This window comes from Netta rufina (genome assembly GCF_964035555.1).
Source record: "Netta rufina genome assembly, chromosome: 13".
Lineage (NCBI taxonomy): Eukaryota > Metazoa > Chordata > Aves > Anseriformes > Anatidae > Netta > Netta rufina.
In genome coordinates, this window is record NC_140136.1 from 1142041 (window position 1) to 1406998 (window position 264958).

Genomic DNA, 264958 nt, shown 5'->3' on the forward strand with positions numbered 1-264958 from the left:
GGAAACGTCGGCATCGTCCTCAGAAATCGTGCAACTTGCACCCAAAAACGTCTACGTTATCCACAAAAAAATCTGTATTGTCCCCCAAACAGTCTGCATTGTTCCCAAAAAATGTCTGCCTTGTCCCTAAATATAGTCTGCTTTGTCCCCCAAAAATGTCCATCTTGTCCCCAAAACATTTCTATCTTGTCCCCCAAAAATATCTACATTGTCCCCAAAAAATCTGCGTTGTCCCCAAAAAAGTCCACCTTGTCCCCCAAAAACATCCATCTTGTCCCCAAAAAACATCTGCATTGTCCCCAAAACTGCATTGTCCCCAAAGAAGTCTGCCTTGTCCTCAAAAATAGTCTGCCTTGTTCCCAAAAAAATCCATCTCGTCCCCAAGAAATGTCTACATTGTCCCCCAAAAAATCTGCATTGTCCTCAAAAAATGTCCACCTTGTCTCTAAAAATAGTCCACTTTGTCCCCCAAAACATCCATCTTGTCCCCAAAAACGTCTGCCTCATCACCAAAAAATGATAAAAAATCAGATACAAAGGGGCCGTGGGCCCAGCTGTGGCGCTCGGTGCTGGGCCGGGCACACGGTGAGGGTCCCACAGGGGTTGTGGTGGGAGCAGCCCCCCAGACCCTGGCCCAGCCGCCCCGGGCCTCGGCCCCAGAAGCCGCCAGGAGCAGGGGGACGGGGCCGGACATGCACAGGGCCACGCAAATTTGTGGCTGTGGATTAACAGGGATTAGCTGATGAATCTACCGAGCGCCTGGCGATTCCTTTTACCATGGGAGGTTTAAAGGGAGGGAGAAAAGCTGCGGAGTGGTCGTGTTCGGGAGAGGAGAAGGGAGAGGCCGAGATCGTCCCCGCTCGGGCCTGGGGCGGCACGAACGCGGCTGCCAACGAGGGGCGAGAGAGCTGCCCTGGGGATGGCACTGAGACATGAAAACCAAATGAAGCATCCCAGGAAAAATGCCAGGCTGCCATCTAATCGCCTCCTGTGGAGGCAGGGAGGGGAAGGGAAGGTTTTCTGAGGAGGTGCTGCAGGGAGGTGGTCGCAGGTCCTGCTGCTGGAGGGGGAAGCAGTGAAGGACGGAGCAATGAAGGGCAGCAGAGCAAGACAGACCAACAGGGCATGGGGAGGCACAGCAAGAGGCTTCCTGGTCGCTGCTGCCAACCCCAAGCGGAGCCGGGACCTTTGCCCCCAGCCTCCAGCCGTGCCCAAGACCTGGCTGAGCTTTAAGCACGAGGGCAGCTATAGCGTGTAACCAAACCTTCCTGCTGCCTGTTCCACCAGCCTGGGCTGCGCTGCTGGGCTGTGTGGGCAGCCAGTGAAACCCAGCGCGTGTTCCTGCCCAGAAAATTTGGGGATGGCGCAGGGGGAATTCAGACCAGTTACTCGTGAGGGCTGGAGGTCACCAGAGACCTTCTTGTACATTTTCCTATGCTTTTATGATTTTTGAACATTTTGTGCCTCTGGCTGTGGTTGAACATCCAGCCTCAGGTTCGCTATGGGTGCCTGGTGCTTCGTGGGACCTTCCCAAAGTCGGCTTGGCTGATGGACAAAGATCTTTCACGTCCCAAAAGGGCGAGCTGCAAATGGTGACTGTAGTGGAAACTGTGAGCAGGGTCATAACTGTGCAAACTACACAAACAAGGGAAGTTCAAACAACAAGGGAAAGGAAACCTGGCCCTGTTTGGGGCCGGAGGGCCCACAGCTGGGAGAACACACTGATCCATTTTTTCCCAGTCAGTGCAGCAGAGATTGACAGAAGGATGGGCTCAATTTGGGGATGCTGCCCTCGGCACGTGGAGATGCTCAGCCCTGTCCTTCCCCGATCCACACCCGCTCGGAGCGAGCCCTGCCAGCAGCCCCTGGCACCAGGACGGGCAGCTCCATCCTAGTGCCAGCATCATAGCCGTGCCCGTGAGCAGCATGCGGTGCTGCCCGCTCCTCCTGCACCCTGGGTCTCACCATTAGTGTATGGAATCAACGTAGCTGGAACACACAAAAACCCTGGCCAACTAACTCCAGGCACTGAAGTGGGAGACTTCCCATGAAAAGTTACGTGCTCTGTTGAATTAACGTATTTTCTCATTTTGTGATTGAGCCCTTCCCCTCGGTGCGAGGTCAGATGGTGGCAGGTGGGAGCGGGAGGCAGGCTGAGCCACACGCGTGTGCACACTACAGGTGTGTGCGGTGCCGCTGGCCCCGCTGCAAGCCCTGAAGCCACGTAGGTGTTGTATTTTCTAGCTGCGCTAGAAGGCTGTCAGAAAATAATTAGGCTCTGTCAACAGCTCCCCTATTCCCAGATTACTGCTTCCTGACTCATTAGCGCTGCTGAGCTTGGCAGGAAACTTGTTTTATAGTAATTTCTGCTAGCAGCGTCCCTGGAGATGGGGCAGCGCTGCGCCTGTGACACCGGTGTCCACTTCAGCCTCGTGATGGAGGCGCGGGGCCGCGGGAGGCTGTCGGGATGCCCGGCCTCTCGTTGTGCCATGAGTGCTGCTGCTGCCCTGAGCAGCGGTTTGCAGCTTCCCACTCCAGTGCTGGCCGTGGCTCCTGGGCTGCAGGCTGGGCGCTAGCCTGGTGAGCACGATTCACCGATTTCCTGACCGCTTGGTGTGTATTTAGGGTTAGTACGCATCAGTGGCGCCTTGGCCATTAGTGCTCAGGTATATCGGGCTTTTTCCCCACACTTACTGCAATATTTCCCAAGGGAAATATTCTTCTCAGAGGCCGTGGTCAGTCATTTAATGTCCTGCACCACTCACAGCAGGGAATGCCGGCACCCCGGGGCCCCGAGTGCTGCAGGAGGATACAACGGGAAGGGCAGCGCTCGTGAGCAGAAGCAGCTCAGCACAACGGCTGTGCAGGGCAGGCAGGGCAGCATTCAAAAATTATGTTATGATCCCAGAGAGCGGGGTAGTGGAAGTGACGTGCAGCTGAGCAGCAAAAAGTCACAAAGCGAAGAACCGGAGAGGTTTCTGCTATAAATTATTGCCCTGGTAGCTGGGAGCAGCGACAGAGGAAACAACTGCTCCAGGCAGTCACGAGGAGGCTTGGCCGGTGGTGCAGCATCTTTGTTAAAGGCCTGTGTGGGATGCAACAGGCAACGTAACTCATGTGGCTGGAGAAATTGGTACTTTGGGGTAGGAGGTTGGGGGACAGCTTTGTCAGGAGCGTTTTATACATTGTCATGGCCACGAAGGATTAATTCCTTCAGTGCTTGTTGTGTCACTTGAGCTGTCTCAGCAAAACAAGCTCATTTTGTTGCAGTAAAGAGCTTTAATAATTGACTCTGGCTATTAGGGACGCTTCTCAATTTTCAGCAGCTCCTGGCTCAGGGAGCACGCGGTGCAGGACGGCAGCACTGGGGCCAACACAGCCCCCAGGATGGCTCAGCTGCTGCTGAGGACTCATCTCTGCGCAGGATGCCCCATGGATTCCCCCAGTGCCCGGTGCTGTTAACCCTGCACACTTGGCAGCAGGTCTAAGCATCGTTCCGAAACCTCTGTATTTCTGTGGATTTTGGATTCAATTCCTCTCGATCAAAGATGAAGTTTACAGTGAAGGAGCGCTTGCCAAGAAAATAATTCACAACTTTCCTCTGTGTTGTGAATCCATTTTTCCTTTACCAAGCGCGCTCTGAGGATGTCCTGTCCTGTGACCAGGCTCTGCTTCCTGGACCGCTGAATGTTTTAGTACCAGGACCTCACGAGGGATGCGCAGTTGGCTTCATGAATTATCCAGCACTGGTTACAAAGTGCCCCCTGCTTCCCCCAGCTACGACCCCCCACTTCCAGCCCAATTAATGTCCTTTTTTCCCCAGGCATTTCATCCACACCCACGTTTTGATGCCTTGCTTTGCCCACATGCTGTCCACGAAGAGTTTTAGAGCCACACGGCAGCTTCACCTCGCAGCTGACTGGTGCTACCACTTCCACGGGTCCCTGATTTAAGTCTGCTAAATCCCAGGACCCAAGCAGGCAGTTCCCCCTGGCTTTCCCACCCAGTTACCCCATCAGCAGCTGCTGGTTCGTGCCCCTGCCGAAGTTCTCCTTGCTCCCGGGATGCCCCAGCCGGCTGCTGCCTCCTTGAAGCTGCTGCAGCTCCCGTGAAAGCTACAATTAGGCAAATTTGTAGAGCTAGATTCTGCTGACAGCTGTGGGAGGGGAAGGTATACTCCTCCAGAAGGATGTGTGGCGATGAAAGCTGCATTTCACAGCCGCTGTTTCATTTTTCCACTGAAAACCACCCTCCCACAGAGGTGGTGACGAAGGTCTGGGCTGCCAGAGCCAAGGGTCTGGTGGCACCGGGAGGCTTCTGCTGCCCAGGCCGTGGCCCAGAGCACGGGAGGCTGCTCCCCTGCACGGGAACAGACTTCAGGTTCTTATCTGGCAGAATTTGCTTCCATAGCTTCTTTGCTGCTCGCTTATCACACTTCCTGAGCAGGTGACTGGAACTTATCAGGATTACAGATGGGGCTCTCCCTGCGCCCCTGCTGCGATTATAAAAAGTGCCATTATTATCGTGACAGCATTAAACATTGTGCTGAATCAGCAGCTGCTGACCGGAGAGCTCACAAAACTGGGAAAGCCAGGGAGTGCTCAGCCACGTCAACGCGCCGCGGCTCCCTGAGATCTTCTGGACAAGTGAGCAAGTTCAGAGCAGAAGGAGAACGACTGCACGATGTTTGTCAGCTGCGAGCTTGAAAACGATCCGTGTTTAGATCACTACGGAATGGATTCTGCAGAAAATCCATTTTACCCCTCAAAATCTGGGCTGCACGGCTCGCCGCTCCCTGACGTACCTTGCGCCGTGCCCGTGCTCTGAGCGAGCCCTTTGGCAGAGGCTGCTCAGCTGCTGCCATCCGAGGGCTCCTTCCTCTGACAGGAAGACAAATCCCACGTCTGCAATAGCTCAACATTTTCTCAGCTTTAACTCATTATTAGTTATAAGCAGAACAATTGGCACAACCAAATGCTTCTTTCCCTGGGCTGGGTAGGGCTGCAGCTCCCTCCCTCCGACGCGGTGCTGCTGCCACCGGTGTCCCCGTCCCCACAGCCTGCAGCGGCTGCAGAGCACCAGAGAACTCTATGCATTATTGTCCCCAAGTCCTTCCCTTTATCAGCAAATTCCAGCAAAACCAGGCTGTATTTGGAGCTCCCAGCTCTGCCCTGTGTGCCCTCGAGCCGGTGAGCAGCGACGCTCCGTACTGTGCAGGAATTGGGGTTTGGGAAGGGGCAGCACCCTCAGTGCTGAGCTCCGCAGGTGTTCCTGCAGCGGCTGACCACAAACGCTGCCTCCGTACTCGTGTCTGCACTTCTCCACCTCTCAACCTCTCCTCGGAGACACCTGAAGGAGCCCTCACCACACGCCCAGCTCCCATCCCAGGAACTTTCCTGGCAGGGCCGGAGCCGAGGCAGCACCAGCTGTGCAGGAGTTCCGTGCCAGGACAAAGCCTGGGAAGCCTCCTTCTTTAATCCCCAGATGAAACGGGTAAACAATTTTGTTAAAGCCTCCTTTGTGCCCGGAGTGCTTTCCCCCCCACTGGACCCATCGCTTGGAGGAAAGCGGGGAGGATGGGGCTGCTCCCTGGGCAGCGTGCGGGGCCAGCGGGTCCCGTGCTCCTGCATCCTTCAGCCCAGCCTGGCTCCATCCCCAGAGCCCAGGAGGGAGCTGCAGAGCAGTAATGCTGACACCAGGCCTGTACATTTCACAGAAGGCCTCAACGCAGCTCCTGCAAACAGTAAAATGATGTCCATGGAGAATCCAAACTCGTGAGCACCATCCCAGGGGCCCCTTTCCTCAGGCCAGCCTCGGGTTCCTAAAAGCAACCCATCCGACTGCTGCAGAGGGCTCTGGGCTCCCCTGAACTCACCCCTCCAGAACAAAATAACATTTGAAAAACAGCCCTTCCTGATCAAAAGCCCCACGCCAAAGTTTCTATTCCACATGCAAGCACTGCCACACTATGATTTTGTAACCTTTTCTTCGATAAGCTACACCGAGCTCAACTCCCTCACCATAATGCTTTCCAGACTTTTAATCATTTACGTGGCTTTTCTAGGGATTTGTAAAAGCCAAAGGCATTTGGTGTACGGCACAGCCACGGCGTTAATTCACTGCAACAGCAACACCAAACGCACACGAGAGCTCCCGCAGGAGGAGCACGCTCCACCTTCACCCCGTGGCACCCCGATGCGATGCTGCCTGCACACTCCCCAGGACACAGCGCGGATCCCACACGTCCCAGGACGCAGCCCTGCAGCAAACGTGCCAACAGCCCCAACAGCCTGGTGCCAGCAGCTCACCCTCAGCACAGCCTGCTCCGTGCGGTGACTGTCCCTTTTCACTGTTAAAGCCGATCTCTCCCTTCTCGCTTTGTCCTCATGTCTGTTTGTTTGTGTTAATTCTATTAAATCAAGCAACAGACCTTGCGGGATCAATTCCAAAGCCTTCCAAAAACCCAAGCAGCTCAACTGATCTTGGATATAAAAATCTCACGTTAGGCTGTTGAGATCTATTTTCCACAGACTTCGATTGACTGCCCCACTGCTTGCTTTAAGACCTGTACGACTATGTGGTCTGTCACCTTTATCCTTTAAAAATATACCTAAATGGAATTTATCAGACCTTTCCCACTGTTTTTTCCTTGGCTCAAATTTATACTCTTGCTCTGCTCTCGTTAGGATAGAATAAACAGACATCAGAACATTTTTAAAAGGTGGAGTGTAACTCCAAGTGAGAAACTCTTCTGAGCAGCCTTCCAAGGAGCACGGCAATTTCATGAAAGAGAGAAGCGAGAAAACCACAACCGACAGGAGGTTTTCACAGCCGGGACCGCAGCACATTGCTTCCCTTTTGCTGCAGTTCAGAAAGCCGATATGCTTTGGACTAGGAACCGGCGTCAGACCACTGCAGGGTATCGGACACCACAGGATGAGTTTCCTTTTGTTAGCAGATCCTGAAACCACAGAGCAGCGTGCTGGAAGAGCTGCAGACATCCGTGCCTCACAACACACGAGGCATGCCTGACCTCTCCTGCGTGCTGCTGGAGGCTGGCTGCAGGACGCACAAAAAGAGAAGAAAGGAGAAACGTCCTCCCCTATTCCAAGACAAAAACAGCACTATGCACAAATCCCAACTGGATTTCTTTTCGCTTTTTATTTAGGAAGAAGAGGCAGGATTTATTTCTTTTGTTTTGTTTTTTTTTTTTTTTTTTTCCCCCATCTGGTGCAAATTCACAGGCAGTAAGAACAAGTTTTGTATCCAACACATGTGTTGGATCAAGACCCCAGGGAGAAAAAAAATCTCCCTTTCAAGAAGCCACATGTCAGTTCCCATTTCTGGCGTTGCCACACGCAGCACAAAAGCACCCAGACAAACCAGAATCCAAGGCAAAAATTGTTTCACAGAATATACATGTTAAAGGGACAAGTACAAACATTACAAAATGAACAGAATCACTTTTAAAATACTTATATTTGTTTAACCGTTAAAAACAGACAGAAAGAGGTAGCAAAGCTAACAATTTCCTGCTGTTCCAATTAGTGTAGCCTGCATGCACTTGGAAAGTTACAGTGGAACCGAATCTCTCAAAATCTTTTCTGGAAAGGACTGTAGACAACTCGCAGTTTATTTCTGACAATGCTACGTGAAGTACTGAGGCAAATCCACAGGCTCACTAGCAGCTGTTTCACGTTGTCTGGCTTAACAAAAAGGCATCGAAAGAAAAAGGTTATCTGTGATTTACTTCAGAGAGCGAGAGAGAGAGAGAGAGAGAGAGCACAAGCACGCACACGCTGGGGAGACCACACACACGTAACAGAATAACAGGATGCTGGGCCTGCCCTGCCCCAGCCAGAGGAAGTCATGGAAGGGCCGTGGGTCCCAGAGTTCGGGCAGACGGTTTGGTATCAGCTTGGTCCCATGGATATCAACACCACTTGACAAACCCAAAGCTAAAAGCGAGGCATGAAAGGCGGAGGGAACTGGAATCCCGCGTGCTGCATGCATGCACTCTCTCTCACACATGCTCTTTCAGGCTTTCTGAGGTCCCAGCAAGGTGAGCTCACGACGATCTCCCTTCCAGCATGTAATAGCGATACATCAAACCTATGACCAGTGCTCCGAAGATGGGGATTAGCCATGTTGACCAGAAGCTACGGGGAGGGGAAAACAACAACAAAAAAAAAGACACCACCCATGGACAACATAAAAGAGAAGAAAGTATCAAGTTAATAAATCATTCGAGATGTTCGACACTCGCTACACGTCTGTTTTCCCCCAGGGAGCTCTCGAGACCCATCTCCCACCAGCTCGCAGAGCACAATCCTGTGCTCAGTGCTCTCCTGTTCCCTGCGAGAGGCCCCTGTGACTGCAAGGATGGCTTGGTTGCTTATAAAATAGCAGCTGGGTTGCTGAACTTTCCAGCCTGGCACATACAGAAACCAATTGGGGTTTTCTGTTGTTGTTTTTTCTTTTCTTAAATAAGCCAGACTGTAATTTGTGCTATACAAACAGCTGCGTTGACTCAAGCATGGAAATTGCTACAGCTATCCCACAATAAATCATCCTCGCGCATAAACCTGAGGCCACAGGCTCACCTTCAGCAGCCTCCTTAGCAACAAATAAATTAAAAGCTAAAAACTTCTGCATCGGCTGTGAAAGACCAGGACCCTCTTCTGGTTGTGAGCACTGCTGCATTTTCAACTAAGCTGTGCTGGTCGCGGTAAGACCTTCCGAAAACCCACACATGGCTGCGTTGCATCATGCCTGGCCTGCAGCGACCACCCAAATAACCACTGCAGTGAAAAGGGAGCGCAGCCAGCGTTGTGTAATACGAACACGTGGGCCAGAGGATTCGAGCTGCACTGCACCAGGACGCCTGCTCTGCCCTGCGAGGAGCTGGGGACCTCTCACTGCCTCCACCGAGGGAGGTGCACGCCCTGGCAGCTGACTCGGTGCGATGCAGTTGGGCAGCTTCTTTTGGAGCACCTGCTTGCCGGCAGCACAGCGCAGGAACAGCCTGTGGGGTTTTTTCCTGCCCATTAGTGTTGGTCTGCAGTTCTGTGAACGGAGACTCCCAGCCCCTCAACCTCTTACTCTATTTATTTATTGTTACGATTACTTTGTACGATACCTTGCCTGGCCGGAGGATGTCACATTTTGATCCTGAAAGAAGAAAGAGGGAGTTAGCAGGGCAAAAAAGAACCATCACACATGTGGTGCTAATAAAGGAGACTGCAAGACCGGACATGTGCTTACAAACAGAGGAAAAACAACACTCCCCCTCCTTTCCCAAACATCCTCTCCATCACGGGCACGGCTGTTTCTGGGGGCGTTTGCCTTCCTCCAAACCTCCACATTATTTCATCAGCCCAATCCCTCCCACCTTCAGCTTCACACTGGCACTTTAACCTCTCTCAAAATATGGTCTTGCTCATCGCCTTGCAAACTGGTCCGTCCATTTCATACGATACGGACGACGACTGATGATCTGAGGCAGATAATTGTTTCCCCATGATCACTTCCCCAAAGCCTTCTGTCCACATCCCCATTTGCTGTCCTACTGCCTGGCCACCGAAGCATAAAACCGTGAAGGTTCATGGTTTTCAATTCTTCCTTTGCCTACAACCTGCTTCCAAACTTTCGTATTTAATTTTTCATGGAACTCTGAGAATTTAAGTACGTTTCCCAACCAACTGAAATTCTTATTTAGATTTTTATCAACTCTGCAGCCTCTTCCTCAATCACTGTTGCTGCTCTGCAGTATCTACCAGCCAAAAAAGTCACCTTTCCTGCCCCTCCTAAACAGTATTACCTCCACTCCTTGGGCATCTTAGCACTTTCTTTTCTGCCACAGTACCTTCAGTGGCTGTTAAACATTGACACTTATCCATAGGGAGTTACCTCTAGGCTGAATTCTAAGAGTATAACGTCACTACTTTAAAAAAAATAAAAATAAAAAAAATAAATAGGGGGATCCGCATTACTGATGTCTATCTCTTGCTGCTGACTTTATATTTCGGACTAGCTTAAAAACAGATGTTGCACACTAGAAAAACCTCAGCTGTACATAAACCACTGAACTTTACACACTGAACAATACATTTGAAGGTGAATGTACGCAGAATCACGCAGCCCCACTTTATAACTAAGATTTGCCTTTATCTATCCCAAGTGGCTCTTTCTATGGCTGGCTATAACAAGCAAACACTCCCAAGGGCTTCAGTTACTGCTCTCTGTTGACAGCTTCCTTATTGATTCCCGGTGCTCTGCGAGTGGCCCTGCTTCAAGCGACAGCTAAATGAAAGCGCTGTTGAAGGCAGAGCTGTGCCTGGTCCAAGCCTTCGAGCCAGGCAAGAAGAGAAGCCAGTTGCAAGGCACATGTTTACCTCTCAAACTGCATTCTATTTATTACCATTTCCCTCTCCCCATCTGTTTCAAAGGCATTTCTGCAACCCTGGGTCCCGTTCTAATCCAGGAGTACCTGACTTTTAACCAACACCGCTGATTTCTAGGGCAGTTAACAGAGAATTCTTGTTCTGCAGCCAGCCCCGTGGTGGCTGTCTGCTGGCTCGGACGGAACAACACGAACAGTTCAGTGACCAGGACACAGCAAGTACTGCAAAAAACGCTCTGTGGCTTGCGGTGTAGAAATAGCATCGCTGATGTCGGGGAAGAGAGGGCACAAAAAAACACTTCAGATTTCACCGAGGTGCCTGCCAAGCTTCTGAACAACAACAAGAAAAAATAAAAAAGGAATAATTTGCCTAGGAGATCTATTCCTTATGGACTCTGTAAACATAAAGCCACAAGCTCCATAAGGAAAAAAAGAATGCAAAATAAAAGGTGTTTGAAGACTTCTTTGTTCGTTTTGTGAACATAAAATAGTTTCCTCAGCATTAAATGAAATGGGATAGTAAAACACTAACAGCTTACCTTAGAACCTTCCTTTTTACGATCATGCTGTCAAGGGGAAAAAAAGAAGAAAGAAAAAGATAAGCGAAACCCAAAGTCATTATGCGGGAATTGTTCTGTACACAGTCCTCACCACACGGCCAATTGCCTGGACTCGTTTTCAAAGCAGGCGGACTTAAAACACCAAAAAGCACCGACTTTGCAGCAGGCAGGAACCCGGTGTGTGCCGTGCCCCTGTGATCTCTCCCCCTCCTGAGTTCTAAATCTTAAGGCAAGGGGAAGTTGTGGTCTCACCAGCTAAGGAAGGCATGGCTTAGATGAGCTGCCTTAAGTGCCATGGATTTAACCGTAGGGAGAAATCTGTTCTAAATGGTGGAAAGAGAAGACCGAGCTGGTTTTGTTTCCTCAGCAGAGGCCTTCTTTCCTCATTAGAAATCCTGGCCGATACAGAGACTGGGTAAAAACGGATCTTGGTGTGCGTTTACTGGGTTGCAAAAAGGAGAATCATGATTTGTCCACCCCATCCCGTGTCTGAGAGGGCTGTCCCACCCAGCGGGGCCTTACCGGGTGGACCTCCCCGATGTAGTACTGCTTGAGCATCTCCCGGGCGTCCGTGGAATGCCCGACGTCTTCAAAGCTCTCCGTGGCATCTTTACCAGCTTGCTCGAGCAGGACCTCTTCTCCACCTGGGTGCTGCAAGAGAAGACTTCAGGTGAGTGAGCAGATGGGTTCCAAAGAGCCTGGGCAGCCCTTCGAGCCCTTTGCAGGCGTTATGGATGTCTCAGGATGATCAGTCAGAGCTACCAGAGACCCAACTGCCCAACCTCCCTCCTTCAGGGCACAGAAAGTGCTGCACAGCCTGGGAAACGCCTTGCATAAAACAGAAATCCTTCCAACGAGGCAAACCCCCAACTTATAAATGGAAGCCCAGCTTTGACCCCCACAGCCAAGCCATCTTTTCTTGATTCTGCAACTGATTTGGGCAAGAAAATAACACAGGAGGTGTATCCTCATGTGGCTTTTCATGGGCTTCACTGCACGAATCAGACTCACTTGCAGAGGAGCCTCTCCTGTGCGACAACCCCACTGCCAGCAAAGCACGAGAGAACGCTGCCTTCACGGAGACCAGCAGAAGAAATGATGTTCTGCTTCTTCAGATACTGCAAAACCCAGCAGTATTTGGCAGACAGCCTCTCTCTGCACACAACTGTACTACGAGGAGTGGAGAAGCACAAAGCAGAAGCACATCACGTTTCCTAGTGGCCTAAGAAGCCACAACCATGATGAATGCTGGATAGAGCCCAGTGCTGGTGGAGCTACAACCACTCAACAACCACAGGAGAAAGCACAAAAGAACCAACAGAACACGCTGCTGCTCGACATCACGTTCTGCTTTCAGAAATCCAGAAGTGTTAACAACAGAAGTCGCTCCCCACTGACACCGGTGTTGCTGCGGGGAGCAGACGGCCACGGGCAGTTCCCCAAAATACCTGGAGCAATTCTCTGCTCCTTCACGGGCCGGGCTCTCCCCTAGCATGTCAATACCAGGATTCCCGGAACAGCCTGGCAATAGGAGGCACTGAGCACGAGGCCAGCAAAGTGCAATCTCTTTACGGTGTGTATGGGAACAAACAGTTCAGTTTGAACTCCCAGCTAATCCAGTTAAACCAATAAAGCGATCAGGCTGCGGAGCACACACCGAGACCAGCCCCGTTCTGCAGGGCAGCAGGCAGCAAGCACGAGACTCGCTGCTCGAGCAGAGGGGACGTGCTCACTGCTGCCCGAGATTCCTCTGACAGCTACAAGCCTGGGACTGGAGAAGAGATGTCAGGCTACACCTCAGATCAAAGGACTGAAGCACCTGTTTTTCTCTGTAATATCCTCTCCTTCCCACAGACACAGACCAGTTGTCATCGCCCCTCTTCCTCCAGCTCGTTTGTTTTTGCTGCCAAAAGTCAAAATATTCTCACTTGGCTCTCACCCTCACACCAAACCTCCTCGTGCGGACACCAAAGCAGCCCGGCTGTGTCCTGCAGGGAGGTGCTGCCAGCTCTGCAAGCCCACATCACAGCTCTTCGTTCTGAGTAAGCCCCTGCACTGTCCAGGCACGCAACATCTTCGAGGCGGCGCTTTCCCAGCAGCCACGAAGGGCAAAGTCTCAGCCCAGCAGGCAGCAGGGTAGCACTCCAGTTGTGAGGTCGCCTTCGCAGTGACCCCAAGCCAGGCTCCGCTCTGCTGCCTCTTCTCCTGCCAGGGCTGCTTGGATCTCCGAGGGAGTCAGGCAGGGACTGCCCCGGCAGAATCCAACCCGGCAGAAGAGGAGAGGAGGCGATGTCCTGCTGGCAGCCACCAACGAGCTCCCTACAGCCGCGGGTGCCTGTCCCTGTTCCCGCAGGCAGCAGCACCCCCAGCTCACCTCGCCACCCCTTGGCTCACGCTTTGGGACCTGGCTGCAGCAGGAGGGTGCTGTACTTGTTCTGTGCAACAGACACAGGCAGCAATTCAATGTTCAGCTCCTTTATAAGCACGCTCACAGAGATCCACAGGAATTAGGGGAAGAAGGGCTGACCATTTACTTTAAGCCCTCTGCAGGAAGTCCTTAGGGACGGCTCCTCAGAAATCTCATTTCACGTGGAAAAACGTCAGAACTCAGATTTTGAAGAGATAACCTTGACTTCCTACCCAGCCATCCTCAAAGGGCCGACAAAACCCTGCAGTAACAGGGCACACGGAGCTGCTCTCGGCTTCCAGGGGCAGCCGGTCACTGCACGCTCAAGGGATGAGAAAAACAGCAAAGTACAAGAGAGAAGAATGTGAAATTTTACTGCTCTTTATGTGTTTGCTCTGAAGCTTTGCTAAACCCAGAAGTAAGAATTATTTACTCGTGTACGATCATCCTTAATTGTAATCTCCAAGCCAAAAGAAAAAAATAATAAAAAAAAATATCAAAAAGCTTGTGGGACGTCGTGTTTCTGAAAGGCCTCTTTAGTCTAGACAGCCACAGCTGCAGCCAGACAGCTCCTACCTTGCCGTACCCGCGCACATGTATAAATAGTCTGGTTCCACAAGAAGTCATTCACCCTGCCACAAAGCTTCCAAAAGCCACAGCTCCTGCAGAAAAACATGAGAACTGCGAGAAGCGCAGCGAGCTCCGAAAACGAAATGTACTTCCAGAGGAAATAAGGGCTGAGGTGAAGCCTTCCTCCTCCTGGACAGGAACGGACACGAGCAAACAGGGACCAGAGGTGGGCCCGAGCACCAGCCCGCAGGGATCCCCCTCGACATCAGCACCAGGACCAGACAAGGACGAGCACCCAGACACACGGTGCTCATCCAGCACACGTCCTTCAGGGCTCGTTGGATGACACGGAACGGGCTTCCCAGAGAGCTCTGCAGCTCTGCAAGTCAGCGTGAGCAAAACCAGGTCTCTGCCATCCCTCCTCCTCCTTCCGCACGGAGCTCTGGCTGCAGACACACCCGAGCACACAGGAATTAAACGCAGAAAGACAAAGGAAGATATTCGATATTGTTTTCCTCCTGCTGGTGCAACACGCAGGTAAGAATTTAAAACCTTGCTGCCTCCTTGGTGTGAGCGACCATCTGACACCTCCCTGTCTGTCCCACTTTACTTTTGGCTCAGATGAAAAGTCTCACATCTAAGTGGTGGTGGGCTCACAACCCAGTGATGTTCTGAAGCAACACACATCCCGACTCTTCTGTGCACACGGAGGTGGAACAAATCCCTCTGTCACAGGAAAGCTGGTGAAAATCAGAACACTACAGCTGGTGCACAGGTGGAAAGCCACAGCTGGTAGCAGCGGTGTGCTGAGGGCACGTGTGAGCAGCACCAGCCCTCACAGACCTGCCAGGGAGACTTGCCTGCCTTTCTCCTGTTCCTTGCTGATCACTCACAGCTCCCTGCCGAGCCAGCCCTTCTTGCTCCAGCAAGTCTGCACTTGCTTTCCTAGCCTGCTGCCAACAGGAGCAATGATGTGGATGCCAGTGGTCCGGTTACCCAGATTTGGAAGAAAATGAGACAATTCCTATAAGACTGCCTCGGATTTCAGGTAATCCCACCTCCCTTCAGGCACTTGCAGGCTCTCTGGAGCACGCCACCTCTCACAAACACTGAGATTTTGGTTGCTGTCTCTGCATTCTCCGTTCTGTTCACGCCCGCATAATTCAGGAGACTTTTGCTATGTGCCAAACGTCTTAACTTGGTGCCTCTCACACAGGAAATGGCCAACTGTACGCTGGCAGTTTAAACCCCCCTGTATTTCAGGGAACACCCAGCTTTTGGGGCGGCTGGCTAACAGCTGCCTGCTGCTCCCAGCCCGCAGGGACACGCAGCAACATTCGGCAGCATTTCGGCAGCGAGGCTTCCTAGAGATAACACGGCCACTCCGAGGCAACTCCAGTGGAATTCGGCAATCCTGTTCAAATAACCCATGGCCAAAGGCCAGGAAAGGCAACAACCAGACGCTGCTTCAGTGACTACACGGGACCAGGGGGAAATGTACTCCCCGCTGAAACCCTGAGAGCTGCGGTGACAACTCAGAGCTCTAAGGCAGCACGGTTTATCAGGCAACTGTAACCTTTAAACAAGGCAAACATTCCTGGTTCTGATCAGCCACACATTGCTCTGCTGTCACCGCACTGATTGCAGGGGGGTAGCAGATATAAAGCACATTTCTGCCGATAAATCAGGCCTTGATCTGTGCTCACAAACTTCACCACGTCGGCGAGGGGTGCACATAGCTGACTGCTGTGCTAGCCATGCTGCCAGTTACCAGCGCAGCCTTGCTGCTTCCCTTCCCCAACCCGGGTAAATCTTTATGCCATAAAGCCAGAAATGAGATAAAGGGCTCCCCAGGTGCCATCCTACACAGAGACTGCTGGGACCAGCACGCAGCAGCCATGCTTGGAAACACGGCATCATTCGCACCACGGGCCTGGGGGCAAACACCTCAGAAATGGGATTTGTGAAGAAGAAAGGCTTTGAAGATTTTTCTGCCTCTTAAGTCTGAAAAATAAGCAGCGACTGTAACGGAACATTGAGGCAAGGTGAGACAAGGCACGCACTTCTTTTCTGTCTTCCTCTGACTCTACCTAACCTTCTTGCATCTGTGACATCCTTTGGCACAGATGGGCTGCTCCCGTTGTGCGAAGAAACACCATTTCTTTGCGTTGAAACAGGCTCCAGCCAGCCTCCTTGACGTCCCCTGCTTCTTGTGCTCGGCGGTCAGACGCAGGCAGGCACGAAGGCTCTTGGAAGCTTGTGGACCAGCAAACGCTCTTCAAAATATTCAAAAACTCAAGCAGAGCTGGCTGTCCCCACAGCTCTCAAGGATTTGGCAGGCGCTGGATGTCCACTTTGGGCTACTGCTGGGGAACCCAAGCACCGGAGGGGGCGTGCATGCAGAGGGGGCAGGCAGCTGCTGAGCAACCCTCCCGTACCAGGGGGAAACTCCTGGTGTTGTGCACTGACCCCTGGCCAGGGATCCGAGTGGGATCACCGTGCCTGTAGCCGCGTTTAGCTGCTTCCCAAGCTGGAGTCCAGCCCCGCAGGACCCCCCCCTTCCCCCCCCGGCTGCCAGCCCCCCAGCAGCAGCTGTGTCCGCCCCCACTGCCGTGCTGGCAGCCCGCAGGCCCCGCCAGGCCCCGCCAGGCCCCGCCAGGCCCCGCCAGGCCCCGGGGCGGCCTCCTCAGAGCCCCGCCAGGCCCCGGCCCCGCTCGCTGAGGCCCCGGCCCCGCACCTCCTCCAGGAAGCGGGTGACGTCGTACACGCGGCCGTGGATGACGAGCCAGGCCTCGCGGCTGCAGTTTCGCCTCGCCACCTCCTGCAGGGTGAACACCGGCCCCGCCGCCGCCTCGCCGCCGCCCTCCGCCCGCTTCCCGGCCTCCATGCTGGCCGCCGGCAGCTTCGCGCAGCGCGGGGGATTGGCCCGCCGCGGCCGCCGTAGCCGCGCGGTTGGCTGACCGACCAATGAGGAGCGAGAGGACGAGGCGGTGGGGTGACTCCAGGCACACGAAACGACCAATGGGAAGGGCGCGGGGAGAGGCGCGGGCCAATAGCGAGCGGCGAGAGGGAGGGGGCGGGACGCGTGAGGGCGCGCGCGGCGGGCGGGGTGAGGGCAGAGTAAGGGCAGGGCTGCTCGCTGCAGCTGGCGCGCGTTTGTACTCGATAAAACCCCAAATAAACGCCAAATAAACGCCAAATAAACGCTTTTGTGCCCCTTCCTCTGCACTCTCCCTGCTGGGGGGGTTTCTCCACGTATTGTGCAAGGCAATCCCGGTATCCTCCCCGCCAGCTCCCGTTTCTGCTGTGATAAGTGCCCCATTCCCGCTCCTTCACGGCTGCCCCACGCAGCGCCCCGTGCTCAGACACAGCCCGGCGGCCCCCTGACCGCGGGCAGGCTTCCCGGGCAGCTCAGCAGCACAAACAGCAGTGGTGGCAGCAAACACCGCCCGTGTGCATTCATCGAGGGGCAGGATCCAGGCGCTGCTCCTCACCACCAGCATCCAACAGGAGCCAGCTGGCGCGCTGCGACCCGGGAGAGGGGAGTGTGCGGTGACCAGGATGCCCCTTGTCCTTTCCCTGTTTTGTTTTCCGCTGTAACTTGGGCAGGGCAGAGCCACGAGACCGCAGCAACGTGTGGGCCCTGTTCCATTAAATGTTTTCTTTCATCCGTAATCACTTCATCGAAAGCCATAAATCAGCCAGCTACGACCAAAAAGCACAAACGTGACTGTAATTTGTGCCTTCCTGCCCGGTGTTTCTTTTGGCACGCACAACACCAAACCTTTTCCTGAAGGGGAACTGATGGTGGACATTCCTCGCCCACCGCCTGCTCCCACAGCCCCCGTTTCCTTTCCATTCCTCGCAGAGGATTCAGAGCCCAACAAGGGGCCGCAGTTCTGTGCAGTTCTGTGCTCACTCCGGGAAGCATCTCACGGGGGCAGCGTGTGTCACGGGCACAGCAGCCACCAAACTTCTCAGAAACCACAGAGATTTCTCGCCAGGAGAGCAGAGGCCGTGCCGTGCGGGGAAGTGACCTCGTGCTCCTGCTGGGCCTGCTTGGGCTCTCCTTGGGCCGGGGAGGACGGTGAGGCTCGGGACTCCCGGCCTCGCTGCCCGCCCTTATGTGCTGTGACAGAAACACAGCAACCCCGCGATGGGCACGGCACCCGCACGGCTCCTCCATCCCGAGCCACGACGGAACAGGCCCCAGACCAGGCCCAGGCCCCGGACCAGGCCCAGGCCCCGGACCAGGCCCAGGCCCCGGACCAGGCCCCGGAGCGGGGGGAGGCCGCCAGAGGGCGGCAGCGCGGCCGCGAGGCACGCTGGGAGTTGTAGGCACAGCGAGGGGGGGTGTGCCGCGGGGCACGCCGGGAGTCATAGGCACAGCGGGGGGGCGCCGCGAGGCACGCCGGGAGTTGTAGGCGCGGCGGCGGGGCTCTGTCGTTATTTCCGGTGTGTCCGCGGTCCGTTTCCGGCGCGATGGCGGGCGAGCGGGAGCGGGGCGCTGGCGGGCGGCGGGAGAAGGCGGCGGCGGCGCGGGGCGAGGAGGCGATGAACCGCTGGGTGCTGCAGTTCTATTTCCACCAGGCCGTGGCGGCCTACCGCGCCGGAAGGAACCGCGACTTCCGGCAACTGCGCGACGTCATGCAAGGTACGCCGGGACGGCGGGCGGGACGGCGGGAGGCCAGGCCAGGCCGCGACCACGCTGCCGGTCACACCGCCCGGTAACGGCCCCAGTTACAGCCCCGGGTCACGGCCTCGGTAAGGGCCCCGGTAACGCCCCCAGTTCTACCTCCCGGCAGCCGCCCCCGGTAACGGCTCCGGTCATCCCCCGGTAACGCCCCCTGGTAACGGCCCCAGCTACACCCCCGGTAACGCCCCCCCGGTAACACCCACACGCACACACACCGGTACCCACCCCCACCCCTCCCCTGCTAACACCTCCCGGTAACACCTCCCGGTAACACCTCCCAGTAACACCACCCCTCCCGGTAACCCCCCCCTTCACCCCTCCCATTAACTCTCCTCCGGTAATACCCCCCCCGATAACAGCCCCCCCCCACACCTCAATAACAGCCCCCATCCCCGGTAACCTGTCCCCTCAGTAACACCTCCCAGTAACACCCCCCCTCCCGGTAATCCCCCCCCCCCCGTTAACTTTCCTCCGGTAACCCCCCCCCCCCCCCCCCCCGGTAACAGCCCCCCAGTGACCCCCCGCCCCCCGTCTCACCCCCCAGCGCTGCTGGTGCGGCCCCTGGACAAGCAGCCGCCCGTGGTGCAGCTGCTGCGTGTGATGCAGTTCCTGTCCCGCATCGAGGAAGGCGAGAACCTAGGTGGGTCGCTCGGCGCCAGGACGGGCTCTGCAGCACCCCTGGGAGCACCTCTGGCAGCCCGGCAGCCTCCCCTCCTCCGCCGTAGCTGTAATGTCTGAGCTCAGACCGAGTGCGTCCGTGTCCATTCAACAATCTGTGCCTTCTCTCTAGAGTGCAGCTTCGACAGAGAGATGGATCTCACTCCCCTGGAGTCGGCAATGGGCATCCTGCAGCTGTTTCAGAAAGAATTCAGCATCCCTGAGAAGAAGGTGGAACCTGTCCAGAGAATGCTGAAGGAGGCTGTAAGACTTCTGGCTTGTTTAATAGGTTCTCTGCTCGCTCTTGGCTCAGTTGTGCTCTCAAACAAACGGCAGTAGGAGTTGGCAGCGCTAACGGACCAGGGTAGCAGCGAGTGGGCTGCAGACATGTCCTGGTGTCACGGCAGAGCTTGGTTCTTCGCGTGAGCCAGCACTAAGCTAAGACCCACGTGCCCTGGCTGATTATTACATGTGTTTTCCTAAAACTGGTTAATTGTATGGCTAAAGCAGTGTAACAGAGAAACTGATGCTTTTTCTTCTGCAGGCCGTTATCGTTTGCATCAGGAACAGAGAGTTTGACAAAGCTTCATTAATTTTAAAGAGGCACATGGGGAAGGATCCCAGGATCCAGGTGAGCCCCCATCTGACTGTAAGGCGGGTGAGGACCGTCAGGTACGTCCTACGGGATGTCACGGGGCTTCTGACTCTCGTTGCAGGCCTAAAAGGCTTCCCTGAGAAGCCAGCCTCTGGGGTAAATGAGAGTGGGAGGGGATGAAATGGAAGGGGTCCTCAAAAGGTGAATCCTCAGGCTGGGTCTCCTGGGCCTGCAGCCTGTTCCCAGACTTGTGGCAGTGTAAACGAGCGGGGCGCACAGGGTGGCCGAAGGGCTCTGATCTTTGCCCAGAGCCAAGCTCCCGAAGCTCTCATTTACCCCCCTGGTAACTGTGCAGAATGTTCTTGCCTTTTCTCTAGAAAAAGAAGGCAGAGTTGCAGGCCATCATCCGGGAGAAGAACCACGCTCATCCCACGATCAGAGACTTCTCCTACAAGGACTTCCAGCAGGACATGTTCCAGTTCATGAAGACCTACGTGGACAGCTCGGAGCCGGTGCTGGTGACGGTGTGTGTCTGCTCCTGCGGGGCGCTGCCGTGGGAGGGAGGTCGGGGGGAGCTGACGCTTCCTTTCCCGTGGGACAGGGAAATCCAGGGGCTGGGCCTGTCCCTGCCTTCACTGCAGTCGTGAGTTGCAGAGTTCAGACACCTCGTTAACAATGGGTTAAGCCCAAAGTACTGAACGCTGTCAGTTCCTACAAGGTTTATACAGCTGAGCCCGTTTTTCAAACCACATTGCAGGCTCTAATTGGCAGACGTGAACTCTGTGCCTAGTGCCTAGCTGCAAGTAACGGCTTAAAATGCCTTAGGGAGAAGGTAAAAGCTGAATGGTGCTGTGGGGAGTCACTGTTGTAATGATTACCTGCTTTTTTCCCTGTTGAAGATGATGAAGACTTTGAATTCAGAACGTGCTGAAGAACCAAAACACTCATTGGCAGCTCCTAGATCTGCGAGTGGGGCCAAGGACAAGGCAGCAGCTCCCAAGCCCGTAGGAATGGAACAGGAGCCGGCGGGAGCTCCAAAGCCTGCAGAAACTGCAGAAGACACGGTGGTACCTCCCAGCCCCGCGGAGAGGGCAGAGGGCCCAGCAGGAGCTCTTGAGCCCATGGAAGCAAGCGGTTGCCCTGCAGCAGCTCCTGAGCACATAATAGCGGCGGTTAAGAACCTGGAAGACGTTTCAGAACGTATGGAAATATCCGAGCAGCCAGCGGCAGCAGCTCCAGAGCTTGCAGAAATGCCTTCCAGGGACTCAGAAAGGTGGGCAGAGAAATCTGGGGGGTGTTGGTAAGTGGGAGGGCTGGGAGTGCCCTCAGCAGACGTTAGCGCCCTGGGGTCAGGGTGAGTTGTTGAGGGTCACAGCAGAGGAGAAAAGCCTGACGTCAGCGATGTTGGAGCCGTTGCGGTGAGACGTCTACAAGCTGCTCAGTTCTGTTTATTTTGTAGGCAGCCGCCTGGAACTGTAACCACGTATGGGATTTCTGTTCTGAGAGAAGCTTTCAAGATCCTGTCAGACTCCCGGGACGCAGATGCTCTCTTCACCAAACTGGATGAAACAGACTTTTCTTTCCCCAAGCAACTGTCTCCTTCTGTATCCCACAGAAACAAGAGACGGAAGGAAGAGGAAAATCAAGATTCTGAGATCTCAGACCCTCCTGAGGTTCCCCATAAGGTCAAACGCTTGACCATAAGTAAACTTGTCATGGATGACGACAGCCACAGCAACGAGTCGAGTGGAAGCCCAGACTCTTCCCAGGAGCCAGTTGTATCTTCTGCCTCTAAATCCGCTCAGAAATTGCCCAACCAGCATGAGTCTACCGAAAGTGCCAAGTACGGAGCCTGTCTCTTCTGGTATAGCCTAATTGCACCCAGCATTCTGACTTGCAGCTGCCTTTAGTGAAGCGAACGGCAAAAACCTTTAATTCAGGATGCCCGTAGTGCCCATCCTTGCCCACTAGCGTATGTGGAGCTAGGTGAAGTAAGCTGTCCTTAGGGCTCTTTGTTCGTGTACTGGAGGTGAGAAACTCCCCCAGCTTCGCAGGCAGCGAGTCACTTGGTGCAGTCAGTGCTGGTGGCAATCCCGGCAGGCACAGCTGGGTCACCGCCCCCCCGAGAGCACAGCGCTGAGCTCGTGCTCTTTTTCCTGAAAGCTCTGCTGGATAAGAACCCCCTCGTTGCAGCTCTCCTCTTAGCTTGTAGCTGAAGCGACTGCTGTAGGTGGTAGGGGTGTTTGAGGGCTTTCATTTGTATGAGGGTTTCCTACAGAAAACAGCAAAGTACGCTTACTGGCAGAGGTCTGAAATTCATGCTGCGAAGAGACTTCAGGAAAAAATGAGTATTTCCCTTGGCAAGCTGTGGAGAGGCATAGCAGGGCTCAGGGCTTCCTGCTCACGTTGCTGTTCTCTGGCTAGTGAGGGTGCGCAGCAGGCAGCGGTAACGCTCGGATCCCCAGCAGCAAAGCTGGGAGGCTTGCGTGAAGGTAGCTGGAAGTGCTCAGAAAGGAGAAACGCCTTCCCCTGGTCTTCTGGATGAAGAGTTCAGAACCTGAAGTTTGGCTTTGAAGGGAGAGCAGTGCAGATCGTGGTGTGCTGTGGAGCTTGGCCTCGCAGGCGGGCTGCCCTGCTCTGAGGCACAGGGGAGGAGTGGCTGCAGGCAGAGCTGTGGCGCGCGCTGATGTGGCAGCGTGAGACCTCCCGTGCCCTGTGCTGCTCGGCGCTGAGCTTGTCAGAGATGTCCCTGAGAGGAGATGACCCCACAGGCACCTCGTCCACGTCTAGGCTCATCTGGGAATTTCCACTTTCCCATTTCAAAGACTTGCAAGTGGTGGCACTTTCTCTCTCCGTGTTTTTTTTGTTGTTGTGGCTGGGTTTCGTTGGTTTGTTTTGGTACCCTGCAGCTCCCTAGGACAGGTCTTTATTTTGAGCCGTCGGTGATGGCCTGGGCCGCGCGGTGTGAGCTTGCTTGCTGTGTTTGCCAACACCTGGTCGCTTGTTCTTGGAAACGCTGGTCACAGAGTACAGGCTGCTGCTCGTGGCTGGGTGCGTGGCGTGCGCCGCCTTTCTGCAGGGGCTCCTACCTCGTCCCCACGCCGAGGGGAGTGGAGGGGGCGCCTGCCTTGTTCCTTGCTTCCTGGGACGCTTCTCTGCCCTGCATGCTGACTGCGAGCTTGCCTGCTGTGCTGCTGCTGGCCCTGCACCCCGCCCCCAAACTGCTTCTGGCTGGTAGCTGACGTAAATGCTTGCCTGCTTTCAGGTCCGGCGAAGGAAAGTGGAGCAGTTTATACGCTGAAGAACAAAAGGACAGCTGGAGTGATGAGGACGAGCTCTTCTCAGATGCGGGTAGGTACAGAGCTGCTGTCACAGGTGCTAATTGAGGCTAATCCTGGCTTTGTGGTGTGTTCGTGGGGCTGTGCTACCCTCTGTGTGGGTTTTGAAACCAGAAATTGTAGGAGCCCAACAAAATGGCCAGATAGCCAACGCTGAGGCACTGGGTTTCTGTACCTCTAACCTGAAACAAGTGCCAGGAACACGTTCAGGTTTCAGACTAATAATGCTTAAACTACAGGGTGTAGATACTGGCAGTACAGCTTCTTTCCTGTTCGTGCTTTTACTGCCATGAAGTAAGGGTTAAGTTTACCTTTATCAGCCAGATTGGTTTTCCAGTCCAGTTACCTTTCCTCGTATATGCACAGTTCAGCTGGCACTGCTGGTGAGAAGGGGTGGGCTTGGTTCCAGGCCGCCTAATTCCAGCCTCAGCATATGGCGTGGCTGCATCCTGGATGGTTGCCCCTGTTCTTGACATATTGGCTAGTTCAAAACAAAGCAGATCTTACTGGGAGGCTTCCCATAAAGCAACTGGGGCTCGAAACGGGCTGCAGAGAAGTGAGGGACAAAGGAATTTGTTTTTATTGCCTGTCATGGGACGCTCTTATTGTAGGCTAACTGCAGAGTTCAGCAGTTAAGCCAAAGGCAGTCTCCTGGGAGCGTCTGTGCCCTGAGCTATTGTGAAATGTAACCCTCCTGTCCTGTTTTCCAGCACAACTTGAGCAAAATGGCCACAACTCTGGAGTCATTGGTTCCAAGAAACAGGTAATGTGGAGCCCTTAAATCCTTCCTGTAAGGTCTGAAATGAGAACGTGTCTTGACAGAGAAGCAAACTGTCAGTGATCTGCACTGCGTGTTGGTGAGGGGGCTCTGGTGCAGTTCAGCTCAGCAGGGCAAGCTGCTGCCCTGCTTCAAACCAAGCCCAGGGGGCTGGGCTGGGGGGCGATCCGTGCTGAGGCCGGTGCTGCAGTGCCTGGCCTCTGTCAGCCTTGTGCAGATCTTCACGTCCCTCAAGCTGGTTTGAGTTTCAGTGCTAAAGCAGCCTGGTTTGGTAGCTGGCTAGAGCTGTGTGCCTCCCACGTGCCAGGCATCGGGTGTTGGAGCAAAGTCCCTTTTCCTTCCCGTGTGCCCCTCAGAAGTAGGCTCGCTGTGCCTGCTGTCACCTTCCAGGAGCTTCCAGGAGCTTCCAGGCCTTACCTGGAGGTGATGTCAGCTGGCTGCTGTGCTGCCCCACGCAGTGCAGCGCCTCGTTCCCCGTGACTGCTTTCTGCAGGTCTTGATTTGCCTCCCATACAGAAACCAGGGGACCTGCAGAGCTGAACTTGCAGTTCTAGCACTGAATCCGTGCTGCTGTGAGGGAGTCATTCCTCGATTGTGTGATCAGCAGTATGTTTGGGAAGCACAGCTATTGAGCTTGTGCTGGCGCTCGGTGATTCTCAGCTAGAAATGAGAGCACATCTGCAATGAGGCAAATTTTGGGTGTTGCATGTGCTGTCAGAACAGCTCTGCCCTTCTTCCATGTCCCTAGCACAGGTGATGAGGCACAGCTAACCCCTAGGAAGGAAACGCAGTGAAGTCCCAGCAAAATGCAGCTCCTTCCTGCAGCTGCACGTCACTCACAGAACGCTGCTTGCCTGCTCTTTTGTAGAAATGGACGGCCCAGGAAAGTGAGTGGATCAAAGCTGGAGTGAAGAAGTACGGAGAAGGGAGGTGGAAGTCCATCTGCCAGAAATACCCCTTCCAGAACCGCACGTCGGTGATGATCAAGGATCGCTGGCGGACCATGAAAAGGCTGGGGATGCTCTGAAGCTGGGGGCCACGGGATCTTCAGTGCAGAACTGGTTTTGTTTTGTTTTTTTTGGTTTTGTTTTGTTTTGAAAGATTGACCAGAGCAATAGCAGCAGTGAGGCTGCAGTGCTCTTCCCTGATGCACAGCAGCTTTGGGATTTTGGCTTTTGGTACCAGAGACTGCTGCAGCAGATAGAACCATGTGTGGCAAGAACCGAAGAGTCTTGTTTCTTGAGTTGTAGGTAGCAGGTTTAGGTCTTCTGCGGCTGGTAGAACCTGCACAGCTTGACTGTGGGTGCTGGGACATGGCCTGTGTCAGGACTTCCTTCACCTGACAGCTGCAGCCTTTGCAGAATGAGTACCAGCCTGATGGGCTGCTGAAAGGAGTTCTCTGTTCAGATACTGTCAAGTGACAGGAGAATTTTATCAGTGGCTATTAGTGTTGTAATTTGTCTAACTGTTGGAATTTTGTTTTCGTCTCTCCCTTGTGGGAGAGGCAGCACAGCCCCAAAGCTTCTGGGCTGGGGAGCTGTAGGCAAGGTGAGTTACTGTTCTACTCACACAGCTCTTTGCTTTGTAAATGTCTAGTCTGCAAGCGAGAATCTCTCTGCTTCCTGAGGCGTTGACGACATCTTTTACAGTACTTTAAATGTTGATTAGTTCCATGTAAAACAGGCCAGTGTTTAATGACCTAGATCCTCTCTTACCGGCGTGTCTCCTTCCTGGTAACATCCTCCGTGTGCGGTTCCTGCACGCACGTGAGCTCTGAGCGCTGTTCCTTGCCGTCAGGGCCCTGGGCTGGAGTCCAGGTCTGAATGGTCTTCTGTAAAATAAAGTTCCTTTCCTGTTGAGTACCGGAGTCGCACTGTGTGAGCTTGTGCTGCCCCGAGGGGAGCGGGGCGGTTTGGGGCACCGGCTGCTCACTGGGCCCTGGGCGTGCGCAGCCCCAGAAGTGGGGGGTTCCCAGTCTGCTTCCTGCGAGTGGTGCACCAGCAGCTGTGTGGGGTGGAACAGGGATGCCCTGAGGGTGCAAAGTGAGGCACGGACGTGAAGCATCACCTGGGCTGAGCTTCCCTTGAAGTCAAAGGGCAGAGGGGCAGGCGTGTCCTAAAAGCAACCCCTGCTGGCTCCAGGTGAAGCATCAGTGAAACGGCAGCTCCAGAAGAGTTGGGGAAGCCCGGGGAAGCTTCTCACTCTTCTTGTTACTCTTCTGATTACCCTGTGCTGTTTTCACGTAGCACTGGAGCTTTTTCCTGCACTGCCAGCTGAGGTGCGGGCAGCTCTGCTGCCTGAGAGCCCAACAGCTCTGCACGGACCTGCGAGGGAACGGAGGTGCCACGGGGATGGTGGCCGTGTGCCAGCGTGGCAGATGGAACCTGCGGCAGCTACGAGGTTGGCTCTGCAGAGATACAAAATCAGCAGCACGGACTGAGCTGCGGGTGGCTTCGTGGCCATGTTCCTTTGGAGCTGGTGCTGGGTAGGTTTCTGTTTGGAAACACCTGCTTGTCCCTGCCCTTCGGCAGCTGCTGGCACGAGCTTCCCCCATCAGCTGGTGGTGGCTGTGCGTTTCCCTGCCCTGCCACTCCTGCAGATCCTTGTAGGGCTCACTCCAGGCTTGGTGAGAAGAAACGAGCACTGGGTGAGGAATCGCCAGTGTGAGGAAGAGCTTCCAGTGTGCCCAGGAGGAAGAAGACAAGGCGGGGGCAGAGCATTTTCTCCATGTTCTCTCCCCTCCCCTGCTCTGGGCTTCTGCCCCAGCTGCCCCAGGCAAACACCCGGAGTGCCAGAGGAGAGCAGCAGGGGAGCAGCGTGCCCTGCTCAGCTGCGCAGGGCTCTGGGTGCTCCTTGGAGTGAAACGTTTGTGCTGAAGCACCTCGCCCACAAGGACTGGGGCTCTGCAAGAGGCGCGAGGCTGGCTGGGGACAGGAGGAGCAGCGCCGTGTGCCAGGAGCTGCTGCTGGTGACCGTGGCGCTTCCTCACAGCATCCCTCATCCTCAGCAGGAGGGTTCAGCCGGGTGAGCTCCGGCGTGGAAGCAGCAGCCTGACCCCGCCGTGCATGGGGAGCACCTCGAGGAGCGGAGCCTGCTCCGTGCTGCTGCCAGGTGACAGCGGGGAGCGAGCGGCAGCGCAGGCGCCGTTAATGATTACCCCCCAGGCTCCCTGCTCCTGCCCCGGCTGCAGGCAGCATGCTGCTGCTGCTGGCTCTCCTGCTGCTGCTGCTGGGCCCTGCCGGGTGCCCCAGGACCGAGCCCCTGAGCGGCTCCAGCGACGAGCCCCTGTTCCGTGGTGCGGATCGCTACGACTTCGCCGTCATCGTCCCCGCCGGCACCTCCGAGTGCTTCTGGCAGTTTGCACACCGGAGCGGCAACTTCTTCTTCAGCTACGAGGTGAGAGCTGCGGGATGGGCTCTGCGAGGCTGTAAGACTGCTAACGGGGTCGGGAACGGGGCGCCAGGTCAGTCCCACAGCCCCTCCACGGCCAGCAGCAGCTGGCGGGTCCTGCGGCAGGCACTTCTCCCCCTGCCTGCTCCTGCAGCCAGGCTGGCACCAGGAAGGAAGGAAGGGAGGACAGGGACCTTACCTCGCAGGGTGACGGCCACGTGCCGGCTGAGCTCCAGATGTGCTGGCCTCAGGGCAGGGGTGGTTTGTCCTGCGTGGGGAATGGCTGCTCTTACGGACTCCTTTTTTTTTGAGGCAGTTTTGTTCTCATTGTCAATCCTTTTTTTTTCCCTCAAATACCTGCTCTAAAACCCTAAGTAGGTGCAGAGCAAGCAGGTGCTGAGTGCTCCAGCTGTGGTGCCTGCGTACCCCGAGGAGCTCAGGTTTACGAGCAGCTGGCTCTTCGGGAGCACTGCCCTTGCAGGAGACCTCGGCTTTCCTCGGAGCGCTGAAGGTCCCCGCACAGCCATATCTCCTTGCCCTGTGCTTGGTCTCCTTCCCACGATGGAAACTCCAGCCCTTTTATCTCCTGTTTACACTGCCCTGGCTGAAGGGGAGCGGGGCAGAGCCAGCACCCTGTGCCAGGCAGGGACTTAGCACGAGCCCAGCTTTGTCCCCAAACGTGTGCTCACCCAGCCCAGAGCGCTGACACCAGTGGCTGTGGGCAGCAGGAGCTGTGCCAGGAGCTGCTCTGCGGGGCTGATGGTGCGCGTGGAGCCTTGCTGGCAAACGCCTGGGACCCACAGCAACCCTAGGGTTAAATTTCCCAGTGCCACGTCTTTGGCTTTTGTTTTTCTCGTCATTTTGTGTAGCTGGCAGCTCACACAGGCATTTTTGTTCCTCGCCTTGGGGCACAGCCGGCACCCTCATTTCCCCAGCGATGGCCCTGCTGGGCTCCTGCCCTGCTCACTCCACTCCCTGCTTCCCTGGGCACACAAACACCCTTAGGCAGCGCCCTGTGGGGCGAGGCCGGGATCCCCATGGGGCAGGGCACTGTTTGCTATCCCCTGCCTGCAGGTCCAGCGGGCGACAGGCTTCGCCAACAGCAGGATCATCCTGGCCACAGCGAGCGACCCCAACGGCTTCCAGATCGGCGCTTCCCAGGACACACGAGGACAGATCAACTTTCCCATCAGGGAGACAGGTCCCCACTGCCCTGGTCCCCCCAGGGGCAGGGGGCTGCTGTTTGGGGGCTGTGAGCTCCCCGAGCACCCTCCCTGCAGCGTTGGCTTGAAGCAGCTGCAGCTCTTCCACCCAGGGAACAAAACCCCCTGCTTCTCCCTGCAGGTTTCTACCAGCTGTGCCTGGACAACCAGCACAACCACTTCGGCTTCATGCAGGTGTACCTCAACTTTGGGGTCTACTACGACAGCTTCAACGAGGAGAGGGAGCAGCCAGAAGAGAGGAGGCAGCTGAACGACACCTTGGAGGCCATCGGGGTGAGTGCCACTGCCAGCACAGAGTGCTGTGAAGCAGCACGTGGCAGGCAGACCCCAGACGGGCTGGAAATAGCACAGCCAGGCTGCCTGGGAGTGGAGGATCCCAGCGGTGCTCAGCTTTGGCTGCCGGGATCCAGGTTGGGTGGTAGCGAGGGGGCTGGTTACGGGAGCCCCCTGCGGCAGCGCCTCCTCTCCCCTCCCGCTGCGCTGCCTGCAGGTCAGCATTCGCAAGCTGCAGCTCCACATCTTCCACATGTGGCGCTTCTACAACTTCGCCCGGATGAGGAAAGGGGCCGACTCCTTCCTGCTCGAGTCCAACTACCACTACGTCAACTGCTGGTCGATGGCGCAGAGCTGCGTCATTGTCCTCTCGGGGGTGCTGCAGCTTTACTTCTTGAAGCGCCTCTTCAACGTGCAGGGCTCCAGCAAGCCCAGGTGCTGACAGCGACCACGGCACCGGCACCGAGCTGCATCAGCCCCTCCTGCTGCGGGCAGAGCGGGGAGAGAGCCTGGATCCTGCGCTGGGGGGGAAGCAGAGCTCACCCAGCCTTACCTCAAATCACCTCTTAAATAAAATGAACGAAACACCCTTGGTATCTGTACAGCGGTTTGTTCTGTGTCTACCAGCCTTCAGGCAGTGCCTCAACCTGCCTTTTTTGCTGATAAACCCAATAAAAAAAGGCTTCTAACATGTTTGCTGTGGTGAGGAATGGGGGAGCACTGGCTGCTCTCCCTCTGTACCAGCTGGGGGTGAGCCCTGCCCTGCAGGCAGCTGCCTGCCCCCTTCCTCTGTCCCTCCCATAACAGAGCCATCAATTTATGACAGCTCAACCTGCAGCAGGGCTGCCCCTGCTCTGGCTCCATCTCCTTAGCCTCCCGCGGTGCTGTGCTGCTTGGGGCAGGCATCAAGGCTGAGAAGTGACACGAGACAACAGCGCTTTGGGGAAGGAACAGGCTTTATGCAACCGCAGCACCAGCTCTGGTGCCTCCTCACACACGTGGTAGCAGCAGCCACCCCCTGCCCGGGGTGAGCTCCTGGCTGTGCCACGTGCTGCTGCCACGCAGGGGGCAGGACGAGTCCGTGCTGCCCAGAAACGCTCCCGGCTCCCGAGTGCCCGTGCTCCCCTAGGTCAGCGTGTCCTCGCTCCGCACGTACTCCCCCACGTCGGCCTGGTGGAACACCACGATCGCCATGGGGTCCACCTTCCGGCAGTCCTGCGTCGACTTGGCGGCTACCCCAAACCCCTGGGGAAGACAAAAAGAGAGAGAAAAGGGTGGTTTCTGCAGCCTGGCTCCCGTGCCTGGCAGCAGGAGGCGCGGGGCTCACCAGCGGGACGTCGGCCATGGAGTACACCACCACGCCCTGGTACTGCGCCGTGTTCTCCGTGATGCGGCCCAGGCCCGACTTCAGCACGTGGTTGCCGTAGAGGAAGGACTGCTCGGAGCCGGGCTTCACCCACACCTTGTACTGCGAGAGAGGCACCGCACTGAGCACCGGGGGGGGTGCTGAGGGGCCGAGCCGGCCGGGGGAGCGTGCCCCTACCTTGGCGTAGGGCGCGAGGAAATCCAGCGCCGTGACGTTGAGCCGGAACTTCTGCGTCTTGGTGAATTTGCCGAAACAGGTGCCCAGCGCCACCAGGCTGCCCCGGGGGATGCTGGCCGCCCCCTTCAGCAGCTTCTCGCTGCGGGGACAGGGACACACGTGGGGCTGAGGGGGCGGCGAGGCGGCAGGGACGGGACGGACCCCCTCCTGGCCGCGGCCCCCGGCTCACCTGACGTAGTAGACGCGGTCGCGGTGCAGGCGGAAGCAGTAGGTGCCGTCGGGGCGCTCCACCAGCAGCTGGATGTTCTCACCGATGCTGCGGGGCGGGCAGCGTCCGTGGACACCGGCCCAGACCCGGTCCCGGTCCCGGTGTGCCCCCCAAGGATCCCCCCCCCAAGGCCCTCGCCCCCATCCCGGTGCCCTCCCCTGGTCCCGGTGCCCCAACCCCGGTGCCCCCCGGTACCCTACTGGTGCCTCCCACCCAGTAACCTCATCCCGGTGCCTCCCCTCCCCCGGTGCCCCTCCCCATCCCGGTGCCATCCCGGTAGCCCCCATCCCGGTTCTCCCCGGTGCTCCCCCTCCCCGGTACCCCCTCCCGGTGTCCCATCCATCCCAGTGCCTCACCCCCCTCCGGTAACCCCCATCCCGGTGCCCCCCCCAGTACCTCCTCTCCCGGTACTCCCCACGGTGCGCCCCCCGCTCCCGGTACCCTCCCGGTCCCAGTGCCCGTCCCCGTCCCGGTAACCCCCTCATTCCCGGTAGAACCCCTCAGTCCCGGTACCCTGCCCCGGTCCCGGTACCCCCGGTCCCGGTACCCCCCATTCTGGTCCCGGTGCCCTCCCCGGTCCCGGTGCCCCCCGTCCCGTTCCCGGTGCCCCCCGTCCCGTCCCGTTCCCGTTCCGGTTCCCGCTCACTATCTCCCGAGCTTCTCGAACACCGCCCGTGTCTCCGCCTCGGTGAGCGGCCTCATCTCCCCGCGCGGCGCACGCGGGGCCGAGCCGGAAGCGGAACCGGCGGGGCCGGAAGCGGAACCGGCGGCGGCGGGCGACGCTCGGGGGAGGAAGCGATGGCGGCGGCGGCGGCGGCGGCGGCGGAGGAGGCGCGGCTGCTGGCCTGGCTGCGCGGCCCGGCGGCGGCGGGGCCCGGGGGGGCCGAGCTGTCCGCCTACGTGGCCGAGCTGGCGGCGCTGGGGCTGGCGGAGCTGGGCCGGGAGCCGGCGCGGCTGGCGGCGGAGCGGGCGCGGGTCGGGGCGGAGACGCGGCGCTTGGCCTTCGAGCACTACCGGGCCTTCATCCGCTCCGCTGAGTGCACCGGCCGCGCCGGCCGCGGCTTCGGCGGCATCGAGAGCCGCCTCGGCAGCCTGCTGGACCGCCTGCCCGCCCTGCAGGACGCCTGCCGGTGAGGCACCGGGGGGCACCGGGGGTCGGGGGAGGGATGGGGGGGGGCCTGGGCAGGGCTCTGAGCCCGCTCTGATCCCGTCCCGGCCCCGCAGGAACTTCGTGCGCGACGCCGAGGCCATCGCCTGCAGCCGGCGGATGAACAGCCTGACCCTGAACCGGCACACGGAGATCCTGGAGATCCTGGAGATCCCGCAGCTCATGGACACCTGCGTCCGCAACCGCTACTACGAGGAGGCGCTGGAGCTGGCCGCCTACGTGCGGCGGCTGGAGAAGAAGCACAGCAGCATCCCCGTCATCCAGGTACGCCCGCTCCCCGTGGCTGAGTTCCCTCTGAGCCTGCCCTGAGGATCCTGCTTTGGCAGGGGGGCTGCACCCGATGATCTGCTGAGGTCCCTTCCGACCCCCACAGCTCTGTGACTCTCTCCCTCCCCAGGGCATCGTGGCCGAGGTGCGCCAGTCCACGCAGCTGATGCTGACTGAGCTCATCCAGCAGCTCCGCACCAACATCCCGCTGCCCGCCTGCCTGCGGGTCATCGGCTACCTGCGCCGCATGGACGTCTTCACGGAGGCCGAGCTGCGCATCAAGTTCCTGCAGGCGCGGGACGCCTGGCTGCGCTCCATCCAGGCCTCCATCCCCGAGGACGACCCCTACTTCCACCTCACCAAGACGGTCGAGGCGTGCCGCGTCCACCTCTTCGACATCGTCACCCAGTATCGCGCCATCTTCTCCGACGAGGAGCCGCTCCTGGCCCCCGAGCAGCCCGCCCTCAACGAGGGGGCCATCTTCCACGGCTGGGTGCTGCAGAAGGTCTCTGAGTTCCTGCAGGTGCTGGAGCGCGACCTGCAGCGAGGGGTGGGCGGCCGCCTGGACTCGCTGCTGGGGCAGTGCATGTACTTCGGGCTCTCCTTCAGCAGGGTGGGGGCTGATTTCCGCGGGCAGCTGGCCCCCATCTTCCAGCGCGTCGCCGCCGCCACCTTCAGCAAGGCAGTGGAGGAGGCGGTGGAGAAGTTCCAGGAGGAGATGAATTCCTACACGCTCATCTCCGCCCCGGCCGTGCTGGGCAGCGCCGCGGCCGTGCCGGTGCCCACGGCCCAGCCGGGGACGCTGCAGCCGCCCATGGTGCTGCTGGACTTCCCGCCCCTCGCCTGCTTCCTCAACAGCCTCCTGGTCGCCTTCAACGACCTGCGGCTCTGCTGTCCCATCGCCCTGGCCCAGGACGTGGCCGCCTGCCTGCAGGACGCCCTCGGCAAGGTGAGGTGTGAGGTGCTGGGGCTCGGGGCTGTGCCCAGCTCCTGCTGTGTCTCGGCAGAGCAGCAGAAAGCGAGGGCGGTCTCTGTGTGCCCGAAATACTGCCTTTGTCCACGTGGTTGGGTCGCTGTGGAAGAGAAGCGGCTGTTTTCCTGTGGGGGTTTTCTGGGCTCTCAGAGATTAACAGGATTAACGGCTCTGTCTTCCTCCTTCAGGTGACCAAACTAATCCTGGCTTTCCACCGGGCAGAGGAGGCGGCGTTCAGCGGGCGCGAGCAGGAGCTCTTCGTGCAGTTCTGCACGGCGTTCCTGGAAGATCTGCTCCCCTACCTCAACCGCTGCCTCCAGCTTCTCTTCCCTCCGGCCCAGATCGCGCAGGCGCTGGGTAAGGCCCTGCTGGGGGAGGTGTCACGGCGGGGACATGGTGGCAGTGCCGCAGGACCGTGCCCAGCCCTCTCTCTGTGTCCCGCAGGCGTTCCCCCTGCCCAGCTGCAGCGCTTCGGCCGCCTGGGCTGCGTCGACGTGGCTGCCATCAAGGAGCTGCTGGGCCCCGTCCTGCCGGCACGGGAGGCAGAGCCGCTGCCGGGCGAGGAGGAGCCGGTGCTGCAGAGCCCTGTGCCCGCAGCAGCCCCGTGCCCACCGCAGGAGGAGGAGAAGGAGAAGAAGGAGGAGGAGGAGGAGGAGGAGGGGGCTGTGCCGGGGGAGCCCCCAGCAGCACAGGGCCAGGAGGACCCCACAGACCCCGTGGTGGGGGCTCTGCTGCCGGATGCGCCGCCAGCCGTGAGCTAGCGGGGAAGGGACAGCTGCATGGTGACACGGTGCCACAGTGCCACGTCTGTCCCTGCGTGAGGCTGCCCCGGGGACAGCTGAAAAGGGACAGCGGGGGGGGGGGGGGGCACAGCCCCGCTTGCTCCACGGGGACGCGTTTTGGGGTCCGTGCCCCCGGTCCCGCTGTGTCCCCGCAGCAATAAACCCGTGCCACCACCGCCGTGCCTGGCGCTGCTCCTGGTGCTCCGCGGGGCCGCGCCGCGTCCCCCCCCTCCTCTCGGTGCCTCCTCCCCGGTTCTCCCGGTGCCGCCCCCTCCCCGCCCCGCGCGTCACGTCCGTCCTGAAGATGGCGGTGGCGCTGCGGCGGCTGCTCCCGGGACCGGCCCCGGGGGGCTCCCGGTGCTGCGGGGCCACCGCCTGGGGGGCCCGGGAGCGCTCGTACTGGCGGGCGCTGCGGAGACGGCTGCTGGGCCCCCCGGTGCCGCCCTTCTCGGAGCCGTGCCAGGTGGGCGCGCCGGTGCTGCGCGCCCCCGCCGCCGCCGTGCCCGCGGAGAGCCTGGGCAGCCCCGAGCTGCGGGCGCTGGCGGCGGCGTTGGCGGCGGGGCTGCGGCGGGGCCCGTGCGTGGGGCTGAGCGCCCCGCAGCTCGGTGTGCCCCTGCGGGTCTTCGCCGCCGAGCTGCCCCCCGCCCGCTGCAGCCGCTACCCCGCGGCGCTGCGCGGTGCCCAGCTCATTGAGCCCTTCCCGCTGCGCGTCCTCGTCAACCCCGCGCTCCGCGTGCTCGACGCCCGCCTCGTCACCGCGCCCGAGGGCTGCGCCAGCCTCCGCGGCTTCTCCGCCTGCGTGCCAAGGCACTGGGCCGTGCACGTCACTGGTACGGCTCCCCCGGTACCCCCCCCCTGAATCCCCGAACCCCTTCCCAGTTTGATCCCAGTCCGACCCCGCTCTCCCACCCCAGGCGTGGACGAGAGCGGGCAGCCGGTGAGCTGGGAGGCGTGGGGCTGGGCCGCCCGTGTTATCCAGCACGAGCTGGACCACCTGGACGGCGTGCTCTTCATCGACCGCATGGACAGCCGCACCTTCACCAACACCGCCTGGAGCCAGCTCCTCGACTGATGCCGCACGGCAGCGGGGTGATGCCAGCACCGGGTGCCCCCAGCACGGCTCCATCGCGGCAATACAGCGTGTGGGGCAGCCCCTGCCTCCTGTCCTGCCTGCAAACTGCGGGGTGCTGGGCTTCGTCCCCCTCCCACAGCACCCACAGCCTGGGAGGAGGGAAGGGGCTGGGGTACAGGCTGCTGGGATATAGGGGAGGGGGGTGTCCTGCAGCTGGGCACCGTCTGAAGCTTTTGGATTGTTTTTATTTTCATATAAACAAGACAGAACCCGAAGCAGCATTAATTTAAAAAATAAAAAAAGAGCAGGAAGAAGAGAGGGGAGCGGTAGGAGGAGCGCCCGGCTGCACTGGGCCCCCCCACAGTAGTGTCAGCCCCCCCCCGGGCAGCGCTCCCCCCGCCCCGCCGGGTGCTGCAGTGCGCGGGGTTGAGCTGTGAGCTGCGGGTGAGCCTGTTTGGCACGGCCGCCTGCCGGGCTGCGGGGAGAGGGGGGGGACACTAGGGTGCCCCAGCCCCACCGCCCGCCGCCGCGGCCCTTATCCCTCCTGCCCAAAGTCCTCTGTGAATTTCTTCACCTTCAGGAGGTCCTCGGCGTTCACCGTGGGGCGGGTGGTGGCCAGGGAGCGCAGCATGTCCGACTGCAACACAGGGAGGGGGGGTGGCCGCTCAGGGGGGGTGGCAGCGTGTTGAGGCCGTGCCCCCGTCCCCACCGGGCAGCAGGGTGCAGACGGGGGGACCTGGGGCTTCCTGCTGCAGCGCGTGAGGTGCTGAGCCTGCTCCAGCCACCGTGCGCCTCCGCCAGGCCCGCAGGCAGGCGGTGGCTCGGGAGGAGGAACCGGTAGGGCCGGGGCTGCAGCATTGCTGGGCCGGGTGCTGGGTGCCGGGGCCGTGCCGGGGCCACACTCACCATGCAGACGATGGGCTCCATCAGCTTGTCGCTGGGCACCTCCATCCAGGTCATCTCGATGGCCCCCGGGTCCCCGGGCGAGCACGGCGTGAGGAGATCATCCACGATGAGGTTGGGGTTGGTGCGGGAGGGACCGCGGACCTGGCGCCGAGGACGGAGGCGTTGGGAAGGGGGCACCCGGCGCCCACCCCCCCAGCAGGGAGCAGCCCCCGGCCCCCCGCTCACCTTCTTGAAGTGCATGGCCGACTGCACCTTGCGCACGGGCTGCATCAGGGCGTCCCGCACGATGATGCTGATGTCGGCCCCCGAGTAGCCCTCGGTCTTGCGGGCCAGCTCGTGAATGTTGGCGTCCGTCAGCGAGTGCGGCGTGTTGCCCAGGTGCAGCTTGAACATCTGGGCACGCGCCGCCTCCTCGGGCAGCGGGATGTAAATGCGCTTCTCGAACCTGAGCGCGGCACAGGGGGGGGTCAGGGGGTGCGCACACACTGCTGCCGGAGCTGGCAGCCCCGCGTGGTGCCACGTTTTGGGGCACTGAGGGGGAATTTCATGCCGCTCACCTCCTCCTGATGGCCGAGTCCAGCACCCAGGGGATGTTGGTGGCGCCGAGCACCAGGATCCCATCGCTGCTGTTGCCCACACCTGCCCGGGGAAACAGAAGGCGGACACTTGAGAGGGAGCCCTGAAGGGTTGGCTCCACCAAACCCCCCCTGCCCCGTGCTCCCCCACCCCGTAGTGCACCCGCCGGGGGAGCCCCACGCACCCTGCATCTGCACCAGGAACTCCGTCTTGATGCGCCGCGCCGCCTCGCTCTCGTTCTCGTTGCGGGAGCCGCACAGCGAGTCCACCTCGTCGATGAAGATGATGGAGGGCTTGTGCTGCCTCGCCAGCTCAAAGAGGTTCTTCACCAGCCTGGCCACAGAGGCAGGGGGTGGGTCTCCAAGCGCTGGGCGAGGGGCCAGGGCCCCACGCCCCCCACCTGCTGCCCAGGGGTGCGAGCCCCTCCTGCCCCTGCCCGCCCTGGCAGCACCCCTCCGGCACAGCTTACTTCTCGCTCTCTCCCAGCCACTTCGACATCAGGTCTGAGGACGACACAGAGAAGAAGGTGGAGTTGTTGGCTTCGGTGGCCACGGCCTTGGCCAGGTAGGACTTGCCAGTGCCAGGGGGCCCAAAGAGCAGAATCCCTCGCCAGGGCGTGCGCTTCCCTGCGACAGAGCCCGGCGTCAAAACTTCTGTGCAGGGACCTTGGGGCCCGCAGGGACAAATGTCCCCGCTGTGCTGGGTCACCTCCCCGTGTGCACATGCCCCAGCTGCTGCCCCTTGCTGCGGGGCTCGAGGCCCTTCTCCACGGGTGAGCAGCAGCCACGGCGCTGCCGGTGACTCTCACCAGTAAACAGGTGTGGGAACTTGATGGGCAGGATCACGGCTTCCTTCAGGGCCTCCTTGGCTCCCTCCAGGCCGGCCACGTCACTCCACCGCACGTTGGGCTTCTCCATCATGATGGCACCTGCGAGGTGGCGGTGAGAGCCCCCCTGTCCCCCCCACATCCCCCCCACAACCCCAAGCAGCCAGCCCCACCCGACCCCTCCGGGCACCGAGCCCTAAACCACCACCCCCCCCCCCCCGCGATGGCTTCAGGTGCTGCACCCAGCAGCGCCCACCGCAGCCAGCCGGCCCCCTACCCATCAGCTGCTCCTGCAGCTTCTTCTTCTCCGGGTTCTCTCCCTCGCTGTCGCTGTCGCTCCTGGGGAGAGGGGAGGAGGTGAGGGGAGGCCGTGCCGCGGGGAGGGCGGCTGCGGGAGCCCCCCACGCACCCCTTGTTGTCGTTCTGCGCCTCCTTGACGGGCTTCCTGCCCTGCCGCTCCTTGCTGCGCAGGTAGTCCTTCAGCTTCTCGGCGCGGTCCAGGTACTGCACGCACTTGGCGCGGATGCTCTCCTTGGCCTTGTCGCTCTGCGCCTCATCTGGGGGGACCCGGAGCCGTCACCCCGCGGCCTGGGGGGGCCGTGGCGGGGCCGTGCCTTGCCGGGGGGGGGGGGGTGCTCACATTTGATGGCGTGCAGGAAGTACTCCACGGCGTGCTGGTACAGCCGCAGCGCCTCCTCGTAGTTCTTGGCCTTGTCCTCCTCCGTGGCCTTGGTCACCAGGTCGATGGCTTTCTGCCGGGGGGGGGGGGGGGAGGGGGGGGGGGAGCGGCCGTCAGCCGGGGCCTGCGGCGGGGCCGGGGCCTGGGCCGGGAGGGCCGGGAGGTACCTGCAGGGTGGACGTGGTCATCGCATCGCACGGTGGCGGCCGCCCTCGGAGCGGCGCGGCCCTGCCCGGCTCCGAACGGCGCTGCCCGGCCCGGCGAGGCCCGGCCCGGTACGGCCCCGGCCCGGTACGGCCCGGCCCGGCGCGGCTCTGGGCGGCGGGGCCCTGCCGGGACCGCCCGCGACTGCGGCTCTGGGAGGCGGCGGCGGCGGCAGCGCCCCCTGCTGGCACCCGCCGGCACTGCGGGGCGGGGCCGATAAGGACACGCCCCCTCGGGTAGCCACGCCTCCCCTCTCATAACAACTCCCATCGATGTAGCCACGCCCCCTCGACTTAGCCACGCCCCTCTGCTGCTCCGCCCCGCCCCAGCGCGGGGCGCGGGCACGGGGCGCGGGCACGGCGCTGTGCGAGCAGCGGGGGGGCTCGGGGTGTGTTACACGGCGGGCACGGCTTGCACACACCTTGCACAGCCTGCACGGGCCTTGCAGCGTGTGGAACACGGCCTGCAGCCCTCACAGTGCTCACAGTGTGCGTGCCTTACACAGCGTGCACAGCACAGCCAGTGAGCAGCCCTTACACACACCTTACACACAGTGTGCAGCCCTTACACACAGTGTGCACACACCTTACACAGCCTGCACACACCTTACACAGTGTGCAGCCCTTACATCGTGTACCTTAGTATGCACAAGCCATATACAGTGTGCAGCCCTTACACAGTGTGCAGCCCTTACACACAGCATGCACACACCTTACACACAGTGTGCACGCCTTACACAGCGTGTGCCGTACAGTGTGCACACACCACATACACAGCGTGCACAGCACGCACACAGCGTGCATGCCCTACACAGTGTGCACACACCATATAAACACAGTGCATCCCTTGCACACACAGTGCACACCCTTCACAGTGTGCATCCCTTACACACAGCGCATCCCTTGCACACACCTTACACAGCACACACACCTTACACACTGTGCACAGCACACACACACCGTGCACACCCCCATACATATCCACAGCCCCTACCCCACACCATGCACACACCCAGTGCACCCCCAGCCCACACCCGCTGCCCCCCCCATGCACAATGCCCACCCCCTGCACACCCCCCCCCCCCCCCCCCCCCACAGTGCACCCCCCGAGCACCCCCCAGCACGCAGCGTGCGTGTGCAGCACGCTGGGTGTGCAGACACCAGCACAGCACCTGCAAGGGCTCCAGCACCCGGCTGTGCTGTGCCATACCCTGCAGTCCCAGGAGCAAGAGTGAGAGCCCAGGCAGGGAGGTTTTTGTATAAATAGCGATTTACAAAGAGTACAAAAATAGAAGGGGCTGCGCGGCCCGGTGCCGTGGGGAGGGGGCACCCCAGGGCCCGCGGAGCCCCACGGGAAGCAGAAACGTTTGCGGAGGAGTTTGGCCGGGGGCGCGACGGGGACACCCCCGGCCCCCAGCGCCTGTCCCCACGCGAGGGTCAGAGGTAAAGTACAAAAAGCGAAAGTGCATAAATCTGCGCCTCCCTCCCCAAAGCCGCGGGGTGCCCCCCCCCCCCTCCCCTCCCCAGGGGCCCCGCAGCCCCCAGCCCGGGGCGACCCCGTCCCCAGGAAGGAGACGGCGTTTGTTTTCTGGCTCTTAGAGTTTGGGAGCAGCACGGAGGGGGCCCAAGCCCCCCGCCCGCAGCAGCACCGTGGGACCGGGTCCCGGCGTTCCCCTGAGTGCCCAAATCGTTAAGACAAGACCCCTGGGGGGGGGGATGAGTGGTGGCACGCAGCACCCAGCCCCGTCCCGTGGGGCATGGGGAGCAGCGGCCCCGCTCCAAGGCACAGGCGGTGAGATGGGAGATGGCTTCGGGGCCGGGGGGTGCTGCTGGAGCCCCCCCCCGTGCCGCAGCAGGGGCAGACCCGGCCCCAAGGCACTGGTGCGGCAGGAGGGGGGCGCGGGGGCTCTGTGCTTCCTCCGGCTGCTTCGTGCTGCGGGGTTGGGGTCGGGGGCTCCGGGGCCGTCGCCTACACCAGCAGCCCCATGCGGGTGACTTTGGCCGAGAGGAAGGTGTGCAAGATGAAGACGATGGGCTTGGGGCAGGAGTGCAGGTCCAGCGCCTGCGGAGGGAAGGCGAGAGCGGAGTCAGGGCACGGGGGCACCCCTGGCACCACGACCCCAGCGTGGGTGCCTCAGAGCCCAGGGGGGGGGGTCCCGTCCTCACCAGCTCCCCCTCGGGGCCCCCGAAGTCCAGGTAGAGGGTCCTGATGCCGTCGTCCGCCGACATCTTCAGCTTCTCGTAGGGGTAGCGGAACAGGACGCTGCCGCCCCCCTCCTCGCGGCACACGGTGAAGCCGCCCTCGTAGTGGATGCAGAGCTTCACCTCCTGCCCGCCCAGCGTGCAGCCTGCGGGCACAGGCACACCTCTGGGTCCCCGCACGCACCCGAGGCAGCCTCGGCACTGCCCTTGTGCCATTCCCACTCTGGTGGCCTTGGGGATGTGAACCCAGGGGGGCTGAGTCCTTGGTTTGGGCAACGAGTGTCCCCAGGTTGTGGGGGCCCTGCCTCACCCACCCCAGCACTGCCCCGGGGCGGTGGAGGAGGCAGGGAGGCAGTCACACTGCGTGCCCCCAGTGCTGCCAGCAGTGCTTTGGGGACGCGGTGGCTGCTGCTTCCCAGCCCCATCCCATTCCCTATGGGCACAGCCCCCCAGTGCCAGCGCGCACTCACCCACGGACACCTCCTTGATGAGCTCGGCCGCAGCGTGGCAGCCCTGCACCAGCACCCGCGTCCAGCAGGACAGGTCCCGGTGCGTCTCCACGCGGAAGACGTGCATCTCGATGCCCTGGCGCGAGCCCGTCCGGGTGGCGAAGGTCAGGTCGGAGCCCAACGAGGGCGAGCGGCGACCCGAGCCCGAGTGCACCAGCCTGGGGACACACGGGGGGGGGGACATCAGGGGCGTGGGGACAGCGCCGTGCCCCACGCATGCAGCTGTGGCCCCCCGTTCCCAGCCCACCTGGTGGCCACCAGCGGGTAGCTGTGGCACGGCGAGGCCCAGGCGTCGCGCGTCCAGGGCATGGCATCGTAGAGCAGCAGGTCCTTCTCCGTCACCGCCATCAGCACCGGCCGCCACTGCTGCCGCCCGCCGTCCAGGCGAGCCTGATGGAGACGGGGTCGGGGTGAGGGGCAGCCACAGCCCCCGGCCATGTACGAGGGGTGAGGGCACCGCCACCCGGTGCCAGCACAGGGACCGCGTCCCCTGAGCGCCCTCGTACCTGCTCGGCCAGCCAGGCGATGTGCTTCACCTCGCGGCCGCCCGCGCCGCCGCCCAGCGTGGCGTTGAGCTCGGCCAGCACCTGCGGCAGCAGGGCGGTGATGTTGGCGTGCAGCGCCGTGAACCACGAGTGCGCCGTGGCTGTGTCCTTGCAGCGCAGGATCAGCGTGTTCCTGCTGTCCGGCGAGTGCAGCTCGATCAGCCTGCGGGGCACAGGGCGCTGGGACGGGGTGCAGCGGGGTGCGTGTCCCCAAAATACCACCCAGCCGCGCACAGCGGGGCCGCCCGGCCAAGCAGTGCCTGGAGCGACGCCTGCGAGCGCAGCCGGGCGCGGGGCTCGGGGCGGGCTGCCAGCGCCGCGGGGGCCCGGGGAGGGGGCACGGCGCAGCCCTGGGCCCCGGCCAAACCGCCGAGCATTTCCTGAGCGCCGCCGCGACGCGTCCCGGGAACCCCCCCTGCCTCCCCCTCACCGGTTCTCCAGGTCGGGCATGCTGAGGTTCCTGGCGGCGAAGCACATCTTGAGCGGGATGACCTTGCGGTCCCGGGCGCCGTGGTGCTTGGGCGAGCCCGAGTCCTCGCTGCCGCTCAGGCTGGGGGACTGCGGGGCGGCCCCCTCCCAGGGCAGGTCCGACACCAGCGACGGCTTCTTGATGTAGGGAGTCACCTCCCGCATGAACTTCACTGGGGATGGAGCAACAACGGGCAGCGTTAGGGATGGGGGAGCCCGCGGGGACCGGAGCGCAGAGGGATGGGGATGCCCCCCAGGGCTGGGGAGCTGTGACCCCTGGGTGGGAGCCGGCGGCACGAGGGGCGCCAGGGGGGGCTCGTCCCGGTACCGTCAGGGTGTGGGGATCGGAAGGGGCCGGCGGCGCAGCACAATGGGCCGGGCGGGAGGTCAGGCTGCAGCCCATCCTGGCCCGCCCTGCAGGACACCACTGTCCAAGTTTCCAGCACCACAGGCACTTGAGGCCCCCGGGAGCGGGAGGAGGACGAGGACTTTCCAGCCAGGATGTCCCCGGCTCCGTGCTCCTCTCCAGGCTGGGAGGAAGGAAGGAGGCACCGGCTCCGTCTCCCCACGGACCCGTCCCTCCCCAAACAGGCAGCAGCGCGCCAGGACGCGGCTCGCTGACACCCACTGCTCACCGGGTGCCGTCCCCACGGCCCCCACGCAGCCCCCGGCCGGCCGAGCTCCTCGGGCTCGCCAGAACAGGCGGCCCCACACGGGGCCCTGCTCCCTGCTGTCACGCTCGGGGAACTCCAACTCGTTCAAGATGTCAGGGAGCGTCGGCGCCAGCGAGCGTGCGGCGCGGTGTGCCAGAGCAGGGCTGAGGACGAGCAGGAAAGCCGCACGCACGGCCAGGGCCGGGGCTTCCCTGCCTCTCTCTGCAGCTGCCGCCCTGGTCTGGCTGCGAGGGAGAAGGAGCCGCGCTGGGAGCAGCAGCCCCGGCACGCCACAGGGCAGCAGGGAATTAAAATCGGGAGAAAAAAAAAGCAAATAAGCTCTAATCTGCTGTGAAATACAGCTGCGAAACGCAGCTCCCCACGGCCAAGTAGGCCACGCGTGGCCGTGGGGGAAGCACCGGCAGCAGTGCCGCTGTGGTGCCCGTGCCGGGCAGTGCAATGGGGGGGGCACGAGGCTGCAGACCCTGGGCAGCAGGGGGGGGACACGCGCTGCCACGAGCCGCCTGCCCTTGCTGCGGGCAGCCAAGGAGTTAATATTAGCCTCCTGCCGCGCTGATCCCCGGATTACGCCTTCCCCACGCACCTTTAATCCCCAGCAGGCAGCGCAGCGCCCAAGGTGGCCGGGTGCGGGCAGGGGGCTCAGGGGGCAGCGTCCCCCCCCCCCGGGGGCTGCTCGGCAGCTGGCGGCCAGATGTTGGTGGCCTCCAGCCCAGGCTGGAGACAGGGAGCAGAGCACGCAGTGGCCGTGCAACCACAGCAAACCACGGCTGCGGGTGGCCGGGGATGGTAAAACAGCCCCAGCAGTTTGCCTCCTGCAGCAGCCGAGCCCCGGCCACCACAGGAAGCGCGCCCCAGCCCCGGGGTGGCCGGTAGCAAGGGGGGTGTCTGCAGCCAGCCTCTGCCCCGGGGACACCACCAGGCTGTGCTCCTGCACGGTGCAGGCAGGGAGCCCCCCGTTCTTTTGGGGTGCAGGGGGCACGGCACCTGCAAGAGCCCCGTCCTGGCACGGCACGGCCTGGCCCTGCACGGCACGGCACGGCACGGCACGGCCCGCCTACGTGCTCACCGCAAAGGAAACCCAGCGCTGCTGCACCCTCACACAGCCTGCTGCAGGAAGGCGGCGGCGCTCCCTGCCTGCACCCATGGGCTCGGGCCACTGGCAGCGGGGCTGAGACCCCCGCCGGCTCCCCAGGGGCTCCCCGGCACCGCTGACCCCGGCCCCACGCAGCCCCCTCCCGCCGGCACCGCAGCGGTTTCCCCACCCATGGGTGCGGGTTTGCTCTCACAACCCTTCTTCCCCTTTGCCAACCTCCCCGGCCAGCAGGGCCCAAAGGCCCAGGGCTCGGCCCCCAGCTCCTGCCGAAACGCAGCAGGGCTCCTCGCCACCGTGCCACGAGCACACCGGGTCACACCGGGCCACGTGCAGGTCCCCACGATCAAGCCCAGTGCTGGGGAGCGGGTGCAGGGCTCGGTGCTGCTCCTCCTGGGCACCACGGCCCCCACCAGCACTGTTGGGGCTTCCCAAGGACGGTGCAGCCAGCACCAAAGTCTCCAACCCCTTTTTGGAGGGACGCTGCTGGGTCCCTGCCCTGGCTCTGAGCAGCCCCACGTGCCCCCGGGGTGGGATTGTCCCACGGGATGGGAAGGGGCAGCCGTGCCCAGCTGGGAAGCGAGGCACGGACACGTGCAGGGCTCCTACGGGATGGGGCCGAGGAGCTCGGTGCCGGACGGGAGCGGAGGGGCACGGTGCCGGAGGCAGAGGGGAGGCAGCAAATCCGGCACGGGGCACCAGAGGGGAACTGAGGCGACAAGCCTGCGTCAGCTCTGCCAAAAACAACAGCGGGTGGCCGCGGGCTGCGAGGCGAGCTGGGAGCTGTGCCGAGGCACGGCCGCCCCTCCTCGCCCCCTCCTCGTCCCCCGGTGCCCCCGGGGGCAGCTGAGCCGTGTAAATCCCCGCACGCCCTCGCACCAGCACGCGGCCCCGGTGGGTGCCAGGACGGGAGGGTGCACGGGGCACCGGGGACCCGTGCAGGCACCGGTGGCACCGGCAGTGCCGCACCGGGCAGGTCCTGCCCCAGCTTGCCGGGGAACAGGTCGGGCAGGAGCCGTGCTGTGCCGGGCCAGCCCCGTGCCCGCTGCACCGCAGGCACCGAGCCCGGGGCTGGGCACCACCGGGAGCCCCCAGGGCACCGCCGCCGAGCCTGGGGGCAGCGGGTGGCACGGCAGCTGGGGGGACCGGCTCTGCCAGGGGGGTGTCCCCGTCCCCGTCCCTAGCCCAGGAGGGGGACAGCCCCGTCCTGTGCCAGTAGCGGGGACGTGACCGGGGTCCCCACGGTGAGCGGGGGTGGGACAGGCGGGGAGGCCACGAATGGGACCGGGGAACGAGGGGGGCTGGGGAGAGAGAAACGGGGATGGGAGGGGACACCGGAGGTGGGGAGGGGACACCGGGGGTCAGGAGGGGACACCGAGTGGGGACATGGGGGGTGGGGGGGGACACCGGGGACCGGGAAGGGACCACGGGGGGGTGCCCCGGGGACAGGAGGGGAACCCGGGGGGGGGCCACCGTGGCCGGGGGGTGCGGGTACCTTCCAGGACGACCTCCCTCCCGGCTCGCTTCAGCGCCTGCACGGCCTGGTCGTGGGTGGCGTCGCGGAGATCGACGCCGTTAACGGCGAGGATGGCGTCGCCCAGGCGCAGCTCCCCGCTGCGCTCCGCCGCCAGCCCGGGGAAGATGCGGGAGATGAGCACGGGCATGCGGTTCTCGCGGCCGCCCTTGATGCTGATGCCGAGCCCGCCCGCCTCCGCCTTCACCACCCGCACCCTCCGCACGCCGCCGCCGCCGCCGCTCCCACCGGCCGGTTCCGCCGCTCCTCCTCCACCACCCCCGCCGTTGGGCAGCCCGTTGAGCTGCTCGGCCGGCGGCTCGGGGGGCTCCGCCGTGAGGCTCAGCGCCTCGCCGCTCAGCTCGGCCGCCACCCGCACCCAGCGCTCCCGCAGCAGCAGCTCCAGCAGCCCCGCCTTGGCGGCGCGCGTCCACACGGCCATGCCGCCGGGCGCCGGGCAGGGCGGCGGGGACGGAGGGGAGGGGAGGGGAGGGGCGGGGAGGGCCGCGGACACGCCCCCCGCCCGCATGGCGCCGCGCCATTGGGCCGGTGAGACCGAGGGGGCGGGGCGAAAGGAGGGGGCGCCGCTGTGATTGGTGGAAAGGGGGAGGAGGCGGGGTCGAGGAGGGAGGAGGGAGGGCGCTCCGCCGCGGCACCGGCGCCCCCCCCTCCGCTCCGGGACCGATCCGGGACCGGCCCGGGAGCGGCGCCCCCTCCCCGTACCCGGCCCGGTACCGGCACCTCGGGACCGCCCTGACCCCCTCCGGTACCGGTGCCCCCCCCCCACACCCCTGCCCAGCCCGGTACCGGTGCCCCCTCCCCATACCCGTACCCGTACCGGCACCCACACCCCACCCCTGTCCCCCCCCCGTTACCCGCTACCGGCACCACCCCCCCCAGCCCAGCACTGCCTCCCCCCCCCCCATACCCAGGCCCGTACCTGCACATCCCCTGCCCCCCGGTACCGGTGCTGCCCCCCCCGGTACCAGCACCACCCCCCCCAACCCCTGGTCCCGGTGCCACCTCCTCCCCCAGTACTGGCCCGGTACCGCTGCCCCCTCCCGGTACCGGTTCCCCCCCCGTTCCCCCCCCCCAGACGGCCAGGATGCGGTGGTGTCGGTGGCAGTGCTTTATTGCAGGGCTCTAGGTGCCGAACGGCTGCTGCTGCACAGGCGGTGGGAGCTGGGCACGGATATCGGCCAGGGGCCGCTCCACCAGCACCAGGCGGTTCTCCTCCAGCAGCTCGGCGAACAGCAGCGGCTGTGGGCACAGGAGGGGGGGGTCAGCGGGCAGCCGGGGTGCCCCCAGCCCCAACACAGCCCCCCCGGCTGCGACCCGGGGCACTGGGACCCCCCTCCTGCCCTGGGGTTAGGGCTGAGCCCACCTGGAACTTCTTGCAGATCTTGAAGGCGTGAAGCTGCCGCTGCCGGGCGTGCTCCGGGAGCTGCTTCAGGGTGCTCTGGTTCAGCAGGGGGGTGCTGGCATCGGGCAGGGGCTGTGGGGGCACAGCATCAGCTGCCTGAGCCCCTCAGGGCCCTGGGTGCAAATCCTGGCCCCCCCGTGTCCCCCTGCTCTCCCCAGCACCCCCCTGCCCAGCACAGTGCAGCGTGAGCAGCCCCCCGGAGCCCCCAGCCCCGCTCACCAGGGACTTGTCGAGGACGCAGAACATGTAGACGTCGTGCAGCAGGATGTGCGCGGGGTTCTGGGGGTTGAAGGCGATGTGGGTGATGGGCGAGTCCCTCTCCAGCCAGGCCTTGTGCAGCCCCCAGTTCTGCACCGTGCGGCTCCAGGCTGTGTACTGCTTCTCGGGGATGCTGAACTCGAAGAGCTGCGGGGCAGGACAGGGGATGGGGGTGGCCCCACAGCCAGCCGGCAGCACCCCCCGTGCCAGCACACAGCACCCCCAGCCGGGCTGAGTGCTGTGTGGGGACAGCCCCTACCTGCTGGTCCGCGTAGGCGATGACGAGGTTGTTGGTGGCCGGGTGGATGGCGAGGGCTGTCACCGCACGGCTATACGTGGGCACCGTGCAGTGGTGCTGAAAGGGAGGGGACAGAGCTGGGGGCACACGGGGACAGTCTCTGCCCCGCAGACATTCCCCTGTGCCTGGTGGGACCTCTCTCTCCCTGCCCCAGGGGTGCCGTGCACCCAGCGCCTTCTCCTACCTTGAAGTGTTTCAGGCTGTAGACGTGGATTTCCCAGTCCCCGCTGACTGCCGCCAGCCAGTTCCCATCAGCGCTCGATGCCAGCAGGTAAACAGCCTCGGCCGTGCCTGGGGGAACACCACACACCCCCCCCAGTGGGCACTAACAGCACAAGGAGCCACCGAGCCTCCCCCCGAGCTGTCCCAGACCTGTGACCCCCCCCAACCTGGGCTCATCCCTCCCCGCCAGCACCCCACAGGGCTGCCACAGAGCCCAGACAGGGCATGGACGCACAAAACCCGGCGTGGGCAAGGTGCTGAGCCCCCAGCCCCGCACCCCCAACACCCCCAGCACCCCCCGGTGCCCGCTGCCCACCTGCGGGGGGGCGCAGCGTGTGCAGGTGCTTGCAGCCCCCTGGCTCCAGCAGCTGCAGGACGTGGACGGAGCCTCGCTCAGAGCCCACAAACAGCCGGCCCGCGTCGGAGGCGCACTGCAGCTGGTACGCCGGCAGCAGCAGCTTGGGCACGCCGGGGACCTGAGGAGGAAGGCAGCACCGGCCGTCACCCCGCGGCCCCCCGGGGGCTCCCCCCGCCGCCCTCCCCTCCGTCCCGTGCCCACCTTCTTGACGCTGACGCCGTCGCCCTCGTGCTGCACGCGGTAGAGGTGGAAGCGGGAGGCCGTGCTGTAGGCCACCCAGCTGCCGCAGGGCGAGACGCAGCTGCAGTAGATGTGCTCGGGACCCTGGGGGGGACGTGGAGGTGCTGAGCAGGGCCCGCAGAGCCCCCCCCCAGCCCCCTCCCGCAGCCCCGGCCCAGCCCTACCTTGCTCTTGAGCTGCAGGAGGTGCTCAGGCATGCGGCAGACGGGGAGGACCTCGCCGTCCTTCCCTGGGGGGACAACCAAGCAGGCAGCACGTCAGCAAACACAGAAACCAGACAGGTCCCAGTGAGCAGCTGGGGTCCCGAGGGAGTGATGCCAGACGAGGGGCACCAGGGGACACCCCAGACCCTTATCCCAAGCCTGAGCTCCCCGGGAACCATCCAGCCCAGGGGGAAGAGCGTGTTCTCAGCAGTAGCTCAGCTGTGAGCAGAGCTGCGTGGAGATGCTGCCCCAGCAGCAGGGCTGCTCGCACCCTGAAGCGCCCCGGGCGCTGCGGGATCTGCCCCGAGGTAAAACGCAGACATTTGGACCTGACAGCTCACCGGTCTCATTGGTGGAGCCGAGCCTCCAGAGCTCCAGGTGCTGGGAGAACTGGAAGAGGAGGAGCCGAGCCTTCCTGGCGCAGGAGACGAGGCGGCGCTGCGGGCAGAAACGGGTGCGCTGTCAGGAGCCCGCAGCCGGGGAGAAAAGGGCTGGGGCGAGCCAAAATGCCCCGGGGGACCAGCAGGGAACGGCTCGGGTGCCGTGGGATGGGAACCCAGAGAGGATGGGAGCCCCAGCGGGACCAGCAGGGCAGGCTCGCCAGCTCCCAGCCCCATCGTGGGAGCCTCCGGGTGCCAGGGCTGGGGAGGGGACCCTGCAGGGCCCCACAGATCCCGCCCCAGGACCCCGCTCAGCACCCACTCACGTGGGGGAAAGTGAATTTGCGCAGCACCGCCTCGTAGCCCTTCCTCTGCATCTTCTCCATGAGCGGGCGGATCACCAGCTGGGCGTCCAGGCCTGGAAGCCAGGCAGAGCGCGGTGAGGAGGCGTCGGGGAGGGGGCCGCCGCCCCCCCAAGCCTGCCTGGTGGGCGCCCCGCGGGCCCTACCTCCGGAGATGAGGGCTGTGGGGCTGTGCGCCACGGCTCGCACGTCGTGCGTGTGGTACTGGAAGGGCTTCGTCCGCACCCAGCGCTTCTCCTGGCTGCCCGCCTTCACGGGAAGCAGCTGGAGCTGGTAGGTGGCCCCCGTGGAGGTGCCCACGACGATGCTGTCCTCCTTCTGCGAGGAAAAGAAGGCTGCAGCTCGCAGGGGACGGGCCCAAGGGTGCTGTTGCATGGAGCGGGGGCGAGCCCTACCTCGGAGACGGCCAGCGAGAGGACGGCCGAGGTGCTGACGGTGTGGGACTCCAGCAGCGTGCCCCGCTCCCAGTCCCAGAACTGCACCCTCCCGAACGAGTCCGAGCTCACCACGGTGCCGTCGGACAGGAAGGCGATGCCCCACACCACGCACTCGCGCTTCTTGGGCTTCGGCACGTGGTAGTTCACCATGATTCTCTGCACCGTCCGGCCTGAGGCGTGGGTATAGGAGGGATCAGTGGGGTGGGAAAGGGAGCGGGGTGGGACTGGTGCCCTCCCTGCCTGGTGCAGAGCAACCTCGGGCCCCTCGCTTGTTTTTTTTCCCCGTGCCCAGCTCGCTGCAGGACTCGTGGGCTGGGAGCTGCAGCAGAGCCGTGCAGACGCCCCAAAGCAGGGCCACGCAGCTGCTGCTGCTGCCCCGGGGCTGGGGACACCCCAGGCTCATCCTGGGGCCCAGGGACTACCCCAAAGAGCAGCGCCCCGTCGGCAGGGCAGCCCGTTACCTGAGCGGACATCAAGCACACGGATGAAGTCGATGGAGCCGGCCGCGATGTGTGTCCCCGAGGGGTGCCAGGAGAGGCACAGCACGCGCCCTGCGGAGGACAAAGCTCCAGGAACACCGCCGGGCCCCGCAGCCCCTCGGTGAGTGGGGCCAGGGCGGCTTGTGGGGGGGCACAGGGCCACCACGCCGAGCCCCCCGCTCACCTTTCTGCCGGTCCAGGTTCTTCTCAAACTGGATGCCCCCAGGCACCACCTGGAAGAGCTTCACCGAGCCGTCCTCGCAGCCGATCTGCGGGGACCGGGGTCAGCTCCGGGAGGGTGGTGGCAGCGGGGTCCCGGCCCCGTCCCCATCCCGTCCCGGTCCCCGCACTCACCGCCAGCCGCGTACCGCCGCCGTTGGCCACCATGCTCCAGATGGGCCCCCCGAAGCCGTCGACGGTGCGCGCGGGGCGCAGGCGCTGCAGGTCGTACTCGGTGATGTCCCCGCTGAGCCCGGCCCCGAAGAGCCGCTCCCCGGCCGCCCAGCACAGAGCCTCCACCGAGCGGGTCTGGTGCCCCGGGATGGCCTGCGGGGGGACACGGGGGGGACACGCTCAGCACCGGGACGCTCCCCACGGTGCCTGGTTACCCCCGGTGCCCCCAGTATCCCCAGTCTCCCATTGCCCAGCTCCTCCTGGTGCTGGGTTACCCCCAGTGCCCCTTGTCCTGTTGGTACCCAGTTACCACCACCCCCCCGGTCCCCCATTGCCCCCCTGGTGCCCAATTGCCCCCGGTGCCCCCAGTTCCCATTGCCCTGCTCCCCCCGGTGCCCGGTTCCCCCCGGCACCCCGTTTTCTCCCCCGGTACCCCGGTTTCCCCCCGGTGCCCCTGGACCCCCGGTCTCCCCCGGTTACCCCACTCCCCCCAGCCCAGTGTCCCTGTCCCCCCCCAGTCTCCCCAGTGCCCGGTTCTCCCCAGTCCCCTATTTCCCTGCTCCCCTTGCCCACCCCGGTTCCCGGTTCCCCCCGGTGCCCTGTTTCTCCCCCGGTCCCCCTGGACCACCGACCACCCCCGGTCCCCCGGTAACCAGTTACCCCCGGTGCCCCCACTCCTCCAGGTACCCGGTTACCACTGCCCACCGCCCCCCCGGGTCCCCCATTGCCCCCCCCAGTGCCCGGTTCCCCCGGGTACCCCCCGGTCCCCCCGTTACCCCCGGTGCCCCCCAGCACCCGGTCACCCCCGGTGCCCCCGCTTTCCCCGTTCCCCCGCGGTGTCCCCGTTCTCCCCCCGTTCCCCCCGCTCCCCCCCCGCCACCTTCTCCTGGAAGCAGCCCTCCTCCAGCCCGTACACCTCCACGGCGCCGTCGGTGCGGGCGAGCGCGAGGCGGCGGCGGCGGGGCAGGTAGGCGAGGCAGCGCACCCCGGCGGGCACCAGCCCGAAGAAGCGCACGCGGTGCACCTCGAGCGGCCCCATCCCGGCACCGGGACCCGGACCCGGCCCCGGACCCGCCCCGCCGCCACCGGGAACACGTGCGCGCCGCGCTCCCGGAAGCGGAAGTGTACCGGGAGAAAGGGGGCGGGGCCGGAAGCGGAAGCGCGGCGCGGAGCGGCGGGAGATTCGGGTGTGGTTGGAGGGACCGGCACCGGGAACCGGGAGTGGGGGGGGGGGGGAGCGGGGAGACCCCGTCCGGAACCGCCTCAACGGGACCGCTGCGGGGAAACGGGGCTGGGGGGAACCGGGGGGAAACGGGGACACCGGAGGGGAACCGGGAGGAACCGGGGGGAACCGGGGGGGCGCAACCGGGCCCGGGAGGGGCACCGGGGCTGGGGGTGAGGGGCACGGGGGCAGCCGGAGGGTCCCAGGGGGGTCCCGAGGATACCGGGGAGGTCCCAGGGAGGTCCCGGGGGTTTTGGGGAGGTCCCTGTGGGTCTTGGGGGGTCCCGGGAGGGGTCCCGGGGATACCGGGGAGGTCCCGAGGGTCCCAGTGAGGTCCCGGGAGGGGTCCAGGGGGTTTCGGGGAGGTCCCGGGGGTCTCGGGGAGGTCCCAGGGTGGTCCCGAGAGGGGTCCCGGGGGTTTTGGGGTGGTCCCGGGGGTCTCAGGTAGGTCCTAGGGTGGTCCCGGGAGTTTTGGGGTGGTCCCCGGGGTCTTTAGGAGGTCCCGGTGAGGTCCCAGGGGGTCCCCACCGGTCCCATCCCAGCCGTGCCCGCAGTGCCCGCGGCTCCTCAGGCCGTGCCATGGTGCAGCTCATCGTGTCCAGGTGAGCCCTGACCGGTCCCGGTGCCGGTTACACCGAGCACCCCGAGCCCGGCGGTGCCCTCCGCTTACCCCCTCTGTCTCCCGGTAGCGGGGGCAACCTGCCCCGCTGGGTGCTGCTGGAGCTGCAGGGCGAGGTGGAGGCGCGGAGCGGCGGCGCGCTGCCCGGGAGCCTGCTGGGAGACCTGCACTACACCCGCCAGGCACGGAGACCCCCCCCGAACCCCCCGCCGCGGGGACGCCCCGCCACCGGGCCGCTCACGGCTCTCAGCTCCCGTTCGTCCCCCTCCGCAGGGCGTCCCGGTGCTGGTGGTGGGCCACCACGTGCTGTACGGGAAGGTGGTGCCGCTGGAGAAGCCGTTCGCCGTGCTGGTGAAGGAGGCGGCCGGCCCCGCAGAGCCGCACGCCCGCTACGCCGTCACCGCCCTCATCAAGACCAAGCTGCTCTTCAAAACGCGCCCCAAGCCCATCATCACCAACGTGCCCCGCAAGGTGTGAGGGCACCGACCCGCTGCCGGCACCACCAGCGTGCCCAAAACATGAGGACAGGGACCTGCTGCCTGTTGCCAGCACCACCAACGTGTCCAAGACACAAGGACACGGACCTGCTGCCACCACAGGCCTGTCCCAGGTCCCCTGTCCTCCCTCGGTGACACTGGGGGAGAGCCAGGACACAAACCCAGTGCCCCTCCGGGGTGAGAAGCACCCGGGGGAGCCCAGCTGCAGGGCCAGGCTGTGCCCGTGGGGGCTTTGGCTCAATCAGCCCAGCCCATCAGCATCTGCCCCCCCAAAACGCACCCCTGCAGCTCACAGGGGGCAGGTCTGCCTCACCCCTGCCCCAGCACCCACTCCCCTCGAGTCTCCCCCCCGCCCAGGGGGCACTTTGTGGATTTGGGGCAGGGGGAGAGCGGGGCCGAGACGCTGGCGTTTCTCTGTGCAAGTCTTTATTGTGACAAATCCAGCGGGATATAAAAAACAGACCTCTCAAAATGTGAAAAAAACACGGGTTAAAAAATAAATAGATTTACAAACCATCAGCAATAAGTGTAAATACGAAAAGAGCTACAAAAGTCTCCTAAAAAACCTCGTCTTAAATAAAAAACCCAAGTTGCTCGACTGTAGAAAGGTTCTAGCCCTGAAAAAAGAGGGCCCAGGGGAGACGGCTGTGGGTAAGCACCCGGGGGGACCCGGTGGGCAGGGAAGGGCTGGGAACTGCCTTTCCCCGCCCTCCTCTGCGTGTCCGGGCCCAAAACCCAGCGCCTCCTCCCGCTGTCTAGACAGATGCCAGGCTCCCTCCTCGCTTCCAGAGCTGGGGGGCAGAGGAGGGGCTGCGGGGAGGCAGCTGGGACGCACTCAGCTCTGTAGGGCCGTGGGCTGGCCGGAGCTGCACCGCAGCCCCGCGTGGGTGCCGCTCCAAGCAGCCCACGGCCCCGCTTTGCCTGCTCCTGCCCGAGCTGCGGGCACAAAAGCAGGAGCCAGGGGCCCCCCCGAGCTCTTTGGCACAGCACAACGGGGGTGCCGCCCTCCTGGGGCAGCCGGGCCCCCCAAAAGGGGTCGGGGGGAGCTGTGGGTACGTGCCCGCACATACACAGCCCTGGGGCGAGGACGTGGTGGCCCTCGGGGACATTCGTGAGCCGCCGGAGCTGCGTGGGGACGGAGCAGGGGGGTGCTGAGGCCCCGGGGGGGGGGGTGGCCCCAGCTGGCAGCACCAGGGGAAGCGGTGCCAATACTGGTGAAATCCCACTCGTGTCCCTGACCCGCGGCACGGAGCGGGGCTGAACCTGCAGCCGGCTCCTGCTCGCGCAGGGGCTGCACGGGGATTTTTGGGGACGGGTTGGGGGACACCGTGGGACGGAGCATCACAGCTCAGCACCCGGCCGGACGCGTGGGGTCCTCTCTCCATAGCACCGTGGGGACGACCTCGGGGTCCCCGGGGAAAGCACCGAAGGACGGCGGCCCCGGCAGGGCGGGGGGAGCCCAGCCAGCGGAGCTCCCACAGCGCCCAAACGCTCGGCGTGGCACAGGGGGGGGGGGCCTGGCACTGCCCCTGCAGCACCAAGGCTGTGCCGAGCACAGCTCCAGGCAGCCCCGGCGCGGCCGCTCCCTGGCCGCCAGCACCCACCGGGCTGAGTCTGACAGAAACAAAATCAAATCAAAAAAGGGAAAAAAAAAAAAAGGAAAAAAACAAACAAGACTTGATCACGAACGCTGCCTCGGGCTGCCCCTGGGGCCGGGAGGGGACGGTGGCGGTGTCCCCGTCCCCCGGCACCCCGCTCACACCTCGGCGAAGGCCAGCCCGCACTGCTCCTGCCGCTTGCCGCAGCGCCGGGCGACGATGGCCAGGTAGAGCGTGAGCAGGGCCACCCAGTAGCAGGCGTAGAGGATGGCTCCCGAGACGAGGAAGGCCACCTCGGTCTCGCTGAGCAGGTCCTGGCTGTAGGCGGTGTAGGCCAGCCCGCCCAGCAGCACGGCCACCCACACCGACACCGGCAGCAGCCCCACGAAGTTGACCACGATGGTGCGGCGCCCCGACGTGCCCCAGCCCGACTTGTTGATGGTGGCGATGGCGAACATCTTGGCGGGCAGCAGGCTGGACATGTAGAGCAGGGAGTAGAGGGACACGAAGATCATCTCGGCGCTGCCCCGCAGGAAGCAGGCGTAGGTGGCCTTGATGATGCCCACCAGCTGCACCGTCAGCAGGAAGAGGAGGATGTTCCAGATGCGGCCGCGGTAGAAGAGCTGGATGACGGTGGCGATGAGGAAGAAGGGGAAGAAGCCGGTGACCACCGACTCGTAGGTCATCCAGAGGTGGTGCTTGTGGAACCAGAGCGCGTTGTAGAGCCACTCGCGGAAGTAGGACTTGCTCCAGCGGGTCTGCTGGTTGAGCCAGCGCAGGTAGCGGGTGGGCGTCTCCGTCAGGCACTTGGAGCGGGCCGTGTACTTGGTCTGGTAGCCCAGGCTGAGCACGCGGTTCGTGAGGTGCCGGTCGTCCCCGAAGCTGCACTTGCTGCCCAGGAAGGTCTGGTGGTACCAGTCCTCCAGGAACTGCTGCAGCAGGGCGTTGCGGTACATGCCCAGGGGCCCGCTGATGCACTGCACGCAGCCGAAGTAGGACTGGCAGGCGCGCTCCACGTTGAAGGCCATCCAGTACCGCACGCTGCTCAGGAAGGAGATCCACGAGTCGTACTTGTTCAGGATCTGGGGAGGGGACGGCATCAGCGCCGGCACCGCCGGGCCCGGCACCGGCCTCGCGGTGCCCCCACGTGCCCTGTGCCGCCCTCCCTGCCCGCGCTACCTGCACGTCGCCGCCGACGCCGCCGACGCGGGGGTCTGCCTCCAGGATGCGGAGCATCTCGGCGGTGCAGGCGGGGTCCAGCACCGTGTCTGAGTCACACACCTGGGGGCAGAGGCAACGTCGAGCCCCGCTCCTGCCACCCACGCGCGCCCGGCAGACGGCCCAGCCCCAGCCGGGCAAGCCCGAGCCGCGGCCGGCGAGACGAGGCAGGGCCCCGCCGACCGGCAGGCGGTGGCAGGGAGCGGAGCGCCCCGCGGTGCCCGGCCACCGCTGCCCCGGGACTCCCAGCCCCACAGACCGGCCCCGAGCCACTGCCCCACGGTGGGACCTGCCCTCGCCAACCCCCAACCAGGCCACGGGGGTCCGGAGCCCCACGCAGTGCCGCCCCGTGGCATCCCCCCGGTGATGTCTACCCATGGCACGGGATGCACCGAGGAGGTGGCGCAAGGCCCTCGCGGGCAGAGCTGCACCCACAGGGTCCCCACAGCCACCCCACTGCTCGCGGTGTGCCCACGGCCCCCCGCCCAGCCCCCACGGCCACCTGGATGTAGTCCACGGAGTCTCCGAGCGCCCGGAAGGCCGTGTACATCACCTCGCGCTTCCCGCCCCACTTCTGCAGGATGCAGGAGTAGGTGGTGCCGCGCACCAGCGCCTGGACGCGGGCCAGCCCTTCCCGCAGCCCGGCCTCCGTCTCGCCCTCGCCCCACGCGTGGAAGTTGCTCCTCCAGACGTAGCTGCCCGCCCGCTCGGAGCCCATCACGTCGTGGAAGATGTCCAGCATGTAGGTGTCGTCGGGGCCGTTGCCGTCCACCACCATCACCACTTTGAGGTCGGGGAAGGCGATGCGCTTGACGGAGCGCAGGCACTTCTTCAGGTAGTCAGGGTCCTCCTGGTAGGCGGCGATGCAGAGGGCCACCGAGCGCCCCAGCCGCACCGGCCGCCCCTCGCCCCGCATGCGCCGGTGCTCCAGGAAGGCGAAGAGGCTCTGGATGAAGAGGTGCAGCCCCAGGATGGCCCCGTAGAGCCCGAAGGAGAGGTAGTGCTTCTCCGTGTGGATGAACTGGTACCCCGTGACGTAGGCGGCCAGGATGCCCCCCAGCACCGCCAAGGCGAAGAGGCTGGTCCCCACAACTCGCAGGGCCGTGGAGAGGCTCACTGGCATCTGGGTGGGATGGGGGCAGTCAGGGCACAGCCACCACCGGGGGGGGACAGGGGAACGCGGGCACACGGGGGGGGCCCCGGTTGTCTCCCACCCCACACGAGCCCCATCCGTCTGCGGTCTGTGAGGGGGGCGCATCCCAGTGCCCCCACCGCAGCCCTGCAGGGCCTGGAGGACAGGGAAGGGCACGGGGACAGCGGAGCCCTGGCACCGGGGGGGTCCCCAGGGGAGAAGCTCTGCGTGGACACAGCCCCCCCGAGCCCCCCGGCCCTCCCACGGCAGGACCCGGCAGCCCCCCCCGCGGCGAGACCAGCAGCACCCGGAGCCCCCCCCCCTTTATCCGGGCTGCGGGACGGGCACCGGGCACCAGGCAGCGGGCAGCAGGTACCGGAGCTGCGCCCCGGGGCATCGCCGGCGGGCGGGGGGGGTACGGGCAGCGCAGGGAGGGGCGCAGGTTTGGGGGAGAGGCTGAAGGGGGGGCTGCCAGCAGCGCCCCCGGCTCCCCTCGGCCCCGCCGCCCCCGGTGCCGGCTCCGCGGTGCGGGGTGGGGGGGGCGCGGCCGGTCCCGCGGCGCCGCGGGGGAGCCCCGAGCCGGTACCGGCACCGGCGGGGCGGGAGGGAGGGAGGGGAGGGGAGGAGAAGGAGCGGGGCCGGGACTCACCGTGCCGGTGCCGGTGCCGGTGGTGCCGCTCGCCCCGGCCGCCGCCGCCGCCGCTGTGCGCCCGGCCCGGCCCGCGCGGCCGCTTTATACCGCGGCGGGGCCGGCACCGCCCGCAGCCCGCGGGGTCCCCGCCCGGCACCGGCACCGGCACCCCCGGCACCGGCACCCCCGGCACCACCCCCGGCCCCGGCCCCGCCGGCCCCGGCCCCCGCCCCGCCCGCGGGACCCGCCCGGCCCCGCACTGCGGGAGCGCAACCGGCACCGGCACCGGCACCGCGCCGGGATCCCCCGGCACCGGGCACCGGCCGCGGCTCCGGGACACCCCGGGGACGCCGCGGTCACCCCCGCGCCACCCACCGGGGCCACCCCCCTGTCCCCGTGTGCCCCCGGGGCCGTTCTCGGCCGCCGGCCGTGCCCCCCCCGTGCCCATCAGCCGCCCACCTGGGGGCACCCGGAGCCCACCTCGTGGCGTCCCCGCGGTCCCCACGCAGGAACGGGGCCACTCCGGGGACAGGAGCCCCGCGCCCCTCACGCACGAGGTGTCGGTGCCGGGCTGGTGGGGGGGTCCCTGCCCGCCCCGGGGTGCTCCGTGCCCGCTGAGCCCCCCGAGCTGCAGCCGCTGCCACGGGCTCAGACCCCCCACGCTCAGGTCCCTCACCCAGAGGGGCTCCCCGGGGGTGTCCCCCTGCCCACAGCAGGGCAGGGACGAGCTGGGACCCTGGCACTGCGTGGTGGGGTGACACCCAGCGTGGTCCTGTCCCCAGCGCAGGGGTGCACAGAGGTGCCCCAGGGCTGTGGGTGCCGAGCTGCAGGAGGCAGGGAGGGGACAGGGACAGGGACAGGAGGGTGCGTGTCCCCACCCCAGTGCAGGTGCCCAGCAGCGGGGTCACCCCCTGGCCCCGTTACCTTTCAGTGCGATCCCAGCTCCCCGCTGCTCGCCCTGCTCTCTCCACACGAGCGCTTCCCAAGGCACAAATAAAATTTCCTCCTCCTCCGGCACAGAAATCTCCTTGTTCACAGCGGCAGAACTGCAGCCAGACGCCCAGAAAGCAGCACGAATGCAGACTTCTCGTTCAAAACCCTTCCTCTGGCTGCCTGCTCCAGGCCCTGGCAAGGCAGTGCCGGCACGGCAGCATCCCGCAGCCCGGCACCGGCACCGGCAGCAGCGAGAGCAAGGGGGAGCGCCCGGCTGCTGCTGTGCTCCATCAAGGACAGCGTGCTCCTGGCCACCCACCCTGCCTGCACCCACGGCACGGCACGGCACGGCACGGGTGGCTTTGTTGGGCTTGTGCTGCATCCCGGCACCCCAACCCTGCAGGGCAGAAGCGCACTGACCCCACACAATCCCTCGGCCCAGCACAGGGCGGGGGGGCTGGGGCACGGATTTGCTGCAGGTGCTGGGGGGGCTCAGGGCTGCAGGACCCCTGGGTACCCTGGTGCAACCCCGCACGTCCCCGCTCCCTCCCTGTCCTGTGGGTGCAGGGCAGCTCCTGGCCCACAGCGGGGTGCACGGTGCTCTGTGGGTTTGGGGTGTCCCCCTCGGTGAGGTGGGGGCTGCCTTGATGGAGGGAGAGGAGTGACCCTGCTGCTGGGATGTCCCCAGGCACAGAGGTGCCCCGCAGGACCCCGCAGACCCAGCCCTAGGAGCTGCCAAAAAGGCAGTAGGGGGCCCCGGTGCCAGTGGGGCAGGGGCTTGGAAACACCAGCTCCATTTCTCTCTTCCCCACTGGGGAAATCACTCCAATTTGGCTAAAATCACAACATTTTGGATCTGTTTCAGCCACTGCTTCCAGGGATCTTCTTCCCTGGCCCGCACCTGGGGCTGGTGCCCCTCGATGCCCCTCAATGCCCACGGGCACCCCAGGGGCTGGGCTGGGCGAGTGCCACCAGCCAGCTTGGCACGGTCACAGCCGAAGCCCCCTCTCCCTCCTGGCTCCCTCCATGGTCTCAGGGGAAGCCGCAGCACCCGTGCTGCCTCCAGCCCCAACAGCCCAAGCATCAGTGCTGTGGCTCCAAGCTGGGCACCCCCCCATGAAGGGCTGCTCCAGGGGGCTGATGCCCCAAACCCCCCCCCAGGACCCGGGGGCTCCACGGCCCGTGCTGTTGTCACCATCCCAACCGTGCAAGAATGAGCACAGCTGAGAGCACCCAGGGGCTTCGTGTGGGTCCCAAAAACATCACACACACACACGTTGCAGAGGGTTTCTCCGTTTAATCCAACATCCCTGAACCGGTGAGGCCCGTGCTGCCCCGGCCGAGGGGGGCTGGGGAGGCTGCTTGCCCCCGGCACCGCCGCGCTTCCACCACGGCCGGCACCTGCTGCAGGCGGCCCGAGGGCGCAGCAAACCCGTCCCCTGCAGGGAGCAAAATCGAGCAGGAAAAGTCTCTTTCCGTAGGGAAGCACCTGCTAGGGCAGCACCACGATCTTCTTCTCCAGCACCTGCGGGGGGAAGAGGCCGCCCCGCACCGCCTGGCCCAGCTCCTCCAGCGCCAGCTGGGCGTGCAGCACGGCCGCGCCGTCGGGCTCGGCCGCCACCACGTGCTTCAGCAGGCGGTACAGGTCCCGCAGCACGTCCCGCAGCACCTGGGCAGAGCAGAGGGCAGAGCCGTGGGCAGAGCCGTGGTCAGCACCCGCCGGAGCCCCGCCGGCACCCAGCGCAGCACCCGGCGTGCCCCGGCAGGCTGTGCCCCTTCCACCCGGGCAGCGCCAGGACACAGCCCCACCACCATTGCTGCACTGACTCACTGCCCTCCCCTCCCGTGACTCAGTTTCCCCACACACTCGTGGTGCTGCCGGCTCTCCCCAGGCCCCCAAACCCGCAGGGCTGGGGGAGATGGACGTGAGCTGGGCAGCCCTGGCAGCAGCCGTGGTGGGCGCAGCGCACGAGGGCAGCTACGGGTGATGACCATTGGCACTGCTCACGTGCAGTGCTGCCACACTGAGCCCGGCGAGGGGGCAGCACCCGCAGCCCCTCTGCAGGATGAGGCCCGTGCCCAGCCCCAGCTACCTGCGGAGGGGCACCCTGGAGCTGCCCGCTGGGGATTCCCGCAGGGAACCGGCTGCTTCCTTCCTAGGAACTGAGTCCCAGCACACTGCCGGGAAGTGAGGTGATGACCTTGGCAAGCCTGGTCCTTCCCAAGCCAAATAATCGATCATCGGGGCCCTCAGGGCAACACCCACGGCTTCCCAGAACCTGGAACTGCCCCAAGGGATGCACCTCCACGGCCCCCTGCCCCAGGAAGGAGGGCCCTGCGTGGTGGCCCTTCAGTGCAGGGCCACGAGCTGTGGGTCGAGCAGGGGGCACGCAGAGAGCAGCCCCAAGCTGCTGTGGGCAGCACCTGGCAGAGGCCCCGCAGCTGCTGGGCTCGCCAGGACCAACAGACATGGGTTCAGGCTGGGCCACGAGCAGGAGGTGCTCCGTGTGGTTTGGGGAAGACAAAGTAATTCACGGCTGCAATGCAAAAACGTCACCGTGCCACTCAGCTGTGCCCTAACATACCCCAAAATGGGGGTTGGGGCTGGGCAGAGCCCCCGTGGTGGCTGAGTGCTGGCAGCAGCCCCTGGGTGACAGCCACCCCTGGGTGACAGCCGCCCCACAGAGCTGTCCCCGGGCTCAGCCCTGTGCTGCAGGGCCCGTGAGGAGGGCGCAGCTCGGCCGCCTGCAGCAGTGGGTGCCAGGAGGAAGAGGTGCCAAGCGCCGATGGCTTCAGGGGCAGATTCCTGCGAGTGCTGAGAAAGGAGCCAGGCCCTTCCCAGAGCGGGGTGCTCTGAAGGGCAGAGCCCTGAGGAGGGAGAGAGCTCGAGAGGAGCGCAGGGAGCTGGAGCGAGCTCAGAGGGAGATGCGGATCCGCGTCCGGGCCCCCAGCCTCGTGGGGCTCCCTGCAGCAAGGAGCCCTGCCCCTTCTAGGAAGCCGTGAGGTGAGGATGGCTCATCCCCTGCTGCTGCTCCGAGCCAGGGAAACAAAACCTCTGTGGCTGCACGGTGCTGCTGCCCGGGGGAGATGTCGGTGCCCCAGCACCGGGCAGGACGCGGGGCTGAGTGCTGCAGGAGCCGGCCCTCCTGCACGGGCTGGGGGACAAAATGGGAAGCAGAAAGAGAGCTGTGGGGACTGGGATTGCCTTCAGGAGGAAACACAGTCAGGCTGTCTTTTTTGGGGGTGTGGGGGTGGAGGCAGAGAGGAGAAACTTCGACCTGGGGGAGCAACGAGCCTTGGAGGGGAACACCGGCAGTGACACCGGCAGTGACACCGGCAGTGACACCGGCAGTGACACCGGCAGTGACACCGGCAGCCTTCCCTGAAGCCTCCACAAAGAAACAAAGAGCAGGCGTGCACGGAGCACAAAGCACACACAGGGAGAGCTCCTGCACGGCTGCTTCTGCCGCGGTGCCCTCGCAAGCACCCGTCTGCGTGCGTCCCCAGGGCAGGGACCCTGCAAGGGGTCACCCCCGGGCTGTGCACGAGGCTGGGTGGCCACGGGGCCAGCTCGGGCAGAGGGCAAGAGGCACAGCCCCACGCTGAGGGGCTGCTCTGCTCGAGGCTGGGGCCAGGACGTGCTGCGTGTCTGCATTCACAGAGGAACGTATCGGGGACCAGGCTGTCCCCAAAAGGCCACATGCTGGGTCTGAGCTGCGGGGAGGGCGAGAATGGAGGGACAGAGAGATAGGAAAAGGGCAGCTCTGGCTTAAAGAAAGCCGAGAGAGAGAAACTGAAGTGATTGCAGCAAGGAGCTGGCAGGGCTGTCACCATGCCAGGCTCTCCAAGCTGCTGCCTGCATCGGAGCTGTGAGGATGACTCCGTCCCTGCTGCACCCAGCCCAGCCCTCTCCCGGCCGTTCCCAGCGGGAGCAGGGCACACAGCACCCGCCTGCACCAGAATCAGCAGTAATTTAGGCAGAGGAAGCCTGCAGCTGCTCAGGTAATTATAGCTCAGTTAATTTTCTCCTAACTCCCTGCAGCTGCCGCACATGCCGGAGCCACAACGCCAGCTTGGGGTGACTGCAGCCGTCACCAGGCGGGGACGTGTCGAGAGCACTCGCTGCCACTGCCAGCCTGGCCCTGCAGCACCGGGACCTGCCACCCCAGGGCAGGGACAACCCCTGGAGCACCATGCTCCAGGACAGGGTCTCGCTGTCCCGGGGGGCAGCAGGGGGTGACCCACCTCGGTAGCCTTCTCGCTGAGCCCCCGCAGCAGCAGCACCACCACGTGCACGGCAGCTCGGCGCACCTCCGCCTCGGGGTCCGTCTTGGCGATGGCCGTCACACAGGAGGTCACCTGGGGGGGCAGCACGGGGAGGACATCAGCAGGACGCGTGCCACCACCCATGGCCAACCCGTGGGCAGGGGCTCAGAGTCCCCATCAGGGGACACAAGGTGACCTGGCAGGGACGGCGTGGGGCTCTGGCACTCGGCTACGTGCAGGGAGGTCCCACTCGGTGCAGAGGCAGCCACAGCACCGTGGGGCCTGAGGCTGGGGGATGGAAAACCCTCCTGGCACCTCGGGCTCTCGCCGTGCTGCCCTGATCTCCCTGGAGCAGCAGAGCCCAGCAGCCGCTCACCCGGGCAGCAGCCAGGGCAATTTGCCTGGGGAAGCCCAGGGCACCGCCACGGCCAGCAGCTGCAGCGCAGAGCGGTGCCGAGCAGCGTGCTCAGGAAAGGATTTCACCATCAGTAATTACACACAAAGGCTTTCCCTACGCCAGGAAGGGGACGTGTCCCTGCGCCCTTCTCCTGCCAGCCCTGGAGCTGCAGCCCGGCGCTGCCTCGCGAGCCCTGCGTCCCTCTGCAACGCCGCAGAGCGCCCAGCCAGGGGGTGGGCTCCTGCAGCAGAAATCGTGACTGCTGCAAGTCCTGCAGAGCCAGTGGTGGCAGCGATGCTGGGTGAAGCAGCTGGTGTGACCTGAGCAGCTGGGAAGCAAGTGGGGCGAGGGGACAGCGGCTGCACCATGAGCATGAGCAGGTGAGGGAGGCAGCGCTGGCCCCGCTGCAAAGCTCGCCTTCATCGGGGCACCGAGCCCAGCTGAGGCTGCAGAGTGCTCCTGGTGTCACGCAGTGTCCTTAAAAGCCCCCACAGGAACGCTGCTGCCACGGGGCCGTGCCTCCTTCAAGCACCGGTGCTCGCGGGGCACCGAGCACCTCCCTGCCAGGGGCTGAGCGCTGCGCGGATGTCTTTGAGAGCTTCAAAAAAAAAAAAAAGCAGAGTTGAAGGAACCTAATTAAACACCCAGTGACAGCAGGAAGAATTAGCAGAGCTAGCGCGTTCCCGAAATAGCTGCATGTGTGGTGCATTGGCATCTCATCAAACGCTGTCATTACCCCATTGATGCGTGAGCAGCAGCGAGAGGGAACCCAGGGAGAAAAGCCGGCGTGCCGCGCCGATGCCGCTGCCTCCCTCCAGCCCTGAACCTCTCCAGCTGCCCACACCAGCACGGCGCTGGGGGTTTGATGCTCGCAGCTCCCCAAACGGCCAAACCCCTCGAGCTGAGCACGGTGCTCGCCAGCTGAGCAGATGCAGATTGGCCCCGTTCGAGCCTGGGCTGCAGCTCCCACACCCAACGCTGTGCTCCTCGCCCCGCTGCAACATCCACAGCCCGACCAGAGCCCTGGCTCCCAGGCTGGGTGCTGGACACCCGGACAGCCGGGGCAGAAACGTGCCCAAAGCCTGGCTGCCCCTCGCAGGAGCACAGCCGGGGCACCTCTGTGCATCCCCACCCCGGGCACCCACCCGGGTGAGGGCTGAGCACCGCTGCCACGGCGCTCCCGTGGGCACCGAGTGCTCCCCGTCAGTGGTAGCGTGGAGGATAAGGAGGTTTCGTTAAGGGGGAGGAGGTGCCTTTGGCAGGTACAGAATATGCCTTGAGGTCTCCTGCTCTAGGGAAACGAGGATGGGCGGAGCAGATCCCGCTGCGCTTCCTTGGGGCTGTCTGTCACTTCCCATCACTGAGACATTTTTAGCTGCTGCCGAAGCTCTCAGCCCTGAAACTCAGCGCTAGAATCACCCGAGCGTTTGCTTCAGACTGAATGACTTTTTTTACGCTCTAATATCTGCAAGCATCATTCACGTCCTCTCCCGGAGTAAGCTGTGAAAGGAACCGTGCTGCTGTGCCCCCGGCAGCGACCCTGCCGGCAGGTGACGAAGCAGCCTCATTAACCAGAGCCAGCCCCGCTACAGCGCAGCTGGGGGCTCCCCCGGGGGCTTTGGGGGCTTTGGTGCCATGCCAAGCTCCCGTCCCCACTACCTGCCCCCAAAAGACCTTAGCCCAGGCCCCTGGGGCGGCACAGCCCAGGACTTTGTGCCCAGCTGAAGCATCCCCATCCCACGGCCCCCAGCCCCAGGCAGTGGCAGGAGGGGAGGTGACGGCGGCTGTCGGGGGGTTCGGTACCTCGTGGACAATGGAGCCCAGCTGGAAGCCGAGCCTCTGGCACAGCTCCCCCAGGTTGGAGAGGCTGCTGGCACGCAGCACGCTGTCCGGGTCCCGGGAGCCCCGCAGGAAGGCGTGGATCAGGGGCTCTCGGTGCTTGACCACCATGTCCCCTGCAAGAGAAGAGAGAGCACAGCGCTCACCGCAGTGCCGGGCGGATGGCACAGCACGGCTGGGTGCCAGGACACCCCACAGGGTTCCAGCACAGCCACGAGACAGAAGCTCGGGCCCAATCTGTGTCCTGCAGAACAGCTGGGTGCAATATTTGGAGCACAGAGCAGCCACATCCCTCACCGTGACCCCCTGCACTGCTGGGGACCGGGCACCCCCCGCTCGGGTAAGATTCGTGTCACGCAGCCCCGAGCACAGAGCTTTGTCTGGGGCCGCTGGGTGCATCATCACGTATTCCCTCAGTCTTCTGTTGGGCCTTTCAGGTAGGTGACGTGCTGCAAATAAACAATCCCAAGTGCGAAGGCCCAAATTCTCACATCATTCAGCGCCCAGAGCCCACGGCCAATTAGCGCGGGCAGGCACCGGGGATGTGCGAGCCAGCTAATTAGAGCTGCGTGTGCGCAGGCAGTGACCTGCATGCACAATTACCCCGCTCACAAGGACACCCGGGTCCTGCACGACCCAAATGCTGGCCAGGAGTGCCCCCGAGGCGGAGGCACTCTCCTGCAGCAGCAGATCCTGTGCAGCACGGGCTGCTGGACACAGGCTAACCTGGGGAGGTGTTTGGGTGGGGAGAGCAGGGGAAAAAAAGCTGCAGGGATCTCTCGGAGCTCGCTTGCAGCAAGACAAACGCCCCAGTGGAGAAGGGAGAAGGGAGAAGGGCTGCCTTGGCACTTGGAGTGGATTTAATGGGTTTGCAGCTAACGTCCATAGGGACGATGCAAATTCCTCACAGACCCTGGGAGGGGGGAGAGCAAAGCTCCCCCCCAGCCCTGGCGGGGCAGCCACACACAGCCCCCGCTGTGTCAGGTTGCAGAGCCCCGTGTGCTCCTGTCCTTGTCCCAACACTGAGCAGATCCCAACTTGTCCTCAGCTCTCTCCTGCCAGGTGCCAGGAACCAAAACGCTTCCTCAAGGGGCTGACAAGGACCCCGCTGGTGGCAGGGGACCGTGCACGGCTCCTGCAGGGCTGCGGGAGGAGCATCCTCAGCTCTGCTCCAGCAGGAGGGCAGCAGGGCAGGGATCGTTTCCCCATCGCTGCCTTCAGCCCTGCCTGCAGCCAGTCGGGCAGCTCTCCCCACGGCCCTGCTCCCTGGAGCAGCCCCTCGCGCACAGGCACGGCTCCAGCAGGATGAGGCAAGCAGGGGAAGGCGGCACGGCAGCCCCAAGGTGCAGGGCAGCAGCAGGAGAGCTCCAAATCACAGGGGTGCTGCTGCAGGGAGCAAAGCCTTTCTGGAAGCACCGGAGAAGTCCTTTGTCTGGAGGACCAAAGCCTTGCAACAAAAACAACCCGGCGCAGCGTGTTCTATAAATACGCAGGCGCGCCAGGACACGCCGCAGTCGCTGCCCGCAGCAGAGGCTCCGCAGCGGGGAGGAGAGCCCCCGCGGGGGCCGTGCCCACCCTGCTGCTGCCAGCACCCCCCCCAGCAGCACCCCGGGGAGCCCCAGCACGTCCCGTGCCCGTGCTGGGTCCCGGCCCAGCACCGCCGAGCCCTGGCACGGAGCTGGACCGAAGGGCACGGGGCCGCGTTTGGGACGGGCACGGCTGCGGCGCTCAGCGCCAGGGCTCAGCCCTGCCACGTGCAAACCCCGAGCGTGCCCCTCGCCCGGCCCTCCCCTCGGGGCTCCACTCGTGGGCGACGCAGCCCTCCGTCCGCCCGCTCCTCCTCGCACCTGAAAGCCTGGCCCAGAGCCTGCCCGGCCATCCCCGTACCTGCAAGCACAGCTCCCGCCCGCCTGGGAGGCGAGAGGAGGTGTCGTTAAAGGATAAAGCGCCTTTGAAGGATCCAAAGTACCGGGGAGCTGAATAAAACACTGACACACTGCAGTGCAATTATGTTATTATCTTTAAAGAAAGGGCCCCTTGCCAATTGCTGCTCACGCCTAGAGCCAAGAGACTTTTCCCGCAGCGAGGAGGGAGGACGGGGAGCTGCTGCCAGGAGCTGCGATGCTCCCTGGGGCAGGGCTCAGAGCAGGGCTGTCACCGAGGGTCTGTGGGGACCCGGGAGGTGGCAGTGCAGGGGTGACCCCGCTCTGCAGCCGTGTGGCAGGCAGGGAGCTGCCACGTGGAGCGGTGTGATTGCTGACAAACAACCAGCACCGCACAGGGCGCAGCACGTGAACCCTCCATCCCTGTCCCCATCCCAGGGGCCAAAATGTGACCGAGGCAGCACCAACCCTACGGGATGCAGCACAAGGAGCTGCCCCTGCAGCCACAGGACCCGGGCAGCCCGAGTGGCCACGCTGCAGGGCCCGTGGGGCCGGCCCACGACGCTGAGCTGCAGCTGCTGCAGAGCGGGGAGCGCTCACGGGGAGCGCTGGAGCCTTGGCCAAGAGCTCCTACGAGCAGCCCAGCGCTGCCACGTCACTCCTCGGCACGCAGGAGACGTGCACAGATGTTTCCCCATCTGGAACAGCTGCTGCCTTAACACCGAGCTAAGCTCAGCGTGCCTCGAGTGCAGGCAGAGCCAGGAAGCACGGGGCCGGCCGCTGTCACCCAGCCGGGCAGCACAGCACCACGTGAAGTGTCCCCAAGCCCACACCGACCCCACAGGAGGCAGCGATTCCCCACATGGGAGCATTTCTCTGCCCGTTTTTTTGGAAGCAGGACTGCGGGGCATACAGTCACCTTCCTGCCTGAACAAGCCGTGCTGCTGCTGTCCCAAGCAGCCGGGCTGTGCTGGGCGATGCAGCGTGCTGCATCCCACATGGATGGGGACCGAGGGTGATGCCTGAGCTGCCAGCATGGGGGGGGCTCAGGGTGCAGCACACAGCATTTTTTTGGGCTCCCCGTGTCTGCTGTGCCCAGGAAGAGGAGCCCTTTTGCACTGCACGACTGTTACGAACAATAGGCTGCGGTTACCTGCGTGAAGGCTGGGCAGGTCGCACCTTGCCACGGGGTTTCCAGGAAAGAGGGTGGCACAGAGCTGCCGCTTGGCACTGGTGGGAACAATTTGAGGGCCGGATGCCAAGCTGGGGGCCTGGCTGTGGCACCAGGGCTCGTTGTGCTCCTCTCATGCCCCAGCGAGATCAGACACTGAAGGGAGAGCTCGTGGGCCAGGAGGACAGGCTGCCAGGCGCTGCCCTTGGAGGTCCCAGCTCAGCTCAGCCCCTTGGGATGGACAGCACCGGGGAGAGCGGCTTCCTCCTTCCCTTGGTGTCCTGGAAACACCGAATGCCTGCTCTCGTCAGCCTTGCCTCTACCAGGAGAAAGCAGGAGGCGTTTTAGGACATGTCCCAACAGCAGCTGCCGGAAAGGCCTCGCACAGCTTTCATCCCTCAGCCCTGCATGTCCAGGCGCTTCCCGGCGTCCTCTCAACCCAGCCAGGGCTGCCGAGGGTGAGGGGGGCCGGCTGCGGGATCCGCGCCCCCGCTCCTGCCCCTGGGCTTCAGCTGGGAAGCTGCCGGGTGGCGGGGCAGGATCCCGGTCCCACGGGGCCAGTCCCCCCACGCAGGGCGAAGCCTGGAAGGCCCCGGGAGCCAGCTCCCCTCTGTCCCGCAGGCAGGAGGATGGGGTTTTCCAGGGAACCGCAGGCCCTTGTGCAACACACTCGAGCCTCAGGCTTGGTTTTCCCGGCAGCATTTTCCTGCTCACCTCTTTGCTCCGGCACCACTCACATCCCTGCACCGTGGGGGTCCCCTCGGCTTCCCCCTGCCCACGGGGGGCTTGGCCCCATCTGCTCGCACCCCCGTGATCCCGAGTGGGCACGGCAGGAACCCCCAGCCCTACAAAGCCTGGGATTTCACTGGCCTTCATCTCCAAAATGTCCCAACACCACCCTGTGCCCAGGCACCACTCACCCAGCGCCCGGGTCACGCGCATCAGCACCTCGCCCAGCTTCATCCTGCTCACAGCAGCCGGGGCGTCCTCGGTGCCCTGCATGGGGTGCCCGTAGCGGGCCAGCAGGGTGGGCAGGATCTGCTCCGGGTACTCGCTGGACAGCAGGGCAACGCCTGGAGGGAAAGGGGAAAGAAAACACGGGTCAGGCTCGGACATGAGGATGGCACACAGGTGGGCAGCACTCTGCATCGCCTCCCTAACCGAGGAGATGGGAAATGGTGGTGGTTGGCATCGTGACCCAACTCCAGCAGCAGTTTTGGGTCAGACACAGGCTCTCAAGTCTCACCTATGCTCAGCGAGGGCTGTGCTGGAGCGGACAGCACCCGCTGGGCCCCGTGTTACAGCGAGCAGCAGGGCACACAGACAGCAGGTCCCACCTCCACAGCATGGCCAGCACCAGAGCTCCTCACTGGGCAGGACGGAGAGGGGAAAACTCTGGGACTGCACTCTCAGAAAGGCAAGGACCCAAAATCCATTACAGGTGTCACGGCGATGGCCAGGAAGGGGGGTAAGCGTTCCAGCAGAGGCAGGAAGCCAAGTGGTGTCCGTGCCATTGGAGCCGGTGTGACAGCCAGTTCCATGGGGACACCACTCCCCCAAGGGCTGCTGGGCACCACGCGAGGGCTGCTCCATCCCCGGGTGTCAAAGCCAAACTGACAGAGCCATGGGGGGAAAGCAGCACGCACAGACCCCAGCTGCCCCCTCCTGCTCCCCAGCGCACTTTTGGAAAGGCAGAGGACATCATGGCACGGGGGTTTGCTTGTCTTGAGGGCGTAATTGGGGAAATCACCCCCAAATTCTCCCATTGTTCGCTCAACACTGCCGAGTTCCAGGCAGCAGGTACACCCGGGCTGGAATTAATTCTGCACAGACGAGTGTCACCCCCCGCCTGCTCAGCCAAGCACATCACGTCGCCCCTCCGCGCAAAGCCAAACCGCCCCCGTACCCAGCGTGGCCTGGGGTTGGGTGCCAAGCTGAGAGAGAAATTATTGAGCAGTTGGCAGCAGGTGTCCGCTAATTACTGCTGGTTAATATTCATTGACCCCGTGTCTACATAACGAGCCAGACGTCAGACACCAGGAGATGCTGCCACGGCGAGCACTGGCTGGGTGCAGCTCCCGGGCAGCTCGCTGGCTCCAGCAGAGTGTGGGGGCTGTTTCTGGAGGCCGGGGGGTCCCTGCTTGCACCCCCCGGGCAGGGCTCTCCCAGCTCCAGGGCTCCCAGACCTGGGCACGTTTCTGGCTGGGGCACGGGGGTGGCAAAAGGCAGCCACTCTCCAGGGAAATGCAAGTGGCAGAGCGCTGCCCTGGCTGTGCCAAGCACTGAGTCAGCACCGGGGCTGGGAGAGGACGGCTCCAGCTCTCCCCTGCCCTCCAGGAGCCTTCACCTCCAACCCAGTTCCCCAGTTATCGCTCGGCGCCCGCTGTGGGTTACCATCCACAAGCCCAGGCGCATCCACAGGGGGCAGCGACCTCTCCCCTGGCATCACCCCGCACGCGCCCGGCGCTGCGGCTCCCTCCTGCGCCCAACGGCGGCACGAGGAGCTGGAGGGGAGCCCTGCCGGGGGAGCTGGAGCCCCTCGGAGCAGCCTCTCCTGCTGCCCTCGGGCCCCACGCGTGGCTCGGCACGGCTCAGCAGCCCGAGCAGCACCCAGGGGTGAGTCACCCCCACAGGGAACTGCGTCAGGGTTAATCACAGCGGTAGCGGGGCTGCGAAACACGGAGGCAGCTGCACGCTGGATATTAATCACTCGGGGAATAGTTAAGCGTGCGTTTCTATTTCACCTGCAGGGCAAGGACAAACCCGTCCCACTCAAGACCGTACAGGCAGAGAGAGGGAAGCATATTGATAAGCTGGTTTTCCAGCTGGGTATGAAGGTTACCTGCTCAAGTGCTGCACGCAGGGCAGATGCTGAGGACGGCGCTTCCTCGCCCTGTCCCCAGCTCCCTAAAGCCACCAAACCCCATGCACCGCCTGGCCACCAGCTCTGCGGGCATCCAGGGGAACCCCAGTCCCCCCAAACAGTTTCTTCTCCTGTTTGGCAGCCCTAAAATAATGGCTTGCTATGCAGGGGTCTCCCAAGGTCTCCAGGAACACCTCCCCTCTGCTTTCTCACACGCACACAGGAGACCGATAGGCACGGGCAGTCCGTTGTGCAAGATGCCCAAGCCATGCCCGGATTTGGAGGCACCTGCATGCAAATTGCTGCACCAGCCCGGTGCCACACGCAGCAGGAAGGGGATGAGCTGAACGTGCTGGAGCAGGAGAAGTCCCACGCGTTTCCTGGGAAGCAGGAAAGGGAGCCCCCAGCTGCGGGGGCGAACAGCCTGCCCAGGGGGGCAGAGCCCCTTCCCAATCCCCACCCACCCAGTTTCCCCAAAATCACTGCTGGGAACCGACCAGTGAGCTGCAACAGCTTTAAAGATCCTTGGGTTAAATCCTTTGGGTTAAATCCTTTGGGGATCCTTGGGTTCTTGGATCCTTTAAAGATCCACGGGTCCTTAAAGACCCTCGCAGCCCGGCTGTGGGGTAAACGAAGCCGGTTTTTGCTCCACTTTCCCAAGGGACCACACAGGGGGCTGTGCAGGAGCAGGGTTAGGGGGCTGGCTCGCCCCACATCAGCACAGCCCCCAGGAGGTCGGGGCAGGGACGGTGACCAGCTCCCAGTGTCACTGCCTGGGGGACAGCCCCCAGCTGTGAACCCACGCAGGGCACCCTCGCCTCCGCGCCGGGGCTGCACGCTTGTGGGCTGTGCGCATTAGCAGTTAAATCAGGCAGTAAATCAACTAATTACCCATTGAGTAAGCACAAGGAGAGCTTCAGCTCGACGAGGCCCAGGAGACAACGCTCACCAGCCCGAGGAACGAGGAGCACGGCCCAGGCGCTGGCTCGAGGCACATCCTGAGCTGCCAAGCTCCATCTGGCTGCTCCCAGGGACGCTCCTGGGATGCTCTAAGGCCGTGGGGAATGCACCGTACGGGGGTGGCACTCCCTAAGCCCCCACAAAGACCACGGGCTGCATGGCAGGCCAGTTTGCAGGCAGGAGCATCGCTGCTGACAGCGGGGCTCGAGGGCACAGCACCCTGCAGGGCCCGGGACCGTGCAGCCGTCAGGTCAGGCACCGCTCACCTTGGATGGCAGACAGGTACACAAAGGAGTCCTCGTGCTGCACATTTTCTAGGAAAACCTGTAAGGATGAAGAGAGGGGCTCGTTACCAGCAGTTTCTGAGGACACGAGAGGGGCACTGCCTCACACCATTGTCACAGGGACGGTGGCAGCACGGGGCCCTGTACCTGGAGGATTTTTTCTTGCATCTGCAGCGCCTCCGGGTCCCTCTGCGATATCAGGCTGGAAAGAGCACGCACAGCAGCTGCCCGGACAGGGACCTGGGGGTCGTAGGCTGATAAGAGGAGCTCCTGGAGCTGAGCTGGGGCCGGGCTCTCAGTGCTTGGGGCTGCAGCAGGACCCGTGGCACCGGGCTCTTCGTGCACGCTCTGCTCTTCACCCTCCTTGGGAGCCGCGGGGCGGCCGCAGCCACGGCCACGCTGCGTGGGTGCCCCACCAGCCCCGGGGCTTTGGCAGGGGGCCGTGACTGGGGGGCCTGTGGGGCTCTCCCCTCCTGTCCTGCTCGGCCCAAGCTTTTTCCCCAGCAAGGTCTCGGCCGCGGTGCCAACCGTCTGGGCAGAGAAGGCGCCGTGAGTGCAGATGGCGATGCGCAGGTCCGCGGCCAGCTCCTGGATGACGGGGTCGGGGTGGGCGCAGGACACCTCCTCCAGCAAGGGCAGCAGGCGCTTCAGGACGGCAAAGTCACTCGACTTCAGCTGCGGGGAGGAGAGGAGCAGTGGGAGGCTTCCTCTGCCACGGGGCCGCTCCCTCGTGCCAGAAGCAGGAGAAATACTCTGGGATTAGGGCAGGGGAACTGTATGGCATTGGTGGCCAAAACCCCACGAGTCCCTGTGGGGTAGAGGGAGCACAGAGCAGGCAGGAGCAGGACTGCAGGAACACCGAGGGCTGCCCCAGTGGTACCAGCTGCTGCAGGGCACCCTGCTGCTGAGCACCCCACAGTCAGGCCAGCAGAACATCACATCTTGGGGCACACAACAGGGTAAGGGCCCCTCTGTGGTGCTCTGCCCTGGCTCGAAGTGCTTGCAAAGTGAAACGCCAGGTTAGTGAAATGCCAGGTTAGCAGCGAATGTAATCAGTTGCAGCACTGCCCCTGCCTGCTCCTACCTCAATAGGCTCATTGTGAAGAGCTCCAACAACCTGGAGACCTCATTTGGGAAATAAAAGGCTTTGTGCACCACAAAGGAACGCAGGAGCTTTCTGGGTTGAGGACAGGCAGCGTGTGTCAGGGGAGAAGCTGGGAAAGGAGCAGCCCAGGGCAGGCAGCCAGGGCTGCAGGAACTCCCAAGGGCACCTCCCAAGGGCACCTCCTCGTGCCCTGGTGCAGAGCCTCTGGCCTCGAGCACCCTGAAGGCCGTGACTCCAGAGCCACAAGCACCTTGCAGAGATGGAGGCACTTAGCCCTGATGCCAATCCCTGTGTTAAACCCAGTGTGGTAGGAGCAGGTGGGAATGGCAGCAGCACGGAGCTCGCTGCCCTGCCAGATCCCACGGGATCCCCAAAGGAAGCACCCCGCAGGGCACCTGCATCCCATGGTGGGGGCAGCTCCTGCCCTAACCTGGGTTTGGGATTTAATTGCTAGGTCCCAGGAGCAAACTCAGGGCAGCTAAGGCCTGAAAAGCAAAGCTTTCCCAGAGGTTTCAGGGGAGCATTTGGATGATTATGTAAAACCCACTTGGCCATTCAAAACCAAGCAGCTTTGCAGCCTCTCCTGCTGCTTCCCGCACCAGCTGCCCCACGAAGCCTTTTTCATTCAATCTGCAGCCTGGTGCTGTTGATTTCCATTAACAAGGAGAGGGAGCAGGGGCTCTCCTGGCAGGGGGGGCATTAACACTGCCCTGCGCCCACCATGGCAGGGGCTGGGCTGCCAGGACCAGGACCCGAAGCTGCTCCAGGTCCCAGGCTGTGCATTTATTTCCATGCAGGACCAGTGGAGCACGGGGTGCTGGGGCACTGTGGAGGTGAGAGCAGCCCCAGCCCCACTGCTCGGCCCCAGGCACAGCCCCTCCAGCCCCACGCTGAGCACCAGATTTAGCCCCAGGCGTGTGCATGAAAAGGCATCTCCGAGGGACAAGCCCCAGCAATGCCCCGAGCTGGCACCTGATGGGGAACTTTGCACCTCCTCTTCCTGCACATCGACTGCCACAATACGGTCATTAATTACATGGGAACTGGTCATTAATTACATGAGAACTGGCAGTTTCTGCTGTTTTAATTGGAGGACACTGCCTGTTATCTCCTCGTCTGTGAACATGCCCCACTATTACTTATTTCTTTTTTAACTAAATGTCTCTCTTCCCCATGCTAGGAATTTGGCACATAAGACACAATGAATTATCTTTTCCCATTAATGGCTGAATTTTCCTTTGGGCATGAAGCAACTGACTGCTCGGTGATGTAACCAGAAGTGATTTCACAGCACTAGGACACATTGTCACTCTCCAGTGGCATTTAGCCGACACTGTGCCACTGAGCGAGTTCTGCTGTTACAGATCTCCAAGAATGGTACAGACTCCGTGGAGAGGTTTGGCACGCTCTGGAGGGGGAGCTCCTGAATGTACAGGGTGCAGGGTGTGGTATATAAAGAGACTGCTGCTCCGTCATTGCCTTCTCGGAAGCAGATTTTGGATTATGAATGAATTCGCCAACATTTTGTGAGCTAGCAGAGCTTTTCTCTGCTGCCTTCTGCACTGAAGCACTTCTGCCAGAGGCGGCACCGTCTGCGTGAGCTGGTGGCACCCGAAGATTTCGGGACCTCCGGGCAGCAGGACGTGGAGCCCACCCAGCCCGGTGACAGCCACCAGATCCCACGGGCAGCCCAGCAGCCGCGGGCACGCCTGCAGGGCACACAAAGAGGTTTCCACCTCACCTCCTCCTCCTCCTCCTCCTGGCTGGGAGGGTGCAGCCTTCTGTGCCTGGCTGCTTTGTTATTGGGAACACATGGCATTGTCAAGAGAGCTCGATTAAAGGGACAGAACAAACAGGAGGAAGTGGCTTGTGAATGCCAGCGGGAAGCAGAGCAGCACACGCGTGTGCAGGCAGGCCGGCGCTTCCCAGAGACAGAACTGGGACCAGAGAGCACGGCCGCAGAGCCCGGCCCTTGCATCAAGCGGGCTCTGGCGAGCACCCCGCGGGGAAGGCGCCCTTGGCTGTGCTCCCAGGAACAAGACAATAAGCGAACACCAACACACCGCGGCTGGGGGACACCCAGGGACCCCGACGTCCCCCTGCAGGGACGGTGCTGCCTCCCCCAGCCCCACGATGAAGCCCCCCCTGGCCCTGAGGCTCGCCCCGTGCCCGCTCACCTGCACGGCCCCGCCGAGTGCAGCAGCCACCAGCCCCATGGCCATGCTCAGCGTCTGCGCCTCCACCGCCGCGCCGCGGCCCCGTGCCAGGCTGATGCATGCCCGCTGCAGCGTGGCGGCCACGAACTCCTCCACCTGCCAGCGGAGGGGAGAGAGGTTAGGAACGGAGGGAGGAGGGAAGGAGATGCCCTGAGCAGCCCACCAGGAGCTGCTGTGGGTCCCTCGGCCGTCACAAGCCCTGCTGGGGAGCTGGGGGGCAGCTGGGACCCCGGTGAAGCCCAGCTGTGAATGCACTGAGGGTGCAGGACGATGTGGTGGTGGTGATGGAGGTCCTGAACTGCTGCCCATCCCCGTCCCTGGGGCATTTGCTGTTCCTGGCAGCAAACCCCGCACCTTGCTGTCCAAAGCAGCCGAGGAGGTGCCGGGGAGCTGAGCTGCAGGGGGGGCAGTGGCCAAGCCAGGAGCTCCCCTTCTCTCCCCCCTGCAGCCCTCCCCTCCGAGGGAGAAAAGCAGTGTTTGTGAAACACAATACCTCCAACCCAAAGCTAACATCCCCTCTAGTCACAGCAGACAAAGCTGACCCAGGAAGGTGCAGCCAGCCCGGCCCCTGCTGCAGGGCTGGAGGAGCCCACGTGTTCCCCCGGCACCTCCCTGCAGCTCTGGGACAAGCAAGGTCGCATTGGGAGCACATAGGGAAGCAGAGAGCTAAGATGTTGCTCAGAGGGAGCAAAGGGGGCGGTGGCAACCAGGGAGGAACACGGAGGGTCCCTACAAGATTGTGCTGAAGAAAGGTTTGGGCTCAAAAAATGAAATTAGACAATAGCAGAAGATGAAGACCTGGCAGCTCTGGGAAAGCATCAACTCTGCCGACTGCTGTCATGGACCAAAGTCACCAGCAGCACCAGGCACAGCAGCAAGACATGGAGCTGAGCAGGGATTATCACAGCTCTGATAAACTTCCCCCTAACAAAACAAGGCCTGCCTGCACCCCTCTGCGAGCCCCCCAGGCCAGCACAGCGTCCTGACGCCCGCAGGCACCGAGCGCATTTGGGCATTTCACAGCCAAACCCCTTCGCTGACGAGCTCTGCAGGACTCCCAGCAACTACCCCGACGTGCCAGCTCAGAGGGGTCCCCGAGTGCAGGAAGACAAAGCCAGGGACCAGGCACCACGTGCTCCCCGGGCAGCCGACCCTCGACACAGGCCACTCGCTGCGTGCACACCCCGCCGTTTGTCATTTCCTCTGAATTTTTCTTCCAAGCCAGTAACGATCCCGCTCGGCTGGCTCTGGCCTGCTTGACACTTGGCACCAAGATCTTTGATCCCACAGGCTTCCTGTGTTTCTAATGGAGCTTGAAATTAATACTTCTTTCCCTCCGCTCCTTTGTCTGCTCACTGCGCTGGCGAGCGCTGCTCTGGGCCAGCTCACTGAGTGTGGCAGGAGCCGGGCACTCATTCATGGTGGGAAAGGAATGAATAGCAGCCCTTGCCACTTCACATGCTTGTTGCAAAATAAGAGGAACCCTTTGGAACAGCTCCTCTTTTGGAAAACAAAGCAAAAGGTCCTATTGCACCAGCTCCCCACGCTTCCAGCCTCCTGCCATCACTCAAGGCACCGCAGGCAAGCGAGCGGACTGCTGCCAGCTTCATTAAACGCCCCCCGACTGCAGCAGGGAGCAGGAGACGGGCTCCAAGGGGCTGCAGAAAGGATGCAGGTACTTTCTGGACTACTAAGACCAAGAAAAAAAAAAGTGATATTAAACAGCAAGAATGCAGAGTACAAACAAGCTCAGAGCAGCTCCTCTCACAAAACAGTGACACAAAAGCTGAATGGGTTGAAATTACACTTGGTGCAAAAACAGAAACGTCACAACAACCAGCAGATAGCAGATACCAAAAATTAAAGAAACACTAATATCCACGAGGAATAAAAAGCTTGAAAGATAAAACTCTGAGTGATGTCTCTGTCTTATGCAGAAGAGTGTACTGCAACACCAAGGGAATCAGGTGAATCTCATAAAACTCAACTGTGAGCAGGAAAATGCAGATAAAATATATCGTGCCACTGAGGAGGTCCTCAGCTGCTGCCACTCCTTGGCTCAGGCTTCAGGCAGACAGCTCCTGCTTGTTCCACCCCTGTTATACACACACCCGCTGCAGAGTGGCTGCAGCAAGAACAAACCCCCTGGAGGAACCGTTGGCTGCAGAAAATGCTTAAAAACACAGCTATGCAGATGCTTGTTTAAACCTGAGGGATCGCTCCTTGAAATATGACCCCTGGTGTTTACTTGTAGGCTGAAGTATAATGGCTTTTTTGTCTGCCTTTTTTTTCTTTGTGTGTGTTTCTTTTTACACCAGACACGCTAGACCCAAAAATTCAAACTCCTTCCTCATTTCCCACTCCTGACTTTTTGACCCGGGCAGCAGAGCCAGACCCGCTGGTGACCGTTGGTGTCACTGCGCTGCCACTGCAGAGCACAGCACAGGAGATGCCACTGTCCCAAAGAGGAAAAATAAGAAAACCTGCGCAAGAAGTGACCTGCTTTGGGTTCAGCAAGTCACAGGTAACTAGCACAACCAGGTCACTGAGTTAAGAAGAAGAAGATGAGGAAGTTAAACATGCAAAACGGCCGGTGAACACAGCACTGCCCTGAGCGTGCAACGAAGACAGGACAGGAATTTCCTTCAGTGCTGTGGCAGTGTGGGTTCAGGGGGGACAGAAGCAGCACATTTTAACAATCCTGCTTGGTACCAGGTTCCACAAGCCCTTGAAATTACTGTGGTTAATAGATTTCGCAGATGCAAACTCATGAAGACATCTGTGAGTGCATGAACAGTTATGCCAGCCCTGTTGATACTGCACAGGATGGTGTCTTTTTCAGACACTCGTGACTGACTTAATAAACTGCTTTTCCTGAGGACGTTCTGGTTTTCTCCAGCTGCTTCTTAGTAATCGTGCACCTAGGGCCCACTGGCAAAGAGCACCCCAGCTGCTGCTCCCCATGGGCCCTGCCGTGACCCACCTGAGCAATGTCTGTGAACACGGTGTCCGAGACACTCTCACACAGCGTGGCCACCAGCTGCAGGACCAGAAGCTTCCTCCCCTGCCTGGCGTGGTGCTGCTCCAGCTCCAGCAGACTCCCTCCAGCTGCAGCACCGGGGCTCACCTCTGCCTCGTCTTCTGCAGCCACTTGTGTCAGCGCCTGCCGGAAAGGAAGCACAGGGAGGCACTGGTTGGGCACAGCAAAACCAGTTCCAGGGTCACCATGAACCACGCTATCGATGCTGCAGGAGCCACCTCCTTCCCCACGGGCTGACAGTCCTGTGTGCAGCACATCCACATCGCCCACACCTCCCCTCTGCCTGCCCAGCACGTGGCAGGAGTGCTCCACCGCGCTGTGCCCGCTGCTCCCAGTAACACAACTGATGCCCAGGCCCCTTTGCCACCTGCCTGTCCCAGGAAAACCATCCCCACGGTGTGCCCCAGAGACCTCACCTTCAGGCAGTGGATGAAGAAGTCTCCAGCCAGGCCACTCTTCTGGCAGTGAGACAGCAGCTCCACTAAGCTCTCCACGTAGCACTGCTCCGAGGAAACCTTCTGGTAAAGGGCCTCATCTTCATCGCTGAAACAAGTCACTGTGTCACCACCACAAACACACCCGGAGCCTCGCCAGGGCTGGCTCTGAGCAGCCAAGCAGCGAGGTGAAATCCTGCTGCTGCCTCCTGCTAAAATCCCTCGTCCCCAGTGCTTCTCCAGGCCCCTGGCTCCCAGCCCGGCAGCACGCAGCAGCTCCGTGGCTCCTGCTGCCCCTCTGCCAGGGGGAACATTCAGCACGCACTGTCTGAACACGGCAGCCTGCAGGAACCAGAGGCACTTTATAGGGGTTTTGTACTTCAAGGTGCAATTTGCTCGGACACTGAAATTAAGATTTCTGTTCTCGTGAAAGCCAGCAGCAGTGCAAGCTGAGTCTGTCATGTCACAGGAGGTGGGGAGAACAAGTCCTGCAGACACCACCCCAAGGGGCACCCAGAGGGTCCCATCACCCCAGCCCCTCTCCCCAGGCAGACCCCAGGGTTTCAGGGCTCTGCAGGGGGCTGGCTCCCGGCTCCCAGCACCAGCCTGCAGAGCACAGCCAGAACACAGGAGCCCGGAGGCAGCTGAGCCAAGCTATTGCTCAGTTAATTTGGTCTACATGATCAAGCAGTCAGCTTATTAATTAACCTGCATTCGTTTAAGAAAGAACTAACAGAAACCATCAGCACAAAACACACATTCAGTCCACCCATTCTATCCTAGCACTAGCTAATTCATGCAGCAGTCATAACCATAAAAGCAGGGCAGACAGAGGCAGAGGCATGGCCATTAAGGAATAATTTTAAATTACATTCAGTTTAACCAGTGCAAACCCCAGGGCAGACCTTCTTCTAATTCAGGTCAGGAACAGATTGAAATGAAACCAGAATGAGGGTATTTGTACGGGGTTTTGTTACGCTGGGAAGGAAATGGGTGCCCGCAGCTCCCGACGCACCCATGCAGAGCTCCCTGCTGGGCAGGAGCCGTGTGCTCTGCCTGCTGGACAGTGCTGGGCTGTGCTCGTGACGTGCCAAATAACGTAGCTGCCTCTCTTTAAACCAAAAACCTTGCTGCTGAACAGCGCTAGGTTGCACGGCTGGAGTCTAATGGCTGCAGTTTATTTCCCACAGGGCCACGCACTGCCTCTACTTGCAGAGGCCATCTGCAAGAGCAGGAGGGGGGTTCAGTGCCTGGCTCGGCTACTTTGGCACCGCCAAGTCCTTGCTGCAACGGTGCCACCTGTGCCCGAGGGATTCCACCCGCTCCACGCAGTCATGGTCAGCCAATAGAGCCCCTGGCTGGAGGTGGAAGCTGCACTCGGGGAGCACTGGGACTGGCGGCGCGTGTCCTGTCCCCAGACACCCCAGAGGCCAGTCCTGGGACTCAGGACACGCAGGGCATGCAATGCTCACAGCGTGCTGGTTTTCAGGGCCGAAAGCTCTGCACTACAGATGGGGAGCCCAGAGGCAGCGTGGAGGCACCACTGCCCCAGTGCACACCACTCAGCCACCCAGCTGCCTGGGGGACAAGACAGGCAGGGACAGCATCGCCAGCTCACCACGAAGGGCCCCAGGCACTGGGGGTGATGCCTGGGGGCTGCCCCCGTGCCCGCAGTGCTCCAGCAGCTCTCACCTGATGGGCTCCTCCACCGCAACCACGGCGCCTCCCTCGCTGCCCACGCGGAAGCAGCACCGCGGGTGGAGGCGGCGCACGCTGCCCTCCAGCCCCGCACAGCCCTCCAGCACGGACAGCGACGTCTCCCTCTCCGACTTCTCCAGGAACCACAGCAGGACCTCCTGGCACGGGGAGCTGGCAGGAGAGAGAGAGAGAGAGACATCAACAGTGACCTTGCTCTGCCCGCTGGAGCCCTGTGCGCAGTGCCGCAGCGTGACAGCGCGGCCCAAGGAGAGGGGCAAGGCACGGATGCTCTGCAGTCACCACGGACACTCTGGGATGCTCTGGGCTGAGAGCTCGGGCTAGCTGAAGGCATTTGTGTCAGGTCAGAAGGAGCTGAGCAGAACAGCCTGTCCTTCTAGCGGCCACAGCTGGAAGGAGCTGGGTCCTTCAAGACTGCAGCCCGGTGCGCTGAGCGAGCAGCGTGTTTGTGCAAGGACAGCCACTTGCACGCAGCCTCAGCACGCAGCGCCTGCCGCTTCGTGCCCATCTGACAAAGCACAGAGCTGCCGGCCGTGCCAAGAAAGAGGAAGGAGACGGGGAGCACCGAAAGGTGGCACGGAAAGCCCTGCCAAGGAACAAAGCAGGTTAATGAGATCGAGCAGCGGTGCTGTGCCAGGGGTCTGGGAACCTGAACACTTCCAGGCAGCTGTGGTTTTTGTTACCCCTGCCAAATTCCTGTGTCAAGAGAGCAGCTAGCAGTGACTGCGCTCACTCAGCAGCAGTGTTAACTTGGCGTGTTCTAAGAACGTGCCCCAGTGCTCGCTACTCCTTGAAGTGATTCACCAAGTCGTTAATAATAGCACAGCCCTTTTAGGGGAAACCTCCAGTACCCACGTGCCAGTAACACCAAGGCATTAGTATAAACCCACCGGGAGCGTACGTACATACTAGGCTGGCCCAAACTCAGGGCAGCCCAGGGAAAGCCTGGGAGGAGAATGGGGAGAGGACAGTCACACCTGGTCACTGCTGTCACTGCCACCACGACTGATGCACGTCATGCTCAGCACCGTGTCAGTTGTGGGGGAGCTGCGTGCAGTGCAAGAAACAGCTGCTGAGAGGCAGGTTGTGCACACACCCGAAAAATGATCCCAGACAGGGAAAAGATTATCTTTTTCTTCAGTCAGAGCTCCAGCTGCGGCTTTTTACCATTTCTAATCCTCCTGACACAAACTAAGGAGGGAACTGCTTCCCTGTGCACAGGTCAGGCAGTAAGGTCACGTACCTGGCCTATGCCTGTGGTTGCTGCCTGCTTTTAATGAGCTCTTCAGGGTAAGAAAATTGGTCTTCTCTGCATGTCCATGTAAAGCATGTGCTTTGGAGCCAGGCAGCGCAGAGAAACAAAACCCCAGAAGAAGCAGTGCAGTCCTTCCTTACCGTAAGTATGACACATTCTGCTTGGCGAAGGAATAGAGGCAGAAAACCACTCCCAGGACTGACTGCAGGGATCCCAGCAGCAGGCTGGAGCTGTCATTTCCAACCACGTACACCTACAGAGAGAGAAGGGCACATGGAGAAGAGTCAAACACCTGCGTGGAGCAGAGGGAAGGCCGAGGGAGGCCAGAAGGTGCGTGCACGCAGGACAGCTGCCACCAGAGAGGCTGGCAGAGCATTTACAGCCTCTGCTCCTTTCAGCCTGGAGCCTGATCTCCCCGATTATGCCACGTTCTGTGTTAAAAGCAGCCGTCAGCACCACCTTTCTCCCAGCATTTGCTTAACCACAGCAGGGCTCCAAGCTACAGGAACACTGCAGCGAGCTGCTTGGGAAGTCTGCTGCTGGGGGGTAAGGTCTGAAGATACAGAGAGACGCATTACGCACCGCTAAATTAGCAAATCTGTATGGAAATTGCATTCAAAGCCAAATCCTAAATAGGCAGATCAGTCCCTAGCAGGGCAGATGTGTGCTGAGCTGACCTGGCTTTGAGGAGGCTGCAGGACCCTGTTCCTGTCCTCTGCCCCAAGCAGCCCTTCCTCAGAGCCAGCACCCTCTACCCACTCCAGCTACTATTACCAGGGCACTGTAACCAAGCCCTGCCACTGCCCACGGAGCACAGAAGTCTTATGACATCAGGCTTCCTTTTGAATCCTTTTAAAGAAATTGTCCAAATCTAAAAGCCAGGTAAGACACTTACAGTGAAAGCCATAATGGGAAAGTTTGGTTTAGGAAACGGATAAATACGGAGCTTTGTCTGGCTGGACTCAGGGTTTGTTATGTTTAGGTCCTTGATTATTTTTGTTTCCAGAGTCCATCTCCTTCCATAGGTTTTAGCTTAAAGAAAAGGGGAAAAAACAGACAAGTTCTCCAAAGGACTTCTAGCTGTGTAGGCTGGTGAATGATCTGCCCAGAAGCTGCTGTTCCTTCAAACTGGGATGCTCCCCACACCTCCGACCTGCCCACATGGCAAGCAAGTCCCTGCTCCAAGGGCTACAAGTGCCCTCGGGACAAAGCAAAGGAGCTTTTGCCTGCCAGAGGCAGGGTGACAGCCAGGTAGGAGCCCCAGGAAGATCTTCTTGACAGTGTCTTGGCCTGCTGCATTGATGCAAACCGATGTTTTGCTTGCTCTAATCCCCGTGGAGCCGTTCTTCCTAACCAGAACCTTTTGTACACAAAGCCTCCCTGATGAAGCCCCAAGGATGGTTTCCCACTCAGCATCAAATGACACTTGCTAGGCAAGAAAACCCCACAAATGGCAGGCTGGAGTCTCCGTCCCTAATCTGGCTGCTGTCAGGCCCCGAGCGCTGTGCCATTAGGGCGGGATCCGCCCCAAACTCCTGCAGCATTCCCATTGTGCGCAGCAGCCACAGAGCAGCCCTCCAGACTGGTCTCTGCCTGCCAGCTAGTTGCAACAGATCATTAGTACGCAAAATACTACAACAATCACAGCATTTAAGAGCTTAGGCTGCCTAGGGGCATGCCAGGAAGCCAGTCACCAGCTTCTTGAAGCTGAATTCCTGGGCTTGAGATGTCCTCCTTGGCTGGGACACAACAGAAAGCTCGGCTGCTACCAGGCAGGGGTGAAGCCTGCAGCGTGGTACTGGTGATACTGGTGGGAAAACGAGGCACAAGGGAAGGTTTCAGAAGAGAGGCCCCACACAACAGCCCTGTTCCCTCACGGGGAGCACAAGCACGGACCCCACCTCCCCCTCCAGTGCCAGAGCCAAGCCCTGCACTGCTAAGCACCCCGCTGCAAAGGAGTCCTACAAGAGCAGGGGCATTTTCCAGTGGGGAACAGACTGATCCACAGGGGTGGAAAGGCTCCCTGCCTACACCACTAGGACAAAAATCCTTGCTGGAAGGAGCTCCAGACTCTAAACATGCATTGTCCTGCCCACAAGATGTCCTCAGAAGGTGAGTTGTACACAGAAGGTGGGTTACTCACACAACCAGGCTGCAGCCTTTCTCCAAGAACTGGGTTTCTGCCCATTTTGCTGAACCCTCTCCATGCCCCTGAACCCAACTGGGGTCTGGATGCCAGGCAGGAAAGGTGCTGAGCTCCTGCAGCCTCTCCTGCCTCACTGCCCTGAAGTCTGACCAGCTCCTCCAGGCTGTGTCCTGTCCCATGAGCAGCTCCTGGGGGCAGATCAGCAACTGCTGGACACCCAGCACCTGCTGCTGAGGGATTACCCACCCACAGGTTTTAAAATTAACATCACGCACACGGAAATCCACGTGTCACGAGGTTAGGCTCAGAAAGGTCCCTGCAAAACAGGCTACTCGTTTTCCTTTACTTAACCTCATGATTTTAGCTCGTCCAAGGGGGCTGGGTGCACCGTAATTCCCTCAACCACGTACTGCGGGAGCTGCAGGAAAGCTCCCAGCTCCAGCTGCTTCCCTTCAGACTCGGGCTCAGGCTGCCCTCTGCAGCCCTCGGGAGGCATGAAGGTACTGCTGAGCAGCAGCAGAGGGCAGCAGGCTCTCCCTCCCGCAGGTAAATCAGCCCCACGATGCGTGTTTCACAGCCAGGAAACTGAGGCACGGAGGCACTAAGAGGAGGGTGAACCAGCGACAGCCTGGGAGGAGACCTCGGGCATCCTCTGAAAACTCAGCCCTCACAGAACTCCCTGGGGTCTTTGCTTCCCCCTGATCATCTGCATGTCTCTGATGGAGGCTGACAGGAGAGAAATGCTATTTTTGACAGGGACTGATCACCCAAAGCAACATGTGCCAGGCCAGCAGCACCTCCTGTGTGTCACTCCACCTGCTCTAATGTTACCTGGTCTGCAACCCCAGCCCGGGTCCTGAGGCTGTTCTGACAGCACAGCTACCCTGCAGGAAGCAGTCAATGCTGGCAGTGCTCAGAAATTCTTGCTGCAGCTCAAGGAGGAAGAGAATGTGACAGCACCATGGGGAATCCTGGCCCCCAGCCCACTGCTCCGACTCTCTCCTTACTTTCATCGCCACACCAGCAAGACGTGGGGAAAAACAACCAGCAAGGGCTCAGTGCCACTCTGTAGAACATTTTCAGGTGAGAATGTTTGAAAGGGTTAAGGCAGTGCCTCTGGTATCCATCAAGGAGCTGCACTCCCTCCAGCACAGTGCTTTGTTCAAGGTTACTCAGAGCAATTCGAGGCCTTGCTGCAGCACCACAATTGCCTGAGAGGCTGCTTTTGTCGTGGCCTAAAACACACACACACACACTGAACTGCTGAGGAAGTCTCAAACCAGCTCTTTCCCAGAGCAGTGTCCTCACCTCCTCACACACCACAACAGACACTCTACCTTGAGCACATCTTCCACACAGCTGCTGAGCTCTGCCTCCGTCACCAGCACCGTCCCTGCTGACAAATCTTCCGCTGCTATCTCTGAAAACAAAGAGGAGAAATATCAGCACCTCCGGGCACCGAGGAGGCTTCAGCAAAATGGCAACCCTTCATGCCCAGCACCAAAAAGCCCACGGAGAGCCCTCTGGCTTTCCCCCACAAGGGCAGCATGGGAACCACCGAGCCCTTGTTAGCTGTGGGAAATATCCCCGAAGTGGTGGAACCTCTGCAAGGCTCCAAGCAAATCAAAGCAGACCACGAGTTTCTGAGGGATTGCTCCCTGGAGAGCTGCTCGGTCGGTGTGGGGAACCGATGGCTCCCATCCAGGAGCCCAGCACAGGACTGTCAGACTGGGAGAGGCTCCCAGAGGGGACGGCAGAAGCCCCACTACTTGACTCTAACACTAATTTGCCTTAATGCTAACAAACATGGTGCACATCCGCACACAGACGGATCCACAACCAGCAGCTTTGCGCTGGCACCCTCAGCAGCCAAATCACCAACATGGGAAAATTCTGGTGGGAAGACAAAGACCACTGGAAAGAGGAATCAGACCCTTCCTCACCCCGGGGCTCGACACAGTGCCTCGCCTGCCATTACCTGCTGCGTCCGAGCAGCGGAGGAGCGGTGCCAGCAGAGGCTGGAGCAGGTATTTCTCTGCCAGCTGAGGGTGCTCTTTCGCCATGGTGAGCAGCGTTGTGGTGGCCACTCTCTGGAACTGGCGTGCTGTCAGCTTGTCCTGGATGTGCAGTAAGCCCAGAATCTGGAAGGAAAAGTCCGTGATAGCAGAACAAAGCTTTGCAAATGACTCCTCGCAGCCAACAGCGGAGGAGCCTCCGTGGTGCTGCTTTACAGGACACTGGGCACAACAGGCCGGGCAGAGGAGCAGCTCTGTCTCGTGCACGAGGTAAGGCAGGAGGTGTTTCTGGGCACTGACCCTGCACCATGCCCACCGCTGAAGGCTGGGAGCCAGAGCCCCCCAGCACAAAGCTCCTTAAAGCGAGTGGCCTCGTGGCCAGGAAGCGTTGCTCAGCATTTCAATAAAATACAGAAAATTCAAGAGCGTGGTGGGAGCACATCCCACTGACAGAGCTGCAGGAAAACTCATCTCCACACTGGGGCAGCCTCAAGCAAGGCAACGTGCAGGTGGTATCGACAGCAGACGCTTGCCAAGCTGGGAACCTAAGAGTGCTCCCATTTTCACATTTGCAGGCAGAGCCAGCATGCCGTGGGGAGGGAGGAGGGAAGCACCCACCTGAGGGCACACACGTTTGTAGTAGTCCTCGAGGGAAAGGCACTGCTGAGGGCAGGAAGCCAGGATCTTTGCAACCGCATCACATTTTCTCCAGTCCACAGCTGCTGCTTCAGCATCGGTGCCACCTGCTCCACGCACAGAAAGAGGAAAAGAAAGAGCTCAGCCAGACAGAAAACAGCAGGGACATTTTTGGCTGAACCCATTGTGTCTGGAAAAAAAAAATAATAATGGATTTTTAGATTTTTAGCTTTTATTAATCTCCTTAAACCAATCATCTTTCAGAAAATGCCTGGGCTTAATGAAGGAAAGGGAAAAATATTATCCAAGGCCTTTGGCACTAGAAAACAACGCCTATAAATAGGTGTGCAAGCCAGAAAGTGGAGGGAAGCTATGCTTGGATGCTGCCTTCAGGTTGCACTGGCTGGAAGAGGCTTTGGTGCTGTGGGATTCATCTTTTAAAGAGCAATGCTTAATGCTTAACCCAACTGGCAGGAAACAGAGCAGGGGGCCCACTCCACTGCGGCTGCCAACAGCCTAACACCGAGCACTGCTGCACCAAAACCCAACCAGCACAAGGGGCCGTGATGCTAAAAGCTGGCTGGAGAGTTACCCCTGCTCTCATCCCTAAAAATGGATGGCATACCCCAAGCTAAAGGTGTTCACGTTTCAGGAGTCCAACAGCCTTGCCTTACTCAGAAGCAAAACCTGCGTGAGCGTTACAGAAGTCAGCTTAGCCTAACAAAAGCGTTCCCCATTTCAGGGCTCGACTGGTGCGAGGTTTTCTGGGCTTCCCATGGGATGAAACGTCTCAGACACATCATCACAGCCTCTTTTAATCTGCAACCCTGGAAACCAACCGCAGCGCCCAAGCACCCTACTCACCGCCGGTTCCCTCCATGATGCCCCGAACCACAGCCTGAACCCCGCTGGGTCTCATCAGCCTTTCTGAGAGCAGCTGGCCACAAAGGCGCCGCAGCCATGCTGGAGCCCGTACAAGCGCTGGCTTTGTTTCTTCCCCAGGAGAGGGACGACTCTGAAAGGAAACAAAGGAGCAGGCTAAGTAGGGTATTCTCCCCAGTGCACGCTCCCGGCAAACCCTCGCTAACAGGCCTGCACCCTGCCCTGGAGGACTGGAGACCAGATAGGAGCAGAGGACACAGAAACGTTTTAAATCACTTCATCCAGTGGCACAAAGCAAATTAGGGTTTAATGAGAGACTAACCTTGCCGGGAACATCCTCTCATGCAGAGCTTCCCTCCTTTAATTAAAGTCTCCCAGGGTCAGGCAGCAGCTCTGACCGTCTCATTACTGAAATGGGGCAAGGGGCAGCTCAGGGGACAAGCCAGACTTAATGCACGTAAGGGGACAGCAGTGGTGACTCCTGCTGCACTAGACACAGCGTAGTAGTGGGGAGGCAGCACCAGGGCTCAAGCAGAGCACTGCACAGGCACAGGTACAAACAGCAACGCTGTTCAGAGGCTGCAAATCCACAAATTGAGCAATTTGAATGTGTGCACTCGCTAGGTAGGACACATGGAGCAAGGCTGGCAATGTCACACTGCAGCAGGACATTAGCTTGACTCTGGTCTGACCAGGAAACCCTGGCTTTGGGGTGAGCCACAGCATCTACTGAGGGTGCTGACCCCCGTGAGCTCCTCATGCAGCACCTCTGCAGCACTTGCACATAGGATGGCAGATTCTGCCTGCCCAGGAATCGCCTTCAGTCCCAGCCAGAGGATAGAGGATGTGCCACAGGCTGCTCTGAGTGCAATCCAGCAGCCGCCTCTGCAGACAGCACAGCACCTATTTCCCATTTCCTTCTCCCCACCGCCGTGAGGCAGCCTTTGAACAGACCATGAACAGCAGCCGGTGCTGAGGCAGCAGCACATCACCCTGCAGACTGCGTGCTGACCCTCCATGCCATGCAAACAGGCAGCCCAGGGGACAGCAGGTGCTTTGCTGGGCCATCGTATTCCTGCTGGGACGCGGGATCCGTGGCTGCCCCGCATCGGGACGGTTCCGCTGCAGCCAGTACCTGCTTGGGGCCGCCCTGCAGGACGAGCAGCTCCCGCACTGCCAGGGGCTGGTAGACACGGTCCAGGATGTGCTGCAGGGCCTCCCGGCTCTGTGCTCGCTCCGCTTCCGAAAGGCCCTGGAAAAAACAAGCCCTGAGGTGGTGAGGGCAGCCCGGCCGGGGGTGCTGCACCCACACACGGGCTGGCACCCAGCTCCCTGTGGCACGGTGCTGCCGGCGGCGTGGTGCTGGTGCCCCTCGAGCCCTCCTTCCCAGACTGTATATATACAATGCTTTAACCTCTTATTTCACACTCAGACCGACGTGGCTCAGCACCAGCCACCACAGAGGGCAGCTGAACGGGTGCTCCGAGGGCACCCCCTGCACCGGCCACCCCACGAGGCAGCACCGAAGCATCAGGACAGGCGTAGGGGAGCGCGAGGCTCAAGCCCACCGACCTCATTGTGGGCAGCGGGGCCGTGTCCCAGCAGGCAGAGCCCGGCGAGGAGGAGGCCGAGGTGGTGCGCGAGCAGCGGGCCGCCCAGCGCAGGGTGCTGGCACAGCTCCACCAGGGCTCCGGTGGCGGCACGGAGCCGGGCCCCACGGGTCACCCCCGGGGGTGGCGGAGGCAGGGGCGGCCCGGGGCGCTGCCCCACACCCGGGGGCAGGTAGGGCGCCAGCCCCAGCCCCACGGCGGCCCCCAGCGCCCTCCGCAGCGCCCGGCCCTGCGCGGCGCTCAGTGTATCGGCGGCGGGCGGCGGCGGGGCACCGGGCACGGCGGCGGGGGCGGCGGGGAGGGCGGCCAGCGCCAGCAGCCGCTCCTTGAGGCACAGCAGCAGCGCCAGCACCGCGCAGGCGGCGGCCCAGCCCGGTTCGCCTTCGCCCTCCTCCGCCCCGGCCGCCAGCTCCGGTGCCCGGGCCAGCACGGCGGAGCGGAGGCCGCGCAGCGCCGCCCAGCCCGGCTCTCGCCGCAGCCTCTCGTTCAGCTCCGCCGCGTTGCTGAGCACCGTCTCCAGCCGCAGGGCGCCCTCCGGGCCGGGCCCGGCCGCGCCGCCCCGCTCACCGGGCCCCGCGGGCTGCCCCAGCAGCAGCTCCAGCGCCTCCAGCACCCGCCCCGGGGCCGGCTCCCCGCCGCCCGCCATCTTGGGGCCGCCGTGCCGGGGAAGGGAGGGGCGCGCGGCTCCCCGCCGCCATCTTGGGGAGGTCGGGGGAAGGGGAGGGGCGCTGCCGCCCGCCGCCATCTTGGGGGGATGGCGGAGGGATGGGCAGGGCGGCCCCGCCCGCCGCCATCTTGGGCAGGTCGCGGCGCCATGGAGGGCCCGGCCCGGCGGGGCGGTACCGGGGCGATACCGGGGCTCGGTGTGGGTGCCCGGAGCACCGGGAGCCCCGGCGGGGCAGGTGGTTGAGAAAAGCTGCCGCCCTGTGTGCCACCGCATCCCCGCAGCCGGCTGGGGATGGCTGGGGCTGAGCCTCGTCCATACACAGAGCACAGGTTCTGGCTGCAGCCAGCAGCTTGTGGAGAGAAATCAGCATTTTGTGTGAAAGGAGAGGAACACCAAGCAGTAAACACGTTACAAAGCACGCACATCAGCACTTCACTTGGCCCAGACTGTAACCAGGGTGGTTGCAACTCCTGTACCTGCCCCTGTGGTTGCAGAGAGGCACGCAGGCACTGTGGGGCACGTTATTCCTCTGCCTTCTGCTTCCTTTAAAGGGCAGGGCTGCTCTGGAGAAAACACAGCAATAATTACAGGGCCGGGCAAACATTACCGATAACAGCCTCGCCTGCGCTGCTGGGCCCGCGTGGGTCGGGCGTTAGGCTGGGCACGCAGGGTGCAGCCACCGCGATAAGGCACGAAGTGCAAGCGCAGCTTTCACCCTGCGTCCTGCTCCCCCTCTCCCCAGGGCCCGTCCAGGCAGATGGGCAGTAAGGTAAAACCTTGCGGTGCCGCGAGCTGCCAGCCACAGCTCTTATCAGCCCCGGTGCTGAGAAAACACGTGCTCTGTAATGGATCCCTCCCTCCCCGGGTAAGATTGTTATGAAGAGCAGGGGCTTCAGCAAGCGCTCGCTTTCTGCACTTGGGAGGCAGCAGCGGCCGTGGCCATAAGAAGAAGTCACGGCAGGGCAGACCTGCCTCTCAGCACGGCCACAGGCAGGGCAGCTGGCAGAGCTACACACAAAGAAATGGGCTTCTCATTTTATTAAAACAACGTATTATTTCAGTTTTATATAAAAAATGTACAATCAATTAAAACTAGACGATGGCTGGACTCCCAGCCTGCATCAGACCCTTTTCCCGTTTTCAAAATACAAAACGTGACAACAGCTAAACACAGTTCAGAATTTAAGTAAAGCTGTTTGATTTCAGAAAGCGCCTTCTATTAACAGCACAATAATTACACATAATATGACACAAAAGGAAATAATATAATCTGGTATACAGAAAAATAGAAATCTGCCTGCAAGTACTATATCAAATATAATTCCCTCATGTATCACAGAAAGACAATGGCACATCATTAATCAGTGTTTATAGATCATCCACCCGGCATCGGCACATGCTTGAGCAGCTCCACACAAAAGCTGGACGTGGGGCCATCCCGTTCCCTGAGCGTGGCTGGCTGCCAGCATGGCCATGATTTCAGGTCTGGGAGCGCGAGGTATTTTGGAGAGCGCCACAGAAACCCTTTCCTTCCGCAGCAGAGGGGGAGAGGCGGTGGGGGCCTCTCCTCGATGAAGGAGAAGTGCTGAGCACCAGCCGAGGGCCACTGCAGGATTTGGGCATGGGGAGGCTGGGAGCTGAACCCGGAGCTGATCCAGGAGCACCTCAGCTTCGGGACAAGGAGTGCCTACTGCCAGCCTCCCGCGTCCCCCCAGGGAGCCCCAAATGGCACCATAGCCTGCATGGAGCTGAGGGGGACCAGGAAACACACGGGCTCCCCAAAACACTCAAGCCCCAGCAATCCTGAGCTTTATCTGCACTGAAGGAGAGGGATGTGAGTGATGGATCCAGGGATGTCAGAGGGGGCTTTGGCCACTCACCACACTGCTGGCGAGGGCCAGTGCATGTCCAAGAAATGGCAAGAGCTGCTTTCGCTGCGTGGCTGCAGGCCAGCAGGAGGGCCAGGGCAGCCTAGTCGTCATCCTCCCCGCCACCATAGAGCTCAGCGAGCTTCTTGAAGCGGTTGCCCCACTCGTTGAGGTAGTCGTAGTCCTGGTCCTGGTCGGAGTCGGAGGAGTTGAGGGAGCTGAGCGAGGCGGCCTCCGAACCGCTGCCCTCATAGTCGAACACCAGCAGGGAGTCGTAGGGGGGGGCCGTGGGGTCCGTGTCAGCCGCCTTCAGGTTCTGGGGGGGCAGAAGAGGAGCTCAGCGCCCAACCTCTGGCCAGGGGCTCCACCGTCCCCCACCGATGGGTACTTGTCCCCGCTGCCGCCCCGCAGGATGGGAATGCGTGCAGCCCAGGGGTGCTGGCACAGACGGAGGGAGCTGTGGCAATGTGCACTGCACCCCCGCCCCAGGGCAGGGCACGGGGCCGGGCTCACCTCATCGATGAAGTTTCCGATCTCATCGGGGTTGGCGGGCCGGGGCCGGTACTGGGGGGCCGCCATCAGCGGGGGGGCCACGTCGTTGCGGATCACCTCAGGGCGGGCATCCAGGCCGCGGTGCAGCTGGCTCAGGTCGTAGTCCTGTGTGGGGACGGAGACGGGGGGCATGAGGAGACAGCAAGACTACGCTCAAGGGATGGCCTCAGGCAGTGCTGGAAGGACCAGGGGCTTGCGGGGGACTGGGTAACCAACTGGGGAGCCATGCTGCCACCCGCTGTGGGGACGGTGCTGTGGAGAAAGAACCCCATGGGCAGGACTGTGGCCCAGCACCCCGTCCCACCTGGTCCTCCTCGCCGCCACCCTCCTCGTCGTAGTGGTAGACATTGTCCCGCATGTCGTCCTCGGGCGGCAGCAGCGGCTCCTTCACCACCTTCCTCCTCCTCACAAAGAGCAGCAGCAGCAGCAGCAGGACTGCGAGCAGAGGGCATGGCATCAGCGCCATGGGGTGAAAGCGGCCCCATCCCTGTCCCCACCCCACAGTACTCACTCAGCAGCGCCAGGATGCCACCCAGGATGCCCAGGATTGCGGGGACACCCAGGCCAGTGGCGATGAATGCTCTCCGCTCACAGTTTTTGGTTGCACCTTCGCAATCGCACACCTGGGCTTTGACTTCTGTGACTTGCGCCTTGCCCTGGCTGTCCGTCAGCCTCAGGAAGACGCTGTACTCCCCAGGCTCCAGCTCCTTATTCAGTTTCAGGAGCAGCGAGTCTTGTGCGGGAAAGACAGGGCTTGGGGTCAAGGTGTGTCCCAGCTCCCACATCTGGGGACACCCTCAGCACCCACAGGGCTTTGCCGCGTGGCAGTGCCACCATGGGGACCGGTAGGAGCTCCAGGGGCATTCAGGGTGGCTCAGGGGGATCTGGCTAGGATGCGGCCCTTGCTCGGTGTCCCCCCACTGCCCTGCACCACAGGTGGGTGGCTGGCACGGACCCCACGGCACCTACCTTGGCCAGACATTATGACACTCCAGTTGGTGCTGGAGCCGTGCTCCAGCGCTGCCTGGAACGGGTAGGTGTTTGGGGGCAGGTCCTTGTCGACGATGGTCAGCGTCTGCTCCTCGGGCTGCCGGCTGCAGATGTCGAAGATGCGGGGCTCCGGCGTGGGCCCGTTGTCGTTCACGTCCTGGAGGAGCAGCAGCAGCGTCCCCGTGCCCGTTGCGTCCGGCACCCCTGCGGAGCTGGGCGTTAGCGAGGTGCCTGCAGCCCACCCCGTGTCCACCCCATGTCCCCGCAGCCCCCGCTGCCCGCGGCGCGTCCTCACCGTTATCCACGGCCAGGACGATGGCCTTGTAGGTGCTGTTGATGGCGTGCACCGACTCGCGGTCCAGCGGCTGGGTGGCCGTGACGATGCCGTTCTCGGGGTCGATGGCCAGCCACCCCGCGGGGTCGCTGCCCATGCGGTACCTGGGCAAGCGAGGGTCAGCGGGGGGCTCGGTGCCCAGCCTGGCCCCTCCGGCCGGGCGGGACGGGGCACGCAGCCCTCGCGCCCCCAGCATCGCCCCCACTCACGTGATCCTGTTCCTCTGGTTCTTGTCGGGGTCCTGGGCCGTGTAGGAGGTGACCTCGTGCCCCACCGGCAGGTCCTCCGACACCTCCACCCTCTTGACGGGGGGCACGAAGACGGGGGGCTCGTTCACATCCCTGACGAGCACCAGCACGCTGGCCGAGGAGAGCCCGAGGGACACGGAGAGGGGGACCACGTTCTCCACCGTCACCACGAGGTCGTAGCGGTTCCTGGTCTCGTAGTCCAGGCCCTGGAGGTGGCACAGAGGAGCTGGGCTGGGAGCGGTGCTGGGGGGGACGTGGCCCGCACAGGGCAGCCCCGGGAACCCCCAGACCCACCTTGGCGGTCCTCAGGATGCCGTCGTTGGTGTTGGGGTCGGTGGCGATGCTGAAGGCGCCGTCCTGGTCCCCGCTCTTGATGCGGTAGACGGCTTGCCAGGCCGGGGAGCCCGGCATGTCCTGGTCCGTCACGTGCAGCCTGGCCACCTCCAGCCCCACCTCGTTCTCGGGCACCGTCCCCTCGTACTGCGGGAGGGGCGCAGGGACGGTCAGCGCGGTGTGGGGCTGGGGGCAGCGGCTCGCGGGAGCCGGCATGGGGGGGAGCTCGGTACCATGGTGGGGTCGAAGATGGGGATGTTGTCGTTGGCATCCGTGACCTTGATGACGGCCGTGGCGGTGGTGGACAGCCCCTTGCCCTCCTGGTCCGTGGCCCGGACGATCAGCGTGTAGTTGGGGGTGGTCTGCGAGCGGAGAGCAGCGCGGTCAGGGGCGCCCCGCGGCCGCTCCTACCATGGGGGTGCCGGGATGCAGCTGGGTGCCCACCTCGCGGTCCAGCCCCGTGCCGAGGACGCTGATGACGCCCTTCTGGGGGTCGATGGTGAACATCTGGGGGTGCGGGCGCGCCGGCTCCTGGCTGACGATGGAGTAGCTGACGATGCCGTTGTCCACGGTCACCGCGTCGTCCGCGTCCGTGGCGTTCACGGTCATCACGGAGGTGCCTGGTGCAGGGACAGGACGGGACGAGGAGACGTCACTCACGGGACGAGCCCCATGGGTGCCACCGTTGGCCCGGCACAGCTCCGGCCCGGGACCCCGTGGCCCCCCCACCCCCACCCCACACACCCGGCTTCGCGTTCTCCTCGATGTAGCCGACGAAGACCTGCTTGGTGAAGACGGGCTTGTTGTCGTTCTGGTCCATCACCGTGATGATGATCTCCATGGGGTCCTCCACGGGCTGCCCGTTGGCTGACACGGCGTGGGAGAAGAGCTGCGGGGGTACTGTCAGTGGCGTGGCCCCCTCGGGCCCCCCCGGCACCCCCAGCCCCGGCCCCCACTCACGACGTATTTCTCGATCTCCTCGCGGTCCAGCGGCTGCGTCACCTCCAGCCACCCCGTCTCACGCTCGATGGTGAAGACGCCCACGGGGGGGCTGTCCGCCCCCTGCCCCGTGATGCTGTAGAAAACCTTGGTCTCCTTGTCCTTGTTGGATTTGATCTGGGGGCGAGGCGGGGGGCTGTTAGAGGGGCCTGGCGCTCCGCAGAGGTACCCGCGTCCCCCCCGGCGCTGCTCAGCCCGGCTGCAGGACCTGGCGCTGGCTCAGCCCTCGTCCCCGCACCGTGGGGGCCACGTACCTGCACCAGCTTCATGGGGAAGGGCCCCCGGTGGTTCTCGGGGCAGCTGATGGGGGGGATGACCCAGTCCCTCTTCTGCCTTCGGAGGCCGGGGCCGGACTCGGGGAACAAGATCATGTAGGGCTCGTCACCCTGCAGGAACAGCGATTTGTCCCTGTGCCCACAGGAGCGCCAGGCAGCCGGCGGCACCCACTGCCCACCCCGCAGAGGGGCTGTGGTGAGCACAGGCACGGGGACCACGCTTCACCTGGTTGCTGCGGCGCTGTTGCCTCGACCTGTGCTTCTCCACGGTCACCCAGGCCGAGTGCCTCTGGCCCGTGGCATCCAGGGCGGAGACATTGAAGCGGATCTTCTGCCCGCGGAGCTGCAGCGGCTGCCTCGTCTGGAGGATGCCGTCCTCGTCCACCTCGAAGCGCGGGTCGGCTGGGACGGGCACGGCCTGCGGCTGCCCAGCACAGCCCGAAAACAGCACTGGGGACAGGAGGAGCGGGTGGGCTGCATGGCACCGTGCCTGGCACACCCCTGCCATGGGGAACAGCCCCCCCGCGTGCTGTGTCCCTGCTGCACACCCCAGTAACCACCAGGGCTGGGGCACAGGGGCTGCCAGCGCAGGATCCTGCACTGCAGGCAGGGGGGTGGCAGTGCACCAGTGCTTGGGGACCTCTGGGGGTCACCGAGCCTCCTGCGTGGCCGGGGATCTGGGGTATGCATCTGCAGTGGGCTTGTGACCCGCTGCAGGACAGGGGCATCAGCCTGCGTGACGGGGAAGGTGCTGCCCCCGGTGCACCCAGGGGGATCCTTGGGGATAGAGCAGGGAGATGGCACCCTGCTGGGGCCACAGTATGAGCCCTCACACTGGTCTGGCACTGGTCTGGTACTGGTCACAGCTGGGGCTGGCGTGCTGGAGACAAGGACAGCCCGAGGGGGGGGGCAGCGCGCAGCACGGCAGCGATCAGCAGGCATCACATGAGCGGGGCCGCGCAGCCGGGAGCTCCCTGAACAAACGCTCCTTTGTCTGGGGGATGTTTTGTTTGAGCCAGCAGCACCCAGGCTGGGTCCCCCCCACCGGCAGAGCCACCCCCAGCCCCGGCACGACCGCAGCTTGGGCAGGAGGCACTCGGTGGTGCCGTGGGATGGCGACGTGCCCGGGGTGGGATGCATGGAGCTGGGGCAGCCCTTACTGCTGCGCCCTTTCCACCATCCCTCGGCACATCAGCCCACGTGCAGCCCAGCAATTCAGAGCCGACGGTGAGTGGAAGGCGATAGCAGAGCTGGGCTGGGGGCTGCCACCGTGCCCCCGACCCAGCGGGTGCGATGCCAGCCCGGCCCCCAGGTGGGTCCCGCAGCCAGGCCGGGGCAGCCGGTGAGGCCGGCTGTGCAGGGACACGCCGGGGCAGGCCGGGCACTCCCGCACCGGGGGCTGGCAGCGGGGAGGTGCCGCGGCCCCCGCGGGCACCCGGGACCTGGCACGGAGCCGGCCGGGTGCAGCGAGCACCCAGGGTGCAGCTCAGCACCCAGCCCCGCACCGGCTGTGTGCAGGGAGCGCGGTGAACGCAGGGAGCGCGCCGTGCCGAGCGCGCGCTCCCCATGGCTGTGCTCAACCTGTTTTTCCAGCTCAGCACTTGAAAAGCCAACCCCTCCCCGCCCCGTCCTCCCCGGGGGCATGCAGCCATGGGGCCTCAGCAAGGCGTGGGGCAGGGGGAGGCGGTGGGGCTGGGGGCAAGTTTGGGGGGCTGCTGAAGCGCAGGGCGCTCCACGCCTTCATGGACCCTCACCTGCCACTACCCACGGGGCCAAAATCACCGAATTACTGGCTGCTGGACGGGGCGGGGGGGAGCACCCCGCACCCCCCAGATTGGGATCTGGGGACCGTGGTGCCTGGCAGCCCCCAAGCCACCCCACAACCCGCTGTGACACAGGAAGGTGTCTCGCCAGGGCTGGGCACAGGGTGAGTCACGGGCCCAGCCAAGTGCCACCACCCCAGGACAACCGGGTGCCACCACCCCGTGTCCCCACACGGTTGCGCAAGCGCGGTGGCTGCACTGGGACAGAAGCCAGCGGTGGCGGGGAGGGGGGGGGGGGGACAAACACCAGCTCCGGGCAGCGCGGGCGAAGGCGCCGTGAGCCGCACGTCCCGCCCAGGCGCTCCCCCTGACGTCACCGAGTTTCGCCGTGACTTCAGAGTCTCGAGGTTTCTCCCACCCGGGGCTGATTCAGGACCTGCGTAGTTGGGCATCATCCGCCCCCGCCGGAGACCCACATCCCCCTTCCCCCCCAAATGGGGCCATACGCTCACGTCCCACAGAGCTGGGGGCTCCCTCAGGGCTCCTCCCTGGGGTTCTGCCACCCTGTGCCCTGCCCGGGACCCCTCGCCCATGGGCAAAGCAGCACACGAGGCTGAGCGCGGACACAAGGTCCCGGTCCCAGCCCAGGGCCACCAGGCGGGTGCTGCCATCCTTCCCTCGGGGCGTGGGACAGCCGCAGCCCCAGCACCCACCGGAAACCGAGGCACTGGGCAGAGCTCCTGCTGCCCGCATTAACGTGGAGGAAATTGCTCCTTCCTCCACCGAGCTTTTTCATCAGCGTGCCAGGGCGGCTGCACCGCCGTCGGGAGGCTCGGAGCCGCAGCAGCAGCCGGCCCAGCCCCTGGAGCGCTCGGAGAGGCAGGGCCCCACGCCGCCTCTTGCCGCCCCAGCGCCGCGCGGGGCCTATCCAGACCTGTCTGAGGCACAACACAGCGCTCGACTCATCAGCTTAATTACAGGCCAGCTCGTCAGCCTGCCGCACCGCAGCCCGGCCGAGGCCTTTGAAGCGCTGTGTGGCACAGAGGGCAGCATCCTGCCCCACTGAGTGTCCCCCTGAGCGGCTGGGCATCACCGTGGCACAGCCAGGCATCACCACAGCACCACTGGCACGCACGGGCTGACACAGGCACCCGTCCGCTTCCTTCCTCCTCTGTCCCAAGCCCCGAACTGGGACGCAGGGGATTTCCAGCTGGCCCCGCTGCAGAAACCAGCCCTGTGCATCCCGGGGGTGCAGAGGGCCACGCAACTGCCCGTCACCCTGCCATCAGGCACAGCCCGAGCAGACGCAGGCTCCTGGTGCTGAGCGCTTTTGTTAATGATCAACCAGAAAGCAAACATGTATGGAATGCGTTCTGTGCAGTGCAGGGTCCAGCTCCCTGCACTGAAACTGCCAGCGCAGGTGAAACTCAGCCTGAAACTGAAGGCACAGGGGCCCTGCCTCAGTGCTCAGCGCCCCTCGGCCCCCTCTGGCATCGCTGCCAGCCACTGACCCCAGCAAATTGCAGCCAAGCCGCTGCCCCGCAGTGCTGGGAGCCAGCAGGACCTCGGTGCTGGGAGAGAAAGAGCATAGTGGGGACACAAACACCCCAAAGCAACAGCTCCTCAGCACCCCAATTTCACAGCCACCCCTTCGGCACCTCCAGAACCACCTCCACCCGTGCGTGGCTCCGCATCGAGCCGAGTGCTTGGTGCCCCACGCAGAGGCACCGCCAGCCCGTGGGGAGGCCACGCGTGGCGGTGGGGCTCCGCACCCCACGCCCAGGCCTGCCGGCCCCGACAGGTCTGCGCCTGAGTCAGCGCTGCCGGGAAAGGCGCCCGCTGCCCCCGCACGCCCTCGCCCCGGTGCTGCCGGCCCCGGCACCTGCAGCACCCCAGCTCCTCGCCGTGCACCGACACGTAGGCACGGCCCCGGCCCCATGCAGCCACGGCTTTGTGCCTCGTTTTGCCACCCTGGGCACCCATCCCTGCGACCACGGCCCTGCGCCACCTCGCCGTGCACCGAGCCCAACCCCACGGGCACTCCGCCAGCCCCATTGCCACCCTTGGTGCCAGGCACCAAACCCAACCCCACACCTCCACGACCCCCCGGCACACCCGCTTGTCCCCACAATCGCAGCCCCATGCCACGCCAGCAGCGGGTTGTGGGGCTGCATTCCCACCCCCGTGGGCCCCCTCCACCCCTGTAGGACCCTACCTCGTCCCAGCACCTCGCCGGCCGCCACGCTGTCCCGGGGCACGGTGAAGGTGAAGGTCTCCGCGGCGAAGCCGGGCTGGCAGGGGGCTGCCTCGTCGCACCGCCGGCCGCCCACCTGCCCGGACAGAGGTGTCAGCGTGGCCACCGCCACCCCATCCCCTCCAGTCCCTTCCAGTCCCCTCCTGTCCCGTCCCCCTCACCTGGAGCAGCAGCAGCAGCAGGGGGAAGCAGAGGGGGCCCATGGAGCCCCGCTGCCGCCCCATAGCTCGGTGCCGGTGCTGGACGGTGCGGGACGGGACGGGACGGAGCTGCCGAGCGCTGCCGCCGCCGAGCCGCAGGTGAAAGCGGCACCGCCCGCAGGTGCTGCGACCCCGCCCCGCCCCGCCCCACCGGGAGGCGGCCCCCCCCCGGTCCAGCCCCGGTCCCCCCAACCCCTCCCGGTCCTTCCCCCAAGGCCCCGGGGAGCGGCCCCGGCCCCGGCCCCCTCCGGTCCCGGAGCCCCGGGGGAGCCTCGAGGGGGTGGCTCCGGTGAAACCCAGGCAAGAAGCCCCCCAGGGACCCCCCCCCGGGGACCTTACGGCACCCCCAAGCAGGGGGGAACCCCCTGGTGCCACCGCCTCCTCCTGCCCCACGGAGCACCCAGCGCTGGCCCCAGGAGCGGGGTCAGGGGCTGAGCCCCCCCTGTAGGGAAGCAGGCAGCACCCCCACAGCCCCCCCTGCCCCGGGGGGAGCTCTGGGCTGTGTTAATGCAGCGCTATCAGTGCTTAGTGTGGGCAGCGGGGGGGCTGCTGGGGATGGGGAGCTCTGGGACCAGTCCTGCCCATGCACACCAGCACCACCAGCTGCTTCCCTGGCATCCACCTTATCCTCCCCCTTCTGCATGAGGACGGGGACAGCCCTGGGGAGAGATCCCACTGCCTCGACACCCCCCTGGTGATGCTGCAGGTCCCCAGCCAAGCAGTGTTTCTGTGGCCCCCCCCCACACACACCTCCAGGCCCACAGAAGCGCACAGAAACAGGAGGATCTTAAAAAAAAAAAAAAGAAATCCACATCCTTTATTAAAACTTCTACATAACCCAGCTTAGCCCGTCTGTATCATCACACTACATTTATTTCATTAAAAAATACACAGGAGGAAGCCGAGGCCGCTTCAGCAGAAGGCATCAGAAGGACTGGGGGGGGGGGGCAGCGCCGGCCCCAAGGCACAGCAGGGGTAAGGCTTTGGGCAGCAGGAGCAGCAGCACAGGAGGGGCCGGGGGGGGGGGGCCCTACTCATCGTCCTCCCCGCCGCCGTAGAGCTCGGCCAGCTTCTTGAAGCGGTTGCCCCACTCGTTGAGGTAGTCGTAGTCCTGGTCCTGGTCGGAGTCGGAGGAGTTGAGGGAGCTGAGCGAGGCGGCCTCCGAACCGCTGCCCTCGTAGTCGAACACCAGCAGGGAGTCGTAGGGGGGGGCCGTGGGGTCCGTGTCAGCCGCCTTCAGGTTCTGGGGGGGGGCAGAAGAGGAGCTCAGCGGGGAGCTGGAGATGCCCCAAGCCCCCCCTGGCAGGGGAAGGGGCTCACCTCATCGATGAAGGTACCGATGTCCTCGGGGTTGGCGGGCCGGGGCCGGTACTGGGGGGCCGCCATCAGCGGGGGGGCCACGTCGTTGCGGATCACCTCGGGGCGGGCATCCAGGCCGCGGTGCAGCTGGCTCAGGTCGTAGTCCTGTGTGGGGACAGCACGGGGTCAGGCCAGCCCGCGGTGACACGGGGACACCCCCATCCCCGGCACCCACCTGGTCCTCCTCGCCCCCGCCCTCCTCCCCGTAGTAGAAGACGTTGTCCCGCGTGTCGTCCTCCGGCAGCAGCAGCGGCTCCTTCACCACCTTCCTCCTCCTCACAAAGAGCAGCAGCAGCAGCAGGATGACTGCGGGAGAGGAGCGGCATCAGTGTGGGCACCCCAGCACCCACGGGTGGGGCGCAGCCCCTTCAAACCCCCCCAACTCACTCAGAAAAGCCAGGAGGGCGCCCAGGACGGCGAGGATGATGGGCACACCGGTGGCCACCTGCGGCTCGTAGGCGCAGCTCTCCACCCGGCCCTGGCAGTCGCACACTTGTGCCTTGATGACGGTGACCTGGTCCTTGCCCTGGTGGTCGAAGAGCCGCAGGTAGACGCTGTACTCCTCCTGCTCCAGCGGCTCTGTCAGCCGCAAGGTGACGGTGTCCCCTGCGTGAGAGGAGTGACGTGGGTGACCTGAGGTGCCTACCCCCGTGGCAGCTGAGGCACCCATCGCGCCGAGCCCCTGCCTTACCGGTGTCCCCGACCTCCACCGCCCAGCTGTCCCCCGAGCCGTGGCTGAGCTCGGCACGGAAGGGACCCGTGTTGGGGGGCAGGTCCCTGTCGATGATGGTGAGGACCTGGGGCACGGGGCTGCGGTTGCAGACGACGATGTTGCGGGGCTCAGGCTCAGGGCCGTGGTCGTTCACATCCAGCAGGGTGAGGAGCAGGGTGCCAGTGCCCGTGGCGGGTGGAGAACCTGCCGAGAGGAGCCGGGCTGGCGGGGCACCCCGAGAGCAGGGCCTCCCTCCCACCCCTAAGGACCAGACCGCGCGGGCACCGCTCCCTGCCCAAGGGAGCGAGCTGGGATGCAGCACCCCCGTGACACCAGGAGCACGTGTCCCTCACGTGGGACAGCACCCGGCAGGAACAAGGGCTCCTTTCATGGCCACCGCGCCTCACCGTCATCCACGGCCAGCAGCACGGCCACGTAGGTGCTGTTCTTGGCGAAGGGCGACTCGCGGTCCAGGTGGTCCCGCGCCGTGATGAGCCCGTTCTCCAGGTGCACCGACAGCCAGCCCGCTGGGTCGCTGCCCACCACGTACCTGGGGGACAGAGGGTGCTGGTTCCACAAGGGCATGGCAGCAGGACCCCCCCGGCCCCAACCCCAACCCCAGCCCCGCTCACTTGATGCGCTGCCGCTGGGCTTTGTCGGGGTCCTGGGCCGTGTAGGAGGCCAGGGGCTGCCCCAGCGGCGCGTCCTCCGCCACCTGGGCGAGCCGCACCGGGGGGTCGAAGACGGGTGCCTCGTTCACATCCTCCACGCTGACCGTCACCGTGGCTGTGGCCGTAGGCAGCTTGACGGCGAAGGGGGCCTCGTTCGCCACGGCCACGTGGAGCACAAACTGCCGCTTGGCCTCGTAGTCCAGAGCCTGCAGGAGGGGACGGGACGGGCAGCACCACGCAGGGCGAGTGGCCGCACCGCGGGGACAGGCACGGGACACGCACCTTGGCTGTCCGCAGGACGCCCTCGTTGCTGGCAGGGTCGGTGGTGATGGTGAAGGCGCCGCCCTCGTTGCCGCGCACGATGGAGTAGACGGCGCGCCACGCCGGCGTCTGGGGCTCGTCCAGGTCCGTGGTGTGCAGCCGGGCCACCTCCAGCCCGGCCTCGTTCTCCGGCACAGCCGCCTCGTACTGTGCATTGGGGACCGTCAGCACCGAGCCCGCCGTGCCCGGCCCACCCTGCCCGCCCGACAGCCACGTTACCGTTTTGGGGTCAAACTCGGGGGCGTTGTCGTTCACATCCGTGATCTCAATCACGGCCAGCGCTGTGGTGGTCAGCCCCTCGCCATCCAGGTCGGCCGCCTGCACGGTCAGCGTGTACTCCCGCACGCGCTGCGGGGGGCAGACAGACAGACAGACAGACAGACACCCGTCAGCACCCCGCAGCCCGCCCGGTGCCAGCGCCACCCCCACGGTGCCGCAGGTCCCACCTCGCGGTCGAGGCCGCTGGCAATGACGCTGAGGGTGCCGGTGGCCCTGTTGACGGTGAACATGTGGGGATGGGGCTCCCGTGGCTCCTGGCTGAGGATGGAGTAGGCAAGGACACCGTTGTAGGTTTCCACGGCATCATCTGCATCCGTGGCGTTCACCTGCATCACCGAGGTGCCTGTGGGATGGGGCGTCCGTGTGAGGGAGGGACAGGGCACCCATGTCCCCAGGAGGGGCAGTCCTGGGGCTCTCCAAGGACACATCCAGCAGGAGGCAGAGTTTCCCCATGGGGCCATGCCACACCCAAACCACCGTGGCACCGGTCCTACCTGGCAAAGCACCCTCGGGCACGGAGCCCCTGAACACCTCCTGCGTGAACTGGGGCTTGTTGTCGTTCTGGTCCGTCACCGTCACTATGATCTCCATCGGCTCCTCCACGGGCTTGCCGTTCTCGGACACGGCGTGGGAGAAGAGCTGCGAGGCAGAGGGGTGAGCAGGGAGCTGGCACAGCGCCTGCCCCAGCGCCCCGTCCCCCAGCCGGCACCTACGTGGTACTTGTCCATGTGCTCCCGGTCCAGCGGCTGCGTCACCTTCATCCAGCCCGTCTCCTTCTCGATGGTGAAGATGCCCTCGGGGTGGGTGTCCGCCCCCTGCCCCGTGATGCTGTAGAAGATCTTCGCCTCCCGGTCCCGGTTGGATTTGATCTGGAGGGATGCGCAGCAGCGCTCAGTGCTGGGGCTCGGCAGCCCCCCCACGGCACCGCACCCCGTCCTGGCACCCACCCATGCCCGTGGCCGGCACCTCCGCTGCCCTGGGCGCACACATCCATGCCCAGCTCCAGATGCCTGCCCAGATGCGACGGTGACAGGCACAGCCAGAGCATCACCCCACCCCAGGGCATGCACCCACGCCTCCGGGCCCCCTCCATACCTGAACCAGCTTTTTGGGGAAGGGACCCCTCTCATTTTCAGGGACCTTGATGGGAGGGATCACCCAGTCCCTCTTCCGCCTCCTCAGAGCCCTGGGGACATCGGGGACCTCCTGGTGGGAAGGAGAGCGGGGTGAGGGAGCAGCCACACGAGGAAAGGTCTGGGGGACGGGGGTGTTTGCCTGGGGGGGGGCTCCCCAGGAGCATTACCTGCAGGGAGCGCCGGCTCCGCACAGGGCCTGGCTGGATGGTGGCATCCTGGGGAGTCACAGGCAGCCACCCTGGGGGCCTCAGTGCCACCGCTCCCATGTGGGGCTCCTCGTCCTCGTACTGTACCGTGCCATCGCCTGTTGTGAGGGGCAGGGGTCAGGGCGGCCACGGAGGGGACACAACCTGCTGCCCCCACCCCAGCCATGCTGGGGGCTGCCCCTAAACTCCACGTGCCCCCTGCGTGGCCCTGGGAGCTCCCGGCCAGCCCGGCTGAGCCCTGGGGATTAGGATCAGGAGGGGGAGGCCGGAGTGGTTCCCGGCACTGGGGGCGGGCAGGAGCTCGGCTTTGGCTTTGTTTCGGAGATGACGGGGAAATTCCTGGGCACGCAGGGCCCTGCCCCGCGCCTCCCACCTCTGTGTGTCACCGCCTGCTCCCTCCCCCCCCCCCCCCCCCACCACCACCACCCCAGGCTGGGACCCGCACTGCAGCAGGGCCCTGCACCCAAAGCCACGCTGCGCCCCCGCGCCATGCCGGGCCCAGCCCCAGCACCCCGCAGGATTAGGGGATTAGCAGTGCTAAGCCTGCTCCAGCCGCACTGGCCGAGAGGCTGCCAGGAGCAGGGAGAGCGATGGAAGCAGGGCGAGGAGAGCCGTGCCCCGCGGGCGTAGCAGGTCCTGGGCTGGGGGAGCAGGAGCAGGTCCCCAGGGGGCCCCTTGGACCCCGCGCTGGGGCAGAGCTGGTGCCTGGAGGGCAACTCTTGCCAGCAATCAGGGATGGTGCTGGGGACGCAATGGCCATGGCCACACCACGAGGGCCACGGCCACACCAGAGCACGAGGAGCCAGCCCTCACCGTGGGGTCGGGGTCTGCAGCCCCGCTCCAGCACCAGGCTCCCCCCGTGCCCCCAAGGTTCCTCGGCACCACGCAGCCTGGGCACCCTGCCCTGGTGATGGAGCCGAGCCCGGGTGGGCTCCCGGCCACGGGCTCCCACGGAGGGGCTGCAGCCCCCCGGCCAGCCCCAGCCCCTGCCCACGGCCCCAGCCTGGCGGGAGCTGCCCGCGGCTCTCGGCAGCCGGGCGGGCTGAGGTCAGGGCTGGCACGGCGAGAGCTCTCAGGGCCAGAGCTTTCAGTGCTCCGCAGCCATTAGGGGAGCGCTGCCTGCGGTCGTGGTTCCCGAGCAGCCCCGTTCCCCGGGGATGCCGACGAGTAAACACGGCGGGCGGCCCCGCCGGCACCGGGAGCCGGCATCGGGAACCGGCCCCTGCCGCCCCGCCGTGCCCCCGAGCCCCCCGCCCGTACCGGAGAAGGTGGCCCCGGGGCGACCGGTCCCAGCGGCAGCCCGGCGCCTGGCACCGACCCGCGGGGTCCCGCCCTGCCCGGCGGCTCCCGGCCGCTCTCCGCCGACCGGAGGCGCCGGCATCAGCCGACGGGGCCCGAACGGCACCGCCAGAGCCCCCCCTGGCCAGGAAAGGGGGGTTCACGACCAGCCCACAGCCTGCAAGGGGTCGCCCCGCGATGCCGGGGGCACGGCCGGGGGGCAAAGGAGCGAGCCCACGGCCCGGGGGGGGGGCACAGCAGCCCCGCACCCCGAGGGCACCAACCAGCTCCGCACCGCAGCTAGCACCGGGCCCCCAAGTTGGAGGGCGAGGGGGGAAGAACCGGGCCGAGCACCGCAGCAAGGGGGGGGCTCTCCACCGCCCCCAGCCCATCCCGGGGCAGCCCACCTGCCCCCGCCGCCCCGGTGCCGGTGCCTCCCGGCGTGGCGGCGCCCCAGAGCCCCCTCCGCCCCCTCGGTGATGCTCCCCGCGCCCCGACGGCGCCGCTTACCTGGCCCCGGGGGAGCGCACGGCCGGGCCGGGGCGGCGGCAGGCGGTAGGAGCAGGAGCAGGAGGAGCGGGCAGAGCCCGGAGCGCGACCCCCGCATGGCCCCGCCGCTACCGAGCGCCGCGCCCCCGCCCGCTGCTCCGCGCGGCTCCAGGTGAGGCCGCGGCCGCGCAGGTACCGACCGGCCCCCCCCGCCCCGCCCCGCCCGGTCCGGTCCCGCCCCGCCCCGCCCGGTCCCGCCCCGGTTCCGCCCCCCCCCCTCCCGCCGAGCCGTTCCCGGTCCCCCCGTGCGCCCCTCCCGGGGTGTTCCCCGCCCTCCCCAGGTCCTCCCCGGTTCCGCCGCGCCCCCCCCGGTGCCTCCGTTTCGCCGCTACCTCCGTGCGCCCCCCCCGGGCTCTCCTCGCGCACCCGGTTGGGGCAGCGGCAGCCGGTGCCCGGGGGGGGGAGGTGGAGAGCCGCGACCCCCCCCCAGCTCCAGGGGGCTGAGCGGTGAGGCGCAGCACGGAGCCGTCGTCCCAACGGGGGCTGCCGGTGCCTGGGCACCCCCCGGGCATGGAACAGCACCCGCGTGCAAGACCCCGCACCCTGACCCTCCCCAGGCACCCTGTGGGGCCGGGGGGCCACAGTGGGGCCGGGGTTTGGCACCCCCTGCGCTGGCACCCACGTGGGCATTGCTGGGAGCTTTGCCAGGGGCACAGTCCAAGGGCACGGAGCTGGCCCCGGTCAGCGCTCGGAGCGCCCGGAGTGGCCGGAGCCATGGCACCCTGCACCCTCATCCTCCTCCTTCTCCTCCTCCTCCTGCAGGTAGGGCGCTCTGGGCGCTGCTGCGGTGAGGTGAGGGGTGACGAGGAGGGGAGAGGAAACCCGCACGGCACAGCCCCGCTGCCCTCCCGCTGCTCTCCATCCCGCAGGTCACGGTGCTCAGCACCCAGGTAGATGACGTGGCCTTCCCCGCGTCTGGCCACGGCCTCCGAAGGCAGAAGAGGGACTGGGTCATCCCCCCCATCAGCTGCCCCGAGAATCACCAGGGGCCCTTCCCAATGAAGCTGGTGCAGGTACGTGGCCCCCACGGTGTGGGGACGAGGGCTGAGCCAGCGCCGGGCCCTGCGGCCGGGCTGAGCAGCCCCAGGGGGGACGCGGGTACCTCTGCGGAGCGCCAGGCCCCTCTAACAGCCCCCCACCTCGCCCCCAGATCAAATCCAACAAGGACAAGGAGACCAAGGTTTTCTACAGCATCACGGGGCAGGGGGCGGACAGCCCCCCCGTGGGCGTCTTCACCATCGAGCGTGAGACGGGGTGGCTGGAGGTGACGCAGCCGCTGGACCGCGAGGAGATCGAGAAATACGTCGTGAGTGGGGGCCGGGGCTGGGGGCGCCGGGGGGTCTCGAGGGGGCCACGCCACTGACAGTACCCCCGCAGATCTTCTCCCACGCCGTGTCGGCCAACGGGCAGCCCGTGGAGGACCCCATGGAGATCATCATCACGGTGATGGACCAGAACGACAACAAGCCCGTCTTCACCAAGCAGGTCTTCGTCGGCTACATCGAGGAGAACGCGAAGCCGGGTGTGTGGGGTGGGGGTGGGGGGGCCTCGGGGCCCCGGGACAGAGCTGTGCCAGGCCAACGTCGGCGCCCGTGGGGCTCGTCCCGTGAGTGACGTCTCCTCGTCCTGTCCCGTCCCCGCACCAGGCACCTCCGTGATGACCGTGAACGCCACGGACGCGGACGACGCGGTGACCGTGGACAACGGCATCGTCAGCTACTCCATCGTCAGCCAGGAGCCGGCGCGCCCGCACCCCCAGATGTTCACCATCGACCCCCAGAAGGGCGTCATCAGCGTCCTCGGCACGGGGCTGGACCGCGAGGTGGGCGCCCGGCCGCGTCCCGGCACCCCCATGGTAGGAGCGGCCGCGGGGCGCCCCTGACCGCGCTGCTCTCCGCTCGCAGACCACCCCCAACTACACGCTGATCGTCCGGGCCACGGACCAGGAGGGCAGGGGGCTGTCCACCACCGCCACGGCCGTCATCGAGGTCACGGATGCCAACGACAACATCCCCATCTTCGACCCCACCATGGTACCGAGCTCCCCCCCATGCCGGCTCCCGCGAGCCGCTGCCCCCAGCCCCACACCGCGCTGACCGTCCCTGCGCCCCTCCCGCAGTACGAGGGGACGGTGCCCGAGAACGAGGTGGGGCTGGAGGTGGCCAGGCTGCACGTGACGGACCAGGACATGCCGGGCTCCCCGGCCTGGCAAGCCGTCTACCGCATCAAGAGCGGGGACCAGGACGGCGCCTTCAGCATCGCCACCGACCCCAACACCAACGACGGCATCCTGAGGACCGCCAAGGTGGGTCTGGGGGCTCCCGGGGCTGCCCCGAGCGGGCCACGTCCCCCCCAGCACCGCTCCCAGCCCAGCTCCTCTGTGCCGCCTCCAGGGCCTGGACTACGAGACCAGGAACCGCTACGACCTCGTGGTGACGGTGGAGAACGTGGTCCCCCTCTCCGTGTCCCTCGGGCTCTCCTCGGCCAGCGTGCTGGTGCTCGTCAGGGATGTGAACGAGCCCCCCGTCTTCGTGCCCCCCGTCAAGAGGGTGGAGGTGTCGGAGGACCTGCCGGTGGGGCACGAGGTCACCTCCTACACGGCCCAGGACCCCGACAAGAACCAGAGGAACAGGATCACGTGAGTGGGGGCGATGCTGGGGGCGCGAGGGCTGCGTGCCCCGTCCCGCCCGGCCAGAGGGGCCAGGCTGGGCACCGAGCCCCCCGCTGACCCTCGCTTGCCCAGGTACCGCATGGGCAGCGACCCCGCGGGGTGGCTGGCCATCGACCCCGAGAACGGCATCGTCACGGCCGCCCAGCCGCTGGACCGCGAGTCGGTGCACACCATCAACAGCACCTACAAGGCCATCGTCCTGGCCATGGACAACGGTGAGGACGCGCCGCGGGCAGCGGGGGCTGCAGGGACACGGGGTGGCCGTGCAGGGCGCGGGGACAGGCTGCAGGCACCTCGCTAACGCCCAGCTCCGCAGGGGTGCCGGACGCAACGGGCACGGGGACGCTGCTGCTGCTCCTCCAGGACGTGAACGACAACGGGCCCACGCCGGAGCCCCGCATCTTCGACATCTGCAGCCGGCAGCCCGAGGAGCAGACGCTGACCATCGTCGACAAGGACCTGCCCCCAAACACCTACCCGTTCCAGGCAGCGCTGGAGCACGGCTCCAGCACCAACTGGAGTGTCATAATGTCTGGCCAAGGTAGGTGCCGTGGGGTCCGTGCCAGCCACCCACCTGTGGCACAGGGCAGTGGGGGGACACCGAGCAAGGGCCGCATCCTAGCCAGATCCCCCGAGCCACCCTGAATGCCCTCTCTCCCGCACAAGACTCGCTGCTCCTGAGACTGAATAAGGAGCTGGAGCCCGGGGAGTACAGCATCTTCCTGAGGCTGACGGACAGCCAGGGCAAGGCACAAATCACAGAAGTCAAAGCCCGGGTGTGCGATTGCGAAGGGGCAGCCGAAAACTGCGAGCAGAGAGCATTCACTGCCACTGCCATCGTCGACATCAGGGATGCCATCAGCAATGTTCCCGTCTTCAGCTTCACCATGGTACCTGTCTCCCCTACTCGAGCCGGCTCCAGGGAGTCATTTTCCCCTCTCCCCCACATTGGGGTGACCGTCCCTGTCCCCCTCACCTGGGTGATCCCCACGGCCGCAGCAGGCTGGAGGTGCAGATGAGCCTTGTCCTGGGCACAGCCCCCCTGCCCCAGGCGCTCAGCCTCTGCGCTCCCCTGGCTCTCACCGCCCACCCAGACACCGTGTGCGCAGCAGGTGGTCCCCAAACACCCCCTGAAGCTGCCGACGGGGACGGACGCAGGCTCCCAGCCACCACCACCACTGCTATCAGCACGCAGATGAGGCGCCGGGCCCTCCCGGTGGCGCAGGAGGGGAGGCAGGCAGGTCGGACGAGCAGGGCTTGCCCGCGGTGATCCCGCTGACTGCTCCTCGCAGCCTCCACGTGCCCGGCCCCGCTCACGCGCTCCGAGCTCTTTGCAGGGGGAGGCTGGGCCGGCAGCTCCACTGTGGCTCAACCAGTCCCGGTCGCCCCAAAATCCAGCCGGACTTGGGGCCGTCAGCCCCGGGGCTGCGGTGCCGCCAGAGCACAGGTTCCGTCGGGGCTCACCGGGGTGTGCCGGCTGCTGGGGAGCCGCCTGCACGGGCCGGCCCAGCCGGGGAGGAGCGTGCCGGGATAGCGGCCCCCGGTCCCAGCAGCTCCCTGGGGAAGGTGTCTGGGACAGGGGATGGCAGCCTGCAGGGTGGCACCGGGTGCGGGGACCTGGCAGAGCGGGACGGAGGAGAGGCAGGTAAGCCACCGCGAGCCCTCGCTTGCTGTTGTGCTTCCTGAAGATCGGGGAAGCCAAAGCCCGCAGCCAGCCCTGGGCTAGGGGCAGGCACTTGGGGCAGCCCCAGAGGAGCAGTTGGGGTGGTTTTGGGGGTCCCACCCCACCGAGCACAGCCAGGAGCTGCTGTGGGGGAAGGGGCAGCGCCCTGGCCCCAAGCTGGCTGCCTGCCCCAGGCAGCGCCGGAGCACTTGCAGGGTTAACGTGTGCTGCACGTGATGTGGTGACACCGCGATCGGTGCAGGCTGGGAAGGTGACAGGGACATGGCCGCTTCCTCCCCGGGGGTGGCCTGTCGGTGCACACCAACACGGGGCTGAACGGGAAGCCCGGCAGCCCTCCTTCCAGGCAGAAAGGCGGGCAGGGTGCCCACACCATGCACAGCGGCGGTGCCCTGGGCACACAGGCAGCTGCTGGGGGTGTTGGGGTGCACCCCTGGGACCTGGCAGGCACAGCAGGGTGCTGGGGATGGAGAAGTTCCCGGAGGGACCCGGCTGCACTGACACCAGCACGGGGCCCTGCCCACCCTGGGTTCCCCTCAGCCCCCCGCTACCCATCCCAAATAATTACTCCTGGGGGTGGAGCGCTCGGGTGGTGGTGCTGGGGGGAGCGGGACAGTGCTTCTGGGGAGCCCCCCAGCCCTCGCTGCTCCCCCGCTGCAGGTTGGAGGCATGGAGAGGCCGCAGGGCTCCCTGACCACCCACGTGCTGAACACGGCCACGGGGCTGCCCGCCGCCCGCCTCGCCCTCCGCCTGGCCCAGCTGCAGGAGCCGGGGGCGCAGTGGAGGGAGCTGGCACAGAGGTAGGGGAGGTGACACCACCCAGCCCCGTCCCCCCCCCCCCGCCGAGACCCCCAGCTGAGAGAGCTACGGGGGGAGGCTTTTAGGGCCATCATCTTGTGCCTCCTTGTGTTTTTAGGTGGACGGATGAGGACGGGCGCTGCCTGCCCCTCCTGCCTCCGGGGCAGGCTAAGGCTGGCACCTACAAGCTGCACTTTGAGACGGCGGAGTACTGGGAGAGCCTGGGGTACAGCAGCTTCTACCCCTTCGTGGAGGTACCTGGCTGAAGGGCAGAGAGGGGGGGGCGCCTGGTGCCTCTGGGAGCCAGCCCCGGTCACTGCCGGAGCTGCAGGGGGGCTGGAGGCGGTGTCCATGCATGCAGGAGCTCCCTCCCCCCAGCCACCTCCTGCTGCGCTGCTGCTCGGAGTGGCCCCAGATGACAGGGAGAGGGGCAGGGGCTGCTTGTGGCTGGGGCTTTCTCCCCCTCACCCCCTTTTTGCTCTCCCCTAGGTCGTCTTCACCATCACCGACCCAACCCAGAAGCTGCACATCCCGCTGCTGATCAGCCCCTACTCCTACACAACGTACCGGGGCAGCTAGGGCAGGGCACAACCTCCCCGCAGGGCCACCACTACACGACTGACACCATTAAAGGATTCAAACAGCACCACTAGTCTCAAAAAAAAAATAATTAAAAAAAATCACCTTCCTTGGGGTGGGATGCTGGTGGTGTAAGGCAGGCGCAGCCCTGCTCCCTGCCCCAGGAGCACCCGAGCACAGCCAGCACCCATGGGTGCTGCCTGGTGTCACGTGGGCACTGCCACGAGTCCCGCGGGGCCCTGCCCCAACGCCTGGCCCAGCACAGGGCTCTCCAGGGGCTTGAAGCCCAGGTTGTCCAGCGGGATCCCAAAGGCGGTCAGCTTCGCCTCCAGCGTCTGCAGCATGTCGTTGTGTGCCTGGAAGAGAAACGCTCCACGTTCTGCTCTGCCAGCCCAAATCCCAGCCCAGCCCCTCCTTGCCAGGGTCCCCGCAGCCCCCTAAATGGTGGGGACCCCCAAACCAGCCTTGCTTTGCAGGGGAAAGTCGGGGAATCGGGAGCAACGCAGCCTGAGCCAGCACTGCAGGGCATGAAGCAGCTCAGCTGGCCTGCTGCGAGTTCCCTTCCCTCGGAGCGAGGCCAGCCCCAGGGCTTACACCGCGTGCCCAGACCCCTTGCTCACCTTGCAGGCTCGGGCCAGCTGGAACTGCAGGTCCTCGATGGTGGTGTTCTTGGAACTGAGCACATCCTGCAAGGGAAACAGTGCGTTAGGCTTCGGCTGCCTGGCACCGAGGGCACATCGAGCTGGGGCCGTGCTGCAGGCTGGAGCACGGAGCAGCTGCTGTGATGCGGCCAGGTTGGCAGCGGGACACGGCTGAAGCAGGGCAGCTCGCGGCACAGCCGGGCAGACGGCCACCACCACGTCCCCGCAGGGCCAGCGCTGCCAGGGACAGCCAGCCCCGGGCACAGGCAAGGCCCAGGGAGCTGCCAGACCAAGAGCACGAACGCCAGCTCAGCCCCGCCACCAGCATCTCCTGCCCTGCTGCAAGCGGGGGTGGACGGCAGCACCTGCTCCCGCAGCACCTCCCCGCCGCCACGGCACCGAGGGAATTACAGGGAGAGCCTCCCCAGGAGGGCGCCGGTGGCTGGAGGCAGCTGAGCAAAGGAATTCAGGGACCCCAGCAGCTGAGGGAGACAGCGGCGCCTTGACGCCTTCCCAGGAATGTTTCCCAACGTGCTGCTGTGGCACCTGCTGGTAGGTGGCACATCTGCTGTGCTGTCATACCCACTGGGAGCCTGGGGCTGCTGCCGCGCTCATCCCTAAGGTGCCCTGGCACAGGGGAGGTCCAGGAGCACCACCAGCACCCAGCACAGAGGGCCCTGGATGGGGCAGGTGGCACGGTGTGAGCAGGAGGGCGCCAGGGAAGCAGAGGCCAAGCTGGGTTGGGAACCTGCGTCCCGTCTGCAGCCCGCCTGAAACAAATGCTGCTTCTCCAGTTACTGCTGCTGCACGCTCCAGGAATGTGGGTCTCCGAGCCGCCGCACCGTGCTGAGGCTTTCTGCGTTGGTATTTTTAGCACGCCAGACATCGCAGAGCCTCTGGGATCCGGTCTGCACCGCCTCTGCAGCCAGAGAGGCCGGGAGAGGAGCACGGGCAAAGCTCAGCAGCGGTGGCTCCCCGCAGTCAGGGCGCCCTGGGTCGCTCCCAGGCCCCGCACGCAGCCTGCTGCTCAGCGCCGCATCGGGAGCCACCTGCCAGCACAGAGCCCTGGTGAGCAGCGCTCTGCCCGGGGCCATCCTCCTTCAAACAGACTCCACCTGAGGGAGAGATCAGCGCCAAACGCCTACGCCCACATGCCTCGCTCTCGAGGGAGAGCCGGGGTGCCCTGCGGCACCGTGCACAGCGCTGGGAGTGTCGGGAACGAACTGACACGACAGTTACAGGCCCTTCACACGGGGCTTTCAGCACCCGAGCAGGCTGAGGTGCTTGCTGCAGCGTCCCAGGGCTGTGGACTGGCTGCCCGGGCAGATATCCACAGTGCAGGGAGGACAGGGACTCTGTTTCGGGCCACACAGCCTGGGTCTGCCCTGGCTCTGCCTGGAACGAAGCCCCTCAGGCACCTGGCCACGCTCACGCACTCCAGGATCTGCCCCAGAGCAGGCTCTGCCCCTCAAGAGCCAGCCCTGCTGGGAGAACAGCCTCCACGGGGCCCTGCAGCAGCGCACAGTACCTCCAGCTTCTGTGAGACCAAGGAGAGGGCGCCCGGGTCGAGGTTGGAGGCTGCAAAGACCTCGCTGAGCTCCACCTCCTTCTTCTCCAGGACGTCAAGGAGTCCTTTCAGCTTGCGCTCCAGGAGCAGGTTCTTGAAGCCCGTCTTCTGCTGCACCTCGTTAATGGCTTTGGTGAACTTCTGGTAGAGCTCATCTCGCTCCGCCTGCACCTGCTCCGAGAACATGGCACGGCTTCACACCGCCCCCGGGACCCCCCCCGGCAGCCACCCGGGGCTGGGAGCAAACAGGCCGTGCCGCTCAGCCCTGCCTGCTCCAGCGAGAGCCGGGCTGCTCCCCACAGCACCTGCACCCCGTGGGGAATGCAGGTGCTGGAGCACATCTCCCCCCCTCTGCTGTGCTGGCACCACCTCGGCACCTGCAGCTCTGCTTCCTCTGTCCCCTGGCACGGGACACCCCCAGCAGCAGGGACCCCATCCCTCAGCACCGGCCCCAGTACAGCCCCTGTTATTCAAATCCTGACATAGCCCAGCTACCTCTCCTCCAAACAGCTCGGCTCCCCCCAAACCTCCCCCTTCCTGGGCCCCTGCAGGGAGAGAATTGGTCCCCACTGTCCCCCCCCCAGCAGCACAGGATCCCCGCTTCATTGGCCTGGCCCCAAATCCAGGCTCCTCAGTGCTCTGCCCCCAGGCACTGCTTCAGAGCTCAGAGAGGGCCCGCGGCATGCAGGGGTCTCTCCTCCTCCCCTTCCTGCAGCTGGCAGGAGTCCCTGGCTCACAGCTAGTTAATAAGTGTCCTAATTAGGATTTCTCCTCCAAAGCCTATTTCTGACTGCACTGAATACGTTGCTGCCTTAATGATGGATTGTTAACGAGGCCCCAGATCAATGTTCATATTCCTGGGGATTTCTACGACTTGCAAATGAGCTCCGTTCTGCCTCAATACGTTTATCTGGGTTAGCTGGAAGGGAGAGGCTGAGGCTGGGGGGATATTCAGACAACAACATCCCTTGAAGAGGCTGCACGGCGAGAGGGGAAGCGACACCCACGCACCAGCAGGACGAGGGAGCCACCGCCCCCGGCTCTCCCCACTGCAGCGGGAGCCCCTCCACGCGGATCCTCTCGTGACCCAGCCTGTCACCAGCGGGCCAGGAGGGGACCATCAGCACATGCATGACTGCTCAGCGAAGTACAAGGCCGGGCCTGTCTGCTGAGCACGGGAGATGCCAAAGCCGCGATAAGCTCTGCTGGAAGCGGCAGCTAACACGCGGCTCCAGATCAGGGCTTTGGAAAGCCCTTTGCTAAGCGCAGCGTAGGCAGCGCTGCTAAGTCCCGGTGCCTAACCCTGTGTAAAGAGAGAGAGTGGACGCCCAGAGCCACCTGCAGCTCTCACCTTACTGAACCGCTGCTCCAGCACCTCGTGTTCCCACTGCAGGTCTTTCAGTTCCTTCTGGATGACTTTCAGACGGGCTTTTGTGTTCTGCAAGTGGGAAGGGACAGTTAAAGAGTGCAAGCTTCTCCAGGGGATGGTATGTGATCTGGCAAGGGAGGAGAGAGACCAGCCAAGGGAGAGGGGTGAGAAAACACAGGCTGCGCCCACAACTCCCTCCCCTCTCTGCAGCAGGGGCTGCTCCTCTCTCTTCCTGACAGAATCCTGGAGTCCCACCTGAGATCTTGCACACAACTAAGCTGAACGGGACTCGGAGGCATTTTCTCTGCAACCTGGCCAACCAGCCCTCTGCTGAGCGGCAGAGGTCACTGCTGAGCGACTCCACTCCAGGGAACAGCCACAGTGACTCAGGGGAGAAGAGAAGGGGGCTCCCAGCAGGGCTGGAGACTCACCGTCAGAGCCTCCTTGTCCATGTCATAGTGGGCCAACTTCTTCTGCATCTCAAACACCTGCTCCTGGGTCTGCTGCAGGGTCTCCTGCTGTTGCTTCTTGTGGAGCAGCAAATCTGCCTTCTCCTTTTCCAGCTGATTCTCTCTCTTCTTCCTCTCCTCCATCTGCTCCTGTTCTTGGGAAGAGGAGCACTGGTTCCTGGAGGGGCTGTGCAGCAGGGTCTGCCCAGCTCCTCACGCTCCCAGGACACCCTCCCACTGCCGGCCCAGCAAGCCACATCTCCTTGTGCACGAGGGCTTTGTGTGTTAATGGTGTACAGAACAGCAGCACCAGCACCTCCACCAGGGAGCTGGCCAGGTCTGGGTGAAGTCCTTACAGGCCCAGCCCCACCACAAGCCAGGGCTGCGGCAGCAGGCAGGCAGTACCTTGAGCAAGTTGATGAGTGCCAGGTTTTTGATGGTGATATCGTTGTAGTAGTTCTTGATCTCACTGAAGGCCTTCTCGTGGTTCTTCATCAGCTCACTGATCTGGTTGTTTTTCCTCTCCTCTACCTCATGGATCTCGGTCTTCCGGCGCAAGTCAAGCTCGTCCCGCAGCATTTGCATCTTCTTGTTGTACTTGGCCTCGATCTCTGGGGAAGCACAAAGGGGGCTGGGTAAGGACAGCGAGCACCAGCCCAGCGCGTCCCACTGCAGCATCGCTCGAGGACAAGGCGCTCGCTACCAGCCCCACCAGCACGCAGAGCGGTTACACTGGGACCAGGCTGAGTAGAGCCCAGAAATAGCATTCTGGAAACAGGACATGGAAAAGCTCCAAGTCAGCCCGTGAGAACCTGAAGCGTCCCCTGAGAGGGGTGGGGAGCCAGGGCTTCCATCCGCAAGGGCTCCTCCAGCCAGCAGTGCTCAGCGATGCAGGCTGGCAGCAGTAAGAGCCCTGCCTCCACCCCCAGCTCGCACGACAGGAGGCCATCCCAGCCCCATTTCCACGGCACGACCCCACCAAGCTGGGAGTTCAGCTCAGAGAGCTGCTGGCCACGCAGCCTGGCAGCCCGTGGGCACGGGGAGCAAGCACTGGGGGGGGGGGAGCAGCCCCTTTCTGCTCCACGGAACCAGGAGTGCAGTGGAGCTCGGAGGAGCCTTCCCCAGAGTGCTGACACACGGCCTGACCTTTCACTTGTCTCTCGAAGTCGTTGCACAGCCGCGTGATCTCTTCCTCTTGTTTCTGTGAGGGAGAAGTTTCGTGTTAGAGGCAGACAACCCAATCCTGAGGTCACTGCACCGCTACACAACGCAGTCCCTGAGGTTCACACAGGCCTCCAGGCCAGGCCCAACCATGGGGCCGGGTTCCAGCAGCCAGGAGCCACCTCAGCAAGCAGCCAAAACCCGTCCTGCTCCCTGGGAAAGGCTCCCACCATGGCATGAACCCCACGTTATCTGAGCAGAGTGGCATGTTAAGTTCTCCAGCTGTTCTCAGGGGCTTTGAGCCACAGCTGGAGCCCTGCTGTAGGAGGGATTTCACAGAAATTGCCCCAGAAAGCCCTCCTCCCTGATCCTGTGCTGTCTTTCCAGTGCCTATCAGTACATTTGACACCGGGGTCTGCAGGAAACCCCATTCCCACCTCGCCAAGACAGCAGAGGAGCCAGTCTCCTGCTCACACACCATGGCTGGGAGGGCTCAGACGGCAGCTCCACCATTTCCCTCTGAGGCAGAGGCTCCTCACACGTGGCTCCAGCCCCCGCTGCCCTGCCAGGCACCTACCAGGCGCATGTTTTTCACCACCACCTCGTTGGCCAGCTCTTGCTCCTTCAGCTCCACCTTTAAGGAGCGCATGTCTTTGCGCAGCTCCATCTCCTGGGCCCAGTGATCCTTCTGGGCCCGCCTCATGGACACGGTGCCCTCCGCCTTCAGCTCGGTGAGGTTTTCCTGGTGCTCGTACAGCAAGTGCTTCACCTTCTGCTTGTAAACCTGGAGACAAGCCAGAGAGCAGGTGACGGGCATCAGCAGGAAAACACCTGAAGCTGGGATATCGGCAGAGATGCTCCTGGCTCGCATCCTGCCCAGCCCCTCCTCACGCAGGGCTCAGGGCACGCACACGTCCCAGCCGTTTCATCCTCCCACCTTGATCTCCACTTGGTGCCGCTCCTCCGCCTCCTCCATCTCACGGTCCTTGTGACGCAGCTCGGCTTTCTTCTCCTCCAGCTGCCGGCGGGTGATCTCCCAGAAGGTGTGAATCTTGTCGCGCTCCAGCTGGAAGTAGTTGCGCTCTTCCCGTTCCCGATCCAGCTCCTCCCGGAGACGCACAATGTGCTGCCCCAGCTGCAAGGCCAAGAGAAGGAGGCAGGTAGTGGGAAAAGGGGGCCTGGGACAGGTGGCTCTTCTCAAGATACCCGTGGTGAGCTCTGTTGTAAACCTGCAGAACACGGTAGCCTCTGCTGGGACAGAGGAGGGGAGGACGAAAAGTGGGGATGGGGCAGGGAGAGCCCAGGACATGACAGTGACCCACTGGTCTCTGGAAAAGGAGTGACAAAACCTCCTCCTACTCTAAGCAGCCAGGGCTTGGGCATTCTGTCTCCCAGGGGCCAGTAACATGTTCTCAGATGCTAGATAGCACTGAGACATGCAAGATCTTATCCTGGGAGCGAGATTGCCCAGGTCAGGACCATCTCCTCCTGGTTTTTAGGCACCCAGCACAGCATGATCTGGGATGTGCTGAGAGTGCTGCAGGCTGCGAATTACGAAGCTGCAGGATCACACGGCTGAGTGCAAGTGCAGCCACCTGTGGAGATGGGCCTGCTCACCCCAGCAAGGCATCGGATGCAAAGAGAAACTGATTCCAGCAGAATTGGTCAGCCAGGTTACTTTCTAAAGGAAACACCACAAAACACTTGCCAGATGACAGATTCCCATCACAGGCACCTTTCCCAGGACATTTCCACACCAGCAGGTCACTGACACGAGAGAACAGGGCTCCAGGGCTAAGGGACGAGGGCAAAGACGGTGAGAGCCCAAGGAGGGGAGCAGCACACTATAAAACAGCAGAAGCAGAGACGGGACGAGGGGGCTGCTCCTGGCAGAAGCTCCGGGCAGGCTGCGTGAGGGCCGCAGGCCCAGCACCGACTGCACCGAGCACCGGGAGTACCCCCACGACCCCTCCACCCCCCCCCGCGGCCCCACAGGCAGCAGCCCCACGGCCGGGCCGCGCTCACCTGTTCCCTGCTCATCTCCTCAGGGGCCGAGGCGTCCACCACGGCCGGGGCCTTGCCGCCCTTCCCCTTCTTCACGGCCTTTTTGGGCGCCTGAGGAAGGAGAAGGAGAAGGAGAAGGAGAAGGAGAAGGAGAAGGAGAAGGAGCAGGGCCGCGTTACGAGGGGGGGGAAGCTCCTGGGGCAGCGCCCGGGCCCGGGCCCGGGCCCGGCTGGGAGGGCCCGGGGGCCCCTCAGCGCCGCGCCCGGACCCGCCGGGGCTCCCCCACCACCGGGCCCCGGCCTCCCAAGAGCCCTCGGGGTCCCTCCAGGGATCCGAATCCGGATCCCAATCCCGATCCGGATCCCGGTCCCGGTGCCCCCCCACCCCCCGGTGCAGGCCCCGGTGCCCACCATGGCGGCCAGGCCGCGGCGCCGTCTCCTTGGCAACGCGCGGTGGAAGTCTCGCGAGAGTTGCGCGGCGGAGGCCCCGCCCCTTAGCAACGCGGGCCCGGCCCCGGTAACGGCGTCGGGGCCCGCTCGGGGCCCGGCCCAGCCCCGGCCGCCGCCGCCGCTCCGGGACCCGGCCGTGCCCACGGCCCCGCTGCCCCCCAGCCCCCCGCGACCCAGAGCCGTCACCCTGCGGCCTGCGGGGCCCCTCGGTCCTCCGGGATCCCCCCTCCGCCCCCCCGGTCCCCCCCGCTCCGGTGCGCGCCGCGCCCCCCGGTGCATCCCCGGTGCCCCTCAGCACCCCCGGCCCCACAGCCTGCAGCAGGCCCCCCCCCGCTACCCGAGGCCCCCGCCTCGCTCCCGGTGCCCCCCCCCGGTCCCCGGTGTGCCCCCCCCGCAGCTCCCGGTGCCCCCCGGCCCCCCCCCCACCGGGCAGGATGAGCCGCCCCCCCCCCCGGCCCCGGGCCCGGCCCCCGCCCCCGCACCGCCCCCATCCCCGCCCCCGCCGCGGCGGGCAGGAGCGTGCGGGCTGCGGGCTGGCACCGGGCCCGCCCCGCCCAGCACCGGCACCGGCACCGGCACCGGCCCGGCCCGGCCCATGGAGGCTCCGGGAGCGGGCGGCACCGCAGGTGAGCGGGGATGGGCCTGGGGGGGGGGGGGGGAAAAGCAGCGAAGAGCCCAGCACCGGGGCACCGGGAGGGGTAGCGGGGGGCGGAGGGGCTCGGGAGGGGTGGGGAGGGGAAGGGGGTGTGTGAAAAGGGGGGGTGGGTGTGCAAGGGGGGGTGCAGGGGGGGTGTCAGGGGGTGCATGCGTGCACCGGGGGGTGTAGGGGGTGTCTGTGGGGTGGGGGACTCGTGGGGGGCACATTTTAACCCCTCAGCCCCCCGTTATGGGGTGGGGGGGTTCACCTAGGGCAGGGGGCGCGGTGTGCCCCTCGCACAGGGGGTGCTGGGGGGCTGCCGCCCGCCTGCAGCGCCTGGGAAGGGGGGGGGGTGGCCATGGGGTGCAGCCGGGGGGGTCCCCGGTGCCACAGCGGGGGGCACGCAGGTGGCATCGAGCAGCACCCGCGCCCACCCGGCCCTCCTGTGTGTGCCCCGCACGCGGCGCTGCCACCGCCCCCACCACGACCCCGCTGTGCCCTCCGGCCACACCGGGCTCTTTAGCGGGGTTGGGGTCCCGTGGAGGTGGCCACAGCCCCCCCGGTTGGGGTGGCCGGAGCCCGGTGCTGGCTCACTCTGCGGTTGACGTGAGTCAGCAGCACACCCAGCCCCGCCGCCGGCCCCGCTCCTCGCCCGTGAGCCCGAGCTGGGGGCTGGCAGCATCAGGCGGGGGGCACGGGGGGATCGCTGCAGCAGGGAGCAGCTGGGTGGTGCCGGGGGGAGCGGGGACGCTGCCACCTCGCTCCGGGCGGTGACACCCCCGCGTCACCCTCAGGGGGGTTGTGGTGCACGGGGTGGTGGCTGGGGGCAGCCCCACACCTCCCTGGGGATGGGGATGGGTGCGTATGGGGTTCCTCCTGGACGAGGAGCGGGGTGGGGACCCGTTTTCCCCGCTGCAGGGAAGGTGGTGGCAGTGGTGGGCGCCCCGTGCCACCGTGTGGGGCCAGGGCACGGTGCACCTGGTGTCGGGGCAGGTGCACAGGCTGCCTGCTGCCAAATCTCCCTGAAATTCCCCATTCCCTGCGCTGGCTCCTTGGTGCAGGGGCATTTTGCCCCTTGCCCCACCTCGGGGGGGGCGGAGGTGACCCCCTGCCCCGCCGAGCCCGTCCCCGTGCCCCGTGCCATCTCCCCCAGCAGCAAACCGGTGGCGGGGCCCAGCGGCACGAGGCTGGGGCTGCCCGGGTGCAGCCGTGACACCGGGTGGGCTGGGGGGGCTGCCCCACACACGGGGGGCTCTCGGCCCCGCTCGGAGCCAGCCCAGCCCCCCCGGCACGCACCGTGCCGTGTCTGCCCGGCCCCGCCAGCTCTCCCCAGGAGACAAAACGCCTCTTGTCTGGGCTCCGGCCTCCGAACAGGCTGCGCTTTTGTCTCGCCGACACAAAGGGGCTGCGAGGGGCGGGGGGCTGCCGGGGCCCACGGCAGCTGCCTCGGAGCGCTGCCTGTTCCGCGGGGGTCCCGGGGCTGGGGACCCGCAGCCCCCTCAGCTGGGGAGCCCCCGGGTGGGCGGCGGGGCTGCAGGAGGGAGCTGCCCGCACTGCCCCGGCCCCGCACCGACGTGGCAGGTGCCGGTTCTGCAGAGCTGGGCAAGGAGACGCTGGCCCCGGAGCGAACGGCAGGGACCCCCATCCCCGGGACGGCTGAGGAGACCCCTGACGTCCCCGTGGAGGAGCAGGGCGGCATCCCCATCCCCACCGCCAGCCTGCTGCAGGTCACCGAGCGGAGACGTGAGTGCAGCCCCCGCGCCCCTCTCAGCCCCTTGTCCCTCCTCGGGTCCCCTCCCAGCACCCTTGGGTCCCCCCCGGGCCCCCATCCCCGCGGTGCCCGGCCGTGCCCACCCCCGTCCCGCCGCCCGCAGAGCCTCTGAGCAGCGTGTCCTCGCTGGAGGTGCACTTCGACCTGCTGGACCTGACGGAGCTGACCGACATGTCGGACCAGGAGCTGGCCGAGGTCTTCGCCGACTCCGACGAGGAGAACGCGGCCGGCGAATCGCCCAGCGGTGATTTCGAACCCCCCCCGTCACGCTGCCGTCCTCACGGGGGGGCGCGGGCCGAGCCTGCTGTCCCCGCAGGGCTGCACCCGCAGGCCGTGCCGCGGGCAGGGTACCTGCGCTCGCCCTCCTGGACCCGCGCGCGGGAGCAGGGCCGGGACAAGAAGCACCTCAGCGACTCGGAGCTGCAGCCGGGCGCCGTGGACGCCTTCCTGGCGGTGGAGCGGCCGCAGCAGGAGTAGGAGCTGCCCCAGGAGGTGGGGACAGCCCCGGGGACGGGCTCCACGCCGCCGTTCTCTGACCGCATTCCCCACGCCCTGCCCGGGAAAAGCCGTGCGGGGCGAAGGACTCGCTGCTGGGGTGCTCGGGGTGGCCCCAGCCCGCGGGTACCAAGCGATGCCAAAGCCGGTGGCCTGCTGGGGAGGGGGAAGCGGCCCCTCCCGGCCCTGTAGCACAAAGGGGGCCGCGCTGCCCGGCCCCCACCTTCCCCCCCCTGCCGTGCTCCCGTTCCCCGGGAGCCCCGGCTTGGCGGGGCCGGGAGCCGCGCGGTGCCCGCGCTGTGCCACCCGCCACCACGTAGCAGCTGTGTGTACTGGTAAAACCGACAGACCCATGGCCACGGCTCTGCCCCGTCACTGGGAAAAAGGGGGGGTGCGACCCCCAGATTGGGGGGGGGGAGCTGCCAGAGGTGGGGGCGGCGTAAAAAGGAGCCTGTGCTGCCTGCGGGGGGAGCACAGAGGAGCAGGGAACAGCACCGGGCATGGGGCAGGCGATGGGGGGGGTGCAGGGCAGCCTGCGTGGCAGGACAGCCTGACCCCGTGTGTGAGGGCCCCCCCGGTGCTCCCCCTGAGCCCACCGAAGCCCCCCCCAGCCGGTGACCCCCCCCGCTCTGCCAGAAGCAGCCCCCAGCCGGGGTCAGGACGGCGGCGCTGTGCAAAGAGGCCACGCTGCTGCGACAGAGACCGGGCGAGTGTTGCAGGAGCGGTGTTGGGGGACAGGACACGGGTGGGGGCCACGCGCAGTGGGGGCTTCCACGAGCAGCAGCGAGCAACGGGGGGGGGGCCAGCAGCGTGCAGGACCCCTGCCGTAGTGTCACACCCTTAACTCCCCCTCCCCATGCCCCCCAACCCCTCAGCCCAGTCCTTTACTGTGTTAACGTGTCCCCCGCGGTGCAGGGGGCACAAAACCAAGTGGTATTTCCCCCAAACCAGCAGCATCCAAGCAGGTAGTGTTCACCCAGGCAGGGCCATGCACGGTGGCTGCCGGCAGCCCCCCCAGGGCAGGAAGCACCCCCCAGCTCCCGGCTTTTCCCCCCGCGCCCCCTGCCCGGCCCTTTGGGAGCGCGCGGAGACAGAGAGAAATCCAGGGCAGCCTCAGCCCCGTCCTGGCACCCTCGCCCTTCCTGGCAGAGCCCATTCCTCCTGCTCCGCTGGCACAGAGCCGAGGCCACGGGCTGGGAGCTCGCAGAGCCCACGCCTGGGGTTGGGACCTCCCTAGGGCTCTGCCTCGGCCACCGAGTCCTGGAAGAGGGACTGCTTCCGCAGGCTGAGCCGGGCGCACTTGGGGCACGTGGTGGAGTTGTCGTAGTAGCAGTCCCTGCAGGGATGGGACGCGTCAGGGAACGCCGGGGAGGGCCCCGGAGCTGCCTGGACCCCCCCCACCACCACCACGGGACCCGAGGGGAACGCGGCGAGGCACCGGCACCCGGCGTACCTGTGGAAGACGGCGGAGCAGTCGGTGCACACCGAGGTGTGGCTGTCGAAGGGGAAAAGCACGTCGCCCTCCTTGCACAGCTCGCACACGAAGCCTTTCGCCTGGCAGCGCTGCGGCGAGAAGGGGCAGAGGGGGCTCCGGTACCCGGATGCTTGGCAGGGACCCCCAAAGACCCCCACGCACGCCCTCCACGTGGCTCTGGCCCCATGTGGCCGTGCCCAAAGCCACCCCGCGGCACGGCCCCGCTCACCTCGCAGTCCAGCTTGATGTGCTTGGCGAAGAGGGTGTGGATCTCGGTCAGGGAGCAGCTCAGGCGCCCGGCCTCGATGTCGATGAGGTCCTGCAGCGAGTACATCTCGTCGTTCTCCACGAAGTGCTGCCGGTCCTGCAGCTGTGGGCGGGCGGACGTCAGCGCTGTGCCCGTCACCGCGCGCCCGGGGCCTCCCTGGCCTCGGCCTCCCTCCTTCCTTCCCTCCCTCCCTCTCGCCCTGACCTGCAGCAGCAGCCGCGCCTCCATCGCCTCCTTGCAGGTGATGAAGTAGGGCTTCATCAGCAGGATGTCCTGGCGCAGCTTCTGCGGGGGTGGACGGGGCAGGGAGGAGACGGGGACAGGACGGGGACAGGGACAGGGTGAGATTGGTGAGGGTGTGGGAGTGGGAGAGGGTAAAGATGGACACGGGATGGGGACAGGAACGGGTTGGGGACAGGGACGAGGCCCTGCTGGGTCAGTCCCAGCCCTGCAGCCCTTCAGGGCCCCCCCACCCCACCCTGCTCCCCCTTCCCAGCCCCCTCCCCGCTTAACGCCATCCCTCCCCCCAGCCCCATCCAGGGGTCCCCATTTCCCCCATTCTTCCCCCCAGCCCCTGCCCACCCGCGGCCCCACTGCACTCACCCGGATCTCCACCAGCTCCTCCACGTAGTTGAAGAGCAGGGGGTTGATCTCCCGCAGCTTCAGCACGGGCCGCGACACCATCAGCGCCAGGTACCGCATGCTGCAGCGCGACACCTGCGTGCCCGCCACCGTCACCCTGCACCCAGGGACCCCACAGCCCCAGGTACTGCCCCCCCAGGACCCCATAACAAAGCCACAGCCCCCCAAGTCACCTCCACCCACAGACACAACCCCCAGGGACCCCTCACCCGGGGCCGTGCCTTCCCAAATGACCCCCCCTTGGACCCCCGCAGCCCCCCCCAGCAGCACGGGCACCTTGCGGGGCTCAAAGTCCCAGTTGTGGATGGCGCGGGCGGGGACGACGGCCAGGTCGTTCCAGTGGCAGCTGCTGCAGTAGTAGAGGCCGGTGTAGTCGCACTGCCGCGCCTCGCTGGGCACCCCCCCTGCGGCAGCACACCCGTCGGTACCGGCACCCGCAGCCACCCCGGCACCGCCGCAGGGCGATGCTGGGGTCCCGCACCCACCCCCCCACAGCCCCCCCGGTGCCTCACGGAGGGCGATGGGTGCCCGGCACTCGGCGCAGCGGTAGTCCTGGCTGTCCAGCCCGCTCTCGGGGCAGATGCTGAGCTGGTACTCGGCCTGGTGGCTCACCTTGGACCTGACGCAGGGTTTGGTGACCAGGGGCAGGCACTTGCTGTGGCACCGGTAGTAGCACCCTGCGGGCGGGCGGCCGTCAGCACGGGGCCGGGGAGGGGATATGGGGGGGGGTGTCGGGCCCCCAGACCCACCTGTGCAGGTGTACCAGGTCTGGATGAGCCCCCAGATGATGGTGCTGCACTTGTCGCACGTCTGCTTGACGCTCTTGCTCTTCTCCTTGTAGAAGCGGTGCTCCAGCACCACGCGGATGTTGGGCTCCTCCTCGTCGGGGTCCTGTGGGTGGTGGGGGTCAGCGTGGGCCCCCCCAGAGCCACAGACTCCCACCCTGAGACTCTCAGGACCCCCCCAGGACCCTCAGAACCCCCTTCTCCAGGGCCCTCAGGACCCTCAGAACCCCCTCTCTAGCGCCCCTAGGACCCGCAGGACCCCTCTCCAGGGCCCCCAGGACTCTCAGAACTCCCCAGGACCCCCGCTCCAGGGCCCCCAGAACCCCCCAGGACCCTCAGAACCCCTCTCCAGAGCCCCCAGGACCCCCTCAGGACCTCCCCCAGGACCCTCAGAATCCCTCTCCATGGCCCCAGGACCCTCAGGACTGCCCCCATGGCCCCCAGGACCCCCCTTGGGCCCTCAGAGTCCCCCAAGGACCTTCCAACCCACTCTCCATGGCCCCCAGGACCCTCAGAACCCCCCCCCCGGACCCTCAGGACCCCCTCTCCAGGGCCCCCAGGACCCTCAGAATCCCTCTCCATTGCCCTCAAGACCCTCAGGACCCCCCCAAAACCCCCATTCCCCCCCTTCAACCCCCCCCCAATCCCCTCCCCGGCCGCACCTGCAGCTCCTGCAGCTTGAGGCGGAGGTGGATGAGGCGCACCACGGCGTCCTTCTGGCGCTCCGAGTGCTCGGGCAGCGCCAGGATGGCCCGCTTGCACTCCTCGATGGCGCGGCGCAGCTGCCGCACGTCGGGTGCCAGGATCAGGCCCTACGGGACGGGACGGGACGGGGGGGGCGGCTTCAGATCCCGGTCCCCGGTGTCCCCCCACCCCCAGCTCCCGCTCCCCGCACTCACCACGGGCCGCGAGAAGTGGTCCTCGGCCAGCCCCAGGTCCATGGGGGGCTCCGGGCTCTCGGCGTCCCCCGGGCACGGCTCCGGCCGCCGGGCAACCGACGGGGGGGCAGCACCGGGGGGCGGCTCCTCGGGTCCTCCCCCCCCGGCTGGAGGTTCGGGACCCTTGTTGAAGGGGTTGAGGTGAGCCTGGCGGAACCGGGCCAGCTTCTCGTCGTACGCCATCGCCGCCCCGGTACCGGCACCGGCACCGGGACCGGCACCGCGCAGCACCGGCTCTGCGCCGCCCCCGGTACCGGCCCCTCCCGCAACGCCGGGGCGGGTCCCACCCCCCCCCCATCATCGCCACTCCCCCCCCGTTCTGCCCCCCCTGGCGGCCGGCGGAGTGCGCAGCGCCCGGGGGGGGGGCACGGGGCGAGCCGGCCCCATAAGCGAGCCCCCAGCCCCACCCCGGCCCCCTCGCCCCATGGGGACCCCCTTCGAGGGGGTGGAGCGAGCTTTGCGCCTCGCTGCCCCCCAGCCGGGCATTATTCCCCCCCCCCTCCAGGGCTGTGCACCCCCCCCCGCCATCAGCTGGGACAAAAGGGGCAGCAGGGGGCGCCCCCCGAGCGTTGTCCGGGGGGTGACAATGGCTGGGGCACGGCCCCGATGGGTGCTGGTGGTCCCTAACCCCCCCCCCCACGTGTCACTGAGCACCCCCCTCCCACCACCAGCCCGGGCCTCCACCCACCCCCCCCCCAGCAGACACAGACAGGGAAGGAACAGGACAGCAATAAATTTATTGAGTATTCCAAAAAAAATATTAGACACGAACCAGTAAAAAACGAAAAGGGGGGAGGGGGGAGGCCGGGGGGGTCACGGGAGGGGCCGAGCTAACGCAGGCCGGGGGAGGGGAGGGCAGGGGAGGGGGGGGAGCAGACACTGAAGGGGCGAGGACGGGGCCCCCCCCGGGAAGCAGCGGGGCCGGCGGGCGATGGCGAGCGGGGCCGGCATCACTTGGCGCCCTGCGCCTCCGACTCCTCCTCGTCGTCCTCGTACATCTCGCCCTCCTCCTCGGCCGTGGCGTCCTGGTACTGCTGGTACTCGGACACCAGGTCGTTCATGTTGCTCTCGGCCTCGGTGAACTCCATCTCGTCCATGCCCTCGCCCGTGTACCAGTGGAGGAAGGCCTTGCGGCGGAACATGGCCGTGAACTGCTCCGAGATGCGCTTGAAGAGCTCCTGGATGGCCGTGCTGTTGCCGATGAAGGTGGAGGACATCTTCAGCCCCCGGGGCGGGATGTCGCAGACGGCCACCTTGACGTTGTTGGGGATCCACTCCACGAAGTAGGAGCTGTTCTTGCTCTGGATGGCCAGCATCTGCTCGTCCACCTCCTTCATGGACATGCGGCCGCGGAAGACGGTGGCCACGGTGAGGTAGCGGCCGTGGCGCGGGTCGCAAGCGGCCATCATGTTCTTGGCATCAAACATCTGCTGGGTGAGCTCGGGGACGGTGAGGGCGCGGTACTGCTGGGACCCGCGGGCCGTCAGCGGGGCGAAGCCGGGCATGAAGAAGTGGAGGCGAGGGAAGGGCACCATGTTGACCGCCAGCTTGCGCAGGTCGGCGTTGAGCTGGCCGGGGAAGCGCAGGGAGGTGGTGACGCCGCTCATGGTGGCCGAGACGAGGTGGTTGAGGTCGCCGTAGGTGGGGGTGGCCAGCTTGAGCGTGCGGAAGCAGATGTCGTAGAGGGCCTCGTTGTCGATGCAGTAGGTCTCGTCCGTGTTCTCCACCAGCTGGTGGATGGAGAGGGTGGCGTTGTAGGGCTCCACCACCGTGTCCGACACCTTGGGGGACGGCACCACGCTGAAAGTGTTCATGATGCGGTCGGGGTACTCCTCGCGCACCTTGCTGATCAGCAGGGTGCCCATGCCCGAGCCCGTGCCGCCGCCCAGCGAGTGGGTGAGCTGGAAGCCCTGCAGGCAGTCGCAGTTCTCGCACTCCTTCCGCACCACGTCCAGCACCGAGTCCACCAGCTCAGCCCCTTCTGTGTAGTGCCCCTTGGCCCAGTTATTGCCGGCCCCACTCTGACCTGCGAGGGAAATGAGGGGGGAGGAAAAAAAAGAACAAAAGACATGATGGGTGCTGGGGGGCGACACGGCACCGAGATCTGATTCTGGGACAGGGTGGGGAGCGGGAGCTGCTGGGGCTCAGCGCCGTGAGGACGCACCCACAGACGGCCCCGGGGCCGGACGGGTGAGGGACGCGGCCCCACCGGCACTGCCCCCCCCCCCCAGCCCGCGGCACAGGGCGCGGCCGCCTACCGAAAATGAAGTTGTCGGGGCGGAAGAGGTGCCCGAAGGCACCCGAGCGCACGCTGTCCATCGTCCCCGGCTCCAGGTCCACCAGGATGGCGCGAGGCACGTACTTGTGAGCTGCAGAGAGACCTCGTGCTGGAGGGGACCCAGCGCCCCCCCGAACCCCCTCCCGGGGTCGCATGCATTGTCCTCAAACCACAGGGGCTCACGGGGCTGGGTGCACGTGCTGCTCCCCCAGACAAAAGGCTCCCCACTGGGTCGGCTGCATATATCCACACCTCCCTCCCAGAACCCTCCCCAGGGTCCCATGGGGCTGGGTACACCCCTGCCACCCCCCCCAAAAAAAAAAAACAACCCACAGGGTGCAACACAGCTGGGTGCACGCGCCCAGCCCACCCAAAACACAGGGTCTCATGGAGCTCATTTTCCCCTTTTCCTCCCCCAAACCGCCGGGTCCCCAGGGGCTGGGGGCACGTATCTGTCCCCACCCCACCCTGCAGGGATGCGGGGGGGGGGGACAAAGGGGGGGGCATCGGTGCCCCGGTCCCCGGGGGCTTACAGGAGGCCTCATTGTAGTAGACGCTGATGCGCTCCAGCTGCAGGTCCGAGTCGCCCACGTAGTTGCCGCTGGGGTCTATGCCGTGCTCATCGCTGATCACCTCCCAAAACTGGGGGGGGGGGGGGGGGGGGGGGGGAACGGCCTTAACGTGGGCGGCGGCCCCGTGCCGGAACCGTGTCCCCCACCACCACCACCCCCGGGACCGGCACCGGGGCTGCCGCAACCCGGGACCCCCCCCTCCCCCGACACCCCGGGAGGGGCGCTCAGCACCGGGGCTGGGCGGGGAAGCCCCGGGGGCGGTGGGTGGGGAAGCACCGGGTGGGGGGGATCCCGCCCCCGCCCCGCACCCCGGGGTGCCCCATGGGGGGTGTTGGTGGAGGGGGGGGGGGGCAGGGGGCGGCGGGGCCCCTCCCGGTACCGGGTCCGCCGCGGGGGCGGGCGCTGTCCGCGGTGCTGAAGGGCGGCGGCGGCGGACAAAGGAGCGGGGCGGGGCCCTTTGTCCGCCCGGTGCGGCGGAAGGAGAGAAAGGAGGGGGGGGGGGGGGGGATGGCAGAGTGGGGGGGGAGGTTGCGGGGGGGTCTTTGTCCGCCGCTCCGCAGCGCCGGGGCGGTGTCGGTGCCGTGGCGGTGCCGTTACCTTGGCGCCGATCTGGTTGCCGCACTGCCCCGCCTGGATGTGGACGATCTCCCTCATGGTGCGGCCGGGCCGGGAGCGCAGCGGGAGCGGAACCGGGAGCGGGAGCGGGACCGGGAGCGGGAGCGGGAGCGGAGCGGCACCGGCAGCGCGGGGGGCGGCCCCGCCGCCGCCGCCGCCTTTATAGGGGCCGCGCGCCGCACCGGGCCGGGCGCTGACGTCACCGCCGCGCCGTGGCCAATCAGCGCCCGCCGCCGCAGCCCTGCAACAGCCCTGCGGCACCGGCACCGGCACCGGCACCGGCACGGCCCGGGGTAGCCCGGGATGGCCCGGTCCGGCATGGTCCGGTACGGCCCTGTATGGCCCGGCCCGGCTGCTCCGCGCTCAGCCCGCTCCCGGTGCCGCGGCACCGCCCAACCGGAGCATCCCCGGTACCGGGGGTCGTTGCCACACGAGCACCCCCCCACCCAGACACGGACACGCACGGGGAGGGTGGGGAGGGGGCCCCGCAGCCGCTGTGGGGGAGGGGAGGCGGCACGCCCACCCACGGACACGCGTGGGGGGACCCCGGCCCCCGCGGGGGGAGCACGGGCCCCGCCCGACCCCACGGGGATTGGGGACACACCGGCTCCCGGACCCGGTCCGAGCATCCTCGGGGCAGCGGGGCCCGGCCCGGTGCTGCCCGGGGGGCTCCGTCGGGGCCGGGGTCTCTGTCCCGGCGCCGGGCCCCCCCCGCGGGCCGGCAGCGTGCGCGGCCGCAGAACAAAGGCGGCGGCGGCGCGGGGCTGCCTTTGTCCCCCCGGGGGCGGCCGCGCCCCGCAGCCCCCCGCTCCAACGCCCCCCGGGCCGGCCGGGACCCCCCCAGCCCCGCCGGTGCCGGTAACGGGAAGCGATCGTTCCGCGGATAAAGGGCGGGGGCGGCCCGCACGGAGGCTCCCGGTGCCCCGCGGCGCTCGGGGCCGCACGGCGATGCCAGGCAGAGCGTCACTGCAAAGAGCCTTTATTCGGTACCGCGAGGCCGAGCAGCCCCCCGGCACCCGGCCGGGTTGGGGAGGGACGCGCCACGGGGCGTCCGTCCGTCCGTCTGTCCGTCCGTCTGTCTGTCCGTCCGTCTGTCCATCTGTCCGTCCCGGTGCCTACCAGGAGCACAGCACCACCTCCCGCAGCGTCCGCCGGAGCTCCTGGCTCCGGAAGGCGTAGATGAGGGGGTCGACCACCGAGTTGCAGATGATGAGGATGAGGAAGAGGTTGAAGTAGCCGAAGAAGCAGGTGCAGAAGGGGTTGGTGGGGCAGGTGACGATGAGGATGAGGTGGAAGAAGAAGGGCCCCCAGCAGATGAAGAAGACGCCCAGCAGGATGGTGAGCGTCACGGCTCCCTTCAGGCTGCTGGTGCGGTAGACGGTGGGGTGCTTCTGCTGGCTGGAGATGCTGCGCAGGTGGTGGCGGGCCAGGGCGAACATGTGGATGTAGAGCACCAGCATGAGGATCAGCATGAAGAGGAAGAAGCCGATGAGGCAGAGGAGGATGGCGTTGTTGCGGTAGTAGGTGATGAAGACGGTGCTGGAGACGGTGCTGGCCAGCCAGACGCTGGCCATGGTGACCACGGCCCGCTGCAGCGTCATGATGCTGTGGTAGCGCAGGGCGTAGAAGATGGTGATGTAGCGGTCCACGGCGATCACCCCTAGGAAGGAGAGGGAGGACACGACGGAGCTGCAGATGAGCATGTCGATGATGTTGTCCATGTGGCGGATGATGCTGGCGTGGATCACCAGCACGCCATGCTCCATCAGCAGCATGAAGAGCGTCTCCACCAGGTTGCTGACGCTCACCAGCATGTCGGAGACGGCCAGGCAGCAGATGAAGTAGTACATGGGCGAGTGCAGGTTCCTGTTCTTCAGGATGGCGGCCACCACCAGCAGGTTCTCCACCAGGCTCACCAGCCCCAGCGTGAGGAAGAGTTCGTTGGGCACGTCGAGCCCCTGGCACCAGGTGCCTCCAGCCCCGGCCGTGGCGTTGCTCTGGTTGCCCTCGCTGGCATTCCAGGGCTCACGGAGCAGGCGCAGGGGGGCCAATGTTGACATGGCCCCGACCTCAGCCCCGGGGGCTCCCTGGATGGCGGCCGTGGCCCCAGGGCCCCCCACAGCACCTGCAGGCCCCCTGAGTGCCCGGCTGGCCCCGCCAGTGCTCCCGCAGCACCCAGCTGCGAGGTCAAGAGGACATGGGCACCGCGGCGCCCCGAGTGCGGGGGAGATGGGGAAAGGCCCCCCCGCCCCACCAGCGTCCCACTGGTGTTGCAGCCGCCCTCCTCGCCAGCCCTGCCCGGCGTCCTCAGAGCTCAGCAAGGGCTCGGCGGCGGTTATGGGGAAGAAAGGGCCCTTTCTCTGCACCACTTTAAAGCTGTCTCCCTCAGCTCCTCCTCCCGAGGAGGGTGGGCACGCACATGACAGCCTGTGCCCCAGCAGCTGGGGCAGCCGTCACCGAGGCTGGGGCTGCCGGACCCCAGCACTGCCCCGGGGCACCGCGTGCACTGGGGCTCCTGCGCACCCTGGGGGCCACACGCCATGGCCTCCGTGTGCCAGAGGGGTGCTCTGCACCCTGCGGGTGCCAAGTGCGCTGGGGGACTGTGCACATTGGGGTTCCCATGCTCCCTGGGGTCCTGCATGCCCCCGGGGCTTCCACGTGCCTTGGGGACCCCAGTGGGACCATCCCTGTGGCAGGGACACCACGAGGGGCAGATCTTGCCCGCGGCCATGGACGTGTCCCCCCCGTTGCACCCAGGTGTTGCATTGCGGAGCAGTGATGTGTCCCCCGGAGACTGTCAAAGGCAGAATTGAGCACGGTCCCACTCCGTGACCGGCTCGCGGCGTCTCCCACAGCCCAGTGCCACAGCAAGCCTGGGCAGGCTGGGGGATGCGGGACGCATCTGACCATCATGTGCCTTTGGCTCGCTGTTGATGCCTGGAGCTGCTCAGCCACCAAAGAGCCATTCAGGGCTCCATGAACAGGCCGTTCACACCCGATGCTTCCGCTCCTTCCCGCGGGGTGCCGGGGCCTCCCCGGGGCTCAGAGCTGCCCCCGGTCCCGTGTGCGTGGAAGCGGCTGCGTGCAGGGCTGGTGCCCGTGCTCAGCAGGGAGCAGGAGACATTTTAACACCCTGGCTAATGAGAACCGCCCGCTGAGCCGAGGTCGGTACGCACACATCCCCGGCGCTGGGCTGGGAGCCTGGAGCCTGCTCCCACTATCGAGGCCATGTCCTGGGGCCACTCAGGATGGGTGCTCACAGCCCACGAGCCCCAGCCCTGATCCCTGGCACAGGTTGGGGTCGAGCACCCGCAGCAGCGCCCGGCGCCAGCCGCCCAGGCAGACGGCGTCCCCGGCGTCCCCAGCGCCTCCCACGCCTCGCGGGCAGGATCAGCCCAGGCCGCGGGGAAACGTGAGCGGGAGGAATCTGGACCAGCAGACACCGGCTTCCCCGCCCGGTACATGCGGTGAATTCTGGCTTTGTCAACACAGGCTTCGGGAGCAGAGCCGCAAAACGCCGAGGCTGCAGCTCCGAGCAGCGCGGGGCGCAGCCGGGGCTCGGCTCCTGCAGGGCTGTGCCAGGGGCAGGATGGGGCTGGTGGGAAGTGGGGCCCGCAGGGAGCCCGGCTGCAGCACGGCCAGGGTGGGAGGAGGGGGATTTGTTCCGGGCAGCGCAGCCTGGCTCAGCACTGGAGCCGCACACACCGTTACACAGCAGAAATGAAAAAGCTTTGTGGGCAGCAGCGGTGAGCCAAGGCTTTCGTGGTGCCGCTGACCTCATTATTCCTGGCTCTGCGCTGCTTTGTGCCCCACTCGAAGGTGGGGAAGCAAGGGAAGCTGGTGGGGAAAAAGATTAAAAAAAAAAAAAAAAGAGGGGAGGGGGATTGTCTCCGCTCCCAGCAGCATCAATGGCTGCAGCACAAGAGGAGCCGCTCCCCACCCACCCCCAGCAGACACCGGGAGAGCTCCAGCTCCAGGGCAGATCACAGGGAACTGTGAGGAGCAAGGACACAGCCCAGTCCCTCCCGGCCCCGAGGGAGCTTGCAGGGCAGCCGCCCCCACCCCGCCACAGGGAAGGCGCCTTCAGCCTGGAGGAAGCACAAAGGACAAGGAGACAGCAGGAAGAAAAGGCTGCGACCATTAAGCACAGGGCAGAAGAGCAAGCCCAGGGAATTGGGCATTAACTGTGTTTGCAGGGGCCCAGAAGGGGCCTAAACTGCAGCAGATTATTAGCCCTGCCCTTTTCAGACAGCGCTCAGCCTCACGCAGCCGCAGCAGCCTCCCCTCGATGCAGCCCCTTCCCCACAATGACAGCCAGCACCTCTGGTTTCTATGACTTTATTGGAGTGGGAAAGGGTTGGGGTACAATTAACACAGGGGCAGGGTGGGAGACGCGTGCTCTCAGCTCAGTCCCAGTCCCCGTCGCCTTCAGGATTGTCGTCCCGGGGGGGTTCCTGGAACTGGATGTTCGCCAGCATGTCCCGCATGGCTGCCATGAGCCTGTTCACCCCCTGGTTGAGGTCCTGCCCTGCTCCGGCCTCGTCGTCTCCATCGTGCCTGATGTCCCCCTGCAAGAGAGCAGAGCTGGAGGGCCCCGGCAGGGAGCTCGCTGCCTGGCTGCAGCAGGCAGGGACAGACAATGCCGCCTGCCAAAAAGCATCAGGCTGCTCTGCAACCTGACGTTTACACACTGCATATGCCAAGAGCCACTCCCTTTGCAGAAACACTGTGCAGTAGGAACTTGTGTACTGAAAGCAAAAGTGGGCTCTGATTCGCCTGCAGCAGCTGACTGCACGTACCTGCAAGTTAAAATTTGGCAACAGTGATCGGAAGAAGAGAGATAAAGTGCTTTCGTTGGATGGGTGATTCGTTCTGAAAGACACAAGTTGCACACCACGGTTAAGGGAGTAGCTTGTGCTTGACCTGCCAGTGCTGACCCGGGCTGAGACAGGGCAGAGGAGCAGTAACCACGCTTCCACACAACACAGGGCCCCTCCCTGAGCCAGTCATGCTCTCCCAAAGCGAGGTACTGGGGAATTCATGAGCACTTCTTACCCCAGGCAGCCAGCAGCTGGCCAGCCCCTGGGCAGAACAACCATTAAAAGCACTGCCCTGCGTCCTCTGACCTGGGCCGACGTGTGAGACATGTATGAGCCTCACCTGAGCAGTCTGCACACCACAGCCAGCTGCGATCGTATCTGTGTTTACCCCAACCCACCCCAGTTAAGAAACAGCCATTATTTTCCAACAGGCTTTGCCTCCGCAGCTGTGACTAGCTGCTGCCTGCGATGGCCACCAGCAGCCCCACGCAGAGGCAGCAGGACCAGCCCTGCCTGTTCGCTGAGCCTGCTGGCGAGCACCCAAGCCAGGCTGCTCTCTCCCTCGGAGGGAGGAGATGCCAGTGCTGAGCACCCACGTGCACCCCGGCCGAGGCAGCCAGGTGTCGATGCTGGGAGGAGGCGAGCTGTGCCTGCACAGGGGCTGGGAAGTACCTTTCTGGTCTGGTGTAGGAGATGATGGAGTCCAGAGGAGGAAGAGGGTCAAACCCCATCACAGGCTGCGATGTCACCTCCTGCAGAGAGGAAGAAGAGAGAGGTGAAGGCTGCGCACCACCAGGGCCAAATGCCGAGGCACGGAGATGGTTGGACCTGCTGGGCAGGCCCCGGTCTTGGGAAAAGCAGCAGCCACAGCCCAGCCTGCCCGCACACGCCGCTGCGTGCCTTATCCTGAGGACACCCAGGAAGCTGCACGCAGAGGGAGGATGCTTCGAGGTCATGCAGATGTTTCCTTTCTGGTGGCTGTGGTCTGAGACATGCCCGGCATCTGCATGCGTAGCAAGGACACAAGTGCCACCACTCCGCAGACAGCAGCAGCATCTGCACCCCCACGGGGCCCTCACCAGAGGCAGAGCTGCCGTGGCCTCCTTCATCTCCGAGAGGATGACATGCCGGTAGATATTCCTGGGGGCACTCTGGTATCTCATCTTCCTCCTAAAGCGGGAGCGGGAACAGCTGACGGCACAGAGCACAGCTCAGCACAGCCAGCATTTCATCTCCATTTCTCTAGGTGTAACGTCAGCTTCATCCCTGGCTCTGCCGGGACCCACCGGGTCAGACTGAGCTGGCCAAAGGAGAAGCCAAACTCACTTGGCAGCTGCTAATCCCAGACAGAAGAGCAGAGCAGCTCAGGGACACTGCACAGCTCACTCACCAGCCTCTTACCTCCGCAGGGCAGCAGAGCAAACTAACATCAGTTTAGGACAAGAACTAACGCCTCCCTCTCCCACTTCTCAGAGATGGAAAATGTTTCTAAGCCCTTTGAACAAGCCCCAGCATCACTGCTGCCCAGGACAGAGCTGCTCTCTCATCTTCTGGGCCCCCCAGCCTGACCTGTCCCTGTGTTTCAGCACCCAGATCCCTTATGAGAGCCCATCACCTCTGCCTGCTGCACTCACTTGAGCTCACACTCCTCCACCAGCGGGTCTTTGATGTCTACCAGGTGTAACACCTCGTGGACGTTTGTCTCCAGCCAAGCCATGACAGCTGGGTCCTTCCACAGGGAGTGAGTCCTTCCCACGTAGAGAGACGTCAGCTGGTTCAAGGCGGGAGGCTGGCTAAAGGACACAGTTGTTATTCAGGGCACTCTCCTCCTGCCTGCAGGTCCCCGTGCTGTCTGGAAAGAGCTCATCTCTGCACCGTGCTTCAGCGTGAGAACACGGAGGGGGATCACAGGCTCCCAGCCCTGCTGTTTACATCTACCTTCACCAGTTTTTCCGCCTCCTCCTATTTTTGGGATAAGCAGAGCCATGAGATGAAAGTTGCTCTGCCTTTACCCGAGGGGGAGAGAGACCATTCACGTGTTCAGGAGGACCACGTGTCAGGGAAATCCAGACTGGCAGGAGACAGCCTGCCCTGAGAGCATCGCTCTGCCTACATGTACCAACAAGCTGCAGTGTGAACTTCTGACCCATCCGCATTAAGGTGAGGCAGGCCTATTAGAGTGATCTGGTAGCCTTTATGGGAATCCATTATCAATGCATCTAACAGCCTCTCAGCATGAGAAGCAAATATTGTCCTCTACAGCGTTTTAACTCCATTAACGGCCTGAGCAAGCAAAATCCCCAATACCAGGAAAATCGATTCCTTTCTCTTGCTGAGAACATCTCCAGGTCTTACCTTATCTGAGCATTCAGCCCAAAAAAGGAATGGGAGGCGACCCTGGCATCGGGCTGCACACTGCAGTGATCCAACAGCGGCATAAGAACTGCAGGAGAAAGTCACACAGCTCGCTCTCAGACTGCTGATAAGCGCCTGGGAGCGGGCAGTCACCACCAGCAGGGCTGCAGGGAGACAGCCCCACCCCTGGGGCCAAGCACCCCTGCAGGCTGGAGCGCTGAACAAGAACCGACACAAGGAGGATGCAAGGATGCTGTCAGCTTCACAGCTGGAGGTTATGCAGTGTTTTGATCTCAGGATGGATGATGGAAACAGATCCACAGTAAATAAAAAAGAACGATTTTTCCCCCTCAGTAATATAAGGTGCAATTTCATGCACTTAATGCTGTTGGCCTTTGAACTTGAACAAAGGTTTTATTTCAGTCACCGTGACAAGCAGCAAAAAATAAGGTTTCAACCAACACAAACTAAACCTCTGTTCGAAAGCTGGTTATTCCTGGCTTTAAAAGACACACCCTCCTTGGCATTCTGTGTCCCCTCTGGGCCTGGAGGGGCTGTGTATCTCCTTTCAGGAACACGAGCACCAAATGGATAAAAGCAAGAGTGATGGGCACCCATGGAAAGGACATCTAAAGCAGAGCAGTGCCTCGGAGAGAAAGCTAAGAGAGACTACTTGTCTGTTCTTGGCAACCCCAGGGTAAAACATGTTCCCGCTCCAAGAACTCCGTTCTCACCCTCCCCCAGCCTGCATGCCTGTGACTCCCTTCAGTGAGGGGCCATCAGCTGCTCCAAGAGGAGGACAAGCAGCACAGAGCGCAGTTGCTGATCTCCTCCCAACACGTGGAGCACTCATGGCTGTCTGTACCCACCCTGGCTCCGTCGCTCTCTCCCTGCCATGGTGCAGGGCAGGCTGAGCCCCGGCGGTGGGTTCTGCCTGGGCTCCAGCTGCCAACCTGTGTCACCCCTCTGAGTCAGGGCTCCTGTCCCACATGGACAGAGGCCAAGGCCATTCGCAGCCCGTAGGCAAACTGCTGCTTCTGCATTTGACTACTTGGAATCCAGTGTTTGCTCTCACAGATGAGGAGAGCGACAAAGCCTGCGGGGACAGACTTACCGGTGGGGACAGACTTACCGCTTGGGAACATGATCAGCGCAAGCTGGATGAGCTGGGCAGCTCTCTCCCGGGTTTGGCTTGACTCCATCTCCGAGTGCTCCTCCTGCTGGCTCAGGAAGAAATAGGCCAACGGCACTGAGAAGGCAAAATTGGGGAGCTGGGACAAATTCCGGTGACTCTGCAGGATGAGAGAGAGAGATTTATCGAGAAGTGATGCTATGCAGTGATCTCAGCGTGGCTGGGCTGCACACAGGGAGGGGTTTATTGCTTGGTAGGTTCTGTTACTTTCCAGCTGCTGGCTTGGTGCCCCTACAACTGAGTAAGCAACTTTGAGTTTGTAGAATTGTTTGTAGGGTACCAGGATTACAACAGGACCTAACACTGAACACCTCAGCCTCCAGGGGTTGTTCTGACAATCTCCAGATGCCAGCCTGTCTGTGAGACAGACCCAAAGGGCTGAGCCAGTTACAGAAGCCCCACGCTCTGTGGCACAGCTGCCTCCCTCCAGCCCAGCTGGGTGGGGAGAGTCCCAGGAGCAAGGTGTCCCTGAGCTCTGCCTCATCCCTCACACTGGCGTGGCATGCTGGCAACTCACCTCCCACTCCTCGAACATGCGTGTCAGGAAGGTGTACTCTCTAGCTCGCAGGGACAGAAAATCAATCATCAGCAGCACGCACAGCGGGTCGTTCTCTGGATCAAGGCTTCAGAGGGAAGCGAGCACAACAAGAGGAACCAAAATAAGCGTCACAAAAGCTGAAGTGCCTGCCCCAATTTCTCAGTCAAACAAGACTTTCCCACTAGCACTCAGAGTCATGATGTGACTCAGCAAGCGGAGATAATGGGGACACAAATAGCCCCACTCAGCTGGGAGGGGGTGCAACACCTCACCCATTCCACTCCCTGCAGAGGGGTGACAGGCCTGCCACGAGGCCACACGGGAGGAAGATCAATGGCCACACAAACCCAGCAGGCTGAAGCCACTGTTGTGCATCTGCTCCACAGAGACTCCAGGCTCTGCTGTAATTATCAGCCAGGCCCACAGCTAGGTAGCCAAATGCAAAGGACAATCAGGTTCCAGCTGATTAAGCCTCCTCCTAAACAATCACCTCTCTCTTCAAAGCAGGATACAGATAAGAGCACATGCCCCAAACTAACCTGTGGGACTGCATCCTTAAGGAGTGCAACAAGCCCTTACTGAGGCTGGGAACAGTATCATAACCTCCTCCAATTTTTTTCTGTCCAGCCTGGGCATACGAGGGTTACACGTGTTGCTCAAAGCGTATTCCCTGTGGGCACCACGACTCCCAGATGTAGGAGAGGGGGTGCAGCCCTCCATGGGGCACCTACCTCAGAATCAGCTTGCAGAACTCCAGAGCTGTCCGGGGACAGCCCCTCTTCTCCAGGAACATCAGGTGTTTGAAGAGAGCCAGGAAGAAAGCCCTGTGTGGAGAGCAGAAATGGGTTTTAGAAGCCAGACTGGGAGAGCAGAATGCTTCATTCAAGACTGGGGACTCCAAATCAGCCCAAATCTTCATTGTGACTTGGTTTTTATTATTACTTTTTTTTTTTTTTTTTCTCCCTTGCTACCTTTGTGCAAGCATAGGGACAGCAAACCCACAGCCCATTCCACCTCCACTGCCTTTGTGCACACACAACCCAGGGCTAACAACTCAGGACAACAACAAGAAGGAAATCCCTGAGCTCTGCATCCTGCAGGCTTAGCACAGCTGTGCCTCTGCCACTGTCCCAGCACTGCACGAGGACGGTGACACAGCACGTGTGACACGTGTGGGGTGGGACTAGCATCCAAATTGGGTGAGATGCAGATCACAGCACTCAGGTCACGGACAGCACAAAGTCTGTCAGCGAGTGGGCGCTGGAAACCTGAGCAATCTCCAGGTAGAGCAATTTGGGAGAGATTACTTAGGTCAGCTGACTGGAAAATTCCCAGAATAAAGTCACCTTTCCCTGCAGCTGCAGAGCTGGCAATATTACATAAGCAGCCAGGCCTCGAAGAGAGCAAGTGCTGGGAGCAGCAGCCGAGCAGCCGGCACACCAGTGACCAAGCACAGACTTAAACACACCATCAAGATTTTTATGACAAAAATAAGTGCTGCTTTGGGCTAACGGATGCTAATTGCACAAGAGGGACGTGACAGGGAGAAACAGGTAATGCTCCAATAACAAATCCCTTGGGAAAGAAGATACTTTGCAAAAAAAAACTTAGCCTATTTCAGTACAGGCGACCTGGCAGAACAGGAGCTGCTGGTACTCCAGTGCCCCCTCACAAGCACTGCCTGCTCTCACCTCGTTAAGGGCCGTTGCCATTAATTGTGGAGCAGCAAAGCTTCCCTGACAGAAAGGGACATTCGAAGTCCCCAGCCATCACCACCTGCAGGACTGGCTGGTGCAGCAGAGGTGGTGAATCTGGGTCTCTGTGCCCAAAGTAGGCCAGGGGATGCTGCAGGCACCCTCGGGCTGGTGTGTGGGAGGCAGGCAGCCACCTACCTGTTCTCCGGCCGCCGGTAGTCCAGCCTGCAGCTCCCACTGGTGAGGCTGAAGACGGGGTGGAAGGCGCACTCCAGGCTGTACAGCACCCGCTCTGCAGACAGCACAGACATCATCAGGGCACATCATCATCTCCACACAGGGGGCTTCCCCAGTGTTCACAAAGTAGGGGGCAGTTTGGCCAAGAAAACACTGATAAGTGAGAGCTCTGGCACCCACAGGCCGTGAAAAAAAGCTTATTCACACCCTAGAAAGGTGCAAAGCTACTTCCGAGTATGTGGTTCCAGCAGATACCCAGGCAATCGAGCCCTGCTCCCATTTGCAAGCTTTACATCAAGCTGTGGTGGCAAAATGCAACTCTTCTGGAAGAAGCCTGGGACTGAGGCTGGTACAGCTGCCTCTGCCACAACTGTCCTCACGTGTGCAAGCCAAAGATCCTGTCCTCACTTAGCCTCTGGGCCCTCCTATCATGCTGAGGAGCACATGTCCCTGTTACCAAACAGCTCATCGCAGACTCCCGGCAGTCTGAGGGACTGCTGTCCCCCAGGATGCCTCCTGCCCACCACGCCAGCCTGCACTGCTTGAAGAAGAGCCTGACGTGACATGACACAGCAAAGCCAGCTGGCCTGGAGAGCCACACACACTCCCTGTGGATGAGGTGGGCTTCCTGCAGCATCCCCTTGCACTGCAGTACAGGGTAGCTGCTAAATCAGACTCTCCTCCTGCAAGGGACTTCCTACAGGTGACACCCATCGTGTCCAGACAATCCTCTCATTCTTTCTAAAGGTGAAAGCTAATGTGCTTTGCCACAGACAAGCATGTCCAGCTCTGCTCAAAAGCCTCCAGCAAAAGCTTCAAGCCTGAAGGGTAACACGAGGCCGAGCGCCCGCGGCCACAAAGTCACAAACACGGAGCCAAACAAACCCTTCTGGTTTGCTGCTCCTTTGCTGAAATAAAAACCAAGCCAAACCAGAAGCCTTTGATTGCTAATTCACAGCAACTGCTCAGCTGCGACTTTCAGCAGGGACTTGCTCAGCACTGGGTACGGGTGCACATCTGCAGAGTGGTGCCACAGCAGCACCTCTTCCTTCCTCTCCCTCCCAGCACCTGGGCAAAGCCTTGCCCTGCAGCGTGAGGCCACGCTGCTCCACAGCTCCTGCTGGGCGTTCAGGCTGATGTTTTCCATCTGCACCCTTCACAAGCTCTCACCAACTCTGCTGAGCACGCCCGCTCCCCACCTCAGCACCTACCTATCAGGTCACGGGCCATCTCCTGATCCTCCTGCATCCGGCAGACATCGCTGAGCTGCAGAAGGGAGTCCACGTGGTACGGGTTCATCTGAAGCAGCAGCTACAGAAGAGCATGAGCTTGATTACACGATGGCACGAATCACTGCTTTCTTGTGCACTTTGCCTACGAGGCAAGCTCTGTAAGCGTGGCAGGAAGGCAAATGTCCTGACACAGCACATAAGAGAAAGGGGCTGTTCTTGCCCCGGGTCTGAATGTGAAGCAATCCTGTCCCACACCATCACAAACAATGCTAAGACTGTAATGCAAGGCTGAGACGCACCTCATGTGAAAGGCCAAAACCAGGGATTAAAAGAACATAAGGACATTCATACACTTAAAAGGTCCATCTTGCCATACCTTCAAAAGCAGATGTCTGGGAAGGGCAGCAAGAGTTGACTCCCGGCATACTCTAAACTTCCATCCTACAGGGGTTCAGGGTCCCTCATTGTCAAAGATGCCACCTTATATTAATAGTCCTTAATTAACTGGGAATTTGTTCTCTCAGTGACATTTTTGTTTCCTTCTCTAGCCCTTTTAAAAAAAGAGTCTGAACGTTCGATCAGGCTTTTGCTTCCTCTAGGCACTGCGAGGGTAATTTCAAACACCTACTACAATCCCAGGACCCAGCTCCTGAATTGGAATGGACAGAAAAAAAAAAAAAAAGATTTCCAGGCTTCTGAATACAAGTATAAGTTGAACCATACCGCAAAGAACTCTGCATCAGTAATTATAAATGGACTACTTTTTCTAAGGAAATCTCAGTTTCAACATGAAAATAGTGAAGCTGCTTCAAATCTCCTCAAGTTTCTCCCAGAATTAAAAAAATGGTACAGCTTCTACAGCTTCAAAGGCTGCAGAAGTGGTACATCTGCAGGGTGGCGGGCAACATTCCCACCTAACCTACAGGGTAAAGCCTTCCCACCCTAGGCTGTCCCAGCCCAGTGCCTTCTGCCTGACATTTTTCCCTCTCCTTGTCTTCTTTAAGATCCTTTCTAGTCCTTCATTTTGGAAGATATGGAACATCTGGGGTCATAGTGAGAGGGAAAAATACTCTTAATTCACTAAAACTTGACCAGCAACTACTTTGCATCTTTTACTGTGAGTCCCTCAGCCTAGTTAGCAAGCAGAACTGATGAGCTGCAGAGAGCAGTGGCTAGGAGCAGAGGGTGGGAAAGCAGAAGGAACTAAACGCTGGCCTCTTTAAGGGCCTTTGTCTTCAAAAGACAGTGGCCTCTCAGAAACTTCGCCAGGGCATGTATCCGCCCTCACATGGCCACTTTTCAGAGCAAAAATACCTCGGTTATGGTCCAGTAGGGTGCAGAGAAATTTTTCTGTTGCTTATCATTACGAACTCCAAGCGTTACCATAGACTTTAATGAGCTTGAACATGCATGAAGAGCTTCAGCACAAAGACTTGTTTTACTGCAATACCAGGAAAACACGCTTTTTTCACCCATGCAAGGGTTTATAAATAGAACAACTGTTGGTTTAGAGTCCCGTTTAAAAATGGGCTTATACAATATTTTCCCTTTCCCAGCTGAAGAGAGGAGACAAGGGAGCTTTATTCCTACCCCTTCAGCCAACGGCCAGCTCCTGCAGGCTCCCGTGCCAGCCACCTGGCATGCTCCAAGCAGCACAACCCAGCCTGGCCACCAGGGACTGGACTTCCTTGTCACCGAGCTGGTCACTTTCTCATTTATGAGGCAAAAGCAGAGCTCAGCAAGCAATGCTGCCTCACCCCGCTCAGACGGCACTGGCAGAAGATGAGCGCTGGAGCACATCGCCCTGCTCCCCGGCCAGAGAAGGGGGTTGCAGGAAAGCAGGAACAAACAGCACAAACAACCCAATTTCACAACATACCACAATGTTGTTGGGGTCCATGGACTCCACGGCATCCAGGAACTTGAACTGCACTTGCTGGTACTCACGGTGGTGCTCGAACGTGAAGTACTGCACCCCCCTCCTGGTCTCTACCAGCTGCATGGCAATACCTGGAGAGCACGTGGGACACAAGGGTACTGCTGCTGCTCTGTCAGCCAACAGCAGTGAAGTGTTTTGGGAAGCAGCACTGAAAGCCTCACCTGTTTTGCTGTAACGTGGCCAGGTGTTTTTGGGAACCGTCAGCCACGTGCTGCGGACATACTGGCGCTGCCTTTGCCTTGGCCTGAGGAAGAAAAACACAGCAGGTCACAGCTTCCCTGCACGAGCAGAATAAGGAGGGCTAAAAACAGCCAGAAGAAGGATGATTCAGGGAAAAAAGATCCAACTTCTTCCCCAGCTGCAGCCCTGCCACAGAGCTTTTGCCCAGAGCTTTAACCTGCTTGCCTTCGAGACACAACATACCTTCACTCTGGCTCTTCCTCACTTTAACCATTCCTCTTTGGGCCAGCCAGTGCCTCCAGCGTTTCCACTTCAATAGCTTCTTTCCCTGTTTTCATTCCTGCCAAGTTCTCAGCTGCCTGTTTGCTTCAAACACCTTCCCAGGCCCAATTAAGAGAGCCTTGTATCCCTCTGACTCATCTCTCTCTTCCCAGCAGGGCCTTTAAGCACTGACTCAGTTTATGCTGCACTCCTAAGTGCAACCAATGTATTGGTTCAGGGCAAGAGGACTTCAGAAGTCACAGCTACTCTAACGAAGCTCCTGAGTAAGGAAATTGTTTCTTTTCCTCAAGCACTAAACACCACCTTTTGTTTTAACCTCTCCTTGAAGGAGTGTAATTCTTCCAGACTCTCTCAGGTTTCCCCTTCCACCGTCACTGCCCTGAGCTTATACCCTTCTATGTGCACGTTTTCCAACTGGCTCCTGAAAGGAAGAATTTTCTGGATAGCTGACCACAGTGCAGTGGGTAAGTGCACAGAGATTTACACCTAAGCAGCAGCTGGCTCCCTGAGCCCCTGTAAGCAAATACGTGAGACTACCTGGAAAATATTCAGGGTCCAGTCTGTAAGACAGAGACTTCGGAATAGTAACAAACATGAATGTTGGAGAAAAAAATAAAAATCTAAGAGTCACTAGCTTAAACATTTGAGCAAAAGGACTTTTAGAAGGGCATTTGGCAGTGAAGGGGGGGAACAACAGAAGGAAAAGGAAGTACTAGGTATAGTCTGAAGAAATAAGATGCCCTGATCACATCGGGGTGCCCTGGGTTCCCAGCACAGGCTCAGGAAGCAGGGCCCTGGGAAGGACAGACACACCAGCTCAGACTTTGAAAGCGTTTACTATGACATTTTGGACTAACCTCTGATCACCAAGAACAGCACGAGCCCCAAAGTATCTCTTCAACTCATTCTCTGGATTCAAGTTTCTGAGAAGGTTGAAACAAGACAAAAATTTAAAAAAAGGTTAAACAAAGTCTTGCACTCCTGCCCTTTCCAGCAGGGCCAAGTATTCTGTACCATGAACTGTCCCTGCTCAAACCCCAGAACTTTCACACACACACACACCAGGGCAAGACTGGTCACTGGCCAGAGCAGGAGGCATCCAAACAGCTCTTCAATCAGAGGCACGCTTCCTTTGTGCTCAGCTCCAAGGACCATGAGCTGGGGAATACTGCTGCTGCCCTCTCCAGGGCAGCCTGGGCCCTCGCCTGGATACTCCCAGGCACTGCCTCAGCGCACTCAGCAGATTTGTGCCTGGAAAACAGGAGCTGCCCTCTGCTGAATCTAGCAGTGGCAGTCTGCAATTCAGGGCAAGCACCCCAACCACTGCAGGGAGGCTGGCAAGGCTTAAAATACATTCTTTTAATACAAACATCTTATATCAAGGCACGACAACACCTACAGTTTTCTTGATCTAACGTTTGGCCCAGAGAAGGGAGGCGTATTTAGGAGGGATTTCTCTCTGCCATCCAGTGAGCAAGAATTGAAGAGGGAGTGGGAAGGCTGAGACCCAGCACTGCCAACCCGCAGCCACTTGGAGGTTATCCAGCTCTCAGAGGTGTCTGAATAACGCTCGCCTGACCAGAGAAGTCACTGAAGCCTGAACACATCTGTAGGTAAACAAACATTTCTCCCTTTACTGAAATGTCCCTGAACAAGCTAAACGAGTGAAGAGCACCCACTCTGTTTGAGGCAGTGTTTACAGGTTTCAAAACCCGACTGGTAAATTGTTCCACCCTACAGGTTAAAATGCTTTTTCTCCTACAGAAACACAAAGAGCTGCCAGTATCTGCACCAGCCCAGGGCTCTGAATCAAGCTGGACACAGCAGCTGGCCCATCTGTGACAAGTTGCACAGCGTGACACAGGCTTAGATGCTACAGATGTCTAGCGTGAGGCCAACTCATCCCCCAGCTCTCAGACACGCTCAGCACTTAGTCCACTTTGTTGATGGTCACATGGGGGAAAGGTTAAATGAGTCTAATTAGCTTTCCTGGTGAAATTAGCTGCTGGTACTGTTTAGCCCTCCCTGGAGCACAGCACTTGCTGTGCTGGAGCTGGCTGCTTGCAGCACCCAACCTGAACGCAGCCAGTCGAGTGGCCAAACTAGGCTGGTTTCAAAGCTTAAAGTGCTGTGGCTCTCAGCAGCTCTGCAGAGATTTTTCAACAGTCACCAAACATTTTAGTCTAGAAGGCACCTCTGGAGGTCGGCCTGGTCCAGACGTCCACTCAAACCGGGTGGGACAGTAGAGAATACCAGTTACTAAAAACTGAATGCAGCTTTAAGAGCTACGGTCAGAAATTGAGCTGTGTACAACCATTACCATAGCCCCTGTCAAGTAAGATCCTGGAGTTACGGCCAGATGACACAGGCTCCCTTCTCCCTTCCTCAGGGGATGAAGACCTCTGTCCCACCCAAAGTCAGGAAGGAAAACAAGCACTACCTGTGCTCTACGTAGAGCAGAGGCCTGCTGTCAGCAATTACTCCACTCTGGGTCTCTTGCAGTATCCCATTGGTATCCTCAATCTTCTCCAGTAAGCTGTCGATGTCTTCCAGGTCATTGTCTTCCTTAAGACAGGCACACGCAGAGATAAGGCAATAATTACAGGACACGTCCCGCAGGCACAGGGGTCACCCAGCCGCCTCCAGGCCCTCTGGCTCACCCCAAACTCCACGCTGTGACTGGTGCAGCCCCACTATCCACCCTGCTGCTACCCCACCTGGGGAGCACACGTACTCTCATACTGAATATATCTGGCACAAGCATATCTGGCAGGCTTCCTGCTGGCCTTGTGCTCTGAGCCCAAACCAGCCAGCCACAGTCGTCCCTTCCAGCACAGAGCTCACAATTTACGTGTCTGGTCTCTGGTTTGCCCCCTGCTACAAAGCATTTGCTGCGCTTTATCTGGTTTATTTATTGCACCCTAACTTCCTAAAATATCATGAAAAGCTGGGGTGCTGATTTTAATGGTAAAGACTTAAATAGTCAGCCTTTGCTGCCTGCTTTCCGTGAAAACACTGATTTACTGCTGTGATCCTTGTGAGACGATAGCAAACACGTGCACGCTTGTAACCCAGCTCTGATGTACCACACAGCCACTTCCCAGTCTTTTAACCACCAGAATACACACAACTGTTGGATGTGTGCTGCTGGATAACACTTTTACCCCAACTGCCCTCAATTTTTCCCACAAACAGCAAGTGGGGCATTTCTAAGTGGCCATTTCATGCCTCCTCCCGATGCATGTGGGCGGAAGGCAGGATCCCATTCACGACACCCAAATAACATCCCAAGGTTGCCTTTTTAGCTAAATATAGCTACGCTGTGCGGAGAGCACACATGAAAAGTTTATAATGCTCTGCGTTTTAGCAATCAAACAAAGATAGCTTTATCACTAGCTGGTAAATCAAAGTGCCTGTTTGATCTAGGAATTAAGTCTCCCTAAAGCTTAGGGCTGGCAGATGTCACCCTCTTGCTTGTTATCCTCGGACTGGGGAGGAAGCAGGCTCTCTGATGGGGTTCTCTGCCTTAGTGACTCACCCCCGCGTCCCCAGCTGAACTCCTGGGAGCCAGCAGCCAGCCTGCACCTCCCTGGGAGGCACTGCTCGTGACAGCTTGACCAGCACCCCAGCACGCTGTGGCTTGCTGTGTTTAGCCAAGGATCTCCCTCGAGTTAAGACTTTAAAAGCTTTAGCCAAAAAAAAAATAAAAAAAAATAGTTCCTCACTTGAACTTCATTTCTGTTAAATATGGATTAGTCATTAGTCTACACAGCCTCTCGGGCAGTGACAGTACCCAAGTGTAACAGATGGATATAGATAAAGATTCTCCAAGCTTTATCCACAACACACAGATGCTGGATAAAGTTCTCCCTCCTCTTGAAGCACGTTTACTTAGGGGTAGACAACCCAGTCAGAGAGAATCACTGTCCCCTCGTTCCCTTCATCCCTGAGAAGACAGAAGCACCTCCCTCTGGCAGGGCACTTGGCCACGTGTTTGCTGATAACGCTCTTGGCACTAGTGGGTGCTCCTGTCAGCATTTAGCTGTGCCACGGCGAGCTACAGACAAGGTGCACGGAGAAGCAGGCAAAGGTAACACGAGTCTGTGCTGGCAGCACGAGCTTCCTACAGCTCTGCAGAGCTCCCTAAGTAGGGCAAAGGAAATAATCATGAAAATGCAGAAATCCTCACAGGTCCTGCAGTACCTCCTCCTGTGCAGAGCCTCAAAGCAGAGATGAAAGGAGACGCTGCTGTGAGGATTTCAGCTCTAGATGTCTGCAGCAGAGCTGCGCTAGCCCCGGCCGCTTCAAGGACCGCAGTCTAAAGCTGTTGTTGCCCTTTGATGACTTTAAATGAGGACAACACAAGATGGAGCATTTTTGCCTCAAGATCTTTCCTGCCACTACCAGTGTCACCGCTTTGTCAACCCCAAGGCAGAAATCAGCACAGCCACCATCTCTCAGAGCACAAGCAGACATACCAGAGCCTCTCCTGCTGAAGCTTTCTTCGTTTTCCTTTTCTTTTTTTTCTTTCGTGGCTTGTTACTTAACACGGGCTGCGAAGATAAACGAAACAGCCGTCAGAGCATACCCAACGACTGCAGGGAGGAAGGCTCCGTGGGGGAGAACAGCGTTTCCGATAGGGATCAGCACATCGGAAGGTTCCCCAGGTGAAACCAATATTTATCCCTCCAAGTCTGTCAGAAAGCAGAAATTGAAACACAAGCAGGAAATAGAAGCAAGCACCAAAGGTTTACAAATGCAAGGGTTAAATCTCATCTCACTTTCATTTTAACATCCGAGATCACAAACTCAGGCAAGACAATTTAGATACACCACGTTTGGAAGAAATGTTTCAGCCCTCCTTTACTCCCTAGAAAATAAAAAAAGTGTATTCCTGTCTTTCTAGTAAGCAGGATGGTTTCACCAGCCACTCTGATTACCACAGAAACCAACAGCTGCCGAAAGCACCACGTGCTGCAGGCTCCTCTCGATTAAGATGCAGCTGCCTAAGCTGACGATGCTGCACAGCATTCCCCAACCCAACGCACACACTTCTACCAGTGCTGGCTCTTTCCCGAGGCACGCAGAGCTAAGATGCACTTTCCCAGGACCGCCAGCTCTCCGCAGGTAACACCCCCAAGTATCAGCACCACAGAACTGCTCCACAACTCCCCAGCCCCTCTCAGAGCCAGGGCCACAGGCAGCCCCAGTCCAGCTCCACACACGCTGAGGGCTCCCACGTTTCCACCCAGCTCTGGAGGCAGCACCAGGTGTGCTCCCGGTGTTTACGCAGCAAATTCCCAGGGTCACGCTGGAGCCACTGCTCACGTGGGGATGGGCTGAGCAAAGCTCACCCTGCACATCCAGCGTGCTCCCAAGCCACTGGACTGGCTGAGGGCACACAGGCACCACAAGCAGGGTCCTAATGGATGAGACCAAGGGGTTAATTCCCTCTTACGCTCCCTTCCCTCACCTCCAGTAAGATATGGACTAGGGTTGCAGTGCCAAATTGTTGCTTAAAACGTCCCTTTCCTTATGTAGTTCTGTACCTGTCATACAAGGAGGTGCTTAACAGCTGATACAGACTGGAGGAGAAACTCTTAACAGAGAGTGACAACAAAATACTATAGGAAAGAAAGAAGCTCAATGTTTGGAGTGTTTACATCATTTGCCCCAAAACAAACGCTCACTGAGCATTCACCCAACAGCCTAGCACCATCTACTGTACAACATTATGGTAACTGCAACGAAGAGCACAGAGAAGCAGCCTCTGATCCTGAACCCTAGGGGTGCTTTCCTTCCCGTGTGCTCTATGTAACCTCAGCACCCACAGGAACGTAGCACAAGGTCTTCCTCAGGAAAACATCGTAGGAGCCTGCCCTCTGAAACCGTGAAATATCCCCCAGGCCCCACGCAGAGATGCCATGCACCCCGCAGCAACACGAGGACTGGGACAAGCGGGAGCTGCAGGCAGGCAGGCGCCTTGCTCTTGCCCTCTGAAGGAGCTCTAGGGCGCAGGCTCCTCACCTCCCCTGCTAAAAACCTGGCACAGGAGCTCAGCAAGTTACCAGCTAGTGAACACGGTGAGTGCAGACAGATTCACTTCTAACCAGACGTTAACTGGTTCCTGCTTACGATTTGGTTTCACGCCCTGCGTGTGCATACCTGCTCCGACACCTGCGTTCTCAGCCTCTGACAAAGCCCACGCACAAGAAGCACGTTTGTCTATCACTGACACAGCCGCTCAGCTCGAGCGGAGGCAGGAACATGCAACACCTCTCTGCTCCTCGTGGGGCAACTACTGTCACTACGAGGTACCTGCAGCTGCGTTACCATTTGGTCCGGCCGCTCTGCCTCTTCCCCGTTCCTCTGCCCATCGCCTTCTCTCTCCTCAGGTACGGACTCTTCATCGTTCCTCTCTGCCACGTCATGCTCTTTGAGCCTGGTATCCGCTCGCTCCTCTTTGGATGGGAGGTCATCCTCCAGCTCTTCACTGGTGATCTGTGCAGAGAGAAGAAGGAGCTGCAGCAGCAGGCGGCACGCGGCTGTGCTCTGCCCTCTCCCACACCCACAAGGTCAGGATGGCACAGGCATCCGTTCTACTCACACCTGCAAAGCACAGAGAGCACTGCAGGCGCAGAGGGCTCAGCTTCCCAGCTGCCTCTCCAGCACACAGACCGGGCACAGACACTTGTTTAAAGCACAGCACCCAGCTGGGGCTGCCCAGCACCTGCTGCCCAGCCAGAGGGAAGCACAGGACCACGACCACGTGCCTGCTACACAGCACAACGGGCAGAACACACACAGCCCATCTAGCCTCTTGGAAGAGCCTCCAAAGCCAGCCTTGTGCATGCTCACACAACCAAGCCTCAGGGAAGCGCTGGGGCTGGCCAAGGTGCCCAGAAGGGAAACACCGAGCTCCGTCACCCCGGGGAGCCGTCAGTGCCATCAGATCAGCAGCAACGGGACACCACAGGGCTGGCAGGGCGGGGGCAGCAACACTCCCACCAAAACCCTCACCACTGTCTGACTGCCCCAGCACAGCCCAGCCCTGCCCCATGCCCCCAGACCCACATCCCCACCACCCCCAGGTTCCACCCAGCCCCGAGCCCACCCCTGAGCCCCCCACCTCCCCCCTCGAGCCCCCCCACTCCCACCCCAGGCCTCTAGGACCCCCCTCACCCCCTCCCATTGCCCCCAGCTCCTTCCCCATAGCCCCCCAGCACCCTCCCCAGTGCCCTGCCCCGGCCTCTCCCCCCCCGAGCCCCGTCAGCGCCCCCAAGACCCCCCCAGACCCCCCCAGGCCCCCCCAGACCCCCACAGGCCTCTCCACGTCCCCCCCAGCCCCCCTCAGCCCCTCACCAGCTCGAAGCGGTTGCTGACGCCTCTCCGTCCCCTCACGACCCCCTCCGGCCTCTGCTGCCCGCTCTCGGGGCCGTCGTCCGGGCCCAGCTCGCCCAGGCCCGGCTCCTGCTGGCCCCGCTGCTCGCCCCGCAGCCGCCGCAGGGCCCGCCGCGACATGGAGCCCCCGGCCCGTCCCGCACCGCGCCTGCGCCGCCCGCAGTGCGCATGCGCGCGGCTCCCCCTCCCCTCCCCGATCCCGCGCAGGCGCAGTGCGCGCCCCCGGGACTTGTTTCGCGCCCCCCCCCCGCGGGGCACCAGCGTGAAATATGTCCCGGGGGGGGGGGGGGGGGCAATGGGGACACGGGGGGGGCATGGGGCTGGGACACACACACGTGGGGGTGTCTGGGGACAGGGGGGTGTCTGGGGGCATGGGGGTGTCTGGGGATGGGGATATCTGGGGATGGGGGTGTCTTGGGACGGGGGGGTGTCGGGATGGGGGTGTCTGGGGACATGGGGGTGCCTAGGGATAGGGGGTGTCTGGGGACAGAAGTATCTGGGGACAGGGGGTGTCTGGGTATAGGTATGGGGGTGTCTGGGGACATGGGGGACATAGGGGGTGCCTGGGGACATGAGGGTGTCTGGGTATAGGTATAGGGGTGTCTGGGGACATGGGGGTGTCTGGGGACGGGGCACTGGGCTCTGGGAAGGGGCTGTGGGGTTTCCCCCCAGTGCCCCCAAGGTGTGCAGCCCATCCCAGGGGGTGCTGAGCATCACAGGGGGGCGGCCACCCCCAGCTGGGGTTGCCCCAGGACCCACGGGGCCGTGGTGGTGTGGAGCAGGGCCATGGGACATCCAGCCTTGTGGCCACAAGACACAGGACCACCCCACATCCCCCCCAACACCCCTTTCCCCGACCCCCCCAGCACAGGAGCCGCCGCTGAGGCCCCGAGGGGCAGCCCGGGATGGTTTATTATCGGGGCCGCTATGTACAGAGCGCTGCGGGGCCATAAGGCATCCCAGCCCCGCCAGGCCTTGGCACTGCAGCAGGGCTGGGGGGGCTGAGGGTGCCCCGGGGAGAGGGTCCCCGTCCCCAAAGGGCCGTGCCAGCGTCCCCTCAGCGGCGGGGACGGGCGGCTCCCCGGGGGACGTGGGCTGGGGGATGCGGGGCCGGCCTGCCACAGGCCCCGCGCCCCCGTGGTCCGTCAGGTATATAAATATAGAGGCTGTGTGTCCGTCCGTGTGTCTGTCCCTATATATATATATATATGTACATCCCGGCGGGGCCGGCGCCGGGCCCTCACTTGTACCAGGACTCGCAGCGGGCGGCGCGGCGCGGCGCGGCGTTGAGGACGGCCACGCTGCGGCGGCTGGAGCAGACGACGTCGGTGACGAAGCCGCTGCAGTCGCTGCAGACGTCGCGCAGGACCGAGCCCTGGGCGTAGATGTGGGGGAATTCCTCTTCCACGCGGCGCCAGCCCGGGCCCTGCAGCGAGCTGTGGGCGCAGAGCGTGTGGTCAGCCCCCAAAAGGAGGAGGAGGAGGAGGAGGATGGGAGGAAGGCAGCGGAGGGCGCGGGGCCCTCGTGGGGTTCGGGACTCACTGGAAGGTTTCCCTCCTGCGCAGCGGCAGGGCTTTGGCCAGCAGTGATCCCGGGAGGCTCTCGAAGCCCAGTGCGTAGACGGGGATGTGAGCCAGCTTCTTGGAAGGCATCTTCATCTGCCGGGGCGTGCAGGCGTCAGGGACAGCACCCATGGGTGCCCCCTCTGCCCTAGGGCCCGGCTGGGTGGGCTCAGCCCAGCCGACCATGCCCGGTGCCTCTGTCCTGGTGTCACCCCTACCAACAGGACAGGGACGGGGACAGGGGCTGGTGGCACTGAGCCGGGCAGGTCTCTTACCTTCAGGCTGCAGGAGGTGCAGACAGACCTGGGGACATGGAGAGAGGCTGCTGAGCAAGGCCAGCACCGCGGCACCCTCCCACCACCCTCCCAGCACTGTTATGTGGCACGGCACAGCACGGCACGGCACAGCACGGTGCTCACCGCTTGCAGAAGAGGCAGGCTGAGGGCCAGGAGAAGAGGGGGAACTTGGTGCGGCAGCAGCAGCAGACCTGCGGGCACAGGCAGGGTGAGCACCAGGAGGGCAGCGTGGGGACAACCCGGCCCCCTCCAGCCCCGGCTCCCACCTTCCCCTTCTTCAGGCTGTTGTAGAGCTCCTTGCTCTGCTGGAACTTCTCCATCTCGGCCTTGACCAGCACCCTGCGCACGTTGATCATCTCCTCCACCGTGAGGGCCAGGCTTTCCACAGGGTGGCTGAACTCCTGCGGGCACAGAGGGGCCGTCACCCCGGCACGGGCACAGGGCGCCCAGCGTGGTGTGCCCCAGGGGGTCCCCACGCAGCGTGCACCCCGTGCCAAGCTGTGCTCGCAGCCCCAGCCCCACTGCAGGCACCCACCAGCCAGAGGTGCTTGGAGCTGCTGCTGGGGGCAGCGCTGGGTCCATCCTCTGGCCTCTCCTCCACGGAGCCCAGGGCAGCACGGGGCGGTGCAGAGCCGTACGGCATCGGGTGGTAGCTGGCGGGGACCGAGCCTGCACGAGTGGGACACAGTGAGGACATGGGAGGGACACTAAGGACACGCTGCTGCAGGAGACCCCTCCAGCAGGCGCCTGCTGGAGGGCACGGCAAAGCCACCCTTGGTGACATGGGGACAGAGGTGCCACAGGGCACGCAGCGTATGGGGTGGGCTGGGGGGCTGGGGGCACTGACTGCAACGGGATGGAGATCCCGGTGCGGGGCTGGGCTTCTGGGGTGGCCACGGGGTGCAGGTACCTGAGCGGGGTCGAGGCTCGGGCTCCAGTGGCCCCAGCACCTCGGGTGCAGCCTGGCTGCTGCTGAGCTCGCTCTGGAACTGGGCCAGGTCTTGCTCCGAGAAGGAGCGGTCCCGCTTCATGGGCAGCCCCAAGCCGGGCTCTGCACCTGGTGAGTCCTCCTCCTGCAAGGCCACAGGGACGGCGTCACACGGAGAACCCCGTGTCCCCGTCCTCTGCCCTCCTGGCATGCGCCCCACAGCGTCCCCACCGCATGCCCTCTCTTGCCTCGGAGATGTTCATCTCCTCCATCTCGGCCAGCGTGGGCGCCTTGAGCAGGACGCGGGGCCGCGGGCGCGGGGGCACGGTGCTGGCCTCCGGCGCGGAGAGGTCGATGCAGGAGCTGGAGGTGAGGTGGCTGGAGCAGGCGTGGGGGATGCAGGGCAGGGAGCTGTAGCCTGCAGAGGGGACCAGAGCTCAGTGCCTCTCTGCGGGGACCCGATGTGGCACTGGGGACCTGCCCCAGCTCCAGAGCATCGCCCGCAGCACAGGGGAGGCGCTGCCGGTACCTTTCTGGCCCCGGTACTGCGTCTCCACGGGCCGGAGCTTCCTCTCCTGCTTGATCTCCTCCAAAATCTTCTCGTGCAGCGTCCTCTGCTTCTGGGGCAGGGGCCGCAGCCGTCGCTCTGACGCCTGGGGGACACAGAGCCAGGGTGCTGCAGCTTGGGGACGGGGTCCCTCAGGGCTCACGGTGAGCCCAGCCTGGGTGCTGCCGGCCACGGGGGCACTGCAGCACCACGGGGCTGGCACCCACCTGCTTGAGCGGGGGCCGGGAGCGGATGAAGTCCAGGATGAGCTCGTGGGCGTCCTTCTTCACCCGGGGCGGGATGTCGCCATCCACCTGGGAGAGGGCAGAGGGGCCGTGGGTGGTGTCAGCGCCCGGGCTGGCCCACGGCACAGCACCTGGCAGGCTGTGGGGACGTCCCTGCTGCGCTCACCATGACCTTGCGGAGCTTGTAGTTGCGCGCGCGGATGTCCTGCATGAGCATCTCGAAGGGGGTGAGCTGGTACTCGGTGGGCAGCGGGTTGAACTGCTTCTCCTGCACCTTCTTCAGCTTCACGCCGTGCCGCAGCTCCCGCATCAGCTGCACCCACAGCCGGGCCTGGTGGGAGTTGGGGGGGTCAGCACCAGCCCCACCACAGCCCCGGCCCTCAATGCAGCTCCTGCCACACCGCCGTACCCAGTCTGTGTTGCGCAGGCTGCCCAGCTCTGCAGACGGCCTCTCCTTTGCCTCCTCATCCTCGTTCAGCTTCTGCAGCATCTGCCACGGCAGGGGGACACCGTCACCTTACCACAGCACCCAGCACAAGGGGTGCCCGGCACGCAGCCCCCAGGTTGGCACAGCCCCGTGCACGGCAGCACCGGCGCCTCCCCGGCTCTGCGGGCAGGCAGCAGCAAAGCACCGCGCTCACCCCAGCATTTTGGGGGGGGTTCCCTGCCAGCGCTCACCTCCTTGGCATCGCGGATCTTGGCCAGGAAAGCTTTGAGCTCCACCGTCTCGGCGAAGAGAGCCCGGCACACGGCCTGGTAGTGAGCCTGGGCTTCGGCAGGGTCGGCGAGGCGCGCGGCACAGCACCGCATGGCCTGGCCGAAGGTGCGCACGGCCCGCGGCGGCCCCTCGCCGCCCTCCTCCTCCTCCTCCTGCCCCCCATAGCCCTCATCGGCCGTGCCGCAGCCGCTGTCCTCCGAGTCGCTGTTGGTCATCAGGTCGATGAGCTGCTCCAGCTGCGGGCTCAGCTCCCGCTCCTCGTTCTCGTCCAGCCCCCAGTCCAGCGCCCGGTAGATGGCGAAGCCCAAGGACTGCACCATCTGCAAGGAGATGGCAGTGCCTGTGCCACCGCAATCCCTGGCACCTCCCGAGCCACCGAGCCCCTGTGCATGACACCCCATCTGCCGGGGCTGGCTCTGACCCCCCCGGTGCACCCAGGACCCCATTACTGCAGGGCGAGGGGAGCGGGTGCCCACGGGAGGGCACGCGCAGAGGAAAGGCATGGCCGAGCCATGGCACCGATGGGGAGCGGTGGCAGAAGGCCAGCTCACCCTGCTGGGGCCAGCGAGGAGATGTGGAGCCTGGCGAGCACCCCAGGCCCCCACGTACCTGTGCTTCAGCAGCGGGTGTCAGCAGCAGGGGCAGCTCTGGGGGAGAGAAAGGTTCAGTCACTGCAGGGCTCCCAGGCTGGGGCCACCCCACATCACTTTGTGCTCCCCACCACACCTGAGCTGGGACCCCCACTCCCATCCCGAGCTGACCCCATGGCTGGCACAGCCTCAGGGTGCTGAGCCCCCTGCCCTGGCCCCCAGCACCAGCCGATGCCCTGCCTGCCAACAGCTGGAGCCGGGAGGGAGAGGTGGCATTTTGGGTGGCACGTTGGGTAGCATCATCACCCCATTAGCACTAGGGCCAGGGGAGCAGCATGCTCTGCACCCCCTGCATGGCCCCAGGCCCCAGCGGGGTGCGGAGGGACCGGCGGAGCACCCACAGAGTGCGCCCTGCGTGCGGTGCGCTGTGGTGACGGGCTGTGCTCAGCTGACGGCGCTAACGGCGCTCCTTTCACTGCAGAGGCGGCATGGCTGGGGCGCTGTGCACACACACGGCACCGTGCACACACAGCACCACGCATACACAAGCCCCGTGCATACACAAGCCCCGTGCACACTCACACACGCACAGGTCCGGGCCATAACCTCGCAGGCAGCTCAGACCCCCCGGGGGAGCACGGTGGCCACAGGACGCGCAGCAGCAGTGGCTTTTGCACCGACCCCGAGGGAGGGAAGTGCCCAGATGCCCCCGGCTCAGCTTTCCCCAGCAGCAGCTGTGGAGCAGAGCCACTTCCCAGGCCCAGGAGACTGCAGGCCACCCCTGCACTTGTCCATTACCTCTCCATTTAGCTGATCAATGCAGCAGCCCAGGGGAGAGGTGGCTCAGGCCACGTGCCGGCCGTGGCCAGATGCCCAGCCCAGCACTCATAGGGCAGGGTGAGGCCAGCTGGGATGGGAGAACATCCCACGGGACCCCGTGCCCCATCTGGACCACATCAAACACCGTGGGATTCTGTGTCCATCCCCAAGCCCCGCTGGCAGCCCTGCAGGGGACGGCATCACATCCCGCATGGTGGCGGAGGAGCCGGCCGAGCCGGCCACGGGGAGGAAACAGAAAATCTTTTCCAGGATGTAAATCAGGGACGAAGCGCCCGCGGCTGTGGCGGGACGGCCACACCTGGAACGGCAGCACCTGCTGCTGCCATGGCAAACGGGGCCGCTTGGGTGGTGTTTGCGCAGCGCTCACGTGCCGGCTGCTCCCTCGGGCTGTCGGGGTTGGGGCCGGGCATCCCGTGGGACGGGGACCTGGAGCTGCTCAGGCAGCTGCTGCCAGCTCACCCGGCCCATTCTGGCCCCACAACCGGGAGCAGCTGCCAAGCCACGTGCCGGTGTCCGTGCCCTACCTGCGGTGGTGCTGGGACTCACCCACAGCCCCTCGAGCACCCTGCAGCAGTGAAGGGCCCAGCTCCATCCCCCTTCATTCCCTGTTCCCCTGGGATTTTCCCTGCCCGGCTGCCAGCAGCAAGGACACGCAGCGACACCGCAGCATCCCTGCCCGCTGCCAGCAGCGGGGACGCACAGCGGTGCCGCAGCCTCAGCCGGCCGTGAGCAAGGGCACGGGGTGACAATGAAGTGTCCCTGTGGGGCTGCAAGGCTCCTGGGAGACCCCACAAACGCCGAGCACCAAAATCCATCTTGGGGCACGCAGCCGCTGGTCCGGGGCTGGGTGCGGGGCTGTCCCCACGCTGTCCCCACGCGGGGCGAGGCGGGGGCTCAGCCCTGCCCCAGCTCTGTCATTAGGCACACGGTGCTCAGCCCCGCGCCGAGCCACCTCGCAGTGCTGCTGGCACCCGGCGGTGCCTAATTACAGACCATAAACACAGCCGGCCCTGCCCAGCAGCGCCAACCGCCCGCAGGGAGGGCACGGCCATGAGTCCAAAGGTCAGGAACGGTGCTGCCCCAAAATGCCCCTTCCGGGTGCCCAGGATGGAGGGAGAGTGGGGTCTGAGCATGCATCCCATCCCGTGGGTGTGCTGCGTGTGTGCTGAGTGCCCGTGTGCCTGCAGGTTTGTCCCCACGCCTGTCCCTGCCGTGTGTCCTGCCTGCCCTGAAGGGCTCCGTGTCCCGGGCCCTGCACCGCGGGCACTCTGCACCCCAGTGCCCCTACCCGCTGTGCCACGCACGCCCCGTGCCCCAGCAGCCTCCTCCCAGGGCAAGGTGCTGCCGGTGCCGGTGCCGGTGCCGCACCGGGCCTGGATCCCCGAGCCACCGACCCTCTGCCGGTGCCGGTACCCGCGGTGCCGATGCTGGAACCGACCCGGTGCCGGGACAGAGGCTTGGGGTGCGCGCCCCTCTCCACCCCCCGCCTCACCGGGGCCTGTTGGTCCCGGTTTACCGGTTGCCAGCCCCCCACCCTCGGGGTGCCCTCCAACCCCCCGCCTCCCACGGAGCCCACCGGGTCCCGCAGCGGTGCCATCCCTCTCCCCATCCCTCTCCCCACCCCCTCCCTGCCTCCCGCTGCCGGTTCCCTCTCCCCGCTCCCGTTCCCCCCCCCCCCCAAGCTTCCAACGGGGCTCGGTCCTCCCCCCCCTTCCCCGCAGCACCCCCTACCGGTCCCGGGGCTCCCTCCCCTCGTTCCCTTCTCACCGGGCGGCGGTGCCGGGAGCCCCACGGTCCCGTCGGCTCGGAGGCGGATGTCTGCGGTGCGGGGGGGCGCGGCGGGGGCGGCGGCGGCGGCGCGGCAGCCCTGGAAGCAGAGCGCCCACGCCTGCTCCTCGTTCAGCGGCTGCTCGTAGCACTTCAGCACCTCCTCCAGGGACAGCTCCCGCGGGGCCCCGCCACCGGCCCGCGCCATCGCCCCATCCCCGCGCCCCCGCCGCCGCCGCCGCCGCCGCCGCCGACCTCCGCCGCACGGGCGGGGCGGGAGGGGCGGAGGTGTTTGGGGGGTGGGGGGGGGGAGCGGCTCGGCTCGGCCCCGCTCGGCTCGGAGCTGCGCCGCCCCCGTTGCCGGCTCCTCCCTCGTCGCCACCGCCCGGGGCGCGCGGTGCTGCGGGGGCTCGGTGCGGTTCGGTTCGGTGCGGCTCGGTTCAGCACGGCTCGGTACGGCTCGGCACGGCCCCGCAAGCTGCCGGGGTGCAAGGATCGGCGGCGAGAGGCGGGGCTGGGCGCAGGGTGCGTGCAAGGTGCAAGGGCGCAGGGTGCGCGGCGCGGAGCGCGCAGGGTGCGCAAGGGCGCAGGGCGCACGCAGGGTGCGCAGCATGCGGGGTGCGGGGTGGATGCGGGGCGCAGCTGGGTGCACAGCACAGTGCAGAGGATGCAGCTGCATGCAGGGTGCTGGGCGCAGGGTGCACAGCATGCGGCTCCGTGCTTGGTGAGGGGCACAGCTGGGTGCAGGGGGCATGCAGGGTGCAGGGTGCAGGGTGCACAGCACAGTGCAGAGCACACAGTTGCATGCAGAGGAGTGCAGGCAGGACGCAGGGTGCAGAGGATGCAGCTGCATGCAGGGTGCAGGGCACAGCTGGGTGCAGGGCGCAGGGTGCATGGCACAGCTGCACACAGGGTGCAGGACACAGTGGGGTGTAGGGTGCAGGGTGCGTGAGTGCAGGCAGGGTGCATGGGGAAGGGTGCAGGGTGCAGAGCATGTGGCTTTGTGCAGGCTGCGGGGCCCGCAGCGGGGTGCAGGGTGTGGAGCAGAGCTGTGGGACAGCCCCACCACGGGGCTGGGTGGTATGGAATGATTCCTGCCGCCTGGAAGGTCTGCTGGGGCCACCTCAGAGGTCAGGCACGGCCACGACTCAGGGCTCAGTCTCAGACCCGAGGCATGGAAGCCACGAGCTCCTCGGGGGCCATCCCACATCACGATGCGCAGCGAGCTAGGAAGGTGGCTGCAAGGACACACGGAGCCCCTGGGAGCACTCAGAGCCAGGAGGTCTCCTGGGGAAGTGTCCCCGTGGGCTCTGTGCAGCCCTGCATCGCCTGCGGAGGAGGAGCAGGGACCCCGCCAGCGTACGGGGCTGAGGCTGAAAACCAGCAACCCAAGCACCGGAGCAGGGAGGACCAGAGGCAGCATTTCTGGGGTGTCTGCGGGCTGCATCCTCTGGAAGAGGCCTGGGGGCAAAGGCAGGCAGCGCGCCAGCAGCCGGCAGCATGGTGCACTGCTGTTTTGGCATGGCCAGGAGCAGCAGAAGCCAGCTGAAGGCACTGAGGTGTGGCCTTGGGGTGTCTCACTGAGCTGATGTCCCATGGGAGCGTGGCAGGGGGGGCACCCACAGAGGCTGGCATGGCTCGGTGCCCGCAGCAGAGCAGGGAGCAGATGGCCTGCCATGAAAGGTCAGGCAGCAAAATGAAGCTTGTCATTACGAGCTTCCCGTTTGCATGATGCACAAAACCCACCTCAGCTCCATTAAGCCATGAGCAGGAACTGTGGCCACTGGGGCCACCCGTCTGTCCCTCATGGCCAAAGGGCTGCCCTGGGGCACCGTGGATGGGACTGTGCCTGCAGTGCCATGGCTTGGCTGAGCGAGAGGCTTCCAGCTAGGGGAGAATTCCCTCCTGGACTCCCCGAGCAGCATCAGCTCCATCTTTTGGGTAAGGAAATGGCAGAGCTGAGCTGTTGAGGAAGGCACGGCTGGGAAGTGCAGTCCTGCCTGCTGCAGTGCCCTGGGGCCGGGGAGGCAGGAGGATGGATGCAGATCATCTGTGCACCCCTGGGATTGCCCAAATGCACCATCAGCTGGGCCAGGATTTGGGGAGCACGGTGGTGGCTGCCTCCCCCCTGGGGCCACCACGCTCGCTGCCATCCCGACTGCCCCTGCAGCTCGGCCACAAAGCCCCAGGAGCCACGGGGACGGGGAGCCGAGGCAGGACGGAGCTCCAGCTGCATCAGGAAGGAAAATGCAGCAGATCTTGGCTGTGATGCCTGTGTCTGCGTCTCGCTTTCTGCTCAAACGAGTGCGATTTGAATGTGACATTCACCCTGTCATCAGCCGGCTTTGTAGCCTGCTTTGGCAGCGATGGCAGAGGGAGGAAACCCAAGCGAGCTGCCCGGCGTGGGCCAAGCCAGCTGCTGGCTCTCCTGCTCCCCAGGACCTGCTGCTGCCTCCGGACACAGCCAGGGCGGCACCGCCGGGGCCGGGTGCAGGCCTTTGGAGGCAGCGATAACCCAGCCGGCAGGATTCGTGGGAGCGCATTTGAATTATAAAGCTCACAGCCCTTCGCTTTGGGTGAAACTGTAATTAATGTGAAATCAAGATATAATTAAAAGCTACCGCCTTGGAAAAAAATCAAACAAAAGCCAAGCGTGTATGTGCATAGGGGACATTTAATTAAAAATGAAAGAAATAGGGGAAAAAAAATGAACAGGTTGGGAAAAGGTTGCAAATCACTGCAGGAGCGTCAGATTTCCCCACTTCCCATCCCCCTGCGCGTCGAAGCGTGACGAGTGGCAGTGTGGCGGGGCTGGGACACGGGGCAGAGCTGTGCACAGTGTTTGTTTTCAGGTAATACACTGCCTGGGCTTCCTTTGTCGTATGCAAAAAATTTCCTTGAACAGCCCCAGGAAGTCGAGATGACTGCGCACAGCTCCTGTGGGGCTGGATGCACGTATTCAGCTTCCTTGGCTGCTGCACTGGGCTCAGGACTGTGAAGGGAGGGAGTGCTTGGCGAGGTGCTGTGCTCTTGGGGTGTGCTGCATGCTGGCCTCAGATGTGGCCGAACTTGGACATGCCTGAGCTCAAGGGGAGCTCCCTGGCGTTGCCACCTCAAGTACAACCCTTGGCTGCACCTCCTCTCACCTTTTTAGGAGGTTTCTCGTCACTTTGGCCCTTTGATGTGGTGTTTTTGCCCAGTTTCCTGACAGTGCAGGATGTAGTGGCCTGCTGACTGCTCTCAGGCATTCTGGCACCCCAAAATTCCCATGCCAGCCCCTTACTGAATCCCAGTCCTCACTCCTGATCAAAGCAGCCAGGGGCTGTGAGCACTGGAGGCCAGTCCTGTCCCCAGGCACCACCGAGGAGTGGATGGATGAGCCTGTTGCCCTGGGCAAGCATGGCTCACAGGCATGATGCTGAACAGATCGGGACGGATTCCACAAAGCTCCCACCCGCAGGGGCAGTTTTATCACAGAGGTCTCCAGTACGACTGAGTTTCACCTTCCCCTTGCCTGGACACAACCAAGGGGTGGACATGAGGCCCCCAAGCTGCTCGCCCTGCAGCTGAGGAAGACCTCCCCACAGAGGCAGGTCCCTGGGTGGGATCCATGCCCTTGGAGCAGCTTGACATGGCCCAGCACCGCAGCGGGATGTGCCCTGGGGCAGGAGGAGAGCCTGGACAGGGATGCTCCCTCGGCAGGGTCTGGCTGACAGCGCTGCAAAGGCAGGGATGTTGAATCACGGCACGCTTGTTAAGGCTCCATTTCCTTTCTAGACTCTTCTTCATTAATATTTCAATTAAAACCAATCCTCCGAGCAGACCGCATTAACTCAGGATACCTCACAGATAGTGCGCCGAGGGATTAAATATAGCGAGAGCCACTCTTCGCAGGCTGGCAAACCCGCGAGGCTGCAGCAGCCTGCCAGGGATGCTGGTAAGGGAGAAGTTTTCTGTTTGACTGTCACACATTGGGGACGACCTCCCTGACCGGGAGCGTGACAGGGACAGACATTGTGCCACCTCCTGCACTGTGGCAGGGGGAAGGAGAGGCTGGCGGGCTGGGGCTGGCACAGCAAGCACAGGGCCACAGCCCCAGCGCTGCCGGGAAGGGATTTCAGCTCTGGTGATGAGGACTGTGGGGTCAGTCCCTCGTGGGACCAGTGCTGCCCTAAAAGCATCCCAGGGCTGATTCCAGCACAGGGCGCTGAATGCCTGCAGCCAGTGGGTGACACCCCGGGGTGAATTTCCACCTTCCCTGGGCAATGCTTGTGTTCCACACACAGTGAGATGTTTTTGTTCCACACACAGTGAGCTGCCACCCCCTGCTCTGTACCCTCGGCAGCCACAGGTACCCATGGCAGCAGTGACAGTCCCACACAGGACCCTAAAGCACCCACCACCTCACGCCACCCCGCCCTCCCCAACATGGCGGCCTCCTGCCGCCGCCACTACCAAGATGGCGGGCGGGAGGGCGGGCGGGACCACGCCTCTTCCAGCCAATAGGCGAAGGGAGCGCCTGGGCGGGCAGCCAATGGCGGCGCGGAGCGGGTGGGTTGGTTTGGCGGGCAGCGGCTGGGCGCCGCCATGATGGCGGGCGCGGGCGGGAGCGAGCTGAGGTCGCTGCTGGGTGGGTGCGGGCCGGGGCCGCCCTGGCGCTCGGGGGAGAGGGCTGGGGGCGTCCTCTGTGCCCGACAGCTCGGCCCTCATCTGGTTTGGGGCTCCAGGCAGCCCTGTCCTAGCCCCTCGGGTGTCCCCAGCCCTTCAGGTGCTGTCTGCTCCCCTCAGGAGCTGCTCGCAGAGCCCTGAGGTGGAGGTGTCCTGAGGTGGGGGTGTCTGGTAAAATTTGGCTTGGGCAAGGCCAAGGCCAACGGTGCAGTGCCTGGCAGCCTTGGCTGCACTGGGCTCCTCATGCCAATGTGTGCTGAAGGCCGCGGGCTTCATGGGCCTCGCTGCCCTGTGCTGTGTGTGAAATGACCTGCTTGGTTTCTGCCCACTGAGGGTCTGCCCAGGGCCCTCTCGGCGCTGTCAGTGATGTGTGGTGGGGCAGCGGGGTGGGAGAGGGAGATTGCCTCATCAGCGGGGGCCAGAGCACGCTTTGGTTTTAAAATAAACCCAAACTTCTCAGCAGGGAGAGCCAGGAAACGAAGAAGCACCTTTGGGAGCGGAGCAGAGCTCTGTCAAGCAGCTCTGCGGCTTCTGGACCGCCATCAGAACCTGAACGACCTCCTCCTGGAGGTAGGAGCGGGGCAGGGACCTCGGGAGATGCCTGCTGGAGAGGGATTTCCATCAGGGTCATTCCCAGGGCAGCTGTGAAATGTCCCAGGAACGCATTTTTCATGATAAGTGAAAAGGAAAAAACAGCACTGTGGAAGTAAGCTGAAGCTTAGAGGTCTGCTTTGCAGAAATTAGACCTTTTTTTGTTATTGTTATAGGCTAAAAATGGTCAAGCGTGGGACAAATGGATAAATGGAAATCCAGCACCTGTCTGGGTGCCAGAATTGCCTTTTTGTGTGTATAGGGGGAAGAAAAAGCTGGAGAGGCTATTAGATTTTCTGAATTACCAACCATTTCTGACTAACGTGACTTTCTTTATGAAGACATGTTTGTCTGCATACGTGCTTAAGCCAAGATTCTATCTTGGCCATGTTCTACCATCTCCTCCCACACTAGAGAAAGTTTTTGATTTTGGTAACTGGAGTAGGCAATTCCAATACTTCCCATGGTTCAGCCACAAGAATGTTTCTTTCTCTAGAGAATGTGTGTAATTATTTAAAAGCAGATAATAAGGGGAGGGGTGATTTAGCTATAAAAGGATGCAAAGTTTTGCTGTGTTCATCAAATATTTATGACACTGTAACTGCACAGACAAGATTTCTGGTGCTGATCTGTTGGGAAACTATGGACAAGGAACTTTAACCTGTATCTCACTTTCTCTGAATAAAAGGAACGTATTTATATCTTGGAAGGTGCCTTAAAATCCATGGTTTACCATGACTGTGCAGGAGCATGGTGTTAATTTCATGTCAATTGCTCCAGCCCCATAGAATGCCAGAGCTGCTAAATATGCTTTGGAGGGAATATATTTGTAAAAGTGTGTAACAGACATCCGAGACTGTTAATGTTTTTGTTTTGTGTGCAGGTGGAAGATTTAGTCAAGCCAGCTGGAGAGAGTGGCAAAGAGCACCAGGAAGCATTGTCAGAATCGTTTATTGGTGAGCGAAATAACATTGGTTGCAGACATGGAAAAGAACTTCACTTATAAATTTGTCTGTTAAATGCAATCCTGATTTTACTTCCTTCGCACTGTTCTGGTCTCCCATTCAGCTGCTTGTATCTTACTCATTCAGTGAATGACACCCTTGGCAAGGTCTGATTTTCAAATATTTTGATTATTTTAAAGTGTTCCTGTGAGTCTTGCAAGATTAAAATACAAAATTCTACTTAGCAGGGATTTTCCATTTCTATGCTTGTTATGCCATCATTTTATGTGTGGTAAAGGAATGATGCATGGAAATATAAATGACTTGCCCAGTACAACAAATGATATTGGTGCTGGAAGGAGTTTTAAGACCTGGGATTTCTCTGTTCACAGTCATGTATTCATGCACTGATTTATACTGCATGATGTCAGGTTTCTGCATTGTGGGGTTTTGGTTTTAGTCTCTGTTCTGCAGGAACAGGCCTCAAGATTGGGTGTCCCTGCAGCAGTCTTGGCAGCCAAAAACGCTGTTACCAACATTGAGCAGATCTGTCAGCCTTCTGCAAGCCCCTCTCAAGTACCACTGCTGAACTTGGACCAGAGAGTAAGCAAAAAGCCTTACATGTAGCTTATTAAGAAATCAGTATTTGTGTGTCTGAAATGCTCATAGAAATATGGCACTCTTCTGTACAGGAAAGGAGCTACTTTTTGACACCTTGGAAGTGAAGTTTCCTGTCTGTTACTAGAGTATCTCTAAGCAGGCCCTATATTGTCACCTCTAGTGTGTTCCCTGGTGTGGCTTGGTCTCTTTTATCCGTAGTTCCATCTTTATCAGTCTCAGTTTGCAGCGTAGCGAGGTATGGTGATGGTCTTCTGTACAAAATCTGTGCCAGGACTGCTGGCTCACCTCGCCTCTGAGTAGCTGTCAGGTGCCAGTGCTGTCAGCTCAGCTGCCTTTGACTCAGCCTTGAGATGAAAGGTGTGGGCCGTCCCCAAGAATTCTCTCCACCATTCAAATCTTTGAAAAACAGAAAGCAAGGGAGGAAAAAAAAAAAGTTATTTTTGTAAGAATGTGTTATTTACGAGGGAAATAATTTCTGCTTATTTTTTTGGGTGATTCCAGGAGAGACTGTCTTGTTTGCTTCAAACAGTCAAGGATTTGTTGGTGAACAACGTGTTCAGTCGCTCACACTTCTGTCAAGAAATATGGAAAATGCAGGTAAGAACTCACAAAGAAAGGTTGCTGTCACAAGCCATTTAGATTTCATCTGTGGAATCAGGTAGTGTGCTTGCAACCCTCTTTTCCAGCAAAGGGCAGGGATAGCTGTAACCTGGAGTGATGCTCTGATCTGTGTTCCATTTTCTTTGGTGTTTCTTGTAATCTATGGTAGCCTTGCCATTGCTTGTCCCTGCTTGTGGTCAGCTGTGGTCTTGAATTTCTCCTAAGAACGTCTGTGTTGTTGTCTGTTCTGCTTATTTACCTCTGTGGCAAGATTTGCTTTATTTTTGACGAGGGCTTTACAGAGGTTTGGAAGAATCTTTAAAACTGTGTGCTGAGTTCTGCTGAGAAACTGCCACACAAGAAAGTTGGCAGCGTCTTGGTGATCGAGCTTTTTGGGGAGCCAGGCAGGCAGGTTGCCTCTCTGAAGGAGATTTTAATCCGTTTCCATTTGTACAGAGCACTTCTGGGTTTCTGTAGCTTTTAGAAGCAAGGAAGGGCATGGCAAATGTGGCATCTGGAGTTACAGCACAGGTATTGGGATTAGACTTGTCCGGGGTGACACTGCAGTTAATACAAGCTTTGGAGGGATCATTCTCTCTCTTATTTAGCTTCACTCCTTACTGTTTTCAGTGAAATCTGCTGATAACTCTCCATCAGGTGGTGCATAGGTTTGCTGCCCAGGTCACTGCAGACTCGCAGCTGGCTGTGGGGTGTCACAGCCCCAGGGGTCCTTTGTGCACTTTGCCAGCGGTGCTCAGTGGGTCTCTGGCATTCTGGTTCTCTGTTCTGTTTGTCTGGGAATTGTGATAAGCCTGAGTGAGTTTGTGCAGCAAATGGCTTGAGAGAAATACGAGAGCAGATAACAGGTTGCATTGCTTCACAAATGTGTTGGCTTGATTTCATTTGTGTGGTTTGTTTCGTGAAGATAAATGGTGCTCTAAATAGAGTAAGGGACTTTTTGTGAGCAGGACAATCTTGGTTGCTTGCTGCTCTGCTGGGAAAGAAGGAAGAGACTGATCCCCCTGGATAAAGAGGCATGCTCTAGTCTCAAATATCCGTTCACGGGCTGAAAATAGAATCCTGTGAATTTTATGGGCTGATTAAAATCTCCGTGTTCTCAGGTAGACATGGAGACCAAGTGCTGCTATGTAATTGAGATCGTTACAGTAAAGGATTAGGCTGTTGAAGACAAACTATGTGGGCGAGTTGGGGGTCATGCTAAGAAGCAGCTACCAGTCTCTGCAGAAGGCTAGTGGGATTTGTCTTCCGAATGCCTTGTGTGCTCAAAGACTGCTCAGGTTGTGCTTGGTTTTCCTCCATGCCCATGGGCCCGTCTTCTTGTCCAGCTGCAGAATCTCTTTCTGCAGTCTCCTCTTGGGAATTGGATTTGAGAGCAGCAAACCTGCTCCACAGAAACTACCAAAGAGTTACGAGACTGAGTGATAATTCTCCAAGATGGTTCTGAATTAACAGGGCTCAAAATGTAATACTACCCCCTGTTTTATGGGATAGCCACTGCTCCTTTGGATATGCAAAATCAGGATTATTCCAGGGGGACAAAGGTGGGTGAATTTATGAATGGAACACAGAATTGATAACTCTGAATGAACGAAGTTTAGTTTCCTTTTATCTGTATAGGTTAATAGGTTATCTTATCAAAACGTTGTTGTTAAGTGTGAAATGTGCACTGGGACCTAATTGTGCCATTCCTGCTAGGACCTTCCAGTGCTGGAAGCTGTGTGGCACCTGCACAGAGGCAACATCATTGGACTGGGAGAGCTGCTGGAGAGGTGAGCAGAGGTTTATAGGTTTGCAGATATATTTAATCTCTTAAAGCCTATTGAAATCTAATCGGGGATTAGACATGAGTATTCTGGACTATGAATATAGTCAGATGCTTGCAGGTGATCAGATTAGCAGGATTTAAGAAGTTACCCAGGGTTTGAGAGGTTACTCTGGGTTAATTAGCACAGTTCAGGCCACGGTGGCTGCTTGTCTGATGGCTGCCCAGGCAGTTGGGGTGCGAAGCAAACGGTTGGGTGAGAAGCACCACTGCAGCCCGTGCTGCCTGATGTTTATTTCACCGTTTCACTGGCACAGAGGGCAGGTACCACACCGTGTGGGGAAGGACGTGGTAACCCAGCTCTTTAGGATCATCTGGCCATGCCGTGAGAGCTGCTTTGGAAACTCTTGTGCAGCCAGTGAAAATTAGTGCTGCTCTTGGTGAGAGGTCTTGCTGCACATAGACTGCGTGCTTCTGTCATCTCAACGCCAGTGTTGCAATAAAGTGAGGCAGAGTTAATCTCTGGGGAATAGTTGTTCTAAGAATTTATTTATTTTTCCCAATACAGAGCTTACTCTTCCAGAACCTCAGGATGTTTTCTTATGGTGTCAAAGGAATATTACAACGATCTTTGATACAGCCTTTGATGCCGATTTACTTGTCTGTTAATGAGACAGGAAGAAAAGCCTTCAGTGCTTCCTGTGCTTTAAGGAAACCAAAGAGATAGAGCTTGTTTTTTATATATATATATATATTTTTTTTTTTTTTAAAGCATTTTTACCCAAGTATCTTAGAAATCAGAACTAAAATCTTGTAAAAGAAGTCTTTAAATTGAAATACCTTTATGTCAGATATGATTAATACTCATACTTCAATACACAATTCCACGTGTATTGTTTCTTATCTTACTATGAAGCAAATAGAGTTCTTGTTGACTTTTACAATGAAAAGAAGTGAACTGCCTCATGTAGTGCCGAGTCCCACGCAGATGTCTCTTGCCTAAGTCCAAGGGGATGGTGGGGCAAAAACCAAACATCGCAAAGCGTAGAGGGGATTGAACTGAACGTGCTTTTGTTTGTTCTCAGCAATCCTGATGCCGCTGCTGTGGTGGAGTGGCTGTGCAGCAGCCTTTGTGCTCTGTGTGAGCAGGCGGAGGAGCCCTCTCAGGACGCGGAGCTCGCTGGGAGCGTTCTCTCAGGCAAGGCACTGAGCTGGGTGCTGCGAAGCGGGGTCCCACTGCTGGCCTGCAGCACGGGCCAGAAGCTGGGGGTGTGAGGATGGGGACTGTGCTTTGCATTTTCTCACCTTCTTTCAATGAGGGAAGTATATTTGGTGAATTTACCAATTCTTTCCTGAAAAAGATTGCTTGGAGTGCTGTAGCCTGGCCTTTGGGCCAGTGCAGTGGCTCAGGTACAATTCACCTGAGCTCTGCGATGGTAAAAGGGTGTGACACCTGTAAGCAGCGTGGTCTTTACAATCCTTGACATTTCTGTGCTGCTTGTCATTGATTGTCCTCAGTCCTTTTTGCCCGAGAGCAATTTTAGTCCAAGAAAAAAACAGAGTGTTGGCAGTCTTGCTGACTGTGCTGTTCAGCGGGTGATGTCTTTCAGCCACCAGTCCCCCTGGGGGACTGAGACGGGAAGGCAGAAGGGCAAGAGGTTTTTATCATAAGGGGATGCTGAAACACTCATTCCTTCTTGACTTGCAGACTTTGCGATCACGTTTCTTCAGAATGGCTTTCAGCAAACGTCAGAGCTGGGAAGGACGTGTGAATTCAAGAAGGTCCCCAATGTAAGGACAAAATGAAACTTTAAAGATAACTGTTTAAAAAAAGTACTTGCATTTTATATGTCTCTGCATTTATGAGTGATTTATTTAAATCTGAGCTTAGAGCAACAAAGAAAAGGCAATGGTCCATTTACTGGAGTGTCTAAGGAAGAAATGGTGAAACCAGAGACCTTTGTAAAGAGACTTTCTCCTAGGTGACTTGTCAGAGGCTTTTTAGCTTCCTTGGGTTCACCTCGATTGCCCTTTTTTTCCGTTTGTATATGAAGCATGGAAAATGCTTGCCTGTCTGCCTGTTGTATCTGTTCTGCATTAGAGCCTGAGGTAAAAATTAAGCTTTAATTTCGGAGAGACAAAACCTTGTTATTTGACTCAGTTCACTTTTCCTGCATATAATTGTAGCTGTTTTAAACACAAAATTCTTAATTTGTCATTTTTGAACAGATCTGTCGTGCTGTTTTACAAAGAATGTTGACATGTAAGTGTTCTTGTGATTTGTAACTTTGTGCAGTCACTGCTGTTTGCTAGGCTTTAGTTCCTTGCTCGTTACTGAATCTCTGAAGGACTTGGAGCAGTCCTCTCTGGGATGCTTTGCCTGTGTTGTATTTATGTCACTGATTCTTTGTGCTTCTGTTTTTTCCTTTGCTCTTGTAAAGCGAGTGTCTTCTAACACCAACGATAATTTCTTGCTTTTTTGCTAGTTCATTTTTGATCCTCCCAGCTGTAGCATCAGGTAAAGATACCTGAGCTGATTTTTAACAAGTTTGGTTGGAAACAATCCAATGTGTTGTAGCACAGAGGTTAAACTAGGATAATTTTTTTTCTGCTTATTAAATTCAACTTTGAATTTACCAAGTTAAGTGCAAGCAAGCTATTTTGCTGACTTGCTGTTTGGGTTTGCAGAATAATGGCTTGTGAAACCTGATTTTTTTTTTTTTTTTTTTTTTTTTTTTAATGTGGAGCAAAGACTTCTAATGTGCATGCTTAGTCTTTAAAAAAAACAGTGTTCAGCTGTCCCATGCACAGCGTGCCTGTTTAGGCCTGGGCAGTTATGCTGCTTCTTAGAGCTCAAGTGTAGCAGTGCCTGATGTGCATTACAAATCCTATTGCAGAAAGACTGAACACACGAGAAGGCTTTTTTTTGCCTTGTGTCACAGACGATCTTCGCAGTAAGCTGCTGGTTCTGCTGTGCTGTTTTGTCTGCAGAGGAAGCATTCACTTACACCTCCTCACGTGCTCTAGGCCATTGTATTCATCTAATCTGGCTGTGTGGGTGTTCTTACTTCTCTGTCTCCTTAGTGACAGCGCTTTACCTCTTTCCTTGCTGGCGTGTTTCAGCAGCATGCTCAGTGCTGTTGCAGAAATCAGCGCTTTTTGCCTGTTGTAAAATGACTGAAAACCAGGACACAGCAAGAGATCTGTCCCCCCCTGCCCTCCTGCATCTCTCCGTGTGGGTATCGCCAGCCTGATCCCTTACCCACATCTGGCAGAAAGTGTCTGGAGACAGAGCTGCCTTACAGACCTCGCTGAGCAGTGCTAAAAAGGGAAAGCTGTAAGAGAAGTGCTTTATTATTTAGTATGTATGACTCCCATCTCAGGTGACCCTTTAATGGTGTTGGCACTTGAAAAATAACCCTCATAAACACAGGACTGGAGGGATTCTGGGGGGAGCAAAGCAGGTGGCTGGCAGTCAGGCTGGAGTCGGTGCTAACCTGCTCTTCATCCGACCTTCACGTTCACGCAGCCTGCGCTGCCCCTGGCTGCCTTACAGTCTGATCAAAACTATATTGGAAGTTCAGAATTAAGTGTTTTTGTGAGTGTGTGCTTTTGGGTCACCTTTGAGGGGTTTCACTTAGCTTGCCAGCTGCTTTGAAGAACATTAGGGTGTTTTATATCAAATAATTCACAATTAATGGAGACGTTCACAGGAGGAGGACAGGCTGGGAGCGCTGTGCTTCATAGTAATGATCGTGCTAAATTGAACTCCCGTGCCTGAGGATAAGTAGAGTTTATCTCCTTTTCTCTGTTCTCCCCTGCTTAACCTCAAAGTATTCCTCAGCAGGGGAGGAGAACGCTCCTCCCATACACTGTGGGCTGCCTTACAACAGAACTGTCAGGGACGCCTGATTTGCTGCCTCAGTTTGGTAGTTTCCTTTTCAGAGTGCATCCCTGAGATGGTCCTAATGATTAAATCCTAATGAAAACCAAACTTTTTCATGGTTAAAGAGGAGACTTTTGAAGGTAGGATGGAACAAGAATCAAAACCGCTGTTGCTGCAGCCTGTAAAGCAGAGGATCTCTCAGTATGTGGGCTTTGAGTAGGCTGGTCAGGACCATGTGTTGTGCAAGCTGCCAATCCCTGACCTCTACCAGGCATTTTGGGGCAGGCCTCGCTTTTGAAGGAGTGCTGCTAAGCCAATGTAACTGTGAAGTCCCTCTGCTGTCACAAATAAGTGCCTTTCACAGCAGCATGCTCTCTTTGTTGAAGGTGAAGACCACTGTTTCCGGAGGTCTTTAACACAGAGCTTGCTTGTGCAAATCCATCTCCAGACTTTTCTCTAGTGCAGCCTTGCAGTGTTTGCACTCTTAGATGCACTGCACAGTTAGGATTAGATTTGGACATTAAACATTACTTTATGTGCGTTTTTTGATGGCTTAATTATTAGCACATTTTTGGGAGTGCTTTTAAAGTGGTTCAAGGTTGATGTTAATAGTTTCTGAGTCTCTGTGTTACTTCTGAGTAGTTTTTGTAAGAATTTAATGCTGCTGAATGGCACACTTCCCTAATGGGGTCACCTTCTTAGCTGTTTGGGGTCACAGCTCCTTCCATTTGTCTCATTGCACCTTTGTGTTTTTACTTTGGGGTGCCAGGGGTGCTTGATGCTGTTGGTAAAGAGAAGCAGGAGGATGTCTTCACGTTGCAAGCTATGAGGTTCTGGTAAGAAACACAGTTGCTCTGAATAACGTCAGGAGGAGTTTTCTTTAACCACTGTTATGGTTGTTCCTGAAATTGAGTGAATGTTTATTCCCTCCCTCCAGCCCTATTCGTGTTCTGTGTTCTCTCTAATAAAATATTCAGAAGTGAAATTCCAAGTAAAAAGTGTGAGATAGGAAAGGGCATTCTGGCAGTCTCACAACCAATCTTGGAGCACTTTAGCATGTGATGAGTTTCTTCTCTCAAGTTTGCTCACTCTGCTTCTTAGCAGGAGCACCTGGAAGGTGCCTTCAACTCCTCACATTTCCATTTTCAGACCCGTTTTGTCTGACTGCTTTGTACTTGTCAGCCTTCAGTCCTGACCTGTGCAGGGGCATACGTTTGACTCAAGTTTGTAAATCTGGTAGCTTAATAATGTTGAGTAACTGACAGATTTTTAAAAATACATATAAAAAGTTTATGTATCTCAGGCATTTTCATGAGGGTAGGTGTAGAAAAATGAGTCATTCACCCTAATCAGTGCCTGGTTGATCGTATTTCCTGCGCATTGTTTCTGAATATTTCCTTGTCGTTTATAGGCTGAACGTGTTCAATGTGTCAATTTATAGAAGTGCAGTTCATCCGGATTCCTTGCAGCAGTTTTTTAGACACACCCTGACTGAGGTTCTTACCTACAACCCCTTGTTGAAAGGTAGGAGTACACGGGGAGCAGTAAGTGCCTCGAGGGTTTGTTTTTGTGGTGGGTTTGGAGCTCCGTCCCAGTCAGACCTCACTGAAGGGAATCCAGCCTGCAAACCAAGCACAGTGCAACTGCCTGACTCCCTGCTTCTTTCCCTACCTGCATGTTGCCAGAAAAGATGGGAAGTTCATCCGGGTTTTAGAGGGCTGTAGTTCAAGAGAAGCCCTTAGGTGGAAAATCAGGGCCTTGAGATGGAGCTTTAGCCAGTGGCTCATGAGCAGGTACTTGGGTAACATCTCCTAGCAGCCTTTATGGAGCAGACAGGGGAGAACTGTGGCCTCTGGGAGTAGTTTTAGCCAAAGGAGGAGCTGGGTGGGAGAGCTGGTATTGCAGAGAAAGCTTGGGGCTAAAATTATGTGGCCCTATATGTTTCTCTTTAAGTGCCAAACGTAGCCTTTCTCTGCTGGTTAGGTGTCTGATGTTCATTTTGTCTTGGTAGATCAGACATAAGTGCAAGAAGGCTTCCAATCCATGATTGTTAATTGTGTGAAGCTTGATGTTTTTAGGAAGAAATACATTTGGGCTGCAAAATCTCTGGTGAAATATTATCACACTGAGCTATGAGCCAGAGCCGCTCACCTGTAGTGTGGGAGAGCAATGTTGCTGGCTTCCAGCTGAAAGAGATCATTGAGGGAAAAGATGATTCCTTGCTGTTTTTCTCTGTATTATGTTGGCCAATGCATGTGTGATCTCGAGAACAGCTTTGGGATGACAGTGCTGTAGGGAAATGGCACAGTCGTGTTCACACAGCCTGTGTTCCAGAGATGAATAGGAGAGAAAGGATTTCAGCAGGCAGTTTTTAATGTGTGTGGCTGTGAAAGCTAAAGGGAAATCTTGTGTGGTGAATATCTTTGTTTTAGGTCTATCTTAAAATCTATTGCTGAAGTGGTAACTGTTGTTTTATTTTTCTGGGTGTAGTGTCTGATGCCATCCGTATGCAGAGAGAGTGGAGCTTTACAAGGACTTGTTCACTGCTCACTGCCTTGTATCGCAAAGTAGGTCTTCTTGGTTTTACAAAAAGCACATGATTATAATGGGTTTGTATTCGCTGAAATATCTGAAACGGAATTACTTAAATATAAGGCATTACAGTCGCAGAATCTGAGCTAGCTGCCAGAAGCTGCAGGCAGGACAAAGCCTGAAGCACTAAGGGGACGTTTGTTTGTGCAAAGCTCCTAATGAGAACAAAGATATCTGAAGATGTGAATTTTCACTGTTACAGAATATGACGTTGCTTCTGAAAGAGTTGAAGTGTTCCTGTTATTTTAGCCAGTGCTGATTCCAAGCCAGAATAATGTCTGGCAAGCTGATGCATAAGGTGCACACGAGATAGCTTTTTCAAAAGTTACGCAAAAGGCATCTGCATGTTAATCTTCGCAGTGCATTTCACCCTTACAGGTGGCTGCATGCCATAGCTAAAGTGAACTGCTGTCACTCTCTTCCAGCTGTTTGTGGCATTCAGTGCAAAGGAGTCGATCTGCCAGCTACAGCAGGTCCTGGAAACACATGAAGTGAATTGGCAGCATGTCCTGTCCTGTGTTTCCGTGCTGGTGGTCTGTCAGGCTGAGGCTGAGCAGTTGTTCAAAGGTACGTAGGTATTGGCAAGCCTGCAAGATAACACGTGCTTGTTGCTTCTCAGATACTGAACAGAGAAAACATCCTGAATGGTGCAGTAGCAAGTTCCTAACTGCCCTTCAGAGATTTCTGTAGGGGAAAGAGCAGGAGCTCACCCTCTGCATTCAAGTATTCTGTGTCAGCTGCGATGTGAATGCCAGGCCTTGTGTCTGACACTTCTATAATTTAGTGTACAGCTAAGAATGATTACTTGATAATTACCTTTATGATTATTTGGAGTAGTGATTACTGAGGCTTTGTTCTTCTATCTCACCTCAGCTAGCAGACCTTGTTTGATAGGGTTCTTACTGATTGTGTCATTGCTGGACTCCCTCTGATTCTTGCAAGTGGAAATCCTAAAGTATTTGACCACTGAAAGCACATGAAAAATATAGGTGAGGCCCAAAGGTTCTCTAAGCTGCAGTGCATGTCCCTTCAGGACAGAGGTGTTATCAGATATTTGTCTTCATTTACTATAAAGTTGTAGCACAATTGTCAAGAGCAAAGTTTGAGGTTACTGTTTTATGTTTCTAGATCTACTGAGCCATCTCCTGATAAAGGCTTTTGAGAACTATGATATGGAAAATATGATCACTGCATTCCTGATAGCTCGTCAGGCTGCCCTCGAGGGCCCTGCTGTGTTCATGCCGTACTCTGAATGGTTTAAGGTAAGACTAAATGAGGCCTGAGTGGTAATCTTTGTTTTAAGTATGTGAGAAACCTGCACTTAAAGAAGGTTTTGCTGCACAGAAAAAAACAACTAGTTCCAGACAAGATAACCAGGGATCTAACAACAAAACAAGGAAAACAACACAAAGGAATAAGTGATTATATTGGTATTAGGAAAAATATTTATTACAGCCTTTGTGTCTGCAAAGAATATATTTATTTGGCTTTCTCTGGTCTTCCCTTCTTTCATCTTCCAAGTCCATCTTGCCTCCTCTAGTTATTTGTCAGGAACGCAGACACGTAATTCCTATTCTAATCATATTCTTGGATGTCTCTCAGTATCTTGATAACCAGCAGTGTTGTGATTGCGTAAGTCGTGGGTTATTGCACATGAAGCATTCCTGTTTCCTGGATGTTTGCGTGCAGCTGTAATTGATGTGTTTGACCTTATAGATAATTGCTAATTAGCTTTTAGTTGTAAACATGTAGGTATTTAAGGTATGCAAATCTCTGCATAACTTAAACCTCTAAATTCCTTCGTATGAGTTTGCAAATCTAAGCTCAGCCTTTGCTGATAAAGTGTTTAGGATGTATCAAAGGTAAACTAGTTCTATTTTGTAGTGTCTGACTGGCTTATTTTTCTTAGAGTGCCCAGATAAACTTTTAGAAATGTGTTGCCTCGATCAACCTCAATCCTTTGGTTCATTTTTTTTTTTTTTTGCCTTGTTTAACCCCCCCCCTGACGATTTCCATGGTAGCGCATCAGAAGGAATTTTGCATGTGACATGGCAGGCTGTCTGGAAACTGGAAAAAGAAACTCAAAGAAACTTGTGTGGAGACTTCTAAGAACTTCCTCTGGAGACTTTTCTCCAGGAGGATACTCTTGACGCAAAGCAGATGTCTGCAAGAGATGCCTGGGGTTTGCGTGCTGACTTTTAGTGCAGTGCTGGGATGCTGATTTTCTCCACACTGAAAGGCTGAACTGTTAAATTTTCTATTTCAGGCTTCCTTTGGGAGTGCTGGTGGTCAACACGGGAGCAGTAAGAAAGCTCTGGTCTTTCTCTTTGAGTTCTTGTCAGAGCTGGTGCCCTTTGAAGTAGCCCCGTACTTGAAGGTGGGAAGCTGCTGGTAGAGGCAGTTTTTAGACTGCTCCAGAACTGTTCTGAAATAAACACATTTTTGCCCTGTGCCTTTGAGCATATTATTAGTGTTGTTACAGTAATTGCATTACTTCTGATATAGTGCTCAAAACCTTTTCTCCCTGAAATAAACAAGAACAAGATTCTTTTATTTCCTTGACAAGAAGGAGAATTCCTTCCGTGGAGTTATGTTGAAGCACTTCAGTGATTTAGTCTGTTTGTTGTTGTTGGGGAAAATTAGCATGTCAGTTACCATGAAACTGGCTTTTCTTAAAAGAAGCAGTTATGTCTTCTTGGGGGAGTATTGTAGGTAATTGAGTGTAAAAGTAAACCAGAATTTTATAGTCATCTCCTGTAAAAATGGTAAAGCATGTTCTGAATTTTACATTTCAGGTCCATATAATGTACCCGCCTTTTGTGCCATCAAAACATCGATCTATTCTCTTGGAGTATATCACTCTGGCTAAAACCAGACTGGCTGACCTCAAGGTTAGTAAAAATTGTCCCTTTAGAAAAGACATCTTTCTGGATCTGTCAAATTTAACCGTGTTGTGACAACGTCCATCTTTATGTATCACCACACAGGTTGCTATAGAAGATATGGGGCTCTATGAAGACTTGTCTTCCACGGATGAAGCCGTGCAGGTACTGGTCATCCATCCAACAGTTCTCTCATCAATTTTGCTCTTTTTCCTGTGGAGGCTTAGGTTAGCCCCATCTGCTATTCCTACCAAGCTTGAGCGTGCTGCCAAATCTAATTCCTGTCCTAAAGTTGGACAAGAGGTCATAAATATGGAAACTTGCCCCAGATTAGACCTGCACAGAGGACAAACAGAGCCTACTGAGTATTTCTGGAGACAGGCTGCAGAGGAGCTCAATGATTAGCCAGCCAGCTACTAGCCAAGCAGCACCTATGTTAAGCCACCCAGGTAGCAACGTGCTGTTTGAAGCCAGTAAAGTGTCAGCTCCCTCTAGCCCATCCTGCACTGTGGGATGTAGAAAATAATGGACGATTCCGTTGGTGGGAATTTAAGGGACAAAAGGCTATCTAAATGGTGTTGTATGGTGTGGGGAAATGAGGTTGTTGAGATGGGGAGAGGCAGAAGACAGCTTTGCAGGAATTGGCTCTGCATTATCTCTGCTGATAGACTGACTGGTCTGTTTGGTAGGTAAGAAATTGGCACAGGTTGCTGCAGTCTTAAGATGTCTCACGGCTCAAACACGAGAAACCTGTGGCAGCATTCCTGCTGCCTGGAGTGTAGTTCTGGTAGTGCGGGCTGGATGTGAAGATTATGGGCCTTAATTCCAAGTGTATGAAGTAATACAGAATAACAATAAAACAAATTCAGAACAGAAAAGATACCGTCCCCATGAGGGCTTACTGAATAAACGATGATGTTAAACAGGAATATCTGCTGCAGTCAGTGTAGGAGTCGGGTACAGAACTACACGGACCTTTGGGCTGACCCAGAGGAGCTGTTACACGTAACAACCTTCCCAAGACAGGCTGATGCTTCGGGTCTGGGTTTCTCTATCCTGCAGTTTTACTCTGCTTATCAGGTAGTTCTCGTTATTCAATTGCATTTGTTCAGTCGCTTTGCAGCACAGACAGCTATTACTAACCCTGAATGAACAAGCAGGGAAGATTGCTGTCATCCTTGATTTCTCACAATATTTTTCTCCCATTGTTGCTTATGAGCCAGCCCCAGGGCCAGGCGCTTCGTGACGTTGAAAAAGCCCTTCAGATATTTGAAAATACAAGGAAGATCCCAACATCTGTGATAGAAGCCAGGTACTGTGTGCTTCTCAATTCTTCTTGCTTTTAACTTTTAATAATAATGGAGGAAAAAAAAAAAAGCCAAGTCCAAATCAAAATAACAAAACAAGAAAATTTGAGGAAGTCGGCAAAGGAGGATTTAGGAAATTCTTCCCATGTTACTCACTTCCTCCGTAGTCATCTAAACTGAGGCTATTTCTGCAGAGTATAAATAAGATTATGCACACCTGCAAGAGAAGTCCACAATTACTATAATACTATAATTAAATAAATAAATGAATAATTATTAGCTAATCTGAACTTGATTTGTGTGTGGTTATTCATGGCACCTTGAATATTTTTTTATTTGCAGAAACCAGATTAATTTTTGAGGTAATGCAATGGCACGTTACAGCTCTGGTGTTGTTAATATTTTGCTATCTTTTATTTTGTTTCTCAGTATTTTCAGGCGACCATATTACATTTCCTGGTTCCTTCCCGCTTTGCTCAGGCCACGTGTGGTTAGTACTTTTTTTTTTTGACCTTTCCACCTAGAAGTGTGTTTGTAGAGAGGTGATTTGCACCTAACCTGCCTGTTTTTCTCTTGCAGCTCCCTAAAGCCCCGGATGTGTGCATGGCTTTTATAGATTCTTTAAAAAGGTATGGAGGCTCCTCAGTGTTGTTTTGTGGACTTTGTCTTCATAACGTTTGGCTTTCTATTAGATTACCAGAAGCTTTGACACCTTGTTTACGGAATGCTGCCTGTTGGCTAACCCTTTTGGCAGGGCTTCATGGCCAGACTCATTTGTGGCTTGCAGGTTGTGGATGCAGTAGCTTATCTGTATGGGTGAATGTCTTCAGTTCTGTAATTAGTCCAATATCCATGGATAAAACTATTATCTAGAAGGAGTCCCGTGTAGCCATCTGACTGCAGGCCAGATAAATTTTCATGCAAACTTTGGAGGAGGATGCTGAATGCAAAATTCCAACAGGAAGATGAGCCCCACTGTATAAAGCTCCCCCCAGTATGGGTGAGGATATGGGAGAAGGGGAAGATGGAAATTACATATAAATGTGTTGTAATGCTTCTTGAGCTGTTCTTAAGGGACAACAGGGTAACGTTTCAGGAACTTGCAGCCCCTCTCAGAACTCAGGCTTGTCCTGTATGCATGTTTAAAAGTGCTTTTCTGCCTTGCAGAAACAGCTTTAGTTTACATCCAGTAATTCCTCTGTAACCTGCAGAAAAAATGCTCAACGCTGCCTTTTACGAATGAGACATTCAATCCTGCCCTGTAATTCCAGTCTGACAAAAAAAAATCTTAAACAAACAAACAAACAAAAGTTTTAAGAGAAGCTGCTACATTATTCTTCCTTACCAGCAAGTGTTGGAGGTCAAACTTCGATCTCTTTCGCATTAGCATTTTAGGTGTGTAAATACTTGTGATCACATAGGAATCTAAGTCATGTGACTTAGATATCTTACATATGAAACAGGTATTAATGCATGTGTATACCATGTGTAGTGTGTGTTACACTTCTATGATGCTTGCTATGAAAGCCTTGGATATAAATTTCTGGCCCTTTTTATTTATTATAAAAAAAAATAATTCAGATGTTCTGTATGCTTTGGAGCCTCTGTAATTACTTTTCATAGCATAGCTGTTCTTTATACTTAGATGTAATGAAGATGAAGTTTGAATATGCTGATTTGGTATACTAAATGTCTTTTTTTTACTATAGAGCTGATAAAATACCCTCAAACTTGTACTCGACGTACATACAGGCCTGTTGTGCGATGAAAGAGAAAATGTTACAAGGTAAAACAATTTTACTTCCAGATGAGTTTGAAGAAATGTTAATGTTTCCATTGATGCTCTCATAAAGTGAAAAACTCAGAAAGTTACAGCTGATTAGGTCTTTAATCTGTATGGAAATGATATGTATATGTATGTGTAGGTTCTTTATGTCTTCTTGAGGTATTAAATAGTTACTGCCATAATTATTTTCTCCGCCTTTCCTGCCTGAGTGGGATTTCTGCAGTCCGTGTGGAGCTGTGCAGTGCTGAGGCTGCAGATGAGGCCTGAGCTAGCTGATTTAAATCTAGCTCCAGTACATCGGCATGAATCAGCGTTTGCAGTGAGTGCTTGTCAGCCCCAGCTAGCCTGGGGTGTGAACCTGCTGTGTCCATCCCTCGTGTAATGGCACTGGAGCTGTCTGAACTCACCCTCGTGCCTTTTTAAGAACAGATGACTGTGCGTGGCTGAGAGCTGGGGGGACAGGAGGGGCTAGGAAGGAAGCCAGCAACAAAGGGATCTTGGTTCGTAGTTTACATGTCTGTGGGCGGGAGGGACCCCACCGTTTTCAGATGCCATCCCTGCAGCCCCATTAGCAGCACAACGGGTATGAAATAGTTATTTAATGAACAATCCTATCTCTTTCAGCAAGTGGGTTTAATCAAATCCTTGCAGCTTAAAATGGGCAACGTCCTCAGTGCAGGTTTGTACAAAATGAAAGGTCAGGCTGGCGAACAGGGGCTGTTCCCGCAGCACGGTGGCAGTAAATACACCCCTACAGGGGTGTGTCTGCAATGGGCTCCTAGTCAGGGCACTCTGGACGTTTGAAGCTTTCTGAGGATGCTGTGGCTGGGAAGAGCTGTGACCGAAGCATGGACTGCAGCAGCCTGGCTGCAGAGGTTGTCCTGGCAACCGGCAGAAGTGAAGAATCCCTTCATGGGATCAGCAGCATCCTGCTGGGCAGCCAGAGCTCTGCAGGAGTCTCTGAATTGCCAGTGACCTCTAGTGGCACAGCCTGATCGTGTCCCCTGCATCCTGACCAGCCTCTTCCATGTCCCCTGCTGTCCCCTGTGTCCTGATCCATCCCTGGGGTTTTGGCACAGGATTTAGGGCAGGATTGAGTTCTGGTCAGCTCTAAACCTGCCCTGTTCGTTAGTGCTCATTCTCTCATATAAGAGTGACTCAGCGTTCATTGTTGCTTTACAATGCGTTTATAACAATTATAAATTTTAACCTTGTCATTTACTTCTCTTGTTCATGGTTGAGCTATTTCTGGCCCATGGACGAGACGCAGTTCCTGTCTAACCAACTGCACTGGGTGGTTTTTGGGGCTGTGCTGTGGCGGCTTCTTGTTGGTGGCACTCCTTTTCTAGTGGTAAAAGGAATTTCCTTTCATTTCTTTCAAACAAAATAAAGCAAGATGTAACATCTGAAGATGGTGTCGGGCTTGAGGAGAAGCTGATGACATAGTATATTTGCATTGCAGTGTTTCGGTATTTTCAGATTCTGCTTCCAGTCTTTGGAAGACAACAAATGTTTCCGTGTGGGGCAGAGAGCTGAAGCAAGTAGGAAAGAAACTCAGAAAAGAGACTTTTTTTTTTGCATTTGTCTCTAAAAACTGAATTCTGTTCTGAAACGAGGCATAAACTGATAAACGATTAATCAAGTAACATATTTGGAATGTAAAAAACCAAAGCTGTGCATGTGAAGGGTTGATGCTTTGGGGATCTGTGACAGTTTATAGAGAAGCATATAAATACTGCTTTTGCAGCAAGTGTGTGCAAAGGCTGTTGAATACATTTTATAAACTGATGTAATGCACAGAGGTAAGAATAACGTGTTGCATTGCTCTTTTATATGTCTAGATGAATCAAAAGTGGAGACCAGCCATTCCAAAGAGCCTATTGAGCAGCTGAAGGCTGAACTGGCTGAACTAAGGGTGCTGATTGTGGACCAGGCTAAACATGAAGGTATGGAGGAAGGCAAGTTATAATTACCCATAACTGGCTGCTACAAAAGCTACATTAATAAAATGTGGCTAATGGTAGCCCAAGCAATGGCAGTAGTGACTTGCCTCTGGTACCTGAAGAGTGCAGCCCTCTCAGATCTGTATCCTTCCAGCTATGAAGACATTTTTTTTCATGTCTAACATAACTCCTGTGCTTGAGTTGGGAACTTCAGGTCTGCAGCTTTGTGATGATTGCCATCACACGCATCTTTGCCAAGATTGGCAGCTTCGTTCCTGGGACTTGCCTGGTGGCCTGAACCCCTGCCTTTCAAAGGCTTTTCCTTTTTGGTGTGAGAAATGGTTCTTGATGTGTGTTCATAATAGTACTGCGAGGAAAAAATAATGTTGTCTTCTAAAATGAGGATGATGATCACTGTTCCAGCTGACCTTTTTTGTTCATTAAAGGTTTTTATTGTGTAATTTGGGTTCTGATCAATTTGAGTATATATTTCACTTGTTCTTCTTCCTGTTACATGGAGTTGTAGATCTTTCATGCCTTCTGTCCTGACTCTCATCTTCTCCTGTTCCTTCGTTGCAGATGTGCCAGCACAGATTGCCTTGATTTCTGACAGACTCTCAAGTGTCTTGGGTCACAGCGGTGATGAGAACGATACTGCTGCTTTGAATTCTCGAATCCAAGTTAATGTTTTTGACCCCAAGCTGGAACCCTGCCATCAGAGTGTGAGTGCCATCTGTCTTGGGATGAGAAATAGGTAGGGCTGGGTAGGTAAAAAGGCAGCTGGATTGTACGTGAGACAGGTTGCTTTATCTGTGGCTACCAGGAAATACACTTCTCCCTTTGTCTGCTTTGTAGTGCCCTGCACAGACTCTACCCGTGTTTTAACCTCCTTGAAGTTGTTGGATGTCTGGTGGAGAGATCTAGAGATAGAATCTAATAGAGCAATCCTGTGATGAGCTAGGCTTTCCTCACCAGACTTGCCTAGATATTCGTTGTATGTTGAGATTATTCCTGGGCTGTTATGGGCTTAACTTTCTATCTCTTATTAGCGCCAGTGGTTCTGTAAAACTTATGTCATTTACAGATTTGTCTCCTTTGTTTTAACGTTGGAAAACATAAAGAGTGCAGAGCACAAAGCTAGATCTAGGTATCCAGCCCAACAAGGAGGAAATAGCAATGTCTCTTGTTCCAGGTTGTTGATCTTCTGCTGACATCTTTCTGCCAAAACCTAATTGCTGCTTCCTACTTCAACCCTCCTGACAGGTAAGATGGAAGTAAAAGAGCAGGGAAATGAAAACTAGCTAATACACTGTAATTCCAACATTTGTCTAGGGGCCAGAGGGACTTCTGGTTGTTCATACCTACTGTGCCAGACTGGGAGTAGCAGGCTGCTTTATTCTGAGTTTCTGTAATCTAAGAACTAATGCGCTTTGATGTGTAAGTGTAAATAAAACCTACTTCTCCTTTTTTGTACTGATCTCTTCAGAAAAAAGGTGGCACTTGGCTCTGCTTTGTTCTCTGTGACAGTGCATTAAAAACTTGCTGCAAATACTACGTGCTTAGGTTGGTGCTTTGAGCTCAGTGGTGAGGGATGGGGAATGAAGCAAACTTTTGTTCCTTTTGTCTGGTAATTACTTGCTGGCTGACACTAAAGATCAGAAGGAAAATGCTTGTGTTCTGACAGGGTTCATGGGGGTGTCTTTTTGGCACACTCAGTGATTTTGCAGATCCAGGCACCTCACTCTTTATCCCTGATGCCGTATGTAATACAAAATGAGTGAGACATAAGTGCTGTGGGCACAGGAAGAGCAGCCTGATACACCTTCTCTCCACCTTCCTTCTCCCCTTCCCCCTGCAAGTGGCTCAGTTTGATTCTGGCCTAAATGAGCTACACATGGAGGGAAAAGCAGCAGCTTTCACTGAGAGCCTTCTTTGGAAGGACTCTATTAATGCTGTCTCCTTCATGATGTGACAGAAGTCTGTCAATGTTAACATGTCAGTGGAAATTGCTTTGTTGGAAAACACCGGTGTACTGACAAACTGCTTGTGATCCCAGCTGCTGACGGTGCTGAGCTGGGTGGCTGCTTCTCTGGAGCACAGAACGCTTCGGCAACCACTGCATCTTCACCTCTCTGCTGGTTTGCCCTGGTGACACAGGAGTGTGGGTGAATCTGCTTTGAGAACCCACATGAAAAGGAACAATGATGAACGAGAGCATTCCAGGAAGTTATTTCTAAACCCAACCCCCCATCCAATATCCTCTGAAGATGGTTTGTGTTCTGTCAGCTAAGTGGGAATGCTCCATAAGAAAGCCCTTCCCTTCCTCTGTTTTTTAACAGGGACCTTGTCATATTGCTTCTTTTCTACACTTGCTTTGTTTTACGTTCCTGTTTATTACTCTGTCTCTGCTCACATTGTGCTCTCTGTCTGAAAAAGCAGTCTTTGCCCCAGGCGCAGTTTCCTCCTCTCCTTGATGTCATTTCAGAACTCTTCTTTGACTATATAGTCAGTTATTTGATGCAGGGCACTGGTGGAGTTTGTGCCTTTATAGAGGTCCTCAGTTCAGATGCTCTAAAAATGATACTTTCTTTGAGCCTATAAATGGAATTATTATCTTGTATTTATCGACAAGTATGGCTCAGGCTCGTTGTGTCTAACCATTAATAAAAAAAAAAAAAAAAAAAGGGAAGGAAAAAAACCTCTTACTATATTGGTGATAAAAGAAAAACAGTAAAATGAGCGTGTGGTTTTTACCTTTCTACAGGCAGGGCCCATGTCTCTCCTTGTTTGTGAAGATGATATGTGGACACAGGAGGCTCATACCTGCCCTTCTGGGCAGGCTCTGTCAGCTTATTTATTATCAGGTTAGTTTTCCAAGCAAGAATCCTATGGTTGTAGTGTGCTAAAGGCTAGCGTGGCTGCATTTCCTGAGCTGTGAGGCATGTACCTGTCTTGACTGCATTGTGGAGGGACTTCACTGGTTTTTAGGCTTCCAAAATTTCTCATTTCAGAAGAGTAGTCTGGACTTGATCTTAGGAACGTGAGCTAAATGTTTTCCTGCGGAACTGCTGCTGTAGTAGGTTAATTCTTTGGGATGTATTTTAAGACAAGCTGAAATAAACCAGGCTAAGAATGGATCCAAAAGAAAAATAGTGGGATGCTTAATTCCCAAACTTCCATATCGAATATTTCACTAGTAACGCCTTTTAAAAATAAAAGTAAGGCCTCCAAATCTGAGTTGCAGCAGTGCGTGGCTTTCTTTTAAATAACTGTTGATTTTATTTTCCTTTACTCAGTGATACTGAAGGTGAAAAATGAAAAGTCTGATAGACCAGATTAGCTGTCATGGAAGCTAAAAAGTCTTGAGGGATTCAAATTCTGCTGGGCTGAAATTAGAGCTAGTTGCTCCAGGTTATTCTGTTACAGAAATGTACAAATTTAGCTGCAGCTTGACAAAAGGAAGGAAGAACATGCTTAATTTAACTGGTGCCTCTTGTCTGCTGAATTGGTATCATTGTACTGAATTGCTCAATGGGCAGATGCAGTGTTCTGCTACTTGATTAATTCTGAGATTTTTCTGCAATTGGCTGTTTTGTTACAAGTGAAATTCATCTATTTCTCCAATTCCTTTGTCTGTCTTGCAGGGTCCTTCCCTGAATGATGCTCATATTTTAGGACTAGCTGCTTTTGTGATCCATTTAAGTGAATGCAGATCTTTAATTCCTGAAGTGGAAGCTGATTTGGGGATTTCTCAGCCTGTTGCTGAAAAGGTCCTTTCCGTTTCTGAGTACTGGAGCTGCTTGCTGGTGTGCAGGACGAAAGAGTCATTCTCCTTCTGCACGAGGTGAGGTTGTACATCCCCCACGTGCTTGCTTCCCTGGGCAGTGGCTTAGGTTTGGCACAGGAGGGGTGCTGGGGAAGCTCCCTTGTTCTTGTGGAGGATTTCCAGGGCATGTAGGTGCTGCATAGAGGCGCTACACAGAGAAACAGACCGATGGCAAACCTGCGTGAAATAGCATCCCGATGACTGTTGCTTGCAGGAGAAAGGACTGACTGGGTGCTCTTGAAAGTTCTGGTTTATTCGCTGGTGATTCATGCCATTAATATACTTGGTTTTGGGAGCACAGAAATAGAAATGACCCTAAAAGCGAATGGGTTTTGAACGTGTTGGTTAAAACTATTTTTAAAACTTAGTCTTTGCTTTGACTTTGAACTTTTGTGAATGGGAAAAGAGATGACTGAACCAGCCAGATAACTGAATTCTCTCTCTTGATCAGGTTTTGCACTGCAGCCATATCTTATCTGATGTGCAAGTTTCCGTCCTTTTCTCGTGATGATTTATGTGCCTTGGTTCCTCCTAGCCTTGTTAAAAAGGTAAAAGGAATATATGTTTTGCTATTGCTCCTGAGAAAAATCAGTCTCAGTTCAACTTCCTGCTGCAGACTCTCGTGGAACTATAACTTGTACAAAGAAAGCTACATAAAAATGCCTCTTGGCACCCTACTACCTTACCATTTGGTGTATTTGCTTGTTTGGCAGCTTCACACAAACAGAGGTTGCAATTATTTTTTAATTTTCATTTATTTATTTATTTATTTATTTTGTGGAAAAGTGCAGAATTTTTATGCCTTTGTTTCAGTTGCAGTACATTGTACCACGGTTAAGCTTGGAAGCTCGGGGAATCACTTGTGAGGAAGGTAAAGCTGACCTAAGCTGGAGTTCCCTGTCGTGTCCCTCTCTAAACTACAGAAGAGCCAGCCTCTGTTTGTGGAAGCAAGCACGGTTTCAAGAGCTCCTGAAGGAAAAAGCATTCCAGGTAAGAATATTTCCCATGCCTTAAGTTCATGCTGGGATTCTCATTTTTCAGATCTGCCCTTTACAATTTCCTTTTTGCTGATACAAGCTTTGTGTAAAAAATCTGATACCTGAAAAGTTGACATGACAATGGGAAGAGGTGATGTGTGCTACGTCATGCACTCGGAGTTATCTGTAGATTTTGATGGTGATGATGAAAAGGCAGAAATAGATAACCTGGGGTGAAGAATCTGTGTCCTGTTTATGGCAAAACTTGGAACCTTGGCACGATACAGTATATCAACAAGAAAATTATCAGGAACTGTAGAGAAAAAGCCTGTCCCTCACCTCAGCTTCCCACTGCGTGCAGACTACAAATTGATGATGACTCAAGGCACTGAAAATACTTTCTAGCTTTTTTGATGCTTTGTCTAAATGTCAGTGTTCTCCTTGCGTATCTTGGATTGTTTGGCTCTGCCTTGCTATGAAGCATGTTAGCATATCAGATATTCTCTTTATACCATCCTCGCAATATATCTGATTTGACAGGATTGCTTTTTTTAACCAGTTCATACAAAAACTAGTGTGTCTTTGTGCAGAGGAGTTTGCCATATTATTAGAATGATTCCATGTGCTTTGCTAGCACGAGTCTAAAAAGTATGAGTCTAAAATACCTTTGCACTCTAACCTTTCTCTGATATTTACACCAGCCTGCCTGTGCTGCTTTATTCATTTTAGAGTGTTTCTGATAACCTGTGTTCATTCTAGTATCTACACTTTAAGAACATGGGCATTTTGGGGAATGCCAAAAGGGTGTGTTTGTGAACGAGATGCTCTATACACTTGCTTTCAGTAAATTTCTAGATTCCTGTAGGTTTTTAGTCTAGATTTCTTGCAAGGGAAATGGTACTGTAACTTCCTTGGCTTGATGCCTCCGGTTTAATATCTCAATCTGCACTGGGTTGTGTCTGGATGTGGGTGAGGGTAGGTTTTATTTTATTTTGGAAAGAAGGCAGCTCTTCTGTACAAGTTATTTACCTTGCTGATCTGCTCTCTTATCTAAATTGTGTTTTTGTGTATTTTTGTGTTTTATTTTTTTCCCCTCCCAGTTATCTTTCAGAGAATGGCTGCTCTTGGAACTAGAAGTGTACCCTGAAGAGGATATTCTTTCTGCTTCAGAAAGGTAAGTGCAGGGACATTTTAATCCCAGATTCTAGTGGGACTAGTTCAAGAGCCTTTCCCACTCAGATTAGGAAAAAAGCCTTGAAGACCAGGAGGTTAACAACAAAGGTAAATAAGAAAGCTGCTGTGGGACACACATGCCTGTCGTCCACTACAGGCTAAAGCAATGAATTGCAAAGTTCAGGCAATACTGGAGTGAGCTGTGTGTTCTACCTTGAGGAAGTTCACCAAGATGACCTCTGGCCTGCATATGCAGTCCTTCCACGTGACTTTTCATAAAACCTCCCCGTTTCCAGAAGCAAGAGAGCTGACATCTGGACATGTGGTGTCTGGTGGATGGCTTTACCTATATTGGCACTTTCTTGCCTACTTGTGTCTGTCACTCCACGTGACTTGGTGCCTGAACTTCCTTTTATAGTAAGGTAAAGGAAATCTATCACAGCAATGTAATGGTTCCCTATCTTCTCTTTCACTACTGCAGACAGGATTTCCATTATTGGGCTATCTATCAGTGGTATCTTCCGGCACCTTCTGCTTCTGGTGGCTGTGATGGAGACCTGGAAAAGGCGTGTGGCATTATTATCAACACCATTCTGGATTTCTCACAGAGGTATTCCCTTCATGACTTGCTTGTCTGCAGAAGCAATAGTTCTACTAATGACCATGAAGCTAGGTGAATTTGTCTTACATGGGGCTATGTTTTCCTGAGTGGAAGTGATTCCCTTCTCGCAGGTCTGGCTGCATGTGAAAGCTGGGAGGTTTCTCTGCATGATTCACTGGTCTTTGCTTCTTGCTTTGGGGGACAGAGGTTAAGGGCTGAAGTCACGGATGGTTCCTGCTTTGTCTGGCTTTACGTCAAATTTGTATTCAAATTTGTTTGGCCAGACAAACATCAATGCCATTGAGGAAGTGGCTGAAGCTGGAAAATGAGGAGGTGCAGGGCTGAAGGAGAGTTACATCTACAGTTTATTTAGGAAATGTTGATAGTAGATGTGTATGCTCATGTGAAGCCATTTGTTGCTTTTTTTTTTTCTTTGAATTATGTTCCCTTTCTGGCCTAAAAGGGATAGTCACCTGGTATGTCTCTATTTCAGGTTGGACCTGGGTAGCTATGGCCAGTTGAAGATGTCAGTCAATCCTGATATTCTTTGCAAGTTGCAGGTGATTACAGATTTTAATGCATATCTGTGTGTTCAATCCTTGAATTTGTTCAGGCAAAGATTTTTCCTAGAATGTCAGTGTAAGTAAGGCTGATACTCAGTTCTCAGATGTGGGCAGTGGTGTGGAAACAGACAGATATTGAGCTCTTTGAATTACTTGGGAGAATCATAGGGGTTTGAGTGCAAACTAACACGTAGCCCTGATAAACACTGTTTTTTCCTGCCCCACCTTGTTTAGGAGCTGGTACTTGAGCTGGGCTGCAGGCGAAAGTCGCTTTCTGGCTGTTTGGATGCCAAGAGCCACTTCCTGTTTAAGATTCTTCAGGAAAGATTGAAAGACAGAAAGCACGACTCTGCTTTGGGTGAGCAGTTGTGGAGGCAGCAGGAGCTGCTGTTGCACAGAAGGTAAATGCTGACGTGAACGGCTGGGAATACCCTGACCAGATGTGCTGTTCACGTTGTGTGCTTGTGCAGTCAGGTAGCCTCCCCTCAGATCCCACTGCAAGTGAAAATGACACCGAGTCCTGGCAGCAGCTGTGCAAGGGGTGTTTATTCTGTAGCACCCACATAGTTTTAATGGGTTTGTGTGCCATCGTGGGCTAAATGTTGCCCCTGTCAGTAGACTGGATTTCAAAGACCACACATCTTCCTGGACTCTGTTTACAGCCAGCAGCACTGTTAATGCCATCACTTGCATTAACCCTCATTAAATTACTTGCTGCTGTAACTTAGGAGTGCGTTTCCACTTTTGATCCATTGATAATATCTTTGAAAGCGGTCAACATATCTCATTGAAATGCAGGTTTCTTTCTGGACAACAGGAAAAATTCCTGGTACAGTTCCTGTCAACATGTTTGAGCTCTGTCATGCCTGACATACTCACAAACTCTCCTGAATATCAAAGTCTGAGAGTGTGGAGTCAGATTCTCTTCTTGATGGCAACTGTGATTTTGTTTTTCTCTCCTGCCTAAGGATTCTGGTAGGGCTCCCTGCATCCGCTCTGATCATGACTTGTCGGAAAGGAAAGAAAACAACGTTGGACTGTGAAGATTTTTTTCATTTTGTAAACTCTGAGCTGGTTTGTGTGGCTAGCCAAACAACTTCTTGTTGGCAAATGCGCTAGCTAAAGATCTTTAAACATGGGTTTATGGCAGAAGCTGAGGCATTGAAACTTTTTCTCTCCTCATCTTGCCACAGAAGAACGTCTGTTCCAGAGGGTACGCGCTTCCCTACGACATCACCTCCCACTTTTTCAGGGTAACTCCTGCTTTCGTTGTTCTGCTCTGTTGTTCCTGCTAGCCAGAGCAGATGTTCCTTTTGAGGATACCTGGCTATGTACGCTGTTCTTAGCAGTGAGGTGTGCTCCCTTCACAGCTGTTTTGAGAATCGCTGGTATAAATTGCAAAAAGCTGAGCAGTAGTTCAGGGAAGTGGAAAGAATTAACAGGAGGAAGTAATGGTAGAGACTAATTTTAATACAATGCAAAGTGTGTGTGTGTGGGGGGGGGGGGGCGGGAAGAGAAGCTGTTGAACACGCTTCTTTTGCTGGGCCATGCTGACCCCTACAGTTACTTTTGATTAGTTTACATTTGGGTTTGGGAGGTACTTCAGAGCAGCAAAGACGTAGGTGTGCAGTCATCTTGTATTATATCCTCTTCCAGGGCCTGCTGAATGCCAGCTTGGACTGTGAAGAAGCAGCAGAAGCGGTCAACGATGTTCTAACAACGTGTCAAACCAAATGTCCCATTGTGCTTCTCTCTGCAGTGGTATCTGTTCATGTTTTTTTTTCATACATAGCTCAGTTTGCATTGCCAGGATGTGAAACTTCTTGTGTTAGTTATGTGTGTATGTGCATCATGGGCTTCTCTATTAAGGGAAAAAAAAAAAACACAACTCTTTCTCGGTAGCTGGCAGAGATAGCTTGCACACCTTACTGCAAACAGCCACTAAGTATGCCACCACTAATGCTGCTGGTTTCTGGCTTTCTCCCTAGCTCTGGTGGCCACGGTTGGAGCCAGTACTTTGCTCTCAGTGGAAGAGACTCTTCGGGGCTCCGCTTGCAGAAGAGTTGGAAAGACTGAGGGAATGCCAGTCCTGGGCTACGGGGTGTGTATGAGGCACCTGAATGTGGAGCTGCAGGCAGGAGAACCTGCTCGGAGTGAGGTAGCCTGGCTGTGATGGATCAGCACGCAGAAAGTCTGTTCTCTCAGACAGGCTGGGGTTCAGCAGGCAGTGCGAAATGCTAGTGTGGTCTGAGGCTTGTGGGACAGCTATGTACAGATTCCTTTGTAGAGCTGAAACTCAGAATGGGTCATTATAATCATTTAGTCTGGCCTTCTGTGTAATGTGGGTCAGTGTTTCACCATAAAGAGAAGAGAATCTTCTTAGAGGAGATTGGAAGGCAGAGTCCCTGTTAGACAAACACTGGCAATAGCCTTTAGCACAGTGTTGAGTCATTCCCTGAAGCTGCCGCACCCTTCACACCCTGGATTTGGTTTCACACCCTGGATTTGGTCAATCTCTGGTTGTCCTGAAACTACTGACTGCTTCTCTGCTGTATCCTTCCCTCTGTGTCATCTCCCATGTGGTAAATCTGCTGTGTGTTCAGTGTCCTGCAGCTTTTCACTAAAAGTTGGGAATTCAGTGTAAGAATCTCCTTGCAGATGTTTGCAGGCAGCAACCACATGATTCTGTAGTAGTGCATGCAGCTACCTACCTGCCTAGCCTGTGATAAAAGAGATTTGGGAAGGCTGCTGTCTGCTGCTAGACTTCTCTTTATTTCTGCAAACTCTCCAAGTAGCATTCAACAATGGGGAAAAACCTGGGGAGAAAAACTTTTTTTTTTTTTTTTTTTTTTGTCCCAGTCACATATTTATGCCCTTTGCCGAAGCCCTTACACCTCCTAATTTACAGCTGTGATTCTTTATCTAAAACTCTGTCATTCATGCTGGTTTTGTTTCTTAGCTTCCTTTCTTCAGGAGGGGTTTTTCCTCTCTCTGGCCCTCCTTGGATTTCTGCTGCCTTCCTCCACTGCACCGTTCAACAGCAGTCACCACGTGGAAGAGAGAAAAACGTACTGAAGAGACTGGGGACTGACACAGAGCAGGCAAGACTGGGCACATTTTAGATGTCTGCTGTTCTCTACACTTAAAGAAGACAGAGACGTAGAATATCTTAAACTGAGAAATTGTAAGCCTTGTGGTGAAATCTTGCTGGTGGCTAGTTGATAGAATGTAGCTGTAGATTACCAGACACTAAATATTTATCCTAGAGGCAGTTTTTTTTTCAGATTTAAAATTTAACTCATGTATTGTTTTCACTGTGAAGTTAAGGAGGATTATTAAATTGCTGCTTTAAAAAAGCTTTAAAAAATAATCAAAGATTGAGAGAGTGCTGCAGAGATTGAGAGCTCAATCCATGGCATGCTAGAATCACTTCTCCTTTTGACAAAGGAGCTTTCCTTGTTAATTTTAGTTCAGGCATCTTGGTTGGAAGGCGAAGGAGATGCAGAAAGTGTTTGTTAAACAGGGGTGCAGGCATCCTAAGGGCTCTGGGCAGGTGTTCTGGGAATCCTAGAGACAGACTCCCGGGAGATTCCCAGGTGTGCTCCAGGAACACGTCTGCTGTTTCACCATGGCTCAGGCTGTCTGTGCACAGCAATTCTCTGAAGCCTTCTGCTGAGAAGGAAGTTGGGCTGCTGCTCTGCCAGGGGTGTGTTGATCGTGAGGGGATGGCAGGGACCAGAGCTCCGTATGGGGAGTGTCTCTGTATTGAGAAATTCACAGGTAAATCTTGTTCGTGCAGAACCCGTGCCTTACTGGTTACGGCTAAGTTTTAATCCTCAGGGCAGCAGTTGCGGTAGCAGCTCCTCTTGCCGTGGGATTGACTCCACTGTTGTTTATACTGGTCTAGAGCCAAAAGCTGTTAGTCAGAAACTGATCTCACCGAGGTGATAGGTGCATTTAGTACAGGTGAAATAACGACAGCTTTCACCTCAAATCTTCCTTAAGATATCAGGAGGGCACCAGGAGAATGAGAGCAGCAGGAGGGCTGAGTGTAACATGTCTCAGCAGATCACTCTGGCTGCCTGGTGCTCAGCCTTTGGGTCAGACCCTCAGCTACTGCTCTGGTTTGGGTGGAATTCCCCAGATCTTTCTGTGGTGGGGACTTGGCCTCTCAAACAGGACTAGTGTGAGGTCAGATGCCAAATCAAATCCCTCCAGGTGACAGGCAGTGTGAAAATGCAAATCTTGCTAAGTCAGAAGGGGCAGTTTGGTGGGATCAGCCACCCTGGGGAATGAGGCACTGTGCTGAATCCAAAGAGCCCTGTTGTTCTGCATGTGCCACTCCTTGTTGTTTGATTCATCCACATGCAGTGGTCTGTGCCTCTGGAAACTTTTCAGCTTAAGTGTGAGGTCTCTTGCTGCTCTTTTCTCTGCCTTGGCCTGACTGTTGTGCATGTGCACTCAGTCCTGTGCCACGCACGTAGCTTGCTGTCTGGCTCTGTCCTCTCTTCTCTCAGAAAGAGACAGGAAAAGAGAGGAGGTTGAGCTTTACAGCTCAATTAGCAGCACAATTGAGTGTTACTTTAAATTCCCAGGGTCCTTTGATTTCAGTTGTAAGGATCCGGAAAAGCAGTAAAGAGTGGCAGGACAGGATTGCAATGCACTTGCTGAGGTGGGAGGCTGCACAGCATCTGCTGGTAGCGTGCATGGACCAAGATTAGCTCGCCTCCATGTTTACATCTATAGTAGCTTACTTAATTTTTCCTGTATTTGGTAGAATTTGCCATTTGTTGTCTGAACTGCTGACTGCAGCGAGCCTGGTTTTGAAAAACTGTGAATTTAGTGTGGAATTTACCCTCAGAAGCAATGAAGCAAGCCAGGCCCCAGTCTCTCTTCTTCAAATGCACTTCCTTCACCTGGAGGGAGCAGCAGTGCTTGTAGTTCATCCAGGTCCATCCTGGGGACGTACCCGGTGAAATGTTATTTCCTGATGGGAAAGTTGAGTTCTGAGTCATCGCCGCAGACACAGCTAACAGGTACTCTCTTTCCCTTGCAGCTTCTTGTTTCGCTGCTGTTCTTCTCGCTCATGGACCTTATCTCAGCAAAAATAGCACCAAAGGTAAATCCAGCCCTCGGGGAATTCTCATGACACTAAATGCATCTGATCGGCTCGGTTTGCTGCCTAGAAGTGCTTTGTACCAGTACTCGGAAGGCTGGTAGCTTGTTCTGCCAGAAGGAAGGGATCTGCAGCGTCCCAGACAGAGCCTGCTGAAAGCCTCTCTGTTCATATCAGATTGAATGTGTATTTCCTTCTATCTGATGTTATCTGCCCTGTCACTGCAGGAGCTTTTATTTCTGAATGACTTACTATTTATTCTCAGTTTCCTGCTCAGACTTTACACCTCCAGGTAGTGCTGGAATCTCATATCTATCTCTTGGCGTTTGTGTGGCATTGCACGTTTCTTGTAAGAGGCTTTTCCTCAGGCCAGAAACACACATGGAATTTCACAACGAAGAGTCCCTAACAAGGAGGAACACGGGTTTCCGAATGATTTAGTGCTATGAAATGGGAGAGCAAAAACAACAAGTTCCTTTCAGCAGCTCTCTGCCCTAAGCACCCTCCTGCCTATGAATGCGTTTCTGTCCCTTTGCTGTCTTCTCAGCTTTGAAGTGCAACCATTGGTGTAGTCAGCTAGCAGATTGGATCAGGGAGCAGATTCAAGCTAAAAATAATCATTTGATCTCATCGTCTTTCACGGGGGGAGTCTGGAGGAAGAGTCATTGAGGAAAGAAATCTCTTGAGCAAACAGATAGGGGAGGTTGTTCCAAGTAAAATGAGCAATGCAAAAAAACCCTCCCAAGGCTTGCCCTCACTGGAGAGGTTAGAGGGGAAAAGTCTGCCACAGGCAACAGGGTGGGGTAGGTGCAGGACTCGCAGGGACTCTGCGGAGCACAGCTAGGAAGTGAGCAACCAGCTTGTCCCCCGTACTGCTTCCCCTGCCCCTGTTGTGATGAAGCGCCTGCGTTGCACAAGGGCCTGGTGGCCCAGGAAGGAACCCAGGCCCCCAGGCGAGGGGAAAGGCTTGGGCTAAATTCCTGAAGGTCCTTTAAGAGAGCATGTCATGTGTGTGATCTCTTACTGGGACTTCTGCTTTGATGCAACTAAAACCTAAGGTGATCTGTCCTTTCTGACTCCCAGGAGGGCGTGGACTTTCAGACCTCTCTGGAATGGTCCCTGGAGATTTTGCAGTGCCTGGAAGAGAGGGGCGCGTCCTGGCCACTTCTCTTCCAGTCAGCAGAAAAAGGTGAGCGAGTCCTGCCTCCGAGGGATGGAAAGTTGGGGTTTAGTGCTGGACAGTACTGCTCTCTTTGATTAATGAATGTGCTTTGTAAGGAGGAACTGTTGGGCCTTTGTGAGCTGCATGGGAAAAAAAAAGAAATTGCTTCAGTAAAGGCTGAGAACATCCTGCTTCTACCCTACAGTACGGTGACCTGGCTGAGGGGTAGAGCTGGCTGAAACTTGGGCTTTCTCCACCAGATGAAACAATACTAGGAGGGAACAGCTGTCTTCTAGCTGTCTTCTCTGTGTCACCACACCCAGGTGTCAGGGTTTAGCGTGGGCTGGAAGGAAGCTGTGCAGCCCCTGCGCTGCTGTAGCAGTACACGAGGTAGCGTGAGGACCGCTGCAGATGCTCAGTGCTTCTCTCTGGCTGTTACAGGCTCCAGAAAATACTTTGTCCTGCACAGCGCGGCCTCGGCCTGCCACAGCCGGCTCTTGCCTCTTGCGTTCTACAGGTAAGGAAAGTCCTGCTGGGCGCAGAAGGAAGGTGCTTGTGAGGGAGGATGTGGCTGGTGGCTGCTGTGCACAGCAGCATGCCTGGTGGTGAGCTGAGCTTCTGTGTTAGCTGTGCAGGAGAAAACACTGGATCACGGCAGGGCTGCTGTTTTAGAACCCTTGTCTCTTTTGCTAGAAGTTTCCCTTCATCTTTGTCCTTCAGTGTCCCTGGCTGCTTTATTGCTCCTGGCAGGGGGTGGCCCTGCACGCAATGGCACTTGTAAAACAGAGGGCAGCAGGAGCACGGCCTGGATTTACCTCGTGTCTTGCTGTTAGAAACTAAGGTGGAATTGGTGCTGACTGGACACGTGTGTGACTTCCCACAGCCTCACCCCTGGCTTTGACCACGAGCTGCTTGCTAGAGAGCAGCTCTTCCTCTACGTGGCGCTCGACCTCTACATCCAGCTGCTTCAGCTCTTTGTGGAAGGGAAGGACCTGCCCCAGACCGACCAGGTGGGACAAGGCCAAGACCCTGCGGAGCACGTGAGTGAAGCTCAGTCTTTTTTTCCTCTCCTAACTCTGAATCCCATCTTTTTTCCCTTCCCCCTGCTGCTTGCAGCATCCCTCTGGTTCTCACTCTCCTGTACAAAGCTGTGGGTTCACAGGGAGATGCCTTTGCAGGCAGGCAGCTTGTTCCCAGCCCGGGCTGAGAGGCTGCAGGTGCTGCTGGTGCCTGAACCCTCGGCTGCCCCACTTGTACAGGGCTTTAGGATGGATGGAGCCATCAAGCAAATGATCTGCTCAGCTCGTGGCTAGGCCACAAGTACAGCCTGCTGGTCCCTGTTCCCCTGCTGGAGGCAGGGACTGAGCACTGAGTGACGCCACCCGTGGCTGTGCCTCACCTCGTCTGTTCCTCAGGGGGATCCCGTGGAGGTGATCTCCAAGGCCCGTCGGTTCCTGCGTGCTGCGATTCCTCGCTGCCCTGCCAGAAGCTTTGGGAACCTAGGACCGGTGCGTTGAGTGTTTTCTCTCCTCTCAGTCTGAGAGCCCAGTGTCTGGGCAGCACCAGCTTTGTGTGGCCTTTCTTGCCACACTTAACTTGCTCACCCAGCAGCAGGCAGCGTGCTGCTGTACCGCGCGTTGGAGCAGTAGACACCTGCTGTTGGAGCAGTGCTATAGCCGCTGCCGTCCCGCTCCCCTGCTGCAGGTTTGGTCTCAGCTCCGTTAAACATTACCCTCACGCACTCTTGCTTAATGCTTGGTCTTACAGAAAGTGCCAGGCACGGTTACGGGGCTGGTGTTGCAATTCCCACACGCACGGTGCTGGCTGCCTGCAGCCCCTGATTGCTGCAGCGGCCAGCAGCAGCTGCCTGCACAACTCACGGGGGTTGCTGTAACTTGCTCTGAGGAAGCAGGAACAGCCCTAACACCAGCCACCTGCCCTCTCCCCAGTTACTAGCTGCCTGTGACCAACTTGACCCCGAGCTGGGAGCCATCCTGCATCGCTCGAGGCCGGCTGCAGCCCTGGACCTGGACGAGGAGCTGGTCCTGTTCTGAGGGCCAGGCAGTGCCACCACGCTGACTGGGGACAAGGGACAGACCCGCTGCTACCTCTCTTTCTCACCAGTGCTGTTTCTTTCCAATTACTTTGTAAATAATTTATTACAAGCATAACCATGAAGCTCTTGTTACAATAAAAAGTAGGTTACAAATTTCAATTTAGACTTACTTTGGGAATCTTTTCTTTTTTTTTAACCAAAACAAAACGTCTGCTCAAAGTTGCTCCACTGCCCTCGGTACCCTTACAGCCACCTGCGGGCAATACTGTACAGGCAGCAGCTTGTGCAGGTCGGTAACAGTTGTGGGCCAACTCTGCTTCTACAACTGTGTGCGTGGGGAGAAGGGGGACAACAAAGGGGTGCTGCCAAACATCCACTCCCCTGGGATTAGACAGACTCTTAGTACAACACTGCTGAATCAGACGTGAGCATGGAGAATCACAGCATGATAACAAGCTTTTTCTGAGCAAGCTGAAGCTAATTCCACTGAGTTCTTTGGAGACTAAAATGTAAATTAAAAATCTCCACTCTGCTGTACGGTTTCTACAGGGCTGGACTGGGAACGCTGCCCCGTCCCCCTCAGGTGGGCTCCTGCTGTGCAGTCACTTCTGGCTTTACTGCCTGGCTCTCTGAAGTCCCTGAAGTATTTAGGAGGAGAATAGGCTCTGGCTCCAGTGGCTTGGTTTTGTCCTGAGTCTGGGTCAGAGGGTGCACCATGGACATGTGGACGTTAAGGTTATGGGCCTTCTCGAAGCGCTTCCCACACTGGTCGCAGGCAAACTCCAGCTCCGTCTCGGCTTTGTGTTTGGTCATGTGGTACTTGAGCGACGCGCGCTGCCGGCACTGGAACCCGCAGATTTCACACCTGCAAGGCAAGGCAGGGGCTCAGCACCCAGCCCAAGCTGTCTGGCACAGGGACAGGCCCCCCACGTGGGGCTGTGCTGATCAGGAGCTGGGGCTGCATGAGATGAACACCACAGCCTCAGCGGCTGGCTCGTAGCACCTCCTAAAGCTGCCCTGGTCAAGCAACGCCCTTACCCTCACAGCTGGAGCTGAGCAGTCACCTACTGAGCAGGGACAGAAGGACTAAGACCTGTTCAACAAACGGATGCACTGGAGCTGAGGCACACACTGCACAAGTGGATGAACACTTGAAGTGCCCCAGGCAGGGCTGGGGGCATGGAATTACGCTGCGCTAAGGACAGGAAGAGCTCACAGAGCTTCCTGATGCCTTCTGTGCCTTTTTTAGCTCTGAATAAATGATGATGTGCACTTACTGGAGGGGCTTGGCTCCTGAGTGCCGCATCTGATGGACCGAGAGGTGTTTGCGTTGCTTAAAGGTCTGCCCGCATTCATCACAGATATAATTCCGTACCTCTGCAATGGAAACAAGCAAGGAGTGGTTGGTGCTGCTGATTTCTTAGCGCATGAAACACACACACACAGCTGCCCACAGTTACTGGGGGAAGCTGAATTCCTCCCCCTGCCTCAAATCCCCCACACGATGGCTTGTTACAGGCTTACGTGTCAGGACGCCAGCTCTGCAGCCCCCACAGAGCCTTGCTAACAGCGCCCAGCAGCCTCGCACAATGAATCAGCTGGCACTGCTCAGTCCCCACGCGATCAGAACCGTGCAGACCCACCTGTGTGAATGAGTTTCACGTGCCGCTGCAGGTACCGGTCAATCATGAACACCTTGTTGCAGCCCGGATGAGGACAGGGCCTCTCCCGAACTTCTTCGTGATGCTCTTTGATGTGTTTCTGGGAAGGAAGGACAGAGTTCTAACCGCTCGCCTTAAAGCAGAGATCGAGGCTGCATTTTTTCTCCAGAGGAAAAAAAAAAAACAACCCCCCAAGAAATGAGACCCCCATCCTGGCAGCCTTGCACGCCGTCACTGTTTTGCTGTGAAAAACCAGCCTTGCATCCAAATCCATCCCTGGCAGCGGGGACTTAACAGCACACAGCCCAGCTCGTTCCAAGGGCTGCTGCCGAGCCAGTGGCAGGCTTCCAGAACAGGAGGAGCGCGCTGAGCCACAGCAGCTCCTTTTCCTTTTGGAAGCACAGAAAAAGGCCAGGGACGCTGGACAGATTGCTCCCTTCGGTGACTCACCCAGGCACTCACCCCCCTGCAAAACTCAACAGTGAACCACAAGTCCCAGACCTGCCCCTCGTACGAACGCTGCTCTACAACACCCAAAGCTGCAGGTTTGGAATAGGAACAAGCCCTGAACCTACCTTCATGCCGTCGGCCCCTCTGTAGACAGCTGTGCAGCCCTGGTAAGGACACTTGTAAATGGTGGGCAGCTCCTCCCTGCAAAGCAGAGGCTTGCTGTCAGCCAGCGTGCTGGGAGCCAGCGCCGCCGCCCCACCACACCCTGCTCTTTTATTACCTTTCACATTTGATTTTTTTTTTCCAGCCTGGCTTAGGTCCTGGCTTCTTCCTTACTTTGGGCTCTTCTGCCTTCTTTGCTTCTTTGCTGTCACTCTTCTTGCTAGAAACCCTCCAGGAAGGAAGAAGGACATCTGTTTCACACCTGATCTTGATTTAAATCCTCCCACCTAACTGTCCCAGCGTGTTACACTTGGCCTGAAGGCTTAGCCTGATGCCTGACCTGGCAAAGCCCAGGCTACACAGGAGCACACGTGCCATCAAATAAATAGATGCGAGCCAAGCTGCTGTATTTACTGCAGGGCCTGGGGAAGAGCAACACGGCCGTGCTTTAACCTGATGGGCAGCCTGGGGAACGCACGTTCCAGGCGTTAACGGGTCCCTTGGGGGCAGGAAGGCAGGGATGTGGGAGAACTGAGGCCAGGCAGGAAAACAAAGTTCATCCACCCAGCTGGGTCCTGCCCCGCAGCCAGCAGAGCAGGGGCAGGCACCAGCCCTGCTCAGCCACAGCCCCCTGCCAAGCACAGCGCGCTGCCGGAGGGGGAAAGCCCCTTACTTCTTCTCGGGGTAAGGCTCGAAGGAGTCATCTGAAGATTGCACGTTTCTCTTCTCATTCTCATCATCACTCAAGAAGTCTCTGAGAGAGAGAGAAGATGCCCTTTACCGACACAGGACACGGTTGATGCACCAGCACCAGCAGCCACACGCGTTCTCTGCTCCCAGCACGTTCATCTCCCCCACAGAACAGCGCAGGAACCGAAGCTCCACGTGTTCTCCTCCCCCGCAATCTCCCAAAGCAAATAAAGCCTCGGTGAACACAGCAAATAGCAAAATCGGCTCCTTTTAGGGTTAGATCTGTGTAAGATTAACTGAACCACTATCAGGAGTACAAAAAATGGCTGTTACTGACAAGATCCGATGTTGTAATCAGTTCCTATACTCGGAAAAGTAATTTTATAGAGCAAGAATGTGATGTAATTGTCTGGCACAGGTTAGTTAAGGTCATTCAGTGCTTCCTCATATGTAGCAGCCACATTTTTTTTTGTTGTTGTTGTTTTTTTAAACCCTATGCTATACAAGAGGCAATTCACTCCACAGCCAGGGCGCAGGCAGTAACTTCTTGGGGTGCTTTCAGTGGGCCACGTTTACCTGCCATGCTGCACTAAGCTCGCACTCGGCCGTTCAGCACCTACACTCAATCACCAGCCGTGCACCAGCCTCACTTCACTCCGGGGTTTGGAGAACTCGGCCAAACCTTTGAGCAGAAAACCCGCCAGGCTGCCACTGTCCCGCTCCCACTCAGACTTCTGCACAAACGCTCCCGCGGGGGACAATTTCTCAGGGTCCCACCTTACTGCCTGCGAGCTCAGGGCCGTGCACCCGCACCCCGAGCTGCGGAGGGGAACAGCGTGGGGGCAACACGGAGCCACCAGCAGCCTGCTGCCCCACGCAGAACCGCGCGGCTGCTTTCCCAGGGCGCAGGGGCTGGCGCAGAGCACGGCCAGGTCTGCTGGGGGCAACCAAACAGGACACACACACTGATGGGCAAACACCCTGCTGCGGCCGAGGGAGGGAGCTGAGCGCTGCCACCGCAGAGAAACCGCTCTGCGCCTCGGCTGCCAGCCCCCAGGGCCTCCGGGGACCGGGTCTCTCGTGGAGAAAGAGCTCTCCGAGGCCTCCCATTTCATACTCGCAAAGAAGACATTAAGGCTATTTTAAACCCACTCTTCTCTCACCCCTCAGAAAGGTCACTGAACTCGTCTTTTACCCGCTCATCCGACGTTGGAGACAGAACCTGCTTCCCACTCAACTGTCCTAGGAAATGAAGGAGAACAAGGTGCGTTACTAGGAAAAGCAGTGAGAACAAGCCAGCAGAGACAGCTGCCGGGAAGGCACTCTGACTTCACTCATGGTGGCTCATACTGGAGGGAAGAAAAAAAAAAAAAAGTGCTCCACGACAAGTTAATGATTATTTAAGCCAAACTCCATGCCTCGCGTGCTCCAGGAGCAGCATTCTGCCTGCGCCCCAGGGACTGGGAGAGCCCTCACCCTGCAGCTGCCACGAGCATCTTTCGGTTTCCCCAGTGACAACCGCTCTGTACCCGGCAGCCTCATTCCCCAGTGAGTCACAGCTGCCTTCTCCCTTCCCAGCAGCAGACGTCTCACGTGGCTGTTAGAGATAAACACATCTCGACTTCTGGAACTCGGGATTAGCCTGAGGCCCCAAGTTTTCGGGGAGAGGGGAGCGCCAACAGGGGCTCCTGCTGCTCAGCATCGCCCTGCAGCCGCAGCTGGGGGGGGTCACACCCCATTGCCAACATGTGGCAGGGTTAGGACTGATCAGAAACCTACACCTGGCAGATGGTCAGAACCAGTGACTGCTCTGCACTGCTCACGTCCCTGGGTGAGGGCAGGGCCAGCTGAGGAACAGCCAAGTCTCTCCCTTCCATCAGAGGGGAACAAGGGACGGCTCTGGCTGCAGGACAATGCGGCCAGCCGAAGCCCTGCGCTCCCCCTTCCCTCTGCAAGGTTTGCTGTCTGCGACCAGAGGCAATTCTCCAGGCAACCTGCACTTCCCAGTGGGATCCGAGTCCCCCTGAGGAGCAGCAGTCCCCGAGGAGGGCAGCCCAGCCCCGACACCGCTCCCTGGGGCAGCTCTTCAGACCTCAGCCTTCCCCAGCAGCCCGGGAGAAGATCAGAAGGCAAATCCCTTACCTGTGGCGCTGCTCGGCGGTGACACGGGCTGGGGCAGGGCTTTCTCCTGTACCGAGGCCGTGCTGTCCAGTTGTGGGTGAGATGAATCCCTGTTCTGCGGCGGCTCATTCTCCACGTTCGGTGGCACTGATGTGGTCCCTTTGTTTGCGGGCTGCTGGCAAGGAGTCGTCCTTACTGAAGCATGCTGGGGTTTGGGAGCAGGAACAGCCTCGGCATTGTCTGCCCCTGCCCCGTTGTCAGTCAGACGCTGCGCCGTGCCCTTGCTCCACTCCCGTTTGACAGACAAGGCGTTGTCGACGAGCACCGTGCTGCAGTCGGAATCCGTGTCCATGACGTAGTCGTGCCCGTCCCCGCAGCCCCAGACGGCGCGGATGATCCCGCAGTACTCGGAGGACAGCACGCTCTGCAGGCTCGGCACCGACTGGCAGCCCCCGGCGTGCGCGTGCGCCCACGTCACCAGGCTGTGCAGGCACTGCGGGCTGGAGGTGATCAGGTCAACTGCAGGGAGGGGAGAAGCAGCAGGCGCAGGGTCAGTGGCTGCAGACCCGTTCCCGAGCCACTGACAGCGGCTGGCTCAGGCTGGTGCTGCCCCCAAACCCACTCTTTGCGCTCCCAATGTAAGTTAGAAACTTTCCAGCACGATGCTGGGATGCTGGTGCCAGCGAGGATCCTTCTGGGGACACGAGGGGAGAGCTCGTGGTGGAGGGAGGACGGGGCAGTGTGACCACCCAACCTGTGAGCACCCAACCCGGGGCATGCAGGGACAGCCCTGCTGAAGGACACGGGCACCGCCCTGCCCCAGACACCCCAGAAAACCACCCCCCTGCACCAAAACTGCAGAAAGAGAAGGGAAGCAACTCCATGAGCTGCTACTCACCCAGACAGGAGGCACCTCCCTCCACACCAGGCTGGGCCGGGGCAGCGCTGCTCCTGCAAGAGCCAGAACAGCAGCGGCAGCGTTACAGCGGGACCGCGGCGGCACGCGGTGCTTTACTACTCCCCGTAACTACCAGGGGCAAAGAAACACAACATACTTTCCTTTCGACTTGACGTGGCCCGTGGGAGACGCGTTCACCCTCTGGATGAAGGTCCTGAGGACGCTGCGGCATTTGTAGAACTGGGCATGGCACTTCTTGCAGACGAACTGGGGGAGCGCGGGGTCCTGGCGCACCGCCACCCCCACCAGCCGCTGGAAGTCCGTGAAGAAGACCTGATCCACGCGGCGCTGCTTCTCCGAGTTCTCCCCCATCACCGGGACCTTCCCAAAGGCGTTGCGCAGGCTCCTGGAGGAGAACTTCCCATGGCAGAGGCGACAGTATCCAGTGCTCAGGGCTCTGCCAATTCCTGCGGGAGAAGGGTCGGGTACAACCGCTCGTGCCTGCTCCAAGAGCACGCAGGAAGACTTTCCCCGTCCCTCGGTCCCAGTCAGCAGGCTGCCTTCGAGGTCCTGGCCTCAGCGCCAGCACAGAAAGGCCAGGCACGATGAGACCTCCTCCAGGACTCAGGGCAGCCCCTGACAGAGCAGGAGCTCGGCAGCATCACCGCTGTGCTGCGCCCCAAACCCCCCGATGTCCCTGCCCTGCGCCCCGGGGAGGCTGCTGCAGACCCAGCTCCTCCCGGCCGCGGTGCTCGCAGGGCTCTCGTGCACCCACGCTTCCGCCAGCACCATCCTCCAGCAAAGTCACTCTCCTCCCTGCCCGGCGTTTATCTCCAGAGTATTTATAGACAGCGGCCGCAGCCCTCAGCAAGCCTGAACCGCCCCAACTCTCCCCCCTCTTCCAGGACACGCCGTCTCTCTGCCACCCCAAGGCTTCTGCCTCATCACAGCCCCCTCAGGGCCACGGCCGGGCTCCAGCCCCTTCCATGGGGACAGCACACAGCAAGTGGTGGGGGTCCTGCCCCACACCTGGGGGGCTGCAGCTCCTGCCCACAGCCCCCAGGAGCTCTCAGTGGCCACCCCAGCAGCACCCACGGAGCTGCAGAGCCCTCACAAACCTTTCGGAGGGCTAAAAACCACCCCTCAGCTCCAGGCCAGCCTCAGGCACAGGGCTGAGCCTGCTGCCCCCCGAGAACCCCCCCACACGGTGTGGGGAGAGCCCCACGGGCCCCCCGGCCCTGCCCCACACGGGGACCCCCCCCACCGGGGCACAAAAAGGCGCCTCCGGGCCCCGTCCCCACCGCCACAACCCCCGGGGGGGGGGGGGGGCCCAGCTCCATCCCGGTGCCGCCTCCTCCCCCCCCGGAGGCCTTGAGGGGCACGGGACGGGACCCCCAAACCCCCCCCGGTACCGGCACCGGGACCCCGAGGCCTCACCCCCCCCCCCTCAGGGCCTCACCCCCCCCTCAGGGCCTCACCTTCCTCCGCCGCCCCCCCGGGCCGTGCCCAAGCGGAGGCCGCCGCCGCCGCCACCACCGGAGCCGCCACCACCGGGGCCCACCCCGCGGCCGGTTCGGGCCCCGCCGCTCCCTCCGCAGCCCCCCGGGCCGCGGCCGCCGTTGTCCCGGGCCTCCTCCGGGGCTCGGCCGAGGCCGCCAGGAACCGCCCGCGCCGATCGCGCTTCATCCCCGCCGCCGCCGCGGGCCCGGCGCGCCCCGCCCGGCCCCCCCCCAACCCCCTCCCGGGCCCCCCCCGGTGCCCACAGCGCCCCCCAGCGGCGGGGAGGTCCCGGCGGGGTCCGTCCCGGTTTAGGTTCCCCCCCCCCCCCTCCTCCCCGCAGCCCGGTACCGGGCGTTCCGGCCGCCATGGCCGCGGCGGGCGGCGGTGGCGGGGCCGGGGCCGGGCCGGGCAGGGCCCTGCAGGCCGCGATGAGGGCGGCGAGCGGGGCTCTGGAGATGGACAGCGGGGGGAGGCCGGCGGTGAGCAGCGGGCACCGCAACGGGGGGGGGCTGGGGGGGATCCGGACCCCCATTTGTGTGTGTGTGTGTCCCCAAAAATGGGCTTTTTAGCATCAAAATCCCACCCCCCTCTCCATGTGTGTGACCCCCCCTCCCCAAAAAAGGGCTTTTTAACATCAAAATCCACCCCTCTCCATGTGTGTGACCCCCCCTCCCCAAAAAAGGGGTTTTTAGCATCAAAATGCCCTCCCCCTCCATGTGTGTGACCCCCCTCTCCCCAAAAAAGGGCTTTTTAGCATCAAAATCCACCCCCCCCCCGTTGTTTTTTGTGGCAGGAGGCCTACGTGGAGTACCTGAAGAGCATCGCCCTCATCTCGCAGGCCCTGCAGGACGAGGCGCTGACAGGTAGCCCACCCCCAGCCCGTGCTGGGCCCCCCCCTCCCCATAAAGGGGATGCTGAGGGGTGTGGGGGGGCGGCCCTACAACCACCCCACTGTATGCAGCTGGGGGCGAGGGGCTCGGCCCCGACACGCCGAAGATGCTGAAGCTGGCGGAGCAGTGCCTGGAGAGGGTCAAGTCCCTGGCGGCCGCGCTGGGTGAGCCTTGGTGGTCCTGGGGGGGGGCAGCGGGGCGGTGGCGGGGGTGGCTGAGCCCCTCCTGCCCTCCCCAGGCAAAGCCAAGGCGAAAGCGGCCCCGCAGGAGCGCGGCGGGGGGCCCGCTCCCGTCTCCAGGCACCGCAGGGTCTTCTCGGATGAAGGGGGCAAGCTCTCGCCCTTCCTGCCGCCGGAGATCTTCCAGAAGCTGCAGATCGCCGAGGCGCAGGCAGCCCGCAAGTGAGTGGGGATGGGGACGTGGTGGGCTGGCAGCAGGGGCTGCAGGGTCAGCGTTTGCCCAGCCCTGCTGCTGGGTCCCATACGGGGCAGCCCCGAGCTGGCTGCGGTGCCTGGCTCGTGTTCGGGGTCACCCCGACGCCCCTACAGCCCTGGATCCCCGCAGGGAGCTGACGCCGCTGGAGGAGGCGTCGCTGCAGAACCAGAAGCTGAAGGCTGCCTACGAGGCGCGGGTGGCGCGGCTCAACCCCAGCCAGGCCGTGCAGAAAACCTCACTGGTAAGCGGGGAGCTCGGGGTGGGGGCTGCTGGGGGCGGTGGGACCCCCACCCGGGGCTTTTGTGGGGTGCCACCGACGCAGCATCGCTTTGCAGACGCTGTCCCTGCAGCGGCAGATGATGGAGAACCTGGTGATCGCCAAGGCACGGGAGGAGACCGTATCCTTGCCGCTGGGAGAGAGCTCAGAGCAGGGGCCGGGGCTGTGACAGGCTTTGGGGGCTGAGTTTTGCCCCGTTCCTGGCTGTTCTGGGGGGCTGAGGCTGGAGAGGTGCAGCCTGTGCCCATCCAAGCTGCCTCCGTGGCACCGCTCAGCCAGCACGGGGGTCTCAGGGGGCTCCCCCTGTGCCACCCCATGCACCCAGCCCGTGCTTGTGGCTGCTGCTTCCTCAGTTCTGGAGCCTTAACTCTGCCCTGGCCCAGCTGCAGCGGAAAATGGAGGAGCGGCGCCTGCGGCTGCAGGAGGCGGCCAACAGGTGAGGGCACCGGGTGTCACGGAAGGGGCTGTGAGGGTGCAGGGGCCTCGCTGCATGCCCCCTCACCCGGGACCACGGCACCCCCAGGAGGTTCTCCAGCAGCGTGGCCCTCACCCCCGAGGAGCAGGAGCAGAGAGCGCTCTACGCTGCCATCCTCGAGTACGAGCAGGACCACGTGAGTATGCGCCGGAGGCTGCTGCCAAAGGTGCTGTGGGGGCAGGAGGACGTGCTATGGGGCAGGAGGACGTGCTATGGGGCAGGGTGAGGCGCTGTCCCCCCATCCCTGCTGATGGACCACGGCTTCTCCCTCAGGACTGGCCGCGGCAGTGGAAGGCCAGGCTGAAGAGGAGCCCGGCAGACCTGTCCCTGGTGACGGGGCTCTTCTCCTGCCTCCTCAGGTACTGCGGGGCTGGCAGGGGGCTCTGCTCGGAGCCGGGGGGCGCAGCCGCCTGCCGGTGCCCCCCCCTCACCCCATCCCTCTGCTTCCAGCTTCCCCGAGCACCCCATCGCCCAGCTCCTGCGCAAGCTGCAGTGCGCGGTGTACACCCGGCTGTACCCGGCTGTCAGCCAGAGCAGCCCCGAGGCCGCCCCTGCGGCCCCCTCCGGCCTCGCTTTCCTCTCTCTGGATGCGGGGGGGCTGCTGCCTGCAGAGCCGGGGGGCCGGCGGCTCCGAGCCTCGCGCAGCCTGCACTGCATGTTCTCGGTGCCCGAGCACGGCCCGGCCGAGCTGCGGCACAGCCTCTCCAGCGCGCCCCTCGCCGACGGCAGCCCCGACACCCCCGGGATGGAGGGGGACCCCCAAGCCCCCCGGGAGAGCTCCTTCGAGGACCTGGAGCGGTTCCTGGCCTCACCCGAGGACTGGCCCTTGGGGGAGCCCCCGGCCGGCCCCGGGCAGGCGGCGTCGCTGCAGGAGCAGCTGAAGGGTGTGGTGAGGGACATCCACAATGCCATCGGTGAGGGGGGGACGGGGGCACGCAGGATGGGGACGGGGTCTCGCTGTGCCCAGCCCAGCGAGCTGCGTAACTCCCTCCTTCCCAGACAGGCTGCTGTCCCTGACCCTGCTGGCCTTCGAGGGGCTGAACACCGCCGCCGGCAAGGACCAGTGCCTGGCCTGCATCGAGGAGGCCTTCTTCCCCCCGCTCTGGGCCCCGCTGCTGGCCCTCTACAGGTACCACAGCCTCGAGGCTCGGTTGGGGGCTCCCGGCCCGGCCCCCCAGCCCCAGCAGCCCCCCGTTGTCCGCCCCCAGGAGCGTGCACCGGCCCCGCGAGGCAGCCCTGGCCCGCAGCATGGAGCGGCACCGCAACGCCAGCCCCGCCGAGCTGGGGCTGCCCTCCCGGCTCTTCCCCGCCGCACCCGGCTCGCCCCCCGCCTACGGCGCCGCCGTGGAGGACCTGCGCCTCATCCCACTGGAGACGTGTCCCCGCAGGAAGCTGGACTGCATCGGTGCGGAGCCGTCCGGGGGCGTGCTGGGGGTGGGGGTGCACGGGGGGGCAGCGGGGACGCCCCTCAGCACCCTGCTGTGTGCTGCAGTGCGAGCCCTGCGCAGCATCTGCGAGTGCGCCGAGGAGTACTGCAGCGCCCGCGACAGCCGCGCCCCCACCTCCGGCACCATGTGAGTACGGCGCTGCCAGGGGGGCGCCCGGCCCGGGGGGCAGCGGGGTCGGTGCTCCCCAGTGCTGCAGGGCTGCTGGTTGCTGCTGTGGTTACTGGTGGCCATGGGTGCTGGTGACCCTGGGTACCAGTGGCTATGGGTGCTGGTGGCCATGGGTGCCAGTGGCCAGTGGTGCCAGTGACCATGGGTATGGTGTCCTTGGGTGTCATTGGCCATGGGTACCAGTGGCTATGGGTGCTGATGACCCCAAGTGCTGGTGTCCTTGGGTGCTGGTGGCCATGGGTACCGGTGGCCATTGGTGCCAGCGCCCATGGGTGCCAGCATCCTTGAGTACCAGTGGCCACGGGTGCCGGTGACCCTGGGTGCCAGTGGCCACGAGTGCCGGTGTCCATGGGTGCCAGTGGCTACGAGTGCTGGTGTCCATGGGTGCTGCTGTCCTTGGGTGCCAGTGGCCATAGTTGCCAGTGGCTACGGGCACCAGTGCCCCCGGGTGCCGGTGCCAGCAGCCCCCCTGAGGTGTCGTGTCGCCGGCAGCGGTGCGGACGACCTGCTGCCCCTCGTGTCCTTCGCGGCGCTGCGCAGCGGGCTGCCCCAGCTGCTCCCCGAGTGCGCGGCGCTGGAGGAGTTCATCCACGAGGGGTAGGGGGCTCTGGGGGGGGGGTTTTGGGGGGTCCCGGGGGGGGCTGTGACCCCCGGCGGTGACGCCGCGTGCCGCAGGTGCCTGCTGGGCGAGGAGGGGTACTGCCTGACCTCCCTGCGGAGCGCCCTGGCCTATCTGGAGACCCTGCCCTGAGCCGCCCCCGGGACCCCCAGGGACCCCCCGGGACCCCCCCCCGGCAAGTGGCGGGGCTCGGCCCGCGGGGGGGCGCTGCGGGGAGGGACACGCCCCCCCTGGCGTGACGTCACGGTGGGCGTGGCGCGGGAAAGCGGAAGGGGCGCGGGGCTGGGCAGGCAGGTGGGAGCGGGACCGGACCGGGACCGGCACCGGGGGGGGGGAACCGGGGGTGGGGCGGGGGGAGGGAACCGGGGCCGGTTCGGGGCCGCCGGGCGGGGACCGGGGAGTGCGGCGGGGGGAGCGGGGGGTGACCGGGGGCGGTGCTGGGGCGGGGAACCGGGGGGGCACCGGGAGGAACCGGGGCCGGTAGGGGGCCACCGGGAGGGATCCGGGGTGGTGCTGCAGCGGGGAACCGGGGACACCGGGACCGGTAGGGGGCCACGGGGCAGGGAACGGGGCCGGGGGCGGTGCTGGGGCGGGGCAGCGGGGGGCAGCGGGGCCGGTAGGGGGCCACGGGGAGGGACCGGGAGCACCGGGGGCGCTGACCCGGGGGTGCCCGCAGGATGTGCGCGGGCCCGGCGGTGCGGCAGGAGTACCGGCGGAGCCTGGAGCGGGGCCGTGCGGGCGCCTGCCCCGACCCCTCGTTCACCGAGAGGCTGCGGCAGCGGCTGCGGGCAGAGCCGGGGCTGCTGCGGGCCCTGCAGGACGACGCCGGAGCCCTCCTGGCCCGGGGGCTGCGGGGCCGCCGCGAGCTGGAGCCGGCGCTGCGGGGCCTGGCGGCCGCCTTCGAGGCACTGGAGCGGGCGGCCCTCAACCTCTACCTCTTCCCCTGGCGCAAGGAGTTCGGCACCGTGCAGGTAAGCAGGGGGGCTGGGGGGCCCGGGGAGGGAAGCCGAGACCCCCGGTGTCACCCCGCTGTCCTTGCAGACCTTCTCGGGGGCCTACGTGCACTCGCTGCGGGCGGCGCTGCCCGAAGCTGATCTCCTGCGGAGTTTCGGCCGCCTGGGCTACGCGCGGCGGGACGAGCACCGCCTGGCCGTGTGCCGCCGGCCCCCGGGTGCCGAGCTGGCCGCCGCCGCCTGCGGCTTCTTCGCCTGCCGGCTGGAGTGCGAGATCCTGGCCGAGGTGCTGCAGCGGCTGCGGCCCCGCCGGGTGCGTGCCGAGGAGCTGCTGGAGGCCCGCAGCCTCGCGCGCGATGTGGAGGCCTGCGTGGAGATGCTGCGGGAGCTCGCACCAGGAGGCGGCGAGGCGGTGGCCGCCTGTGATGACGATGACATGGATCTGTACCAGGAGATGCCGGAGAACCCCAGGGACGGCGGGGAACAGGAGCTCAGCCCCCCAGCGCCAAGCTCCAGGCTGTGGCGGGACCCCGCGGGGCTGCAGGAGGCCCAGGACATGCTCGGGAGGAGCTGGGACCTCTGTGAACACAGCGAGCTCGGGCGGGAGCTGCTCCCCCCCATCCCCAAGCCGGACGCTTCCTCCTCCTCCTCTTGCTTTTTCCTGGAGCAGGAGCTCAGGGGGGCCGGCGGCAGCCCCCAGATGCTCCCCCCAACCTGGCTGCCCCCTGGGGAGCCCCCACCCGGCAGCCAGGCCGAGGCCGTGCCCCTGGGTGCCCCGCAGGAAGCGCCCGAGCTGCCCTGCTACCAGCTGCACTCGTGCCTGCGGCAGGGCGCGCTGCCCTCCTACTGCTGCACCACCTGCCAGCAGCTGCACGCCGGCTCCTGCGCCGCCGGGCGGGCCTGCCGCAGCCAGCACCGCGGCCAGGAGCTGCGCGGCGAGAGGCAGCAGCGCCTCTGGCTGCAGCGGACAGAGGTGGACATGCTGCTGGCCGACAGCTCCAGCGCCCGGCCCTAGCAGGGCAACGCCAGGGGTGCTGCTGGCTGCCGAGCTCCTGGACGTAGCGGGGCGGTATGAGGAGGGCGGGCGCGGCGGGCCCCTGCTCCAGTTGCTGCTGTAAATGGCTCCGTGCGTCCCAGTAAAACGTGGCTGCCTCGCGGCGCGCTGGTCTTGTCTGACAGGGAGGGAGCAGGGAGGAGGAAGGGCTGAAGAGCCCCCCCCAACCCCTCATGGGAGGGATGGGGCTCACAGCGCTGTCCCCAGGGTGGTTTTGTCCCTGGGGGGCTTCAGCTGGGGTCAGCTCGGTGCTGGTGGCACCCTCCAGGAGCAGCTCTCGGCTGGGCCAGGCCTCGCCTCAGGCTGGGGGGAGGGTGAGGGCCGCATCCTGCCCAGGTTCTGCCCCAAGGACCCGGCTCACACCACGGCTGTGTTTGCAGCTGCTTTTATTGACAGCACAGTCAGGGTCACACCGCACAGCCCAGGGCTGGCCCCGCCAGCCCCCCAGGTGTCTCTGTCCCAAACCCCGCTCCCCCCATCCTCCCCCCCACAGGCCGTGCCCCCATCCCACCCCCAGGGAGGAGGCGGCGCAGGGCTGAAACCCACCTGGGGGCTGCGCTCCCAGGCAGGGCAGGAGGGGATCAGTGCTGTGACGGGGTCACAACTCAGGCTCTGGCAGCCCGTGGGTGTTTTGGGGTGAGCCGGGCACCCCTCAGGGCTGACGGAGCCACGTGCCCGGCCAGCAGCGGGGCAGGAGCCAGCGCCCAGCCCCACAGTCGCCCCCGCGGCGAGCTCCCGTTACCTCCCGCTGCGGGACGGGGCTCAGGGCTTGCCCCGTTTCGCCTGCGTCTCCGTCCCCGTGCTGGTGGAGGCTGCCCGCTTGTTGCGGTGGTGCGGGAAGGTGGGCATGAGCTCAGGCTCGCAGGCTGGGGGGCAGAGAGGCGGCTCAGCGGGGCCCCAGCTCCGCAGCCCTGGTTGGTGGGGGATTTACTTACGGAGGGGCTTCTCCTTGAAGTAGGAGCTCTCCAGGCAGTCTTTCGCTGTCGCCCTGTGGGGGCAAGGGCACGTGGCAAGCTCTGCTTGCAGCCCAAGCACGCTGCTGCCTCCCATCACCCCCGCAGGTGGCCTGCTCTCCCGGTCCCCAGCCTGCCCACGCTCCTCCCTGGGCTCATTTCCACCCCAGCACCCACCCACGGGGCTGAGCTGCCCCCAGCCCGAGGGACAGTCCCTACATCACGAGGGACAGTCCCCTCCAGGCGGGCACGGTGACACCAGCAGCCCCAAGCCCTGCCCACGCAGCTGGCTCTTACCGCTTCTTGGGATCGTACATGAAGAGGAAGTTGAGCAGACGCAGCCCGGCCTCCGACAGCCAGGGGAACTTGTGCTTGAGGTTGTTGTAAGGCTGCTTCCGCAGGGTGTACTGACTCACCAGGGGCAGCTTGGAGAAACCCTGAGGGCAGGGGCGCAGAGAAATCAGGCGCAGGCAGGCAGGGAGGGAGGGCAGCGCTCACAGAACGGCTCTCACCGGCCAGATGTTCTCGTTGGGCGTCCCCAGGAGCTGCACGATGAGGTCGATCTGGTGGATCTCCGAGGTGCCCGGCAGCAGCGGCTTGTGAGCCAGCAGCTCGGCGAGGATGCAGCCCACGGCCCTGCGGCGCAGAGGATGTGCAAGAAAGAGTCAGTGGTTGCAGGAGAACCCCCGCCATCCCATAATCCCTGTGTGTGTTTGCAGTCCTGGCTCCCGTGAACCCCCCAGGCACTGCCCAGCCAGCCTCGGCCCCTCCTGTCCTTTGTCCCCACCCTTACCACATGTCAATGCTGGTGGTTTGTGTCGTTGTCCCCAGCAGCAGCTCAGGCGCTCGGTACCTGCGCAGGGAAGGGGCAGGTCTGCAGGAAGCCCCCGCTGCCCCCTGCAGGACTCGCCCCGTGCCACCCCGAGGCAGCACAGCTCGGGGCCCCGCACCCAGCACTCACCACAGCGTGACGACTTTGGGGGTCATGGGCTTCGGTGGCATCCCGTAGGTACGTGCCAGACCGAAATCCGCTGCAAGAGAGGAGCCCCGAGGTGAGGGGAGAGGTGAGATCCGTGCTCCGGCCGCTCGTGGAGCAGAGGGAGAGCTGCAGCCACACCTGCAGCAGGAACTGCAGGGGCTCACCTATCTTCACGCAGCCTTTGTCAGTCATCAGCAGGTTGGACACCTTCAGATCCCTGCCAGGAACACCGAGGGGCCGGTCAGCGCTGCCCTGCAGCCGTGGTGCCTCCCACACCTGCCCCTCCCCAGAAGACACCGAGCCCCTGAGCTGGCTGCTCACTGAGAGAAGTGCATCTCAGCATCCCTGCCACAGCTCCTACACTACCCAGTGTTTGCACCACGCCCCACCCAGAGCTTCTCCACACAGCGCTCCCTGCTCCCGTGGCAGGGGCGCAGGAGCTGAGGAATCACCCCACAGCTTGAGGGCCCTGCAGGCTGCCTCCCAGCAGCCCCTCCTCCCCACCACGCCTGTCCCCCCGCTCCCACCTGTGGATGATGTACTTGTCGTGAAGGTACTGCAGGCCCTTGAGCACTTGCAAGATGATGCACTTCACCTGGGGACAGAGGACAGTGGCGTCACCCGCTGCGTGCCCAGGAGGGAGTGCAAGGCACAGGGAACCCACACTGGTGGCCAAGGTGCTTTGGCTGGAGCTGCAGCCCCCTCTCACAGGTGGCATTCCTAAAAGCCAGTCCCAACCTTTACCTGAGCCTCGGAAAAAGGCGTCTGCATGTTCTCCAGAAGGCTGGCGAGGTCCTGCTCACAGTAGCCCATTACCAGAAAAATACTGCAGGAGATGGGACAGAGGCAGGTAAGGCACGGTCTGTGCTGGAGCAGCAGGAAGGCATCGCCTCTGAAGAGCCGAGAGGGCAGGAGACGACAGGAGGACGGAGGGGGCACTCTCACCTCTCCAGGTGGTTCCCCACGACCACTTCCTTCAGCTCCACGATGTTGGGGTGGTGGAGCTCCAGCAGCAGGGTGATCTCCCGCAGGCTGCTGACGGGCATTCCTGGGGACAGCGAGAGCCGCACTGCACGAGTGCCTCAAGCAGGGGCCAGGGGCGCTGCTGTCTGCATGAGGAGCCACCCTTGCCGCGGCGTCCCTGGTCCTTTATTACCTTCTTTCTCATTGTCCATCCGCACCTTCTTCAGTGCCACGGTCTCATCCGTTACGGTGTCCCGGGCACGGTCTGGAAGAGCAGCCAGGCGCTCAGCACCAGGAGGCAAACGCCGGCTTTATTCCCGATCACTGGGGAGGCGCTGGCACCGCTGAGCCCCCTCTCAGCCTCAGGCCCGCTGCCCCACAGCCCAGCACGCTTCGCTCCCAGGCTGAGCACCCATCCTTCCGCCCAGGCACCGTCCCCCTCCCACGCCGGGAGGGCAGCCAGCCCCGCACTCACACACTATGCCGTAGGTGCCCTCCCCGATGCGATTCAGCTTCTCGAACTCCTTCACGCTCCGGCACCTCCCCAGCTGCAACCAAACCGGGGGTCACGGCCAGGAGCTGCCTCGGGGGGGGGCCTCCCACGAGCGGAGGGAGGCACGGCCTGACGGCAGAGCTGCCCCAGGCCCTTCTGCTGCAGGGACGGCCCCGGCCTGGGCCCAATGCCCCCTCCTCAAGGCCCGGTGCCCCCCCTCAGGGCCCGGGACCCCTCCTCAAGGCCCAGGCCCCCTGATCAAGGCCCGGGACCCCTCCTCACGACCCGGCACCCCCCGAGTCCCCACCCCACGACCTTACACCCCCGTCCCTCACCCTCTCGGACGCCGGCACCTCGAAGAAGCCATCCGCCCACAGCCGGGGGAAGCGCAGCGGCTCCAGCTCCCCCTCAGCACTCCCGCCCTCCGCCATGGCCGCCTCACGCATGCGCCCTCCCCCCCGGCGCCGCTTCACGCATGCGCAGTGCCGCCCGGCGCCGCCTCACGCATGCGCAGTGCCGCCCTCCCCGCGCGGGGCCCTAGCAACGGTTGCTATGCGCGGCGCGGCCCGGCCCGGTGAAGGCCCCGGGCCCTGTCCCCCCCCCTCTCAGGGCCCCGCCGTGCCCGGGCCCGGCCCGCAGCGCTCGCAGCCGGCGCGGTGTGAGCCCAGCACTGGCGTTTACTGACAGCCGGCATCGTGGGGAGCCCCCGGACACGGCTCCCGGGGAGCCCCGGGGCCGCGCTGCCGGTGGCGGCCGCCCGCCCTCGCCGCGTGCTCCGTCACCACCATCAGGATGGTGTCCTCCGAGGGCGACGAGACGATGATCCTGGGGGCACGGGCGGGGCTCTTCTTGTCGGCTGCGCCTCCTGAAACAACCGGGGGGGGGGGAGGGCACCGTGAGGAGCCCCGCAGCGGCACCGGCTCGGTGGGAGCACCGGGACCACCCCGCTCTGCGTGGGGCCCGCACCCACCGGGGGGCTGCTGCCTGCCTGCCCCCCGCCCCCGCTGCCGCGTTCCCAGGTCGCGGGAGCTGCTTCCCACCCGCCTCCCGACACCGGGCACCTGTGCTAATTACGCAGCATGTATATTAATTATATTTTAATCATTAAAACCCGCCTGGCTGCGAGCACGGCACAACGGGAGGCGGCCGATTTGTCTCCGCTCTCCTCTGTGGGGCAGAAAAAAGGCTGGAGGCGTCACGTTATGGGGCTGAGCACCGGCACGGTAACGGTAACGGTACCGGCAGCCGCCCGGGGGCCGGAGCTCCTTGATCTTTGCCCACGAGATGGGGCTGGGAATAAAATTTTCCCTCTTGGGGTCAACCGGGGTGGAGATGGTGATGGGCGGCAGCTCCCTGTGCCCCGGGGGGTGTCCCTGTCCCGGTTCCCATCCGTGTCCCTATCCCCGTCCCTGTCCCCGTTCCCGTCCAGGGCACACGGTCCCGCCGAGCCCCCGTTACCCATCCTACGCAGGACCCTGCAGAGCGCCTGCCCCATGGCTGCCGCCGGGGTCGGGGGCCCTTTATGACGGCCGGGACACCGGGCACCGGGTTCGCCTCGCCCCGGTCCCGACCCCGGGACTCCACCCGGTCCATCCCTGCCCGGCTGCCCCCAGCCCCGGGGCCCCGTTCTGCCCCCCCACCCCCCCTCCAGCCCCGGTGCCCCGCCCCACCGGGGGCCGCCCCCACCGGGCGGCGGCGCGCGCACCCCGGAAGCGGCGGCGGCACCCGGAAGCGGCGGCGGCACCCGGAAGCGGCGGCGGCACCCGGAAGCGGCGGCGGGGCAGGATGGACGGTAAGGAGCGGGGGGGGAGGCCCCGGGGGTGGGGGGGGATTCCCGGGGGGGGGGGGTCCCGGTGCTGAGGCCGCTCTCTCCCCGCAGACACGCTGTTCCAGCTGAAGGTGAGCGCGGCGCTGACCCCGACCCCACACCGGCAGCCCCGGGACGTGCCCGCCGCATTAGGGGCCGGTAACGGCGGCCGTGCTGCGGGGGGGGGGGGCAGTGAGGAGCGTTATGGGGTTCCTTGGGGGCGGGGGGGGCACAGGGACCCTTTTACCCTCCCCTTTTACCCTCCCCTTTTACCCTCCCCTTTTACCCTTCCCCTCTTTTCATCCTCGTATTTACCCCTTTTTCTCTATTCCCCCTGTTTTTAACCCCCCCTTTGAACCTCTCCCTTTGTGCCCCCCCTTTTAACCTCCCCTTTGTGCCCCCCTTTTTTAACCCCCCTCCTTTAACCCTTCCTTTTTATCCCCCTTTTTTAGCCCCCTCTTTATAACCCCCTTTTTTTTTACCCCTCCTTTTTTCCCCCTCTTTTAACCCCCCATTTATACCCCCCTTTTTTTTTTTTTATCCCCTCTCCCTTTTAACCCCCCCCCCAAAAGTCCCTGTGGGTCCCGTTCTAACGCTGGCTCTGCTCGGCACCCCGGGGTGCTGCCCCCCACGAGCAGCCCTCCCCGGGGAGGTGGTGGCGCTCCCCAGGCCCCCGGGTTGCTGCCACCACCTTCCCCGCGGTGTCCCGGCTCTAACCCCTGCCTCCTTTCCAGTTCACGGCCAAGCAGCTGGAGAAGCTCGCTAAAAAGGCTGAGAAGGACTCCAAGGCGGAGCAGGCAAAGGTCAAAAAGGTGGGTGGCAGCTCCTCATGGGGCCACGGGTGCTGTGCACAGGGGCTGGGGACCCTTCCTCCCCCCTTGCCCTGCATCGAGGGATGGGGCAGAGGGGCAGTGCCCATCTCCAGGCTTTGTGTGCACCACCAGTCACAGAAAGTTGGCCTCAGAATGCTTTAGGAATGTTTTTTTTTCACTGGGAGCGTGCTGGGGCACAGGCTCCCCAGGGAAGTGATCCCAGCCCTGAGCTGATGGAGGTTGAGAAACGTGTGGGCGCTGCTCAGGCATCAGCTCTGATCGCTGGGGGGCTGCGAGTTGGACTCGAGGACCCTGGCGGGGAGCACAGGGGGGTTCTGTGATCGTAAGTCCCACGCTGAGATCCCGGCTCTGCAGGTGCCTCCCTGTGACGCCGAGGAGGATTTCAGATTTCATTCCATCCCGAGGGCGTGCTCCCTGTCGGCACGGGGTCACAGCAAAGCTGCTTCCTGCCGGAGGCCTGTCAGGCGGGGATGGATCGCGCGGGTTTGTGAGCACAGAGTGGGTTTTTGGTGCTAGTGGCTGTCCTCTGCTCTTCCAGGCCCTTCAGCAGAAGAACGTGGAGTGTGCTCGTGTCTACGCGGAGAATGCCATTCGCAAGAAGAACGAGGGGCTCAACTGGCTCCGCATGGCTTCCCGCGTGGATGCCGTGGCCTCCAAAGTGCAGACGGCAGTGACGATGAAAGGGGTAAGGGTCTCTTCTCCAGCGGGGGGCTTTGAGGGCGGTCTGCGCCCTGTAGAACCTGCCTTGATCACCTCAGGCTCCCCTGTGCCCAACAAGGATCCCGTGAAGCTTCGTGTTGAGCCCAGGCCCTGCTGGTCTGGGGTCTGGTGCAGCTTCTGAAGTGCCACAGAGGGCACTGCAGCAGAGGGGCTGCTCCTTGGGGCTTGTGCCTGCTCCCCTGCCTCTGCTACCCCCTGCGTGTGTGTCTGCAGGGGGGTGGGCTGGGATCTGCCCTCCCCAGGGGTGCAGGGCTGCTGTGCCCCCCCCGGCTGTGCTGTGCCCAGGGCTCTGTGCCAGGGATTTGCTCTCAGCAGCGATGACTTTGCTTTCAGGCAGTACCCATTAAGCAATCTCCTCCTCTTGCAGGTGACAAAAAATATGGCTCAGGTGACAAAGGCTCTGGACAAGGCTCTGAGCTCCATGGACCTGCAGAAGGTGTCTGCCGTGATGGATAAATTCGAGCAGCAGGTCCAGAATTTGGATGTTCATACGTCGGTAAGTGGAGGAGGCCTCGAGGGGCCTGGGAGCTCTTCTGTGTGTCTGGTGTGAGAGGAGAGAGGCTGGGCAGGCCCCGGCTCTGCTGCCCAGCAGGGAAGGCTTTGCTGTAGCCTTGTTGTCAGGCTTGAGGCCGTGGGGACCATTCTGGGGCAGGGGCAGTGGTGATGTGGGGTCTGTGGGGTGATTTTTGAGGGAAAGAAGTCGTGCTGGGCCGAGCAGCTCTGCCTGACGGGCTGTCTCTGTTTCAGGTCATGGAGGACTCCATGAGCTCCGCCACCACCCTGACCACGCCGCAGGAGCAGGTGGACAGCCTCATCGTGCAGATCGCCGAGGAGAACGGCCTGGAGATCATGGACCAGCTCAGCCAGCTCCCCGAGGGGGCTTCGGCGGTGGGCGAGAGCTCGGTGCGCTCCCAGGAGGACCAGCTGTCACGGAGGTTGGTTCTCTGCAGCCCGAATTCTTCACGGGGATCTCTGTCAGCACGAAAGGTGTTAATTAGCACGTCGTGCTTGGCCGAGGGGGTGCTGAGCTCCTCTGTGATGCTCAGGCGAGCCGGAGCCCCACGGTGTGAGCCCTCGCTGCACCCATCCAGCCCCGGGAAGGGCGCAGGCAGGCGAGGTGGCTGCTCAGGGCCGGGGGTGGCCACTGGCACGTGGCAGCAAGCTGTCCTCGATCTGGCACCACACCGTCTGCCCTGCTCCGTGCTCGCCCTCACGCAGCTGCTGCTGTGCTGGGAAGGCTTGGCGCTGACCCGCAGCCAGCTCCGGGAACAGGCTGTCTCTCTGGAACTGCCCCAGGAGGAGCCGATCAGCTTCCTCTCCCCGCTCCCTCCCCGCGTGCGATGGCCCCGTGCAGCCCTCTGGGGGGGGCACCAGGCATCTGCAGCCACAAGGTACCCACGGGAGGAGCTGGGAGCCCCATTTCTGCAGCAAAATAGCTGCGCTGACAACAGATGATCCGCATTTCCTGCAGGCTGTTAGGGTTGTGTGCTCCGGGGCAGGATTTCTTGCCTCTCCGCCGCTGGAGGGAGGCAGAGGCGTGCCCTGGGCTTGATTCCTCGTAGGTTCTTCCTGCTCGGCAGCTGATCCTGGCTGCTCTCATGCCGCTTCCCTCTTGTTTTCTCCCTTCCAGGTTGGCTGCCTTGCGGAATTAAGGCCTCCTGCCTCCCCCGCGGACTGCTGCCACACTGCTTGTATGGTGTGTGGGGACGGAGGGACCCAGGACTCCTTCCCCTCTGCCCCTTACGTCCTTGCTCTGACCTGCTGGCCGGGCAGGGCCGGCCCCTCCTGCAGCAGCACGTCCCCAGCCCTGCCCGCCTCCCTGCAGACGTCTTTTGGGGTGCGACGGTGACCAGAGCAGGCAGAGATCCCGGCGGGGGGGGGATGGAGCAAGGGCAGCCCTTCTCCGGGCTCGATGGATGCTTCGCTGGTTCTGATTTTAGGGTGATTTTAAGGTGATTTTGGGGTGTTTTTTCATTTGAGGGGCGCTGCTGGTTTCTCGCAGCGCCCCCTGAAGCGACGTGCCACTCCTGATTTAACACTAAACGAATCCTTCTGGGGGTGGGTTGCGGCAGCTCCCGGGGTGCTGGTTGCCTGCCTCCTCCGTGCGTAGCACTCCTGTTACCTGCTGCAGGGCCTCCCAGCTGTGGGCAGCACCCGGCAGGAGCCTGCAGCAAGCAGCTATGCCCTTGGCGTTGCGGCAGGAGGGCTGGGGGCTCGCTCCCCGCGGGGCTGTGGTGTTTTTGGGGGGCTTTGTGCCTTGCAGGAAGGCAGGGGTACACTGCCACACCTCTGGCCTAGCAGCACCCTTCCCCAGCTGCCCGATTTGTAGCCATACCTGCTGGCCCTGCTTGCAGACCTCGCCTTGCCCACCCGCCTGGTCCTTGCAGGCTGATCCTCCCCGCGTCTCTACCACGAAGTGGCCTTTGAAACGCTCGTCCTGCCCCGTAAATCCCCCCCGTGCCCCCTCCCCGTGCTGCAGGCAGCGAGTTACCGGGGTCGTGACCGTCCCGGCCGGATGGGCGCACCGGGGCGGGTGCCAAACCCTCCTGGGCACTCACCCGCCTGTCCCCTGGGTCCCCCTGCTGCCCTCTGCTCTCCTCTGCCCCCACCTTGCCACATCCCCGTGCCCGGGGGGCTCGCAGGGGGCTGGGTGGAAGGCACGGTGCTCGGCTGGCAGGGAAATGGGGCTGCCCGGGGCTGAGGCTCCCGGCACCCCGTCTCCCTGAGGTACCGAGTGGGTGGGAAGCTTGCGGGAAGGAAATTCGGCTTCCTTTGGCTCTCGGGGGGAGGAATTTCAGCCCTTTTCCTGCAGGCCATGAGCGAGGACTCTACAGCCACCCAGCCCCACAGCGCTGGAGCTGCCCCGGGTGCCTGCAGCGCTGAGCTGTGCGGCACGCGGCTGCTGCTGCCACGGGCAGCTCCCCTCCTTCAGCTTTAGCGGGGATTTTCAGTCCCACACAGCAGCCCCACGGGGCCGGGCTGAGAGCGGGGGGCTATCGGGGGACAGGGGAAGCGTGGGGACGGGCGGCAGCCCCCGCACACCTCCGGTGCTGGCACCCAGCCCGGCTCAGGCCACGGACACAGGGCAGGACACGCTCCAGGCTGGGGCCATCTCAGTGCTCGTGACAAAAACACTTCGTGCTGTTTGGGTTATTTTTTTTTTTTTTTCTCTGAGTTCAGTGGCCTTGGCTGCATGTGTCTAGCTGAGAGAGCCTTCCGCCCTCGTGTGCTGTGGTGGGGGGGTGACACCAGGGCAGCAGGAGGCACTTGGGGCTGCAAAGCCACTTGTGCACCACGGAGCGGGGCTGCCACCAGCGCCTGGCCCTGCATCGACACCAGGCTGGGGGCTGGGACGTGCCCCCAGCCCCTGGAACCGCTCCCCCTTCCCCTGTGATGTTTGTCTTGATTCCTGTTGGGTTCGTGTTGTTGTGTTTTGTTTTTCTCTTTTTTTTTTTTTTAAGCTCGTCTCCGTTGCCTTTTTCTTCTCCACCACACTGTTGATTACCTTCTGCTATTTTAAATAAAAACTGCCTGAACATCCCTCGTGGCGTGCGCAAGGGGCTCGGGCACAAAGAGGGGGGGCTGTGAACCCCACCACAGCTGGGGACGGAGCCGGGGGTCCCGTGGGGCTGGGGTGGGGAGCAGGGGGAGCCTGGGCCTGGCCCCCTGGGACGGGGCTCACAGCCTCGGGGGCGGCAGAGGGGAAGGCCCCTGACGTGCTGGGACACCCTGCGTGCCACCTACCTACGCCTCCCAGCAGGGCCCAGTTCCCTTCCTGTGGCTGAGCTGGGGGAACTGGGACGAGCAGGAGCTGCCACAGCCCCGCTGCAGCCACCACCGGCTCCTGGGGGGCCGAGGCAGCCCCCTCCCTCCCCGCTGCTTTTCCCGGCAGCGTTTTGGAGCCGCCTGGCTCCCTGCGCCCTTCCCCAAACCTCTCCCAGAACCTCGTGGGGGGAAATTTGGGCTTGCCAAGGGGGAGCTGCCCCCCCCAGGAGCTCTGCCCTTTCCCATCGCGAGCACCCAGCGCTGGTGGGTGCCAGCCGGGGGGGGCTGGGGGCTCGTCCCCTCCCCTCCTCCTGGCAGCCGGGCTCCGCGCCGCAGCCAAGCCGCGAATGGCACAGGAAGGTGGCTCTGCCTCGCGAGCTTGTTTTCCCCGGTGCCCAAAGCCGCCTCCGCTGCGAAGACAGGCTGTTCCCAAATGCGAGAGGAAATTGCTAAGAAGATGATTGAGTAACCAATTAATTCGCTAATGATTAATGGAAGCATCCTGCGGAGGCAGCCCCGCCGCCACCTGGCCGGGTGTTGTGGTGATGTCTCACTCCTGGTGTGGTGGCAGCCTGGCTGCTGCCCCGGGGTGGGCACCCACCGAGTGCCTCCACCACCCTTGGGTGCCCGGTGCTGTGCCGGGGTGCCATCAGGGTGCCGGGATGGCCGGTGGCACGCCGTGGTGGCTCATCACCGCAGCGGGGCAGGTGCCAGCCCCACCACGCAAACCCTGGGGGCTCGGGGGCGATGCGCGCTGCCTGGCACGGCTTCATTTTGCTCGGGGTAAGGTGCGGCAGGATCCGGCCGTGCCGGGGGTGCCCAGCACCCTCAGCAGGATGCTAGGAGAGCAGGGTGCTGAGCAGGGGCAGCGCCAGCACCAGGGCTGCCGGCAGGAGCGGGGCTGGGCCGGCCCCGCTGGTGTTGCTGGTGTCGCTGGTGTCGCTGTAGCCGTAGCTCGTCCTGCACTCCCCCGACAGCTCCTCGAGGGCGATGGGCTCCTCCAGGGGTGCCATGCCCTGCAGGGACACCTTCACCTGCGGGGGGACAAGGTGGGTTCCTGCGGTGAGTTGGGGTCCCCGCGTGCCGCGCCGCCCCGCGGCACCCTCACGGTGCTGCCCCGCGTGTCCCTGTGCCCCCCTACGTCCCCGAGCACCCTGGTGCCCCGCTTATCCGTGCGTCCCCACGTCCCAGCACCCTGCACATCCCCGTGCCCCACTCACCTCCTCCACCTTCCTGAAGACACGGAGCAGGTTGTCCGCCAGCGCCGCCCTCACCTCCTGCTCCGTCCAGCCCCTGCGCAGCAGCTCCGCCACCAGCTCCGGGTAGGTGGAGACGTCCTCCAGGCCCGTGGGGACTCTGTGGCACCCCAAGGCTCAGAGCCTGGCCTGGCAGCACCCCCGTGTCCCCCCCCAGCCCCCCAGGCAGGGCATGGGGGCACCCCATGGCTGATCCTGACCTTTTGGGCCACCCCGTCCCAGTCCCTGCGCGCTGCCACCCGCGTTACCTCGTGACACCGTCGTAGTCCCCACCAAAGCCGACGGACTGGGGGCCTGCCACCTTCTTCACGTAGTCCATGTGGTCTGAGGGTGCAGGGGGGAGGTTGAGCAGGTGGGGGGACACCGCACCCCTCCCCTCACCCCCCCCCGAAGTCCCTGCCCGCTGCCTCACTCGCCACGTCGGTCAGGTTGGCCTTGTCACTGCAGGTCACGTAGTCGTTGTAGAAGTTGACCATCACCAGCCCTTCCTTGGCGGCCTGGGGGAGAGGAGGTGGTGCTGAGCCCCCTGGGCAGCCCTGCCGGACCCCCCCGTGCCCCCCGCTGGTGCTGGGTGCTCACCACCATCCCCAGCACGTCGTCCGGCACGTTGCGGCGGTGCGGGCAGAGGCCGTAGGCGGAGGAGTGGCTGAAGATGACGGGGGCTTTGGAGATGTTCAGCACCATCCTCATGGTGTCCACCGAGACGTGGGCCAGGTCCACGATCATGCCCAGGCGGTTCATCTCCTCCACCACGGTCTGCAGGGACGGGGTGAGGGCTGGGGCAGCCCCACGGGGGGACACCGTGCACCAGGGGCTGGCTGTCCCCAAACCATGTCCCCCCCCCAGCTCCATCCCCGCTCACCTTCCCAAAAGCCGAGAGGCCGTGGTGCACGGGCGACTCCTCCGCCGTGTCCACCAGCCAGTTGTCAGCCCTGCAGAGCCAGCAGAGCGTCAGAGCAGCCCCCCAAAAGCCCCCCCAGCCTCCTCCCCGTCCCCGCCACCCCCAACCCCAGCCGTGCCCCCGCACCAGGGCGTGTTGCAGCTGTGGGTGAGGGTCATGTAGCGGACGCCCAGCTGGTAGAAGGTGCGCAGGACGCCCAGGCTGCTGTCGATGGAGTGGCCGCCCTCCACGCCGATGAGGCTGGCCACCTTCTTGTTCCGAAAAGCCTCCTCGATGCCTGCGGGCGGGCAGGGGGCACTCAGCCGAGCACGGGCACCGGCAGCCCCTCGCCCCCCGCCGCCGGTCCCACACCCGCTCACCGGCGCTGTCGACGACGCAGGCGAAGGTCTCGGGGTAGAGCTGGCACATGCGGTGCACCACGTCGATCTGCTCCAGCGTGCGCTTCACCGCGTCCTTGTTCTGCGTCTCGCAGGGCACGTACACCGACCAGAACTGTACAAGGAGGCAGGGGGTGAGAGCCCAGACCCCGTTTTGGGGTCTCCCCGGTGCCCGCGCCCCACTCGCCGCCCCCACCTGGCCGCCCACGTGGCCGGTGTTCAGCTTGGGGATGTTGGTGTGCGTGCCGTTCAGCTGCGTGAGGTTGGACTCCGGCAGCCCCAGCCGGTTGTTGAACCTTTTGAGGAGCTGCCAGGGCAGGTCGTTGTGCCTGGGCCGGGGAGAGAGAGGAGTGAGGGGCTGTCTGTCCGTCTGTCTGTCTGTCCAGTCAGCCAGACAGCTGCCCAGCTACCTGCCCAGGACCCCTGGCTGCCTGCCCATCCACTCACCCATCCCTCCACCCATCCCTCCATCCATCCCTCCATCCATCCCTCCATCCATCCCTCCATCCATCCATCCATCCATCCATCCATCCATCCATCCATCCATCCATCCATCCATCCATCCATCCATCCATCCACCCCTTCCTCCCTCTCTCCCTCTCTCCATCTCTCCCTCTCTCCATAACCCCTCCCTCCATCCCTCCCTTCCTTTGCCCCTCCCTCTCTCCTTCCCTCCGCCTGTCCCTCCCTCTGTCCATCTGTCCGTCCATGTCCCTCCCTCCTCCTCCTCCTCCTCCCCCCCTCCCACCCATCCATGCCCTCCAGGAGGAGCCACCCAAGCTGCTCAGACCAAGAGCAGGGGCGGTCACCCCACTGGGACCCCTCTGCGCAGCCCCCCACGCCCATCCCCACGCAGCCCTCGCCCACCGCAGGGCTCCCTCCTGCACTTGGGGGAGGCAGCCCAGCATCCCCACCCAGGGACGTTGCTGTCACCGCCGTGGGGATGTCACCGTTGTGGGGTTGTCACCACCACGTGGCGTCATGTACCCGTGGCGTCATGTACCCTGCGGCATTTCTGGGGAAGTTCTCGGGGCAGACGCACGGGCCAGCTCCCACCTCTTCCCTCCCGCATCGTGGCCCTGCCACATCCTCCTGCTCCTCTGTCACTGCTCCCTCTGCCAGGGCTGTTCCGGGCCAGGAGGTGGCCGCACACCCCAAGGAGCCGTGGGGATGCCACCAAGGACCCGACCCCACCTCCAGGAACAGCGTCCGGGACGTCCTGGCAAGGGACCGGGAATGTCCCTTGGGACACGGCTCTGCAGGACTTTCCCTGGGGCAGCCTGGCCCCGTTTCCCAGTACCAGCCCCATTCCCGGCCCGGCTTCGTGGTGTCCGGGGATCCCCCGTGGTTGTGCAGCCCCGGGTGCACCGTGCGGGGATCCCCCGGCGAGGCCGGCCCCACGCGTCCCCGGGGTGCACGGCACGGGCATCCCCCCGGCAGGGCCGTGGGGCTTTCTGTGCCTGGGAGTTTTGCAGGAACCGAGCCCCCCCCCGGGCCCTGCGCTCACCCATCGATGACCGGCGTGGTCTCCATGATGCGCTTGGCCTGCTCCAGGTACTGCTGCTCCGAGCAGGGCAGGAGCAGGCACAGCAGCAGCACGCTCCAGCGCAGCATCCTCGCCCCGTGTGGGTACGGGCGCCTCTGGCTCCTCCGGGACGAGCCCGCTGTCCTGCCACCGCCGTGGGAGCCTGCCGAATGCTCGCAGCTGCCCGGCCTCGCCGTCCTTCCCCTCCCGTGGTAAATCAGTAACCAGGAGCCCCGGCCATAAACCCACCCTTGCACCCCGTGCCCGGGGTGCTCTGGCAGCGCCTGGGCACCGCGACGGCCTCCCCCCGGCACGGCACGGGTGGCACGGGGACGCGCCGGGGCCTCTCGGCATAGCTGTGGTTACTCTCCCGGCCCCTCTAACGCAGTGCAGATTTTTCTGCTGGAAAAACGCCGGTCCCACCCGCGCCTCGGCCTCCCCGCTGCCAGCACCCAGCCCTGTGCCCCACGTCCCCCGGGAGGGGTCTCAGCAGGGCCCGCTGCCCCTGTCCCCCTGTCCCCAGCTCACCGCTGTCCCCGGGACGTTCGGGTGGCTGCTCCCTGTGGCGGCTGTGCAATGTTTTCTGGCTCGTGTGTCTGCGCACGGGGCTGGAACGGGCTCCGGCCACCCCAGAGCCAGCCCCCGCCATGGCGCTGGGCGGTGGCCGAGCTCCAGCGCGCCCCAGGGCTCCCTGCCCAGGCAGCCCCATGCTGGGGGGCGGCGGTGGGGCAGCGGTGCTGCTGCTGCTGCTGCCACGGGGGGAAACTGAGGCACTGCCCTGCCTGCGCCCCGTCACACACCGTGGGGTGCATCCTGATGGTGGCCGTGGGCAAGGAGCGGCACCGTGGGGCAGTGGGAGCGGTGAGGAGCCACATGGAGCAAGCCCAGCCCCAGCTCCTCACCATGGGGTGGCCGGGCTGGACCCCCCCACTGCAGCATGGCGAGCTTGGCTGTGGGGCACCGAGGCCTGCATCGTGTGGGGCACGGTGTGGGGCTGGCACCCCACGGCACGTGGCTCACCGTCTGTGCCAGCGAGGGCCCTGAGCACCCCTGGCCCCGCTGGGGGGCTCTCAGCCCCTCCAAACTCCCCCCACATCCCCGGTGGGTCCGGCTGCGCGTCCCCCCAAGCATGGCCCCAACCTGGGGATGGCCCCGCAGCCCCCAGCCCCGCGGCAGCTTTCCCCCCGCGCCGGCCCCCGCCACCGCCCCCGGCCCCCTGCCAGGAATGCGCCGGGGGGGCCCAGCCCCACGCCCTGCACCCGCCGGGTCTGGCTTCCTCTTCTGCAGCTATTTAAGGGCTGTCCCCGGCACGTCCCGCGCGGCCGGGCCATGGAGCGGCTGGAGGTGACGGAGACCTTCGCTGGCATCGCCCTGCCCGGGCACCTCCACACCAAGGAGTCCCTGCAGTTCGCCACCACCTTCCCCTTCCGAGACACCGACGTGGTCATCGTCACCTACCCCAAATCAGGTGAGAGGTGTCGAGGAGGGGGGGACAGGGATGGGGTACGGGGACGGCCATGGGGACCCCCAGGGCGGAGGGATGGGGATGAGGGTGGGGATGGGGGTGGGGATGGGGATGGGGATGGGGATGGGGATGGGGATGGGGATGGGGGGAGCTCTGCCGTGCAGCCCCTGCTCGCGGCAGGCCCTGGTGCTGCCGACGTGGCTGGAATGTGGCCGGGCCCTCGGCCAGCCCCGGAGGGCTCCGTGCCCCAGCCCTGCACCGCCACTGCCTCCCCTTCCCCCAGCACAGCCCCATGTCAGGGGGCTCAGCCCCACTGCTCCGTGGGGTGGAGGCGGCCACCCCACACCTACCCCTGCTGTGTCCACAGCCCCGACCCCATTCCTGTCCCTGTCCCTGTCCCCAGCCCCATCCCCGGGGGGGGTTATGGCTTCTGGGGCTCAGTGGGGCAGTGATCCCACGCTGCTGCTGCTGCTGCCCTGCGCCACCTCGCTCCGCGCCGTGCCAGGAGCCATGCTGTGCTGAGCTGTTACGTGGCATACAGCACCGTGCTGTGCCGTGGCAAGTCAAGCCATGGAGTGCTGTGCCGTGCCATGCCGTGCCGTGCCACGCTGTGCCATGCTGTGCCACGCTGTGCCATGCCATGCTGTGCCACACTGTGCCACGCCGTGCCTCACTGTGCCATGTTGTGCCACACCGTGCCGTGCCGTGCCACGCTGTGCCATGCTGTGCCACTCTGTGCCATGCTGTGCCACACTGTGCCATGCTGTGCCACGCTGTGCCATGCTGTGCCACTCTGTGCCATGCTGTGCCATGCTGTGCCACTCTGTGCCACTCTGTGCCATGCCGTGCCACGCCACGGTGTATCAAGCCACACAATGCCATCCCGTGCCACGCCATGCCGTGGTGTTGTGCATGGCGGTGCCCGTGCGGGGTGGCAGTGCCCTGACGCCCCCTTCCCCAGGCACCACGTGGATGCAGGAGATCCTGACGCTGCTGTACAGCCGCGGGGACGCGCTGCCGGCCAAGACCATCCCCAACTGGGAGCGGGCGCCCTGGCTGGAGCAGATCCACTTCAGGGGCGCGCTGCGGGACACGGCCACGCACCGCCTCATCACCAGCCACCTGCCTGCCCGCGTCCTGGCCCCCCTGCTGCAGGGGAGCAAGGCCAAGGTGAGGGGAGCCGGGCAGGCGGGGGGGGGTCCCCATGTCGCTGGGGCTTCCCCCGGCTGGGGCAGCTGCCAGGGACTTTCTGAGGGTGCAGTGGAGAGGTGGGGACAGAGCCTGGAAACCCCCTCGCTGCCGCAGCGCTGAGAGCAGTGTGTCCCCCCCCCCCCAGGTGATCTACGTGGCCAGGAACCCCAAGGATGTCGTCGTCTCCTTCTACTACTTCCACCGCCTGGCCAAATTCCTGCCCGACCCCGTCTCCTTCGACGCCTTCCTCCAGCAGTTCCTCGAGGGCACTGGTAAGGGCTGGGGGGGCCCAGGGGTGTGAGTGGGGGGCACTCCGGGGGGGGGGGGGGGCCGGCCGCGGGCTCGCATCACCCCCAGGCTCCCCGCAGTGCACTACGGCTCCTGGTTCGACCACGTCAAGGGCTGGCTGGGCCAGCGGCAGCTCCTGGACATCTTCTACATCACCTACGAGGAGCTGCACCGGGTGAGCCCTGTGTCCCCGTGTCCCCCAGCCCCATGTCCCAGCCCCCCCAGCTGACCCCCCCCCCGTGCCGCAGGACCTGCGGGGCACGGCGCAGCGGCTCAGCACCTTCCTGGGCTGCCCCCTGGGGCCGGAGACGTTGGAGGCCCTGGAGCAGCACTGCAGCTTCTCCGCCATGCGGGACAACGCCATGACCAACTACACCCTCATCCCCCGCGAGATCATGGACCACAGCCAGGGGAAATTCATGCGCAAAGGTGAGGGGGCGCGGGGGGCGGCGGGCGCGGCGGTGCCGGCGTCGCCCCGCGCCCCGGTCCCACCGGGTCCTTCCCATCCCGCAGGGGTGGTGGGGGACTGGCGCGACCACTTCTCCCCGCGGCAAAACGCCCTCTTCGACCGCGTCTACCAGGAGGAAATGCCTGACATTGACCTCAGCGTCCACTGGTCCATGGTGTGAGGGCCGGGGGCCCTGACCCCGTAACTTATAGACCCTTGGGGCCGGAGGTGGCGATGGGAAGCAGCTGCTCCGTGCCCCTTCTTTGGGATGTTTCCGGCCACACACCGCCACCGTCCTCGGGGCCATCCTGCTCCTTGGTGGCCCTGACGCCTTCCTTCCTCCGGCCCAGCAGGGAGCAGAGCCCCGCTCAGGAAAAAAATAAATATTTATTGTAATTCCCATGCTGGATGAGGGGTGTGGGGCAGGCAGTGCCGTGCTGGTGGTGCCGGGAAGTGCGAGGCGTTATCAGGGACAGATCAGGGCAGGAACCCATCCCCAGGGACATTATCTTGGGTGTGGGTGACGGTCAGGGGGGCCGTGGCGGGCTGCCAGGTGTCATCTTCAGCAGAACTCGGGGTCCCAGCCCCGCAGTGCCCCTCTCTGCCCCGGTGCACGCCCGTGCCCCTCCTGAAGCCCTGTGCTGGCCGCAGTGCCCTGAGCAGCCACTGGCACCCACCTGCCCCATCCCCTCGTGGGTTTTTTGCCCTGAAGGCTCATGCCCCCCAGCAGCATGCCCATGGGCCCTGCCTCATCCTGATGCATTCCAGGCAATTGCCTTATAAAATGCTCATAAAATGCAGGAAAAGTGAATAATTAACCCCGTGAACTAAACATCTCCTGCTCGCTCAGCATGGCAAAGTGCTCCAGGGAGGTGCGAGGACCGGCGGGGCACCCACCACCCACCCTGCCTGGTCGGGGCTCAGCTGAGCGGGGACGGGCAGCGGGACCCCCCTGGGGACACCGGCACCCCCAGCCCAAGGGGACCCCTGCGCCCCTGTGTGAGTGGGGCAGTGCTGGAGGGGGCCCGGGCACCCCCTGCCTGCGTTGAGGGCCGAACGCAGCCGCAGCCTCATCAGGCGCTGGGTTTCCATGGTGACGTCCATTATCCTGCTTTATAGGGGGATGATTCAGGCGCTATAAATACGCGACGGATCGGGGCGCTGCGGGCACCGCGCTCTGCCCGCAGCTGGCAGCCCCACAGCAGCCCCATGGAGAGGGGCACGGGCAGCTCCGTGCAGCCACGGCCGCGTGGATGGGGCCGGGCTGTGAGCCCTGTGCCAGCACCCTGACAAGTTGACAGCGGTGTCCCTGGGGGGGAGCACGGGGAGCAGGATCTGGGGTGGCTCCTGCCCCATGACTGCTGCCCCAGGCCACAGCTGCAGCCCCGTGGTGGCCTTGGGGTTTCCCCCCCCTCTCCCAGGGCAGATGTCACCTCCCCATGAGCAGCTGCAGGTGGCAGGATGGTGGCACACGGCACATGGTGAACGGCACAGTGCGTGGCACATGGCAAAAGACCCATGGCACATGGCACACGGTGAATGGCGCACGGTGCATGGCGCACGTTGGATGGCACACGGCACGTGGCACGCGGTGTCACACAGCACACGGCGTGAGGCAGCTGGCACGCCGAGAGCAGCACGTGGGGCTTGGCACAGCCAGCCTCAGAGCGCTGTGCAGCACATGGCAGCAGCACGGCACACGGCACAGAGCACACAGCACACGGCACACGGCACACACCAAGCAACATACATCATGGAGCGCATGGCACAGCACGCGTGGCACAGCACATGGCCCATGGCACAGGGCTCATAGCTCACGGCACATGGCACGGGGCTCATGGCACACAGCACATGGCACATGGTTCATGGCACACGGCTCACGGCACGTGGCAGAGGCACTGTGCTGGGCAGGGGCAGGAGCACGGCTCTGTCTCTGCCTCCGCTGCCCTGGATTTTCAGGCCGGCAGCGCAGCGGGGTGGGAGCCCTGTGGCGGGGCGGCTCCGGCACAACTTTAAAGCCGTGGCTGCTCCAAAGCACAGCAGCTACAAAGCACTACTGCTTCTTTCACCTGCCGGTGGCTTTCAAGTGACAAATCCCTGCTAATGAGTGACGTAGCCGAGGTGGTCAGGCGGCAGCGCAGTGCTGGGCAGGTGTGTGTGCGTTCAGCTTTTGCTCGCTTACGTCCTTGGGACCCCTCGCTGCGGGACGGGGCTGTGCTCGTGGGCTTGGGCACTTGGGGGGAGCAGAGCCCATCCCTCTGCCCCATTGAGCGCCCATGCTTTGGGATTTCACGGGATGTGGCAGCACTGCCACGGGGCCCTGTCCCCCAGAGAGCACGCGGCGCAGGGAAGGGGCAGGTTGCTTTATTGGCTGGTGCCTCCCGCGCACCGAGGACGGGTTCGTCATGCAGCCCCGAAACGGCATCACAGCGACAGACAAGCACGGACCACAGGGGGCCACGAGGACAGCGGGCACAGGGAAAGGGAGCGGGGATGGGCCACAGGCACGGGCCACCGGCAGCGGGCAGTGCCCTCTGGGGACCCGGCCGCCCCCGTGCAGCACGGCGTGGCGCCCTGCACCGGGGCACCGGGGCTGTCCCCGTGTCCCCGGCCGGGTGCAGTGGGGGCACGGTGCCAGTCCCCATGCGGGCACCCTCACTGGGGTGAGCTGAGGCTGGAGTCGGGGGTGTCGGGCTGGGGGCAGCGGGGCGGGAAGGCCTTGTAGCTGTAGTACTCCACCACCTGCTTGGGCACCTCAGCCAGCACGCACTTGGCCAGCGCCGTCGGGGACGCCTGCGGGATGGAGCGGGACGGGTGACGGGGGGGCTCAGGGGGCTGGTGATGCTCAGCCCCCTGCAGGGACCAGAGGGGATAAGAACGGGATCACCACCGTCCCCCACTCACGTTCTTGAACTCCCGGAAGGGGACGAACTGGACGATGTCACGCAGGACGGGCTCGCCCCTGGGGGAGCGCAGGACGCCGTCGTCCCCGTCCAGGATCTGCATGTCGGTGAAGTCGGCGTTGCCCACGCCCACGATGATGATGGACATGGGCAGGTAGGAGGCGCGGACGATGGCCTCCCGTGTGTCTGCCATGTCCGTCACCACGCCATCCGTCAGGATCAGCAGGATGAAGTATTGCTGGGGGGGGAGGGAAGCTCTGGAGGGGCTGCCCAGACCAGGGCACTGCTGCCACACTCCCCCCGTGCGCACAGGGTGGGATGACATTATCAATGATTCCACCCCAAACCACCCACGAGGTCCAGGAGAGGCTGGCATCTTCCTAAATCCCTTCTCGTCAGCAAGTGTAAATAATTGTCGGGCTTTTAATTAGCCCCCCCTCCCCATGCACTTGTAGGTAAGTGCCCCCAAGGCGTGCCGGAGCCCCGCGGGGACCTACCGATGCCTCCTTGGTCCGCTCCTCGTCGGCCGCCACGCGGGCCACCTTGGAGATGATGGGGGCCACGTTGGTGGGGCCGTAGAGCTGGATTTTGGGCAGGCAGCTCTGGTAGGACTCCACGACGCCCTGGATGCCTGGGGGAGTGCAGGGTGTGGGGGCGGCCCGGCTGCACCCTGGGGTCACAGGGACGGGGGCTGGCAGCCGTGCAGCGGGGCCGGGCTCACCCTCACACTCGTCGTTGTCGGGGTTGAAGTTGATGGCGAAGTCGTGGGAGACCTGGGGGGGAGAGGGGCGAGGGGCAGCCAGGGAGCTGGCAGGGATGGGCATGGCCCGGGGGGGTCCCGGCCGCCCCCGTACCTCGTATTTTGGGGGGATCCGTGCACCAAAGCCCAGAGCAGAGAATTTTTTATCGCTGCAAAGGAAGGGTGCAAGGAGCCCCGGCACGGCGGGGGGGGTGTGCCGGCACCGGGGTGGCCGTGACCAAGGCGTCCTGGCCCTGGGGTGGCTGTCACCAAGGTGTCCCAGCCCCAGGGCCCCCCCCGCAGCCACCAACCTGTCGTAGTCCTGGCAGATCTCACCCACAGCTACGAGAGCCTTGAGGTACTCGTTGGGCTGGTAGGGGTTGATGTAGTGCAGGGAGCAGCTGTTGCGGGGGTCCCCGTTGGAGGCCGTGAAGTCGATGGCCACCTGGCACAGTGGGGGGGGGCCGGTGAGCTCCCCACGTCCCCAAGGGCCAGGAGCTGCCGTCCCTGCTCACCGGGGCACCACGGCACAGCCCCGGCCCCCCCGGGGGATGCTGCTCACCGTGAAGTGGATCTGGCAGCCGCCCATGATGTAGTCCAGGAAGGAGTAGACCCTGTGGATCTGCCGGGGCGACGTGCCTCAGCCGCTGCCAGCCTGCACCGCCCCGCGGCAGCCTGTCCCGGCACGGCTCGGCACGCAGGCACTCACCTTCAGGTCCAGCAGCACCACCACCCCCGAGTTCTTGTAGTTGCGCTTCTTGATTTTGTACTTGGGGTTCATGCACTCCCACTGCACCTGCGGCACGCGGCACCCGCGCTGCCTGGGGCCAGCCCCACAGCCCCCAGCCCCATAACGTGACAGCCCCCCCAGCCCCACAGCCCCATGACCCACCCGGGGCTGGTGTCCCCAGAGGAGCCCATCCCGGCCATCCCCTCCCCACGGAGCCTCCCCCAGCCCCGCAGGGGACACCCCCACGCCCCCCGTCCCCTCTCCACCTTGTTTTCCCCCATCGCCTTCTGCATCTCCTCGAAGGTGGTGAAGAACTCGCCGATGAAGTCGTGCTTGCCCCGCGAGTCGTAGTCCCACACCACGCACTGCGGGGGACACGGCTCAGCCCCGGCTGGGTGCGTGTCCCCCCCCCCCGCCCCATCCCGGGGACGGGATCCCCATCGCCCTTCCTCACCCTCAGCTTCCTCTTCTCCTCGCAGCTGCAGAGCGAGTTCAGGGAGACCTTGAAGGGCTCCCAGATGGGGCTCAGGTTGTTCTTCACCACCTGGGGGGCGAGAGGGGGCTCAGTGGGGCTGGGGACCCGTGGGTTGGTCCCAGGTGGGATCCAGCCAAGCCTCACCTCGGTGCGGTACACCAGCTGCTCACTGCGGTCGTCATCGATGCGGTAGATCTCCAGGAAGGGGTCGGACTTGCTGAAGAGGTCCTGGAGGGGAGAGGGTGGGACAGGACAGAGCAGAGAACAGGCTGTCCCATCCCATCCCGTCCCGTCCCGTCCCGTCCCGTCCCATCCCATCCCATCCCATCCCATCCCATCCCATCCCATCCCATCCCCATCCCACCTTGTCATCCAGCTTCTTGGCCCGAAATGCCAGCTCCACGTAGCCGTTGTTCCCCGAGATCTCCTCGGAGATGACCTGCCGGGAGAGGTGGCCGTGGGGTGCTCAGCACCCGGTGTGGTGTTGTCCCCCTGCCCTCCTTCCCTCCCATCCTCCACGCGCCTCCTGGCACCGCGGGGACCCCCAGGGTGGTTAGCAGCTGTCGGGGAGACCCCAATCCATCTGGGATGTGTGGGGCAACTGCATATATGGCCGGGATGGGAGGAGGGTCACTGGGGTCCCCCCACACATGTGCCCTGCTCAGTGCCACCCCGCTGCCCCCGGCTCATCCCACTGCAGCATCCCGTCCCGCTGCCACCCTCAGCCCAGCCCGGCCGCTCACCGTGATGGTGGATTTCCCTGCGAATTTCCCATACTTGAGGAACAGCGGCTTCGTCACCCGCTTCTGCGCCACGATCTGCAAAAAACGATGGGCTCGGGGAGGGGACATCAGCCCGCGGGCGAGCGGGAGGTCCCGGCGGGGGGCTCACCTGCCCCACGGTGCACTCCATGCCCCCCAAGAAGTCATCGTCGTGCGTGCCCACGCCGGCGTGCCCGTGGCTGTCGTACACCTCGAAGCGCAGCTTCTGCACCTCCTCGAAGTAGTAATCCACCGTGAAGATCTTGGCGAAGACGGGGTTCAGGTTGCTCTTGATCACCTCGCTGCGGTCCACCTGCGGGGCAGAGGGGGCTCCGCCAGCCCCGCCGCTCGGCACCACCAAGGGGCTGCCCCCGGGTCCCGGCGGGCGGGCGCTGGCTGCACCGCCTCAAACCGTGCCCGTGGGAGCTCCGGCCATGCCTTCCCCCCGAACAAACGGGGATTTAGCCCTTAGAAGCAGAACTGGTCCATGCTCATCTCACTGAAATTCATCCTTAAATCAGCTCAAGCCCCTGGCTCACTGCGTCGCTGTGGTGGGATTGTACCCGGGGCGGGAGCCAGCTCGGGGGCGGATTTGGGGCTGGTGGCAGTGCTGGCGCAGGAGGGAGAGGTGCCCCTGGGTGCCACCCCTGGGTGCTGAGGCACCTCTCCCTCTGGGGCAGACCCCACATCACCGGGGGCTGCATCGAGGCGATGCTCGGGCTCTGGCCCACCTTTTCCATGGCTCTCTTTGAGCAAGGGGTGAGTGCCCACCAGCCCTGCCCGCTGCCACGGGTGGGGACCAAAACGCAGCCCAGGAGGGGTCCTCTTGCCCTTGGGACGTGGCCCTCGCCCAGCACGGCCCCGATGGCACGGCACAGCCTGGGGGTGCTGCATCCCCGAGCTGGCACGGGGCCCCTCGCCGCCCGCCCTGGCTCCGGTTCTGGCTCCAGCCCGGGCGAGCAGAGTCAATTACACGCAGAGGGATTTAGCGCTAAATCTGCCGGCTGAGCAGCGGTGATTAGCGAGCGCGGAGCTGCTGGAGCCAGGCAGAAGCTGAGCTGGGGGCAGCCCTGGGATGGAGCCAGCCTCAGCCCCAGCAGGGACACAGCAGCCCCCAAACCCTGATGCACTCCAGGGGCGGCCAGCGCATCAAACGGCCCTGGCATGGGGTGGCCGGGCCCGTGTGGACCCCCACACCGTGAGCACCCCGTCCCCTGATGCTGCCAGAGCCACTGGGTCCCGGGGGACTCACTCCAAGCCAGGGCTCTGCACCGTCCCCATGCACCACCCGAGCATCCCACAGCACCCGGAGCTCCGGGCCCTGCCCTTCACACCCCGTGTCCCTCACACCCCGCGTCCTTCACTTCACTCCACCTCGAGCCCTGCACCTTGCACCCCGCAGCCTGCGCCTGTGCCCAGCCCTGCACCATCCCTGCACCCTACACCCCACCCTAAGTCAGTTCCTGCACCTTGCACCTCGCTCCCCGCTCTGCTGCCAGCTCCTGCCCTGCCCTCGGCCCCGCCGGACATCGTGGCCACCCTGGGGCTGTCTCCACTCCCGTCCCCATCCCGGTGCCCCCGTCCTTGCGCCCAGCACCCTGCCCGGCCCCTTCCCTGCCTACCTCCACCCACTGCCCCTGGGACTGCATGAGCAGCAGGACGCAGGGGTCCGACTTGTTGAGGGTGTCGCGGTCCAGGAGGTGCTTGCAGCTCACCCGCAGCTCCACCTTGGAGAGCACGGCCAGCGGCGCCTGGGAGGAGGGCTCGGGCGCTTCGCCCATGGTGGCAGCGGCACGGGGGGCTGCCAGGCGTGACGGGGGGCAGGCGGCACCGTGGGTGAAGGGCATGCGGGGGGGACGGGGCGGCCGCTGCCTTCCTCGCTGTCAGCGCAGCGGGCTGGTGACCCTCATGCCCAGGGCACGGGGCCCCACGGTGCCAGGAGTGGGGCTGGAGCCCGGGTGCAGGTCCCTGGTGGTGGAGGGCGCTGGCAGAGGTTTGGGGGGCTCACGGAGCAGGGGCGCAGGAGGAGAGAGGGCTGAGATGGCCCGGTGGGTGCTGGGGACCTGAGGGACCCTCTCGGAGGTGCGGTGGTGGATTCCAGCCCCGGTGGTGGCCCTGCGAGGTGTCAGAGCACCGCGGGGTGAGCTGGAGCTGGGGCACCCCCGGACAGGCAGCCCCTCGGGCACGGCTCTGCCCCTGTGCACTCGCTGGAGCCCCGGGGTGGATTTTGTGGGGCCGTGCCCAGCTCTGCCCCCAGCCTCACCCCACGAGGTGCCCGCTGGGCAGGGGGATGAGGCGGGGAGGCTGAGCAGGAGCAGGGGCAGCGCCGGCAGCCCCAGCCCCAAGCCCGCTCCTTGTGCAGAACAGAACCTCCCCGCCCAGCCCCTGCACCCTGGGGTGACGGGGTGATCACTGCCCGCGGGGGACACGGGGACACCCTCCGCCCTGCTGCTCCCAGTGCTGGGGACACAGAGCTGCCGTGCTCCACCAGGGTGCTGGCAGGGCTCGGCCAGGCGATGCTGCAACGCTGGCTCTGCCGCTCCATCCCCACCCCATCCCCACCCCATCCCCATCCCCATCCCCGTTCCCATCCCATCCCATCCCCGGGTTCTTTGCCCCCATCCACAGCCCCCAGTTGTGCCCAGTACACGCCGAGGCTGGGGCAGAGCCGCCCCCCACCCGGTGCCCGGAGCTGGTGCCTCCTGACCGAAGTTTCCCGGCGAAGTCACGCGGGGCCCTGCCCTCCCCGGCACACGGCTCCGGTGGGCACCGTCCCCTCCCCGGCACCGCGGCACCGCTCAGCATCCCCCGGCAAAGGGGTGCAGAGCCCCTGCCCTGCCCAGCCGCCCCCCTCACCTGGGTGCTGGTGGCCCAGGAGCCGTGCAGGGCCGGCCGAGGGCTGGCGTGGCTACCGGAGCCGGTGTGCCAGCCGGAGCCGGTGTGCCAGCCGGAGCTGCCGCCGCTGCCACCTCCACACAACTGACTCAAGCTGCAGTTCGGGAGCGGAGCCCTAAGAGGGAGACGAGACTACAATCTCCGTTAACTGCCTCGCTGCCGGCACCGGAGCAGAGCCCGCCTGCGGGCACGGGGGCTCCGTGGTGCCTCGGGGGTCCCCGGTACAGCCGGCCACGCCAGGGCGCACGGCACAGCGCTGGGGGCACCTCCGTCCAGCCCCCCTGCGCCCTACCTGGCACAGCCCTCACTCCACGCACCCCATGGCCCCCTCATCACTCCCCATGGGGTGCCCGAGGCCTGTCCCATCCCCTGTGTGTCCCTGTCCCCCTGTGTCCCCCACTGGAGCTGTCCCTGCCCCAACAGGGGGGTCGTGGCGTGCCCAAGCCCCCAGTGCCGGAGCCCCCATCCCTGGCTGGGGTTGCCCCCACACCCCCCACCCGTCCCTCGAGCACTGCAGCGCTGTCAGCTCGGCTGCGTGAGGGATGATGTAATTAGCCGGCGTTCGGAGGGATTAATTGCAGGGAGGGCTAACGAGCGGGAGGGCACTGCAGGGCCCGGGCTCCGGGAGCTAATCCCCAGCCTGCCTGGCAGAAGTAGGACACCCCCTCCCCGCGCCGTCCCGCTGCAGCACCCCAAGGCCCTGCGCCCGAGCCCTCTGCTGCTGGAGCCCTGAGTTTGTCATCACCCCGTTAATGAATAGGAATGGTTCAATTATCCCGGCACGGGTGCAGCACGGCCCCAGAAGTGCTTAGCCAGCCCGCAGCCAGCGAGCGCTCCCCGGAGCGGGACGGAGCCCACGGCCCCGTGACTGCAGCAGGCGGAGGGGACACGGCTGGCAGAGCCCCCGGGAGCTGCAGGGATGGGGCAGAGCCCCAGCAGCAGGCTGCTCAGGGAGGTCAGCGAGGGATTGCCCTAGAGAAGTGGTTTAAAAAGGTTTTGGGGGTGAGTGCGAGGCGCTGGGGTGAGGCAGGGAGCCGCGGGCAGCTGCAGGGCCGGGTGACAGCGAGCAGGACGGGGCTGGGGCCCGGCTCCACCCAGCGGCCAGCGGCAGCAAGCACAGCCCCACACACCCCAAATGTGGGAGCAGGGACCCCACAGGGACCCCACTTCTGAGCCTCAGCTTCCTCCTGCACACAGCCCCAGGGTTTGACAGCTCGCTGCAAGGGAACACGAACGCGAAGGCCGCAGGGAAAGCTTGGGGCAGGGCCAGGGCTTCCCAGGGAGCGGCCCTGGGCTCGCCCCCCCGGCACAGGCAGCAGCAGGGCAGGGCTGGGGCAGGCTCCAGGCAGGAGCAAGCTCTGGTCCCGTTCCTGACGACAAAACAAATCACCCTCCAGCACAGAGGCTGGGTGCCTCCTTCCCTCGCTGCCAGGAAGCTCGGAGGTTCTGATCAGAGAGGAGCCTGCCCCGGGCCGAGCTCCTCCACGCTGCCCACCACTGGTACCGGCACCAGGAGAAGCTCCAGGGCAGCTCCATGCTGCGTCTGCCCTAAGAAGACACCACACGGCTCCGTTTCTACGTTTTTTATTGGCAGTTCTGCTGAGAACAGTTCATTTCTTCTTCTCCACGTCCTGCTCTGCCGCTTCTTTGGCGCGTTTTGCCCGAATCCCGAAGAGGCGAGCGTTGGCCCGGGCCATGCGCAGGCTGGCGAAGGCCTTGAAGTTCTTCTCCTCCTCGGTGATAACGCGGGCCTTCTCCCGCTTGAAAACCTGGTGGGAGAGAGCCCGGCAGTCAGACCGCACATCAGAGGCTGCCAGAGAAGACGGTATTTAAGGCTTAACGCAATTAATCTCGCTACATTTTTACCACTGGCTCCAGGACGCTGTTAAGAATACAGAATTTGTGCAATCTGCAGGCCCTGCCCTTATCATCACTCCACCAGACACCTCATTTCAACCAGCTCCTAATTTGCCAGCGCACATCAGCAGACGAGCAGCAAATACCAGGGAAAAACAAGCGCAAAACGAAATCTGAGTCAGGTTCGTGGCACGCTATCAACAATCTCACAATTAGCGAGGGTTTTAAAGACAGTGACCTCGCAACCTGCCCGGCCCCGAAAGCCAACACACGCCCCAAACGTGCCGGGGGCACAGGCTCCCTCGAAGACAGCAGGGCACAAGCAGCCCCCTGCCAGGAGGGCAGTGCTGAGCACAAGCTCGTTGCACGTCCTCAAGGCGTGGTTCTGACCCTGTCCCCACAGAGCGCTGCCATTTGGGGGCTAACGAGCAAGTTCTGGGCTTGGTGCCCTGAGCTCTCCTCTACACAGCTCACACCTAAGGACTTCTCTCAGTTGATTAAAAAATAAACAAGGGCAGAGCTGGACCTGCTGGGTTTTTGTTTGTGCATCCAGGAGGGGAAGTGTCTGAAGCCAGCAACCCGTAACTATGACAAGAATCCTCCCCCCTAAATCCCAGCATGAATTCCCTCACACAAAGAACACGATTTAGGGCTTCACTTACGTTCCTAATTGGCATAACTGGTCCAGACAGCTGAGTCGCCATCTTGAGTTCCTCAGCCTGCATAACAAGAGAGGGAAAAAACATCATTTAGAACCGGGTACGTACGCTTCCCAGCCTGGTGCCTGCATCCAAAACATGTTTTTAACATGAGCTCCCAGCCCAAACACGCTGATGACGACTCTGACTGCAGGCTTAGCAGCGATGGTAGCGAGTTCAGCACTTCACCCGTGCAGCTGCAGGAGCTCTTGGCACCCACACGCCGCACCGGTGAGCTCTGCCTGGCTACCAGGGAGGCTGGATCCGGCCAGCAGAGCTGTGGCCTCTCAGAGCTCTGCCAGCTGGAAAAAAAGGTGAGGTCCACTGAGCCATTTTTAGTTTGGCTGCTCAGCGTGTTCTTCAGCAGTTCCTTCCACAGCTAACTGCAGCTCCTTGTGCAGCTACTGCATCAACAACGATCATTAAACTTTATTTCAGATAGCTGATTGAACTAATTTGAAACATGATTCCAGACACAACTACCTTTACGTTCTGGGATTGGAAACAGGCTGCAGTGGACAACCTGAAAGCTGGGCTGAATTTAGAAAGCTCCCAGTCTGTGCTGCTAGCCAGTTTACAGCTGGAACAGACTGGGTTTGGCAGTCTGTGTGCTACTCACAGCACCTTGGAAAAATCCACTTTATTCAGATGCATCCAAGATTCAGAAAGTTTCAATCTCATGATCCTCACGTCCACACCTTTGCCAGTCCACAAGCCAAGGTGGAGAGCAGCACCCTCCTGACTTAAAAACCGTGAAGCTGACACGTTCAGCAGAACTTGTGCTCAACCAGGCAGTGAAAGATGCCAGAGACACTCCTGTCTCTTCTGAAAGCTGCCTGAGCACGGCCCAGCTCAGCAAGCAGCACCATGGCTAAGCAGCTCGGGGCTCACAGGCTCTCCCAGAGACTGAAGGCAGCTTGAGCATGGCATCGTGTTTCACTGCCTGCACCTCCCCACGGGAAGCATGTATTTTTCATGCGCAGAGCCAAGACCAGACGGGAAAAGCCAACTCCCCTTTGGATCTCAGTGAGATTCTTCCGAAAAAGTGTTGTTTTTAAACGTCAGCAGCAACACCCTTCTCGAGACTTCCACCACCACCACTCCTTTCCCTGAACTACTCTGCGGTGCAGAGCACACCCTCGCCTTCCCGGTGCCATCAGGAGAGGCGCTGCAGGCGGTGACAGGTGAGCCTCAGGCTGAAATTGGGCCAGCTGCAGCGGAACAGCCAGCCCCAGCCCCAGCCCCAGCCCCCCCCCCACCAGCGGCTGTGCTCCAGCCTCCAGAGCACCAGGAGGGAGGACTGACAACCAAACCCCCGCTGAAGTCACCACAAACAGACCGTGCCAAGTACTTACAGAGCTGTCTCCTTTCTTGGGCGCAGAGGGCTTCCTCGGGAAGAGGATGAGCTTGGAGCGGTACTCCTTCAGCCTCTGCACGTTGGCCTGCAGCGACTCCGTGGACTTGTTCCGCCGCCTGGGATCCACCGAGATTCCGATGGTCCGGGCAAACCTTTTGTTAATGCCGGCCAGCTGCAGAGAGACACAGCGTGCAGTGCCAGCGTGTGACAACGTGTGACAACACCGCACTGCCACCAGCCTCGTCACCTGTCTGGAGCCCCCACCGGCACTGGGGTCTGGCCAGAGGGATCAGTGGTGCCACCATTTAGACTCTGAGAGGTGCTGGACAAATTTATGGAGCCAGCACCTGGGAACTGGTTTGCTGAACAGTGACAGCTCCACTCAAGAAATACTTTCGGTAACACCCTTAAGCAATAACCTCAATTTCTGTTTAAAAGCAAACATCTGCGTATCAATTTACATCCCAATATTATCTGAAAATTAAAGAAAAACAAAGTAATGAAGCATTTGGCATTCAGAAGTGCAGCTTAACAGCTTCAGTGCACTGATTTCACTGTTATAAATGCTTTAATTAAACACTAAACAACACGCGAGAGGCTGGGGATGCTGCCAGCAGTCACTAACATTTACTCCTGCTGTGTGGGACCAGGCTCGTGGGGCTTTCTGCAGCCCACCTCCCTCTCGGCTCCCGGCCAGCAGCTCATCAGCTGAGAGCCACCTGGGAGGATGATGCAGGACCTTCTCCTGCAGCAAGGCGAGGGAGCTGGCAGCTTCCCCCAGTCCTTGTGGTGACCGCAACCAACCCGTTCCACAGCACAAACAGGTTTGCACCAGCTGCATCTTGCAGGGTCTGCAGTAATGTGTTTTACAAACAAAGAGCCATTTAACAACAAAACCTGCCAGTCCTTTTACTTAAATTGAGTTCAGGAGACTCAATTCACGCTCTACCAGAACGTGATTTTAATGTTTTAAGTGATAGTCTGACCAGGCACACCAGTATTTACTCCTCAAATTAACATATTGCTCTGTCGTGTTACTGCTTCCCCATGCCACAATTACAAAAAAAAAAAAAAAAGAAAAAAAAAAAGGAAAAAATACACTAACGTTTTGTGTGCTTCTCCAGTGACAGCAGCAGCCTGTCCCTGGCTACGTGCTGGCTCAGCCAGTGCAAGCAGACGCTGACACTTCCATACACCACAGCCATTCGTGAGTAAATTTTACACAAAATAACAGGACAACAGAGCCCAAACCCAAGAGCTGGCCTTCCCGAGCCGGGACAGCTCCTCCGTACTTACCTTCAGCTCCTCTAGGCTGAAACCTCTGCCGGCACGGACTTTTTTGTGATACCTGATGGTCGGACACCTCACGATGGGCCGGACGGGCCCAGCCACGGGCCGAGGCGCAATTCGGCGAGCCTTTGCCTGGCGAGCCTTCCTCCTGGAGCGGGGGGCAGCGAGCTGTCACTGACAGAGCCCTCCAGCCACCCCCGGGGCTCCTAAACCGCAACCCCCGACCCAGGGGGATCCCCGAACCCCCCCCCAAGGCGGCTCCAGCGGTCATCAGTCAGACAGGGTTGAGCTTTCATCACGGCGCTACAGCGATTCCGGATGTTCCACATCATTTGACCGCAGCCGGAGCCAGCCCCGCTCCTCTCCCCTCGCTCCCCGCTCACCTGCGGATCTTGCGGGCGGGTTGGTTGAACCAGGTGGCGACGCGGCGCTGCCAGTCCTTGTGGAAGTGCGGCTTCAGGATCATGCCATTGCGGCTGGGCGCCATGGCGGCTGCGGCCTGCGGACACGGACAGGGCTGGGCTGGGATCCCGCGCCATCGACCGACCCAAAACCCCTCCGCGGCGTCCCTCGGGTCCTGCCCCGCTCCCCCGCCTCGCCCCGAGCGCCGCCCGGCGCCGCCCCGGCCGGATGGCGGCGGATGGAGCCCGATGGAGCCCCGCGGAGCCGCCACTCACCTCCCGCCTGCGAAGATGGCCGACCGGAAAAGGGAAAGGCGGCCGCGGCGCGCGCCGGAAGTGCAGAGGCGGCTCCGGGAAGATGGCGGCGCCGGAAAGGGCTCAGGGCGGCTTCAGCGTGCCCGCACTCAAGATGGCGGCGCCTTAAAGGGCCCCGCACCCCCTGCTGATAGGTACCTGCAGGACACAGCCACCCCTCCACACATGGCACAAACGACAGCACGTTCAAGATTTTATTCTGGTGCAGTCTGGTTTTCAGCTTTTAGTTCATGTCCAGCAGCAAAGACACTCACAGGTTACGGTGGAGTCGCGTAACGGCAGCGCTGCACCCAGCACCCCACACACAGCACAGCCAGAGGTGGCTGAGGAGCACCCCACAGCACATCTCATCCCGAAGAACGTGCACACAACAGCCCCGTGTAGGAGAAATCCTTCCAGCAGATGAGACTTACCCAACTGCTAACCACTACTGCCCTGCTGAGAAGCAATTTCCAAGCCCTAAGGAGTTCTCCTTCCCGCAGGGAAAAGCTTGTTGCAAGAGGCAGCGGAGCCATCCCTTCGTTTTTGGGGAATGGCATCACAGAGGTTCCCTGCTCGGTATCTTTGATTCCGGAGCTGAAGAGGGACAGGGTCTGCATTCAAAAGAAACCTCTGGAGTCCTCCCATTGCACACAGAGAGGGGCTTCACACTGGTCTCAGGCGTGGTTCTTCCTCCTCCTCGTGGTTTGGTGGCTGCTGGGGCATTTCTTCGTCTCTCGTGTCCTGCTTGTCTCTCTCTGCTTGAAGCCAGCTCTGAGGAGCTATCATTTTCTTTGGCCCGTAGGGCGGGGGCCCAATCAAAGCTTCGATGTCGTCGTAATTTATCACTTCTTTCTCCAGGAGGGCATTGGACAGCTAGAAAGAATAAACAAGGCATAATGAGGCACAGGGGTTTGAAAACAGCCCCTCTGAACCGATCTGACCTCTCCCTGCCAGCTCAACTCGGACCTCCACATCTGGACTCAGCACGTGCTGGAGCCCACGAGGAACGGGGCCCCAGGCAGCACGCTGCAGCCGGCGGGACCCCAGCGCCCGCTGAGCCAGTACAAAGCTCCCCGGGCAGCCGGCACCTTCTGCAAGCGTGATTTTGGCCAGAAACATCAAATATGACTGGAGGCAATAAAGCTTGCGTTAGGAAGTGATTCGGCAAGGCAGAACCCCGGGGACAGTGGGGAAGTGCCCTTACTGCCGCTGTCACAGTGCCCGGGGCCCTGCCTGAGGAGGCAGAGAGGCAGCAGCTGAGGCTGGAGCCAGAGCCAGAGCCCTCCTATGTGCACAGACCGTGTCACACACAGCACAGCTGCCCCTGCAGGCTGGGGGTCACCAGGAAGGTCCTCCCTGGGAACGTCAGCTCCCCAGCCCCTCTGTGAGCAGCAGCAGCGGGTGGCTGTCCCCACGAACCGCTCCGTTCTGCTGACGAGAGGCGACGCAGCGGCCTGGCAAACGGGACGCTCTGTAGGCACTTTGGCTTGACTTGAAAAGCTTTCTCTCTGCTGACCCTCTAGCAAACATCTAAACATCTGATTGCTGTGAAATGAAAGTATCGGAACGGAGGAGCCCTGCGGAGAGGAGAGCCCCCGACAACGCCCGCTCTCAGAGCACTGCTGGGGCACGGTCCCGGGGACAGAGCGGGGAGCAGCAGGGTGTCCGAGCGAGTTCTGGCCACCTTACCACGCACAGGAGGCTTGCTGCTGGGCAGAGGGAAGCATTTTGGGTTTTGTTGTTGTTTAAAAAGATTTAAGGATTGTTTCATTTGCAAAACATGCGACATTAGGTTGTTCTCCTGGCTAGTTTGCATGTTACGGACCAGGAGCCTGAAGGGAAGGTCAAGGAGGGACACGGGGTGCTGCAAGCACCAAGGGATGGGGGCAGAGGTCCTGGCAGTGAGGGGGGGCTGGCTAGGGGCTCCCAGGACACAAATTAGAGGAGGCAGAGCTCTGCCTCTGCAACAAGTTCTCCTTGATATATCAGGTATGAAGCAGGTAACTGGTGCAAGCTGCCTGGAGTCACCAGTCAGCCTGTGACAGGTCCCGTGTCCTTTCACCACCCTCAGAAACCGTTCACCCAATTCTTTTATGCCTACAGAGCCTGTAAGGACGAGCTGCTCTCGCCTTCACAGGCTTCACAAGAATGGTCGCTGCTTTCCAGGAAGCTGTATTTCCTAGAGGCTAGCACAGAAGTACAGGTGAGGGAGCCAAGTTTGGGGTTTGATTGCTCCCATCCAGCACAGAGCACTCCTCCCCTCCCCTGCAAATACCAGCTGGTGTCAGGAGGTGAACTACTCACTGCTGGAGGAGGCACACATCCTCCCTGTGCCTGCTTCTAATCTAGGGGATATGCAGTGAACAGCCTCTGATTCCCAGCACATTAATATCTCCACTACCAGATATTCTAGGGCCACAGAGACGCTGCAGCAACCAAGCTGCAGAGCACAGAAAGTATCAAGGTCAAAAGCAACAGTGAAAGAAACCTCAGACAGCTCCAACTTACTGTCTGCAGCTTATCCCGGTTGTCCAGCAGGAGTTTTTCTGTGCGTCTGTAAGCCTGAGCCACCAGCACTTTTGCTTCCTAGAAGACAGTAACAAGAAGAGACTTGCAGTGCAAGTGGCAACACACAACATGTGGACAAACAAGAGAGCACCTAGAGAAAGGATGTGCAAACCGAGCAGGCAGAAAGCAGCTACCACTAACAGAAAATACAGATAAGCCTTTTGAAAAAAGCCACAAGAGTGCTTCTGATAAGAAACAGTAAACTTTTGTGCTAGCAAATCTCTCAAAGAGAGTCCCTGCTGATGGCAAATAAGTCTAAGGAAGCCACCCAGTAGCAAAAGACACAGCTCAGTACAAAGCCCAAGGAAGCACAGCTAGAGTGCTTCGGAACCAGAGCTTGTTTGGTTTTCAGCTATTTGACTTGCATTTTTCAGCGAGCTGCAGACAGTAAAGAACAAACAGGAAGGTGTGCTCAGGGGCAGCCTTACGTGGTCCATCATTTGCTGAAGTCCCTGGCTGAAAGGGCGCCGACCAATTCCAGGGGCACTCTCCACATCTGGGAAGGAGAGCTGCCCGATGCTGGGCACCATCCCGTACTGCTTCACCATGGAGTAGGCGATCTTGGTCACCTTCTTCAGGTCATCCTGGGCTCCTGCATGAAAGAGACGTGATATTTTCCAGCTCTGAGTGGAGCGCAGGAGAAGCAGGTCCTACACAAGCACACATTTGACTAGTCGAGGGACTAGAGGACCTGCAGGAACCCAGGCAGGTGATCACTGGCTGCTGATGGACCTTTCCTCCTGTACTGCAAGACCCGTGCATGACCCTGAATAAACACACTGGTAGCTAAAGTGTATGGATTGCTCAGCAGCCACTGCCTTCTCTTACCACATTTGCCTATAACTAGCTGGAACTAAGTGGAAGCAAGGCACAGAAGGTCCAGGCTCTTCCACCGGCCAAGAGTCTCGCTGGGTAATTGCACCCGTGGCCTTAGGCTTTGGGACAAAGTCTAAGACAACACAGTTGCATCCCACAATGAGACCTTCATTCTTACAAAAACAACTCGAAGATCAAAACAAGTAATTTGGCATTTCCCTTTCCCACTGTCCAGAGTGGGAAAATTCTAAGATCACTCTCGGACAGAGCAACAAGTACAGAAGTTCAGACTATTTACACCATTTCCACTTGCCTGCAGCAGGGTCTGACTCCTCACCTGTAGTGACTTTGTTAAAGGTGATGGCCTCGGACACTCTCCCGCCCAGAGCCATGCACATCCTCTCCAGCAGCTGCTCCTTGGTGAAGAGATACTGCTCTCTTGGAAGGATCTGAGCGAATCCAAGTGCTGCGTTTGTTCGAGGGGCTATGGAAACCTGCAACACAGGGCAGCTCCGTCAGGGCAGAAAACAAAAAGAACCAACTCTAACAACAGAGAGAAGAAAGGAAGGGCCTGCACTCCCAGTGAGATCTGTTGAAAGCGATGGTGCAGGCTGACCTACAGACACACAGCTGAAACTGCAGTATGTTGCCATTCCCATACCGAAGCCTCTGCAGCTGCAGACATGCACTTTCTGCCATTCCAGGTCAAAAAATAAAAAGGAAGCTGTCCTTAACAGCAAGTAAATTAAATTCTAGGAGTTCAGAGCACCTCTGAAGCATATAAGCCAACCAGAGCTTGCTTTACCATGTTCCAGAATCATCAGGACTACCTGGAGAAACACAGGATGTCTTCAGAAAAATAAGAGCCATTTCCCCCATCCAGCCACATCTCATTGAGAGTAATTAACAACAGTTCAGCTTATACAATAGGTCATTCAGAGTGAATTTGCTGCTGGTGGCAGGCCAAGAAGCTGTCATCCTTGTCATTCCCACCCCTCCACCTCTCCCCTGCGTCAAGGCTCTTTGAGGAGACGTGCGTGGGACAGAAGGCACCCCGGGGTGCAAAGGGAGGCCCTTCCCTACAGAGAAGGGCTTCGGGCACACCAAATCTCAAGCGTGCCGATCTGAAAAACACATCTCTTCCCATCAGTATCAGAGCAGCTCCTGCAATGGCCTGACTGGTAGCTGCAACGTGCTGGCAGGGAAAGAGACTGTGCAGGCACGCACACAGCGCAGCGCTGTGCCTGGAGGAGGCGCACGAGCTGAGCAGCAGCAGCAGGACGCTCACTTGCTCCAAATGTGCCCAGCACCAGGGTGGCCAGCAGGCACACTGGGAGTGCTTTACAGTTGGCTTGTGAAGGCAAGATTTTTCCTGTGGCTGGTTAAGCTTTGCACCACCACTGTCATGACTGGAGCCCGATAACAGACTTCTTGACAGCGTATCTTGAGAGCAAAGACAGGTCTCTGCTCTCGTGAGCCCCCACCTGTGGTACTGCACTCAGCTCTGGGGACCCCAGCACAAGAAGGCCATGGATGTATTAGAACAAGTCCAGAGGAGGTCCACAAAGATAATCAAGGGGCTAGAGCACATCTCCTACAAAGACAGGCTGAGGGAGTTGGGGTTGTTCAGCCTGGAGAAGCAAAGGCTCCAGGGAGACCTTACAGTGGCCTTCCAGTACCTACAGGGGGCTACAGGAAAGCTGGGGAGGGACTTTGTGTCAGGGGTGCAGTGACAGGACACAGGGCTTTAAACAAAAAGAGGATAGGCTTAGATTAGATAAACAGAGGAAATTCTTCACTCAGAGGGTGGTGAGGCACTGGCACAGGCTGCCCAGAGAAGCTGTGGATGCCCCATCCCTGGAATCATTTAAGGCCAGGCTGGGTGCTTCGGGCAGCCTGATCTAGTGGGAGGTGTCCCTGCCCATGGCAGGGGGGTTGAAATTGGGTAATCTTTAAGATCCCTTCCAACCCAAACCCTTCTGTGATTCTGTGCTGTTTGTGTTGCTGCAGCATTCACAGCTCCAAGCTCATGGAAACCAGGGTAACGTAGCAGAATCTAACACAAGCGCTGCAAAACAATCAACACGTCTTGGACAGAGGATCCCAAAGGATTCTCTTCCCACCCAGCACTGAACTCCACAACAGCCAGCGGTGGGGTTACCTTCATCACTGCCTCCGTGTGCTCCAGCAGCCAGCCAACCAACGCGTGCCCTGATTCATGGAACGCCACAACCTTCCTCTCCTCTGGTGACAAGATCTTGCTTCTTTTGGCAGTGCCTATCGGAACACAGACGAGATAAGACAATAAAGTGGCAGTAAATGTAACCAACAGGCATCACCTTGTAAAGAGCAGCACACGAGCTAGAGCAGTCTGTGGCTGCACTGCCAGCAAAGTTGCCATTGCACTCCGTTTTGGGAGAGGCAGTAAAACACCCTCCAGTTACACGCTGTGCAAGAGGTGCTCTCTGTCCCTGCAGTTGAAGGCAACCCATGCTTGGCACAGACTTTTTCCCCTTACAACAGACGTAATCATCACACAAATAATTTAATGCTCAATGAAATCACAGCTCTAGAACGCAAGGCTCTGTTCTGTTCCCAGCTCTGCCAAAGGTACGCTACATCTCTGCCGAGGGACAGAGCTGCAACAAGGCAGTACTATTTCAAAATAAAGGAAAAATCTAACCCCCAAAAAACCCACCACCAAAAAAAAAGTCTGTCTGGAAGAGCATATTTAGTCTGCTGTAAGATCTTTCAGTCCCTTAGGGAACTGAGGGACACGAGGGAACCGAGATGTTCCATTATATGTAGCAGAGAGGTCCCAGCTGAGATTCCTGTGCATCAGAAGTCTTCAAGTCAGAAAAGAAAACCACAAATATCTACCCAAAATCTTTCTCCAGACCCAAGGAATCTCTGATTACACATGGCATGCTCCGTATGAGCTTATTCCCAGGCTCCTGAGAACGAGCAAATTAAGCCATAACTCACATTTAATACTTTCTCCAGAAAGGTGATTTTTGAAAGTGTCTATTTTCCAACCCAATAGTCCGTAACACAGAATAAGTCCAATTAGGATTTCAAAAAATGCTGAATGGGAGTAAAGCTTCCAGCACGCAGAAAATACGTTAACTACAGAACACACTGCACACCGAGCACTCATTACTGCCCCGCGTATCGAGCGCAAGGAGGTACCAGTGCTTTAAAGTGGATGTTTCTGCACAGTGCCAGCAGCAACAGGGGGTAGAGCAGGCACAGTCAAGAGCAGCATTATACCAAGGTTGCCTGATGCCTTGGAAAACAACATTCTATTAACATTAATTTTTAAACAAAGTCAAGAGCTTTATTAAACAAGGAAACAGCAAAATGAGCGTGGCAGATCTTGTAAAATTACTGCTCGGGGATGCTGGAAAGCACTGTGCCCTGCAAGGCATGATGGTGATGGAACAGCAGATTAATTGCAACAGCCTTCATTTTCGTTAGTCAGTCCCTTACCTCGCCTTCAGCAGTGTGTGTGCATTCCCTGTATGGATCTTTCTATAGAAAGACGCATGTATGTGCTATATATAATCTATTTAATTTTTTTTTATACTCTGGAAGCATCCCTCTGCCAGCCCACCAAGAAGGGAGGGACTGTGCTCTTCACAATAGCACACAGTGTGCCCACAGCGATTGTTTCTTCCCCTACAGAAAGCAAGCTCCAGGCTCCAGGAGAGTTCTCTGAAGGCCTGCACTTATCACATTTACGAGAGAAATAAGCCAGGAAGCAACTCGGGTGCATCTCCGCTGGTCTTACACTGCGTACACAAACCCCACCAGAGCACAGGCTCCGCTCCATCTTCCACAGACAGTTCCAAAGACAGCCCCTAACTGCCCCTGTGTGCTCAGCAGGTTTCCTCCATCGCTCCCAGGAGACATGACTTACTGCCTACTTTCTGTTCCCAAACTGAAAACACAATGGAGACTACCACAGAGAAGAGTTCTTACTCCTCCCTCACTGCAACACAAAGCTGTAAGGCTGACAGGGCCTCTGGACTTGCAAAGTTCTCTTTTGATTCCGCACCACCCTTATTAAAACCAGCAGCCTATAATGGAAAGCACAGTAATATCTTGTTTTCTTCAAGAAAAGCTTTTATAGCAACTGAAATACCCTCTGAATTGTGAAACTCAGAAGCATTCCTATTACATGGCAAGGGTACATTTAATATAAGGGCCTGGAGGGGTGTTTAGGGTGTCCTACAAAAAATAGCCAAGTCCTGCTAATATGAAAAAAATCCGATTAAGCAACAAAAAGATGTTATTGCCTCTCAAATGCCACAAAGCCTCAGTGAAGCGAGCCTGCCTGTCAGCAGTGAAACTGCTGAAGCCCATGCCCTCTAACATCCACCACATTAAAACAAGATATCCCTTCTGCTACACGGCCCTGTGGTCTTCCTTGCTTCTTGCCCTGTCTTCCATGTCTGGGGAACTAAGGCTATGGTGGAATTCAGAGTGAAAAGTTAAGGGAATCCCTCTGAGTTCAGTGCTTTCTCTACTGCAGATGTGAAAGTAAAGCACCTATTTGCTACAGCTGATTAGGATTTCTGCACTGCAGCTAGAGCCGTCTCACTGTCCACTCCTGGGAGCTGCTGAGCACAGTTTGGGCTTCGTGGAAACGGGGTCACAGGCACCCAAAGCACTCCAGAAGTCGTTTTTAAGAGGCAGGTGAAACTGTCAGGAATTCTCAAAAAATCTTCTCTTAGATGAGGAATTATTTAGGCATTTTCTGATTTAAAAAAACAAATAGTGAAAACCTAATTTCTATATTAGGAAATAACTGACCCAGTACAAACATCCTGTTTCACACGCTCTACTAAGAAGAGCACAGAACGCCTCTCCGTTTGCCCAGGCTCACCCGCCAGTAATGCTGCTGCAGCCTGGAAGCAGTTAAGTGTCAGATTATGAAAACCAAAGCTTGCCTAGAGGGCACTTCAGATCAAAACCGACCAGATTCAAATCCCTCAGGTGAAGTCAAGCGTTCTGGGAACTCTTTTCCCCCCCTCCCTCTAATATACTGCTACAGGGTAATCTCCAGAGGTTCCTCTGCTGGCACTTGCACAAGTGACAGGGAAAGGCTGACAGGATGTTCTCAGAGGGAGAACAGTACTCTACTGTCTTTCAGTTTTTTCTGCCAATTCATCAAAGCCTGGGCTTTGAGGCCAAAAAGAAAAATCTCTAATTTCTTCCTGTTGCTGTTGAGGATGGGGTAGCCCGTTTGCTTTTGCTATTCATGTTGATGTAGCAGGTGTCCAGAGCAGCAACAAAAACCCAGAGATACTTCCACTTTATTTATTCTAATGAAAAAACAAACCAACCACCAACCATCCAGCTTTGAATTCCCTTCTTTACTATTTTGCTACTGGTCATTTGCCCTGAGCTACTGGCTCAGGTTGCCTGCAGAGTCAGAAAAACAGGTCCATTTAGGGGCTCATTCATAAAATCTTTCTCCAGCTATGGCATTCAAGATTTTCCAGACAGCTCTCTCTACAAGAGGAACCAGTTAAGACCCAATTGTCTTCCTGGAACATAACGCAATCACCTGATCCTTCTTTCCCTCCAGGAGCTGACACAGATTAGCGAGACAACAGCGGAAACGGCCGGGTCACTTACCTGCAATCACTCTTTCCACGGCATACTCGAAGTTGGAAGTATCGATGGATTTGTGACCTTCTCTAGCAGCATGAAGAGCAGCTTCATTGCATATATTTGCTATGTCAGCTCCTGTAGCAAAGAGTTTACAAGAATTATGTTGTGTTTTATGTGACCGGCACATTTTAGGGGACAAAAAAGGCAGGAACAGATCTAGAGAGGGACCTAAGGAAGTCAAATAGCTGCACTGCAAGCTCCTCTTTGTTCCTTGGGAACAGAGAGCAAACCTAATCCATGGTGTTTATGTTGGACTTGAACAATACAACTGCCTTGGCAGTGAACGCCGCGTTGCCACACAGAGGACAGAGTTCAGCAATCAATTAACAGGCTGAAGCCAAGGCTGGCTCTCAACAACAGGGGAGTGGCGTGGGCAGCCTGGATTGGCATGGGCCGCCGCGCTGTTCATGCAGCAACCGCACAAACCTCTGTGCAGAAGAGAAAGAACATCTGTTCTGAGTTTGTGTGGGTGGGTGATGGTGGTGGGGGGCTGCCGAAAGAAGTCACGAAGAGGCACTGTGCTGGGGCCTGTTAGAGGGGAAACCCAGAAAGGATATTCCAGGAACTCCACATAAACAGGAACTCTGGAGCCCCTTGCTCAGCACTGTTTCAAAATCCCAGGGACCTACCCTGGAAACAGGCTCAGTGCAGGAGCCAGAGCTGTCCAATTTCTACCCTGACCGACGAAGGAACTGCTATTCATTCCTCCCATCATTTTCCTGCTAACACGTATCAACTTAAGAGTCTTTCCACATCTCAGCGTGAAGCGCAACACCTCATCCTTGACACCAGCTTTGGAGCAGAGAATGAACAGCGGTTCCTCCCCTTCGGAATCAGGATTCAGGCCCTGTAAAAGTGTGCTTTCCTCCAACCTCCACACCCTGCCAGAAACTTCAGAAGATTGAAAATAGCCACAAACAATTGCTCATTGCAACTCCATTCACCAGGGAGCTGGTTAGGTTCCCACTATTTCAGTGGGGAAGATTTGAAGGGTAAGAAAAAAAAAAAAAGCCTTTTGGACCAAAATACCCTCTTTAAACTAAGCAACTGAGAAGCTTCAGGTTGAACAATGGAATTAGCAAGGAGGGAGGCAGAACAGCCCCACAGGGACACAGCATGTCATACCGCTGAAGCCTGGAGTCAGTTCTGCAAGGTGCTGCGAGTAGAAGCTGGCATCTTGGATCAGTTTGAGGCCCTTCAGGTGCTGCTCAAAGATCTCTCTTCTCTCCTGCGAAGAACACGGAGCACTCACACGACAGCGAACACCCGAGCCCAGCAGACCTTTGCGACATGGCAGCTTGCCTGCTCTCCATCCCAGGGAGCAGAGGAGGAGCCAGACCTCTGGCAGCGGGGACAGGAGCACTGCCACCAGAGGGCAGGGCTGTCCTTACAGCACTTCGGTTCCACGGGAGCCCCGATAAACACCCAGCTCTCAAATTCAGAACAGATGTACGAAGGCTTACCGTGAGTCACTGCTTTCTCTCTCAGGGCCACTCTCCTCCAAACTTTCACTCTGATCTGTCTTTTAACTTTTCTCTTCCCATAAAAGCACTTGCAGGAAGGAGCTCGGAGTGCCTCTACCTGCTCCCTCCTACACTGCAAACGAAAGCCCCATCTACTAGTTACTTAGCCTGCAACCATTTCCCAGACAAAGGTGGGGGTGAGATGATGGCTGGCGGGCAGCCAGGGAGTGACTCATTCAGCTGGTCCAGGAGATCCTGATTAAAACAATGGGCTCAGTTGCCAGGGTTTTTCCCCTTCCTCCTTCAGGGCAGCTGCACGGTTCATGCTTCCGGTGCCAGATTGTATCAGGCATTTAAGGTATTTTAAGTGAAAACTCGGAGGACGACAGTAAAGCACAGATGGAAGAAGAAGAGGCTGTGCTGGCAGAGCGGACAGACCTTTGCTGCAGCTGAGCCTGTTTCCAAAGCTCTGCTACAAACGTCAACACAGCAGCCGTGGAAGACTCCCCTAGTAAATGGATTTAACAAGCATTCAGAAGGAAAGTCACTTAGCGGGCTGTCTGAAGGAAAACAAAGAGCCTGAGGAGGATAGCGAGGACAATAAAACCTGCGAGGCAAATGATGCTCAAAGCACACGACAATTTGAGCTCTCCCCCACAAGCCAACTTGCCAATTAGGTGGTTCCCAATTTCCTGGGGAGAAGACTATATATAACGTTCTGCATCTGCACGGCAAAGAACCTCACAGGAGAATCTTCTGCCAAAGCTCCTATAGGAACAGATACGCTTAAAACCAGCGAGCTGTCATTTCACTGAAACAGGCAGCTATATTAGCATGTCAAATCTCTGATTTAGGGCACATAAATAAGAAGGAAGGCACACAGAAAGGCGTACTATCTCTATCTCCTCCAAGCTCAGCCTTTGCCAGGCCCGTGAATCATCAGCAGGCAAAGGACTGGGACACTTTTGTCATCAGCATTACGGGAAGGACAGGGCAGCGCGTGGAAAATACCTGGAGCGTTGGAAGATCGATAAAGATGTGCCTGTCAAGCCTCCCAGGTCTCATCAAGGCACTATCCAAGACATCAGCACGGTTGGTGGAAGCCAGCACTATAACGTGATCTGCGGTCCCCATTCCTGTAGCAAAACAAGCAAAAACAAACGTGAAGGTTTCCACCACCACAAAGAGCAAGCACACAACGGGACGAGGCAGGGCAGGATGCAGAGAACATCTTACACATCTTTATCACAAAGGATGTATTTACAACATCCTTTGGGGCAGCTGAGGCTGAGAAAGTGTCCTGTTCACTAGGAGCACGAGGCAGGAAGGAACCTCCCAGGTCACCCAGGCCAGTCTCTGCTCCTTGTGGACACTCTGAAATTCCCTTTTCAGTTACTTAAACCCCAGCCTAAAACTTTTTTTTGGCCACATGTTGAAGTTGCTCCAACTGGAAGGCAGAACAGAACCGTTGTGTTCAGATGAGCTGGGATGTGCCTTCTCACCCCCAGCCCTAAGTCAACTCCCGCTTCTTTAGCTCCAGTTGTACAAACAATTCTTTTTAGCTGAAATAGCATTTTCCTCCCCAGTATTTCTGCGGAAAGCCCGTTCAGCTTTCATTTACTTTTAGCCCTCAGTCACAGACAGATCACCAGGGAAGGGACAGGCTTCCTTCCGACCAGCTCATGTTAACGTAGAAATAGAAGACGTAGCCTTGCCACCCAGCAAGTGGCATATTAGCATGAGTTGATCTGCGTCTTTTCACTCGCCTTTTATCGCTCCGAAGGCACCCAGGCATCCTGCAGAGCCGTGCAGAGACCAGCCCTGCAGAACTTCCCACAGACACCACGTAGGCAGGGGCAGAATGTGCCCCAGCAGCTCCGCAGCGATTATTAGCAGACACCAGCTCGAGCCACAGCCACAAGGTTTTGTCTCCGGGTCTTAAAGATGAAGGGAGCATCAGGATTTACAGGCTTTGCCAGAGCAGCACGGAGGCATCAAAGGCAGACAGGACTTCCTGGGGAAGCCGGAGCACTAACAGCTGGAGGAGGGCAGAGCGGGGCAGGTGGTTGCGCTGCTTGGGTGGGGAGCCAGGGATGATGTTGAATCACCGAAGCACGCTGCTTATTTATTGCATTCCACCGGGTGCCCAGAGGGCCCTGGTGTGAGTCACCTGCTCCGAGCCGATTCAGCCGCCCTGGCACGCAGCAGCCTTCCCAGGGAACGGCCGCGTTCGCCCTGCGTGCTTCCCTCGCTGCCAAGTCACACGCTGCAGCAAGCGGCTTTCTGCACGTAAGCTGGGTGGGTTTCAGCTCTCTGCAGCTTTGCCGAGGAGCTGCCAAATGTGTCAGCGTACAAGAGCTCAGCAGAGAGATTAAGGTTACAGGTAAGGCAGAGGACTGGCTCCGTCAGCTCGCACCGCAGCGAACCTCCGTTCTTCCTCCCTGCAGGATGCTGTCTGAATAAGCTCCCGGCGAGGATGAAGCCGACCACTCTTCAGGCAGGCGTTACGCCGCGCTCTGGAGGGTGATAAACAAGCAGAGAGACTGGCAGGCACTTGGGGGATAGCAAGCTGCCTTCACAGGGTGGGATTAGATGCTACAGTACATTATCAGCTTTGCAGCTGCGAGGACGCGGCCTTAAAATAGGTCTGACTGCTGGAACAAGCATAATAAAAACAGAACCGCTGAGTGCATCCTCCTCACATCAGCTTCTGCCCCACTTGCTCTCCAGCCCGCAGCCCAGCGGTGCAGAGCAGCCCCAGTAAACCTACACCAGCAGCTCCTGAGTCCCATCACAGCTCCCAGCGCCGTGGCACCTGGCATGTGACAGGCCTTGGCTTCCACAGGCAGCCATCAGCCACAGGAACAGGCTACGAAAACACCACCTCAGCCACAGCAACAAATTCAAAGCGGTTCTGAACATTTAGCCCGAAAAGAGCCTTCGTATCTATGAAGCTTACAACTTAACCCACTTCAAAAGGAAAGGAGAAGGGGGCACTTGAATTGCGAAGGGCTCTCCCTCCCCACTGCCCTGATGGGCATCCCATCTGTGGTACTACACCGTCCTTCCCCAGCCACTCGTTGTAAGAATTTTGGCCCTCATCTGTGTGCAGTGCCCCTCAAACAGGGTCACAAACCTGCATGTGGCACAAGCCAGGGCTGAGGTCTCATCTGAGGACCTCCGGCTGCCACCAGAAGCAGGTCTGCGTTTTTGTTCAGAAAGCCAGGAATCAGCCCAGGCCTGTTGGGCTCCTCTCGGATGCACTCAGAACGGGGGAGATATTTGGGTCACGTTCCTCTTCTGCTTGTTTGTGGCTTGTGAGGGGAGATTCACTGTTCAGAGCAGGCACCTGTTCCGACAAAGGCTGGAGTACGAGCTGCCCTGCTTTTAAAACAGCTTCTGTACACACAGGCTCCATCCCTGTCCCTCTCCCACCCCATTCCTGGGGCTTCCAGAACCATCAGAGCCATGAAACCAAGGTAGCTCGCAGGAAGAGCCTCCAATTGCTCTAAAATCCACACGCCAGCGTTAGAGCAAACTGCATCCTGTAACAGCTCTTGGGGCCCTCGTCCTTCCCACAGCTGGCAGAGGGGGATCCACGAGGCTCTGACCCTTCTCGTCCTTCCCCACCTCACCTAGGAGTCATCTCGTTCCAGCACACGCATTCCACAACCGCTGCTAAGCTGATGATTCACAGATCTACTTCTGCACTTGATTTTTATTTTTTTTTTCAAACGAATAGCTCGACTCAGTGCCGTGGTGTTGCCTTGCAGAAATTCAACCACCAATTTAAGCTAAAAGCAGCTAAAACAGCTCTCAACCTCCCCTTTCAAGGTTCCTCATTAGAAACATATGACTCCTCCGCTTATGCCTGGGTAAGCTGTCAACCTCCTTAAAAAACAGAAAAATATTCACTGTCCTCCTGAAAACTCTTCTGTAAGGACGGACACAGCACTTCAGCATTCATTTCGGTACCATGCAGCCAGAGAGCATTTCAGTAACACGAGCCAAGATCCGCGCTCATGAGTACACCCAACAGTAAGCCCGTGCTTCTTGTACTACCCCGCCGGTCCATGCCAGCTGTCTCTCGTTTGGCATTATAAACTCCTTGGGCTATTTTTTTTTTAGTGTGTTTGATAAAGCACTTAGCTCAACGAGGGGCTTAGTCCGTGATCTGTATGAGACACAAATAAATAATCACGAAGCAATATAAATTTAAAAATAAGCCAGGCAGCACAGAACAAAGAAGCTTTTTTTTTTTTTTCCTAGGGCTTTTAAAGCATACACTGAGGACAATATTTACCTTCTAAACGGATTTGTTCCCTGATTTCTGAACTGAGACTCACCAAAGCAGCACCACTCTGGAAACAGCACCTGATTTCTACAGCCCACAGAAAATCAGCCATTGTCATTTCCAGCACTGAGATGTAGGCTGCACTGACCACGTATTCCTGAACAGATGGCCCCCATCTGAGTCAGCGTTAACCTGTTGCCAGTTCACCTTGCAACCACCAAGAGGAAAAAAACAACCAAGCTGGCACTGGCATTCTGTGTCAGTAATGGCCTTTCCATGGAGACAGCGTTACACAGCCACAGCTGGAAACAGTTCTGTTTGCTCCACGAGCAGCTATGTGCTTGGCCAAGATGCCTGAGTTAGTGCCTGTGCGAAGTCCCATGGAATCACATCCCCATTTCTGGTGATTTCTGGTAACTACACAGCACTGTGGGCTTCAGGGAGGTTCCTCTGATAACCAGGTTTGTGTCTGGTTATTTAGGACCCGCTTAAAGCTCGTTCCTCTCCTTCAAAAACTTCACGGCACCTGGGCGAAAGCAGAGAGAGGCCTGGAGGATTTCTGCTCAGAAGGACCACTCCACCCTGCTTGTACCATGCTGTGCCCCAGCCTATAATTTCTCCTCTTTCTGCAGCACAGGCAAAGATCCAGAATTACAGATCATCCTGCGTGCAGCATGGAGGAACACCTACCCCTTCCTGAAAACACAAGTCAGCTTCTCTCCTTGAGAGCCTAAGGTTGACCACACAGCAAGCTCCAGGAGGCAGCCTTACTGCCGAGCTGCAGGAAGAGCTCTGCTTCAGCAGGGCTGCACCCCCTGCTCCCCTCTGAGCATCCAGAAACAGGAGCAAGCACCTTTCAGCCCTGAGGTCTGGAGAAAGAGGGATGCTTTCAGTGCAGGACTTTTAACTTCTCACATAAAGAGTCTGATGAGCTAAGTGTCACGTTTATAGTCGAGGCAAAAGGCAGCCCTGTCCCACAGAACAGCAGACTGATACAAACATGCCCTGATGGACAAGTAGCCATCCTACACCTCACCCTGCAACACAAGGATTTAGCAACAGCAGCAGTGCAAGTTGGGTCAGGGCGGCAGGCTCTGACAGAGTTATGACTAACACCAGACAAAGGACTGTTCTTTTTGGCACTTGCATGAAAGCGTCTGAGCAAAGGGTTGATTCCATATGTGGCACAGCCAGCAACCATCCAGAAGCGTGGCATCAAACCGGGACTTGTCTGCAAAGCTTCCCTCTCCCAGCTTAGATAGGCATCTTACAGCCAGGCAAGAGACATGAGAACAGGTCAAGGGACGGGAGAATGAATATTTTCCAGTCCTAATGTCCCTCTGGGACAACTAAACTTTAAACCTTATCAGACATTAAAACACCTCCTGTCTCAGAACATAGCAAGTATTCAACATTTAATGGTCAGCTGGACCTAAATGCTACCAGCTATGGACAGTAGTGTCCTTGCTGCCAATTCGTTCTCTTTTGGTTTCCCGGTATTGTAAAAAAATTCCTCTCCAGCTGCCAGTAGGAAAACATACTCCTGAACTGAAGCCACTTACTGTAGGAAGAGTCTTTGGGGTTGCTGCCCTCTGCCAGCCAGGATCTCTAATGCATGTTATCCACCGGTTTTGTTCGCAGGTGGATGCTCTCCTGGTGTTGGTGCACATTCACCCTGAATGTGACACTACAATTCTGACTCAATCTTTGGAGTGCAGTCACAAAAACAGCTGGCTCCAGGGTTTTAAGTCTACTAGATATTGACCTTTAATCCTTTTGAAATCTAGACATTTATATAGTTTTTTTTTTTTTTTTTTTTTTCCACAGCTTATTCACACCACACTCTCAAACATCTCTCCTTAGCTCAATGACTTGCTAGGCACCGTCAGCTCTGGAGGAGTCCTGCCCAGCTCTCCAGTGACAGACGAAGAGACGCAATATAAAGCCTTCAGAAACAGGGACTAACAATGGGACACTGATTCAGCCTAGTGCTTGGGGAGAGTCCTGGGAGATCTGCAGAAAAGCGTAATTCAGTGTGAAGCAATTACTGGACACACAGCTTCCAAAAACCCTGCGCTGAACAACAGCTGCTGCTCTTCCTCCGTACTCACTGCAGCAGCTGGTGAAGGGGAGAAAGAGCAGAGAAAGGACCCACTTCAGCTGAGTAATATGACAACCTCCAGAAACAGAACAAGGCCAGCCACTGCCACAATGGTGTGCAAATAGGAAAAAAAAAAAATCACAAAAAAAAAAGATTTTCAGGTGTGAAAGTCCCTAAGCTGCAGTTCAAGCCCCAGTTATCACTTGTCATACAGAGAGGTTTTTAACAATGACATGACCAAATCATAACACTGGGCTTAGTCCTGGAAATGCTGTGAAATGCCAGCTAGCCTTGTCCCAGGAAAGAGGGAAGTGAGGTTTGTTTCACTGCAATGGTAAATACTCCCCCATGAAGAAAACACCAAAGAGGCACTGCAAGTTCAAACAGGACAGCAGCCCAGATCTCCGAGGTGGTAAGGGCCCAACTGCTCAGGGACAGAAATACTGACCATCCATTTCTACCAGCAGCTGGTTCAAGGTCTGCTCCTCCTCAGCATTGGCAAAACCCGATATGTTGGTTGAGCGCTTCTTGCCCACGGCATCGATTTCATCAATGTACACGATGCAGGGCGCACGAGCCTGGGCTTCTCTGAAGAGGCTCCGAACTCGGGCAGCTCCAAGACCTGTAGGGGAAGGGAAGAAGAAATGAGCTTCACAGCCATAGCTGTAGAGCATTACCAGCCCCCTATTAGATATCTGACCCAGGCAAACCCTCAGTGTGTGACAGTCCCTCTCGCAACACTCCAGACATGAAGAATTAGTCAAGAACTCATCTCTTTAGCCCTTAAACACTGCTTGTCCTGAATCGTGCTGGCTTTTAACTGAGCTCCCAGAACTGCAAGGACTCTTCAGAGCTGCTGTAAGAGGAGCTCTGCTCCCAGCTCCAGACATGAGCTCCTGGTCCTTCCACAGGTTAGGAGCAAAAATATTCAGCACATTTCCACACACAGACCCTCGTTGGGTCTCAAGAGACGTAGGAAGGAAGGAAGAAGACTGAAATCCCTGAGCACAGAGAGACCATACTTCCTCCCATCAGCAGGGAGCAGCAGAAAATCCATCAGCATTCTCAATATAAGGAAGGAAGCCTCAGTCAATGGCTTTAGTAAGTAGAGGCAAGTCAGAGATGATGCTTCCAGGTGAAGAACCATGGTTTCCCATCGTCAGAAAGAAGCAACTAGCTATTCAAAGAAAATGTTTTAGGTACCACATTATTATCTATCCAATAATGCTAAAAACTTTTTATATTTTCAGCAGCAATATCCAGCAAAGCAACACAAAATCTCTGTCCTTTACGAGGCCCAACCAACGCTCCCCAAGTAACCCCCACTCCCTTCTTCCCACCACGCTTACCTCCTATCACCTCCACGAACTCAGAGCCTGCCATGGCCAGGAACGGTACTTGTGCCTCCGTAGCCACAGCCTTTGCCAGCAAGGTCTTCCCACAGCCCGGCGGCCCAAGCAGTAAGGCACCCTTGGGCACTTTGGCTCCAAGCTGAAGGTAGCGATCGGGATTCTGTAAGAGCAGCACAGCTGGGTCAGATCCACAGCCAACACGAGGCATCTGCACAAGGATACGGTCTCCCAGAGCTCCTCGACGCTGTTCTCATCCTGAGCAACCCTGAGCTCCTAATGGGAGCAGCCACATCTGCAGCCTGTTACAGAACTGGAAATAGACACTGAGTCATGGTGATCACAGCACAAAAGTTTTCAGCTTATTTAGACAGAGGCTGCTCAGTATCGTGCAGGATGAAGAGAACAGACCCTCCTCCCCAGGTTAATTCTAACCCAGAAGATGGGCAGCAAGCACTTCTTGTGGTCTGCTCTTAAATACCTTTAAGTAGTCCACAAATTCTTTGACTTCCATTTTGGCCTCATGCATTCCTGCTACGTCTTTGAAACCAATCCCTTTTCCGGATTTTCCGTCCACAATGGTGAAACGAGCCATCTTCAGCTGGTTCTGTGGGAGGCAACACAAATGCTGAAGATGTGCTCTGACTCTGGACAAGGCAACAGCCTGGAAAGGCAGTTTGCTACACAGCACAGCGCAGGCATAGCCATCCCCAACAAAGAACATTACAATGCCCACCAGTACATCATTGTTTTACCAACTGCTGCTTTGGATACTTCACAGCCAGGCTGCAGGACTGCTGTCTCAAGCCTTATTCACCCACATTTTGTTGGGAAAAGAAAGTAAACCTGCAATAATCCCCCCAACCCAGCTCAAGTCCCTGTAGGCCAGGCAGAGACATTTATTAAAACCATATAGAATGCCCAAAACCTTATTTGGGATCTTCTCCCTGATTTTTAAATTCACTGATCCTTAACACACTCGGGATAGGTGTAGCTTTAAGGAACATGTATGGATGGCAAATATCAGCGGTAAATAAATTACCAATATTGCCTTGTAAACGTATGCAAACATACACTTTGGACCACTGTCCAACGCTGCCACCAGCTCCTACAACAACACAACCCGGGGACAGAATATGGGCTCTCGAATTTAACAGGCACCACATTTCAGCCTTCTGGTGTGTGTTAAGCCAGAGTGACAGCCAAAACAAGGATTTAGTTAAATGTCCTACTTGTAACTGCTCACCATGTTCCTCTGAAAACAGCTACTCAGGACTTTTTTCTGAGAAGAAAGTTTATAACTTCTCATGCCTTAGAAGCAGCAGTTTATCCAAACAAAGAGTTAAACACGCTGGGCCTAGCTGTCCCCACTTATGCAAGGGCAGAAACCAGTCCTCAAGGCCCTCATTACTTAACACTTCTTTAAACTACTCTTTTCTCCCAGGCAGCTGCGCCCCTTTGTATAAAGAGAATCCCAAAGCCAGAAGAGAACTACAGAGGAGAGCGAGTGGGAAACCTAACAAGGGACTGAATTCACCACTGTTTTCATCCCCAGATCCCTGCGGTCAGTACCAGTGCACCCAGAGCTGATTTCTACAGAGTTTCATCAGCTGATCCAGGCAAGGGTGGAGGATAGCAGGAGATTTAACTGATGTTGCAAGCGAGGCATGTGGCGTGAGGGGAACAGGCCAACACGTAATGAAATCCAGAATCTGAACATATTTTATAAATTGAGAATTCATTTTGCAGAAAGCAGCAATTCCTACTCCTGGCTGTATGGGAGGCATATTGGCAGGACCCAGAGAAAAACACCATCTGCAGCTGCAACTCATTAACAAGCTTTGAAAATAGCAGAGCAAACTGGACTGCAAATTCACTGAGCTCAGCCCTTCCTGCCATTGGGGGAAAGAAAGGGCCTCAGCTAAGGCCAGTTACTGTACAAGCGAGTCAGATGATCAGGACAGGAAAAGATGCAAGATGTGTCAAGACTGAGGAGTCCCTGGCATCGGTTTATTCTCAATCTGTGTTGACTTTGCTGGGGAAAGGGGAGGAGATTAGGCCAGCAGAAGGCAAGACTACTCACAGGCTGCAAAGCAACGTAAAGATGCAGGATACTTACAAAAGCATTGAATCCTCCTGCCCTGCCTGCGACCCTAATAAGGCGGAAGATGCTCCACAACATGGAGACAGCCACAAGTGTCACTATCAGGGAAATGACATCGCTGAAAGGACAAAAGCAGGACAGGTCAGAATTGAAGCCTTCAGCCACAACTCAGTAAATGTCACTCACTATTTTCAGTATTTTAAAGGTCCTGACATTTTCGGCAGCCATGAGCATCTATGACTAAGAAAACGGCACCTTGAAATTTTCTATACAAAACCAAAACCCCAACAATTACGTAACCCGAGAAGTTAAACAGAGGACACTGGCACATACTGCTCACAGCTGTGGAAGAAATTCCTCTTCA

The 264958-nt window shown here is 60.4% G+C and overlaps 32 protein-coding genes across 46 annotated transcripts in view; 11 read left to right on the top strand and 21 right to left on the bottom strand.

Moving 5' to 3' along the window:
• Positions 1-7465: 7465 nt before the first annotated feature.
• On the bottom strand, positions 7466-16840 carry CYB5B (cytochrome b5 type B). Its single transcript, XM_084294991.1, has 5 exons — positions 16677-16840; positions 11485-11613; positions 10942-10968; positions 9140-9171; positions 7466-8159 (listed from the first exon to the last, which is right to left on the bottom strand). Exons 1-5 carry the CDS (start codon positions 16824-16826, stop codon positions 8069-8071), a joined length of 429 nt encoding a protein of 142 aa, XP_084151117.1. The 5' UTR covers positions 16827-16840; the 3' UTR covers positions 7466-8068.
• Positions 16841-18421: 1581 nt separating this feature from the next.
• Positions 18422-25862, top strand: TERF2 (telomeric repeat binding factor 2; the record flags this gene model as incomplete). Of its 3 annotated transcripts, none has more annotated exons than XM_084294440.1 (10): positions 18422-18593; positions 19180-19275; positions 19426-19556; positions 19837-19923; positions 20265-20411; positions 20787-21160; positions 21347-21730; positions 23153-23238; positions 23936-23988; positions 24872-25862. In XM_084294440.1, the coding sequence occupies 10 exons, from the start codon at positions 18422-18424 to the stop codon at positions 25028-25030; spliced, it is 1689 nt and encodes a 562-aa protein (XP_084150566.1). In that variant the 3' UTR covers positions 25031-25862. The 3 variants fall into 3 exon arrangements, with proteins under 3 accessions (XP_084150566.1, XP_084150567.1, XP_084150568.1); XM_084294441.1 differs by having other exon boundaries at positions 21503-21730; XM_084294442.1 differs by lacking the exon at positions 19180-19275 and having other exon boundaries at positions 18423-18593.
• Positions 25863-27198: 1336 nt separating this feature from the next.
• On the top strand, positions 27199-29331 carry TMED6 (transmembrane p24 trafficking protein 6; the record flags this gene model as incomplete). The annotated part of the gene is made up of 4 exons (XM_084294885.1): positions 27199-27399; positions 28468-28594; positions 28738-28889; positions 29107-29331. The coding sequence occupies 4 exons, from the start codon at positions 27199-27201 to the stop codon at positions 29329-29331; spliced, it is 705 nt and encodes a 234-aa protein (XP_084151011.1).
• Positions 29332-29827: 496 nt separating this feature from the next.
• On the bottom strand, positions 29828-31442 carry NIP7 (nucleolar pre-rRNA processing protein NIP7). Its single transcript, XM_084294869.1, has 5 exons — positions 31347-31442; positions 30662-30748; positions 30433-30571; positions 30217-30357; positions 29828-30134 (listed from the first exon to the last, which is right to left on the bottom strand). The coding sequence occupies exons 1-5, from the start codon at positions 31400-31402 to the stop codon at positions 30015-30017; spliced, it is 543 nt and encodes a 180-aa protein (XP_084150995.1). The 5' UTR covers positions 31403-31442; the 3' UTR covers positions 29828-30014.
• Positions 31443-31478: 36 nt separating this feature from the next.
• COG8 (component of oligomeric golgi complex 8) lies at positions 31479-34146 on the top strand. Its single transcript, XM_084294653.1, has 5 exons — positions 31479-31830; positions 31925-32132; positions 32266-33084; positions 33297-33465; positions 33553-34146. The coding sequence occupies exons 1-5, from the start codon at positions 31499-31501 to the stop codon at positions 33867-33869; spliced, it is 1845 nt and encodes a 614-aa protein (XP_084150779.1). The 5' UTR covers positions 31479-31498; the 3' UTR covers positions 33870-34146.
• Positions 34147-34161: 15 nt separating this feature from the next.
• Positions 34162-35128, top strand: PDF (peptide deformylase, mitochondrial). Its single transcript, XM_084294654.1, has 2 exons — positions 34162-34720; positions 34805-35128. Exons 1-2 carry the CDS (start codon positions 34195-34197, stop codon positions 34960-34962), a joined length of 684 nt encoding a protein of 227 aa, XP_084150780.1. The 5' UTR covers positions 34162-34194; the 3' UTR covers positions 34963-35128.
• A 135-nt stretch (positions 35129-35263) lies between these two features.
• VPS4A (vacuolar protein sorting 4 homolog A) lies at positions 35264-38327 on the bottom strand. 3 transcript variants are annotated; one of them, XM_084294603.1, is made up of 11 exons: positions 38117-38327; positions 37911-38022; positions 37680-37827; positions 37548-37609; positions 37253-37372; positions 36914-36947; positions 36629-36777; positions 36426-36507; positions 36094-36313; positions 35869-36009; positions 35266-35599 (listed from the first exon to the last, which is right to left on the bottom strand). In XM_084294603.1, the coding sequence occupies exons 1-11, from the start codon at positions 38135-38137 to the stop codon at positions 35498-35500; spliced, it is 1191 nt and encodes a 396-aa protein (XP_084150729.1). In that variant the 5' UTR covers positions 38138-38327; the 3' UTR covers positions 35266-35497. The 3 variants fall into 3 exon arrangements, with proteins under 3 accessions (XP_084150727.1, XP_084150729.1, XP_084150728.1); XM_084294602.1 differs by having other exon boundaries at positions 35275-35599; positions 36914-37070; positions 38117-38326; XM_084294601.1 differs by having other exon boundaries at positions 35264-35599; positions 35869-36313; positions 36914-37070.
• Positions 38328-39833: 1506 nt separating this feature from the next.
• SNTB2 (syntrophin beta 2) lies at positions 39834-45595 on the bottom strand (the record flags this gene model as incomplete). Its single annotated transcript, XM_084294707.1, has 7 exons — positions 39834-40214; positions 40319-40500; positions 40825-41021; positions 41111-41253; positions 41370-41571; positions 41839-42049; positions 45136-45595. The coding sequence occupies 7 exons, from the start codon at positions 45593-45595 to the stop codon at positions 40122-40124; spliced, it is 1488 nt and encodes a 495-aa protein (XP_084150833.1). The 3' UTR covers positions 39834-40121.
• Positions 45596-46250: 655 nt separating this feature from the next.
• UTP4 (UTP4 small subunit processome component) lies at positions 46251-51317 on the bottom strand. Its single transcript, XM_084294989.1, has 16 exons — positions 51087-51317; positions 50168-50359; positions 49998-50082; positions 49796-49885; positions 49293-49504; positions 49044-49215; positions 48862-48953; positions 48497-48593; positions 48117-48181; positions 47914-48036; positions 47671-47830; positions 47317-47423; positions 47094-47189; positions 46796-46981; positions 46538-46648; positions 46251-46413 (listed from the first exon to the last, which is right to left on the bottom strand). The coding sequence occupies exons 1-16, from the start codon at positions 51243-51245 to the stop codon at positions 46297-46299; spliced, it is 2064 nt and encodes a 687-aa protein (XP_084151115.1). The 5' UTR covers positions 51246-51317; the 3' UTR covers positions 46251-46296.
• A 48-nt stretch (positions 51318-51365) lies between these two features.
• Positions 51366-52924, top strand: CHTF8 (chromosome transmission fidelity factor 8). Its single transcript, XM_084294615.1, has 4 exons — positions 51366-51393; positions 51983-52030; positions 52118-52229; positions 52321-52924. The coding sequence occupies exons 2-4, from the start codon at positions 52008-52010 to the stop codon at positions 52522-52524; spliced, it is 339 nt and encodes a 112-aa protein (XP_084150741.1). The 5' UTR covers positions 51366-51393; positions 51983-52007; the 3' UTR covers positions 52525-52924.
• Positions 52925-54300: 1376 nt separating this feature from the next.
• On the bottom strand, positions 54301-56483 carry HAS3 (hyaluronan synthase 3; the record flags this gene model as incomplete). The annotated part of the gene is made up of 3 exons (XM_084294939.1): positions 54301-55224; positions 55322-55423; positions 55863-56483. The coding sequence occupies 3 exons, from the start codon at positions 56481-56483 to the stop codon at positions 54301-54303; spliced, it is 1647 nt and encodes a 548-aa protein (XP_084151065.1).
• Positions 56484-59333: 2850 nt separating this feature from the next.
• Positions 59334-89487, bottom strand: TANGO6 (transport and golgi organization 6 homolog). Its single transcript, XM_084294598.1, is given in 18 exon segments — positions 59334-59725; positions 62302-62415; positions 64523-64674; positions 68533-68685; positions 71702-71759; positions 71867-72394; positions 75002-75136; positions 78024-78203; positions 78497-78623; positions 80207-80383; positions 81626-81738; positions 84969-85051; positions 85610-85772; positions 86265-86389; positions 87147-87297; positions 88300-88416; positions 88737-89433; positions 89435-89487. Coding segments are annotated over 18 exon segments (3288 nt in total). The 5' UTR covers positions 89473-89487; the 3' UTR covers positions 59334-59548.
• A 1925-nt stretch (positions 89488-91412) lies between these two features.
• Positions 91413-99281, bottom strand: CDH1 (cadherin 1; the record flags this gene model as incomplete). The annotated part of the gene is made up of 16 exons (XM_084294806.1): positions 91413-91625; positions 91823-91966; positions 92166-92296; positions 92373-92594; positions 92831-93055; positions 93147-93289; positions 93395-93639; positions 93728-93913; positions 94000-94128; positions 94211-94386; positions 94511-94655; positions 94727-94882; positions 95020-95151; positions 95267-95490; positions 99019-99133; positions 99219-99281. The coding sequence occupies 16 exons, from the start codon at positions 99279-99281 to the stop codon at positions 91413-91415; spliced, it is 2649 nt and encodes an 882-aa protein (XP_084150932.1).
• A 1006-nt stretch (positions 99282-100287) lies between these two features.
• Positions 100288-105826, bottom strand: LOC311214297 (B-cadherin; the record flags this gene model as incomplete). The annotated part of the gene is made up of 16 exons (XM_084294808.1): positions 100288-100500; positions 100578-100721; positions 100792-100922; positions 101004-101222; positions 101308-101532; positions 101736-101878; positions 101961-102205; positions 102282-102467; positions 102540-102668; positions 102767-102942; positions 103094-103238; positions 103313-103468; positions 103695-103805; positions 103903-104039; positions 105202-105360; positions 105730-105826. The coding sequence occupies 16 exons, from the start codon at positions 105824-105826 to the stop codon at positions 100288-100290; spliced, it is 2616 nt and encodes an 871-aa protein (XP_084150934.1).
• On the bottom strand, positions 103931-119122 carry DRC4 (dynein regulatory complex subunit 4). Of its 3 annotated transcripts, XM_084294959.1 has the most exons (13): positions 119099-119122; positions 118710-118799; positions 118302-118478; positions 117622-117819; positions 117262-117468; positions 116670-116724; positions 115929-116134; positions 115506-115673; positions 115057-115143; positions 113667-113876; positions 112118-112183; positions 111603-111853; positions 103931-104039 (listed from the first exon to the last, which is right to left on the bottom strand). In XM_084294959.1, exons 4-12 carry the CDS (start codon positions 117658-117660, stop codon positions 111704-111706), a joined length of 1188 nt encoding a protein of 395 aa, XP_084151085.1. In that variant the 5' UTR covers positions 117661-117819; positions 118302-118478; positions 118710-118799; positions 119099-119122; the 3' UTR covers positions 103931-104039; positions 111603-111703. The 3 variants fall into 3 exon arrangements, with proteins under 3 accessions (XP_084151085.1, XP_084151084.1, XP_084151086.1); XM_084294958.1 differs by lacking the exon at positions 118302-118478 and having other exon boundaries at positions 119099-119115; XM_084294960.1 differs by lacking the exon at positions 119099-119122 and having other exon boundaries at positions 118710-118809.
• LOC311214298 (cadherin-1-like) lies at positions 106483-109973 on the top strand (the record flags this gene model as incomplete). The annotated part of the gene is made up of 13 exons (XM_084294809.1): positions 106483-106530; positions 106638-106781; positions 106919-107074; positions 107146-107290; positions 107415-107590; positions 107673-107801; positions 107888-108073; positions 108162-108406; positions 108512-108654; positions 108756-108980; positions 109106-109329; positions 109491-109680; positions 109732-109973. The coding sequence occupies 13 exons, from the start codon at positions 106483-106485 to the stop codon at positions 109971-109973; spliced, it is 2253 nt and encodes a 750-aa protein (XP_084150935.1).
• LOC311214156 (5-hydroxyisourate hydrolase-like) lies at positions 110628-111539 on the top strand. Its single transcript, XM_084294617.1, has 3 exons — positions 110628-110920; positions 111037-111172; positions 111408-111539. The coding sequence occupies exons 1-3, from the start codon at positions 110790-110792 to the stop codon at positions 111495-111497; spliced, it is 357 nt and encodes a 118-aa protein (XP_084150743.1). The 5' UTR covers positions 110628-110789; the 3' UTR covers positions 111498-111539.
• A 3990-nt stretch (positions 119123-123112) lies between the features above and the next one.
• On the bottom strand, positions 123113-126399 carry DEF8 (differentially expressed in FDCP 8 homolog). Of its 2 annotated transcripts, XM_084294565.1 has the most exons (10): positions 126109-126399; positions 125872-126021; positions 125174-125315; positions 124937-125101; positions 124701-124828; positions 124386-124499; positions 123987-124067; positions 123744-123884; positions 123494-123603; positions 123113-123376 (listed from the first exon to the last, which is right to left on the bottom strand). In XM_084294565.1, the coding sequence occupies exons 1-10, from the start codon at positions 126328-126330 to the stop codon at positions 123274-123276; spliced, it is 1356 nt and encodes a 451-aa protein (XP_084150691.1). In that variant the 5' UTR covers positions 126331-126399; the 3' UTR covers positions 123113-123273. The 2 variants fall into 2 exon arrangements, with proteins under 2 accessions (XP_084150691.1, XP_084150690.1); XM_084294564.1 differs by having other exon boundaries at positions 123113-123603.
• Positions 126400-127097: 698 nt separating this feature from the next.
• On the bottom strand, positions 127098-129651 carry TUBB3 (tubulin beta 3 class III; the record flags this gene model as incomplete). Its single annotated transcript, XM_084294896.1, has 4 exons — positions 127098-128173; positions 128406-128516; positions 128959-129067; positions 129595-129651. 4 exons carry the CDS (start codon positions 129649-129651, stop codon positions 127098-127100), a joined length of 1353 nt encoding a protein of 450 aa, XP_084151022.1.
• Positions 129652-130727: 1076 nt separating this feature from the next.
• MC1R (melanocortin 1 receptor) lies at positions 130728-131672 on the bottom strand (the record flags this gene model as incomplete). Its single annotated transcript, XM_084294761.1, has 1 exon — positions 130728-131672. One exon carries the CDS (start codon positions 131670-131672, stop codon positions 130728-130730), a length of 945 nt encoding a protein of 314 aa, XP_084150887.1.
• Positions 131673-133934: 2262 nt separating this feature from the next.
• Positions 133935-151629, bottom strand: TCF25 (TCF25 ribosome quality control complex subunit). Of its 2 annotated transcripts, none has more exons than XM_084294405.1 (18): positions 151444-151629; positions 150415-150582; positions 148560-148634; positions 146522-146646; positions 144939-145004; positions 143781-143863; positions 143560-143690; positions 141660-141759; positions 140410-140503; positions 139249-139341; positions 138497-138602; positions 137920-138079; positions 136788-136875; positions 136067-136225; positions 135512-135602; positions 135105-135184; positions 134412-134484; positions 133935-134180 (listed from the first exon to the last, which is right to left on the bottom strand). In XM_084294405.1, exons 1-18 carry the CDS (start codon positions 151600-151602, stop codon positions 134019-134021), a joined length of 2013 nt encoding a protein of 670 aa, XP_084150531.1. In that variant the 5' UTR covers positions 151603-151629; the 3' UTR covers positions 133935-134018. The 2 variants fall into 2 exon arrangements, with proteins under 2 accessions (XP_084150531.1, XP_084150530.1); XM_084294404.1 differs by having other exon boundaries at positions 150400-150582.
• Positions 151630-152722: 1093 nt separating this feature from the next.
• Positions 152723-159183, bottom strand: SPIRE2 (spire type actin nucleation factor 2; the record flags this gene model as incomplete). The annotated part of the gene is made up of 15 exons (XM_084294810.1): positions 152723-152918; positions 153025-153140; positions 153320-153347; positions 153464-153531; positions 153607-153741; positions 153876-154009; positions 154251-154413; positions 154517-154686; positions 154798-154921; positions 155043-155129; positions 155227-155391; positions 155470-155550; positions 155739-156098; positions 156388-156425; positions 158976-159183. The coding sequence occupies 15 exons, from the start codon at positions 159181-159183 to the stop codon at positions 152723-152725; spliced, it is 2073 nt and encodes a 690-aa protein (XP_084150936.1).
• A 4382-nt stretch (positions 159184-163565) lies between these two features.
• On the top strand, positions 163566-198137 carry FANCA (FA complementation group A; the record flags this gene model as incomplete). Of its 3 annotated transcripts, none has more annotated exons than XM_084294571.1 (43): positions 163566-163605; positions 164104-164213; positions 165118-165190; positions 165639-165781; positions 166301-166396; positions 168116-168189; positions 169268-169380; positions 169891-169973; positions 170412-170445; positions 172838-172904; positions 173480-173592; positions 174559-174635; positions 175086-175227; positions 175789-175922; positions 176927-177037; positions 177456-177551; positions 177648-177707; positions 178766-178854; positions 179279-179339; positions 179429-179478; positions 180559-180635; positions 182477-182581; positions 183158-183300; positions 183771-183841; positions 185343-185442; positions 186223-186422; positions 186856-186952; positions 187218-187394; positions 188482-188555; positions 189036-189164; positions 189649-189715; positions 189953-190119; positions 190687-190792; positions 190912-190971; positions 191375-191479; positions 191707-191819; positions 192678-192819; positions 194775-194837; positions 195918-196023; positions 196438-196513; positions 196880-197036; positions 197412-197504; positions 197946-198137. In XM_084294571.1, the coding sequence occupies 43 exons, from the start codon at positions 163566-163568 to the stop codon at positions 198048-198050; spliced, it is 4299 nt and encodes a 1432-aa protein (XP_084150697.1). In that variant the 3' UTR covers positions 198051-198137. The 3 variants fall into 3 exon arrangements, with proteins under 3 accessions (XP_084150697.1, XP_084150698.1, XP_084150699.1); XM_084294572.1 differs by having other exon boundaries at positions 196880-197006; XM_084294573.1 differs by having other exon boundaries at positions 164107-164213; positions 196880-197006.
• ZNF276 (zinc finger protein 276) lies at positions 198137-205736 on the bottom strand. The gene is made up of 11 exons (XM_084294574.1): positions 205513-205736; positions 204192-204501; positions 204035-204087; positions 203158-203655; positions 202179-202257; positions 200999-201079; positions 200444-200554; positions 200289-200364; positions 199696-199813; positions 199330-199429; positions 198137-198917 (listed from the first exon to the last, which is right to left on the bottom strand). Exons 1-11 carry the CDS (start codon positions 205718-205720, stop codon positions 198632-198634), a joined length of 1920 nt encoding a protein of 639 aa, XP_084150700.1. The 5' UTR covers positions 205721-205736; the 3' UTR covers positions 198137-198631.
• Positions 205737-205887: 151 nt separating this feature from the next.
• LOC311214197 (VPS9 domain-containing protein 1-like) lies at positions 205888-211897 on the top strand. 4 transcript variants are annotated; one of them, XM_084294670.1, is made up of 17 exons: positions 205888-206013; positions 206328-206397; positions 206496-206588; positions 206663-206825; positions 206989-207100; positions 207195-207257; positions 207520-207572; positions 207660-207747; positions 207885-207970; positions 208062-208525; positions 208611-208740; positions 208846-209016; positions 209104-209185; positions 209720-209824; positions 209903-210021; positions 210523-210817; positions 210888-211897. In XM_084294670.1, the coding sequence occupies exons 1-17, from the start codon at positions 205900-205902 to the stop codon at positions 211812-211814; spliced, it is 3135 nt and encodes a 1044-aa protein (XP_084150796.1). In that variant the 5' UTR covers positions 205888-205899; the 3' UTR covers positions 211815-211897. The 4 variants fall into 4 exon arrangements, with proteins under 4 accessions (XP_084150796.1, XP_084150797.1, XP_084150798.1 ...); XM_084294671.1 differs by having other exon boundaries at positions 208062-208500; positions 208615-208740; positions 208820-209016; XM_084294672.1 differs by having other exon boundaries at positions 208062-208500; positions 208615-208740; positions 209120-209185.
• A 468-nt stretch (positions 211898-212365) lies between these two features.
• Positions 212366-215687, bottom strand: CDK10 (cyclin dependent kinase 10; the record flags this gene model as incomplete). 2 transcript variants are annotated; one of them, XM_084294683.1, is made up of 13 exons in its annotated part: positions 212366-212719; positions 212789-212841; positions 213104-213243; positions 213319-213442; positions 213600-213659; positions 213768-213837; positions 213950-214002; positions 214313-214380; positions 214530-214611; positions 214731-214833; positions 214942-215013; positions 215224-215296; positions 215577-215687. In XM_084294683.1, 13 exons carry the CDS (start codon positions 215685-215687, stop codon positions 212616-212618), a joined length of 1113 nt encoding a protein of 370 aa, XP_084150809.1. In that variant the 3' UTR covers positions 212366-212615. The 2 variants fall into 2 exon arrangements, with proteins under 2 accessions (XP_084150809.1, XP_084150808.1); XM_084294682.1 differs by having other exon boundaries at positions 212366-212672; positions 215577-215672.
• Positions 215688-216961: 1274 nt separating this feature from the next.
• Positions 216962-220394, top strand: CHMP1A (charged multivesicular body protein 1A). Its single transcript, XM_084294689.1, has 7 exons — positions 216962-217033; positions 217121-217140; positions 217783-217860; positions 218420-218566; positions 218969-219097; positions 219349-219536; positions 220232-220394. Exons 1-7 carry the CDS (start codon positions 217027-217029, stop codon positions 220251-220253), a joined length of 591 nt encoding a protein of 196 aa, XP_084150815.1. The 5' UTR covers positions 216962-217026; the 3' UTR covers positions 220254-220394.
• A 2811-nt stretch (positions 220395-223205) lies between these two features.
• DPEP1 (dipeptidase 1) lies at positions 223206-226514 on the bottom strand (the record flags this gene model as incomplete). Its single annotated transcript, XM_084294684.1, has 10 exons — positions 223206-223400; positions 223587-223722; positions 223871-223946; positions 224035-224119; positions 224202-224378; positions 224485-224554; positions 224650-224800; positions 224883-225015; positions 225097-225229; positions 226408-226514. The coding sequence occupies 10 exons, from the start codon at positions 226512-226514 to the stop codon at positions 223206-223208; spliced, it is 1263 nt and encodes a 420-aa protein (XP_084150810.1).
• Positions 226515-227754: 1240 nt separating this feature from the next.
• LOC311214206 (sulfotransferase 2B1-like) lies at positions 227755-230176 on the top strand (the record flags this gene model as incomplete). The annotated part of the gene is made up of 6 exons (XM_084294685.1): positions 227755-227893; positions 228852-229060; positions 229227-229353; positions 229450-229544; positions 229618-229798; positions 229883-230176. 6 exons carry the CDS (start codon positions 227755-227757, stop codon positions 229996-229998), a joined length of 867 nt encoding a protein of 288 aa, XP_084150811.1. The 3' UTR covers positions 229999-230176.
• A 2296-nt stretch (positions 230177-232472) lies between these two features.
• Positions 232473-237272, bottom strand: CPNE7 (copine 7; the record flags this gene model as incomplete). Its single annotated transcript, XM_084294681.1, has 15 exons — positions 232473-232610; positions 232722-232958; positions 233218-233351; positions 233442-233493; positions 233575-233629; positions 233771-233904; positions 234022-234081; positions 234169-234255; positions 234456-234554; positions 234644-234733; positions 234809-234892; positions 235029-235103; positions 235408-235482; positions 235556-235738; positions 237048-237272. The coding sequence occupies 15 exons, from the start codon at positions 237270-237272 to the stop codon at positions 232473-232475; spliced, it is 1728 nt and encodes a 575-aa protein (XP_084150807.1).
• Positions 237273-239888: 2616 nt separating this feature from the next.
• On the bottom strand, positions 239889-244337 carry RPL13 (ribosomal protein L13). The gene is made up of 6 exons (XM_084294686.1): positions 244200-244337; positions 243906-244021; positions 243529-243670; positions 242231-242404; positions 240840-240896; positions 239889-240089 (listed from the first exon to the last, which is right to left on the bottom strand). Exons 2-6 carry the CDS (start codon positions 244007-244009, stop codon positions 239931-239933), a joined length of 636 nt encoding a protein of 211 aa, XP_084150812.1. The 5' UTR covers positions 244010-244021; positions 244200-244337; the 3' UTR covers positions 239889-239930.
• An 81-nt stretch (positions 244338-244418) lies between these two features.
• The window catches only part of SPG7 (SPG7 matrix AAA peptidase subunit, paraplegin), a 31861-nt gene continuing 11321 nt past the window's right edge, over positions 244419-264958 (bottom strand). Inside the window, exons 6-17 of the mRNA XM_084294676.1 lie at positions 264610-264712; positions 262972-263097; positions 262491-262653; positions 261590-261763; positions 255758-255882; positions 254409-254511; positions 253248-253358; positions 249766-249881; positions 247942-248098; positions 247217-247380; positions 246729-246806; positions 244419-245093 (exon numbers count right to left, since the gene is read on the bottom strand). Of these exons, the coding sequence (XP_084150802.1) occupies positions 244884-245093; positions 246729-246806; positions 247217-247380; positions 247942-248098; positions 249766-249881; positions 253248-253358; positions 254409-254511; positions 255758-255882; positions 261590-261763; positions 262491-262653; positions 262972-263097; positions 264610-264712 (1630 nt within the window). The 3' untranslated portion in view covers positions 244419-244883. The remainder of the gene's footprint in view (positions 245094-246728; positions 246807-247216; positions 247381-247941; positions 248099-249765; positions 249882-253247; positions 253359-254408; positions 254512-255757; positions 255883-261589; positions 261764-262490; positions 262654-262971; positions 263098-264609; positions 264713-264958) is intronic.

Coding starts and splice junctions, on each gene's coding strand:
- CYB5B (XM_084294991.1), bottom strand. CDS start 16,826: ATGGAGGCCGGGAAGCGGGCGGAGGGCGGCGGCGAGGCGGCGGCGGGG. Junction 11,614..16,676: donor TCACCCGCTTCCTGGAGGAG/GTGCGGGGCCGG, acceptor CTTCTCTTGCAG/CACCCAGGTGGAGAAGAGGT. Junction 9,172..10,941: donor GTAAAAAGGAAGGTTCTAAG/GTAAGCTGTTAG, acceptor TTCTTCTTTCAG/GATCAAAATGTGACATCCTC.
- NIP7 (XM_084294869.1), bottom strand. CDS start 31,402: ATGAGGCCGCTCACCGAGGCGGAGACACGGGCGGTGTTCGAGAAGCTC. Junction 30,749..31,346: donor TTCGAGAAGCTCGGGAGATA/GTGAGCGGGAAC, acceptor CCCGCCCCGCAG/CATCGGTGAGAACATCCAGC. Junction 30,572..30,661: donor GACCGCGTCTACTACGTCAG/GTGAGCCGGGGG, acceptor CTGTCCCCGCAG/CGAGAAGCTGCTGAAGGGGG.
- COG8 (XM_084294653.1), top strand. CDS start 31,499: ATGGCGGCGGCGGCGGCGGCGGCGGCGGAGGAGGCGCGGCTGCTGGCC. Junction 31,831..31,924: donor GCCCTGCAGGACGCCTGCCG/GTGAGGCACCGG, acceptor CCGGCCCCGCAG/GAACTTCGTGCGCGACGCCG. Junction 33,085..33,296: donor TGCAGGACGCCCTCGGCAAG/GTGAGGTGTGAG, acceptor TTCCTCCTTCAG/GTGACCAAACTAATCCTGGC.
- PDF (XM_084294654.1), top strand. CDS start 34,195: ATGGCGGTGGCGCTGCGGCGGCTGCTCCCGGGACCGGCCCCGGGGGGC. Junction 34,721..34,804: donor CTGGGCCGTGCACGTCACTG/GTACGGCTCCCC, acceptor CTCCCACCCCAG/GCGTGGACGAGAGCGGGCAG.
- VPS4A (XM_084294601.1), bottom strand. CDS start 38,137: ATGACCACGTCCACCCTGCAG. Junction 37,828..37,910: donor CTTCCTGCACGCCATCAAAT/GTGAGCACCCCC, acceptor GGGTCCCCCCAG/ATGAGGCGCAGAGCGACAAG. Junction 37,071..37,252: donor GTTCCCACACCTGTTTACTG/GTGAGAGTCACC, acceptor GCTCTGTCGCAG/GGAAGCGCACGCCCTGGCGA.
- UTP4 (XM_084294989.1), bottom strand. CDS start 51,245: ATGGGGCCGCTCGAGGTGCACCGCGTGCGCTTCTTCGGGCTGGTGCCC. Junction 50,083..50,167: donor GCGGCGGTACGCGGCTGGCG/GTGAGTGCGGGG, acceptor CGGTCCCCGCAG/ATCGGCTGCGAGGACGGCTC. Junction 49,886..49,997: donor GAACCTGGACCGGCAGAAAG/GTGAGCGGGGGG, acceptor TGTCCTCCGCAG/GGCGCGTGCTGTGCCTCTCC.
- CHTF8 (XM_084294615.1), top strand. CDS start 52,008: ATGGTGCAGCTCATCGTGTCCAG. Junction 52,031..52,117: donor GTGCAGCTCATCGTGTCCAG/GTGAGCCCTGAC, acceptor GTCTCCCGGTAG/CGGGGGCAACCTGCCCCGCT. Junction 52,230..52,320: donor ACCTGCACTACACCCGCCAG/GCACGGAGACCC, acceptor CCCCCTCCGCAG/GGCGTCCCGGTGCTGGTGGT.
- LOC311214156 (XM_084294617.1), top strand. CDS start 110,790: ATGGAGAGGCCGCAGGGCTCCCTGACCACCCACGTGCTGAACACGGCC. Junction 110,921..111,036: donor TGGAGGGAGCTGGCACAGAG/GTAGGGGAGGTG, acceptor TTGTGTTTTTAG/GTGGACGGATGAGGACGGGC. Junction 111,173..111,407: donor GCTTCTACCCCTTCGTGGAG/GTACCTGGCTGA, acceptor GCTCTCCCCTAG/GTCGTCTTCACCATCACCGA.
- DRC4 (XM_084294958.1), bottom strand. Junction 115,144..115,505: donor TGGACAAGGAGGCTCTGACG/GTGAGTCTCCAG, acceptor TCCCACTTGCAG/AACACAAAAGCCCGTCTGAA. Junction 111,854..112,117: donor AGCTGGCCCGAGCCTGCAAG/GTGAGCAAGGGG, acceptor TTTCTCTTCCAG/GCACACAACGACATGCTGCA.
- DEF8 (XM_084294564.1), bottom strand. CDS start 126,330: ATGGCGTACGACGAGAAGCTGGCCCGGTTCCGCCAGGCTCACCTCAAC. Junction 125,102..125,173: donor GACCTGGTACACCTGCACAG/GTGGGTCTGGGG, acceptor GCCCGCCCGCAG/GGTGCTACTACCGGTGCCAC. Junction 123,885..123,986: donor AGGCGCGGCTGCTGCTGCAG/GTCAGGGCGAGA, acceptor GCCCGCCCACAG/CTGCAGGACCGGCAGCACTT.
- TCF25 (XM_084294404.1), bottom strand. CDS start 151,602: ATGTCGCGGCGGGCCCTGCGGCGGCTGCGGGGCGAGCAGCGGGGCCAG. Junction 143,691..143,780: donor GCCACGTTACAGCAAAACAG/GTGAGGCTTTCA, acceptor CGTGCTCTCCAG/GTATTGCCATGCAGCTGGTA. Junction 134,485..135,104: donor TCCTACACCAGACCAGAAAG/GTACTTCCCAGC, acceptor TGTGTCTTTCAG/AACGAATCACCCATCCAACG.
- ZNF276 (XM_084294574.1), bottom strand. CDS start 205,720: ATGAAGCGCGATCGGCGCGGGCGGTTCCTGGCGGCCTCGGCCGAGCCC. Junction 201,080..202,178: donor TTCAGTGACCTTTCTGAGGG/GTGAGAGAAGAG, acceptor TCTCTCTCTCAG/AGACTTCTTGAGTGATGATG. Junction 198,918..199,329: donor TCAGGAGCCAAGCCCCTCCA/GTAAGTGCACAT, acceptor CTTGCCTTGCAG/GTGTGAAATCTGCGGGTTCC.
- LOC311214197 (XM_084294670.1), top strand. CDS start 205,900: ATGGCCGCGGCGGGCGGCGGTGGCGGGGCCGGGGCCGGGCCGGGCAGG. Junction 206,014..206,327: donor ACAGCGGGGGGAGGCCGGCG/GTGAGCAGCGGG, acceptor TTTTTGTGGCAG/GAGGCCTACGTGGAGTACCT. Junction 209,825..209,902: donor GAGGAGTTCATCCACGAGGG/GTAGGGGGCTCT, acceptor CGCGTGCCGCAG/GTGCCTGCTGGGCGAGGAGG.
- CHMP1A (XM_084294689.1), top strand. Junction 217,861..218,419: donor AGCAGGCAAAGGTCAAAAAG/GTGGGTGGCAGC, acceptor CTGCTCTTCCAG/GCCCTTCAGCAGAAGAACGT. Junction 219,098..219,348: donor ATTTGGATGTTCATACGTCG/GTAAGTGGAGGA, acceptor TCTCTGTTTCAG/GTCATGGAGGACTCCATGAG.
- RPL13 (XM_084294686.1), bottom strand. CDS start 244,009: ATGGCGCCCAGCCGCAATGGCATGATCCTGAAGCCGCACTTCCACAAG. Junction 243,671..243,905: donor CCCGCCCGCAAGATCCGCAG/GTGAGCGGGGAG, acceptor CCCCCGCTCCAG/GAGGAAGGCTCGCCAGGCAA. Junction 240,897..242,230: donor CCAAGAAAGGAGACAGCTCT/GTAAGTACTTGG, acceptor CTTGTTATGCAG/GCTGAGGAACTCAAGATGGC.